Below are 219,393 nucleotides of genomic sequence, written 5' to 3'. Positions count from 1 at the left end.
GGCGATTGGTTAAAGCCGTATTCTCCTTGTAAGCCACGGTGAAAAGCAGAGACACTGCTCTCAGTGCTACAGAATGGCACCATCCAGGGATGTGTTTGCTTCCCCAGCCCTGGCAGCACAGACACACCGCTCAGGCACAGATACAAAGCAGCAGTGGGAAGCAGAGCAGTGCCACGTAGGGGGAAACCTTGTGCCACACCATGCTGCTGGGCGGTGGGGCCAGGTGTGCAGCCCCACATCACGGCACAGAGGTGCTGCTGTGCCCGTGGGACGGTGACATTTTCACGGTGATTTTATCACACGGCTGAGCCCATCCCATCCTCTCCCTGCAGAACGTCCCCGCTCCCGGACGTGGTGGGTGAGCTGCTATTATTAGCCTCAGCTCTTGGCACACACAGGAGCTGTGTCAAAGCCCACCCGTCTATTTATAGAGTGCTGTTAGCTGGGTGAATTAAATGAATCACTTCTGAAACGGAATAAAAGCTCGTGTTTGGGTCTGAAGTGGCATCCCCAAGCCTGACAGCAGCATCTCAGGTGCTGGCAGGGCATGGGGTGCACAGGGCAGCGGTGAGTCCTGGGCAGCAGGTCTTGCCTTGCTGAAATGGATCCATGGAAATCAGTGGCTGCAAATGCACTGGAGAGGATGGGCAGGGAAATAAAAAAGAATCAGATGTGCACTATGTAGTTAACCGAGTGATTCATCCTCTGGTATACAGAAAAGGCAGTGAAATGGCGTTGTCTGCCCAAACCGTGCAGTCTCTGACTCCTCCAGTTGACTTTGGGATGCTTTGCTTTGGAACACAGTCATTCCTGGCCAAGTTTCTCCCTTCTCAGTCTGGGTTCTGCTCTCTGAATCCCCATAAGACAGCCACACCAGCTGAGCTGTGTGCTGTGAAAACTCTTTGCTGCTGCACGGCAGATGGGTTATTGAGGCAGGATGAGCGCTGTCGAAGAAATGGGAAAAAGAAGCACCTGGGTACTGAGATAAGCGCAGGGAAAGCAGGAGTTGGGGGATGCAGCAGGGTGGGCACAGCCCTGCCAGCAATGATGTGCAACCTGCAAAGGAAGATGCCATGCCTGCCTGGCACAGGGTCCCCATGCAGCCCCTCTCCTGTGCGGTGCTTGTGGGGAAACTGAGGCAAGGAGTGAGGTGGGCAGGTGCTGTCTCTGCACGGAGCACAGTCCCAGTACTGCCATGGTCCTGGGCTCGTGCCACAACAAGGGACACGTGGCAGCTGTCCCCACACAGGGCGCTGGCAATGTCCCCACACTCGTGGCTCCCGTCAGCTTCTGTTTGAAGTCGGTGAATGGAGCTTCCGTAAATGTCACTGCTTGCCACTGTCACCTCATGTCTCCAATGAGCTGTGAATGTGGCAAAGCCAAGGTTGTCCTGAGCGGGAGGAGATCCTGGTGGAGGAGAGCAGCCAACAAGAGCAGGATGGCTGCAGTGCTGTGCCTGAGCTGTCCTCAGCCCAGAGAGGCAGGAGGACATTTTGTAGTTTGTGGGCACGCAGAGGAGTACAATGAGGTGATGAGGCAACTGAGAGCAGGACTTGAAGAGGGGCTGAGGGAAATGGGAAGAAGAGAAGGCTGAGGGCAGAACCCATCACCCTACAGCCGCCTACAGGAGGCTGCAGAGAGGAAGGGTCGTGCCTTTTCTCAGGTGACAAAGGGATGGGACATGAGGAGATGGCCTCCAGATGTGCCAAGGCGGTTCCAGTGGGGTTTCGTGGAGAGATGGTGGGACATGGGAACGGGCTGCCAGGGAGTGGTGAGTCCCCAGGCTGCCGGTATTTGTGACATGAGGATACGGAGACGTGGCTGAGCAGTGCACTGTAGAGCTAGGCAATGGCTGCACGTGATGTTCATAAAGTTCCAATCAGGATTCTGCAAGAAGGCCCCGATATCCCAGGAAAAGGAGCCCCGAGGGATGCTCCCACCCTTGGCTGGCCCAGAGCTGTGCCCTGCGTGTCCATGTCCACGTGTTCCCGTGTCCCCATGTCCCTGTGTCCCGGTGTCCCCGCTCCCCCGCCCCGCAGCCCCTTCCTACCACTCGTGAGCCGCGGCCCCACGCCGCAGCCGCTGCGTTGCCGTGTGCCGGCAGCAGATGCCAGCAGAGAGCCGCCGGCAGCGCCCGGGAGCGGCCGGGTGGGGAACCCCGGGAGGTGGGGGGGGGACGGGTGGGACCCCCCGGGGACGGGTGGGTGAGACCTTCCAGGTGGGACCCCCCTCAGCTCCTCAATTACTCTGAGCCATAACCCGCGGTGTGCGTGGGCACCGAGGTGCGTTCGTGCTCTGAGGTTTTCTCGCAGCCCCCGTCTGACCCCCCGCCTGCTGCTGGCTGGGACCGCAGTGCTCCCTCGCCCGCAGCCGCAGCACCGCCAGCCCCAGGCCGTGCTGACACCAGGCGGCGGCCTTTCGTTCCCCTTGCATGACCCCTGGCATCCGCGTGCGTTGGGAATACAGCCCTTGGGTGACAGCAGCGCCGAGGGGACAGTCAGCGCGGTGCCCCGGGGTCCTGGATGAGAGCTTCACAGAGCAGGATCAGCCCCAGCCCCATCCTTTTGTCCTCTGCACATCTCAGCATCGCTCTCCAAAGCAAACATCACAGCAGTGGCCCCACAGTACGGGAGGGGGCAGCAGCACGGGTGTTCCCCACCTGGATCTTCCCCACCTAGATGTTCCCCACCTGGATCTTCCCCCTGGCCTGGTCTGTCTCCCATGGCTCCCCGCTCGCCTCCAGTGCAGCCTTTTGTTCCCTTCCAAACAGAGGTTTTAATTTACCCTCTTGGCTGGCAAATTCCTCTCCAAAGCAATTCCCCAGCCGTTCCTCCAAATCACAGTAATTACCTCATTACTTTGATATTAATAGAATTCACATGGCCTGGAGAAGATAATTGAAATTAGCCCTGCACCGCTGGTGAGGGGGAGGCTGGGCCGGATGTGGGGCTGCTGGCATCACCCCAGGGCTGAGCTGCTGCCGGGGGTCTGTCTGGGTTACAGCAGCAGGGTGGGTCCATTCTATTCAATCTCATCCCCATTTCCATTCCATCCCATCCCATCTCATCCCCATCCCTATTTGGTTGCTGTGAAGAGCAAGAGCATGTACTAAGCTGGGGCTGTTTGGGTTTTTTGTTGTTGTTGTTTTTGTTTTTTTTTCTGGGAAAAACAAAGAGGGGGGGTGGGAGATAAGATGAATGAATGAATGATTCATTATCTGCACAAGCAACAGCACAGCACTCAATGGGTCTCGCAGCCATTGCTGTGTCTCCCAGACGCCTGCTGCCCTCCGGCCCCATGGCCCCATCCCAGCTGCTCCCCACCAGCCACAGTGACCCCGACAAAGGACTCTGCCACCCTCGGGCTGTGCCCTGCCACGTGGCTCTGTCACCTCTACTGGGGCCAGCTGCCACTGGGACCCTCCTTTGTGGCCTGGTGCAGGCAGTGCAGCAGACGGGCCCCCAGCTGGCCACAAGCCCTTCTGTTGGAGGGCCCTGCCTTGGCTTACAATGGCATTAACCCCCAGAGCTGCTCCTGGCCCTGCTTCCACCCCTGTGTCAACTGTCACCAAGCCCCTGGACCCTGGGGACATTGGGCTGCTGGTGGGATGGATTCATTGCACAGCTCAGCCAAGCATTGCTGCTGCTCATGTACAGAGCTGGGCCAGGCTGGGCGCATCCCCTTTCCTCTCCTCCTGACACCATGGCAGGCAAACTGCGTGGAAATGCTGCATGTTAGAAATACTGCACGGTATGACTGTTGCATGGAATGAATGCTGCATGGTGTAATACTGTCTGATATGAACGCTGCACGTAACATGCTGCTTACTGGCTCTGCAGACAGAAGTGCAGTGTCTCTGAGCCATAAGAGATGGGGGCTGGGGAGCGTTGGGCTTGCAGCCACATTGCACCCCATTTCAGTGGGTCTCAGGAGTGATGCCTTCTGCTCTGCACTGCAGAACAGGCACCAGGAGGGAATTTGACCCCAGGGCTGTGAGAATCCCCTCACTCATGCAGCTGCCTTGGGGCTGGCCTTGGATTCCCCATGCTCATTCTAGGACTCCCAGCAGGCTGGGGAGAGGAGGGGACCCCGCCACACTGCTTCCTCTGCCAGACACCCATCCCCACAGAGGGCCTTATCTGCCACTAATGCTTCACAGCAGTCTCCCAAAAAGCTTGTGGGCTTGGCAAGATGCTCCGAAACTGCATTTGCTCCAAATGGATTGTATCAGAGGGAGAACAAAGCACTGGAGAGTTTTCAAAGAGAAGTCTCAGTGGCAGCCTTACGGAGAGGTCAGCAGTCCCCAGCACAGCACGGTGACTCAGCTGGTGGCCCCTGTCCCTCTGTGGAGGTGGTTGTGGTGGGAGCCCATCAGCAGGAGCTGCCCAGAGAAAAATAACTCCATTTTACCAAAACATAGCATCCTGCTGCAAAACCTGGCCTTGTTCCAGCTGAAAATTAAAAAATAATGGATTTTTTTAAAAAACCTTTCCTCCCCTAAAGTTTCTTGGAAAGTCCACGTGGCACTATTATGGAGCACATGGGAGCTGTGCTTCTTGTGGAGCACCGGAGGAGGAGAAACTGCACATGGGAAAGGGAGGAATGGGAGCAGAAAGTGATGGTGTCTCAGCTCTCCCTAGGGTACCCTGAGGAGATGGTGTCAGCAGTGAGTCAGCTCCAGGAGAGATGTCAAATCAGAGTGGAAGAATGCTGAGAAAGCATCAAAATCCCACAAAAAAAAAAAAAAAAAAAAAAGGAAAAAAAGTCCTCAAGCAAGAGCTGCAGATCCAGTGCAGATCCCAGAGCTGAGGGCTGTGTGAGCAATGGGACATCCTTTGGCTCATGAAAGGAAAGCTGCAGGATGGCACCAGGCTGGCAAGGAAAGCAGGGGCCCAGGGTGCTGCTTGTCACAGGACGAGGTACCCACAATACACCCCCAGGAGGTGTCCCAGCCCTGCTCAGCACACCACAGATGTCACATCTGCAGGCGTACCTTTGACCAAGTGCCATCATGAAGCTGGGGAACAACAGAAGCGCATGGTGCCAGTCCAAGGGAAAGGGCACGAAGCCAGAAATTCAAAGAGAAAGGCATAAACGGAGGTGTGAAGGGACAAAGCCTGAGCAGAATGATGGCACTGGAACATCCAGTAGTGGTGGGATGGGGAGGTGAGGGGCCCAGAACCACAGTGCCACCAGCTGCGTCCCCGCATCTGACTGAGCTCTGCACTGGACAGGGAAGATTAACAAAGGGGTTTTACATAATCTGATGCAATATGCATAATGCGCTCTGCTCCAAGTGCAGGCACATGGTTTTTCTCCCTTTTACACCCTGTTGTGCCTCATCCATCACTGGATATGGGGTTTCATCTGGAGCAGGAGCCAAGGCTCAGGGTGCAGTGCACATGGCCTCGCTCATTCCTCCTTCTGGCTGCTTCTGGGGATGCTGCCAGAGGCACCCATAGCCCAACAGGCATTTTTTACTCTGAAATAACTCTGTGCAAGCCCAGCTCCAGCCTTCTCCATCCATGTGCTAAGTGCAGACGCACTGTCTTCTCTGATACCTTTTTAATATTTCTATGTAACAGCACAGGGTTATTCCTGATGAAGCTGCTTTCAGTGGGTACGCTGAGGGTGCCATCCTCAACCAGCACACGGAGGCACATCACTCCTAAACCAAAACCCACCAGTCCCAAACCAAACCCCACCCCTCCCTACAGCTGGCTGCTGTGAATGCAGAAGACACAATGTCTGGCTGCCATGAGCTGATGCATTTGTGCTTCTTAACCCAAATCACTCCAAAGGGAGGAGCTGCCATACTGCAGCAGTGCAGCCCAACAGCACCTCCAGCTGTCCCCAGTGATACCACTCAAAGCTCCAAAATGTTTGGGAGAAATTCAGCAGAGCTCAAAGGAAGCGAAAAGATCAAAGGGAACAGGAACAGGTTGCCCAAGGAGGCTATGGATGCCCCATCCCTGGAGGCTTTCAAGGCCAGGCTGGATGTGGCTCTGGGCAGCCTGGTCTGCTGGTTGGTGACCCTGCACACAGCAGGGGGTTGGAACCGGATGAGCATTGTGGTCCTTTTCAACCCAGGCCATTCTGTGATTCTGATTCTAAGTGACTATTAGCCTCTGCAGTATGGTCACTGGCCATGCCCAGCGCTCCAGATCTAATGGGTTTTTAATATTCTCGTGGCATGCATGGTGGTGTGTATGGTGAGAGGTGTGTGCAGCTCCTGCACAAGCACCAGCACTCGGGGGGCTGCTCACTGAGCCCAGGCTCTTCCTGTCCCCACCAGCTGCCGGGTAGATTTCAAGGTTTCAATTATTCCATCAAGCTGCATGTACCAAATTAAGGTCAGAGAAGTGTCTCTGTCTTGTATAAAAATATATATGTACATATATCCCTAAAAGGAAAAGAAACAAATTCAGAAATTAATAAGGCTGATTGACAATGCTGCTTTGGAAACCCCGGTACCATATGGCATCCTTGAATGGCTGCAGTGCTGTTCGGCTGGGGCTGACCAGCTGGAGAGTTACTGTGCTTGTTTGTAATTGTAATAATGGATATCAGATGGCTGGTGTGGAGCAGTTTATAAATGAGAACAGACAATGAGCCGCACTGTTTGTCAGGAAATCATCTCTGATACGGTCTGTGTGCTACCACTGCTCCCTGCTGGAGCTGGCTGCCCCACAGGATGTGGCCCCGGAGTGCGGCGCTGCTGGGGCAGAGCTGCCCATGGGCACCGGGGATGCTGGCAGAGTGACGGCCTTGTGCAGAGCCCTGAGCACTGGGATGGGGCCTGGAGGAGCCAAAGCAAAGGGATCAGAAGCAGAGGTGCAGCCCAAGGCCCAGCAGGATGGCAACGAGAGGCTCCTGGGCTTGCAGAGGGCATGGGGGCTCAGCTGTGGGCACTTTCAGATGGGTTTTTGCACTGAACAGATGGAAAAATCGTGACATTTCAAAATTTGCCATTTAACGGATTTTTTTTTTAAGTCAGTAACAGTGAAATTCATTATTCCAACTCCTGATCTCCAGCTCTACGGCTTATCATATAGAACAAAGATGAATTTGGAATGAAAACGCCACATGCTTGCTCTCTTTTCTAAAACGAGATTTTATCCAAATTAACAGACAGCAATGCCCAGCCAAAACCTCCCCTAGCAGAAGGCAGTTGGTGCCATGCATCCCTGCAGCACCAAGGGCAGCCACAGCCAGCCTGGCTGGGGGACACAGCACACACCCAGAGGGGTTTTTCTTCCAAAACTCATCCAAAAAAGCCACTCACACACACATATGTCTGCAAACCCATAGCTGGGTGGGCTGGCGGGTCCTATTTTCAGCTTGGCAGCCCCAGCACAAGATGGAAGGAGTCCCAGAGATGGGTTTTCTCCCAGTTTAGCAGGTCCCAAGACACCGTGCTCCCAGCTCTCCAGCTGTGGGAATGGAGAAATTCTCCCCAGTACCCCCAGTGCAGCCAGAACCATGCACTGGGTGCCTGGGAGCACTGAGGAGGAGCCAGCAGCATGTGGGCATTGCCAGGAGCAAGTATCTAAGCCCTTGTCCTGTATCTGTGTTGGCTCAGGAGGAAGAACTGAGCTCTCATTCTCCATCTCCAACCTGGATTTGCCATGCAAGAAGAACCTTTTCTCAAATGGTTTCCTTATCTGATTTTTTTCAGGGCTTCAATACAGTGTACTCAGGTGTTCCAGAGCCACATCCAGCCTGGCCTTGAATGCCTCCAGGGATGGGGCATCCACAACCTCCTTGGGCAACCTGTTCCAGTGCCTCACCACCCTCTGGGTGAAAAACTTCCTCCTAATATCCAACCTAAACTTCCCCTGTTTCAGTTTTAAACCATTCCCCCTTGTCCTATCACTATTCACCCGCATAAACAGCTGTTCCCCCTCCTGTTTATATGCTCCCTTCAAGTACTGGAAGGCTGCAATGAATACAGTGTTTTAAATCCATCATAATCACGGTAACATTGGGCCTCAACATAGTCTGTCAGCACTTTAAAAGCAAAGAGGTTTACTTTTAAGAAGAAAGAGGCATTCAGCCCAACAACTCAAATGAACTTGTTTTATTCCCAGCACAGCACTCTGGAAATGCTCAGCACCCCAGGCTGGTGCAGTGCTTCCCCAGGCACCCAGCATCCTGTACATCCTGCAGTTGGTACCAATGGAAATGACTCCCTGTGGTGGTGATGCATCTCTTTTTGCTGGGGTGGGTGCTTGGTGCCGAAGGGCAGGACAAAAGGAAGAAGCAAAGCTGCCCCAGGCATTGCTGTGCATGCTCACAGTGCTTCAGCAACATTTTTGGTATGCTGCTGGACAATTTTCCTGCCCCCCCCCCCCACAGCAATATCCTCATTTCTCAGCAATGAGATCCAAAATTCCCCTCTCCGCGCAACTGTGCCTGCATCTCTTTCCAAGCTGTTCTAGGAACACTGTTATTGGTTTGTTTTACTTTTTACAGGGGCAATTGAGCCTTCCCATATCCTCCCAACCCAATCCTGCCCCAGATCCCACCCATGCACCTCCTGTGTTAATGGGTTTACTTTGTGGGTACCGGCCTCCAAAAGCAGCACTCAGTTTATCCTCCCAAGCTGGCAGCTGCGCAGCGGGATAGGAGCAGGTGACAGTCCCTCAGTGTGATGCTCACAGGACTGGTACATACTGGAGTGCTGGATCTGGGACATGCTGGACCAGCCCCATCCCACTCACCAAGCTCCCCAACTCTGAACCCTGCGCATCTCTATTCCCACTGAGATGGGGACACTGTGAGTGTGACTCCATGCAGATAAACCAGCCCAATTCCCTTGGGCAGCTGTTGGGTGGCACGGATGTCCCCATGTGTCGCGTGGTGGAAGAGGATGAAAGTATAGCACTGGGGATTAAGGCAAGAATAGGAGCAGAGGAGTGAAATAAAGGTAATCCCTTGGTAAGGGCAGCAGCGATGAGATGAAGGATGCTCCTAAAACCTCCCAGTCCCAGATACTGGACAGCCATCCCATGGGCTGGGAAATGCCACAAACACCTCGGTGAAATCCCCAACAGGTCAGGTCTGCAGGTGTACATGGGGACAGCGCTTCCCACAGGAGCAAAATCAGGCTGGGGGGCTCTAAGGGCTGTGTTGTTAGTTGAAATGGGCTGAAGCTGCGATTTACAAAATGATCATCCTTTAAAAAATGAAAAACTGTGAGATTTGCCCCATGGAGGCAGGTTCTGCTGGTAATGGAGCACAGGACAGCCTCCCCCGGAACCCTTCCAGACAAGAGTTTGCTTTGGGCATCCCCAAAGTCTTCATCCATCTGCTGCGTGAATTCCCGCTCCCCGGGTCCTGCACCTCATTAAGGGTTGAGCCCCTCAGCAAAGATTAATCTGGTGTTTGTGAGAATTTATCTGCTTGAAAAGAGAGGGACCGGCTCTGACCTCACAGTCTGGAGGCTGCCAGGGAGTTTACCATCCCCTGAGCTGTCAAGCCAATTCCCTGCAGCACCAAGCTGTTGTTCTTAGCATCTGCTAGGCAGAAAGACGACGAAATACCCCAAATATCTGTTTGCTTTAAAAGGTAAATATTAATTTCAGGATGCTGTTTACATAAGCAGACTCTTCAAGCTTGAAGTCACTGCCTTTTGCTAGTTGTCACATGGCATTAATGTGTATTTAACATTTATTTAACTCTACTCAGTCCCACTCATGCCAGATGGCAGGCAGCCTGCACGGCGAGGCACAGGCTCACCGTGAGAGCAGGGGGTGCTTGGGGACCGCTGCTAGAAGTTTGAGTGGTGCTGCTGTGAGGCTGTGCCATGCCTCCCCAGGTGGCATGGATGCTGTGAGCAGGCATGATGCATGCTGCAGTGCTAAGCCTGAGCACCCAACCATGGTCATCCCCTTGCAAACCTTGACGTGAGGAAGGAGCTGTGGTCCCCAGTGGTCTCAGAGGTGATGTCCCCCCTTCTGCAGCCTCTCCTGGCAGCTCCACTTGCTGGCAGGGTCTTGGCTTCATGGCACTTGTCTATGGAGGAGGGAGAGATTAGAGCTTGCAGCTGATGGAAGCCAAACCATGGGGCTCAGCATCGTGACCAAAGAGATGCAATGACCAGAGAAATGTGATCCTATAAGAAATCCAAGCCATATATGGGCTGGGCTGTCCTGAGATCTTGCTGCTTATCGCTGGTTTTGCATCAGCTGCCATTGCTTTGCATCTGCTTGGCTAGATCCTGCCTGGTGCTGAGCATGCTCATGCCACATCACCAAGCAGAGCAGTGGAGCTGGGCAGAAAGCTGTCCCTATGGGTGGGGAGACCAGGAGTGAAATCCCAAGATACAGAAATGAGTGACTGGCCAATGGGTACCCAAGGAGCAGGTGACATGGAGCAGGACCTGCTTGTTGTCTCCTGGAATCCTCAAAGGCTGCAGTGAGCTTCTTCATCTCAGAGAAGAGATGGAAGGTCTCATAAGGAGATGTACATCCAGCACTCAGCCTTGACAACTGCAATGCCCACACATCACTTTTCCACCCCTCCAATTGTTCATCCTACCACCCAGGGCACTTTGGGGTAATGCAGCACAGCCAAAGTCACTGCTTTCTCAAACTGTAAAAAAAATTGAACCAGATAGCTTTTGGAAAACAAATGTGATATTAAAGATGGTTTCCCTATCCTAATTTCCGCATCAGGCATCCACCAGCTTGAATATACAAATGAGGAAGATCTGAGATGGCTTCAGGGACAAGATTGTTGTTTCTAAGCCAGGCTGAGCACTCTCAGGTTCACATGCTCACATTTGATCTGTGCCATAACTGATGGCCTGAGATTTCCCTTACTGAAAGTATTTTAGCACAGAATTATCGTCTTTTCAGGCTCAATAGCTGCAGTCTACTCTCACTCCTGCCTGATCGCATCCCTTCTCCTATCTCCTTCAGCAGTTCTCTCTCTGCAAGAGCCCATCTTCCTGCAGTCAGGCACATTGACCACTCTGGGCAATGCTGCATTTCCTTAGCAAGGAATTTGGGAATTTCCTCAGTGAGAAACTAGGAGATGAGCAAGAATGGGCATATCTTTGCCCCAAAGAGCTTGTTTCAGAGCAAGGCCAACCCTTAGTGAGAAGCATTGAAAACAAGACACCAGGACTGGCCTTGGGAAACTCCACCTGGTCAAGCTCTTATGACAAGGAACCCCAGCATGACCACAGAAAATTCAAGCTTTGGACTCTGACACAGTTAAAAAAATGCACATCAGAGGTCTAGCGTAGACCACTGATGTAGGTTCAGGGTTGTTGGTTTTTTTCCATATAAGGAAAAAAATTCCATCTAAATGATTTCCTTCTGTGGCCAGCCTGCCTGGCGCTGGGTGTGAGGGAGGGGCTGGGCTGCAAGGAGCTCACTGCTGGTGAGGAAATGGTAGAGAGCCTCTGAGTAAGGACGAAGAGACAAGCAATGAAAGCAGATGTCATCTGTTCCTTCCAGAAGGGACTCACCTATGACAACACTGGCGCAGGGGCTCTCTGGCAGATGGTGACATTTCAAGGCCAGGATGGAAATCGAGAGCCCCTGGTGCGCTGCCGATGGATGTAGCAGCGTGTCCAGGCAGACATGATGTTGGGGTGCCTGCCCTGCCTCGATGGAGGTGGATCCACCTCCATGGATTCCTCCTCTAGCGGGATGTCCACCTCCGTGGGCTCGACGCTGCTTTCAGGTGGATTGATATCCATCAGCTCAGGTTTGCTGCTGCTCCCCTGAAGCTGTGGCTGCTTTGGTGGAGGATCCATCCTCCTCCACAAAGGACAACACAAGGTGGGAAGAGACTCTGTAAAACTCTCCTTGTGCCAGCTAGCTGCCAACAAGGTGCAGGTCAGTTAATGACTGGTGTTCTATTGTCAGGGTCATCAGGGAGGTAGCTCATGACATGAGAGGCAGTGTGACCCTTACAATGTCCCATGATGACCAAGCATGACTGCGTTCTGGGTCATATGGCTTGAGATTTGCCCTAATTTTGAAGGGGGAGGAGGAGTGTCTATGATTCGAAGGACAAGAAGGGATAAAATCAGGTCACCAGTGACATCATGACAGAACATGCCAAACTTCGAGGGTCTCTGTGCTATTCATGTTCTTCAGTCTGCTCCACTGTATATCTTGTATATATAATGTCCATAGTTGAAGGGTACAATGAAGCACATTTGAAATGACTTTTAAACTCAGGAGATGCCTGCTCCTGGCCATCAAACTCAAACAAAGCTGCACTCAGTTACTGCAGAGCAGCTCACCTGCAGCTGTGCTTCAGACAGGTACATGACCAGCAGTAACCCATGCAGAACTGGAGGGATTCACTGCCAGTTTGCTGGGAACGTGACCCTGCGGGACAACAGCAGTGTTGCTGCCCTTCCTTCCCCAGTGCTGTGCAGGGCTCACAGCTCTTGTTGCCTTGCTTATAATGACAGAGAGTTGATGGTGCATAGGGCAGCCAGTTTGAGTGTTCTGCTCCGTCCTAAGAGGTGTGATGAACCCTGCAAACACTGAGCCACTGGGCTACAGGAAGCAAAGAGCCACAGGAACACTGGTACCAGTGTGATCTGACAACTGGTGGCAAGGATTTCTGCACATGATAGATGTGGTCCAGCTCTTAGTATTTTACTGCTGAGAACAGAAACCCCAGCTATAACTCCGTTTGCAGATACACAGCTACTTTTCTTTAAGGCTATTGGGAAGATCCTGGCCCAGCCAGCCCACCCGCAGTGTCCCTAGGGAGCACCTATACAGCAAATTCCTTAGCACAGATCACCTCTTGCTCTGTTTTCAGCTGCTGCCTGGCTGTCATTGGCATTGGGCTGGCATTGGGCTGTTGCTACATGTGCAGCTGCAACAAAGCCCAGGCAGAACTTCTAGACACTTGGTGAAGCTCTTGGGATCAGCAATCCAAGCACTTTTGGGCTCAGTGGTATCCACCCAAGCTTTGGACTCTGCCACAATTAAAACAGCCACACTGGAGGTCTGTTGAGGACCGTTGACTTAGCATCAGGTTTTTCCACATAAGGTAAAAATGACATCTAAATGAACAGGCTTTGCAGCTAGGCTCTGAGGGGCATTTTTGCAGAGGCGAAGTGCTGGGGGGCCAGGCCTAAGGAAGAGCTGCTGGCACACAGAACTGCCTCACAGAGCAACAGCAAACCGCATAGGCTTGTGATGGAGCTTCTCAGCCGCATTGAAGGGCTGGGCAGTCAGCTGCAGCCATCCTCATTGAGGAGTCCCATTCTTCATAGGGGTCTTGATGGATGAAAAGCTTAACACGAGCCAGCAGTGTGCTCTTGCAGCTCAGAAAGCAAATAGTATCCTGCTCCATCAGAAGAGGGGTGGCCAGCAGGGACAGGGAGGTGATCGTCCCCCTCTGCTCTGCTCTTGTGAAGCCCCATCTGCAGTGCTGTGTCCAGGTCTGGGGCCCCCAGTACGAGAAAGACAGAGAGCTGTTGGAGAGGGTCCAGAGGAGCCACAGAGATGATCAGGGGACTGGAGCAGCTCCCCTGCGAAGACAGGCTGAGGGAGCTGGGCTTGTTCAGCCTGGAGAAAAGAAGGCTGCGGGATGAGCTCATTGCAGCCTTCAGTACCTAAAGGGAGCCCACAAACAGGAGGGGAATCAACTCTTTGAAAGGCTTGATAACAGCAGAACAAGGGGAAATGGTTTGAAGTTGAGGGAGGGAAGATTGAGGTTGGATGTCACGGGGAAGCTCTTCACAGAGAGAGTGGTGAGGTGCTGGAACAGCTGCCCAGAGAGGCTGTGGATGCCCCGTCCATCCTTGGAGGTGTTCAAGGCCAGGTTGGATGGGGCCCTGGGCAGCCTGGGCTGGTATGAAATGTGGAGGTTGGTGGCCCTGTGTGCGGTGGGGGGGTTGGAGCTTCATGATCCTTGAGGTCCCTTCCTACCCTGGCCATTCTGTGATTCATCCTAGCTGTCCTGCAGGCACCACGGAGCCCCTGAAACACTTCCTGCAGGATGTGAGCGGCGGTGCACAGCTAGGACAGCATTCATCTTTAGAGCCAGGGCTGCCGGCACTGAGTTGTGCCTCTGTCTTCTCCTCCCCAGAGAGGTGAGAGGGGCTCGGCGTTGCCAGGGGAGCAGAGCAGCTCTGGGCTCATTTTGGACTACAACAGAACAAAACCGATGGCTATATCCTCGTAAAGGCTTCATCTGCATCAATATCGCCCCGTTTCTAATCCTCATTTGAGCGGGTTATCCAGAAGCCGACCAACCCCCACCCTGGGGCTGCTGGCCGCGCCCCCCGCGTCACGCCGAGAGGCGGGCAGGGCCGGGCCGGGCCGCCTGGGCCGCGCCGGGAGTGGGGAGCCGTGCGATGGTGGGGATCTCGGGAGGCTGCCAGTGTAAGAACCGCAGAGCGGGGCCGGGCGGCCTGGCGGGGCGGGGGGCTCCGGGCTGGGCGGCGGGAGCTGGGCCGGGCGGTGCTGGCGCTGCTGGCCCCGCGCGTACGGCCGGGCAGCGACCCGTCTGGCGGTGCCTGCGCCCTCCTGTCGGGCCGGGTCGGGTTCGCAGCCCCGGGTCGTGGCTCAGCCCGGCCCCCCGCTGCGTGCCAACTTTGTGCCCGTGCCCCGGGACGGTGGGCTGAAGCGCTGAGGCTTTTCGGGCTGTGTGTGTGTGATGTCCCCGTGGGGCAGGGAGCTCCCGGCGTGCCCCGATGCTGGGGGGAGTGAAGGAGAATAACTGCAGCTCTGCTTTCGTTAATTTCTCGGCACAGGAGGTTTATTGCTGGGTGTGTTGCGCGCTGAAAGCTGTGAGCCTGGCAGGAGTGCAGGGAAGCGCAGCGCTGCTGCCGAGGAGCAGCATAGGTGTGCAGCACGTGTCTGCCGCAGGTCGGCATCCTGCTTCCCATCCCTGCTTCCATGTATAGCACCGCGTGTGCGGGCAGTGAGCTCAGGGCTGCCCCAGGCAGGGAGCGTGGTGCGCGGTGCTGTCTGCTCTGCTCTGCTCTTGTGAGGCCCCATCTGCAGTGCTGTGTCCGGGTCTGGAGCCCCCAGTGCAAAAAAGGCAGAGAGCTGTTGGAGAGGGTGCAGTGGAGCCACGGAGATGATCAGGGGGCTGGAGCAGCTCCCCTACGAAGACAGGCTGAGGGAGCTGGGCTTGTTCAGAAAAGAAGGCTGCGGGATGAGCTCATTGCAGCCTTCAGTACTTAAAGGGAGCCCACAAACAGGAGGGGAATCAACTCTTTGAGAGGGTAGATAACAGCAGGACAAGGGGAAATGGTTTGAAGTTGAGGAAGGGAAGATTGAGGTTGGATGTCAGGGGGAAGTTCTTTACAGAGAGAGCAGTGAGGTGCTGGAACAGCTGCCCAGAGAGGCTGTGGATGCCCCGTCCATCCCTGGAGGTGTTCAAGGCCGGGTTGGATGGGGCCCTGGGCAGCCTGGGCTGGTATTAAATGGGGAGGTTGGTGGCCCTGCGTGTGGCTGGTGGTTGGAGCTTCATGATCCTTGGGGTCCCTTCCTACCCTGGCCATTCTGTGATCCTGTCTGCTGGCTCGTGGGCTGTACTGTGCCCTTAGAATTGCTTGTACGTTGTAGTTCATAGAAAAGCACGAAGAGCACGTCCAAGTGCTCAAAGAAATGAGAGATTTCTCTAATGAAGTGTAGTTGCTTGCAAGGAAGCAGCACGCCGTGTAAAGAAGCATGGTTACTGATCATTCAGAAATGGAGCAGCACTGCAGTTCATTCTGGACAGCTGAATGAAGGAGTTCAAAATCACCTGTGGAAGTGACAGTTTCCTGCTCTGAGCAAGGTGCTAATGAATTCCCTAGTGCTAATGAGTTCTCTAGCTGTCCTTACCCTGCTTTAAGCTTTACTCTGTTGTCCGTGTGGCATGCAACCACCTAGTTGCACAGTCAGCCTTCTTGGGTTGTATTAAGTGTGTGCAAGCCATGATGCTGAACAGCTGAATACATGGGTTCCTAGTGATCTGCTCTAAAGAAGTCCTTATATCAGGGTTTTTTTTGCACTTCTTTTTCTTTTATGCATCCGGAAGCACCTTTGATTGTGTTGAGGTGGAAGCCTTTCTTAAATGATCTCCTTCATTCGGCCATTTAGTCTCCTGTATTCAGACTTTTTGTGTTTTTCCAGGTCTGTGTGCAATACACACCTCCATTTTTTCTTTTGGCATAGCACTACATACACTGCAACTGATCTGATGTTTGGGCACTTGTTAAACTACTCTTGTGTAGAAGAAATATTTAGAGTGTTCAAGAAACGTTTAGGTGTTGTATTAAGGGATGTGGTTTAGTGGGGAAATATCACTGGTAGGTGGATGGCTGGACAGAATGATGTTGGAGGCTTTTCCAACCTTGGAGATTCTGTGTCTCTATGATTCTGTACTCTTCTGGGTTTGGTGGTTTGGGAATTACAAGCCACAGCTGCAATTCTAAGGTAAAGAAGCTTGCAAGTTTTGCTTGAATGAATGATGGAGCCCATCAGCGCTGTGAGAGGCTGAGTTCAGAGCTAAGGACATTCACACTGCAGCAGCCCCAGAATCCCTTTATCTTCAAAGCAGGAATTCACAGAAGTCTGTTGAAGTCAGGTGTGCTGAATGGAGGCCCTTCAGCCAACTTCTGTTATGTATTGAGGGAAATGAGGGTTTTAAAGTTCACATAGTATTTGCCTCTGAATGATGGAGCTGAACTGCTTTGCTTTCAAAGTCAGCAGAGGAGAAGCTGGGTGTTGGTTATGTTTACCTTTGCCCTATCCAAATGGAAAGATTAAGGAGCATTTTTCAGCATTAGGGAAAGAATGCTCACTCTGCAGTCAGCTCCCACTCAGCTTCGAGATTATTTGTGGTAGGAAAAGATCCAAAGTTGTAATTTTGCATTGAGATTTTGCAGTCCTGCCTCTTCACCTCTGCTCAGCTGATGAATTTTTCTGAGCAGATGATTTCCCAGCACCCATTGTAGCTGTCAGGTGAGGAAAAGCAGTTCTCAAATAATCACCAACAAACCCCAAAACCTGTTGTGACGCTTTTCAGCTTTGATCTGATGTGTTAATCTTCTGCCATGATAAATACCACCACTTGTTGCCCTCTTTTACTGGTGCTGGGACACTTTGCTCACTTCACATCCTCCCCATTACCTCTGCCCTGCTGTGACTTGGAGAGACGGCTTCAGATGTAGGGGCAGGAACCTGCTGAGCAGCAGTTAAGTAGTGGGATTGCAGCAAGCCCTGCCTCTAGTGTAATCATTAGCCTGTGGATTTGAGGGGAAAAGAAACCACAACATAATACGAAGTTTCTTGGCTTTTTACAGATTAGACTTTTTTTTTTTTTTTTTTTAAAGTGAGATTTCCCTCCCAGGCATCTCTTGCTTCTCTGTCTTTCTCAGCAGCAAGCTTTCCATCAGCGCACATTTGTATGTGAGGAGGATGCAAATAGCTGCAGGACTTAGGCTCTCTCTCTTTGGATCCTATAAATCAGTCTTTGCGTGTGCTTTACTGTCCTATTTATGAGCCTGCAGCTAATACTGAATTACATGGCAGACTACAACTTACAAACTGCTTGTTCCCTCAGCAGGATACAGACACAAATTAAAATGGAGAAGGGTTGGATTGCTTCTTTCTTTAACTTTCTCTTTTCCTTTGTTCATATTGTGACAAGTGCTGCTTTTGTTTCTGCTGCATTTAAGTTTTTGACTGACCCCAGTGAGCAGTGCTGACAATATCTTATTCCCTCATGGTATTATTCAGTCTTTTCTCTAAATGTGAGCAGTATTTCTCAGTATTTGCCATAGTTTTGAGGCTGAATATAAGCACTTAAATGTTTGGTCTTGCAAAGACTGGGGCTTATAGCCTGAGAGTTGCCTTGGTTTTGAAGAGGGAAGAGGGGTAAAACCAGTTCATCAGTGATATTGTTGCAGAACACACCAAACATCAGTGCTGGTCACTTTTAAGTACCATCTCTTTGTGCCCAGGAGCAAGCAGTGCCATAATGTTGGAAGCCATGCAGGTGGGTAGGGCAGAAGGTCAGGTTGGCTGAGCAGAGGTCTTCTTGTGCAGCTTAGGTGGAAGAAGAAAGTGTATTGCCAGTGGAAGTGAGTTTGGGTGACATGGGAGGACTACAGAGATGTTGTTTGCCATTGTAGGGAGAGCATATGTGTGTGATAAGAGCTCATTTAGAGTTGAAGCTGACCAGAACTTTGGGGAAAAGCAAAAAAAAAAAGCCTTTTTAAAATCCGATAGCAGCAAGTGGAGGAGCAGAGATGACATTGTACTGTTACTTGGTGAGAATGGTCACATCACAAATAGGGATGCCAACAATGCAGAAATGTTTAATGCCTTCTTTGCTTCTGTCTTCAGCACCAATGATGGGCTCTGGGACCACCAGAGGCTTGCATTTGAAGACTGTGACTGCGCTAATAATAAACTCCTGGCCAACTCTGAACTTGTGTGCAATTTGCTGCTCCAGCAGGATGCATATAAGCCTATGGGGACGAATGGGATTCATCCCAGGGTGCTCAAAGACCCGACCGATGTCATTGTGAGACCCCTCTCAATTATTTTTCAGTGATTCTGGAAATCTGGAGAGGTCTCGGTAACTGGAAGCTGGCAGATGTGGTCCTAAGAGAGCAGACAAAATTATGGAGGTGGTTATTCTGGAAAATACTGAAAAACACCTGAAAGACAGTGCAGTCATTGGTTGTAGCCAGCATGGATCCACAGTGGGAAAGTTCTTTTTAATGAACTTTTTATAAGGTTTAAAACCTCTTTATTACAAGGTTACTTGAGGGAAGTTTGCGAGGGAAGACAAGGCATAATCTTACGGGATTTCAGCAAAGCTTTCAATGCTGTTTCTCCCAATATTCTTCTGGACAAACTGCCCAGCATACAGCAGGACAAAATCAGAACGCATTGGCTGAAGGATTGGCTGACAGGTCAGGGTCAAGGATTCTAATTAATGGTATTGCATCAGACTGGCGACCAGTCACTAGTGAGGTTCTGCAGGGCTCCATTTTCAAAGCAGTTCTTTTCAATATTTTCTTCAATTATGTTCATAAAGTTCTTGAGGGTACATTAAGTTTGTGGGTGATGCTAAACTGGGAAGAGCTTTGATTCTCTTGGAGATAGAAAGGCCTTGCACAGATATCTTGACAAATCAGAGGGCAGTCCCCAACTGAGGTTTAAGAAGAGCAAGCGCTGGATTCTGCCCCAGGGATGGGGTAACTATCTGTATGTACAGAGTGGGGCACGAGGGCTGGAGAGCAGCCCCATGGAAAGAGACCTGGGTTCTGGTTGATGGCCAGTTGTCCATGAGTCACAATGTGCCCTTGGTAGTCAGAAGGGCCAACCTGGAACCATGGAACAAGCTGCTCAGGGCAGTGGGCACAGCCCAGGACCGCTGCAGCTCACTCAGTATTGGATTTTGGGTGGTCCTGTGTGGATCCAGGTATTGGACTTCATGATCTTTGTGGGGTCCCTGCCAACTGTTCTGTTGTTCTGTTGTTCTGCAAAGATAGATGCTGGCTTTAATGTGGAAAACACCCTGAGCTACGTTCTCTCTAGGAAGAAGGAATTACCCAGTAATGAAAACAGTAGGAGGTGGGTGAATGCTTTATCACACTGCTCGGTGCAGTGTGTGGGGGTGTTCTGAGTGAGATTGTTATGCCCCTAAGGCAGCTAGAAGCAGTGGTCTGTCAAAGCAAGCAGGCTGGAAGCAGCCAGCAGTGAAGATGGCTGCTGCAGGAGGAAGGAGCTGCAGTGAGCAAGCTGCGTCGGCATCAGCACAGGTTTGCAGAAACCTCATACCTGATTCATCCACTCGCTGTGAGGGAGGGGTTTTCTCTTTGTCTTGGAAAAAAGACGCCACAGAACTTGAGCAAGATCATTCTTCTTTAGCTTCAAAACCCACAAATCACTCTTGTATAGCTGGTTTCCTTTTCTCGGAGTTCCCTTTGCAGGAGAAGCAGGCACTTGTGAGCGTGATTGATTTCTCCTTCCTTGGACACCACCTCTCTTTGGATGTGATGAATTGTTTGTTCAGATGCCTGAGCTTTTTCGCAGACTGCAAGGGGAGTCCAGGCTAACTGGTTCCAACTGTGGTAACTCAGAGTTAGATGCAACAAATCTTGTTCATGGTGCAGCTAGACATTGTACATCCCTATTTCTGTTAGACTGATCACAGGGAGTAAAGTCAGACCATTAGAATCCAACTTAAACAAAAACCCAAAAGACTGAAGAAAGACAGTGATCTTGTGCTTGATGTGTGAAACCAGATCCTGCCTCAGCTATGGTGCTTTCTGAAGCATTGGACAAGTGGTGTGAATGCTTTTCTGGATTGTCGCTGAAGTGTGTATAAGTGCATCTTTTCAGTTTTGCATTATAAGCCATGTCTGCTAGAAACTCTTTAAACCTGGATCCTTTTGCCATATCCAGGTCAGGAAGCGATTGCACAGGACCAAACACCAGCAGGTATGACAAGGCTGTAACCTCTGACAAGAGAAAAGGACCAACACCTGGCATGCCACGGAGAGGGGATGCTTCAGATGACTCAGCTGCAGCCAAAAGCATTGTGTGCCTGTGGCTCAGCTTCGATTGGTGAAGTGCTAAGGATAACACCAATGAGCCATACTGCTGTTTTATTATGATCAACACAAAAACGTGTTGTGTCATTAGCAGCTTTATAGATAGGGAACGGGTAACGATGTCCACTTGGTGCCAGGAATTGAGCAGGCTGATTGCTAGCACAAGGCATCGCTGGTTCTTGTCACTGGGCTTAGCATCTGCCTGAGAAATGCTGCTGGATTTTATCACCGGTCTCTAGGAAGTGAATAATTAAGATAGAGTTGTAATTTGTTTAAGCACAAATTATGTTCATTGCCTTTGTTATCAGCCCAGTGATTTCTACTGTATTATGAGTACAGTTGCTGGGTCTGTTGGGAAGATTCTTAATGTCTTTGAGTATCTATTACAGAGAAATACTTTGTACTTGTTCTGAAACTAAATGAACCAGAAAGAAAGGAGAAATGTGGGTCTGCTCTGAAACTTTGGGATGTTCCATATTAGTTTAAGGCACATGCTGACTTTCTGATATGCAGAAATTAAAAATAGTCTGAGAGAAGCTTGGTCTCAGTTTCTATCTGCTGTAAACTAACTGGCTTAAGGTGTTAGTCCTTCCTTGCAGTAGTGTTGGGGAGAGTGAAAGGAACTCTCTTTCTAAAGCAGTCAAAGCAAAGAGTTTTTTCCTGACTTAAAAGTGAGGTTAAAAAAAGAGCACGTACTTCAGGGAGAGCTCGTGTTTTTGACTCTGACAAAGGCAGGACTGCAGCGGGGTATGCGAGCTGAGTAGAGTTTCCATCAGCCTGAGCTGCCAAGGCTTCACAGCTGCCTCGAGATGTTACCAACAGATATCCTCTGATACAAGAAGTCCCAGAGGCAGTGCTTTCACCCAGATGCATGATTTGCCCAGAACCCTTCCAGTCTGAAAGCCATCTTCCTGAGGGCACTTGTCCAGCCAGTGCCAAGCAGAAAACTTCTGTCCCCGTTGCCCTCCCACCCTGCTGTGGTACCCAGTGTATGGGTCTGATTCAGCTGCGATGGTGTCACTGGATGTGATTTTTGCTGTGTCTGTGGACACCATATTAACCAAGCCTGGCCTTCGGGCTCAGCTAACACTGTTTTTGCTCCATTTCATTCTCTTCTAGCAAGTGAAGCACTGACTTCTACTATCTGGTGACTGGACTCAATCCTGCACATACGTTCTCTTCAAAGCAAGTCTTTGCAGTCTTGTTAGAACGTAAAGGATTGCCCTGTTCAAGCGGGGATTTTCTCCAGTGTAGATTTATGGTGGAATTTAAGAGAGTATTTGGTGATGGCTCTCAACCTTGAGTTTCAAGGATATTTTCAGAAGATAAATGGCATGTTGCTGTCTCACCTTTGGGTCCATAGATGACACGTGAAAGCTTTACAAAATATTGCAGAATTCTCTCATTACCAGGTATGGTTTTGAATGGAAAAGGTAGCAGTAGCTTTTTTTTTTTTCCTGTGGATGTCATAAAATAATAACTTGACTACTTAGCATTGTTTCTGCAAGCATTCACTGACTTTCTCAAAGCAGATGTAACAGATATGCTGGTTTGCTAGCATCAATAGCAGCTTCTCCCTGAGCTAAACATCCGCTTTTCTGTATCCGTGTGGTCTCTTGGGAGTTGGGCAGCCACTTCCTAACAGTGCACTTAGTCACTGTAGCAGCAAGTTCCTCTAACTGTTACCACCGGGAGCAATCCCACCTGGCTTCTCTGTGGGTTTTGTCCATTTCTGGCATACAGGAGGTGTAGATCTTAAATTTCCCCCAGAAGTAGCAGAGTGTAAGGGCTTCCTCCTGCTCAGCAGATCCGTGACCCCACAGCCTCGTGCCTTCTGCATCTCTGCCCTGCTCCTCAGGAAGCATGGCAGGGAGAGTCTGGTCATCTTGCAGTCAGCATTCCTGCTGCTGCATGATGTGCGCTGACAGTAGTGATGGGAGTTGTTTTTTTCACACCTTGAGATGTGCGTGGTACTTATCAGGGTGCTTGGGAGTAACTGTCTCCATCCACAGCCTCTGCTGTAAGCATCCCACCCCAGAGTTTGGCTGCCTCTGTGCTGAGGATCTGTGGCCTGGCTCTGAGATGGCGCAGCTGTGTAACCCTGACTCAGACCGCTGAGAGAGAGCCACGAGAAAATCTGCAGAGATAAGAAAGGTTGAAACTACATCCTGAGGTCCCTTCATTGCTCAAGACTCAAGAAGGAAAAGAAGTAAAATGGGGAGGTAACAAATCCCAAAGAGAAATGAAGAGGGAGGCTGTGTGTGCTGCTGTATGCAGGGCAGTGCTCTGCCAGGGGCTGTGGGGTTGGTTGGAACAGCGGTGGGCACTGGAGGGACTGGGCTGGTGGCAGACAGCAGCTGGGCCTGGGACCTTCCCTGTCGCCTGCCTGCCAGCAGTAACTCTTTGGATGCTTTATCAGGAGTGGTGAGCACACAAATGCTTCTCCTAACATCTCATTACATCCCAGCTATCTTCTGTGTGCGTTAGCCAACAAATATTTGCTTTATACTTCTAAGTTCTTATGTATCCCGCCTGCGGAGTCTCTTTGCATCTGGCTGGAGCTGCACGAACGAGCTGGGCTGGAAGTAGGTGCATCTGCAGGGCCAGCTCCTGCAGCATCTTACAGGCAGCAGCATGGGGGAAATGCTCAACCTTCCTCTGCCTTCACACGAAGCAAGGAGGACAGCAGCTGCTCCTTTGCACCCACCGTCAGGGCCAGCTTGGATCTCTGCAGCCTGTCCCCTCCTCGAGGCTTTTGCTTTGCGATCGTGTGAGTATTGCAGGTGACAACGTTTTGTGGCTGTGTTGCGGGAAGCAAATCTTTCAATGGCTTTTGCTTCAGCAGAAAATGATTCCAGCACTTTTTTCAAGGATGTGAACACGCACTGCGTGGCACCTCCAGGTGCACATGAGGGTGGTTTGCCTGGTTTAGGTGATGGCAGGCAATTGCATGCACGGGGGAGGGAGGGGGCACTGAAATCAGGATGTTAAAACACAAAGTCATCAAATGGCTCCCATCTTCCTCCCCCTGCGGGCAAGCTCCTTTGCGTCAAAACAGCCCTCCTAACAGATCTGCAGTCAGAGCCCTCCCTCCTCCCTCAGTGGGTTTGGTGGGGGCCAAGAAGCCTCTGATTAATTGTGACTGTAGAGCACTGAACTTGGAGGGGAGATGAAAAACTCTTTAAAATGTTTGCCTCCCTGGCAGCGTACATGTGGGTTGGTAATTGGGTTTATCTTGTGACATCATTAGGATCTCTGACATTTCCAGCTTAGAAACAATAACTCTCCTTATCCGTCGTCATGTTTTTCTAATTAAAGACAAAGCTTAGTAAATATTTTTTAAATGATTGAATTTCCCGAGTATGGAAAACACATGTTGGGAGTCGGGCACGCAGAGTGCAATGTGCCTTTTCCCATAGCGTCCCTTTGAGCGTACGAGTGCAGATACAGATTTAGAGCTGTGGGTGACAGGTTTATCTGGGATGATTGGCAAGGATTTATAAACCAAGGGGGGATTTACTTAGCTCTCATTCCCTCCTCTCCCCCCTTGCCTTCCCTCAATCCCGACCCCAGTCTCAGAAATAGGAAATTGGGATCACATTAAACCCTAATTGGTTTGGCTCCAGTAATAGTTCGGGGGCTGCCAAATAGTTAATTTATTGTGTGAGAGTTTGGCCATGTGTTGAGAGGCAAATTTGCTTTAAGCAAGGGATCTTTGTAAACTGTGCCTCCATTCATGTGCCAGGTCCTGTTTACGAGGCGGGGAGGCAGGGAGCGGTGCAGACGGCAGGAGGCTGCTTTCCATGACAATCAGGGCATGGCAAGGGGGGGGGGAACCAGCAACTGTGCTCTGACATCTCCAGCAGCCCCCCAGCTTCTTGTTCTTCCTTTCTCCCCTCCGACACGCTCTCAGAAATAGCTGCATAAAAGAGCTTAAAGTGGTTTTAGCTGGCCTGAACGATAGGCGTTTGGAAACGGCCGCCTAGATAAGATGCGGGAGGCTCTCCGGAGAATAAATGCATCTGTGTTGGAGATAACAGCAGGCCTGGGCTGTCACCTCTGAGCGGGGCCAGGTGGGAAGTCCCCGGGGTGGTAAGATTGCTTTTCCTCTACCACACAACGACAAGGAGGGGCCAGGGGAAGCCCGGCGTAGCTGGCTGCTTTCCTTCGGCCCCCAGAAGCCCTCTTTGTTCCAGCCCTGCTGGGCTGGTGGCTGCGTCGCCGCCCGGCTCTGCTGCTGCAAGACGCACTGTTGGCCATGCAGCATCTCCTGTCCCTGGCTCCTAGCTGGCCTTCTGGAAGCCGGGCGCCAGCAGGAGAGCTTGAAGTACTGGCAGTCCTTCTTTAGGCTGACCCCTCTCACTTGAATGGGAGTAAATCAGATCAAAGAGGATGCTGCAGCCTGAGCTGTGGACTTTTGCTCCTAGCGTGGCTCTGGTTTTGTAGCAGAATTGTAAGGAATAAATTCATGGCTGTAACGTTTCCTTTTGTTTCTTGCTGAGTTAAATAAGAAACTTCATGGCAGAGAGCTTCCAGCTCTGAGGCAACAAACTTGTTACTGCGGTGCTCAGCAGTGCCCTTTCTGCTCAAGCTGCTGTTTCCATTGTGCGCTTGATACCTGAGGCTCAATATTGTGACCCTTTAATTTTCAGCTGCTAAAATGTGCCGTGCAAGTTGGCTAAAAGGGAGGAGCTCAAAGGGGAATTTGAAATAGTTATGCTGTGGAAGCAGTGTGTTTCTTTGGATATTTCTTAAGTGCTGAGTGTTTAGGAGAAATTGATAGGTAGCAGCAGTGCACTCTTAGCAATACTTCTCTGTCTGTAACTCCTGCTTCCTGGGATGTAATAAAATCCATTAAGTTCTATTTATGTTCCAAGGCCCAATATAGTAATAGTTTTATTTAGATAATTGTGGCTGTTCTGCTGATAATCAGGAGACTGAAAACTTCCAGCCTTGCTACAAAAGCCAGGCTGCCTATTTCAGGGGTGCAGTGCTGGCACAGCCAAATGTCTGCCAGTTTCTCCAAGGGAGATACCAGCTCACCAAAAGGAAATGGGATCAAACAGAGCCTCTTCGGGATCCCCCGCTGCCCACACTACCACCTGCTCCTCGGACACCAGCTGTCGTGTCGGGGCTGTGCTGCCCAGGTCTGGCACCGAGGTGCTAGCAGGGTAAGGCCTCTCTAAGTGCTTTATGGAGACAAATTGGACAGGTATTAAGCAAACAGCAGTTATTTGTTCTGGAGAATGTCTTTTCATCCCGAGGTCTGAAAGCAGGTTAAACATTTATCAGGGAGCCACTCCCCACTTTCGCATCTTCTGCTTAGTTTGAAATGCAGCCATTTCTCGGCCGAACTGCTGTAATTACTTTGAAGTACCATAGTACTTCCTCCACTTTTGGCAGGAAGTAAAGAGGAATACTGTACTCCACTGCAAGACAAAATAGAGATCAACAACAGGGATTTTTCTCAAAGAGCAGATCTGTCTTCCCTGCCATTAAACCCAAGCTGGATGGGAGCCTGATGCCCATTTCACTTCTGTGATGCGAGCGTGGCGGTTCCAGCACACAGCCTATGTTTATGTGATGACTTAAAGCAGCAAATTCTAGCCAGAAATTCTTTCTAGTTCTTTGCTTTCCTTCTGCTGCTTGCTTCCCTGTTCACACTAAAGATGCCAGTGGATCACCTGCCTATGGTAAGTAGCGATACGAGCCATGCTTGGCACTGGGCTGAGAAACTGGCATCTGCAGGAAGATTTTTCCAGAGATGTGATCCAGCTCCCAGGTGAGGAAGTGCTGAAAAACCCTGATTTGAGATTAAATTAAAATTAAAACCTGCCTGAGTTGAGATTACTTGTGTCATCTTAAATACGCACTTCTTCTATGAGCATGGACACCTGCTGGAGGATATTTTGTTGCTTCTGCCATGGCTGGATGTTCATACAGACTGATTGTTAGAGACGAAGAGGAAAGGCAGCAATTCTGACAGTGGTTTCCAGAAAAAAAAAGAACGTGGCAGAATGGTGGCAACCATGAAGGAGACTTGTTTAACAGATCTAGGAGGGCATTCCCAGGGCCACTGTGAGGAGGAACCAGCTCCGTGCTGTGGGGTGGAGGAGAGATCTCTCACTTCATGCCAAGTGTGGTGGCTGTTTAAAGGCCCTATCACCTCCAGCTGTGTTCAGAGAAGGGAGATACACATGTCCACACTTGCCTTCCTTTCCTCTGTTCTTCCCTTCTTCAGCCAGGCTAGTCCTCACCTCTAAACGTGTACTGAGAAAGGAGGAATTAGAGGGTAGAGACACTGGCAGTGGCTTGTCCTTACAGGTTGTAGGCCTGACTGCTGGGTAACGGGACCACAAATCAGCAATGTGCAGAAAGGAATTCTTGGTGAACCACCTGCATCCATTTACCACTGTTCATTTATTTCTCTGCTGCAAAAGTCTGACCCTAGATTACAACTCTTCAGCCACGCGAGTCACCAGCTTTTAGAATACACTGATGGGTGCCTTATCCCCAAGGGGTGTTTTATTTCTGTGAAAGTGTGGCCAGCCCCCTGAATCTAAGTGTGCCTGACACCTAGAAGTTAATTTGATGGAGTCTCCTGAGGAAGACTCTTTGGCTGCAGGCCCCTCTTCTGGAAAACTCGCATTGCTGTAGCATAGATTGCAGGGTAATGATGCTACTCCTCGCTCTGAACACATACTGATTTTCCATGCAGCAGAACATGGTTTGTGGTTCTCATCGCTTGCCAGGACAAATTTTTCAAGTTTTCTTCTGTGCCTTTCTGATCTTACTTATTTGAGGATGAATGCAAGCCTGCAAAAATCTTCCCAACTTCGTGCTTGGAATGCTGTTTGCGTTTTGGTGCTATCTGGGAGCTCTCGGTACATGTGTGTTTCCAGCAGCTTAGTCTGGCTGAAAGTGAGACAGGGTCCAATGGTGGACACAAATCCTGTCAGTTTAATCTCTTGGCTTTCCATGCCAGCCCTCTTGCTAACCCAGGGCTCATTCAAACGTTTTAAATATTTATTTTACAGGGGTTTGTACAGTGCTGTGATCACAGCATTGAGCTCTGCTCTTTGGTTTGCGTTTGTGGATTCTGCATTGCCAAAATGAGAAGTGGAGGCACTAAGGGAGCAGATAACAGTTGTGATACAGCTCAGTGCTGGAACTGAAAAGATAAGCAGAGAATGCTTATAGGCGCAGTGCCCTCTCCTTCACAGCTTCTCCTGGTATTGAAGGACCAGCGTGGATGCTGTACCAGGAGGGCAGCTCATGTGACAGAGACAAAACCTAGATGCAGGACAAAGCTGGGAGTCTTCTGTGAGCAGGAAAGGAGCGGAATGGGGAGGACTCACTATCTCAGCTCAGCTCCTGCTCATAGAGGCAGCAGCCACAACACCCTGCGCTGCCTTCCCTGCCCCTGCACAGAGCAGCACCTGCATTGCCTTGTGCTGGTTGTGTGCTGGGGTGCTCTTTGAATCAAAGATGTTCACAGGCATGTCTCCTTCCTTTTTCATCTTGCATGCGCTTATCTTATTGAACAAACTTTTCTTTTGTAGTACTGCTTTTTCAAAGGTATTTTGAAAGAGGAAAAAGAAAACTACCTTATTCTAAAACATCTTTTTGTGTGTGAGTGGGTACGTGAGTATCATAACACGGGTAGTTTGTACAAGTTTCTTGATTTGCCTGATCTCAGTTTTATTTAAATGTTAAGTCTTCAGCCACTGCAGCTGCCATTTCATCAGATTTTACTTTCCATTCAGTAATTACAGCAGTTTCCCCTGAGCCCCATACCTCTAATTAAAAGAGTTAAGTTAGCTATAAAGTTATGGGAGTAAAATTACTTCTGTTTTTATGGTAAAACATGCTTGCAAAAACAAGGCCTGTGGGCTTCGTTGCTACTCCTGCATGCTGTGTGTGTCACATCCCTGCCTCTCCTCTACCCTTGCCAATGCTGTTGACATTGCCTGGGCACCAGCTGCACCGGGCTGCCAGCTGAGGCCGCAGAGCTGGGTGCAGGCAGCCTGGGCAGGGGGGTTTGCAGCACGCTGCAAGGAGCTGAAGGCCAGGACAGGGCAGGTTCTGCAGAGAGCCCCAAAGATGTGTGGTGGCCAACTCTGTGCTGACTGTTCCTCCAGTGTGGGATGGAGCTGGAGATCAGAGCCAGGGCAGCGCAAAGCACAGCCCTGCTATGGGTGGCGTGCTCCACGTGGAGCGGCTGCTCCGTGAATGGAGATGCACCTATCTGCACCTGTTTTATAACACTGAGGCAAAATATTCCAGGCATCCAAATAGTTTATATCCCGGCAAACATATTCTGGCAGCGGGAGCGTGAGTTTCCATCTCGTTGAGCTGCTGGCAAAGCCCTGGTAATTCCAGTCACTGATACGGCGTGGGGATGATCCCCAGCACGGTGGTTGTGTCAGGTCACAGCACTGCTGCTTTTCCTCAGCGCTGTGTGTGTGTTTACACTGAAGGGTGAAACTAAGTGCTGAAATGCCCCTTCTGTGCTGCTGGACTGAGGTACCGCGAAGTCAGAGAACAAGGAAGTGTCGGAGGGTTTTTGTACGGTGAGCATGAAGTGGCTTTCTGCACCTAGGTTGTAATGAATTGTTTTCAGATATTGTTGTGTTTTTTTTTTTAATGCAAATCCTGGCACTGGTTCTCAGTTTCACAGAGGCTGACTAAGAGCAGAAGCGAGGATCGCGCTGTGCTGCAGCCCAGTCCCTGCAGCCTCAGCATGAAAGCAGCTGCAGGTTTCACTCTGTCCCCAGCCCCATTTGTGGCATATAGAGGGGCCTTGCCCTGCGGGATGGGGCTGGGTGGGATGGCCGTGTGCTCGAGCTCCTTCGAGCTGCACATTGTGGCAGAGGCAGCACACAGATATCTGTAGGCATGGGAAACTTGCCTTCAGCATTGTTACGGATTTTATGGTGTCTTGCAATACAAGAAAGAGAAGCCTGCTCTGCCTGCCTTGTATTACGTTACACGGCTTAAGGCAGGCACATGCAACATTCATTTTAGAGGTCCATCGTCCATTTCCAGAGACAAAGGAATGTTTTAGTGGGGCTTTTATAAAATTTGTATGCTTCATCAAAGGTCCCATTGTTCCCTCCTTAAAGCAGGATTATCCCTCTGGGGTTACCCATTCTGCATGGGTCACGCAAGCGGCAGTACTCCGTTTTCACAGCCAGCTTCTGGCCATGGGGCTGTGCTGGGACACAGGCAAGGAGGAACAGCAACACGGCCTGGCACCTGCAAAGGGTTTGCACTGATGTTGGCCCTGGCCCAGGAAGACATGGAAGAGCCTCGGGGCTGTGAGTGGCAGCCCCAGCACTCCATGCTGCTCCCAGGTCCTGTCCCTGTGCTGCTGAGTTGGGAGGTCTGGAGTTTTGTCCTTTTTCTGACGTGAGCAGTCAGGAAAACAGTTTAATTTGCTGAAGGATCTTTCTTATCTAAGTTGACCCCTGGGCTTTCTTGAACTAATCCCTGAGTCTGTCAGCTTTGTCTGTGCAAAATCTAATTTTTGCTCAAGTTATCTCCATTCTCCCAAAATAGATTAAGCTGGTGGTCCTTCTTCCTTGATGGACTAAATCTGGTGGATTGTGTTTTGGATTAAGTCAGGTGGACTGTGATTCTGGATTAGGTTCAATTCCTCAAAAAGTCAGGGCTAAGGACCAGGTAACCTCTTTTACCGTGCTGTCACACCCAGACACTTGGAGCCTGCTGGGCAATGGGTTTGCTTGGTTTTGTAAGCACGCCACTCTACTCTCTGTGGTTGCATCTTGGAATCATAGACGCATTAAGTTGGGAAATACCTCTCAGATCATCTAGTCCAACCCTAATCCTTCCACCATGCCCACTGACCACAGTCCTCGGTGCCACATCTCCACATTTTGTAACACCTCCAGGGACAGTGACTGCACCACCTCCCAGGGCAGCTGTGCCACTGCATCACTGCTCTTTCTGAGAAGAAATTTTTCCTAATATCCATCCTGCACCTCCCCTGGCAGAACTTGAGGCCATTCCCTCTCATCCTGTCACTGTTACCTGGGAGCAGAAGCCGACCCCCAGCTCCCGGTCTTAACCCAGATGTGTTTACCATGGGACTGGGACTGGCAGAAGGGTGGGAGCTGGCTGCAGGCTGGGCAATGCAGCCATGAGGCACGGTCCCAGCCAAGACCCGTGGCAGCAAGCTGCAGCAGGGCCATTCTGCTGCTCAGCTCTGTGTCCCACTGGCTGTGATAGGCAAGCAGCCTGCAGAAGCTAATATGGGTTATGCTAATAACCTTGCTCGGTGCAAAAATCAGCACACAGGGTTTCAGGTGGCCTTGGTTCTGTAGGGGCAGCACATTGTGCCGAGCACTGACACAAGCCGGGTGGGAGCTGCTGCAACCCTGAACCCCTGCTGCAGCAGGACCAGGTGTTTGCCTTTAGCTGCAGCTGCTCCATCTGCAGGAACAGGTGGAGTCGCTGGGGATAGTCAGCAAAACACAGCTGGGAAAAGTTAAGAAAAGAGGAATGATGTGCTGCTTCACCTGGGCAGAACAGCCTGGAGGCAAAGTGCCTGCGATACACACTGCGTGGTGACAGCGTGGGCTCCGGGTGGATTAATGAAACGAAGAGGAAGTATGTGTATGCCTGAACTGTTGGTTTTTTCTGGGTAGCACTGCAGCCAAATCAAATCAACTATTTCAAGAATGCATGCCTTTGCATCTAACCTTGCTTCATAGAAGCTTTGCTGGTGAGCGTCTCTTTTTCATCTCTCACTCCAAAGTTTTATTGCTGTTGTTTAAATTAGGAGGTGTCTTTTCCCTACGGCGTGTATCTTTTTTTTTTTTAACTTGTGGTGTACAAAACGAAGATTTTGACAGCTGTTCAAATTTCACATTGAGTGTGTCCCAGTTCTGGACTGAAGATAACTCTCAGTCTCTTCCCCATGTGAGTTAACAGACTGCAGCCCTGTGCTGTGCATCTCTGCACATCCTTTCATGTGGTTCTCAAAGTAATACTCAACTGCTCCTGTGAGGCTGTTGAAAACCCTTCTCTTTGAATTGTCTGAAGTGTTTCTGTGCATATTGCTGGCTTGGTGGGGCAGGCTTTGTGCGGCCAGCAGAGCTCTGGGGATGGAGGAACAGGCATTGCTAACTCTGTGTGCAGATCTCCTCTCCATCCCTCTCATCTAGCTGGGAACCTTGTTCCTGCTGCACAGTGGGAGCGTGGCTGTCTGGATGAGGTGGGATGGACGCTACATTTTTGATGGGCAGCCCCACGTAGGGCTTTGGGTGCACATGCTATGCTTAGTGCTGCTCTTTGGCAAGCACACATTGAATCCTGCTTGTTTCCAAGGTGGATGAGCTGTGTGCTCTGCTAGCCTGTTCTTCTGCTGCTTCTTTGGGAGAAGCTGGCTGTGTGCATGGTAACTGTTGAGTTATGGCCTGAAGCACTGATTGAGCACCTGGGGAAAGGACCCACCAGCCCTGGGAGCACAGGTGAAGGCAATTCAGCTGTGGGACCAGAAGGGGCGAAGCCTGGCTGCACCTCTCTTAGACCTCATTTGAGGGCTGACTGCCACCAGGGAAGGATTTCTGGTTGGAGATTCTCCCTTGTGCAGTTTTCCCTGCGATGAGATGTTCAGAGACAGGTGGGCACCTTTGCTTCCTCTTTGTAATGCCTTTCTATCACACTAGCCCCTTGGTCTTTATGCCTTCTGTATGTTCTACCTCGTTGATCTTTCTGAGTGTTGCGCCACGTTTTGCTGTAATGATCTGCGCTCATTTTGTTGAACGAGTTTGTTTTATAAATCTGGTGAAGAATCTTCTGATTGAATCATTTTTCTGCTGGAAAGCAGCCATTTGTCAAGATTGAAACTTTCCCTGGGACCAATATGTGTGCAGGAAATCAGAATTTCCCCTAGGCGCTCTGTAGTATTTACTAAACTGTACAACATGGCCTAAATAAACATGCAGCGATGTGAATGTGGCTCTTTGGCATCCTGGTGGAATGCAGGCTGCCTGGGGTCTCCCTGCTTTGTGCCTTACTTCTGCGAGAGGATTGTAGTCTTTTAGTATCCGTAAGGGAGGACGTAACAGGGGGCAGGAGGAGAAAGCTTTGTGCTAATACCTGAATATAGATTTTTCACCCTCTTAAGATTCTTCAAAGTGTGAACCCATGACGCCAAAAAAGCTTTTTCCCAGGCATGGTTACAGTGTGTATTTTCCACTGAGCTGCTGAATTACTGTTTTCCTTCTGCCCTTGGCTGTATCTCTGGGGCTGGGTATTTTGGACAGGCAGAGCTCTATGCAGCACTGGGATGGGGGCTCCCACGTGAGCTGAGCTCTCACACTGGATTACAGAGGACAGGAATGCTGGCTTTTTTTTTTTTTTTTTTTTTTTTCTTGTAAACACGAACTTCCTGCTGCTGTGAACTGAGAGTCTGCAAGTCAGCTTTGCTTGTAACAAAAATGAAGGGAATAAAACTTCAGGTCCTCATTCACCCTTCCTGGACCTCCTAGGGCTGTGCACCAACCTCCCGCAGGCAGCAGAGGCAAATCAAGGATCCCGTGGGTGGCTCTGTGCCTCTGCAAATCGGTCTTGTTTTATTTTTCCTTCCTGCAGGCGCCCAAATATGGATGCAATCCTAATAGAAGCCAGTTGGAGAGTCTCAAAATCTTAATGATTCTAGAATGGTGTTTCCTCACTTGTTTTCTTGTTTCATTTCTCCTACCACAGAGCTGATCTTTGGCAGGGAGTTAACCCTCCCACATCCAAAGGGGTGTTTTTGGTTGATGCACAAGCCAAACTGGCAGCTGTTCGGCTTTGCATGTTACCACCGGTGTCACTTAGCCCTGCTTTTGTTCCCGCCTGCAAGGAGAGATCTGCAGGGTGCCAGAAAGCACTTCAGCTGGTGGTTTTCACCTTCTGCACTTAACATCTTGCTCTTCTGCATTTTGTGCACCTCTCAGTGCCAAGGCAAACAGCAGTGCAGGCAGACATTGTCCCAGCTCCGCGTGCCTCTTGGTTTTCGGTTGGTGCATTGCTGGGCTGCTGCAGCTGGCAGCAGTAGTCGGGCACAGGAGTTGTGTGGCACTGCTGGGGCTGTCCGTGGGGCATGTAGGTGCCAGGGAGATGGGGAAGGCAGGGTGTGGAGCAGAAATAAGGCCAAAAAGGAGATTGAAAGTATGGAAGGGGAAAAAGATCTGGAAAGGAAGGAGGAATGGCTACAGGGCACCAAAACGTGAATAAGAAGGAATGGGAGCAAGGAGCATCCGGTGAGATGAAAGGTAAGGAGGAGGATCTGGATGCAGGCTGAGCTCTCTTAACGAGCCTCCTGATAATTAACGTTTCTTCACACTGCGGCACCGGGCCACAGCCATCATCCAACCACTCTCCTCCTGCCTCCCCTGGCTGCAGCTCCCTGCTGAGGCCCTGCACAGCCCTCCCATGGTCAGCACTCAGCAGCAGGCAGGAGGGGAGCACAGCGCTGTCCTGCACGGATCGCTCCCAGCAGTGCCCACATCAGCCTACGTGGAGCCAGCAGAGGAAGCTGAGGATGCCGGCCAGGCACGGAGTGCTGAGCTGGGGCTGGCTTTAGCGTTTCCCCTTCAATCCACCCTCGTGGGCTGGCTGACAGCTGAAGAGGAGCTGACAAGTACAGGCGTTGGGAAGGAAAATGTTGAAAAAAAAAAAAAAAAAAAAAAATCGACAAAACCAGAAGGGAAGTCGCCGTTTAAACCATGTGGTTTGGGTTGTTTGATGGGGGGGAAGGGAGGGAGCTCTGCTCAGCACTAACACTGCAAACCAGCAGAGCTCTGGCACCAGCTGGACGGTCCGGCCTGAAGCCCTCAACCAGGGGCTTTGCTGGAAAAAAGGAGCAAAACAGAACTTTTTCGTAAGCCTCGTGGGCAGCAGCATGGCATGGAGGTGCTGTCTTATGGGATGTGTGGTAGCACAAGGAGTGCGTGTGCCATGTGCAGCTGCTGTGCAAAGTACCTGCAGCTGTGCTGACTGCGGGGCACGGGGGGAAGGAAATACATGGTGAAGGGGGAAAGGTTCTGTGAAAGTGGTGTGAGATGAAAGAAAAGGAGTTCCCAGGGTGAGAACGTTGTCCTGGAAGGGGAAAACTGATGGTAGGAGAGCAGGAAGCCAGCCGCTGCTTAACGGCCCAACCGTGGGGAAGGGCTCAGGGTCTGCCACGATGTGTTTGGTTTTGATTGTAAGTGCTGCCCTTCCCAGCAGTGGCCCAGTAGCCACTGTCACCAAAACTGCCCTTGGAGGGGTGGGTGTGTGCCTTGTGACAAACCTCAGCCATCCAACAGGGCTGCTGTTGATTTCGTATCCTTTGACCGTGCTCTTTGGAAAATATTGTCAAGCTGCAGAGCTGTTGAACTGGACTTAATCCTCTGCAGGCTGGGTTTTACTCTATTCAAATGGGCTTACTCATTTTTTCCATATTTCCACGTTCGGTTTTAATACCCATGACAACTACGGGCTGGGATTTCTAATCGTAGCACAGGTTTTTGGTTTAGGAACCAGTCTCCCCCATTATTTTGGATGGGACATCACCCCCTGAGCGTTTCCTTCATGTATGTGGTCATTGGAGCAAGGCTGCCTTTGCCAGAGTCCTTTTCCCTTCCTCCCCCTGCCATCGGTCAGCAGCCATAAGTGAGGCTGCAGGAACTTGGTGAGGTTGTGCCTAGTTGGTGAACCTTTGCTTCCATTGGCTTTTCCTCAGTGTTTCATCATAGTTGCTCTGGGTTTAAATTCAGCTCATTCAGTGAAGGCCAGCCTTCAATGCACGCTTGGCCCCTCTCTGGGTAATACTGAAATGGTATAAATGCTGAATCCTACACGTGTATGAGGCAATATGATTAGCTTTATTTGACTAATTAAGCTTGTTAACATAATCTGCTGTGTGCTAACTTGATGGGGGTATTAAAAAGAAGATATTTGTTAAATGTGATAAATCTGGGAGGGGTGCAGCCTCTGAGGGAGGCACAGAGGAGGCGATGAGACATCAGACTCACTGCCAAATCCAGATCTGGGGGAGGAGGAGGTTCCCAATTGGTTTCCATCGGATTCCAGTTAGCATGAATTTACAGTTTCCATTTAACTTGATAGATGGCTTTGGCCACCTTGGTGTGCTTGGATTTATTTTCTGTGCAATGGAAAGTGATCAGCCCAGAACTGCAGAGGTTTCCCGGGCTGCCATGAGTGCATGCTGAGCTTCTTTCCAAGGTGAGAGCACGGTGGGCAGAAAGTAAAGCATCGGTGGTTCTGAAATACAGGGGCACTGAAGGGAAATCAAGAAGTTCAGGTCCTCTGTGCTCTGTGGGAATGGGCTGCGATAGGCATGCAAATTCCACTGCAAACTGGAAAAATTCTTCAGATTTCCCCACTTTCCTCAGAAACCACACTGAGCAGCAGGTATCAATAGCTCCCACTGTTCAAACTTTGTTTGCATCGTTCTTTCCATGGAACATTGCCGTGAGAAGAAAGCAGCAGCAGATAGACGTGTGAGTCGGGGAAAGCAATTTCCATCCTGCTGCTGGCTGGCCTCGCTCTTTCCATTGTGCTGTCCATGGGCACGGGGATCTGGGCTTTGGAAAGTTGGTGTGATATGCATTCAGAGGGCAGGCTGCCTGTGGGTTACACAGCTATGCTGCTCGAGGGCAGTAGGTGCCGTGGCTCGGGGCCTCTCAGCAGTGCTCATCTTCCCTTGCTCGCTTTGGGAGGAGTGCTGGCAGGAGGCTCAGCACAGTGTGGGCTCGCTGTGGCACCCAGGTTCCCCCATCTCTAGTTAATGTGACTTGAGGGCTGGTGCAGGTGTGGTAGCAAGCAGCAATTCCTACCCAGACGTTGTCATGCTCTTGTTAAGTCCAGTGTCTACCTGAGGTCCTTGCATTAAAATAAGATTAAAGAAGGGGGTTGGGGGTGTCAGTTCACCTGCCTCAATTAGCCCCTTTGGGCCCCAGAACACTGCCTGCTTTCTGAGAGGGCTTTCTCTGATGGTGTTGGCCCAGAGACCCAGCACTCCCCCACCTGCATCACTGCAGTTTGGTAGCAGCATCCTCCTCCTCCTCCCCTGTGCTCCTGCAGCAGTGTTGGAGTTCCTGGGTAGGATCTGTGCAGCAGGAGCAGTGATGCCTGATGCTCAGTGCCATCAACATGGGGTTGCTTCCCTCTGCCTGGAGCCAGTCCTGCTGGGCAAAGCTGCTGTGTGACCTTGTACCTTGTGGAGCTGCGGAGCGATGCTGCAAGGCACCAAACTGTCGGGTGTGGGACCGTGGAGATCAGTTTTACGAATCCTGGTGCTCATGGAGCTGCTTGCTTTTTGTAATGCTTCGTTGTCTGTCTAACTCAGAGGTGTTTTTTCCATCTTGGCATATGAAATACTGAGAGCTTTGGTATTTTTGCACAACCTTCATTTCAAGTGTCAAAGCCCCGACAAGCCAGAATGCTGAGCTGGAGTGCTTTGGTGATGTCCTGGGTTGTAGCCCTGCAGGGCCACCGAGCTGCAGGGGTCCGGGAGGATGGCAGCAGTATGGGGGTGCAAGTGGCAGGATATGGAAAGACCCTAACAGGAGGTGTTCTTGTGCTTGTGAGCACGTAAATATCCACCACCCGTGCACCAACAGAGTGCAGGGTTCAACTTGTGTCATTTCTGGTTTTGGGAAATGAGAATCCCTTGGATTGGGCAGCGGCAGCTCTTGTGCTGTCCTGGCAAGGTACGTAGGAGTCTGGCTGGTGGAGGGAGAGCTAAAACTGCCTGCAAGCACTCCATAAGGATTACATCACAACCTGAACCTGCAAAACACAGCCTGCTGTGGTGAGCTCCTCCTGAGCACTTCACATCCACCTGTGTGCTCCAGTGGCCAGGCTGCAGAGCGGGATATTTCTGCAAGCAAAATTCCAACATCGCTTCTGCTCCTCGGGTGGGATGTGGGCAGCTGTGCTGCTGTCAGTGTGCTGCTGCTGCTGCTGCTGCTGCTGCTGCTGCTCGTGGGGAAGGGGCTGTGTGTGGGTGGCAGAGCCACCGGCGCTGCATTAGGGCACAGCATGGTCCTGCAGAGGGATGTCCAGCAGCTTTCCCTCACTCGCCTGCAGCCCTCGTGGGCTTCACTCCACCTATAAAACATTTCGGATTTACATTTTGCTTTAACACTTCCTCTTCGATCCCAGCTAACATGTTACGCATTTAATTGCTCTTCCTTTGAATTTTCCAGCCCTCGTTTGGTACCCTCGCAACATCGGTCTCTCGTTATCTCACTGCTGCCCCTAATTGCTCCCACATGCCGCCTCGCAGACTCCATGGCGGGGTCTCGCAGGGGAGCGCACACGAGAGCTTGCTGCGCGCGGGGGGACGAACCGTCAGGAAACCGATTGGCGACTTTACGCACCGGCTCACCCCGATCTGAAAAAGGCGAAGGCTCCTCCCGGCCATGATTTACAAGCGACTTGCTTCCCAGCTCGCGGGGCCCTGCCCGATGCCGGGGGCTCGGCATTGCAGACGGAGGAGCGGGTGTCCCTGCGCGGTGCCACAGAGCCGCGCCACGTCCCGTGCGGGGCGGTGCTGGCAGCTGGCGAGGCGCCCGGCAGCGCGGTGCGGGCAGGAGCGGGCGCTGCGAGGTGGGAGCCGGGCGGCTCGGCGGGACCTCCCCATCTGGGAGCCATCTGTGTTTCCCTGGAACCGGACAGGCGGCTCCAGGCAGTGAGAAATCGCAGATGTGAGGGACCTGACACATGTCCAGCTAATGAAAGGAGAAGGAAGGCTGGGCTCAGCCTGCGCTCCCAGATTAAGAGCAGTGGAGGAAGAGCCTTTTTATTTATATTGCAGCGAAACGAGGTGTATTCGACAGCAGCTGGATTGCGCTAACCTCGCCGAGTAGGGTAAGCCGGCTGCTTCGGAAGGAGCCGGGGGGGCTCGTGGTGCCATGCTGGGGGGCTTGGGGTGCTGGGGAGGCTGTGGGGCACCCTGAGCCCGTGCGCTGGCGGCGGGAGGGGGAGAAACTTGCATGGGCGCAGGGATCCTGCAGCTGAAATAACATGGAGCCAGGGGAGAGCTGCGGGGGGGTTTGCTGTGTGTTGCTGTGGAATGGTTTCAGTTTGATTTCTTTTTTTTTTTTCCCCTTTTATTTTTCCTGAGCAGAGGGTTGGGATTGGTGCTTTCTTGGGAAATGCAGAGCCAGGGAGGTTTTTGTGTGCTTTAGCAAAATGCGTTTTTCTGCTGTGCCTCGTCTCGCTCTCATTTGTGCATGCAAATATTGAAGCTGGGGGAAATCTGCAGAGGCAGATTTGTTCCGTCAGCCCCCAGCCCTCCTCACTTCCCTGCGTTTTCGCCTTTCTCTGCATTGTGTCAGAATGCTCCTTTTTGTCTCCGCGCTCCTCGCGCAGCAGCCGATGCTCCCAGCATGTAAATCTGTGGATCGATGTGGCACAGGAGTGCACCTCCCTGCCCTGACGCTTCCACTGCCGGGCTGCAGCTGCTGTATCTCAGCTCCTGCTTTACTCCATTGCAATTTGACATACCTCCTCCTCCAAATCTGCTGTTTCCCCTTGGTTTTGGGGAAGCTCAGCAGTTGCAGACGCTCCTGTGCAGCCAGCTGGGAGCACCCCTCCAGGGCACGCTGCATTCCCACCCCGAGGTTTGCTTTCTCTTGGAGTTTGCAAAGGGCTGGGATGTAGTTTTGTTGTTGGTTTTTTAAATACGTTTCTGAGTCTGCTCGGTGTCCCCAGGAGAGCCAGCAGACAGCAGCTATGCGAGCTGGGTGCCTCACAGCACAGCAGCACAAAGGAGAAAATAAGAGCAGAAAAGCTCTGGCAAGGCTATGCGGTGCTCAGGGGCAGCACCCTGTGCTCTGGGCCGGCAACCCCGTCAGCCTGGGGGTTTGCCCAGCATGTGAGCACACTGCTGGCTGCAGGAGCAGCTGCTCCAGGGACTTGGGAGCAAGCGGAAGTTTTGCTAGCATCAGGGCGGTGCAATTGGCCATTGAGCAACCTAAAGCCCCAGGTTCTTGCTCAAGTCCCAGGGAAAACTTTTCCTTTGTGGGCTCTGTAGAACGAAAAATGAAGGGAAGGATTTGGGGTGTGTGAGAAGCCGAGCGTGGTGGCTGGGATGGGGATGGCTTGGTGGCTGGTTATGGTACCTGTGTGGCATCTCTGAGTGCAGATGTTTTCAGAGCTGTGCTCTAGACTGTGGTTTTCAGTTTTATATGGAAATGATGTTCTGACTTGGGGACTACTGAGGCTTCATCAAAACAGTTGTAGGTCCTCTGCCAGGTGCCCAGAGCTGCCTCAACTCTAGCAGCCAGCAAACCCTGCAGCCCAGGGACCCTGGGTGGGAAGCTGGTTGAAGAGGACAAAGCAGAGTCAGGTTGGGCAAAGAATAACCACAGGAGAGTGCAGTGAGCAGGGGATCTGAAGGGTTGTAGGGGCAGGAGGGTTGCTAAAAGCAAGGAGAATAGATTTTTAATCTGAGGAGTGTGTTACACAGATACTGCCCCAAGGAAAAGAGCAGAAACTCCATCCAGTATTGAAAAGGCCACAGTGGTGCTGTTGTGTGGGGTCCTGCACCCTGTGATCTCTGCAGGCTGCCCTGTCTGGGTGGGCAGGAGTTTGTGAAGCTAACAGAGCCAAAGCTCCCTTGGGATGGGGCAGCTAGGGGCCTCTGCTTGTTCGGCTCTAATTTTTCAGGGTTTGGAGGAAAAAGAACCAAGATCTGTGTGTGTACAATATTAGTAGGATATCTGGGTAGCTGGATGGAGTCACTTGAGGACTTGTGTGTAAGAGGTTTAAGGCAGCATTGGCTGGTGTCTTACATCTGAACTTGAGCTGGTCATAATCTGTTGCTGCTTGGGTTTGTTCCCCATAACAAAAGAGCTGACTTACCAGTATGGTGATGTTGCAAGCTTCCCTTTATGGCACTGAGTTCTTCTGTGCAGGGCTGCTGTTAGCAGCTCACTGTGGGATGGGCTCAGATGCAGCATGGTCCCTGGGGTAGCAGCACTGCAGCTTTCCAGGAGCCCTGAAACTTTTCTGCAGTGGAGCCTTAATTCAGGTGGCATCCTGGAAACAGCTGTAGATGGGAGCAGCACAGACCTTGGTTTGGGAGCAGGAGGTGCTGCTCTCATTGCTGCGGTGCAGGATGCAGGCTTGAGCTCAGCCCCTGAGCCTGATGTGACTTTCTGTCACCAGACTTTGGCCTTCCCAGTACTTTGTGTGTCGGACACAGACATGCACGAGGACAGTGGCAATTTCAGAGGTCTCGAAGCATTCTAAAGTATAATATCGTGGCTTTGATTGGCTTTGTTCAGTGGCATTTTATAACGGAGCTGGAGGTTTGTGGATGAGCTCCCTGGGCTCGCCGCTGGCGAGGAGCGAGCCTCCCTTGCAGCACCCGCAGCCCCCACTTCCAAAGGACCTGGAAAACCAAACCAACACCGCCGTATCGGTCCAGCCCCGCGCTGAGCTCTCCCCAGAGGGGCAGGACGAGGTGTGCAGTGCTGGCTGCAGGCTGGCAGCCCGACCTGTTGCTGCACGCTGTGTGTGCGGGGCGGAACAGATGTGCGTTGCCGCGTGCCGGCCGTGCTGCAGCACCAGGTGCAGCCATTGTTCCCATCGGGGCCATTCACTGCTCTCGGCGGCTGCGCCCCGCGCGCTCCCGCATTGTTTCCCATGGAAATTAGCATTAAAAACCCATCCGAAACCCCCATGTCCCTCAACTGCAGGTGACTGTTATTGGCCCCAGCTGCCACCCTCGTGCTTGATTACTTCCATATGGGGTTGTGGCAAGAAGTAGGATTCACTCATTGATTTTTTTTTTTCCTTTTTTTTTTTTTTATTCCCCCCACCCCGCACGCACACTTCAGCCCTCCCTAAAGAACAATGCCCTGAAATCTATTAAGCCCCCGATGGGCTCTGCGTCCCAGCCACCATCACCGCCGCGATGACCATTTTACAAGCAGAGCTAATTACGCCCTCTCCTGCCTCCTTCCTTTCCTCACCCCCACCCCATAAATGTAAAATAGCCAGAGGGCAGTTGGCAGTAAATTAAATCTTTGTGGTGTCCTGAGAGGAGGTTCCTTGCTCGCAGGAAGGAGTCTGCTGCTCTTTGGATGTTTGTTGGGGTTTTTATTGTTAGCTCAAAAATTGGGAAAGTCGTCTTCCTGGCACACTGTTGTGCCACCGCTGTTAAGCAAGCAAGCAGACCAGGATGGGTTGGGGGGGAAGAAAAACACAGAAAAGGAACAGGTTGGTGGTTAATTCATTTCTGGAGAGGAGCCTGAGGAAAACTGTGCAAATAGAGGTTGCAGAGTGCTGGGAGCTGGGTGGCCTTCTCCCAGCATGGTTCATAAGAGGGCAGCAGGCTGCAGCCAAACCCCAACTCTCTCCTGGGTTTGTCAGCAGCAGAGCAGCACAGAGCACTGTGGGGCTGTGTCTCTCACTGCCATCTTGCAATTCAGGGACAGATCTGCTCCTGTGGAGCAACTGCTGCGAGGGGCAGGGTGGGAGCTCATCCCAAGAAGCAGCCCACAAGCCCTGAGCTGCCATGGGACAGGCAAGGGATGGGTGAGCACAGCTGGATCTGTGGTGTTGGAGCCATCAGGTACAGCATCCCTCATGCCCTCCTGCCCTAATGACACAGGTGGCTCAGTCCGGTGACTCAGGAGTGAGGCTGGGCTGTGCACTTCTGTGGAGTGCTAATGGGTTTCCCATAGGATGCACTTCTGGCCTCCCAGAAGGAATTTGCAGAGCTGCAATGGATGGGGTTTGAAGTGATGATGTACTCCCATAGATTTGTGCCCAGCAGGAGTGTGTCCCAGCCTTGGTTCTGAAAAGACCCTGGATGCTGAGAGCTGTGAATTGTCCAAATTGGAGCAAAAAGGAGGTCCTATTTTACTTCTCCACTTTTTTTTTTTTTTCCCTCCAGATTGCACCAGTCCTTAGAATGCCACCCCAGCAGTGGCAGAACGCTGTTGGGATGCTTGGGATGCTCACGTCTCCAGACTTGCTTTTTGTCCCACGTCAGAAGGGAAAGCTCATTTCCCTCATCTGCTCGCTGGAAGATGTGCTAAGAACAGAGAAATCCTTTTAGTTCTGCTAACCCAGCAATGTGGGGCAGGGCTGTAGGTTGGACACTTCTATAGCTCCTGCCTGCAGGTGAGTGCCAGGCGAGGCCTTGGCAGGACAGCTGGAGCAGGACAGCAGCCTCATGTGGTATGCTGAGCAATTCTCCTCAGACTTGTTTTAAACCCTTCAAAGTCAAATCTCAAACTTCGGGGGTTTCTTCTCCCTAATTAAATTAGCAGGCCATATGGTGTTTACTGTGAGCGCCTGCAATATGGAAGGAGCTGCCTCCTGGATCACTTTCTTTTTCAGAAGCTGCCGCTTTACCTGATGTCGCTGCTCTGAAATGTTCTTTTCAGCAGCAGGCAGGAGGGGTCACTTCAGCCCTTTGCACTGTCAGCGTCACCTTTGGAGCAGGGGTTGAGCTGAGCCAGAACCTTCCTTGCTTCCTTTGTGTTCTCCCCATGTCCGTGCTGCTCATAGCAGTGTGCAGGACATAGCTGGGTTTTGTGCATTTTCCCATGCAGGTGACAATTGCTTTAATGATCTTGGAGCTGAGGAGACTGGAAAGCAACTCAAGGTTAGGGGGGGCTGATATTGCTCTAGCAATATCAAAAAGATTACAAAGATTACAGCTACTGACTGAAGCTACCACTGCTGTCTCAGAAATACATAAAACTTTTGGAGTTCTGCTCTTTGTTAATGGAGTATTTAAGAGTGGTTACTTTGCTTGTGCTTTTATTCATGCATGAAAGCTGGAGGAGGAAATAAAGACTGGGAGGAAGTCAGTCTGTTGTTGTTAGTCTGTTATTGGACCTGTGTGTTGAGGTGAGGAGCAAAGCGGGTAGGAGTCTCCAAACCTCCAGGGGGAAAGAAGGAATGAAATCTCAGAGCTTGCTGCCTGTGTTCAGCTGCTCCAGCTCCATTAGCAGGGTTTTGTAAGCATCGTTCCTGCATGCAAGTGAACTTTGCCATGAGCACATCCTGCAGTGCTGGATGTTAACCTTTCTCTGCAGTCTTACTGATGGATCGCTCCTGCAGGGCTTGTTGTTAGCTGGGGCTGAGTTACCCTTCAGCTTCAGCCACGCTCTGTTCATTCCGGGGTACCTGAGCCCCCCAACAGACCCGTGTGTGCCTGCTGAGAGCTGCCACGTTAGCACATCCCTGCAACGTGTGCTCCAAGGGTGCTTCTTTGCAGAAGAGCCTCTCTAAAGATAGCATCTCCAAGTTCTGTGTTGTCAACCAGGGACACTTGATCTAAAAAACAACATTTGATACACAGACAAGGTTTGCAAGTGCCATCTGGATGCTGGGAGCTGAGCTAGGTTGTCTGTGTTCTGCATAAACTCACAGGAGGGAAAGAAAAAAAAAAAGTCCATGCAGGCAGATGGATTCCTCAAATCACCTGGCAGGGCAGTTTGTTCCCTGTGCCCTCAGTGACACCACACACTGCTGTGAGCCCACCCTGCTGCTGTGTGTCCCTGGGTGCCGGCATGGTCCTGGAGCTCAGCAGTGTTCCCCCAGTTGCAGGGAGAAAGCCAGCAGCAGTCTAAATTGTTTTGGGCAGTGATATTGTGGTCTGTTTTGGATAGATGGAAATAATCTGTTCTCCCGCTGCAAGGCAGAACCTGGCAGTGATGAGGGCCCTGCAGAAGCGGCCGTATTTTTCAGGAGTGAGCGTGCAGGGCACACGGATATCCTTGGCTTGAGCTCTGCATGCTCGGAACTCCACCAGCACTGAGCGCTGCAGCAGGAACCCAGAGAACACCAAGCACAGCCCAATATGCCCTGCGTTCCGAGGCCCAGCTCAACTCACACGGGTTATAAAGCATGTCTTACTTCAGGGCCTGTTTCTTGACTTTCCAGATATCCTCTCAGATGCGAATCTCATTTGCCTAATGGGCTGGTGAGTGTAATTGGAAGGCAGGTGCACTTACACGTGGTGAGAAGTCTCACCTGTGCCCAGGCACAGATGGGCTCTGCCTGCTGTATCGTTAGAGGACATTTATAGGCACTGTGTCACAGCCTTCCCTGTGACTGTAGAAGGGAGGAAAACAGCAGTTTAAAATAAACGTGGGGATTTGCTTGAGGGATTTTGCTTGTTGGTTTGTGAGGTGGAGCAGCTCAGTCCCAGCGTGCGGTGCTGGTGGCCGTGCTTCTCATTTAGCCAGCAGTGCTGCAATGCAAGGAGCCCAGGTCTGCTCCGTGCTGGCTGTTGTCTGGATTGGTTTGTAATGATGGGAACCAGGTCACTGAGCAGCAGGGCTAGGGAAAGGGAGAAAGGGAAGAGGGATGCGATCCTAAACCGTGGTTTTGAAGCTCCTAACTTAAGCCATCCTCCTGTACACCTTTAGTAATAAGGCTTAAAATCCTTAAATCTTTGCTTACTGGATGACTTTAAGTTTATGGTGGGTTTGAATCTATTTTCTTATTTGAAATGAGTGTTTTTTTTCCTCCTCTAACCCCTTTCAGGCTGCTCCCCTTTACCTTCTGTTGGATTCACTTCCCAGGTGCTCCGAGCTGACCCTGCCATATGTGGGTGTACATTTCTGTAGGTGTCTGTACGTGCCTCTTTGTTCAGGCAGAGGAGAACAGGGCTGAGAACTCCCCTGCTTACGGAAGAGGCGCATATGGAAAGCATGGTGATGGAAAACTGTGCTGTTGTGAAGGTGCCATCTGATCTCAGGGATGCTCGGGTAAAACGTGAGGCTGGGGAGGGGTGTTCCTCCTGATCAGAACTCGTGTTTGCCTCTTGCCCTTCCCTCACCGTTTCTGGGCTCTCAGGAACGCAGACCCCGCAGCCCTGCCCTTTGCAGCCCCTGCAGTGTGGGGCTGTAGGGGGTCTTGGATACCCCTCCTAGTTCAGTCTGCACTTGGAAGGGCAGCTGTGAACCTCCAGCTTTGATCTCTGAAGCCCTGCTGGCCGTGAGCGAGGTCTCTGTGGCACGCTGGAAGTCAGAGGGGCTTTCCCTAGCAGTTTACGACCAGGAGCAGCAGGCTGGGCACGGGGATTTCCTACACAGGCACGGCACCCCAAGCAGCTTGTGTTGTGCTGACACATGGGCCAGCTGCTGTTTTGCTCCATCCCTTGCAACGGGGACACGTGTCGTGGTGCTTTGACCCTGATCTGGTTCACACGAAGCAGCACGTCTGCAGGTGTTGGGGGTTAAAACACACCGAGAAGAGCAGCGGGCTCTGCTTGAGGCACTCCTCCAAGGGATCTCCTCATGTGGCTGCTCCTCAGCTGGTGAGGACAGGGCTGGTGAGGAGCCCGTAAGGCAGCGGGCTGCACTGACCTAGAAACAGCAGCTTTGTCAACATCTGCTGCATTCTGTGCAGAACTGGATGGTGGAAAATCACCTCCTCTTCCACAACTTGATTTTTCCTCTCAAACTAAGAGCTGGGGAACTGAACGCCAGGTAGGAGAGAGGAGGGGTTGGCAACCTGGGAGCTCAGGACAGACCAGTTGGGGTTTATTTCTGCTACCAGCAACAAACAGACTGCTGTGCAGAGGCTGCAGGGCCAGGCAGAAAGCTGCCTGTGGGACACATGGGCTGTGGGTGTTCAGCAGCAGCAATCCATCATTCTCTGCTCCGAAGCCCCTTTAAATCAGTGGGTGCACTTCTACTGACCATTAGGAGCTGAGCTGCGGAGAGCCCCTCACAGCTAATTAGCAATAAGAGGATGCCAATTAAACGCAGCTCCTTGGGCTGTGCTGACATTTTCCCATGGCAGAGGATGGCACCGAGATGGGGCTGGGCTGATGTGTTCCATCTGGAGGGCAGGAGCTGTGGAGCAGGCCAAGCTGTGTGTAAAGAGGAGTCTTAAAGCCTCTCTGAAAGTAGAAAACGCTTCCAGAAGTTAGAAGTTGCTGCAGCTAGTTTTTTGCCTTTTGGGTCAGCATTTCCAGGTATGGAAGTCACACCTTTATCTGCTTTGCAGCAGGAAGAAAAAAAAAATTCCCACTCCCAAAATTGCAGTGCTGAGTTGTTCATGTAACATATAGGATTTTTCATAACAGGGCTTTTCTGCTTTAAACCTTAGCAGATCGTAGCAGAACTTTGTTTTTAAACCCTGCTTTGAAGGCAGTCTGGTCCATTCGGAGAGCTGTTTCCCAGCTGGCTCCTAGCAGCACTGTGCAGGGTATGTGCACGCAGTGCTGTTGTCACTCTGTCCCACGGGCTGGTGATTTTCCGGAGGGGACTCCTGCTGAAAGCAGCAACTATAGAATAGGTTCTGAAAGCAGACCTCTGCACAGAGGCATTTTGGGTTGTTTCAGTGGGTCGGGGTGGGGACAAGAGGAGGGGAACCACTGCAGAGCCCAGAATGGGTTGCGGGGTGGGAGCACTGACAGGGTGTTATGGAGAGCACCGAAGGGCAAAGCAGATAGCGATCTGCAGTCTGCCGTCAGGAATCAATTATTAATCTTATTTCCCTTATTAACTGCTTTCTGGACTGGTTGCAAATGATAACATACTTTGCTCTTTCAAGTTCCTCTATCTGAGCGCTGCGCCGAATTGCGATTTAAAGCGAAGCAGCTGTGTGTGGGAGAGGAGGAGATGGCAGAGGAGATGCACGCGTTTATTTTTGATGTACGAAGCTCCGGTCCCAGGCTCAGCAGCTCGCAGTGCCGCGGGGCTCTGCACGAGGTGCCATCCTCCACTCCCACCGCAGCCTGCAGGTCGCAGCTTGGCTGTGCCGTACACCCAGCAACGCGGGGTGAAAGCTGACTTCAGAGCTTTCTGTCCCCCCCTAAGGAGGACTCAGTACCCCAGCCCCATCCCAGAGCCTTCCTGCCTTCCTCCTCCATCGCTTCCTGATGCGACGGTGCTGCACTGAGGTACGCTGTTGGGTCCTTCCTCGGTTTAGTTCTGAGGGTTGGGAGCTGCCTGGAAGCGGTGCTGGAGCAGCAGTGAGCTGCTGGAAGCCGCATGCAGGCAGCCCCGTGCAGCCCTTGGAGCTGCAGAGGTGCTCTGCAGACGGCTCAGAGCTGGTGAGGGGAGGGAATGGCGACCTCGGAGCGGAGGAAAGATGTTAATAAAATTTAAATGTAATTCTTCCCATTTCTCGGTGCCTAAATGTGAAAAATATTAGCTTGGTGGAGACTGGAAACAGATGGTGAGCAGTTGGAGCAGATAAGCATGTTATTCAAAATAAACATTCAGCAAAGCTGGGAGGTGGTGAGCCATATTTCACTTCACCCTATTTACTCGAGCAGGTCAGGTTACGCGGGTGCCGCTTCTCTTTGCATGCAGATTGCCTGTCAGGAGCTGCAGAGCCAGCTGCAGCACGGTGTGAGCGTGGTGCCTGGGGCAGGGCAGAGCTCTGAGGCCTTTTCTGTATGGGGTTGTGTTGAAGCAGCTCTCCTAGGCCGCAGACAGGGTCCTGCTGGCCCGTGGCACCGGAGTCCTTTGCTTTGCTCTTTCAGATGGTCTCTTTTGGCACCCGGACAGGCTTTGCTTTATCCTAAAGCTGTGATTTGGTTCCCATTTCAGTGGGGTCGCTGAGCCTCTGCTGCTGGGGAGGCTTTGTCTGGCTGAGCTGCTGGTGCTCTGTGATTGTGTTATGTATGAGGTTCAGGTCAGAGGAAGCAGCGGTGCTCCCAGAGCGTGGTTTGTGTCCTGGCACTGCTGGGCACCCTGGGGTGGGCCGTGTCATGTCTGTGATCTGTGCCCATCTGGTGTGAGAGCTTGGGGCTCTGAGCCTCGAGGAGTGGCTGCTTCAGTTGAGGCACATCTTGTCTGTTCTGCGATATATTTGTCTACACTTTCATGTGTACTACATGGAAGTTGAAGGTGCTTACTCCAATTAAACCTCTTCTCTCTGTCTGAAACTGTCACCTACTTTTCTGACTCTGAACTGTTGTTCAAAAGACACCGACTGACTAAACTCGCAGGCCTCACCTCTAACCTTGAGTGGCCAAAGCCCTGATACAGTCTTCTTGTGACACTGCTCTCTCCCCCCTGCCTCCTGCAAAAGCAAAAAGCAGATCCTGATGTGTGCATTACAGCTGTGCAGCGCTGTGCCATGCTCAGCATGCTTTTCCCTCACTCCTTCCAACGTGTTCCCTGCTTTGACTTCTCAGAGAGCTACAGCCTGCTGAGCTGGAGTGCCTGAGCCCAGTGAACGGGGCTGTGAGGAAGCGGTAGGGCTCTGTGCAGCTGTTGTCAGCCCGGGTGCAGCAGGTTCCTCCTCCATCCTGAACCCGAGCCAAGGGCATCCCACACCTGCATCAACAGCACCTGGGTCTGCCCCCATCCACGCTGTGTGTCCTCAGCCACAGGCTCTGATCTGCTTCCCGTCAAGGAGCAGGAAAGGCTTTGCCGTCTGCAGCTGACAGCAGGGCTTAACAGCCTACAGATACTGCCTGTGCTTGTGCGTAGGGCTTGTGGTATGGTGTTAAGTTGTGCACATATAAATATTATCACAGAAATGTGTATGAAGCATCCGCGTGCTGTGTGCTGTATCAGTGCTGATGCTCTCTCCCTGTGCTCTTTGCTCCCTGCAGCCTTGTGGCTCAGCATCGCAGCCAGCTCAGGGCTTTGGCTTTGTGTGGATCTGCGCAGCAAAACTGCAGTGGGGAGAGGTGTGGGGCAGTGCCTGCCCCCCAGCTGCCCCACAACCCGTGCCTGGCTGTGCAGGGAGGCAATGTCCTGTTCTCACCTTGCAGTACTTTTCTTTCCTTTTGTTACTTTGTTCTCTGATTACCAAAGGCTTTTTTGTATTATTAATGTCAGTTCCTGAGGGGTTGAGGTGCTCCCTGACTTGTGGCTCTTTTCACCCGTGCCTTTTCTTGAACTCACAAGCAGGGAGAGATTACTAAAGCAGCTTCTATATACAGTTTACAGCGCAAGCAAATGTTAGCCATTCTTCTGAGGTTACCTATCGTAGCAACACTCTCTTTGCACTAAACACAGTATTCAGAAGGCTTCTGTAAGGGGAATCACTGAGCGTGGTGTGTTGGGGCAGGTGCCCGCCCCACATGGGCACACTGCACAGACTCTGTGCCATAGCTGTCCCACTCCGGGCAGGAGCTCTGCAGTTCTGAAAGCCGTGACTCCAAGCGCTGCAGAATTTGCCCCATCAGCTTCCTGAGGATGTGGCATTCCTGCACCGAGCTGGGATTAGAACAGTGTCTCCATGCTCAGGTTTCTCTCTGCTCCTGGTGAATCATCCTCCTGTGTGATGTCCCAGTGCTCCCATGTTAGAAGGAGCCCTCCCACGGGATCGCAGTGCTGCAGCCCCCTCTGTGGTTCAAATTGCTGTTCCTGGGTGCAAAGTCACTGCGTCATCACCAGGTTGGGTCAGTTGGCAGCAATGGTGAAAGCATTGTGCCATAAATGTGCTCAGTCCGTGTGCTGCAGGCACTGCTGGAAAAACAGACACGACATTTGTAAGTGTTTCGAGAAGAGCTGCATGGGAGCACTCAGCACCTGGGCTGGAACAAGCCTTGCTGATGGAAAATCCATCAGTGTCCCAGGGCAGGCAGGTGTCCTGCTTGATGCTTGGGGCATTCGGCCATCAGCAAGGATGGCCCTTGGTGCAACGTGACCCAGGGAGCTGCGCTGGTGTTCAGCTCTCAGCCACGATTCCAGCTGTGCTGGGACCTGCAGCATCTTCTGTGCCTCTGGAGGCAGCAGCACGGCTGTGTTGCCATTGGTGAGCCGGTAAATATTTCTAAATAGTGAAATGTGCAAGGAGGAGGTGGGGAAGGCAGTGTCTCCGTGGGACAAAGGCTGTCTGGTTTTTAGTCCCGGACAGCCAGGGGCTGGCTCGCGTCCTCGCTCACAGCCTGTTTTGCAGGCACGGTTCTCATGAAATGGATGTGGTTAGGCTAAAACTGAGTTTTAGAAGGATGGGTTTTATCTGGGTTTTAGAGGCCCCAGGCTTTAGCAGGAAGCTTTACGCTTATCAGCCCTGCCTGGTTCTCGCTGTCTGTTGGAGCGCATCTGAAGGTGAGGTGCTGGCTCCTCCAGAGTTGGCTTTCATAGAATAGTAGAATGGTTTGAGGTGGAAGGGATCTTTAAACTTAGTCCCATACCCCTGCAGTGAACAGAGACACCCACAGCTCCATCAGGTGCTCAGAGTCCGGTCCAGCCTGACCTTGGTGTCTCCAGGGACAGGGCACCCACCGCCTCCCAGGGCACCCTGTCCCAGTGCCTCACCACTCTCATTGTGGGTAACTTCTTTCTCATTTGGTAGCACAGTGCTAGCTGGTTGTATTCTAGGGAATCAAATCTGTGGCTCTTTTTCCCCCTCTGCAGTTTAACCAGGTTAGTCCTGCTTTCTTTGCTGGTGCTTCCATGGTGTGTGTCGTGCCCTAGGAATGCTTTAGGAGAACAGATAAAAAAAAAACCTTTAAGATTTGTTTCAGGCTCAGTTTCTTTCCATGGCAAAATCCAGTTGTGTATGTACACAGTAGAAGAGGGGAAGAAGAGGAAACAGGGTGGACTTGTGGCCATGTTCTGGTGTCCAAAGCTTGTGGCTGGGGGCCGAGGACAAGGGGCAAGGGGGTACCAAGGCTTTGCACCAAGCCAGGGCAGCTCTTGTGCACATAGCAGTGCTCCTCCAGCTGTTACTGCTGGGAGTGCTGTGCTCGTGCAGCAGTGTGCCAGTGAGAGGCACGTGGTGTGAAAGCATGGCCAGGTGTGTGCGAGTAGTGTTTGGCAGTGTTATGTTAGTACTGTTATTTTATTATAGTTAAAATAAGAGCAGCTTGTTGTGGTTTCGGTATCCCTCTGCAGTTCTAATGGAGGGAAAGCCTTTGCAGTTCTGTGCTTCTTGTGCTTGGCAGGGAAATCCCTGTGAGGACTGTTGGTAACGTGTCCATGTTCTCTTTGTACAGTTGCTGGTGAGAAGAGGGTGCCAGTGATGCCCGGCTCGCCCGTGGAAGTGAAGATACAGACCAGGTCCTCTCCTCCCAATATGCCACCGCTGCCCCCCGTCAACCCTGGCGGCCCTCGGCCCGTCTCCTTCACCCCAGCTGCACGTAAGCCCCCAGTAAATCACTTTGCCAAGGGATTGGCCCAGCGAGGAGGAGCTCTGCTTGTGCCAGCATCTGGCAGGGCTCCCTGTTTGCCAGGCTGCTGGCCAGCACAGAGCCGCACAGCTGGGAGCGAGGGCTGGGGCTTTCCTTCTGCTTATGTAGGACATACCATGGGGTCTGTAGTACAACCCTGCCCGCTCCTGCTTGTCCCAATGTTGTCACAGTCTCTCCAAGTCTCTCTCCGTGCAGGTGCAGATGTGATTTCTGCAATAACCTCCTTAAGAAATGGAAGGTTTTTATCAGGTTGGCTTCAAAGAAGCCAGGAGCTGAGCTTTGTGCTGTATCTGGCAGAGTTAATTCCCATTCTGCTGTATCTCGCTTTGCAGACAGCATTTCTGCAGCTGAGATTAGAAAGTTTTCCTCTTTTAATTTCACAGCCTCGGAAATTTCTCACTGTCTGTCCAAGTTCTCTGTTCTCCATCTTTGCTCCATAACCTCTCCGTTAAGCTGCAGGGCGCTGCTCAGAGGCAGCTCACCAGGTGGGATGGGTGTTCAGCCCCACCTCACAGGAAGAACACAGGCTCGTGCTTTTTCCTTTTAGAAAACACTTAAGCCATCATCTTAAAATCTTATCATCTAAAAGCATTATTCTAGAGCACAGCTGTTTTACTTCACACTCAAGCATGGAATTACCTTACCCCACTCGTGGCACGCAGACATTTCATTCTCTCCTCACCCTTATTCCATACTGAGGTCCCCTGGCTGTGTGTGTATTGCTCTGCTACCCACGGCAGTGTCTGGGGCATCTCCATTTCATCTTGGCAGGGGATTTCACAGCGTTACCATTCAGTCTCTTTCAGGACACCAGCTAATGCACTGAGAGATGCTGGCAGCAGTGCTAATCATTGGGTTATCCCGCCAGACACGTTGTCCCTGGCTTTATACACGGAGGGTTTTTTAATGGCTCTCCTTTTGCTAAGGCAGAAAAAGACCATTAGCAAAGTGATAGAAATTAATTTTTCCAATAAGGCTGCTTGGCACACTGTCAGGGGCCAAGTCACCTGAATCTGCTGGGGCCTGATGACTTCACTGCCTCTTCTCAGAGGAGCGAGCACTACGAGCTGTGATGAAGTTTACTCATGCTTTTCACTTCTTGGCTGTGCACAGGGGCAGTGCTCAGAGCCACCCTTTGCATGCCCTGCTCTGTGAAGGGACGTAAAGACAAGGAGAGACAGTTTGGTACCTATTGCAGAATTTAGTGGTGTAGCCCTCGAGGATGACTTTCATATTCCTGTGCTCCCCTGCAGCCCCTGCTCCTTCCTGCCCACACACAGCAACCTGTACTCTCCTTCTTCCCTTGCTAAGAGCAAAAGAAACAGGGAACAGGGCAGAGCTCCTTGGCTGCAGCCTCTGGAGAGCACAAGGCTGTGCATTACTGCTCTGCTTGGGAGGCTTTACCCCTTTTTATTACATGTTTACTGCAGAACCGATGCTCGTTGTGAGTACTTGGCGTTGCCTTTTAAGTGAGCTCAGTATTTGCTGCTATGGCAGGTACTGCTGATCTCTGCAGGTCATCTCTGTTCCTTTCCTGGCCTGGGGAAGTGTGGCCAGGAGTTTCTCTGGTTGCACTGACCTAGAACGGAAGGCACCAGCCTGTTTTGCCTTCACAGCTCTGTCCTCAGGCTTTACTTTCATTTCATCATCGCTCTCTGCACAAAGGAGTGTGTCTTTGTTATGCCCCAGAAAAGCCTTTTGCCCTGGTTGGTCTCTTCACCTTTATCTTTCCTTTGGATCTCAACTGACTGTGCTTCCTCTTTCCGTGCTCACCCTACAGCTCCAGGTGTGTGGAGCCTTGCTGTGCCCCGGGGTGGTTTAACTGCTCCAATGCCTCTGTACTTTTCTCTGAAAAACCCTCCCAGGTGTGATTCTTTGGAAGACCCAAGGAGCAATCCTGGGGAAGCTGCGGTGGGAATGTTGGCATCTTTGCAGGCTGCGTTCCTTTGAGGCAAGCACATGCCTTCCCAAGCCTGTGGCAGCTCTGCTGGGAGGGGCTTTGCGAGCTTCTCCCTCCCACCGTGGGCTGGCTGCCCTCAGCTTAGGCTGCCCAGGACCTGTCCATGGCATCTGGCACCTGCAGGAATGGGCACCCACAGCTCTGGGTAGCATTGCCAGCACCACACCCCTCTGAGTAATGAGTTTTTTCCTAACATCTGACCTAAATCTCCCTGCTTTTAGTTTAAAGCCATTCCCCCTTGTCCTGTCACCATTTGCCTATGTAGAAAGTTGCTCCCTTCCTTTTGATGAACTCCCTTCAGGTACAGGAAGGCCACAGTGAGGTCTCTCTGAAGCCGTGCCTTTTCCAGGCCAGAAGCCCCGGCTCCCTCAACCTGTCTCCATAGGAGAGGTGCACAGTTCAGCTCTGGACTTTTAAGGCCAGCCCTGTGCATCAGCCACAGCTGTATTTACCATGGTGTATTTTTCACCCCTAACATTCTGGGTTTGTCTGAAGTTTGGGCCCCCCATGCACAGCTGCTCTCACCATTTCCCAGACACAACTTCAGATTGCACAACAGCACTGAGGGGATGTCAACAATTTATTCTAATCCCATGCGGACTTCCCAAGCTGCAGTCAGTTTCATCACGCCTTCTGCTTAAAGGAGACACGATCACAGATGGGACCGGTTTGGACAAACAGCCGTATCTGCCAAACTCCCTTCAGCTCTGTGGGGAGTACGGTCGCACGCTGCAGGCAGGACGCAGCCCTCGGGGCCGTGCCCATCTCATGCCGTTTTGTCCCCATTCTGCAGTGCCCAACGGGATGAACCATTCCCCCCCGACGCTCAATGGGGCACCGTCCCCACCCCAGCGCTTTGGCAACGGCCCGGCCTCCTCCTCCTCTTCCTCACTGACCAACCAGCAGCTCCCGGCCACGTGTGGAGCGCGGCAGCTCAGCAAGCTGAAGCGCTTCCTCACCACCCTGCAGCAGTTTGGCAATGACATCTCTCCAGAGATCGGGGAGAAGGTGCGGACCCTGGTCCTGGCCCTGGTGGTAAGCTGCTCCCCGGGAAGCCCAGGGGACGTTTCTTTTTGCAAAAGCGTTGCAGTGATGGGATCCCAGCAGCCAGCACGTGCCCCCGTTGCACAACATCGTGGGCCTTTGCAAGCAGAGCTGTTGGCTAAGCACAGCTTGTATTGTTTGTGCTTTCTGGTAAACTTGCTGGCTTTTTTTTGTTTGTTTGTTTTCTTCAGTGGATTTCAAAAGCAATCTGTCCCATTGCACTGACGTGAGCCCAGGTGCAGCTGAGCCTATGGAAACCCGGAGGGCTTGAGACTTACTTTGTTGTAGAAGCTGCATGCCTGGTGCTCTTTGCCTTCCTCACTAGAAGCCGTGAGCAGTGCTGTGCTTCCTGGTCTGCTCCTGTAAACGCAGCTCCCAGGAGCTCTGCTTTTCTGCCGGGGAAGCGTTCTCTTTGCACCCCTAAGCCCAGAGCAGAAGGGATGTGTGATTTCTGGTGAGGTGACGGTGCTTCCATGCCCGAGCACCTCTGCAAATACAGACGAGTGGCTTTGGGTGCTGTTTTGGAAAGAGCATCTTGCGAGGAGCTGGTGGGCCTTGCATGCTGGGCCACCATCCAGTTTGCTGCAGCTCTGCAGGTGCTGCATGCACAACTTGCTGGGGGGAGAGAGGGTGATGCTGAGCTGTGGGGATGCTCTCTGTGCCTGCTGCTTTTTGAAAGAAATCCATTTCTAAGCCCAGGATGTAGAGGATGTCTCAATGCTTCAAGCACCTCATTTTTGATATGCAGTGCTGATCACTGGGGCATTTAGTGGGCTTTTTTCCTCCTGCATACTGCAGTGCAGCCCCACTAGCATTGCTGAGGCCTGGGGAAGATAGAAAGCCTGGCACTGCAGCAGGAGGCTTCAGTGCTTTGCCTGCACCTATAAGAAGTGCATGGCTGGGCAAGCTGTCACTAAGCTGCATTCATTTTTATGACAGTCTGACAGTGCAGTAGCAGGAAGGGGATTGGTGAATACACTTTTTGCATCTTCTGTGCTTGGGCTTGCAAGAGCTAGGGTTGCTGCTGGTGGTGCACCCAGTGCGCACACGGCCTCCTGCCCCTCTGCATCTAAGGAGAGCTGAAAACATCCTTCAGAAAGAAACGAACAGGCCTTGCAGGATTGGAGCCAGTACTTGCAGTGGTACAAGTTGACTGGTAGGAATGCTGCACAGCCCCGTGCACGCTCAGCCAAGGTCCTGTAGCACAGCCTTGTGCCAGCTGCCACCTGGTGCATGGCCCAGCACAGCTCTGAGCTGATCTCTGCTTTTGGCAGCCTTGCTCAGAGGCTGAGCATGCAGCAAACGCAGCTGGGCCACGGGCAGCCTGAAGTACTGCTGCTCCCCAGGTTGGCACAGGCAGAACATACACAAGTCTGTTTGCAGCCTCGGGGTTCTTCACAGGCACCAAATGCTGCTGAAGCAGGCGGGCACTTGTCTGTATTTCCATGGGTGTGAGGCAGCATGTTAGTTTACCCACCAGCAAAGGAAATTACAAAGTGTTCAAGTTCCTCTGCTCATCGCCGTCCCCCCTGACGGCAGTTATTGTTGCAGGGATGAACTTTGTGTGTGCAGCTTGTTCCAGGTAGGACCCAAGCTGGGAACATCAGTATAGGAGCAGCAGGCTGCTGGTGACCTCGTGGATGGTGGATAGGTTGGGTAAGCTGAGCTGGAAGGGAGAGAAGAAGCAGCTGGAGCTGCTGCCCATCCCCAGCCTGCCCTGGGCCACCTGACTGGGCTGCAGGAGGTGCCAGCTGGGCTTGCTGCCCCCCGCTCTGGTGCTGGCAGTGCCCACTGCCCCCCATGCCTGGTGCAGTCGTTCTGCTCCGTTGGCCGGAGTCTGTTTGGCTGTGTGAGGCAGGATCTGATGTGAGCATCGTCAGTGCTGTTGTGGCAGATGCAGTCTCCTTTCTAGTTCTGTTCATTTTGAGCTGTTTTCCAAGCATCTACAAATAAGAACAAACGGTCACTTCGTTTCTTAATTCTTTTCTCAGAACTCAACAGTGACGATTGAGGAATTTCACTGCAAGCTGCAAGAGGCGACGAACTTCCCCCTGCGGCCGTTTGTGATCCCCTTCCTGAAGGTGACAGGAGCTGGTGGGGCTGGCTGACAGTGCTGTGCAGGGCTGTGCTGCTTGGCAGCGTGTCCCTGCTGGGGAAGCTCTCATAACAAGCATCACAACTATTCTTATCCAAGACAGACTGCACAGACCATGGCTGTTGCCGCGTGCTACTGGCTCGCAGAAAGCTGACTTTGTAATGAGAGCCACGTATGTCTGCTTGTGTGTTAGGGGTAAATGAGACAAACCAATCTCCGTTCTGCCGTTTGAAAATGTCGGGATCTAGAGTGTTTGAAGTGTTGGCTTATTGTGTGTGGGGCAGCGAGATGCTAGAAGCACAGAGTGCTTCCCACAGTGCTTCTGTGTGTGCCGGCCCCAGGCCGTCCCCAGCCCCTGAGAAAACACAGGTAGGTCTGCCCAGCGCAGACGTGACAAGCTGGGAAATGCTGAGCGGGGCCCCAGGCTCGAGCTGTTCGTGCTCTCTGAGCAAACCTGCTCGTGTCCATGCAGGCTGCGTGAAGCAGAGCCGTGCATGTTTTCCAGGCCAACCTCCCTCTGCTCCAGAGAGAGCTGCTGCACTGCGCCCGGGCTGCCAAGCAGACGCCATCCCAGTACCTGGCGCAGCATGAGCACATCCTTCTCAACACCACCTCCTCCCCAGCCGACTCTTCGGAGCTGCTCATCGAGGTCAACGGGAACAGCAAGAGGCACAGCCCTGACAGGTAAAGGAGCCTTTGCCACTCCGTTCCCAAAGTCATGTTTTTGGACAGCAGTGAAGGTGAATTAAAACTTTAAATTGTGTTCTGGGCCAAACGTAGCACTCCTTACAGCTGTTGGTGAGACACTGCTGTCTATGGCTGTAGCTCCTGCTCTTAGCACTGATAATTTGGCTGCAGACCCTCTCCAAGGGCTCTCGGGCAGACCCTGCCCACGGGGATTTGTTTGGGAGCAGGTCACCCAAGTGCCTGAGCCAGGAAGGCAGCAGGTGGAGGCACTTTCAGCACAGGGAAGGACACGGTTTTGTTTTCGCTGCCTTTATTCCAAGTAAAAGTCGTTATGTAATTATGTGGAGCACACTTCAAATTTATAGAAGCTGTGAAATCTTAATTTGGTTGCGCTCAGAAAGATGAATCACAACACTTGGGCATTTTGAACTCCTTTTAGCAAGGTCACTCCGTGGATTTGTTCACAAGTCGATCGTGTTTGTTTCAGCTCCCTCCTTCTACCCCTCCGGTAAAATCATCACTGCCCAAATTCTGCTGTTTCTTCATCTTTCCCTTCCCGTGCCTGTTTATGCAGCACTAACAAAAGCCCTGTGTCTCTTGGTGTGGTTACAGAAGGGATGACAGCAGCTTTGAGAGAGAGCCGCTGCCGACGGAGCCGCCTGCCAAGCGTGTGTGCACCATCAGCCCCGCGCCCCGGCACAGCCCAGCACTCAGCATCCCAATGCTGAACCCTGGTGGGCAGTTCCACCCCACCCCACCACCCCTCCAGCACTACACCTTGGAAGACATCGCCACCTCCCATCTGTACAGAGACCCTGGCAAGATGCTGGAGCACAGGGAGATCCGGGACAGGCACGGTGGGCTCGGTGAGCAGGGCTTTGGGTTGTAATTCTAGGCGTGTCCCGTAAGAAAGTTGAGGGGTTTTGCAGACAGAACATCAAATAGTGAAAAGTTAAAAGCAGGAAGACAGAGGGAGAGGCAGAGCTGCAGTTTCCCTCTGTGTGTATAAGGCTGCAGCCACCAGGGGTGAGGAGTGAGCAGGACCCGGTGTTGGTGCTGACCGTGGCCAAGCCTGCATGCAGAGATGAAGGCTGTGGAAATAAATAGAAATTAACTTTTCAGAGACTGATGTAGGACATCTGCGGTGCGTGGGGAGAGCAGAGTGTGACCTCCCCTCTCTCCTGGTGCTGGTAGGAGTGTGTGGAAGCAACTGGGCAACCTGAGTCACAACTCGGAGCCCCTGTGGCTTTACAGACAGCCTTTTCAGCAAGCCAGGTCCAGGCCTGTGAGGGGATTGTAGCATTTCTGAGGCAATGACACAAGCAAGGATCAGGGCAGCCGTATGCAATTAGCCCCATAAACCGTGTCTTGGAGATGTGTTTTAAAATTACAGCTCTACCTAGTTAGAAATCCTGCTCTGTTGTTGCTGTGGGGCCGAGTTCCCTCTGCAGCACTGAAAGCATTTGCTCCATCTGATCACTCCTCCTGCTGTGGTTTGCTGCAGGTTTGAATGGAGGTTACCAGGACGAGTTGGTGGACCACCGCCTGACAGAGAGGGAGTGGGCTGACGAGTGGAAGCACCTCGATCATGTAAGGAGGTGGGAGGTGTGGGAAGCCCTGTGGGACACAGTGACCCGCTGCTCTCCTGCTCCAATTAGTGATTTCCTTCTTGTTGATACGATACCTTATCCAGGCTTTAAAAGCAGTTGGACAGGCTGCCACAAGTAGGTCAACAGGGGCAGATAGGAGCAGGAGCAGTTTCCTGGTATTCTTCCTCTGCTCGCACCCAGTGGAAGCCAAAACCAGTTTGACCCAAGTGTCTGGTGCTGGAGAGCTGCTCCTGCTGGCCGTCAGAACAACCTGCACAGGTCAGAGTAACCTGCACAGGTCTTCCAGCAGCTGCCCAGGCCAGCATTGTGCCAACAAGCGTGCAGATGTGTTGTGTGCAGCACGTGTGTGGAGCTTACAGATTAAAAAAAAAAAACAAAAACAACAAAACACAACAGTGCTGGCATTGGTTGAAGGCTTTTTCTCCTGGGTTGCCAGCTCATACGGACCATGGTTGGGTATGGACAGACTTGGTACCTCTGGCAGACTTTTTGCAGAGCCTGCTTTTCTGTGCTGCTGACCCAAGCATTTCTCTGGAATGCTTCCCCTAAAGAGATGGAATTGAAATTCAGCTTTGATCAGAAATGTAGAGGACCCCCCATAAGCTTACTTATGCCCTAAGGCTGATGCTTCATGTGGGTGGATATGGAGCAGAAGGCCCCATAGGTGAATATTTTAAGTTGGGATGTACCTATGGAGTGCTGGTACCAAGACCAATTCCTCTAGGTTGGAGAGAGAGATATCATAAATCATAAAGACACATCCCCATGCCGCGGGGGCACAGACAACAGCATGGGCACTCTGCTTCTATGGTAGAGCAGTTTATTCTCGCTCCACCTTTAGCAGCGTGGCCACATCTGTTGGTGACCAAACCAGATGCTGAGCTCAGACACAGCCCGAGCTCCCAGGAGGTGGTAACACCCACAGCATCACTGCATGGATGGCCACGGGACCCAGTGGTACCTGTTTGAATACTGTTGAGATACCACGCTCGCATCCTTTTGCCGTGAAATAACTTTGGGTTTACTTTACTGGGGCATCTCCAGTGGGAAACTCAAGAGCCAGCCTGGCTGAGCAGTGGCAGAAGAGCTGACAGCTTCCCTCCCTCCAGGCGCTGAACTGCATCATGGAGATGGTGGAGAAGACCCGGCGCTCCATGGCCGTGCTGCGGCGCTGCCAGGAGGCCGACCGTGAGGAGCTCAACTACTGGAAGAGGCGGTGCAGCGAGGCTGAGCCCCGCAAGGCTGGGGGAGAGCTGGGCACAGCCAGGCACAGCCCTGGCAGCTCCGATTCCATCGGCAGCGGTGAGCGGTGCTGGGTCGGAAGCTGCACGAGAAAAAGGGTTTTATCTGAAAATGGGTCTTGAGATAATAGGTTTATAGCAAAGCATAAGAGTACAAGAGAAATGGATCACGGTGTGGTTTGGCTTGGAAGGGACCTTGAAGGACATTTATGTACCTCCCCGCCGTGGGCTGGGTTGCCCCCCAGAGCAGGCTGCCCTGAGTCCCCTCCATCCCAGCACTGGGCACCCCCAGGGATGGGGCACCCACAGCTCTCCAGGCAGCAGTGCCAGTGCCTCACCGCCCTCATTGTGAGCAGTGTCTTCCTTGTGTCCAATTTAAATCTGCTCTCGTGTGGTTTCAAACCATTGCCCCTTAGTCTTGATACCCCAGGCCCTGATTAAGAGTCTTTCCCCATCTCTCTTCGAAGTCCCTTTATATGAGGAAAGTCAAGCTTCCTTGGTTCTAGATGAGCTCCACCTCTGCGCCCTGTTCTGGCGTTTCTTTCATACCTGTGGTGGGCGATGATTTCTTCCAGCACAGCGGCTGACTGCTGGCTCTGAAACTCTTCAGACTGATAATGAGTCATTAAATAGAACATACTGGAAAGATGAGCTTGACTTCACTTAATGAAATCATGGGGAGAAAGCTGCTAGTTGCTTTGGATGACAATTCATTTGTCATCGTGGCAGTTCTAAGCATTAACTTAGGCTGTCCTCACCCCCCCAGTTTGAGAGCACGTAGTTCTCACTGAAACCCAAATCATTTCTGACCTTGAGGACTTCAACGCATACAATTCTTAAAGCTCGGAATCCCAGTTTGACCAACCTGATGTCAGCATCCCTGCTCACTGCAGGGGGTGGACCAGATGGCCTTTAAAAGTCCCCCCCAGCTCTAACAATTCAATGATAAATATTCAACTTGTTTGGATTAATACATAAAGCGAATCTCCTGGATGTCCAAAAGGTACCCAGATTAGGGTCTGGGTCAGGTTTAGCTGTGTTTGGATGAGTTTGGGGAGTTCTCAGCAAAAATGAGCATTTCTTGTGAAACAATAGCACGTACCCGTGCAACAGGAACTAAAATAGAATTTGTTATTGAGCATTTGCAGTTTGCAGCCTTAAAACCTAATTTATCCTGAGGACTTTAGCTCAGTTTGATTTCTGCACAGAAGCAATAGTTGGGATGGTGCGTGTTGAACCCGGGGTGGGAGAGAGTGTGGAAGTGAAGGGAGAACAGATTGAAGTCAGAAGTCCTGCTGTAGCTCAGCCCTTGCCCTGCAGTGGGAACCCCGTGCAGATCTGAATTGCAGAGCTGAAGGGATCAATGGCTTTTAAAGTTTCACTGAAGGGAGGCAGATGAGATTTCGAAGCACTAAAACAGGACGGAACACATCACGAGAGTTCCGTGGTGTGGGCATAGATCCCCATGTGGGCATCCCCAGGGATGCTGTGCTGGCTGTGAGCTGCTGGGGTCGGTGTTGGGGTCAGCACACAGCACTTGGTGATGTGCCTGCATCTCCAGTTGTTGCAGAGTACCGGGAGATGGGAATGGGTTATACTGCATCATAAATTATGCAGGGCACTAATTAAGGGCTGTGATTTATCATCTGAGCGTCTGATGAACGGCCCCAACTGGAGGAACCCTCTGAGTCGTGCCCTGTTAACCCATAACCCTCCCTGCCTCGCTCTTCTTCCAACAGATTCGCTGCGGGAGTTCAGCAGCAGGTCGGGGCCGGGCTACGTCACCGAGGAGATATGGAAGAAAGCAGGTGAGCCCTGGTTGTGGGATTGCCCAGGGTGAGCTCTGGTGCTGCAGTGCACCGACTGGAGCAGCCTGCCTACAGCTCAGCCCCAGGCTGCACGCTGCTGCCAGCACCCTGCGTGGCCAGGGCACGGGCTCTGCTCCCCTGCACGGTGCCGGCGGTGCGCCCAGGGCAGCCCATCCCCGTGTTGAATGGGGACACGCAGCCGCGGAGTCCGGGCAGGCTGGTGAGGCTGAGCTTCCCTTCCCTTCCAGAAGAAGCCGTGAACGAGGTGAAGCGCCAGGCCATGTCGGAGGTGCAGAAGGCTGTGGCAGAGGCAGAGCAGAAGGCGTTTGAGATGATCGCCTCCGAGAGGGCGCGCATGGAGCAAACCATCGCCGACGCCAAGCGCCAGGCCACCGAGGATGCTTTCCTGGTGATCAATGAGCAGGAGGAGTCCACGGAGGTATGGGGCTGGGCAGGCCCACGAGTCCCAAGCCCTGGGTCCTGCCCCGCAGTGCCTAGGTGTCCCCTGCCTTGCTTTCATCCTTTTTAGAAGCCCTGGGAGCACGGAGGTGGTGTGAGGGCACCGTCAGCAGTGTGGGGCCAGCTGCAGGGATTTCTGCAGGGAGAAAAGGGTGTTGGCGGGACAGCTTTCCATCCTGCTCAGAAATGTGCTGCTGTGGAGTACCGATGTGTGCAGATAAGGAAGCGCTGTCTATGGGCTTTAGGACTGTGCAGGGCAGCAGCCAGATTCTGTGAGAGGTTGGAGTTGCCATTGCTCGGTGTCTGCGTTGTGCCTGTGGTGCTGCTGAGCAGCACTGGGTGTGTGTTGTTGGGACTTTGCAGGCTCATGCTGCACAGGTGTGCGCCTGGCTGCCCTTTGGGATCTGGCTCTCCCATAGGGTTCAAGGGAAGTGTGCATAGTCTGGCTGTCCCCATACTGCAGAGTCTGAGGACACTCAGTGATGTATGGCAGCTCAGAAAAGAGTGGGTACCTCCAGGTTTGTCACAGCAGAATGTGGGGAGTGAGTGTCAGAGCTATTCTGATCCCTCAGCCATCGGGTACCTTCGCTGCTCTTTGGCTGGGAATGCATTCCATTTGGTTTTGGAGGTCTCAGAGGGGCTGAGCAGGAGCTGCTCGGGTAATTCCTGCTCTGCGACGTCACAGCCACATGTGGCTGGCTCACTGTTGTCACTTCTCTGCTCAAATGCTTCAGGCTTTGCCTGATTGTGCTCAGCAAAACTGAGAAGGGAGTGGGGAATTGTGTCACCCCAGGCCATGTGGGCAGCCACTATAGTTCTGTCCTCCCTTGGAATCCTCTTGGAAGCTCTGATCCCCACACATGGCAGCAGCTGTGTGGACATGGGGTGTTGTTATAGATGTGTGTGTGCTCTGGTACTTTTCCATGAAATCATTGAAGGATGAACCAATGCAGCAACCAGTAACCAGACAATGGGAGCGGGTGGAATTGCTTGAGGAGGAATGAGATGAGCAGTGCTTTTCTGTAGGGGAATTTTTGGGGTGTATCCCCTCCTCTGCTGCACAGAGCAGTGGGAGCAGAGCAGGGCCTTGGGAGCTGATAGCATCCCTGATTGATCCTCCAGCACAGGGGACTCTTCTCTGGGGGCTTTACAAGCTGGCATGCATCCTGGCACACTGTGTGACCTCAGGAGCATGATTTAGCAGCAGTGGTTGAAATGTAAGCAGCTTAAAGCAGTGACACAGCTTTCCTGGAGCTGCTGTGGGCTCGGTGCTGGCAGCCTGCAAGTTGTCCCAGTGCAGCCCCATGTGCTGCCTGCCCACACTGCAGCCTCCTACTCCTGCCCACAGCACTGAGTGCTGGTGGCAGCTGCACTCACCCTCTGGGTGGGCGTTCACCATCACACGAGCCCAGCTGCAGCTCAGCTGCTCCCCCACTCCCTCGAAGCAGCTGTGGCTGCAGCTCCAGCATTGGCCCCGTGCTCTCACTGAGCTGGTTGTGGGCTGCAGGCCAGGGGCCGTGCTGAGCTCCTTGTCCCACTCGCAGCCGTGCTCCCACCCAGGGGCAGAGCAGTTGGTGGTGGTGCAGCACGCTGGGATCCCCGCGGTGAGCACTCGGCTGGGATTGAGACCAGACCAGAATTGCTTACAGCAGGAAATAGAAAAACCAGGCAGCAGTGTGTGTGTCAGTCCTCGCCTGCTGCTTCCTGTGTCGTTTGGGTGGATCTGGGCAGAGATGGGAGCGTGGCAGTGCCGCTGCTGTGGGCTTGGCAGAGGTCTGTGAGAGAACAGGACCCGTTTCAGTGTGAGCAAACGGGGGCCAGCGGGGGTGAGCGGTTCCCTCCAGCACTGTTGGGGCAGCAGCTGTGTTACGTTCCTACAGCTTCGTTTGCGAGACCCGTTTCAAAGCACGACGTCTGTTTCCTTTCAGAGCTGCTGGAACTGCGGACGCAAGGCCAGCGAGACGTGCAGCGGCTGCAACATCGCGCGCTACTGCGGCTCCTTCTGCCAGCACAAGGACTGGGAGCGGCACCACCGCATCTGCGGGCAGAGCCTGCATGGCCACGGCAAGGGGCTGGCGCTGCCTGCAGGGCGCTCGGCCAAGGCCATGGACGGCGTGCCCAGCCCCAGCATGGAGAAGAGCTCGGCGGCCACCTCCCGCTCCTCCACGCCCGCATCTGTGACGGCGATAGACACGAACGGACTCTAAAGGGGAACTTTGGGTTCAGCCCGTTTCATTCGTTGTCCTGGTGGTGTTTTGGTTTTTGAAGTTGGAAAATAAAAGCCACAGGAACTCGGATCAGTTGACGCGATGGACAAACCCAGGCCACCTCTGTTGGAAGCTTTGCCGCCCCTCCTGCCTCGCTCGGTGCACAGAGCTGCAGCCCACGCACCCACAGCGTCTCCGCACCCATCGCTGCGAAGGAGACGGGGCTGCAGGCAGGAGTGCTGAGCACACAGAGCCCTGGTCCTTGGCTCAGACACGTGAGCTCCTCCCTTGGGGTGTCCAAAGCCCTCTGTATTCAGCCCCAGGTGCATCTGTCTGTTGTTACCCTGCTCCCAGTGCTGCATGATGCTCTGCCCCACCGGGGCTGCTGTCCCAGCAGGAGCATCCCGTCCTGCTGTGCAGTGATAAGGACAGGATCACCCTGGGGGTGGGGGCAGCAGTGGGGGCACAGCTCCACTCCAGGGGCTGCGCTGAGTCCCTCTATGCCACGCCAGGCAGCAGTGTTGGGTCTGATGTTGGACCTTTGAATGCTTGCAGACCAAATCTGAATCCGTCACAGGTGATTACTGCCCTTTCCATCTGGGTGCAGATATTTGCTGTGCAGGAAGCATTGGTTTGTTGCGTGGAAGTTGTTGGTTTGGGAGTTACTACTGCTTTCAACCAGCGAGGTTGCAGTATGAGTGCTGGGTGCAGTCACAGCCTGCCGTTCCCCCACAGTTCCTGCCCCTGAGCCCGACCTTGAAGCCATGGGGCTCAGCTCCCGAACTGCCCCCCTCAGCTCCCGGCAGCCAGCACTGCCTGGGGAGAAGCTGCTCAGGGCTGGGGGGCACAGGGCTGTGCTCCAGCACGGTGCTGTCAGCAGTGCAGGAATGGGAGGATCGGGAGTGCATCCGCACTGAGCTCATGCTGTGCTGTGCACAAGTGGGATTGAGGAAAGCATCTGTTCAACAAAGCTGCGTTTCCATGACTGGTTTGGTGTGCTCGCTGGGTTGGAGCCCAATGAGGCAAGTAATTCCCAAATTATTTTTCATCACTTTTTCCATTGGAGGCGAATAATGGAGATGTAAGGAGCGATCCCACAGCTAGCAGCGGTGCAGCCGTGCTGGGGATGAGCGGCAACCACAGCCTGTAGGGAACGCTGCTGTGGGAGCTGCTCTGCAGCTCAGCCCTGCCTCTGCAGGGTTTTATCTTGCAAAATAAAGCCCCAAAGTGTCCCGGTTCTCATGGAGCAGCCAGGTCAGCCCCTGGCCTGCAGTGTGAGGGCCGAGTGCTGCCTGCGCGTGTACATAGATCGTCTTCCATCGTCCTCATGCAACTTTGGTGGCCGTGTACTAAAATTAACCCCAGTGTAAATGAGTACAATACTAACAGTCATGATTAGAATTATTATTTTTTTTAAACACGTAACGATACATGTGAACTTTGGACATGGGCAGACTTGTGGGACTGAGTTTTCTATTTTTCCTTTTTTTTTTTTTTTTTGACATTTAATTCTGTAATAGGGATTTGTTACTTCATTCCTGTGCATAACTTATTTAATGTACTGTATAAAGGAACCCAAACTGTTACAGATGTATTTAGTTTGTTCTACTCGAAAGTAGTCAATAAAAAGACTCTACTCCTCACACAGCGCCTTCCCCTATCTGCCGCTGGGGGCAGAAACATGGGGACAAAATGTAGGGTTGAGGGGCTGTGGCCATGCAGGGCTGGAGGTCAGGCACTGATGAGGGCTGGGGAAACGTCTGTGGCTGCCCAGGGAGCTGCTGGCTGCAGGTCAGCCCCAACTGCCCCCCAGCACTGCTCAGCAGCTGTGGCCAAGCTGCATTTTGCCCTCTCACGAGTGCCATCCCCCACCTCCATGGCTGGGATGAGCAGAGCCCTGCATCCCAACCCCTGCCCTGCCTCCTCTGTGCCTCCCAGCCCTGCACAGGCTTTTAATGACTACAAAGGGGGAATGGAGTTGAACCATTCAAATTAGCATCTCTGGTGTAAGCCAGCAGGGAAAAGAGGTGAGGAGCAGAGGAGGTGTGGTGCTGGTGCAGGACAGGAGCTGTGACATTCTCCCTTCCCCTGCAGGGCCGTGCCATGCTGGCTCTCACTTCACACTGCTCCCAGCAGCTCAGTTTCTGCTGGCTCTGCAGCATGAGGACACAGCCATCGTTGTGCTGTTACAGCCACTGTAGTGTCCTGGCTCCTCACCATGCCATTCCCGACCCACAGCATGCAGTGACAGCCACACGCTCTCCATGCCAGCACTCTGCTGGTGCCAGTTCTGTTTATGTTCACTCAGCAGCAGCATAGAGCCAGGAGCTGCACCGTGGGGACCCGGTGCCACGCTCACCAGCTCCGATAGGAGTAAATAAATTAATAAATGAATCACACAAAAAGAGCAAAATGGTGAAACAACACTGGGGCCACCAGGCAGGCAGCCCCGAGGCTGCAGGAGGGAGAGCAGAGGTGACAAACATGAGCACAGGCGGTGGCAGGGCAGGGGCTTCGCGTCCTTCTGCGTGCCAGCAGCATCCAGAGCGGCTGCTCGGGTCAGTTGTTGTTCATTATCCACCACGAGGCTGGGAAGAGAAAAAGGAGGGCTCAGGGGAAGCAGGCAGGGAGGGCAGGACTTGGTGCTGAGGGGAGGGGTGGGTTGGAGGGGATGGAGCAGGGATGCAGCTGAGGCTCCCCTGCAGATGCACCAGCACCACCTGCATGGTAAATAGTGAAATGGAGAGCAATTTGGTCTCAGAGCTGCCTCCAAACTCCCCCCTCTGCAGGTCTCTCACTGCACCCTTAAAATCAAAGCTCAGACACAGCCCCTGGGACTGAACCAGGAGGGCACATCTCTACAGCCAGCTTTCTGGGATGGGGGGAAGCACAGTGGGCAGTCAGTGTGACCTCCAGCTAGGGGCCAGGCTGGCAATAGCAGGTCTGTGTGCCACCAGGAACTGCTCTCATCTGCTCAGCAATCCAGGCTGCACAGCACATTTGGAAGCAATATGTAGGAGGCTGCTATCCACAGCCCAGCCTCATCGAGCCCCCACTCACCTGGGAAGAGCATCGTGGTCAGCAGCTCCGGGGACTCCAGCAAGCTGATGGTGGCCCGCTGGAACGTCTTGCTGTGGCTGGACTGCAGGTGGCTGTTGGACAGTGTGCAGGGTCAGGGCCAGGAGTCCATCCTGCTCGTGCCCCACGCTGCTCTGTGCCAGGCAGGGGACAGGGCTGCACTGACACTGCCCGGAGCACTGCTGCTCCCACCCCCACTCCCACACCTCGAGCTGAGCGCTCAGCCCCCCTTTGCTGCCATCAGTCCTGGGAACACAAGGAGCCAAGGGAGCAGGACAGGTTGGTGAGGGCCCCCAGAATCCCAAGAGAATCCCTTTCCAGCATATGCAGGAGTTCCTGGCCCCACCCCAACACATGGAAAGTCCCTGACCTTCTCCACGAAGCTGCATCTTGCCAGAACTCGTAGAGGATGAAGCAGGCCTCGTCCGTCAGCTTGCAGGCAGATACGCTGCGGGGACAGGAGCAACCTGAGCTGGGGCCACTGGGGAACAAGGGCACAGCTCTGCCCACATGCACCCACCCAGCTGTCAGAGCAGCAGCAATGCTAGAGCACAGCCACGACCTGGGACTGCCAAGGGGAACCCCCACCACATCAGTTCAACAGCCAGGAGCTGAAATGCCTTTGGGGTGACCCTCGCAGCAGCCCAGGAGCAGCACGGAGGTGTTTCATTATTTCTCAGGGAGTGGAATGCAGAGTCACGGGACAATCTGCATTGGACTGTGGAAGCTGCAGGAAGGAAGGCGGGGCAGCAAAGCCTAAGGACACCCAAGGATGCCCAGGCAGCAGCTCAGAGCTGTGCCATGCGCAAGGGCTGCGCCGCACTCTGACGTTCCCTGTGCTGGAGCACTGAGCAGGGTCTTCTCAGCCTCCACATCTGCTTCCCACTCACACAGAGAGCCCATAGTGCTGCTCCCGTGTCACACTAACAGTTACAGAATCACAGAAGCACCAAGGTTGGAAAAGACCTTCAAGATCATCCAGTCCAACCATCCACCTATCACCAATATCTTACGAGTTCTTACAAGGAAAAAGCCTATCAAGTCTAAAAAAAAAAAAAAAAAAACAAACAACCACATCATTCTCTCTGCCACAAGTCAAAACAAGTTTCTTCCTTTTGCTTGCACTGAAACGCAGTTTTGTACTGTTCAAACTGAAGAGCTGAAAAATGGCACTTAAGTGGGTACAGCACAAACGTTTTCCTCTGGAAGCAGCCTGAAGCCTCCCCTGGGAAAAGGGAGACTCTCCAGCAGCAGCCACAATCTGCAGGGACACAGTGACTGAGCTGTGCCTCCATCTGGCCCAGGGCTCCATCCTTAGCTCTGGTGCAGTGCTGGGGCACAGCCTTGATCTTACATCATGGGCCAGCTTTAGAAGGTCAGGATGCTTCCCACCAGCAGCACACACGCTTTACGTGAAGTAATGCTGTGACATGAGCTCTACCCTGACTCTTCTCCTTTCCTCTTAAGTCTCTCAATGCTGCACTCTCTTACAGGTGTATGGCACCATCATTCAGGTTGGCATAACCCCCTCTCACCTCCCAGCACAGCCCTGTGCTGTGTTGACACAGGGCTGAGGTCTGCCCTGCTCCTTCCCCCACCACACTTACTGCAGGCAGCTGCTCTGCGCCGTGGTGACCTCCATGTAGGACCTGAGTGCCTGGCGAAACTCCTCGATGCCACCCTTGGCCACTGATATCTGTCTCTTGGCCACCAGGATGCTCTGCAGGGGGGACAGGCAGTCAGCAGCATCGCAAACAGAGCCGTCCCCATGCTTGCCCTCCTCCCTCCATGCAGCAGGATGGTGCACCGACAGCAAGCACAGGGCAGCAGAGGAGCCAGGCTGGCACCACGACTGCTGCGTTTCCCTCTGTGCTTGCTCCAGCTGAAAGGGACACCCCAACCACAGGGCCTGGAACAAAGCTGAGAGGTTTGGGTGCTCACACGCAGAGCGCTGCCCTCCTCGGGCTGATCACAGGCACACACACCCACACACACCCAGAAGCTGCACATGCCTTGGGTGCATGTGCCCTGGGCAACAAGCACAGCTCTGGACCAAAGCCAGCGACTGTCTCAGTGCACAGAGGTGCAAAAGAGAAAAATCTGCACACACATCAGCATTACTGCAAGAGACAAGCAATAGGACAGGCACTTACTTCATCTCTTCCTTTGCACGTTGCTTCCTCCTTCAGAGGCTCCAGGCGTGGGCTCTGCATTTCACAGAATCATTGTTAGCTGAGAATTTTGTAATAAAGCAAAATGAGCAGCCACCCACAGCCCAGCCCAGCTTGGTGTGAGATAAGCACCACCTCAGAGGCGTTCAGATACCTGGGGACGAGGGGATGTGACACACACACACACATCTGTGGGGCACTGTGGGTCCAGACTGACTCACAAGTCAAAGTCTGGTGAATTGGTGCAGCTCTGCAACAAAGCCAGGGCTGAATGCCACAGCTATTGGCACGAGGAGAGGTCCCAGTGCTGCTCTGGCACTGAGGTGTGGGGCAGCCCCCAGCCCCCCGCACCTTGCACTCCAATTTCTCAATGAGCTGCTGGAGTCTGGAGATCTCTGCCATCCACTGGCTGTCAGCTTCCACACAAACGCCTGCAGAGGTGAAGGCAGAGAGATGTCACCACAAAAGCTTGCTGAAGACTCAGAAAACCGCAGAAATTTCTAAACCTCTGATATAGACCAAGAAACTGATTTTTGTACTGAAACCCTTCCTGCTGCTCAAGAGATACAAAAATCTCACAATGGTCTGGGTTGTAATTTCTGGGTGCAGCAGTCCAGACCCTGCTGCAGACTGCTCTCACACCCAGTCCAGGCAGTAGCAGGATGGGGGCAGACACCTTTATCCACTGACATGGCCCCGGATGGCTGTACCTGTGGTCAGCATCCCAGAGTAGGGGTCTGTTGGAGACAGACAGATGTTCTTCTGTCCTCTGCGCCCACATCGCCGCCCTGACCTCAAGCCAACCAAAGTCTCTGATATCTTTATGTCCTTTCTGAAAGAATAAAATGCAAAGGAGAAGTTGGGGTCAGTCTTTCCCAGGGCCAACTGCACACTGGGGTCACAAAGGGCAGCTCCAACAGGTCCCTCCCAGAAGCACCCCAAGTCCCAGCACTCCGTGACCCCATGGTGATGCCAGGGCACAGCGCATCCCAGCAAGCACCCAGTACCTCTCCCGTCCTGCCTGCTCCTCCATGGTGTCCACAGCACACTCGAGTGAGCCCTGCAGGGACTGCAGCTGGTGCATGGTCTCCCGCAGCAGGAAGCGGGTCAGGAATTGCTCCATCTTGGAGGAGGTCTCGTAGCTCTGTGGGAAAGGGGAGAGAAACAGTCAGATGTCACAGCTCTGCATGAGGAACCACAGACATATCTGGAAGGGGACGGCCCTTAAATAAGCTCAGGCTGCTCTACCAAAGCTCCCCTGGGCTCCACCTGTTGGCCTTGCAGAGTCTCTAGAAGGTACCTGAGTACACCAAGAGAGTCACAGTGGGTAACACCATGCAGACAGAGGACTCCTCCATGTTTCCTGGCTTTCCCAAGAAGACGTGCTCAGTGCTGCAAACCTCGCTCCAACACAAGCTGCCTGTTGAGCTCCTGGCTGCTCCAAACAGAAGCATGGCAGCAAGGGTTGAAGGCTCGATGGCAGCATCACTCATGTCCTTCCAGCACACGTGGACGGGAAAGGAGAAGTACCAGCAACAAGGCCCCAGTATGCACACAGAATACTCCAGCAGGCAGATGGAGTGTCCCAGTGCTGCACAGAAGCCAACACTCCTGTAGGAAGATGATCAAGGCCCAGCTCCTGCCCTGTTGCAGGAGTCCAAAGTAAATCTGAATGCTCCAAAAGAACTGAACTGCTTTCCCTTGGTGCTCCAAGCTGTTCCTGGGCCCATCCAACATCACTGCAATACGCCCACTCTGTGAATTCAGGGGAGCTTGGATCGCCTGGTCCAGCTGCTCCATGGCCAAGCCCAAAGGCTTCAGGCAGGAGGTTGTGCACACCCAGAGCACCACAGCAAAGCCAGCCTTCCTGGATTCCCTGCCAGCACAGCAGGGCCCCACAGGTCTGCATGAGAAGTCACACCCAGGATGTCACGTCCAGGAATGAGCTGAGAAGGGCTACACAGTGCTTGTACTGCAAGAGGTGATCTCTGACCACAACAACAGAGCAGCCCAGCACTGAGTATGAAGTACAGGTGGGGAAAACCAGAAAACTGAACTCACTCTGATTTTGGTATAAAGGTAGTTTGGTGCTTCAGGGAGCTGAGTGAGTCCCATTCTGGGCAGTGAGCTCAAACCCTCCTCTCCAAAACAGATTCCAGTGATGCGGTTGCATTATTGAGGTCAAATATTTCCAATTCCTATTCTGTTTCTCTCCAACACACAGAAGAACCGAGGATCCCAAATTCCAAAAGCTCTGCATAAAAGCACTCGGATGTAACCCTTCCAATGCTGCTGTCAGAAGTGGTGCAAAGCACAGACCTCGTCCCACAGCCACACCAGGCCTCTCGCCAGGAGCAGGGGGAGGCACAGAGCCAGCAGTCCCACGCAGCAGAAACAAAGTCATTAATGTAATTACCCAAGCAGACACACTCACCCTGACGCTGGAAACAGCTCTGCCTGCAGCTGTCACCTCACAGGGCTGCAGCTCTGTGCAATGCCAGCTCCTGGCCTTGAAAGTGGAGAGGATGTTCATCTGCAGAGCAGGCACTGACAGCCGCAGCTGCTCTCCGTCCAAGCAGACAACTCTCACCACAGCAGCTCCACTGTGCATGGATTTTTATCCATCTCTCAAAATGAATCTCTTTCCTGTCAGAGTGAGAGGGTGGCAGAGAAGCAGCTGATGGTGGTGTGGCCTTAGGAAGCAGAGCCCCAGCTCTGTCCCCGTGTGCTGCCTGCAGACAGCAGCTCACATACCCTCAGCCACGCTCACTCAGAAGGGGCTGCACAGCTGCACAAAACAGAGCCCCCAGCCTCACTGCAAGGTCTGTGACAGAGGAAGTGATTCCCCCTGCCCAGAGCAGCAATGGGAGCTGGGGCACCTCTGGGACACACCTGGGATGTCCATGCTAGGTGCACAGTGCTGAGACAGACTCAGGTTTCCCTTCCCAGCTCACCACCCAGCTACACTCTCAGAGGAGAGCTCAGGCTCCTGCCAGACATTTCTGGAGGCTCCAGTCTGCTCCACAGCTCTCAGCTACACAGCAGCTGAGATGAGCCCACCTGGCTCCAACATACACTTCCACTGTGCTCCAGTGTCCATCTCTTACTATGTACCTCCAACCACTCCAAATGGACAAAACAGGATCCCAGTACAACTGCAAGCATTTCAGATGTGCCCTGTGCACAACAAGCCAGCTCCCTCCTGTCTTGCTCAAACACAGCATGCCCCTGGGAGAACACAGAGGGAAGGGTGGAAATAACCATCCTTCAGGAGCCCTACGGAGCTCTCAGGAATCCAGCAGAAAGCAGAGGAGTCTCCAAGCCTCAGGGCACATTGAAGGCACAGTGAGGAACTGCCAGGCATCACTAAAGCCTCTTGGGGTTCTATAATGAAAAATGTTCCCTCTGCCCCACGTCAAGTGATGGGCATCTCATGTCTGGGCTCAGAGGAGGCATTTCAGCAGACATCAAATGCTAACTCACCCCTCTGCATCACCTTGGAAGATCTCATACCAGGGAGGCAATTGATTGAAAATACACTTTCACTTTGATTCAGCTGCACAGCTCGCATTAGGGAACAAAAAGTAAAAATAAAAACCCTCTTGTTGGGTATTGCAATAAGCACTTCAAACCCCACTGTCAATGGAACCTCAATAAAATGCATCTCAGTGAGCACACAGCAGCTTTTGCTCACAGCAAAGGCTCCTGGAAAGCAGGAAATAACTCAGTGAGCACAAGACAAGAACTGTGGTTTCAGAGTGGTACTCAGCTCTACTGACCCAAACAAAAATCCCAAAGCTGCCAAGAACTGCTGCAATTGTGCTTTGAGAGGTTTTATTTGTTTCTTATGATGGTGGTTAAACTTGGGACACAGAGTGGAATAGGTGAACGCACAATTCCTGCCAATGGAGACATCAAAGCATCTGATTTGGAGGGGCATTTGTAGCTTGCTTCGCAGCGTTTGCAGGCTAGAGAATGAGAAGATTCTAGCAGAACAGGATCCCTGTTAGAGATATCAGACTGTTTGCATCCTACTCTGACACTATTATACTGCAAATGCAAAGTTCAGCCATAGAATAAGGCACATTTAATATATTATAGTACAGCTACCAGTAGTTATACTTTAAAAAATACATAACTATTATATTAGGAAACAACCAAACAAAAAAAAACCAACTTTCTTCTTGAACAGGTGTCATTCTTTACCATATTTCTACTAAAGAGGAGGGATGGGAATGCATGAACCCAGCATTTCTTTTCCTGCCAACTGAGGACGAAGCAGAAGGAGCTGGTGCAGGTTTGCTGCCCACACAAACGCTATTTCCTACAGTCACTGCTGTCACAGCAACAGCGAGGACCAACCTGGCTTCCATTTCCCACGCTCCTGCAGCATTTTGCAGCAGCCTACAAGGTGACTGCTGGCACTGAGTGCCTGAGGGCACAGCCAGGAGACACTGCGTCTGTGCCAGGCGTCCTGCGTGCAGAGGTGGGAGCCAATGCACCAAGGCAGCTTTCAGTGGCACCACCACACCACAGCTTCCAGCACGGCTGCACCACATTCCCTCTGAGCTTTGATTTCTGTATTTCCCTCCCTGCAGCTCGCTGCCCAACACTGCCTGAGCAGCCCAGCCTGTCTCCCACTTTTTGTTGTGTTAACGAAGCATCCCATGCTCTGTTTTCCATCTTGAAAAGTGGGCTCATATTTATTTACCTGAGGCTTCCTGCAGCTGTGGAACAAGTGCCTGGAGGATACAGGAGTAGCAATCTTCAGGCAGAAGAAAGGAGCTACTGGAGTCAGATCACACTCACAACCAAGGGATGCTGTGATTCCACTGGTGAGACCCAGACCAAATTAGAGATGCCCTTCTTCCTTTAGCTGGTCCAGGTATAACAGTCAGAAAGGTCAACACGATGGAATGGTGATACAAGGGGTGCAGTGACAGAGGGACTAATGCAATAGAAAGGTGTTATAAGGGAAGGAAAAAGGACTGCTCACCTCTCTCAGAGGATCTCAGCTCACAGGGAAAACTCCAGAAAGAGATCCTTCCCCACTGGCAGTCAGCCCTCAAATGAGGTCTAAGAGAGGTGCAGCCAGGCTTCGCCCCTTCTGGTCCCACAGCTGAATTGCCTTCACCTGTGCTCCCAGGGCTGACCAGGTCCTTTCCCCAAGTGCTCAATCAGTGCTTCAGGCTGGGACTCAACAGTTCCCATACATCTGGGTAACACTGCCTCCACGAGCATCACATGAAGCTCTCTTACATAAAGCCTGGGGAAAACCAGGCAGCTATTGAAAATCCTCCACCAAGGCGACCTCACAGCCCTGCTCTGGAGGCAGAGTTTCACAGTGAGGGCCACTTCAGCAGGCCAGGACCTTTCAGCCTGCTCAGCACCCAGCACTGCTGCACCTCCTGCAAAACCCACAGGAAGAAGTTTCACTAAGCTCAGGGACATTCCTCTGACAAAGTGGAACTCTCAGTCCTCAGCCACAGGGGCACAGGGGATGATTGAGTCAACAGAAACCAGGCAGACATCACATGGGAAACCTGCATTCTCTGCCCATTGCCCTGGCTCAGCTGTGAGTTCTGGCTAAAATCTTCCCACCCAACCCTAATAGACCCATTACCCCCAGAATAGTCCATCTGGAAATACAAACATGGGAAGGCATTCAGGTCGTAGCAGGTTAAGAAAGCAGCGTTTATCATCTCTGCCAGCCTCTAGCAGTGATACACTTCCCACAGCTCCAACATGAGCCCTGGTTTCTTCCTGTGTCACCCAGGGCAGGACGTGAGCAGCACCCAGCAGCACCAGCACTTCCACCTTGACCAGGTGCTGTACAACCAACATGCTCTGCCCTCCTTCCAGCTCTGCTCAGAGCCATTACAGGTGCAAAAACAAACAAACACACAAACCTGTTTCAACACCTGCCTCCCTTTTCCAGGGAAAACCTGTGACACCAGAAACCCCCGCCAAGCTCCATTTCCTAGAGGCTGCATCCAAGGCCTTAGAATTTCAACAACAAAGCCAGCACAGGTTGCTTTTTATTTCTTCAAACCCAGTGAAAAAGGGCAAGAGATAAGGAAAATGAGAAGTTAATTTAAGAAAATGAGTGGTTCAAGGTGTGTGCTGAACAGGGCTGCAGAGCGACATGTAATTATAATGGAACTCTCTGGGATGTTTACACCAGAAACTATTAAATGAATGAATACATCATGCCAATGCTGTGAAGCAGACAGTAATTGTGCTGTACTTGGGAGAAATACATGAATATACAATGAATTCATTATTAAAATAAATAAGAAAAGAAGTCAAATAAAGCACAGCTCTCTCCAGATGAATCATTCTCTCCTTCTGGATTTGCATTTAGTAAGATTGCATGGGGAGACACCACTGAGGGTGGATGTGGCCAGAAGAAAGCACAGAGGGCAAGATCATGCGTGTGTTTACAGAGACACAAACACTCCAGAGAGCTGCTCAGGGAAGCTGGCAGCAGGACCCTTTGCTTCTCTGACCAGAAGGGAACTGCCTCTTTTTCCCTTCTCACCTTCCTGGTGATGGCCCCAGGTACAAAGCTAAACCACCTCTTACTCCTCAGATGCAGACAAGATGCTGATACCCAGAAGGGTCCCTTCCAGCATTTGCTACTGCTCTCTTGCAGCTGCAGTTCAGCTGCAGCACTGCATGCTGCAGACCCCTGTTCTCCAACATGCAGGCAGCAAGGCAGACGAAGCAGGATGCTGTTTAGCCTCATTAACAGCCTCAGATCTGCTTCCCCTCAGTATAAGCTGCAGGAAGAGGAAAGACATTCACAGCAGGGATGAACTCAGCTAGAATTCAATGGATTTCACCATTCTTTCCCTTCTGAACATTTGGCAACTTCCTGAAGTGGCCCTTTCCCTACCTTGAGCTGCCTGGCACAGGATCCACCCTCAAGTAACCCATCCACACTGAACCTCTTTGCAGCAGGTAACCTGTAACACCTGGGTAGTACCACATCTGCAGCCCCTGAAACCCACATTTAATGCTGAACAAGATGATGAGAACACCACTTCTGTTACCCACCCTCCTGCCTCATCCTTACCAGCTTGGTTTTGTCCATGGCTGCCAGGACAGCAGAGTTGAGCGTTTCCAGTGCAGAAAGCACATTCCTGTACTCTCCAAGATACGCTGAGAAATAATCTGAAGCGGGAGAGAAGACACAGTGAGCTCCCAAAACATCTCCTTCCTCGCCTCCCCTTGTGCCAGCTGCTTCCAGCACTGCATGGGGCATTCCCATTCCCACCCAGCAATCACACCTCCTGCCTGGCACCAGATGAACAGCCCATTTCTGCCCCAGGGACAACTGCCTCATCCCTGGAGGAAAGCACAGATACCCTCTGTCACCCTCCCTCGGCCAGCTGGGACCCACACACAGGGACCCATCAGTGCCACGCAGCCTGCCCAGCCCAGATGCACAAACCCCCTGCAGATCTCAAGAGACAAAGCCCCTCCAGAACAGAAGATCAGCCTACTTACCACACAGCTTCTCTGTGTCCACATTGCTGCAAGAAAAACAGTTTTGTTAGATGGTGAGGCTGGTTTGGGAGAAACAGTTGTGGTGAATGAGGTCTTGAAGTCTTGTCTGGAGCCCCCAATGAATTTACTCTCCTCCAGTGCATTTTAAAGGCTGTATTAGAAAGATAAAACGCCACACAAGCTCAGAAGCTGTGCTCAGCACCTGCAGCAGCAGGAAGGTGTGAAGAGCATTGCCTCTGCTCAGGTCCTTCCCACGTGACACCAGTCCCCTTCCTGTCCTCTCTGTCCCACATATGCCCCTGGAGCAGCTCCTGTAAGGCTGACAGACACAAGGTACCTGCAGACAGCAAATAGATGATAAAGGAGAAAAAAACAAAACAAACAAACAAACCAAAAAAAAAAAAAAAAAAAAAACCAGACTGAAAAGCTTGTTAGTTCCCTGAGCCTTCTTGCCACCAGATGCCAGACAAGGCAGGAGTCCTGTGGGAAAACCATCACATGCCCAGGTAGGCAGGGACAGAGTCCCACTACTGCAAATAGGATTGTGGCAAAACAGCCCCAAACCTTAAATCCAGAGCTGTCACCCTACAAACGCAGCTCTGCACACCCAGCCCCTGCCCCCTGGTCACAGCACTCTCAAGCACTGCAAACGAAGGGCCAACCTCCCTCTTCCTGCTAATAAAGGCACTGCTGGGGTGGAAAGGAAGGAGGACACAGCCAGAAATACCTAACAGTTTTGGGGCAGAATGCTGGACAGTGCCCAGAACTGGGAGATAACTCAAGCAGCAAAGCTGCAAAGCAGCTCTGCTTGTGATGCCTCACATCACCTGCATGGCTCCCAGGGAAAATGCCCCAGGATGTCATTTATTCAAATCAGCCTCCTCAAGAAATTCTGCTGTCTCAAAATCCCCCAAGTGTCTGCAGCCTTTTTTTTTAAAAAAAAAAAACACAAAAAAAAAACCACCATCTGATTGGAAAAGTGGAAGACAGTATTAAAAATGATTTTAAATGCTTAAGTGCTGTCACGTGTAACTGGTGATACCTGGAGCTTGCTGGGCTCCCAGCACAAAAGTGGCTGCAGCACTGCTGCTGGTTTCTGCATCTCTCTTTCTGTCAAGATTCCATGAACTTTAACAACACATAGTGCTTCCAATTACAAAAACATGCAAACCCCAGTGGGAATAGCAATGTCCAAGCCTCTCATTTTTGAGCTGACAGATGTCAATTTTACATTTCCCCATTCTACGTGGGAAACATAGCACCTTGTCAGTGCTCCTGCTGTAAGCAGATCAACCCACCTGGACCAGCAACACCTGCAAAGCTCAGCAGACTGCAGCACGTTGCTGCTTCACAGCCAAGAACACAAGGGCAGCCCCCTGCAGAGAGCAGGGGCTGTTGGTTGGCAAAGTCCCATGACCCTGGCTGCCCTGGGCTGTCACCTGGCCCCCGTGACCCAAGAACCTGCACAGCCTCAGCAGACAGAGATGGGCAGGGGAACATTGGGAGTGTGGCAGGTGAGCGTGCCAGGGAGGACGGACTCAGCAGGATGCTCCTGCACTTGGGGTTTGCTGGAGAACCCAATTTCAGGGTGCAGGAACACTGGGAGAGCAAGTACTGAGGTCATGAAATGGAAATTGCATAACCAACCCTAAACCTCTTTGGGAGTAAGAAGCCCCTGGCAGCGGGACTGCAGCCCCTGCATTTAGTTACTTGCATCAGGTATTACTTAAGCAGTGGAGGCAGTGCTGGGATGTGATTTGGTTCATCCACATTACACCACTGCAGGAGTTGATTAAGACAGAGCTTTGGACCACAGTCCAGGCACTGCAGATAGTTTTCAGAGTTGATAAAAATAGCATTTCCCCTGAGATACAGATAATCAACAGAACCAATGCCCCTTCACCTGCCAACTCCTCTCTGTCAAGCTTTACTGATCCCACCTCTAAGAAGCTCCATGCATCCCCCCACAGCTCTGCCAAGTTGACTGGGGTTTGAAGCACAAATTTAAATTGTAAAAAAATATCTTGCTCCTTCCTATTTTTCTCTACAAGTTTCTGAAAGCTGTCTGGAACCTGCAGAGCTGCAGGAAGTCCCTTGTGCTGCACTGACACAGAGATTGGGCACTGCAGCATCCATGGCACAGCTTGTGTAACCTGTGCTCCAGAGGAATAACTGCAGCCACTGGTTCCCATCCAAGAGATGAGTAACACAAAAGAGGAAACGTGGACCCAAGTTAGCAAACCAAGTGGGCAAACTCTGTATGGCCTCTGCTTCCCAGGTCCTGCACCTGCACTGCCCCTGCCTTGCAAAAGTGCAAAATCACACTTGGTTCTTCCCATGTCAGCACTGAAACACCAGCTGCTAGAGCACAGCACTGCATGGTGAGAAGAGACAGAGCGCAATAAGAAAAGGGTAAAAAAAGACAGTGCAGTACCAATAGCTCCTCCCTCTGACACCTCCTCTTATCACTGCAGGACAGGCATCCTCTGTCTCCGAGGCACTTATTCTGAGGCTCTCCACATTTCCACATAGCTGTATTTTGACTACATTCAAACCTCTGATTAATGGTAATTAAGCTTGAACTGATGATGGAGGATCTTGTCATCATTATGTTTTCAGGATTTTGTCAGAACGCGCCTGGAACTGATGCAAGAAAACATCAATCAGCTTCAGCAAAGCAGATGGGAATTTTTTTTTTTTTTTTAATCATTTAACGTTCACATTGGAAACCTCTGCTGTGATCACAGATCTGGTTCCAAACCTTTAGCTGCGCTCTTTAGAGTCGCAGTCACTCTCCAGAGTTGAATGCTGTGAGCATCAGAGCAAAGACAGGAGGCAATGTGACACAACCAGTTCTTCCACAGCACCAGAGGCCTGAGGGAATTTCCTGAGAGATGTTAAAAAATAAAAGGTCAGCAGACCTTCAGAGATCCCAAATCCTTCACTCGTGGCTCAAGATCAGAACTCTCAACAGACTGCATCCAAGCTCCTGTCAGTCTGATTTGACAGCTACCTCCCACACAAAGGAGGATGTGCTGGATCTCTTTTCTTCCCCTCTAGATTTTCCCAAGTGATGCAGAACAGAAAGGTATGAGAGATCTTTCTGATACTTCGGGGCACACTGCATCAATCCACGCACAGAGCAGTGAGCTCACAGCACACACACCTCAGTGCTCTGTCCAAACACCTCCCATGCTGGGTCTCAGCCCACTTGGGCAGGACAATCCCATACAGACGTGCTCAGGAGGGGACAATTCCAGGGTTGGGGACCTCTGTAGGTCTCTAAGGACCCCTTGCCACCCACCTGTCTGAGCTGAGCACAGGCACAGGGCTGCTCTGGCAGCAACCTGCATGCTGTTCCTCCCAAGACGCTTCTGTAGCAATGGAGCTTTTCCACTGCTCCCAGAAACATTTGGTTTTCTCTATCAGAAGTTTTGGTGGATGAAAATGTACAAAGGGAGACACGATCTCTTCTGCTCCAGTGCCATCTCTGGTGCTGCACTCTGACAAGTGAAACGCAGCAGTGAACCTCGCTGTTGGACTGAGGTATTGCCAAAAGCTGCATGCAGTTTCACTACAAAACATTTTCTAAATGCCAAAAAATTCGAGTGAGGAGATATTTTAAAACCAAAATGGAGTACCTATGAGAAACACAGACTAAAAATGTCTCGTAGGGAAACAGAAAACCTTCAAACAATCGCTCAAACAAACATGTTGAATGAGAAGTTTTTCACAAACGTATTCTGATCGGATCCCTCCCTCCAATTCTGCAAACACACGTTGGGTTACCCCTCAGCCTTTATTCCACCTGCTCAGAACTGAGCTGAGCCTTACAGAGGCAGCTCTAACAAACACCACCAGCGTCCTGCCTGAGCACAGGGTGACACCAGAGGTGGAGCAGAAGCAGACAGGAAGGACAGAGAGGAAGGGAGGAAAGGAGGGTGTGATGCTGTGGGCTCTCTGGAAGGAGAACAAATAATGCATGAGACCTCTAAAATATTAATCTTCCCAGATGTCAGCTTTGTGAGCCAGGGGAGCAGATGCAGGCTGGCAGTGATGAAAGAGAGTCAGTATGTGTCTGGGCAGCACTCCATTACCCAGACACAGATAATGTCTGGGTATAAAAAAATCTCTGTTGCTGTGTTTTCTTGGGTCAGGCTGTCACTGACAATGAAACAATCTTTTCAACACAGACCTGATGAACACAGCATCCTCGTGACCAAATTCACCAACTGGACTAAGAGTGAAACTTTCCCACTGCCAGAAAAGCTATAGAACATGAGAGGAGAAGGCCAGGTGTGCTTGCAGAGCTGACCATGCTTATGCTGAATTCATATGCAAGAAGCACACCAGCAGCAGGTTGACCTCTGAAGGCCTCTGCCCACCTTTGATTTCAGACACAAGCAGATGGTGCTGAACATCTACCTCTGAACAAGCTCTGCTCAGTATAAAAGCTTATGTTTCCCCTGTGAAGCTCAAAGCAATCACAGCATCTGCAGGGAGAAGGCTTCACTGACAGCCTCGGAATACCTCTCATGATAACCTATGGAATATCACACAAAATTGGCAGATATCAGGAATCAAAAAAGCTGGAGAAAGAAGCATTATGCTACACAGCTCAACTGTGGAGCTAACTTTCAGCCTGCATGGCTGAAGCTGAAAGTCTAAATGGTTTCAAAACCAAGTTAGATTTGTGGAGGACAACAGGAGCTGGTGATGTTGTCAAGAAGGTCCTGAACTAGCGACTGCTGGAAGGGTAAAGGTGCTTCCCATACAGTCTTGTTAAGCCCCTTCTGTCAACACCAGTGGCAGAAAGATACTGGGAGAGACAGAGCCCTGGTCTGGTCCAGTCTGGCTCTTCTCCAGGAGACAGCAGGGCTACAAGCACAGCCCTGAAGAGGCGCCAGAAGTTCCACAAAGTGGGAGCCTTCCCTGAATGCTCCAAGAACAAATGCAGAAAGCCTGACTCCAGATGCAGAGCCATGGGAAGCTTTCCGTGGTCCAGTACACCAAATATTGACTGATTTCTCCATCACCTGTACTGTGCAGCAGGTAAGCAGGTCTGTGCAGAGGCCAGTGCATATTTATCAGTTTCACTTTATGCAAACAGAGAGCAAACCCTGTTACATCTCTGAACTGAAGTCTCTGGCAAGGTCAATGAAGCGATAAACTATCTAATGCATCCTGAAGCTGCCCAGAGCCAAGCCTGCTTGCCTGCCCTGGACAAGGTTTCTGTGTCACTTGTGTGACAGCAAACACCACGGTTCACTGCCAGGCCAAATCCAGCCTAGAGTGACACCAACTGAAAGCTGACACTGCCTCGTGGAAGGCTGTGCACAAAGCCAGCAACAGTGGAGCTGGCCCCAGGGAGAGGCCTCAGGGAGGTGGCAGTCCCCAGGGAGGAATTACCAGGGACAAGGCTACCTGGAAAGCCCTCAGCCCAGCAGGCACAGAGCTACAGGCCAGGATCAGGGCACTCTGACAAACACACTGCTTGTAAAGGACTGGTTGCCTCCAATCAGGCAATTAGCTGAGCACCGGGCTCCTGCTCCTGGAGATGCCACTTGCTCCTTCACCAGCTAACGATCAGGTTGGAGAGATTAAGTACAGCTTTCTTGCTGCCACAATCCCAAATCCATCCCTCTCCCACGTGCTCACTGTCCCAGAACTAACCCTGTGCACATGGCTCACATCCCAGCCAGGGACAGAAACAGGGAATGTTCCCGAAACACCCTCAGGGCTGGGCTTTCCCATCTGTCCCATTTTCCCATGGAGAACCGAGGGCATCCTTGTAGGACAAGGGGTCTCCTGTGCTTCCTTGAAGTTAGTGAATGCAAAAATTTGGAAACTAACTTTGTCTGCAAGGTCCCTTTTGGTCTTCATGGCAGAAAGAGATCAAACACACAATGGTCACGCCCTGCTAATAGATGTCACCAGCTCAGTGCTGCAAACACCATGTTGTCATAGCTACCACGCTGTCATTACAGGTGACAATTTCCAGAGAGCACTGCAGCAGCCAAGGCCACACACGACTCTCAGAGCAGGCATGCTGCCCTGGGAAATGGGGCCTGCAGAGCCAGGGGGGCATCGGGCAGTTTGGAGGGGCCCAGCACAGCATCCTGCCTCTTCCATAGGCAGAAGGGCTGAGGTTTGGTGGAGCTGCTGCCCGGGACAACAGGAAACCCATCTTGAAAGCAATGGTAAACCAAGAGATCGCTGCCAGTCAGATAAAGCCCTTTGTTCTGCTGTAATCTGTTTTCCAGTGGTACTGCATTGGTGATGACTCCAACATCACCCCAAATGAAGGATCAGTGGAAGGAGCACAGAAAGGCAACAGCTCCCTGCTACATCCCTGCGTTCCCAAAGAGACTAAGGAGGCACCTGCAGGTCACCTCCTGCTGCCCTCATCCAGCCAGCCCATCTGACTTTGCACACAGCAGCAAGCAGTCACTGGAAGAAGATGCCCTCCAGCCCTCACACAAATGGTACCACACCTCCTCAGCAGCTGTCCAGATTGATACATACCACAGAAAGAGGCACGAGGGGCTGCAGAGGCATCAGCCCACTTCTTTGCCCTATCACTACATCAAGAGCATCACCTAACCCACCAACCTTGGTCAGAATCAATCACTCCACTCACCCAACTCAGGGTGGATAGCTCAGGGACTCGCAGGCAGGGACTGCTCAGAATTTGCTGTCAGTGGCACGACAAACCCAGCAAAGCCCAGCTGATCTCCCTAGGTAGCTCCAACCTACAGGAGCCCAGAGTTAAGTGCTGACCTAAATTCACAGTTATACTGACACTCATGAGGCCCATTTCTGGTGGAAAGTTCTTACATAAGTGAAAAATCAGCTCCCTGTGTCAGCAGTCACCCTGTGTTCATCGTCCTCACATCACCACATGCTCCTCCTGCAGATACACAACCTGCTCTGTCGAGCTGCGTATTTCTGGAAGACATTTTTCAAACCAACATAATGTAATTTTAAATGGATGCTTGCTCTTATGGTGCTAAAGTAAATCTGATAGTGCCCGATCTCAGAAAATCTGGCTTCTCTCATCACCAGTGCTGCTCATAGTCGGTGTTTAATGGATTTTAACATCTGCGTGTCACAAGAGTTAGGTTTATCTCGCCCTGACTATTTATTGCACCCGCCTCCAAATGTCCTCCATCTACAGCCAAGCAGTTTCATATCCTCCTTCATCTCCTCTCCTCTGCACCACCATGGTACTTACTCTGAATGACGCCTGTCAATGCCACTGAACAACTCCCACAGCTCCTCCGAGCTGAGGATTCCATCGGCAAAATAGTTCTTGAACTCCTCAAATGACAGTTTCCCATCATCTGCATTTAAACAAAAGGGAAGAATAATTATATATCTGCAGAAAGAAGCATACAAGCCCCAGCAATCCTCTCAGCAGCCTCTTTACAGAAGCGTGGGATAGCTGGGCGTGTTGTGCATGATAATTAGAGTGAAGATCTCATTGAAAGCACATCCCATCAGTCAGAGCAACCCCATCAGATACCTAGCAGGGTTGGCAAGCAGGGCAAGTGCTGCTAGGTGGGAATTTCAGCTACCCTGATCCTTCCAAAAGACCTTTTGTAACATTTTCAGAAATTTATTGAAACTACACTTAAATAAGTTTCTAGGCTGGCTTTCCATTCAGTTCTCCTCAGTACAGAGCCTATTATAAGTGTCACAATGAGGATGGTATCAGATTTCTATGAAAGAAAATCTTTTCTTTGACTCATGAGCTCTCTCTTTCCAATCTATAGGGAACTGATGCTCCTGGGCTGCATTTTGATCTGTGACAAAGGTGGCTTCTGGAACCTGCAATCTACCAAGAAAGAGAAGAGCCAAGGTGGGAGGAAGGCTTGTAAAAGCCACTCGTGGCATTGAACTTCTTGGTTTAAGGGTGCCAAATATAACTCCAGCCTAACACTGAGACATGAGGGGCTCTGGTGGGGTTGAAGAGCAGAGTCACCCAAACAGAGGGCAGAGTCAGTGCCGCAAGGGATAGAGAAAAAGCCTGACGGATCCTGGCCAGCCCTGCTCTGCCTCCCATCGCACTGCCGTCGTGCAGCAGTGGTGCAGGTGGTGACATCTCAGCACCCACAGCCCCGTGCTGGGTGACCCACAGGCCACGCTGAGTTTGGGAAAACTGCTTTCCCAGTCCCTGGCCGGTGCCTTCACCTCCAGGCAAAGCAGAAAAGCAATTTCCTTCCAGGCAGAGAGCTGCCTGTCCTTGTCCTTCGCTCTTCCAGCGAACCTCTCAGTGAGGAAGGGCTACAGCTTTACCCAGGGCTGAGAGGGGGAGGAGGCAGCAGAACAAAGCACTCACCGTTCTTGTCCGCTCGCCGGAAAATCTGAAAGGGAAAACAAGGCAAGGTTGAGAGCAGTGGCAGGGAAAGCAGCGAGCAAAGCAGCTGCCAGCCCTCCCCAGCCACCATAGGGGACCTCCGGCCCTGCAGGAGCTGTGGGGCAGCCCACACCGCCGGGGCTCAGGAGGACAGCGTGCACAGACTGCCTGGTGGGAGATTTCCCTTTGCAAACGCTTAAAACCATTTCTCTCCACTGCACAAAGCTCTCAGCACAACCACTGATGCCCAAGCAAGTCCAGCACTAGCACAGAGCATCTTTTAGAGAACGCAGAGGGAGACAAGGTAGAAAAGGCATTACTGCAGCTTTGCTACAGCCTTGTGATGGAAAGTGTTTAATTTTTCAAGTCTCTTAAATGAAAGAACATTAAGAAAAAACACTCCATAATGTCAGCGCTTTGCACGTCATCACCAACATTTCAACCATCTGCAGCTCTCACCCTGCCTGTTGTAACAGCCCTTCACAATTCTTCTGTATAGGACACCCGGACACGTGAAGCCCTGCAATGTAACTAATAATTAATTCATTCATCTGTAACTAATTCTGTCCCAGAGCACAGTTTGAGCACTGCTCTGGTTAAGCATCTTGTCTCAAACCACAGGGCCCAGGAGAAAGCCAGGTTTTCTTATTGCTTCCCCCTCTCCCTTTTCACCAACAACTGTCTGAAGGTCTTGGGCTGATTCTGGAGAGGAACAGCACAATTTCACAATTGCTGAAGGCTGAGAACATCTTGCCAGACAGAACAGTACAGGCTTTTGGCCAGCACATCCTAGCAGAGCTGACAACAGCAAGCCGTGTGTGTCACAATTTTCCTCTTTTTAAACCATCTCTTTTAGGTCTGAAGAAAGATCAGGAATGAAAGAGGGCAGGGCAAAGGGAAAGCAGGCTTTGTTATGCTCTTTTCCGAGCACCTGCAGAATAGAAACCACTGATAAAGCAGCCCTAGAGCAGCTCTGCTCCTCACTGCTGGCAGATACATCCATGAAGCTGCCCTTGCAACCCCAGCTCTGTCCCACACTGCTTGCTGGAGGTTCTGCTATACAGCCCATAGCCAGCCCTGCATGCACAGCCACAAAGATGTTCCTGACATTTGCTCAGACAAAAAGACAGCTGAAATAGTTTCCTGGAGAAATCTCATTCTTGAAGCCAGTCCCTACAGGGAGCTCCCTGCTCCATCCCCACGGCCCATACCAGAAGTATGGAAATCTCACAGGAGGATGCTCTTCTGAGCAAAACCCTTTGCAGCACTGCCCTGAGCTGCCCAGCATTAGGTAACTGCCTGCAAGACGCCGTTCCTGGTCACGCCAGGCTGCTTTCCTCAAATGAATATAGGGCAGGGCACTCTGAGTGCCCATTAGGACTCTCAGGATAGACTTCAAAGCTTTCTTGCTACCAACTAAGTACAGAAACTTGCAGTCTGCACACACTGGGGATTTCTCTGGGTTTTAAAGCAAAACTTTCTCCAGGCGAAAGGGTCTGCTTCTGTATCTGCTTCCACTCAGGCTTTCAGGGCTATACTTCCTTCCAACACCGAGGCCAGCTAGCTCATCCCACCCGCACCCCAAAACACGGCCAGTGTCACCCAGGTATTACTTAACTCAGAATCAAGGGAGGCCACACTTTTCCTTCTCCTAGGCTGTCCTGGCTCACTGTAGTCTGCCTGCAGGCTAGGAGGGAGGGCAGAGCTTTGGGGAGGATGCCACGGGGCTGGGAAGGCAACAGGTCCTTAACCTGGGGGCATTTATCCTGGATTCATAGCAAGGAGATGCTTTTCACTCACATACAGAAGCCTCCGCTCCAGCAACAAGTCAGAAAAGCTCTGCCTGTGTATGCAGCAGAACTGTCTGAAGATCATCTTAGTGAGGAAATGGAGCTGCAAGAGCCCTGTGAAGGAAAGGCAACATCCCCTGAGGTTGTGCGATGCTGGGGACAGCGAGGTTCCTCATCCCACCTGCCCTCAGCCTGAGAACAGAAACAGGTCAGGGTTGGCAACTGGAGAGCCCTACCTCCATCCTCACATGCATTCACGTTGCTGGGCAATTCCAGAAACACAGGGACACTGCCTCAAGCATGAGAGAGACATGTCCCTTCTCCTGGCTCTCAGGCTTAAGCCATAAGGGGCCACGGTCCTGCTCAGTGCCTGCAGTGATAGAAAGAACAATGCAGGAAGACCTGAGCCTACTTTTATTTTGGGATTAAGCCCCTTGAGCCCTGGAAAAGAAGGACATTACAGGGCCCATCCTGCTTGCAGGGCTAGAGGCAACCTCTGCTCCCAGGCACTCAGTAGGGGACACCCTGGTTGCGAGGTGGGGGCAATCACCCAGGGAACTAACAGGCAGGTCATCGCAGCGTATGACCATGCACAAGGCTGGCTGTGCAAACAGCTTTTCTGAAACCTCTGGTATACAGAATGGAAAGCAAGCGAGCCCTAGGCTCCAGTCTGGGGGACAAGTACCCCTGGGGCTTGAGATGTATATGGAGAGTAATAACTGCAACAGCAGTGCTGCAGTTCACACAGAATGCACGCTGAAGCACTGCAGGCAGAGCCCTCATTCTTACCTCCCCAAAACACTGGTGACTTCTAACAGGGGTGAATCAGGGCAGGAGAGGTGACCTGGCTCTTCAGAGTCAGCCTGGCACAACTTGCCACAAGCAGGCAGATCCCACTGTTCTCCCTCTCATCTCCCTTATCCCTCTCTGCTTTCCTTATCTTCTTTTCCTCTCCATCTCTCATTAATAAAAGCACCTGGGCTGCTCAGGAGCCCTCTCCATCACACACATTAGAGAGGAATCCAACAGTGCTGCTCCCAGCCTCCCAACCTACTGCCAGCCCACAGCTCAGCTTCCTGGCAGTGCCACCATGTCCAGATGTGCCCAGAGAGCCACAGTCCTCCAGCAACGTCTCTGCAGCCTTAGGGGAAAAAGCAGGCTCACATCCTCCTAGCACCTGGAGGTGCCCATGGCAGAGATGTCAACACAAGGGGCGATCGATGCCCAGGGTTCATGCTGTGCTCACACGCTCCCATTGCTGCAGGTCTCACTGCGGTGTGTGGGACTGAGTGGAGCCTGCCCGGCTGCGGGAGGAGGGAAGCACACAGCTGGGCTCCATGAACCCAGCCGGCCTCGGAAGCATTCAAGCCGTTCCGGAGAGATCCAGAGTTGAGGCAGGAGCACGGCAACCCGGAGGGAGAGGGAGGGAAGCCGAGAGAACCCGGGAAGCGGCTGGTAGCTCCGTTAACACTCCACATTTTAATTGTCTTTACGACACTCCGAGGGATAGATCTGGGACAAAGCGACCGCCCAGAGGAGCCGAGCTGTCACCACCACAGCCCGCGTTCCCTCAGCCAAGCCATCAGTGCGGTTAACGATGCCGGCTGGAGAGCCGCGCAGCCCGAGCCCTGCGGCAGGACGGGGACCCGCAGCCCCGCCAGCTGCTCGCACGAGGGCCGTCGGCCAGGCGGCAGCCGGGATCCGCGATCCGCGCCCACAGGGAGCAGCGGGGCCACGTCCAGACCGGGGGCCGCCCCCGGAGCCCGGCGCGCAGCGCTCGCTCAGCACCGCTCGTCCCAAGGCCGCGGCTCACCCCGCCCGGCTCCCGTCCCGCCGGCGCCCACCCGACGCTGCCCCCGCGTCCAGCTCCGGGCCCCGCGCGGCACTCACGTCGTGGAAGATGGGCAGCGGCTCGCGGCGGGGCTCGGGGCCGAGCTTGGCCGGCAGCAGGCACACGGCCAGCAGCTCGGCGCATGCCATCATGGCCGGCCCGCTGCCCGCCCGCCCGCGAGGCGCGGTGCGGTGCGGTGCGGTGCCCTCCCGGCGCGGTGCCCGCACCACAGTACCACAGGAGTGGCGCACTCCCGCCTGCCCTCACCGAGCGGTCCCGCAGCCGCCCGGCAACTTTGCCTCGGCGCAAAGCCCGCCCCCGCGGCGCTTCGATTGGTCGCGCTCGTTGATTGGCATCTCAGAATCGCGCCTGTGATTGGCGGAGAGGAAAGAGGCGGGGCGGGGCGGTACTGTGGGGAACGCGGCGGTCGCCTCGGCGTCGGCCGTGGGTGGCCGCGGTGTTGCCGCGAGGCCGCACTTAGCCCAACGCGGGTCCGGCCGGTTCGGTGCGGCCGCGGTGCAGTTCCAGTTGGCCCAGTCAGGCCTCGGTTGGCTCCGCGTGTCCCTGATGCAGCCTCAGTTGGCTCAGTATGGCCCCAGTGTCGCAGTGAGGGCTCAGGGCAGCTCCAGTCACCCTAGTGCGGCCACAGTTGGCTCAGTATAACCTCAGAGCGGTCCCAGGGAGCCCATAATGCAGCCCCAGTGTGGTCCCAGTGTGTCCATAATGCAGCCCCAGTTGGCTAAGTACCACCCCGCTTTGGTCCCAGTGAAGTCCCAGTGCAGCCCCAGTTGCCCCACAGCAGCTCTGGGTGCCACAGCCACGGACTGGCACAGCCAGCGTATGTCCAGAGGAGGCGGGAGCTCTGAGAAAGGCTGCAGGGATTCAGCAGAGGACCCCATAATACCTCCCCTGGGTGTGGGGTCCCTTGTGGACCCTCCCCTGGGTGTGGGGTCCCCTCAGCTGTGCTGCCTGGGCAGAGCAGAGCACAACAACACGGCTGGGCGCGAGTCAATGGAGCGCCTCGTGGTGCCTCATGCATAAATGATGCTGTTTCACCTCCCCACAGTGTTTGCTTTCTGCAGAAATGCAAATGGGCTTCAGGAGGTGAAGTACTGGATCCTGGCACGACGCAGAGTGCACAGCTCCTCGGCTGTCCCATATTGGGGCAGAGCCGGGCTGCCTCCCACCTTACTCCCTCCCACCCTGCAGGGCTGAGGAGCCACGCTCACTGCATCCCTTGTGCTTGTCAGAAATGAGAACTCCTACACGAGCTCTCAGCTCCTTCCCCAGCAATCCAAAATAGAAGCGGGGAAGCCCTTCAGCTGCACTGTGACTCATCCCCGGGACACAGCAGTTATTTTTGCAGCACGGAGCAGCCGATGCAGTGCTCTGGAAATGGGCTGCGTGGCACACAGGGACATGATCTGTCCCTGCTCTGCAAGGAGCAGGTACCCCAGGGCTCAGCTCCATGCTGGTGGTGGTTTGCCCTTGCTCTGGGTAATGGAGGAGCTGTGCTGTCGCTGTGGGTCAGCTGTTGCAGGGAAAAGCAGTGCTGCCCCCACACACTGCAGCCAGCAGGAAGGCAGACGGGATCCCTGCCTTAAATAAAGCAGGGAGCCAACACCAGGAGGGGATATATATTCACTCTACACTTGCATGTCCGCCCAGGCTGGTCTTGGCAGCCAGGTGCTCCCAGCTGGGGTTGGTTTGTCAGCAAACATCCCTGAACCTTCACAACTGATTCCTACCTGTGCAACCTGCCACATTCCAGGGCTCAGCCAGCCCCCACCGGCTGCCCCTTCTGCAAGTGGGAGAGGAGGTGGCTGAGGATGCTCCATGGCCACCAGCTTCTTCAGAACCACCTCCACAGGGCAGGGGAGGGACCAGCACACCCCCAGAGGTAAAGCACCCCTTCAGCCCACACCCAGCTCACAGCTCAGCCCCAGGAGCCACGAGGACACTGTGCCTCAGTGGGGCCACATGTGGCACAGCCCCAAACTGCGCTCCAAACTGCTCTAAAGCCTGAGTAGGAACAGAGGGGTTATGCAACGCAGGCTGGAGTGAAATATTTATCAGAGTTTAAATAAGTAACACGCAGGAAGCCAGGCAGAAAGAAAGAGGAGTGACGGACAAAGAGGGGAAGGAAGTGGCTCATCCCTTCCCACCAACAGGATGGGGCACAGCTGCCCTCGGCCCCACTCCAGGGCTGTCCCCACTGTTCCTACTGTGTGCCACTGTCCCCAGCCCCACAGGGACACCCCGTTGTCTCTCAGCACCCATGCTGGGTGGAATACCTGCCTGGGGCTGAGGCTGTGTCACTACCCTGGGAGATGAGCACCGAAGTGCTTCCCGCAGGCTCTGAAAGCACCACCGCTGCATTTCAAGTTAAAAAAGTTAACCTCAAAGGCCTTATTTGTTTGGGTGCAGGCAGTATCTCAGCTCCCCACTGCTCGCAGCCCAGTCCCAAAGTGAAGGCCACAGTCAGTAGAAACCTTTATTAAACACGAAGCTCAGCGGAACACAAGCTTGTTAAAGGCATTAAGTGAAAGTGCGGCTCCAGCCTGGCCCCTGGGTCCTTCCATCCTCCCCACAGGCTCTTGGAGCCAGGGAGGAGGAAACAAACCCAAAATGCACTCAGCCTGAAGGGCTGCACAGGAAATTAAGATAGAAAGCCTGGAGACAACATTTGGTCCTCATTGGGGCTTGGGGGTGCACATATTCCCCATCCTCACACATCCTGGGACACCCCCAGCCCGCCCCATCGCTCTTCCCGCAGCCATCTGATGCATGTAGCTCTGGGGCCAGCACACCCTGCCGGGACCCTCCTCCTCCTGCACCATCTCCCCCTGCACCCACTCCCGCCATCCCGGGAGAGCCCCCCATGGCATAAATAATAAATAAATACCCCGCACTCTGCCGGCACGGTGCCACCCTGCAGAGCTCGCCCTTCCCAGCACAAGGAAACCTCCCGGCACCCCCACACCACCACATACCCCCCCAACCCCTCCCGGGAAACTAAACGCTGTCCCCAGGGAACAATAATAAATTAATCCGATCTATACACAGGACTGCTTAAAGCTCTGCCATGGGCACCCTGCGGCTGGCCCGCAGTGAGGGGCACCCAATGGGGACCCCTTGCTCCCCAGCATCCTCCTCCTGGGACAGGAGCAGCCCCCAGTGAGGGCTCAAGCACCAAGCTGGGCTCTGTCCCATCGCGGCGCGGAGATGCCGGAAGGGAAGGAAGAAAATATTGCAGAGGGGACGGATGGAGGGGGTCCCAGGACTGCTGCAGCACAGGGACCCCAGGAAGGCACCAGAGCCACGCCAAGGCACAGGGCACCATGTGGCTGTCCTCAGCCTTGCCCACATCCCCTTGGCAGTGAGGCAGCTTCAGAAATCAGGACAGAGCCTCAGAAGTCCAAGTGCGTGAAGTCCCCAAAGTCACAGTCAAAGAGCTCACTGATGCCCTCACCCTCCTCCAGGCCGAAGTGGTAATCCTGTGGCTGTGGTGGCGACAGTGCAATGAACTCATCCGCCAGGAAGCCCGAGAAATCGTCCTTGCCCTGCTCCAAGAGTGTGTCCATGGAGGCCAGCGGTGACAAGCTCACGTCCTCTGTGGGGCACTTGGAGGGCAGTGCTGTGCCTGGCAGCAATGCCTCTGTAGGGACAGAGCGCAGCTGTCAGCCCTACAGAACACACCAGAACAGCAGAATTGCTGTGCTCTGAGCCACCGAGGCCATGCAGATTGCACAAAAAGCATCGGGAGAGCTCAGAAACATTCAGGCCAACCGGGCAGCATGACCTAGACCACTTGTTGAGTGGTGGGACGAAGAGGGACAGTGTCCTTTCCTAAGCAGAAAGCTCCAGGGCTGCCTCTGTGCCAAGCTTGGGTAGGAGCAAAGCCACAGCTGGATGGATCACAGGATATCCCAATTTGGAAGGGACTCACTCATAAAGATCATTGAATCCAACTACTTGGCACTGCATGTGAGCATGGAGGCCGGGCTGCCCCTAACACACAGCCAAGAGCTCAGCCCTGTGCTGCATGCAGCCCTTTGCCCTCATGCTTCTGGGACTGGAACAACAGTCATGACAGTATCCCCACGCCACAGCCCAGGCATCGCCCCCATCCCATTCCCATCCCCATCTTGCTCACCAGGCAGCAACATGTTCACATCCTGGGCAGGATGCAGGAGCGGGGAGGCTCTCTGCTGCGATGAGCCAGGGGACAACTCTTCAGCAGGTGCCTTGAAGGGGCTCTTGACAGGGCTGCAGACCCCTGAGCTGTCCTCGGGGCGGAGGAACACGTCGATGGGGCCCTGAGTGCTTTTCACAGAGACCTGGAAAGCCTGGGGACAAGGGGGACAGGTGGGACACGGAGTGCCAAGGCGGAGTTGTACCGAGGGCTGCGCAGACCCACGGGGGGGCCTGGGACACTCACCTCTGCCGGGTCCGAGACTTGCAGCTGGGTCTCTGGGGGTGCCTTGATAACCATCACCATTTGCTCAGAGGGATCCACGATGCTCCGGAGGTCCTGGCAGGTGACGTAGGCTGCGGTGTGGTGGGTCAAGGAGCAGACACGGGGACACATTCACACACAAAACCCCAAACAGTGACCGTACATGCCGGGCGGGGACTCCATTCCCCGCACCTCTCCAGCCCAGCCAGCCCCATCCCGGCCCCGCACCGAAGGATATTGCTGGTTGGAGGGATCCTCAGTGAGCAGCCGCAGCTGCACCGTGCACGTCTGGATGAGATCGTCCAGCTGCCGCTCGGCCGCCTGCAGATCCCGCAGCTCCTTCTCCAGCAGCCGCTGTCGGCTGGAGGCCCCCACGGCCACCTGGCTGCCCCTGGGATACACAAGGCTGTCACCCCCAGCACAAACATCCCGCTGCTGCCATCACCGCCTGACCTCGGGGCGGGACCCGGCCACCAGCACCGCTCTGAGCTTTGCCCTCCCTCCTCCACCCTACACCCAACCCCGGTGGCTCCTGTTTCCCCCCACCCTGGGGACATACAGCCACTGAATGTTGTTCTTGGACTTCTTGGTGATGAGCTGGATGCCCTCCAGGACATTGGTGATGTCGTAGATGCGCCTCTTCTGGACCTTCAGCACCTCGGCCGCCCAGTTGAGGTCCACCACACCGTCGGGGGATTGGCTGAGCAGCTCCAGGAAGCGCTTGGTGGTGAGGTTCAGAGAGGTTTCATAGCGGGATTTCTCCCCAGGAGACTTTGTCCCTGTCGGGGACAGGTGCAGGATTCAGCCGCAGGGCCCAGGACAGCCCCAGCACCAACACCGCCACACCTTGCAGGTGAGCAGCACCCCGACACCTGCTGTTTGGGGGGGAAGCTCGGGGGATGGGCGCTGCAGGTCCCGCAACTGAGATCTGACAGCGAGCAGCCAGGCAGGGCCCGCCGCTCCCACGGGGACGGCAGATGGCAGAGGTGAAGCGGGAGGTGACGCGGCCCATCCAGAACGAAGGGACCGAGCCCGCACCGCGCCCGCAGCTCCGGGCTGGCAGCACAGCGGGGAGGGCCGCGCCGTACCTCTGCCGGGGATCCGGGCCCTGCCGCGGGCCGCGGGCAGGCTCTCGGCTATGTACTGGTGATCCGTCTCCAAGTTCAGCTTCCGCTTCACCTGCGGGACAGGGCCTCCTCAGCGCGGGGAAGCGGAACGCACCGCGGCGGCAGGCCCGGCCCCGGCCTGCGGGGGCAGCCCCGCGCAGCGGCGCGAGCGGGCGGAAGGCGGCCCCGGCGGCGGCTTCCGGAGCGGCGATGCCCCGCGGGGCCGGGCGCTAACGCGGGGCCGGGCCTTGACGGGGGGGGGCCGCTCCCGCCGGCCGTCTCGCGTGGGCACCGCGCGGTCCGGCCCCGCCCGGCGGCTCGCGCCACCCCGGGAGGCACCGCCGCCGCCCCCCGCTGCCGCCCCCCGCTCCCTCCCCCGTCCCGCGGGTTACCGGCGGGCGGCCCAGCGCGGGGCGGCGCGGCGCGGGGCCGGGGCGGGAGGGCTGCGGCGTGGCGAAGAGCAGGAGGTCGGCGTCGGGGCGGCAGCCGCCCGCGGGCTCCTCGGAGGCCGAGACGATGAGGAGGTGCGGGGAGGCGCCGCCCAGCAGCGCCGCCAGCCCCGCCGCGCCGCCCGCCGTAGCCATAGCTCAGGTGACGGGCGGCGCGGGGCGCGGGGCCGCGGCCGGGGCGGGGGCGCGGCCCATGCCGGGCGCAGGGCCGCTCCGCGCCGCGCCGCCGCCGGGCTGTCCCGCGCTCCGGCCCCGCGCGCCTTTGCGCGCCAAATCCTTTTTGCCGCGAAAGCGGCGCCAACGTCCCCGCGCCCTCCCATTGGCTGCGCCCTCCGCCGAGCGCCGAGGCGGGGGTGCGGGGACGCCGTCCAATTGGTCGAGGTCGCCGGAGGGAGGAGCGGTGCCGGTCGCCCATTGGTCAAGGGCGGCGGCGGCGGACGCGCTGACAGGCGGCCAATCGGAACCGCCGCGCCGAGGCAGGGGCCAATCAGGAAGCGGCTCGGGGACGCGGCCGTGGCGCCGCGTGGGTGAGGAGCGCGGCGGGGCCTTAAAGGGGCCGAGGGCAGCGCGGAGCTGCCCCGCGCGCGTGGGGCCGCTCCGAGACGGGGTCTGCAGCGCTGGGCGCTTCCTGCGCTCCTGCCTAGAGTCGGCCGCGAAGCTGGGTGGGCGGCGTGGCTTTGCTATGTGTCCGTGGCGGTGCCGTCGGGGCAGGGCGCGGCAGGGTAGCCGATACCCCCCCCGCGGGACGTGGCGTGGGCGGCTCCCGCCGTCGGTATCCCCGCGTGCGGGGCGCTGATAACCTCCGTGCGTGAGGAGACGGAACCATAAGGGAAAACGTAGCCAAGCCCAAATGGACGTAAATACAGCCCCCCCTCCCCAACCCCCCCTTCAGACAGCGGGTCTGGAGGAAGCGCTGAGGCCGCGCCGGGGCGGTTGGGCTCAGCGGGAGGTGCCTCTGCTTTAAGCGATATTGCGAACTCTGAGGGATGTTTTGCTGCTCGTTCCGCCTGTGGCTGCCGTGGGGCAGCGCTGAGACCACGGGCGAACCCTGCTGCCCCAGCGCCTCATTCCTCCGCAAGCGAAGAGCAAACGGCAGCACCGTTCAGCTTGGCGGAGATGAGCGCAGTTAATTACCGCTTGGCCCTTGTGATAACCCACACACCGGTCGCGGGAATATCCCCGTTACCGAGCAGCACAAGCAGCAGTTACACGCCAGATGCGGGCTCGTTGGTGTCTCCCCACCCGGAGCCCACCCGCACCGGCTGCGGGGCCGTTCTGGGGCCGCGGGCTGCGGGCTGCAGCTGCCGCACCAGCTGCTCCCACCGCGCTCACAAAGGCCGGGGCAGCTGGGGGCACGCGGCCTGCAGCCCGGGGTTTGTTTTATTCCCCCCTCCCTCATTCATGCGGTAGTTTATGCAGGGGGAGCGGGCTGCCCCCCCGCACTCCTCCCCCCCCTTCCAGTGCCAATTCTCCGAGGCTTTCAGCTCTCGTGACACTGGAAAAAGGGCAGATGCAAAGACAAATGAAAGGCAAAACTGTCACTGCAACAAATGCTGGGGGAAACGAGGGCTTTTCCTGCGTGCGGATGAATCCCACCTGGCACAGCTGCGGGCTGCCATAAGCTGCCACGTTGTGCTGAGCCCTGATAGCTGCCAACACTGCACCGCAGCTCCTCCTGGGCTGGGGGGTCAGAGGGCTCTGCAAGCTGCAGACTTGACCAAAGTTATCCCACCATGTTTATGGGCTGTCTGTGGGTCTCTGAGGTCACACACAGTCATCTCGTGGTGGTGGGAGCATGCAGGGAAGCTGGGAGGATGCAGATCTGCTCAGAGCACAGGGCTGGACTCCAACCATCACTTCCCTGACCTCAGGAAAGGTTTTATCACAGCAGTGCCCCTGGCTTGCTGCTGGGACACATTCAGCATCCCCAGACTGCTGCTTTGGATTCCCACAGAGGGACCTAACCCCTCATCCCTGTCCTGGCTTCTTTCCTGTTGGAACAATGTTTGAGGTTACGGATCTTCTCATTCACTGCTCCTAAAGGTGAACCATTTTTTGGCTGGGAGAGCCTTGTGTGGGTCAGACCAACATGCTGGGGGAGGCTATTTAGACATGGGAAGTGCTCACAAGGCTTACACATCCTTCATGTGTGCAGCTGAATGAAGATACAGGTTCTGCATGTCCCTGTGCCATTTGCATGTAGCTGTGCCAGAAGCACATTTATTGTCCTTGTCATCTACAGCTCGGTCTGGCTTCCAGCAGTTCACCATACAGACTCTGCTGAGCTGCTGCTCCAGCACAGCCACATCCACAGGGGAGATGGCACAACTGGATCCTGCTTCCCAAGAGTTAGGAACTGTTCCTTTCATTGCATTATTATACAGAGCACTACAGCAGGAGGACAGGAGCTATTGCCTCGGATGCTGAACTGAGCAAGTTTGGCTGCTTTACTTCCTTCTCTCTTCCAGTGGTATCCAATATTGAAACTCAGTATCAACCTGCAGTCCCAGGGTGAGGGCAGCAGGGGTGTGGAAGCTGCTCACCCACCAAACCAAGACAGCCCTGGCCAGCGCCTGTAAGTCAGTTTAAGTCACTGCCTGCCTCCCAGCTGAGCTGCTGAAAGCTGCTCCATCCCACCAGGCTCTCTGGCTGCCTTCAGCCCAGGGCACTGGCTTACAAGGGAAGAATAGGGCAGGATGTCTTCTGCAGAGCCATTTAGGAGCACGTTTGGGGAAAAGCCTCTTCTTCTGTGCTTCACACAGCAGTGTGTTTGGACTCTGACTTCGCCCAGCCTGAGTTCACTTTCCAGCAGGTGCACGGCGCAGCCATTGGCACTGCAAGGCCAGAGGGTGGGCAAGGCACCAGCTCAGAGCTTCACCTGGGAAGGAAACATGGCTCAGTACGAAATGAAGGGAAAAACAAACATCTGAAGATAAGGCTGAAATCAGCTCCCAGGTGTTGGTCTGGCTTCTCCCATGGCTGATGATGGAGCTGCTCAGTGCTCCCCTCCCCGAGGGGCTCCTGGAGCTCCGGTGCCAGTGGAGCTCCTTGCTCAGGGCTGCCTTTATCTCCACTGCCACAGCTCTCACCTCTATCACATATCTCCCCTGTAGCGCTCGGCTGTGAAGCAGCACCCGAATCATTTGCATGTGTACTTCTGTTCCTTACTAATGGGAGAGGCACGCTCAGGCTCATGTCCTTTTGAACAGTTGCACGCTCTCTGAGAGCACCTGCACGTGGCAGTGATGGGCTGCAAGGCACTGGGGAGCAGTTTGCCCTCTAACCACATCAGCGCACACTGACTTCTCAGGCTGCAATGCAAGAGCCAGCTGTGTTCATTCCTGTTCGCCCCGAGTTTGTCCAGTTTGCACACAGTTGCCAGTTGTCCATCCCAGCCCCAGTTTGACCTGCTGAGATGCAGCTCTTGGGTTACACAGCAATTATGGGCCTGAAATAGACGCAGTGAGACCAAAAGCAAAGGCAACAACCCCTGTGTTACGAAGCACTTGTTATTCCCCTCCTCACTGCCAGCCTCACAAGGAAAGGAGAGAGTTGAAAATTCTAAATAAGGAAAAAAAGTGACCTCCTCCAGCAATCTGGTGTGAACATACAGGTTGAAAACTCAAGATCAGCACCCCCAAAATATTAACAGCAGCAGACAGACATTACGCTGCATGGCATTGTGCCTGGTTTTCTCTCCTTATCTGCTGGATTGCAAAACCAGCAACAGAAAATGGAAGCCAGTCTGCTCAGGTTGGCGTGATCCGAACAAACACCGCCTGGCAAATAGGAAACAGCAAACAGCTTGGGATGGGATCCAAAGGTCAGATTTGTGCTGACGCAGTGAAAATGGGCTTCGTCATACCAGCTTCTTCTCAGAGAGGATATCTGTCGTGTTACCAGTACCCTACTGGCACCAAGCAGCTCCCAATGGGATGCAGGGTGCTGCTCTCAGTCTGCTCTGGGAGGCAGAAACCATCCCCTCCCTTCTGCTCCCACCCAGCTCAGTTTAGAGCTTAAACCTCCCTGCCAGGGCAAGGAAGCCTTGCAGCCCTGATATCAAAGGTCTGCAGTTTTCCTTTCAGAATTCCCCTCTCCTTAACTGAAAGGATCAGATGCAGAACCTCAGCCAAACCAAATATTACACAGCCATTGAGCTTTCACCTTTGTTAAATAACAAAGCTGTCCTGGAGATGGTTTGTCAGTAACCCTGAAGAAGAGCAGTAATGTAGGAGCTGTTTTCCAAAGTGAAGTGAAGCACAGCATGTACACCAGGGCAGCACGCAGTGCTGTAAATAACCCCGAGCTTGCTTTGTTTGTTCATAAAATAAATGATTAATAGCTCAGGATAGGCAGTCTGGTATTGGAGGCTGGGTGAAAACTTTTGATCAGTTCCATTCATTAACCTTTAAAATTACCTCTGCAAAAGAGACTTGAAATGTGAAGGAGGAGCACTGCTTCAAAACCAACACTCTACTTTTATCCACAACTCTGTTTTCGACAAGCTGAGCTGAACACCGAGATGCTGTGTCCCTCTTTAGAGCACTCAGCATCTCAGAGCCCAGTGCCTGGGAAGAAATAACAGGGCAAAATAAGGCTGATGTAGACAAAAGCACGTTCATCTTAACATTCAAAACCATTGGGGTTGGGGGAAAAATGTTACTCCCTTTGTGATCTGTGAGCGTGTGGCCGATTTGCAGGTGGCTTCCCAACTGCCTCTTTATTCCTTTTGGTTTTAATGCTAATAAAAAAAAAAAAAAAAGGAACACAAACGGGGGCTCAGCTCCTCACACAATGCGCTGGGGGAGGGCAGGGAGTGTCACTTCTGTATCCAAAAGTCTGACTCAGACAAATTACTTCTAGTTCACTTCTTTACTACACGCCGGCATTGTTCCAACACATCGGCAGCAGAAGGGCTCCATCCCCAGCTATCTGGTCACAGGAACAGCGATGCGGACCGGTGCCGTTAAAGAACCGTTCCAATTACTTCCCTGGGGAAAGAAGTGACTTGCAGCTTAACGTCCTGCCCGCACGCAGCGGGAACACAAACCGTCCCAAAGCACAGCTGATGACTGCTGCTGCACGGCCCTGCTCTGGGATGAGCTGTGGTTTGTTTTCCAGGGACAGCAGCTGGGTCCTGGGTCACAAGTGCAGATGGTTGGAGCCTCAGGAGCAATTTGCTTTGAAAGTGACGTTGGAAGAGATTTGCAGGAGGAAAAGGGCATCAGAAGCAAGGACTGATGGCTGCTGTTATCAGGTTGATCCTAGAGCCCCGCTATTGGCTTCGTTCTGCCATCTAGAGAGCATGGAGGTACTGCGATGGGGTTGGGGTGGCCAGCAGGGACAGGGAGGTGATCGTCCCCATCTGCTCTGACCTCGTGAGACCCATCTGCAGTGCTGAGTCCAGGTCTGGGGCCCCCAGTACGAGAAAGACAGAGAGCTGTTGGAGAGGGTCCAGAGGAGCCACAGAGATGATCAGGGGGCTGGAGCAGCTCCCCTATGAAGACAGGCTGAGGGAGCTGGGCTTGTTCAGCTTGGAAAAAAGAAGGCTGGGGGTGAACTCACTGCAGCCTTCAGTACCTAAAGGGAGCCCACAAACAGGAGGGGAATCAACTCTTTGAGAGGGTAGATAACAGCAGGACAAGGGGAAATGGTTTGAAGTTGAGGAAGGGAAGATTTAGGTTGGATGTCAGGGGGAAGTTCTTTACAGAGAGAGCAGTGAGGTGCTGGAACAGCTGCCCAGAGAGGCTGTGGATGCCCCGTCCATCCCTGGAGGTGTTCAAGGCCGGGTTGGATGGGGCCCTGGGCAGCCTGGGCTGCTATGAAATGTGGAGGTTGGTGGCCCTGTGTGTGGCTGGGGGTTGGAGCTTCATGATCCTTGAGGTCCCTTCCAACCCAGGCCATTCTGTGATTCTGTGATTGAAGGGGCACAGCAGATCCTGACCCTTTGCAGAGCCAGAGAAGTGCTGCACAAGCACTGTGTGACTGCAGCCATAACACAACTACCAGCAGAAGCACAGCAGTCCACATTTAAGAGAATCAGAAGCCTTTCTCCAGAAAGGAGTGGCAGCAGTAAGGTCGAAAGGTTGAAAACCTTTAACAGACAACAGCTCACAGGGCCAGCCTGCAGGGTGCTGTGCTCCAATTGCACAAAGATCTGTCTGATAGTTCCAGAAGAAACTTTCAAGCCACAGCCCTTGGGTTCTAGAATGGTGTTCTCAAATCCCATCAAAGGATCCCATCTTATTCAATCCAACATAAAGATTGGGTGCAGTGCTGCTTCAGACCTCCACCAGTGGAGCCAGGGCATGATATTTATAAAGAAATCAGAACTGAGCTACAGTTCTATCATTTCTGTACTTCAATCTTTAAGTTCATCTACACCAAGAAAGGGAACATTTCACTCTCTCCCTTGTTGACACAACATGAAAATATAAAGGCCAAGGCAGCACTGAGAATTACATAGTAGTAGGAAAAGAGCTTTAGATGTGAAGGAAAAATATCTTCAGATGGAAGGTACCACAACAAATGTACCATTCCAGTCACACTATTGAATACAACAGCTTGTGGAGCTTGGAGGGCAAAGGAGAGACTGCGGGAGACGAAGATGAGCAGCAGTGGGATTGAAAAGTGGATGTGTAAATGGAGAGCTAAAACAGGAGGTAAGAGAGGAGGAAGCAAAGCAGTCCTGTCTGAGACAAAAGGGCAAAATTAGAGTTAGCTGCTTAATGATTTATGATATCGCCACATAAAACCAGCACATCAGGAATTATTTTAATGCACATCATTATGTGAATGGTCATACAGCAGTATCAGTAATTCATAGTGTTAACAGTTTGATGGTATAAACTTTAAAACAGCTGTTGTTTTTGATGAAGTGGAGCACTTCTCAGCTGCCCAGTCAGCCCTCTGCGAAAACCCACTGTGTGCTGCTTCTGGCACTCAGCAGAGCAGTTTTAAAAGGGAGACCCACTGGTACCTCCACGCTCCATGGTGCAACAAGACTGCAGTAACAGCAGGGACATCCAAGTCTGCTCACAGTTAATGCACCCCACAGCTGTGGTGGGGGGATTCTGAACCTACCTAAGAGTAACCCAGGTGATCTTCCACCAAACTGGAAGTGTTTGTTAAGAAGTGTCACTCACTGCTACATACAAAGTACCCAGAGTTCTATCTGAGGGCAGGCAATGTGCCTCAGCCTGTTTGCAAAGGAGCCTTAAGTAGCACAGGGGGTTTTGGTATTTAGTTCAATCGGCTTTTCAAAGCTTGATCAAAAAGCTTTAAATAATTGCAGAGTATTAATTAGCGTGCTCTGTAGAGGGACAGATTTATCCCAAGTGCATGAGAGGAATTGAGCAAAAATATTTACAGGGCTTGTATCAGAGAGACTTCATGGTTTGATTCAGTCTCCCTGAGAGAAAACTGCAGAGGAACTCTCCTAGGGAGAACACAGCTATCCCTGTAAAGGTTTGTATTGGATTTCCTGTCTTCCATAGAAATCAAGGAAAAACATCCCTGCTTTCAGAATCAAGCAGGTCCCCAACTCCCATCTCACCACTGCAGTGAGTGCAGCAGCACAGAAACACCCTTCCACCTTGCAAGCATTCAGATAATGCCCAGAACATTGCTTCCATGATTAGATCTATTCCCCACTTACTGTCAAGTTGTCATATTAAAAGTGTTTTTTTTTTTCCTTTTAAAGAAATGCAATAAGCAAACAAAATAAAAAAAAATAAGGTCTCTTTAAAAGAAGACTGATTTTACTGAAGGTTCCCAAGGCATTTTACTCTCCCTGAGGCACTGCAATGAGTTTCCGTGGGGTATTTACTAGCTCTAAACAGAGCTAACAGAAGACTAATGAGAATATTTTGATGAGGACACAAGAGGCAACTCTCTTTGATAGGTATTAATTTAAACACATTCATCAGTCAAGAGCAAGAGGACCACCTTTTCCCTTAGCTGCTGGAAAGCACCATCCGCTCCACAGGTGTTGTACAACGAGCCAACTATTTGCTCTCAGGCTTTTTGTTATAAATGAGGAAGTCAGAAACGTCGTGCCACACGTTGCTGTCATCATACAGGTAGGTCATGGAGGCCTGCAGGGAAGGCTGCAGGGTCTGCCGGTGGTACTCAAAGAGCCAGAGAACTGTTCCCCACACCAGAGCAGCAACAAGTGGGAAGGGATCCTGCTTGGGCTGTGGGATGCAGCCCTTCTCCACGGCCAGCCGAGACAAGCCGAACAGGATGCGAGACAGCAGGTACATAATGATCTGCATGGAGAGAAAACCCAGAGAATGTCAGGAAAAGAGCCTGGCTGGTAAATCTGATCAGAGTGAGCAATTCAGCTGTGATAAGCTGTGCAAGAGAGGCAGAAACAGTTCATCCCGTGTAACAGCAAACAGTCTGTAGGTTCACACTTCAAGCCATCTCGAACTGGAGATGTTTGTGCCTTCCCTATCTTCTCCAAGTCCTACTGCCACATAAGTGCTCTAGTTTAGTAAGCAAGAAATTACACCTGGTGCAAGAAATCTTTGCAGTTGCAGATCAGTTGCACAACTTTCATCAAAGCTACCTCAGATGCTGCTGCTGATATCCACAGAGCAGCCTCGTTAACCTGCCAAGATACAAACCCAGAACTCTGGGCACCACCTAAAACCCAACTGAAGGTATGGTCTTAGAGCAGGGGGTTGTGCAAGTGGAACACTTGTGATTCACCTGTGCCTACATGTTTTATTGACCCAAATTAAAGCTGCTAACAAGCAGCTTCAAACCAAGCTTTTCCTGAGCAGCTTTTGTCAGTTTACCCAATTTAGTCAAGTGTAGCTCTGCAACCAACCGTTCTCCACGCACAACAAAGCTCAAGCTTGTGGGTTTAGCTCAGCAAGCAGGCAGATTGAGCACAGTTACCACAGGGCAGAGGATGGGTGGGGTAACCCCACAGCTTTGGGTTGCCAACCTGTCTTCCTACATACAAGTGCAGCTCTGGAGGTTCATCAGGATGTTTAGCTCTCAAACTACAAACATCACCATGGGGGCACACAACCACTTCCAGTGTCTGAGCACAGAAGAGTCAAAAAGAGAACTCTGTACAATGAGCTGTACTATAAAAGCAATGCTGCACAGGGAGAAATGGGCCAGGCTATACCAACCACTTCCTGGCACACAACCCACCCATCTGTTAGTCTTTCTGTCAACCAAACGCTCAGCAAAGACATTTACCTGGCTGTTGATGGGATTGTTCTCACCGAACACTAACCAACCCCCAATGCAGGCTGCAAAGAAAGAATGAAATGGAATTTTTTTCCCCTGTAGTCGGGACTGCAACGCCATCAGCCCCTTGTAGGTGAACACAAAATACGCCAAGTTCCGGGAATGAGTGTAGGTGGCCTGAGCAATCGATTTCAATTTCTCTCTTAAACTGAACAAAAGAAACAGAAAATTAGGAGAGCAAAAAGGCAGCATTGCCAGTGACCAGCCCGGATCTTACACGCCTCCAGCCTGCCCACCCACATCAATAGCTCTGATACCCCCCAAAAACATCTCCTGCTTTGTGAGGGAGGAGGGATCACTGACTCTGGGTCACTCACCAGCTCTCCTCACACTCTGCATTTGTCCAATTCTACAGACAGCCAACCAGCTTTTTATTTTTTTTCTCTTATCTAGATAAGAGTTCAAATTTCTGGCTAACTGGGAAGACCCACAAAGTGGTGCAGCTCAGTGAATGAAAGCACAGAGGGGAGCAGAACGCTGCTGTTTGCATCTGCTGATTTCTCACCTATCCATTGCCCCTCAACAACCACTGCATGAGTGATTAAGTTATTTATAGAGAGAGTGGTGAGGTGCTGGAACAGCTGCCCAGAGAGGCTGTGGATGCCCCGTCCATCCCTGGAGGTGTTCAAGGCCAGGTTGGATGGGGCCCTGGGCAGCCTGGGATGGTATTAAATGTGGAGGTTGGTGACCCTGCGTGTGGCAGAGGTTTGGAGCTTCGTGATCCTTGAGGTCCGTTCCAGCCCTGGCCATTCTGTGATTCTGTGACTGACCCCAGCAGTACGTCCATCTGTGTGCACACCCAGGTTACCCTGCTTAACACAACAGTCTGCACCGAATGCGTCCGACTTATTTTCTGCTTTTTAAACGTGGGCTCTATGGGAGCAAGGAGTAACTAACGCTTGGATGGAAGCACCCCAGGGAGCAGTGCAGAAGTGAAGAAGCAGGGCGGTACCTTCCACTCCTGAACAGGAAAGTCATCACCAGGGCATGGGGAGCACGAATTTTTGCTCCATACCTGCAAAAGCCAGAAGCGGGAAGATGTTTTGTGCACCCACGCTATCAAACGACCACAGCTCCATCCTACCGACAGCCCGCAGGTGCTACAGGAGCGTCCCGGCCGTTCTTTTCGGGAGGCCCGGCAGCAGCACAGCGCCGCGCGATGCCGGCACACGGCAGCGGGCACGAAGAAGCCGCTCAGCCCCGGCGGCACAGCCTGCCCCGACCCCGGAGCCTTTCCTCCCCAGCCCCCACGCGCGGGCCCGGACCTCGCAGCGCTCCCCGCCGCCCAGCACTCACACGGCCCCGTTGCGGAAGCCCTTGAGGACGGCGAGCGCGGCGCGGTAGCGGCGCTGCAGGAGGAGCGCGTTGATGGCGCGGAGCAGCGCGGCCGGCGGACCGGCGCCGCCCGCCATGGCGCGGCCCGGCACTCCGCAGCGCTCGGCGCGCCCGCTTCCGGGGGGCGGGGCCGCGCCCGCCGCGCGCACGGGCCACCTGGGCTGTCCGTCAACGCTCTCGGCCAATAGGCGGCGACATTCCGCTCGCCCGTTCGTGCCGGCAGCCAACCGGAGGCGCCGCTGACCCCGGGGCGAGGTCGGGACCGCGCTCGGCACGGCCGGCCCCGAGGGGTGTCCCGAGGCGCTCCCGACCCTCGGCGCAGTGCCGGCCGCCGGGATGCCGTCGGCGCCCTCCCCGGTGCCATGCTAAAGCACCGCCGGGCGCTCCGTGAGCGGCGCCGTTCCCCTCCGGCCGCCCCCGGCCGCGCCCTGCCCGGGGAGAGCGGCTCGCTGCCCGGCCCTGTCCCGCCGCGCGCCCCGCTCCCGGCCCGGGTTCACGCGGCGTGCGGAGGCCGCCCCCTGGCGGCGGGTGCTGCCGCCCCTCCCTCCGCCTCCCCTCCCTCCTCCCTCCATGCCCGCTCCGGCTGTCGGGTCGCGGCCGCCCCGGCTCCAAGATGGCGCAGGCGATCTTCGAAGCGCTGGAAGGTAACGGCGGCGCCGCTCCCGTCCGGCCCGGCCCCCGGGGTCCCGCGGTTCGAGGCCGCCTCCCTCCTCCCCCATCCCCGCGGACGGGCGGTGCGAGCGGCCCCGTGCGGCGGCTGCAGGGGTGGGAGCGCGGCCGGGCCCCTCCGTCACCTCCGCGCCTCCGGGCTGCCGCGGCATCGCGGTGCCCGTCCGTCCTCGGGGCGGCCCGTCGCTCCCCTCCCCGCGCCCTTCCCTTTCGGGCCCTCCCTTTGCCCCCCGCCTTCTGGCCACCCCTGCCCGCTCGCCGCTTCGGGCGGGCGCTCTCGTCCGTCCCTGCACACCGCGTCCCCTCCCGTCCCGTGTCCCCGCGTTTTGGGGCCTCCCCATCACCTCGCTGTCCTTTGCCCGTTGGGACACCGATGCACGATAGACACGCCGAGCCGCGGGGCACCCAATCACCCAGCTGGGACACCGTCAGCACCCTGCTGCCAGCACTCTGGCTGCTCCCCCCTCCCCAAGGCTGCAGGATCCGGCCCCGCTGCTGTTCACGCTCCCCTCCTGCCCCCAGCCTGCTGCCTGCCCTACGTGTGTGCGTATGTTGGTGCACGGCTCCGTGCCGTGTGTGCAGGGCTCTGTGGCACGGCCTGCACCTGGCTACACAGGGCTCTGTGCTTGGGGTCAGCCTGCTGCAGAAAAGCTGTTTGACCAGGCATCTTTTTTCCCAAATAGGATTACATCTTTTCCTTTGACACGTTGTCAGGCCTTGTGTCAGCATCATAACACTGCTGTGCAAACGGCACCTGCGGCCACAGCGGCAGAAGGATGAGCAAGAACAAATATTTCCCTCAGTTTGGTCAGCTCGTGGTGCGTTTGACAGCACCTTGTGTGTGCCCAGGGGCTCCGTTTCCTCTCTGCAATCAGCTCCATGCTGTGTTGGTTTCATTGCAGAGTTCAGGAGGCCAAAGCATCTTTGCAAATTGTGTTTGTTTTTCTTTCTTTTTCCCAATAAATGATGGCTCTTGGTAGCTGGACCTATTTGCTTTGTTTTGCTGACTGGATTGATTACAGGCTGAGGGTGACTCAGTGTCTGCGTGGTGCAGTCGTGTCCCCAGTGAATGCCATGGGGCAGAGATACCTCTGCACTGCCACTGCAGCCCTTGGAGCTGTGTTGACAGGAGCAAACCAAAGGGTTTACTGTGTGAAATTTGGGGCTTGAGATGATAGGAAAACCTGGGTGAAGTTGGCAGTTTTGTTCTGCTCTCTAAACTGAGAGAGATTTAAAAGGAGAGGGAAATAACAGCCCAAATCAGCAGTCTTGGATTTTTATCCTGGCTTCCCCAAATCTGTGTGTTTCTCTCAGGTCTCGGGAAGGCATGCTGCTGCTGGGAAGGCACAGATGGCTTTTTTCATGGCTGAAGAGCATCCTGCAGGCTGTTATCAGTGCAGAACTGCTCCATAGCTGTCTCATGGAGCTGCAGCAGCATAACCAAGCAGCTGTGCCTGCCTGGCTTTGTTGGTTACTATATCTTAGATGTTTCCCTCTGTATTAAATCTGTCACTGTGTGTTTGACTTGTGAAATGCAGGGACACCCTGTGCATCAGTGCAAGTTGACAAAAGAATGAAGAGCAGTTATTTCTGTTGTCTTGGGCTGCTTGGCTCTGGCTGTGTGTGCTGCTGATCCTGCAAGCAGGATTGAGGCCACCGTGCAGCTTTTTCATTCTGAAGATCTGTCAGTGAGCCAGAAAGAAAGCCCAGAGCTGGGCACGCCAAGTGCACCATTCTTGGTGCAATGGGAATAATTCCTCATTTCCACTCTTTTTGCTTATTCCCCAAATATACTAAAACTGAGCATTTGATCCCCAGTTTTCTTTTGTATCCTCCTAGCTTACTCCCTCTGCAAAAAGGCTGCTCCGTTCCTCTCACTGCTTTGGATGTGTCAAGCAGCGCCTGCAGTGTGCTTTGCAGTTGCCCAGGAGATGCTGTGCAGAGCAGGAGGTGTGTTTTAAAGCCAGTGTGAGAGGATCCAGCGGCGTGGTGCCTGCGGGATGGGATGGATGCAGCACTCTGCAGAGGGAAGGCTTGCAAAACTGGCCCTGCAGCTCTGCTGTGCCTGGCTGTGATTGATGTGACAGGGCTCCCATCGGCGCGGCAGGGCGTGAGGCAGCGTGATCTGCTGCTTTCCAGTAGCTGCTACTGCCCTCCGCCCCCTGGCAGCTGCAGAACAGTGCTCTGCTGTCTGCCAAGGGCACGTGCGGCGGTGTGACCTCTCCTTGGTGAGGGATGATTGATGGAAATGGTGCTCGTGGAGTCTCCCTGTTGTTGGCTTCGCCCTGGAGTTGCGGGAGAAATGGGTGTTTAGAATGTCTTTAAAACGTGTGACCTCTCAGTGGGGACTCTGCTCACCTGCACCGTCGGAAAATGATTGGACTGACGGATTTTCTCTTTAGTGCAGCACATAATTCCAAGGTCCAACTAGATAAGAGCTTAATTTGGCAAAGATCTTGGAGAAAATGTGTGTGCTGGGCTCAATGCAGCTGTGTGTCTCTGGCCACGTTCCCTCCGTAGGCGAGCAGTCCCCAGCTCCTGTAGTTAGTGGGAACATTTTAGAGCCTTTTAGTTGTAATGAAAAATATTTGTGCCAGGCCAAGTGAGCTGGTTCTTGCAGCAGTCTGGGTGTGCATGCACTCATGGAGCCTCACAGGAGATGGAAATAAGAGCGTGTGACTGGCAGCTCGTGAAGGAGAGGCACTCATGGAGAGGTGCAGAGAGCGAAGGGAGCTGTGGTCCTGCTTGCTGTGTGTCCCAGCACTGAGTGGCAGCCAGTGCTCCCCAGAGCTCCTGCTTAATACTTCCTGCTGTATAAATCTTCCTGTAGTTTGTAGGCCTGTGTCAGATCAGACACGGGAAGGCTGATCTTGAAAACAGGGAGGTGTTTTAAGAAAACATCTTAAAGAAGCTCAGGTGTGGGCTGAGTCCAGGATGCTGCACACCAGGCATTTTGTCTTCAGCAAGCTTGGTGGCTTGTCTTTGCAGTATCCTGCTGTCTTCAGAGAGAGCCACCAGGCTGCTGTACTGGGCAGCCCATGACTTCCAAGTGTCTGCCTTGTAGCTATCTAAGCATCCTTCCTTGCTGCAGTGGGCATCTGGAACCAAGCCCCCTTTCAGCTTTCCTTGTACTTCTTCCTTTTCTATTCTGCTTGTACCAAAGCTTATACAGAGACACATAGGAGTGTTGCTTTAGTGTGAATCTTAATGCTGTGGAGCACGGTGAGAAGGTGAGGGTGGCTGTGCAGCAGAGAACTTCCCTCCACGACTTGCTTTGAGTGAGCTCCTGCTCCCCGGGTGCTCCATCCATGTTCATGCCATGCTTGATTTACCACCTGTGCTTGTGTCTTCTTCCAGGAATGGATAATCAGACGGTCCTGGCTGTGCAGTCCTTGCTGGATGGTCAAGGAGGTGTAACAGATCCATCTGCTCAAAATGTCAATGCAGCTGCCCCCATCCAGCCCATGGGTGAGTTCTGGGGAGCAGAAGTGAGGCGAGGGGGCCGTGGGCTGCAGGTCTGCCCCAGTGTGCTCTCATGGCTGTCAGAACAGCCAGCTTGTCCATGTTGGGTGCTGCTGTGAGTGTTGGAATCCCTCAGCAGGATGGGCAGAGCAGGAGGAAGGGTGAGTGCCGAAGTGAGCAGAGATGCTTTTGGGTGGTTTGTGGCAAGAGTGGCCTATGTGTTCTGGATAAAGGTGGGGAGGGAGGCAACAGCTGCTCCTTGCTACTACCTGTATTCATATATCTTAATTTAATGAGCCGTTTCTTATCCTCTGGGGATGTATTCAGCCATTGGGTGCCTCATCTGTGTGAATGGATATGGGAACAGGTAGTTCCTGTGCGTGCAGAAACCCACAGTGTTCAACCAAGGGCGCTCTGAGTTAGATGCTGAGTTAGGTGCTGGGTTGCACACATGCTGTATGCTGACAGTTTGGTTGCAGCAGACCCAGCAGCCAGTGCAGTGGAATGATGCTGTGAGTCTTTCCCTGGGAGAGTGTTTATTCCTTCAGCTCTTTTTCCCCTTGTGTGAGCCAGCCAATAAGATCAAATTAGACAGTGAATTACTGTGTTGCCCTGGGGGAGAGAGAGAAAGTCTTCTGTGGTGGCCAGGATCTGAGCTGTGCCCCTGGAGAGGTTACGGTCTGCATCCCCAAAACAGATGGGAGATACAACTCTGTGAGCTTCAGGATATTTTTTTTCCAGAGGTTTGAGTGCAACTGGCTCAAGTAAAAACTGCCATGTGCTTTTGTGATCTACTGGTGCTGCAAATTTCATATAGACCAGTGATGACTGGGTTCTTGTCTTCTGCCTCTAACATCAAGCAGAGGCACCAAAGACCAGCAGTGCTCCTGGGGGTGGGATTCAGGCAGAAGTTGCAGTTGACTGTGTGATCTGATGCACTTACTTCTCATCCTTTGTGCAACCTGAGTAATAAAGTCTGTCTCATCCGGGATAAAGCTTTGGAAGAAGCTATGTAGATTAAAGGAAGGTGCTACAGGAGTGAGGCTGGATTGATTGATCGTGCCATTGGGATGAGAAGATGATGGGATTCAGCTCATCTCAAGGAGACAGCATGTTTTGTGTTTGGAAGCACAACTGAGACAGGTCTCGTTCACATTAGTTGCATTTAGGGAGAATTTAGGATTAGGGAAGGACAGTTGCACCTGATACCTCCTGATGATATTCTTGAGATGCCAGGATACATTAAGTGTCTGTTTTCTTGCCTTTACTGGCTGTAGCTCGAGTGTAGCACTGGGGAGGACCTGCAGCAGTGACCTGTTTCTCTAATTGCAGATGATGAAGATGTGTTCCTGTGTGGGAAGTGCAAGAAGCAGTTCAACTCCTTGCCTGCCTTCATGACCCACAAGAGAGAGCAGTGCCAAGGAAACACCCCCTCCCTCTCCACGGTCTCACTGGCCACCAACAGTGTGTACACCCCTTCCATCACATCAGTGCAGCAGGCTCCGAGCACGAGCCGACAGGTACCATGCTGTGAACCAGCAGGCTCTGCCACCGTGGCTGTGGGAGTGGATCACCCCTAGGTGATGCTTTTAGGTCCAACGATGCCTCATAATTCACCACTCTCAGCTGTGGTCCTCTTAGCTTTTGACCTCCCATTAAATTTGCCTCGTTCTCGCAGCAAGGTGTCCTTCAGAATGAGTGTCTGATACACCTTTCTGAGGCTGGAAGAGGTTCTGCTCAGGACCACCAGGTCTGCAGTGTGTTTGAGTAATGACCATGCAAAGCTCAGTGGGAGAGGCTCTCGCTGGCTCATGGCCAGAAGAGGAAGGCAGGTGTCTGTGGCAGCCTCACCCCTGTGTCCCTTCTTTCATCTCCTGCAGTTAACCCCATATCACGTGCTGTGTTGTGCAGTAGGAGAATATCCTTGCCTCAGTAGCCCTCCTTCCCAACAGACTTAACAGGAGCGAGTCCCTTGTGCACGACACATGCTGTGCTTGCAGCCATGGTGGTTTCAGAAGTTCTTCAAACCAACTGTTATTTTTTCAAGTTTACTCAGTGCCAGCGGATGGTGCTTCCCAGAAGCAAAATGGGAGCAAATGCTCTTTGTTTTCATCCATAAAATAAGGACATCCACCCTCCCCTGCTTTTCACCATCTGCAGCCAGAGCAGCCTCTGTCTTCCTCCACCTTTTCTGGCTGGCAGGAAATATTCAGTAAAGACATGATCTTGACTGTCACTAGTTTGTCCTGTAGAACTGGTTAATAACCACTGTTTTGAACTGCAGCCAGTGACCTCGTCCTTGAGCTGCTGTCATCTTTTATACCATTTTCTGAAGAACATTTCTGGCACCGCTTTATTGTTACAGCTAGAAACTGCCATGGACTCAACAGGAAGCTGTAGGTAATTACTTTGGCTTCTCACATCCTCTGGTCGGCAGATAGAAGAGGCTCAGAGGCTCAGCAGTAAGCTGTGTCATCGTATTTCTGAGTTTATTGCATTGTCTTGTTGCTGGTCGACAGTGCCTTGTTTGTTTATTTTTCCTTTAGCAAATTTCTACGTACATCACTGTTCCTCCGTCGCCTTTGATTCAGACCCTGGTGCAGGGGAACATCTTGGTTAGTGATGAGGTGCTGATGTCAGCCATGTCTGCTTTTACATCCTTGGACCAACCCATGCCAGCGGTGCAGCCCCCAGTCCAGGTAAGGGACATGTGGGCTGAAGGGCCTTCACTTCTTGGGACTGTGGTTGTGTGGCAGGAGAATGCAGGTGGTTGATCAGAGCCTAGAGGTCTGCTCTGATGCAGAGTGCTGGGCACCTTCCCCAGGGGACAGCCAGGCTTGGGAAGGGGCATTGGATAAATGACAGGGTAACTCAGGCTTTCTGCTGGTGTCCTTGTTGCTGGATGCTCAGATCTTTGCAATGAGATATCCCCAGCTTTCTGCTGCACTCCTGTGTAGTGGTTAGTTTCCAGAGCCCTTATCAGTTTGCCTTATGCATCCCTCTTTTCCTGGCATGGTAGTTCTGGGTTTTCCCTAAGGCTGTCCATGCTGGATACACTCCCTTTGCCCTGAAAATATCCTCTGTAACCATAGGGTTTAAAAACAAAGCAAAAAAGCAGTGGGGTTTGAATGCTTGGGTTCTGGAGGAGATGGTGTCTATTGCCAGACCAAATCAACCTTCTGTAAGTCAGCAAAGTCTGATCCAACCTGATGTTTGGACAGCGCTGCTTTGCATCAAGACACCATCACTATTGTAGGTGCCCTTTTGGTTTGGGACATGGGAGCATGTGTCAAGAAGCAACCCCTCCAGCTTTTTGCTGCTAGAGCAGTGCTGTGTTCTCAACATCTTGTCTGTCTTTCCCTCTTCTGGTTTTAGAGCAGCTTGAGTATGCATGCCGGGGCTGGTTACCTCTCACAGCCCCCTCCGCCTCCACCTCCCCCCCCACCACCTCCTCCACAGCCCCCACCACCCCCCCCACCAAGCCTGGGGGCTCCGGGGCAGCCCAACACCGGCAGCAGCGTGATTGAAGTGTACAGTGCTCCTGCAGCCATGGCAGCAAACAGCTCAGTGGAGATCCAGGCGCTGGGGATGCAGCCATACCCAGCCATGGAGGTAAGGCTGTCCCCAGGCTCTCTGTACTCCCGGGCCTCTTCTAGCAAGCCAGACAGCAGTGCTGCTTGGGCTAGAAATGCTGAATTAGAGACTGGGAGGTTATGTTAGTTTGCCTGAGGGATTATTTCCTCTGGGGAAAAAGTACTGATCAGCAAGATGAAGGGGATTCTGAGAACTCAAGAGGGTGGTGAGGCTCTGGCACAGACTGCCCAAACAGTTTGTGGATGTGCCATCCCTGGAGGGGCTCAATGCCAGGCTTGGCGTGGCCCTGGGCAGCCTGATCTAGTGCCTGATTTAGTGGCTGGCAAACCTATTCACAACAGAGTGGGTTGGAAATAAATGGTCTTTAAGGTCCCTTCCAACCCAAGCCGTTCTGTGATTTTATGAACAAGCAATAAAGAAAGCTGGAGGGCAGATGCAGGCTTCCTGCAGGTGTTGCAAGAAGGTGAAGAAGGTGCTGAGGTGAAGGAATTGTCTCAGGGGTGCAGAGCACTGCACTGTGCATTGCAGGCTTAAGTGGAGGGAAGAAGTCAATCTGAATGTCAGTGAGCTTGACAAAGGCAGCTTCTCCTAAAGAGAGGCACAGGCAGGAGTGGGTTTAATGGTGGATCAACTTGCACAGCTTCCATGTTTGCACTGACATTCACAGTTCAAACTACTGGGTGTGACAGAGGTTTGCCAGCCTTACCTTTGTAACTGGCTGCTGACAAGTGAGAGTGCTCAGAAATGGATGGGCATGTTGGGTACTCGGTACTCTATGCTAATTTATCAGGGTGGGAAATAGGAATGCTCTTAAGCCATATCACTCTTTGTTGGTCTCTGTCCTTTTCTCTAAACATCCATTTTTGATGTGCTGATGTAAACAGCTCTGTTTTGCCACCTGAAGTTTTCTTGTGTTTTCCTTCCCATCTGCAGTCCTGCTGGGGCAGGGCTGGAGGTCCCAGCCTTCAGGGTGCTGTGTGCCTGCAGGCTCAGTGGTGACGGTGCCGGTCACCTGCCCTGGAGGAATGAGGAACTATTCCATGTACTAGGCATAGGCAGGGTATTAGAGGTCTCTTTCAGTGTTTCTTTGATATTCTTTTCCTGCTGTAATAAATCTTGGATGCTTTGTGATGTTCAGCCAGAATTCCATAGTGTGCATAGTGTTAGTTTTAGAGAAACGTTGTTGAATTGGTGAACCAGAAATTTATGGCAGGAAGAAAACTCAGCCAGCCTAATAACCTGATGTGCTAAGTGTTGCTGGAGATGGAGGATAGTAGGAACTGTGCTTAGCACAGTATTGTGCTGTGTAGCAAACCTCTTTCCACTGGTAATGGAACTCTTGCAGGTACCAAGCCAGTGTGTGGAAAGTCCTGTGTACCCCTCTCCCCCTGTGTACAGCCCTGGGAAGCAGGGGTTCAAGCCCAAGAGTACCAGCGTTCCCACACCTTTGACCAGTGCAGGAGGAGGCAACGTGGTTGGTTTTGATTCCACCTCAGCTGTCAAAAGTAGACGTTCCAAAAGTGAGAGTGGGCTGCAGGAAGGTAAGTGTCCTTATGGCAGGTACCCTGTGCTAACCTGCAGGCCACCGTGCTTACTCTGTGCCACTGGCTCTCAGGCTCCTGTGGGGTGGCACTGACTGTGCTGCAGCTCCCTGGGAGGAGCACCACCCCCTGCAAAAGGCTGTCAAGAGCAGGTGAAAGTCTGGGCATCCTTCTTGTCTGTCCCCTCTGTGTACACATGGAAGGACAGTCGCTGTGCTGCTGGATGGGCAAACTTGTGCTAAATCTCTGCAGCTTCATGCTGATTGGATCGCACTTAAAAATGAGGGGATCCTGCAAAATAAGGTGTTAGAGCTTGGTCCGTGTTACCTGAAGCAATAACACTCAGCTGCAGTTCCTGTGGGCCAGCTAAGAAAGCCTTGATTTCAAAGGCTGTATTATCAAGGGCAGCAGAGCCAACCCTGTGTGTGTTTTAGTGCCTGTGAATGACACAGGAGAGGCAGGACAGTGCACACCCAGCCACGGGACAGAGGAGTGCTGGATCCTCTGCTGGCTGAGCCTGCTTGCTAATGGTGTGGTGGATGTGTGCTCAACAAGCGACAAGGAGGCATGAGATGGAGGAAAGCCAACGTGGCCAAGATTGGACCCACAGAGTTAAAATGTTATTTGCAGAGGCGTGAATGATCAAGCAGCTCTCAGTCCAGTTTCCTAGAGCAGCCCATGGTTCTGCTGTTTTCCATTGGCTGGAAGGTTCCTTGGAGTGGTTAATGCCCAAAGGGAATTCCCTGCCTCCCAACTTCTGCTCTCCTCAGCACTTACTGAGCTAGCTCAGGCTACATTTGATAGGTGCTTGTTCCTTCACCTCTCCCCCATCTGTTCAGGCAGTCCTTTGTTCTGGTTCTGAAATGTCTTTGGTTGAAGGCCCTGCAATGGAGGGGGACAATGAGGTTGTGTCAGATCATGTCATTCCTGTGCACACTCTTACTCTTTCAGGGAAACCCAAGTCCCCAAAGCTGAAATGCACTTACTGTGACAAGGCCTTTACCAAAAACTTCGACCTGCAACAGCACATCAGAAGGTAAGGGTGATGCTAGCCTGAGCACAGTGGGGTGGCTGGAGTGGGTCTGGGCACAACCCTGCTGAGGGAGTCTGCACAGCCCAGTAAACCTCATGTTTGTATGTCTCCCAGAATCCATGCTCTAATGACCTTGTGCTTCACCCCTCACCCTCTAGGGCTTCTCTATAGGAGCGTAATTTAGTGGCTGAGGCGAAGGCTGCACCAAAGTTACAGTCTTCTTTCTGCTAATGGGCTGAGATTGGAGACCGTTCCTAACTGATGAGACCCTGAAAGCCACCTGTCTTCTGGAGCAGTGTTGTCTCCACTGCTTCCCTCAACCCTTTTTCTGCCTCCTTAGTAAGCTGCAGCTTGCATGTTTGCAGGAAGGCTGGAATCTGCAAACCATAAGCTAAGCTCAGTGTCTGCGTAGGGAGCTTTTATGAAAGCCAGAGTTTTGGCAGGAGGCAGTTGAGATCTTCAGCATTTTCTCCAGTGGGATATGCTGAGCTCAGGACAGATAAGGAGCAAATGGTGGTTTGCTCGCCTTCCCATCCTGGGCTCTATATCTTACATACTCCATGTATCAAAGCCAGCTTTTTCCTCTGGCAGCAGAGGAGCAAAGTAGAAGGGGATTTCTGCTGTGGGCAGGGGAGAGCAAGTTTGGGGACATCAGGGTACTGCAAGGTAGAAGCCACACGTATGCAGGGAGGATAAGTGACAGAGAATCTTTATTTATCTTTACTTGTGAGAAGAACGTTGGGGTCTCAGAATTCCATGCAGAAACTCTAACAGTGAATGACCTGATGTTGCTGCAGAGCTCTTTACCTCGCTCACTTCATCTGATCCCTCGTCATTTCCAGACTACCAGAGTTTGTGTTCTGGGCTTGTTTCCTCAGGCCTTTTACTATTCCTATACTGTTAGGGTCTGAAAACACTTGTTTGGCTGGTCTGGAGGCTGATCTGCCAAGCAGAGATGGTGTAGTGCAGCCCAGGCCTGGGGACTGCCTCCTCTTTCCACTGGCTACAGCTACAGTGCCTTCTGCATTCAGTCACACAGGTGAGAAGCCCTTCCAGTGCATCGTGTGTGGCCGAGCCTTCGCCCAGAAGTCCAATGTGAAGAAACACATGCAAACCCATAAAGTGTGGCCTCCAGGACTGGGATGCACCATCTCCCGCAACTCCATCACAGTGCAGGTCATGGCCTTGAACCCCAACCAGGCAGAGGATGAGGAGAACACAGGTTTGCTGCCTGGGGATGGTGTGTGCTAGGGGCAGAGCAGTGATGGGAGGGCTCTGCACATTTCTGCATCTCCTGATCCTCCACAGAGAAATGGGGAAGATGGGGGCTATGTGTGCCACTTGCAGTCCTGCTGTGGGATTTAATGGCATGCACTGGGGAAATGCAGTGGATGCTTGAGTTGTGTTTGCTCCACTCTTGCTGACAGCTTCATCCATTGGTACTCCAGCCTCTGATTCAGGTGCTGGTGAAGATAGTGGCTCTGTGTCAGGACGTGTATAGGAACGGGGAGAGATATCTTTCCCTTTCTCACTCCCAGACAAGTGCACCTTGGACAGGACCTGAACCACGCTTGGTAGCTCTGGTCTAGGCTGGAGATTTAGCACAGCCTGGTGCTCTGACCTGCTGGCAATATGCAAATTGCCTGGACTGGTCTGTTCTCTGTGGCCAACTGAAAATACTTGATGCAAAGGAGAGCTCCTTGCTGGTAGGCGTCTGTCCTTTCTCCTGATGACCTTGGTCACGAGTAGAAGTGAAGAAATAGCACTGTGGCAGTGTCATACCTAGGACAAGGTTCAGCTGCAGCTGGTCTCTGCAGACAGCAGGGCTGCTACTGGCTGGATCTGACCACCTGTCTCCTGCTGGACATTTGAATAAATTTGGCACTAGTTCCCCCTTGGCAGCCTGCCATACTCAGAGCACAGTTATGTTCCTGGAAGCACAATGGTAAAGGGAGTGGGTCAAGGAGGGGAAGATGGAGTAGTCAGGGCTTTAGGTCATCCGTAGACAAACTGTGCCATTAGAGAGTGAGGTTCTGATCTAAAGATCTGCCTTTGAAAGGAAGAGCCTGGATTCAGACCAAGCCTGGGTATCTCTCAGCAGCACAAAGTTTGCAGAGCATCTTTCAGAGCTATCTTGTGGCAACCTGTGACTTTTTCTCTCCCTTTTCTCCAGGTTTGACTCAACCCTCTAGGAACCCTGCACAACCTCCCCAAGACATGAGCCCCATGGAGGAGAGTGATGCTGGCAAACTGGAAGCCAAACAGGTTGTCTTGATCGACAGCTCTTACCAGTGCCAGTTCTGTCCCAGCAAATTCAACACCTATTTCCAGCTCAAATCACACATGACACAGCACAAGAATGAACAGGTAGGGACAGAGGGTGCTCTGTGTTTGTGGTGAGATTGAGACAGCATCTCAATCTAAAGCATACTGCCTACTTGGTAAATTCTTGCCATTCAGCTTAGCTCTCTGCATGTCGGGTTGCAGCTGTGTGGTCTGGGTGGCTTTGAAAAGCTCTGCTGCCTCTGTCCTGCTGAGCCACTGGTGAAAAATCAGTCAAGCAGGTTTGAGTGACTAGAGAAAAAGAAAAAAGGTAAAATCCAAAGTTTTCAGAGTAGGTGGCAGATCTTGCATTGTAGGACGGTCACTGCTGGGGCACTGTGGTCTCGCTCCCTCAGGTGGTTTCATGTGCTCACAGAAACATCTCCTTCTCCCATCTTGCTTTCTTGCTTGTTTTCTTAGGGGAGTGCCTTGGCAATTTGTGTGGGCAGAGCAACTATCATGTGGAAGTTGAATAGGTTTAGCCCAGCCCTCAAGAAGTGAGAGAGCTGAGGGCTAGAAGGGTTCACCTTTTGTAGCTGATCTTACCCCAGGGATAGAGATGGAAAGAGGGCAAGACCTGCCTGTGGACTGTGCTGAACTTGCATGATCTCTGCAACTGTTGACCAGCAGCTGAAGTGGCTCTGAGGGTCAGGGAAGGGTTATGTGGGGCCAGCTGTGTGTGGTGGGGACCTTCCTTGAGCTGGGTGATCTTTGGATATCAGTTCAATGGCTGTTGTGCTGCAGGAGTGTAGTTTTGGTTCCTGTTTAGTTCAGCAGGTTCTGCCATTGTCTTCACTTACAGTTGTCAGCTACGTTTTGATGCTGAGCTGCCCTGCACTGTTATTCCCAGTAGGGAATGTTTGGTTTATCACCGTGTTGTGCTCCTGCTGCAGGGCAGGGTTTCCTTGCTATGCCTTGACTGAGTGCTCTTGGCCTCATGGGCAGTGCCTGGGCATGGTCTGTGCTCTGGGAACCCTGATGCAACGTAGTGCAGGGAACCTTAGTTCCTCTTAAGGCAGTGGTTGTGTTCTATGAAGTACCCAGCTGCTGTGATTTCCACAAAGGGAGATTTCTCTGCCTGTTACCAGAGGACTTGCCCTGTGTGTTTCCATGGCCTTTCCACTTTCCCTCTCATTTCTTCACCCAGGTATACAAGTGTGTGGTGAAAAGCTGCGCTCAGACCTTCCAGAAGCTGGAGTCTTTCCTCGACCACATCAAGAGCCACCAGGAGGAGTTGAGTTATCGTTGCCACCTCTGCAGCAAGGACTTCCCCTCCCTGTATGAGCTGGGCGTCCACCAGTACTCGCACAGCCTGCTGCCCCAGCACAGCCCCAAGAAGGACGTGGCCGTATACAAGTACGGTGGCAAACAGGGCTCACAAGGCTTGTAGGAGTGGGTGTGTGCAGAGTGTGTCTGTTTGAGAGCAGGGGGAACATAAGAAAGGTGAGGAGGCTGCTTGCTTAGCAGCCATAATTCTCCTGGACACACAAATGGTAGATAGGGGCCTCTCCACCAGGCTGAGCCAAGCATTTTGAATGCAAGGACCCTTTCAGAAGGACTGTCATTAGTTATTTAGGAAGACCTCATCACTGCAAGAGCTCTTATCATCAGTCAGGAGTGAGGTGAGTGTAGCTGAGTCTGCTGCAGGCTGGGCAAGCGACCCTGGGAAGCCCCTTTCAGCTTGATTCTTTAAATACCTGCAGCAAAGGGAGTGTGCTCTGCAGAAGCTGTGCCTGGGTAAAATGAGTTATTACTTCTATTCTTCTGCTGTGAAAGGGCCTACAACCTGGAGAAGCCTTTCTGTAAGAATAGAGGGAAAGGGTGAGGGAGTTCACAGCTCTCTGGGGATGTTGAAATGCCTGTAGGGATATACAGGAAGAGTAGGAAGCCCAGAGGATATTGAAAGTCACGTAGGACCCTAGTGGAATAGATAGCTGCTGCTAATTACACGATAGTTTCTAGCCATCCTTGTGCCTGGGGCTTCATCCTAAAGCTTATTGGCAGAGATCTTTGAGGTCAGAGCTCTGCTTATGTTTGTGGAGGTTTTAGTCTGCTAAAGTAAGCAGAAGTTTCACTGCAGATGCATGGTGTGAGTGTGTTTGTTCCTCATTGATGATGCATGTCCCCATCACGCATTACCAGTCAGCTTTGGCACAGGTCTCAGAAATACTGCCAGGGTTTGTGAGAATTGGTGGGTCAGGTGGAGTGAGCTCAGGGGTTGCAGGAGAGGAGTCGGTGTGAGCTGAAGCTTTGTTAGATGCTGGGGACCCCACAGTGAAGCATGTCACCTTGGGGCTGCTCCAGCCATGGGAAATACGGCTGTGCTGTGACCCCATGCTCAACTCCTTCACTTGCACGAAGATGGGAGGAGATGTTTTATGTTAGGTGAGATCTTAGTTGTCTCCAAGATGATGTGGAATATGTGCTCTGGTCCTTGGGTGCTCCCATGGGAGTTTGAATAGAAGAGCAGTAGTACTTGAAAGGTTTTCCAGCATCTTCTCCTGGTGAAGGATGTTAAGTTTGTGTGTGTGATCTGGCCGTGTGGGTTGCTGAGGTTTCAGAGCACCTAGGTGATGGTGTTAATGTCTGTACCAAACTGACCCTGCCAAAAATCAATGCGGAAGGTGGCTGGTGAAGGGCTGGGCTGCCCTGTAGGTCTGCATGTAGTGAGAGACCTGTTCACAAGTTCTGTCCTTTCTCTCTGCATTCAGGTGTGTGAAGTGTGTAAACAAGTACTCCACTCCTGAAGCCCTGGAGCACCATCTGCAGACAGCAACGCACAACTTCCCCTGCCCTCACTGCCAGAAGGTGAGTGGGTGACTGCTGTATGAGCCAGTCCTGGCTCTGATGGCACAAGACCCCTTGGATCCCTTTTCTCTCCCTTCTACCTCAGTATGGACTGGCAGGCTCACAAGATGCTTTTCAGAGAGGCAGAGGTGGTTACACCCCTGACCTCGTGCAGAGTGCATTCCTCCCCACAGTGCTGGCTTTTCTCCCTGGTCCTCGTTTGCTGACCTGATGAACAGAATTTGTAAGGGGAGTCCCCTTATTCCCATGACAATGCAGAACTGCACGCTTTAGGCTGCAGACTTTGTTTCTTAAAAGTAAGTGTGTCAGTGGTGAGGTTTTGGGAAGCCTCAGAGTAGTGGTGGTGCCTTTGAGCCACCATGCTTGTCTGCCCATGGCTGGAAGAGTTGTGAAGAAACCCGTGGGTCCCGGGGGAGCTCTGACACCTACGTTGCTGTCCTCATCTCTTGTTGCAACAGAACTCTCTGGGTTCCCCCTTGGTCCCACCTTTTGGATGAGTGCTCTGTGTCCTGGCAAAGAGAAACCTTTCAGAATGATGTGACTGGGACCGGCATGATGCACGGGTAGGTTTTGGCTGGAGGTGCTCATTTCAGCATGGCCCTGAACGGGGCTTGATGGGCAAATTTTTTGTGGTGTTTGAATTTTAATAAATTATTTTTTGAAATCCAGACTGAAATGCTCCTCTGTTTAAAGCAGAGGAAATGAAAATCCTGCAGTGGGGGCAGGGACAATCTCAAAGGAGTGACCACTCTGTACTGAGGTAGTTCAGGAAGGGAATACGTGCTCCTGGCATGGTTAGTAACCCATTTTTCTTTACCTGCCTTCTCTCCACCCTTACCCCAAGTGACGGATGCCCTTCTGAGCCTGGATGGGACTTTGCATGCCGCATGCATGTTTGAAAACCCATTATCTGCAGCATGATTTTTAACTTCTATTTGTATTTTTGCTAATATTCTGTTTTCTGGAGCTCTGGGTACTGAGTACTGGGTAAGAAATGTCTAGGCTCTCCTTTACTCCCCCTGGATGTGTTCTTGCAGAATCCTCATTAGAAACTCAGCTTGAATGTTTCCAATATCCTCATCACACGAAGGGAAGCATTCATACTGACTTTATAAAGACCATGAGTGGGAGCTCTTGATAATAGATAACAGGGAGCACAAACTCAAATCAACAATATGGGAAGGTAGGAACAGCTGGGCAGGGGGAAGGTGTCGTGGTCCTGCTGCTGGCTCTAGCAGGAAGCTGAGCATCTGTCTAGGGCGCTGGTCCTCAGCAGCATGGTGTCAGAAAATTTAGCAGTAATGTTTCAGTTCATGTGTTTCTTAAGGGTAAGGGTTTGTTTTGTTGTGTGCTTTATCAGCTCTGTGTGTATTTGCCCTGTACAAAACTAAAGGTCCTCTCAGTGCTTCCTTTCCAAGACAGCAGTCACTGTGAGCTCGTGCTTTTTATACAGGCTACAAGTCCTTTGCCCGTTCAGCTCAGCGATGTCCCCTAGTGCTGCTGACTCAGCCTGGTTTCTGTGTGCTAACAGGTGTTCCCCTGTGAGAGGTACCTGCGCCGCCACATCCCCACCCACGGCGGAGGCAGCAAGTTCAAGTGCCAGATCTGCAAGAAGTTCTTTCGCCGGGAGCACTACCTCAAGCTGCATGCCCACATCCATTCAGGTACGGGGCTCTGCTGGCACTGCAGTGTTCAGTGGCTCTGCATCGTGGTCCTTGCTGAGCCCTGTGATGCTCTGGCTATTTTCCTGACATCCGGAGGAACAGCATGTGAGTTACTTGTGGTAACGTGGCTTTTAGGAAATGTGTGGTTTTCATTCAGTCTTGTGCCCAGTACTGTACCAGTTGGAAGTGGAACACAGAACTAGCTTCCCCAGTGCCCGGGGCTGCAGAAGCTAAGGGAGCTGCCCTGGAGAGCTCACACAGTGGGGATAGTATCCATCTATTTACCCACAGGGCAGGGTAAGGAATCCTGGAGAGTTTATAAAGTAGAGCAGCACTGCTGCCAGTGGGAATCCTGAACATGACTAGAGCAGCCCTGTGTGACTGCGCTTTCCCTGTCTCTTCATTTCTTTTTCTTTTTTTTAATCCAGGTGAAAAGCCCTTTAAATGCTCGGTGTGTGATGCAGCTTTCAATCGGAAAGACAAACTCAAGAGGCACATGCTGATCCACGAACCTTTCAAGAAGTATAAATGTCCTTTTTCGTACGTAGCATCTCCAGCATTGCAGCTTGTCTTGATGGCTCTTGGCGTGGTTTGGAAAGGAAGGAATGTCCCTTGTACATATCCTAGGGAACGTGGCATTTGACAGTTCTCTGCTGCTTGAGGAGGCGAGAATGCTGGGAACCCAGAAGTGTTGGTTGTGTTTGACTTTCTGTGGGGCAACATAATTTTGTCTCAGTTCATCAAATCCTCTAAGATAATGCCTGCCTACATGGGAGGCTTGGGAGATTGCACTCACAGAGCACTGGGGAAGAGAAAGAATATAATTGGAGCACAAAGCACAGATTATGTGAGTGCTGGGGTCTCCTCAGCTGCACTTAGAAGCAGAGGAACTCATGTACAAACCAAAGAAATCTAGATTTAGAAGGCGCATCCCCAAATCTTTGTCATTTCTGAGATAGTCAAGACTGACTTGTCCCTGCTCCAACCACCCTGTGCCTCCTTTCAGAATATTTCTGACTCCCATTGGAACCTTGAACCTGCTGTTGTTAGCAGAATTTATGGTGATGCAAAGGCGGTGTGTGGCCCAGCAAAGGCCACATGTCCTGATAGCAGCCTGTTTATTTCTTGCCCTCCCCCCAGAAAGGCTGAAATAGTGGGGCTCCAACTGTAACCATACTCAGAGACCCATCCAGTTTCTGATAAGGAGAAGGGCTATGGATCTCTCTCCAGTTTATGCATCAATCCTCAGCTGCTTCATGCTATTCATCAGCATTTGTTGTTCTTACAGAAGCCACACAGGCTGCAATAAAGAGTTCAACAGGCCTGACAAGCTGAAAGCTCACATACTGTCCCATTCAGGTAAGTGCAAAAATGATGCTCCAGCTCCTAATAAAGTTGACTCATTTACTACTGTGCCCTAGAAAACCTTTTTTGTTGTTCTTATTTTGGTTTTTTTTTGCTTTGTTTTCTGTCAAGTTAAAACTGAAAGTGTTTTCTTGTGTCTTTCACATCCAAAGCCCTGCAAATTGTGATCAGATGAGACTGTGCTGACAGTGCAGTCCATGACATTTTTAGATTTCATTTAGAAGAAAAAAAATTGGAATTTAAGGCTGTTCTGTGTTTTCATCACGATCACCTGACACATTTTTTTTTTCCTAGTGATATTTTAAACCTCTCACTTGAGGCAAGAACCATTATTGTAAACATTTCAAACAATGATGTTTGAGGTGTAGCAGTACATCCTTCTCTGATAGCAAATTTGCCTGGCACGATGTCTCTTAGACATCTCCTTTGGTTGTTTTAATAAGCAAGCTGAAAAGAATGGGGCTTGTTGAGTGAGAAGGTGGCTATTTCAGACTTCTATCAGAGAACACCTGCGTGGAGGAGGAGGTAAAGCTATCACGCTTTCCCTTTGCAGTTTAGGTTTTCCTGCACTCTCTAACTGAGCTCTCTCCTCCCATGCTATGTGCAGGGATGAAGATCCACAAGTGCCAGTACTGTAACAAGTCCTTCAGCCGACGAGCCCACATGATGGAGCATCAGCGTTCGCACACCGGCAACTACAAATACCGCTGCCCCACCTGCAGCAAAGGCTTCACACGCCACAAGTACATGAAGGACCACAAGTGCCGGCTGGGCTCACCCAAGGACAAAGATCTGCAGCTCAGGAAGCCCCAGAAGAAACGGGTGGTGCGGGGACGCAAAGCGGGCCTTTCCCTTCCCAACCAGCTGGCTCTGGGAGAGCTGAAGGACGGTGCTGCTGGGGAAAGCCCCCAGGAAGATGTCCCTAACAAAGAGCCATTCCAGGAGTCGGATGCTGTCCTGTCCATTGTGGTTGGTGGGTCAGGAGCTGCTGATTCAGACCTCGTCGTTCCTGGGCAGCCCAGCAGTATTGCATCCAATCTGTCCTTGGCAGAACTGCAGGCCGCCTCGGATGGCCCCTGCACCATGCTGGCTGTGCCCGTTTACATCCAGACTGAGTGATCATGCGTAGAGCCACTGTGTGGCTTGGGGCTGCTGCTGGGATTGTCAGACTTGGTGCTGAAATTTATCCTGGTGAAAAAGACCAAAGCTCTTGTGGGGAGTAGATGGATATGGGAGAGAATGGCTTTCATTTCCATTTGATCTTCCCATCCATGGGCGAAGGACTTCTTGGAAGCCACTGATGGCTACAAGGTACTGAAGAGAATGGCTCCGTTTTTTTCTTGTCCCTCTGCATCACTGGTCAGTTAAGGGCAAGAAAGACTTAAGATCCCTGAATCAGGGTGAGAAGGAGGAGCATATAAACTTGCAACAAACAGAGCTGCTGAAATCAGGCAGCTTTGCAAATCACAGCCTGTCCCATCTGTGGTTTTTCTGGCCTAAAAGCTGTATTATTGCCCAGTATTTGGGTGCCCTTTTCGAGAGCAAACAAATGATCCTTCCTAGTGGAAGCAAGTTCATTGTGAGATCCTTTGGGAACACTGTTCAGAAATACTCTGATAGACTTTTCTGGTATCTTTCTCTGCTCTTGTCAGTAAAAAGAACACCTTGTCTATACTTCATGAGTTGTAAACTGTGTGGAGTCAGTGGGTGGGAGCAGCTGTGTGGTGCTGTATGCACACATGTGTTAACTCCTTTCTGTTTGATGTTCCTTTCATGGTGTTCTTACATTTTTCTCCATATCTAAGAATCTCCAAGTGCCTTAGGTATTAATGATAATAGGTATAATGTATAATCACAGTTAAATGTGACACCTCCTACATACAATGAGAGAAACTTAGGCCTGGGTGAGGTCTCCTGCCCAGGGTCACACAGGAAACCTATAATACATCTATGGCCCAGTTTTCTAGCATCTGCTCTGGACTAAGTGCTGCAGGATACCTCTGTGCACTTCTCCTGTTGCTTCCCAGTCTGTATGTGCCCTTAGCTCAGTTTTATGGGTCAGTTAATAATTTCAGTTGATCATTGACAGGTGGGAAGTCAGTGTGATCCAGGAGCAAGGAAATCCTGCTACTAGAGTGTTTTCTGTCATCCAGTTTGATTCTCCTGTCTGATTTCCCAAGAGATTCAAAGCTGATGTGGCAGCACCCAACCAGGGCACCTAATGAGAGGGAACTGAAAATTACCATTGTGTAATGTTGAGAGAGGAGCTGTATGGGCAGATGTGGAGCCCAAAGTAGGTAGGAGAAAAGTCAAGTGTGCTGCTGCCTTCTGCTCTGGCCTGCTGGGCTCCCTCTTCCTTCACAAACCACATTGCCTTCAGTTTTATTCTGCCATCCAATGGTTCTGCTTGGTGGAGAAGAGAGGTGGACTCTGGAGAATATCCCTGCTGCCTCCAGGTCCACCTGGGACACACTTGTCTCCATACTCTGCTCTTCACTGTTGTTTTTTCATTTGTTTGTTTTTTCTTTCTCTGTGTATGGGTAAGCTGAGCTTCCCTTGGTAAATTTTCTGAGATTAACTGCTACTTTGTAGGTGCGAAAACACTGCATTTCCAGCCTGGGGGTGATGTGGGGCAGAGCATTAATTCACTGGGAGCTGACAGCCTGGCTGTGAAGTCCCTGCCTCACCTCCTGCTTCCAAATGGATTTTTGGCCACCAGAGCAGTCAACCCAGTGCCGCTGGTCTGACTGGTCTCACCACGGTGCCTGGCTGCTGCCTGCCTGAGCTCCAGGCACTCCTCCTGTCTCCTTGGAGAGACTCTGAAAATAGGAGTTTGCAGGAGAGTGTAGAAGAGATGGAGCTGCACTGTTCAGGGGTGCACAGCAGCAGTGCAGGAAGCTACAGAGATGTGCTGGAAATTCTGACTCAGTGTAGAGGGATTTCATCCAAGAGGGTGGTCAGACACTGGAACAAGGTTGTGGAGAGACAGTGGGGTGTCAGTACCGGGTTGTACTCAAAGCTCAGCAAGGCCCTGAGCATCCGGCTCTGAGTGGGCACACTTGGGAGTTAGGGCAAGTGCTTCTGTGCACCTGGGACATCTCTCTTCTGTTGAAAAGGGCAGAGGTTATTTGCCAATAATGATTTAAATACAGTTCTTGCAGGAGAGGAAACAGATTGCTAAATATGCTGTTCCTATTTTGCTGCTCTCTTTACCCACAGTGTATGGTGTCATTATGTGGTTCCGGGTGCTGGCTGCAGTGCTGCACTCAGGTCTATTTTGAGACGACAACATGTGGTGCAGCTCTCCTCCAGCTTGGAGGGCAGTCTGGAGGAATGGCCATTCCTTTCCGGGCCCTGCTTTCCTCCAGCTCTGCTCACAGATCAGTCTGTTGAAATGAGGTGCTTGAGCTGGTTTCCACTCGCTACAATGAATGTAATTCAAAGGTCAGCAGCAGAACCACAATACAGCGCCACGTGTGACTGTGGGACACAAGGGCTGAAATACACTGTCCTGTTTGCATGTGTGGTGGTGGTACACAGAGTTAGCGTTTCACATTAGCATAAACTTTTATCTTTACCATAACAATTATCCTCTGAGTAAATCTCAGAGTGATTATGTATAGATAATGTAACAGAGGACCCTGATCAGAAGAGAAGCTGGGCTGGGTGATTGTATAGATCTTGCCTTCAGAAGCTCTGTGGCTGCAAGCCTTATACATGCCTGATGAATGCTCCAGCACTCGGGGGTTTGCAGAGGGAAGGCTTCAGGTGTGGCACAGGGGCACTGGCAGTCCCAGCTGCTGGCTCTGCCCTTTGTTTGAAAAGCAGAAAAAAATAAAGAAGCAGTTATTTAAAAGAACATCAAGAAGAAAAAAAGATTAAATTTTGACGTAGAAAAATCTTGTGGGAAAGAGAACTGAATCAGGAAAAAGAGTAGATGCTGTTGTTGAGACATTGAGAGTGATGTGCAGTGCTGTTCTGTGTGTGCAGAACAGTTGTGCCAGGAAGGAGGCTCCTCACCGTATGCCAGGAACTCTGGAAACTCTGTTTCTTGTTGTTCTGTCCATCTTTATGAACTTCCCTGAAACCCTGGTCAGTTAGGATGTGCACAAGCTGTTCTATTTTCTGTGGGCCAAACTGGGAGAATTTCACCCAGGAACTGCATCTCTGCTTCTGCAGCATGTGCTGAGGAGGAGCAGAGCTGCTGGGCTGTAAGTCTGTGTGCTCTGAGCACTGACAGCTGGATACCTCTCCACAGGGTTGGCTCTGTTGGGGGCACAAATCTGCTGCCAGAAGCCTCTTGGCATTTTCTGGAGATTTCCAGGCAGGCCGACTGCCTGCTCTGGAAGATCTGGAGCTGATGCTGGATCAGAACAAGTGTCTCTGGTGCTCAGCATCCACCTCTGGCAGCAGATCATAGAGTCATAAAGGCAGGAAGAAAGCTGTGTCTGCACTCTGACATTCTGATATCTCCCTCTGAGAGGCTTCCTACCCTGGGAATGATTTCTGTAAACCTTGGATTTTTCTTCTCTGTATTTCTTTGTCTTTCTCCCGTGTTTGCCGTGACAAAGCTAACAAGCTAGAGTGAAGCAGGATCTGCCAGAAGGCATTGTTGGTGAACTCCTGCAAATGGACTTTTCTCATTGTCCTGCAGACTGTGCAGGAGGCAGTGCTGTGCTCACTGCATGGCAGTAAGCTGTGTCATCCAGCCCCTAAACCTGCTGGGGTGCAAACCGGGGAGGGGGGCAAAAAATGATCTGAGGAATGGAACACCAACCATATGAGGACAGGCTGAGAGAGCTGGGGCTGTGCAACTTAGAGAAGGCTCCAGGGAGAGCTGCGAGTGGCCTGTCAGTGTCTAAAGGGGCTGTAAGAAAGAAGGGAACAGGCTCTTGAGCAGGGTCTGTCATGCTGGGAGAAGAGAAAATGGCTTCAAACTAAAAGAGGAGATACTGGATGTAGGGAAGTTTCTAGGAGTGCAGTGAGGCACCGGCACAGGCTGCCCAGAGAACTGGTGGTGCCCCAGCCCTGCAGACACCCAAGTTCAGAATGGGGGGTTCTGAGCACTGATGGAGCTGTGGGCGGCCCTGTTCAGTGCAGGGGGGTTGCACCAGGGGGTCTTCAAGTGCCCGACTCAAATGATTCTATGGTTCTGTGTTTCCAAGGCTGCCGAGTCCTGCCTTGGCCCTCAGCCGCGGTTACGCCCAGCTCCATCTCTCCCAGAACGGGGCAGCCGCCCGCGGCCTGCGCCTGTTCCTCCTCCTGCTCCTTCCCCGTCGCCATGGCGACCGCCCATCCGCTGACGTCACCGCGCGCCAACGTCATTCGCCACATGACGCCACTTCCGGGTTCCGCCCGGCCGATCCGCCGCTCCCCGCCTTTCCCGCCGTGCTCTGCGCCCCGCACTACATTTCCCAGCACGCCTCTCGCGCGGCCGCCGCTTGGCGGTGCGGCTCTTAGCCGCGGGGTACGCCGGGAGCTGTATGCGTCACGGGGTCGGCCGCGGTGGGGCGGAGAGCCGGGGCGGGGTGCGGGCCCGAGCGAGCGGCCGGTGGCGGCGGAGCGGTCCGGGCGTCGCGGGGTTCTTCGGACCGGCGGGCGGACAGAAGACCGGGCCGCCCGAGGGGCACGCAGCGACGGGAACGAAGCGAAGGGAGCGCCGCAAGCGCTCCGTAGCCGCCATCGCCTCGTAGTGCGGCCCGGCACGGTGCAGCCATGTCGGGGATCCTGGGGAAGCTGTTCGGGGCCGGCGCCGGCGGGAAGGGCGCAGGAAAGGGGCCGTCTCCTCAGGAGGCCATCCAGCGGCTGCGGGATACGGAGGAGATGCTGAGCAAGAAGCAGGAGTTCCTGGAAAAGAAGATCGAGCAGGAGCTGGCGGCGGCTCGCAAGCACGGCACCAAGAACAAGCGCGGTGAGGGCGGGCGGTGCGGGGCTCCGGGCGGAGCCTCAGCTCTCGTCCTGCATTGAGCCGCGGGGCGGCCGTGCTGGTGGGAGGGAGAACTTATCGGAAAGAGCAGCGATGCGGTGGCACGGCTGCCCGGGGTGGGGCAGCCACCGTCCCTACAGGTGTTGAGAACCGTGGGGATTTGGCAGTGAGGGTCGGTGGCTTGGGAGGGGTTGGGCTCGGTGATCCTTTTCCAGCCTTAATGGTTCCGTTCTGTGAGTCCGTGTGTTTGCCCGCACCGCTGCTCGCCTGTTGCACGGCCGTGGTGAACGCACCGCGTTCCGGGAGGCTGGTTGGGGTTGCGGTGTTGGCGTTGCCCTTCTGGGCGGTGTCAGAGCTGGAGCACGGAAGGCAGCAGCGATGTGATGCAGCAGGGCTGGCTCAGTGCGGGGCCGAACCTCCAGCCGGGCCACCCAACAGGTTTTTCCTGGAGCTCCTTCCTGTTGTTCGGCTGGTGGCTGGGCCTCCTTTGCAGCTCCAGGGCTTCTCGGTGGTGGCACGGTGGAGCAGGGCTGGCTCCGGCCCCTCTGCTCCCAGGGTTGGTCCTTCTGAGGAGTTCTGTGAACTTCACTGCCAGTTTCTCCATCTCCATCAATTTATTGCAACAGATGTAATAAGACAGAGTTTCTTGTGGTGTTAGTTTGGCAGTGAGCCGGAAAGAAGAACTAAAACATGCATCCTTTGCAGTCATCTGCAGTTTCTGTATCCTCTTTCAGTGATCCCATCTAATTCGTGTTTTCTCTATTTCCCATTGCTTGCTGACGTCCTCATCCTGTAGCACTGTAGGTTATCTGTGCCCACAGCTCTGCTTTGCCCTGTTCTGTGCTGGATGCACGGGAAGGACAAGCTGCCCATTGACTGCAGGATTGTGGGTCAGATGAATCGAGGTCTCGAGTGGAACAGGATCCTGATGAGTAATTAAGGAGCTGTGAAATTGAGAAGAGCTGGGGGTGGTGGTCTGGTGGAAAGTAAAATCCTTTTTTTTTTTCTTTCCCCCCCCCCCCCCCCCTCTTTTTATTTTCCCAGAGGCTTTCTGGACAACTTCCTGCTTGGGCTGCTGGGAAGGGCAGCTGGTATCTGCTGGGGCAGCATGTTCTGCTCAGCGTGTTGTTCATCAACAGAATAGCACATGTTATGGTGCTGTGTTGTTTTTTTTATATGGTTATGTAGGTTTGTCCCTCTCTGACAGAAATAATGTCATTTTGTTGTTAAGCCAGTTATAATTTAGGGGGAAAACTTAAAAAAAAAACTTCTTTTGTGTGTGAAGTCTGTCTTTTTAGTGGAGATATTTTGATATAGTTGAAATATACTAAGCAAAACCAATTGAAAGCTAACTTATTAATGAATTAATTGGGTCAACTTTTAGAAAATGCAGTTCTGAAACTTCTTAAGGTCTCTTACTTCTGGTTCTAGGGCATGCACCAAGCACATTGTGGGTTTTAACAACTTATGAACTTCTGCATGTACTTCTTGTCATCTGCATTTATGATATGCAAGCTGTGTGGCCAGACAGCTGCTTAGGAAATTCTGAAGTTGAAATGAGTAACTGACTGGTGTGAGTACCCTCAGTCTGCCCTGACCCTTGGCACGGTGGGCTTTCACTTTGTATTGGAATGTTTTTATCTGACTGCATAGTTGTGGCAATTCAGCACTTGCTGAGCAGTCCTTAAGGGCTTCAGGATTGGTGTTTTAACAAGCAGCAGTTTTTGCCTTCACTCTGCTAATTGTCATTAGTCCACAGTACAGCAGCTGGGAGATGGAGGAGGCAGCGCTGGGCAGCTCAGCCCTTCAGCAGCAAGCTGTGGAGAGCAGAACTTACAGCTCCAGTGTGCTCATCTCATCTCTGTGGGGATGGTACTATATGAACACTGTGCTGTCTGGGAGGGAGTTGGGCTGTGCTTGTGCTTTATCTCCTGTAAACAGTCAATCTGTTCTTTTGGAAATTGTGCGAGTTTGGGTGTTTACCTTATTTTCTTCAGACACTTTTCAGCACTTTTGCTGTTGCTTATGAGTGAAGGACCTAATTCATGCAGTAAATTGAATCACCAGTAGTATGGCTTGGTTTGGGTATCTTACAAGATGTAAATTTGCTGGAAGTAAATCCTGCATGAACACAAGAAGTGCAGCTGTGAGCACAGTGGTCGGGTCAGGCATTCTGACTTCCCCGAACAAAGAAAACTGACTCTGTCCGAGGGATGTGAAGTTCTGGCACTCCGTGTTCAGTTTCAGGATAGCTCAGGGTTATTTTAATCACTGCTTTTCCAGTTTTACTCCTTTCCTTGTGGCTGGCACCTACAGGGCAGCTCACAAAGCCAGGCTGCCAGGGAAATGGCACCTGTAAGTGCAAGCAATGGGTTAGGTCTGGATCTCTGATCTCTTTGGTGTAACACTTCAGAATCTGTTCATTGTCTCTTCTAGTTACATTTCAGTGTGAACATTCCAGCAGGATGGGAAATCTGTGCTCAACCCACTTGAGTGCAGAGTAACTCAGTGCTGTTATGTTCCTGCCTATCAGAAACAGTGGAATGAGCAGAAAGCAAATACCAGGTTAACATGCAGGAGATGGATGTCTTATGGATTTCCTATCTGCTCTGATTTCTGTTGTTTTCTTTTACTCTAAGATGAAAGTTTTTTTCCATCACGCTAAAAGAACAAATTACTGTTTTGTTGAGTTTTTTTTTTTGGCACTGGTGACTGAGTGCAAAATGGATTCAAGAGCACAGTTAAATTCCTGCTGTGTAATTCAGGCTTTTCCTGGAAAGAGGACACTTCTGTTTTCCATCCCACACCAGAAATAGGAAAGCAAATAAACAAGCTGGGTATAAGCTGAAGCCAGAAGTCCAGGTTTTCTTCCCACCTCTGTCTTTTGGCAGGTCTTGGTGCTGCCAGGTTAGTGGTGAGCAGGAACACAAACTCTTTGCCACCCTCCTCCATGTGCTGTCCCCAAAGGCTGCCCCAAGGGGCCGGGGCTCCTATGTGCTGATGTTGGCATTAGTTGGGCACTGCGTGGGTTGGTTTGGGTGCTGCTTCAGGCAAAAGCTTACCCTTAAAAGAGAAATAAAACCAGTTTTCTGCTCTTGCCCACAGCACTGCTGGAGCTGAGGCTGGCAGGAGGAGGGTGGTGCTGCCTGCTGGTGGCCGGCAGGCGCTGTGCTGCAGTCTGTGGGGTCTCCCAGCAAGGGGCCAGCAGGTTGTGAATTAAAAAATGAAAGCGTGGTTGCATGATGGCATGGATGCCTTTATGTAGATGTTTAAGTGGTTTGAAATACTGTGGTTGTCTGGAATTCAAGGAAAAGAAAGCTGTGCCCTCAGATCTGGGTATGGGCAGAGGCTGGAGAGCCTCATGACCCCTGTCTGTAAGGTCCTGGCTTAAACATTGTTTGCAAATAGATTTTTTTTTTTAAGATTCGTCGAGATTAGTGACATCTGCATCCAGAACCAGTTAATACAAACTTGGTTTTGTTTTCAGAAATCGTAAGATGCTGACATAAAGGTAACAGCAGCCCTGTAGCAAACCCTGTCCAGCCCTTGTCACACTGCAGCCTGCTGTGCCCCTGCACTCAGTCACAGGCTGCATTAAAATGCATCCTCCCTTTCCAGGTGCTTACCTGCAGCCCCAGTGCCAGGGTGAGCACTGATGGAAGCCAAGTGCAGGCAGAGTCCTTTGTCTTGCTCTGAGATTAATGAGTTGTGTGCTAAAACACCTGGCTCTGGAAAATGATGCTAATTACTCTTTTTAAATAGGTGTTTAGAAGCAAGAGGAAGCTTTTAGATCACAATTCTACCTACCCTCATTGAACAGAGGCTTTTTGAGTCAGGTTGCTGTGGTATAAGCAAAAAGCCTGCCAGGTGTGTTTTGGTAACTGTGTTTGGCTGCAATACATCCATCCTGTGTTCCTTTTCTGCTTCATGCTCTGTCAGAGAGAGCACCTGGTATGTCTGCAGCCACCCAGCTTGTTTTAATTGCTTTTTCTATCCCATTGCATTAGATGTTGGACTCCAGTACCTGATAAAGCCTCAGCCCTAGTTGCTAAAGCCTGTGTAAGAGCTCCCAGTGCAATTCACAACTGCAATTTGCATCTCGTGCAAAGTGTTGATTTGGTTTAAACCTCCTTTAGATCCTCAGACTGTTCAGCAGACTGCCTGCTTGTTTCTGGCTGGCAGAATGCATACAGAGCTGTGTTCCTGAGCTTCATGCTTGTTTCCTTCTGGTCTCCTTGCCAAGCCTTCCCAGCCCTTCAGCCACCTGTGTGCCCCTCTCCACCTGCTTCCCCTCCAGCAGCGCTTGCTGGTCAGGGGAATCTCCCTGCTGCTGGAATGCCAGCTGGGTTTTGCATCTGGCTGTGGATGCCCCGTCCATCCCTGGAGGTGTTCAAGGCCGGGTTGGACGGGGCCCTGGGCAGGTATTAAATGTGGAGGTTGGTGGCCCTGTGTGTGGCAGGGGATTGGAGCTTCATGATCCTTGAGGTCCCTTCCAACCCTGGCCATTCTGTGATTGCAGGATGTGGAACTTGCTCTGACATGACTGCAGCAGCCCCCTAGAGGAAGACACGCGGTGTGTCTGTGATGCTTCCCAGCATACAGGGCACTGTGATGTTCTTGACTTTAGCAGGACCTTGTAAGCAAAAGGAATCACTGCTTCTTCTAGAGAAATTACAGTCCTTTCAGTCATAAAGTAATAGTGAAGGACACGGCTGTGCTTCATTGGTGAGCAGGACATTAACTTAAAATACAGAAGGGAGGGGCAGCCTCACGTTTAGAAGTCTGTAGCCCCAGTGCTGGTTGGGACAAGGGTTTTTGCTTGCCTAGGTTGTTCTGTAGTTCTCTTTGCCATTCATGCTAGATCTGAATGAAGAGTTCCAGCCCCTCTGAGCTTTTACAGGGACACAGCAAGTGAGGAGGTAATGCTGTTGTAGACTGTCCTGGCAGAGCATGGCTTTACAGATAGGTAAAGCCTTGACTCAGGAGGGCTGAGCAGCGATGTGGCTGCATCCCACATGAGGAACCTGGGGAATAGGACCTTCCTATTGGGAAGTGAAGCACCCACATTAACCTCCCGCTGGGAAATGCAGCAGGCAGGTGGAGGTGACCATTAGTGAAGCTCTGTGCCTGGCTGGGACAGAAGCAATGGCAGTTCTGCCCATAACACCCTTGTACTTGGAAATCTAGTTGGGAGGAGTCTGCTGTGGCTTCCTGCATGTTCATCATTTAAATGAAGCCTTTCCAGTACTTGTTTTATAGGGGCTTATATAACTATGGCCTAATTATACTGACAGTTGTTGCCTTGCCTTTTAACTCAGCTGGTTGGCAGTCAGCTGTGGCATATTGGATTGGTGTTGTCCAAATAAGCAGACTTGCTCACGCTGGAACTTATGTATTTATCCTTGTGAGCAGCAAACAAGGGCTGAACTCAGAACCCAATTTCACAGCTGCTGCTGCTGCCTTCATGCTGAGTTTTTGCACCGGTCTGTGCTCCTGCAGTGACCCATTGTCACAGTTTGGAAGAGGAGCTCTGGGGAGGCCCTGAAGTGGCCTTCCAGTACTTAAAGGGGCCATATAGGAAAGGTGGAGAGGGTCTTTTATCAGGGGATGTAGGGATTGGACAAGGAGTAATGGCTTTGAACTAAGGGAGGGGAGATTTAGATTAGCTGTAAGAAGGAAATTCTTCATTATGCATGTGGAAAAACTGCTGGCATATACTTTAGGAAAACCAACTTCCAACTCTTGAGGGATTTAGTCATCAAAATCCCCTGGGAATCCACCCTCAAGGATGCGAGCGCAGAGTGGAGCTGGCAGATTTTTAGGGAAGCACAAGAGCTCTCCATCCTCAGGTGTAGGAATTCAGGAAGGGAAGGCAAGAGACTGGCATGGCTGAACTGGGACCTGCTGGTTGAACTGGAGAGCAAGAGAAAAATCAACAGGCAGTGGAAGTATGAACAGATAACCTGGAGAGGTACAGGGATGCTGCTGGGTTGTGTAGGATGGGGTCAAGAAGGCCAAGGTCCAGCTGGAACTGGACTTAGCAAGGGGTGCAAAGAAGTGTGAGAAAGGCTTCTGTAGGTACACAATCAGAACAGGAAAGTCCAGGAGGATGTGCCTTCCTACCTCCAGTGAGCAATACAGGCGGGCTACTAGCAATGGACAAGGAGAAGGCTGAGGTACTTCACCGCTTTTTTTGCCTCGGTCTTCACTAGAGACTGCTCTACCCACAGCCCTCAGGTGGGTGGCTTGGAAGGTAGGGACTGAGGGAGCAGTGCCTCTCCCACTGAAAGTGAAGATCGGGTTTGTGACTGCCTGAGGAACCTGAACATCTGTAAGTCTCTGGGTTCCGATGAGATGCATTCCAGAGTCATGAGGGAATTGGCTGATGTAGCCAGAGCCACTCTGGCTACTGATGATATTTGAAAAGTCCTGGCAGTCAGGTGAAGTCCCCAGTGATTGGAAAAAAAAAAAAAAAGGTGATGTTGCATCCATTTTTAAGAAGGGTTTAGAATGGTTGACCCAGGGAACTTAGTGACCTCTCAGCCTCAGCTCTGTGCTGGGGAGGATCATGGAAGCTGTGTGTACATGGGAGTGAAGGAGCATGGCTGCTGCAAGAGCGGGTTCTGCCCGACCAATCTTATTGCTTTTTATGATGGCATAACTGTGTCGGTGGATGAGGGAAGAGCCTCTGATGTCATCTGTTTGGATTTCAGTAAGGCCTTTGACACACACAACATCCTTCTCTCCAAGTTGGAAATACCTGGATTTGATGGGTGCACTGTTAGATGGATAAGGAACTGGTTGTAACCAGAGTGGTGGTCAATGGCTTCATGGCTGCATGGAGATCAGTGACAAGTGGTGTCCCTCAAGGGTCGGTCCTGGGCCTGGGTCCTGGGCTCTAATTGACAGTGGGATCGAGTGCACCCTTCCCACACAGACAGTTCTGTGATGCTGGAGGTGCCCAGGATCAGGTTGGATGGTGGACTGGGCGTGCTTAAAGGTCCCTGCAACTCAGTCTGTTCTGTGACTCCATGACCTGGGAGGGCTGCAGTAATGATCCGTGTTGCTAACCCTGGCTTCTGGAGCTGATCACTGCTTTGTCTTCAGAATGTAATTCAGTTGTGGCCTCCAGAGGTGTACTGCAGCACTGCCAGTTAAGTGTTTACAGGCTGAATCAAGAAGTACAAGGTATTGTAGAAAGTATGGTTCAGCTTATTTACTTTATAGTTTTGGGGTTTCCAAAGGCTTGTGGTTTTTACCTTTTTCCTCTTTCAGCCATGTTAGTGTTGGAATCTGATTTCTCATTGGGGGAAAAAAGAAAGTTTTCACATTTCAAAACAGCGTAACTTCACCAGATGAGATGCTAACAGGAATGCCAGATATTATGACAGGCTCAGTAAAATCTGGCAGTACTGTAATAATAGCTGTACAAAGCTGGGAAATGAATGAGATTGCCCTGTTGGTAACGTGCTTCATTCCTCAGGAAGAGCGGACCTCTAAGCGGGCTGCTTAGGGACAGCATCTCCTGAGTTTTGTGTCTCGTTTGCAGAAATATTGTTTAAACATAGAGATCATTTTTTCCTGTCAGAAGAGGTCATTCCTAGATGTTAAGAAGGTTCTGAGATGCTTAAGAAGAGCTTCTGTTCATGGAGTCACAGAACCACATGGGTTGGAAGGGACCTCAAGAGAGCATCGAGTCCAGCCCCTGCTAAAGCAGTTCCCTGCAATAGGTCTCACAGGTCGGTGTCCAGTTGGGTCTTGAATATCTCCATAGACAGAGACTCCCCAGCCTCTCTGGACAGCCTGCTGCAGTGCTTCATCACATTGCAGAGCTGGAAAAGGTAAAGCTGCACCTCTCCCTGATGCATTTTTTGGCAGAGGGATTCAGAAGAAGAGAATGGGTTTCTCCCTGGAATTCCCTCTAACAAAGCATCCTTCAGTAGGTGCAGAATGAAGAAGAAAAGCCATGAAAATGTTGTTAGGCTGTGAGAATCCCAGAGGGCCTTTAAGGAAGCGTGCTTTGTTTCATCCAAAAACCTTCAATGTTTGTTGAACTTTGAATAATCTCTTCTTTGAGTGTGTATAAATATCAAATTGGGATGTGAAAAAGATGCAGGTTAGTTACAGCAGCATTTTTGGGGCAGGTTGAAAGAGTGGGGGAGAATAACTTACTCTGGAGGCATTAGGGGGAAGGAAGACATAACTGTCCTGGAGCTTATCTTAGTGTGAATTGTTGATCAGAGGAGTGTTGTTTTAGCATTCAAGAGGCAAGGGAATCATGTTCTGTTTGCTGCAGAGAGGAGGAGGTGACTCGCTGCCAGGTCTGGGCTCCAGAGTGTGGTGTATTTCAGTCTGTAATGCCAAACCTGAGCGTGTTAGGCACTGTCTCAGGAACATATGACACTGCAGTCATGGGTTCTGACCTTGGGAAATGCACTTTCAACACTGGTGACTCACAGGCAATAAGGAAGTGTGGGGAGGTGCAGCACGGTGTGGGGCTGCTGGGGCACGGGAACGGCAGTGCCACCATGCAGCCAGGTGTGTGCTGATGGCAGAGGGCTGTGAGCACTGCTGGTGGCACAGGGCACTGCTGGTGGCACAGGGCACTGCTGGTGGCTGCATTGTGGGAGTCGTGCAGCTCAGAGCATGCATTACTATCACACATACCTGCTTTTTCCTTTCTGTTTTTTTCCCCCCCTTGCTTAGTTGTAGTTTGTAAACCAAGAGTCCTTATCGTTTGGTTTAATCTCTAGCAGAAGGGATTAAACGTTCTTGCAGTACTTTCTTCAGAAGGAGGTTGTAATCTTGTTGTTTTAAATACAGAGGGGACGGAAACCTTTCATTCTCCTCCTGGATTTAGATACTTTATTCAAGTAGTTTTAAGCAGGCACTTAATCTCTGAGCTGGAAAAAGCTGAAAAAAGCTGCCTGCCTTTTGAGGAGTGGGTTTGGGAGCTCTGTTAATGCTTAGCAGACAGGCACAGAAGGATGAGTGGGGAGAAAGGGATGAGCTCCAGGTGCAGCTTGGGTAAAATGCTCCTGCAAAGAGAGGGATGGAGGCTGCTGGCAGCTCTGTGAACTCTGTGGGAGATGTTTACCCCATTACCAGGGACTAGCATGTGATAATGGCTGCAGACTTCCAGCATAAAGTAACTTTTAGGCCTGGGTGTATCTGCCAGACATCACAGGTCTCAGGGGTGGCCTTCAGAAAAAAAGCAATCGTGCTGCTTTGCCCTCTGTTAGCCATGGAGGCGGTATGAGTTTATATTTATCCACGCTTCACTGCCTCCTCCTCCCAAGCACTGTCACACCATGAAGCTTAAAATCTTGGCTGTCTTCTTGGACCTCTGACACGTGGTGCTGCGCAGTCACTTTGGCTAAGGAGGCAGCTCAGGAACGAATGGGCAGCCATAGCAATAGCCTTGTGTACTGGCTCACTGGGCATGCTTGTTTCTTCCTGTGCAATCCCTTGTGCAAGGTCTGCTTGGCAGCACTGCCCAAAGCCTTCACTTTTCTCTTCTTGTAGAGAAATCTTACTGGCGTTCTGGGCAAGCCCTGTGAAGGTCAGGAAAGTACCAAGACAGAATCCACAAGCAGAAGTGTGCAAGGTGAGGATGCATTTCAACTGTAACATCTGGAGCAGCGGTTCTGGAAATACTCCAAAAGGTTTTGGAAACGTCCGGGAAAGATCTGACCTCTGGTCCCTGCACAGAGGATTCTGAGCTGGAGGCTTCTGACTCTGTCAGCCCAGGCTGGTCTGAGCCCTCCCTGGGTACATGCAGCAGTTTGCAGAGTCAGGGTGCACCTGGTGCCTTGCTGCAGGGTTAGGTTTGAACCAACGAGAGCATTCAGCTAGGCAGTAGCTTTCTGGGCTAGCAAACTTCAGCACAGGTGTATTTATTCAAGGTTAAACTTGGAGGTAGGGAAGATCTGTGTAAGACTGGCAGGATCTGTCTCTGTTGGATTTACACCTGCCTTTCTGTCTGTAGCACTGGGGGTTTTGCTCGAAGTTAGCTTCTTGGAGTTCTCTGGGGACACTGCAGGCAATCTGCTTGTTCTCAACAGCTACAGAGCTATGGCAAGCAAGGAGCAAATTGCTTCTTATGCTTAGCGTGCCTCTAGTTTATCCAATTTCAAGGACAGCAAGGGTGGTGATTAGGTTTTCTGCTGAGGCAGTGCCAGGAAGATGGAATCGCATTTTCAGAAGCAGCAAATTAATGATGTATCTCTTGTTCCTGGTCAGGTGTGCAGTGCAACGTGTGGGATGGTGACCCAGCGTTGGGCAGTGAGCAGGCATTTCACGTGCACGTGTGAGAGGAGTTCCTGGGCTCACAGCTGCCTCTGTGAAAGCATGGCTTAATTTCAGCACAGCTCCCAGATGCTTTCCCCCTGCTGGAGGAACCGGTCTGCCCGCCTTCCCCAAACACAGATTTGTTTTTGCTAGCACAGCCTGTGCCTGCACGTAGGTGGAAAAGTGTCTTGAGTTCTTTGTTTTTTCTATATATCAATCTATGCTTTTCTACTCTTGCTATTTAAAAGCATTAGTTCAATAGGATTGCTGAGGGCATAAATATCCCTTTAACTGCTTGCCCAATGCATGAACCAGCAGTACTAATTTGCAGCAGGGTTGGTGGTGGTTAATGAAATCATCTGACGTTCAGTCAGATGTTTCTCACTGAATGCAGTACCATGTGGGAATTTTATCTGTATCATTGTATCTTTATTCTCCTGCTACCTTCTGATCACTGTGAACATTTTCTCATACTGAAGTGCTGCATACATATATATTTTGGTGCAGATTTTAGACTTATGACAGCTCTATTAACAGTTGTTTATGTCCAGGTTGAAATATCTTTAATAATTGCATACAATTCTTCCAGACTGACTGCAATTTTAGGGTGAAACTATTTGGCAGACTGTGTGGTGTTTTGTCAGGCAGTAAGTCTGGTGAGGCAGCTGGAACATGGGCATTTCCCCTTCTCACTTGAGAACATTCACTACTCAGGGGGAGAAGTGGCTGAACACTGTGACGCCGGTTCCTGCTCACCACCTGTACACAGACTAATATTCTGGGGCTGTAAAAATGAAGGGAGGAATGTTTTTTAATGCATCAAGAAGTTTGAGTTTCTAAGAAGACTGTAATATTAAACTTACTTTTGGACATGTTTCTAGACTGAAGTAATGGAAGCAGCCAGTCTGGCTGGATAGCAGTTTTGCACCCTGATCACTTTGATCCTCATCAGTCGGGTTGGGTCTGATGTCCCATCCACAGCTAACTTTCATGTGACAATCGAATGTTCTTGCTATGCTGAGGTTTGCTTTGATGCATTAAGTGAAGATTATCTTAAGCATTGATCTTCTGTTTTTTTTTTTTTTTTTTTTTAATAGTGAATTCAAAGTCTACTAACTGGCTTTGCTTCTCTCATCAGCTCAGCTCATCTATTTAGCAGGTGGAGAAGGTGATCTGTCAGTTGTGGGTCAGCAGTTGCTGTCTCTTCCTTGTGTACAACTGCAAGAGGTTTGAGTTAAAGAGAATAAAGACAAGCAAAATCTCTCCCCTTCTAGAGCAGCAGTGATCTGAAGAAGTACTGCTGCTTTTTCTCCACAAAGAGGAATAATTCAAGAACAAGTTAACAGCTTGAAAAGCCTTCCTGTTTTTAGAAGAAATACCCAGTGCTAACCCTTACTCAGTGCAAAGGCATGTATTCTCCTAAGAAATACACAGCACACAAAGTGTGGGAAATGACTCTCAGTCCATATTTCTTTCTGAACATATCGGGCACTTCACAGAAGCTACTGTAAGATGCTACTGCAGTGATCCTGTAACCTTACACAGCTTTTTTGTTTTGTTTTATTCTAAGGTAAGGAAATTGACACGCATGGAAAATGCAAGTAAATGTGCTGCCAAGGTGTCTGGCAGCAGGCTGAGGGTGAGAGTGCAGTGAGCCTGCCTGGGGGCAATGCTCAGAGCAGAATAAATGGTGGTGGGTCCTGCAGGAGCAGTTCCATGGCCATTATGGATGTGAAATTAGAGCACCTGCTGATGTCACTGCTACCTTGGAAGTAGTAAAGGTGTAATTAAAGTCACCAGCCCAGAGCCTTCATGTTCCATGACTGCTAAACACAGTGGCTGTCCTCAGGAAGAACAGAGATAGGCTGTATTGCACTTGGACTTCAGAGGCACACCCGTTCCTTGCCCATGTGTGAAATACTGCAATACTGGAAGATGCATCAGTGGCCAACTGCCTCTCCTTCAGATTTATTTCAAGTTCTGGAAATTGATTTTGTGGATAGGAAAGATTGAATGCAGTTCCTTTCAGAATAAGCTTTCATTGCTCTGACTTCATTGAAAATGTAATAAAAACGTGTAACTTGGGCAGTATGGAGGAATTCAGTGGGTATTTATGCAGATGGTAAAGACTGCTTTGCCAGGTAAAGGCAGCAGAACCACTCATCTGTCTTCAGAAATCAAAGCTTAAATAGGAGAGCAGAGGGGAAGCAGTTTTAGCTCAGAGCTGTGCCCTGAGAGCTGCACTCCCATCAGGTACCACTGCCCTGTGAAGTGTGACACCAATGTGTACGTTTGCAGTCCACTGTTTCTGGTAGAGTTTGGAGGCTCTCCCCCGTGCATGGGCTGTTTTGTAAGGCTGTACAGCTCTCCTACTGGCCCCAGGGGTGCCCTTGCTCTGGAATTTGCTTCAGAACTCTGTGCTGGGGGTGTTGGGAGTGATGTGTTCTTCCTGAAACCTGAGAATGGAGAAATCAGCCCTAGGAGGGAGTTGGGAACCAACTGAACTGTGACAAGCTTGGAAACAAATGTGACCTAACTTTAAAAATAATAATAATAATCAGCTTAATAAGATCTTGCTGCAGATACAAACTTTACATTGAAATAATAAAGCAAAGAGACACAGATGGCAATAGGTTGCAGGAAATTGTGATTGTCTCACTTGAGCCACTGAGTACTTTGTTGTCTGTTCCTTGGTGCTTTTTAGTTGCAGGAAACATCAATCTGTTCTGAAAGGTTTTCTTCATTGCAGAAGCCCATGTATTACTTGGATGCTCATTGCTCTGCACTGGATATCCATCCCAACGTGCACGGGCACAGAAGCATTGTGCATGCCCTGCATCTCTTGCTGATCTGTGCTCCCTTCGGGCAGCTGAAACATGGGCATTTCCACCCCTGCTCCTCAGCTGGTGCAGGTGGGCACTCCGGTCCTGGAAGCTTTGTCCTTGCATTGCCCTGACCATGGAAAGGGAAGCAGAAGTGTCTGCTGACACTTCTTGGCCACTCCTGATCACACGTGCTCTTACACAGTGATGCTTGCAGTGTTACCAGAGCTGCTTGCTCTAAAAGTACGCAAGAAGGAAATGTAGATGTTTCCCTGTTTTTTAGAGAAAGTTACAGTGGGGAGCTGGACATAAATCGTTGTACTTGGGTTTGTTTAATGGCTGTAAGGTCTCTGATTCTGCTGTAATTCTCCATGATGCATGAAATGCTCAATAAGGGATGTTTCATCACAAGTATGGTTAGGTTGTAGTTGGACTTGATGATCTCCAAGGTCTTTTCTGAGCGATTCTGTGAATTCTATTTGATGCTTCCCAGCATCTGCCAGTATGTAAATGATACTAACAGCTTTTTGTTTGTAGGATAACTTTACCTATCCTTAATTAAACAATGAGTGCTGAGCTAACCAGACCAAATGTACCAGAAATTCGTCACTGCTCTTCACTCTATGCTTGGCATCAAGCTGGAATGTTCCACATAATATCTGTGTTAAGTCTCATTCCGGAGAGCAAATGCTGGCCATTCTGTGACATGAAAATTCAGTCCTGTTCCTGCTTGTGCCAAATGAAAGCTGCTGGGGCTGTGAGGTTGGCCCCAGAATAGAGGGGGATTTACCCCATTGGGGTGGGGGGCACTGAAGTGCCTTAGGTTTGGCATTGGGCTTGTGCTGGAGAAGTTGGGGGGGGACCTTTGTTTGTCCTTCTGGTCACTTCTGCTAAATCAGCCCTTGGGCCTTGCAGGGTGCTTGGCAACTTCAGCCGTAGCTGCACAAAGTGGCTCTCTGTTCAGTATTGCTATTCCAGTACATTGGAGGAATTAGAAATTAATCAGAGCATATTCATGGCTGCTTAGAGGACTGAAGGGATGTGTTCCTCTTCACGACGCCGGGGTGTTATCTTGAGGGCTTCTCAAGATGGCATCTGACAATACACGAGGTGTCTGCCAGCTTTGTCTGCAGACTTAATCCTCTTTCAGGAGCTGAGGCGTTTCACTGCTGTTGCAGAGAGATGCTCACCGTGTCACAGCTGTTGTTGCTTTAGAAGAGGATACAGGGGAGCTGTCTGCTGGCAGGATTTCCTCCTCCTTGCTGCCCCAGCCCTCCAAAATCTGCTAGGGAATCACAACAGAGACAGGGAAGGATTTGGAAGGGCGCTGTGAAGATATGAAGCTTGTGTTGTCACCACTCCTCGTGCGTGGGGCTGGTCTGCATGGAGACCCATGGAGCTGGTGCTCAGCAGCACTGAGCTCTGCTCCCTGTGACAGCAACAGGGCCTGAGGGCATGGAGCTGTGTCAGGGAAAGGCCGACCCCAGAGGGCGGTGGGCATGGTACAGGCTGCCAGGCAGCAGGCACAGCCTGAGCTGCTGGAGCTCATGGAGCACTGGGACACCAACCTCAGCCGTAGGGGTTTGGGTTGGGGTGCTGCTGTGTGGATCTGGAAGTTGGACTTAGTGATCCTTGTGGGTCCCATCCAGCTTGGGATACTCGGTGATTCCATGCCTGTAAGTTGAGCATTTAAACAAGATGGAGATAATATGTGGCCAAGCCCATCACTTAGTAGACAAGAGGTCTGTCTGTGTCAGAAGCAGAAGTGCTGGAGGAAGTAGTAGTTGTATGCCTCACTTGATGTTGCACTTGGTTGTTGCTCATCAGACAGTGGTGCTCCATGCTTGGTAACGCTTTGCCCACAGTGCTGCTCCTACTGAACCTTTACCTACTTAGAGGCAGAATTACTGGTAAATCCAGCTCGTGTGCACTGTGTTTCAGAAGGGAGCTTGCACAGGCTGCAGTGTGGGCAGTATCTTGTAGCAAGAGTAACATGAAATGTGCACAGTGTTTGTTTACATATGCATACATCACAGCATCCAGCAGCAGAACAAAGAGCTTTGTCTCACTTCCTGCTTGACTGAGTTTCTACTGCCAGCAGCTGCACAGCAGCACCATAACCTCAACTGATGGTCACTGCACCAGCAGCCATACTGGGATGTACTGGGGGGAACAAAGATTTCTGAGTGCATCAGCTTGTGTATTGAAGTGTGCTGTTTGCAGCTGTGGCTTGTTACAGCTGGCTGAGCTGCCAGTCCTTCAGTCTCATCTTAACCTACATCCTTCTGGCAGCTGCAGATGGTCAGTGCTTGGCCACCTTTAAGCAAGTAGGCAACCATAAGACAAACAATACAGTGTGTTGAATGTTGCTGTGTACTGAGTGGTGTTTGGTACAGAACACTGGCTGGCTGCATCACAGATCTCACAAATCCTACTTTTCTTTCCTTTGCTCAGCTGCTCTTCAGGCCCTAAAGCGTAAGAAGAGGTACGAGAAGCAGCTTGCACAGATAGATGGCACGTTGTCCACAATTGAATTTCAGAGGGAAGCCCTGGAGAATGCCAACACCAACACTGAAGTGCTTAAGAATATGGGCTTTGCTGCTAAAGCTATGAAAGCTGCTCATGACAACATGTAAGTTATTCCTCTCTGTCTCCTTCTGTAGGACCCTCAGTTTGACATTTGTTTGATATGCTAAATACCGTGTATTTTATAACAAGTAACAGAGCCAGTGTAGTAAAATCTTCTTTTTAAAAGTCTGTAACTTAAAGACAAGTAAAACATGAGCTGTATGTGGGTATTTGCCAAGATATGAAGAATGAGTGCTTTCTCAGTTTGGCATTGTTTCACACAGCATGAAGCCACTCGTGACACACGCACAGTCAGTTTGCCACCAGTTGGGTTTAAAGCAGACAAGAGGGCATACCACCTATGGATCTGCCTGCAAACAGCAAATTTGCAGCCTCAAGGGGAGGGTTAAACTTCTTTCTTTGCTGTGGAGTTTGTGTATGTAGCAATAATTAAAGCATTGTGGGAATGTTGTACTTCTTCCAAAAGCAAATATTGTAGGCGTAATGTAATAATGCTGGAACAGGGAGCAGAGCAAATGATTATTAATATCAAAAATACAAACCAGAACCTTTCCAGATGAGCTCTCTGTATGTAACTGCTGTGAGCTAAGCTTTTGGGAAGTGAAACAAGAAATTATGCATAACTTATATTGAGACCAGGGATTGAGGTGTAGAGGGATAAAACTTAGGTGTGCATACAAAGTATTTTTTTTTTAGAAATAACCTTGTAAAATGTCACTGTAGTGTGGCATTATTTCACAAAAAAAAAAAAAAAAAAGAAAATACACTCTTAAGCTCTGCTTGGGAAAGTGTCTGATTGACCTCCTCTTTTCTTTGTTTTATAGGGATATTGATAAAGTAGATGAATTAATGCAGGACATTGCAGAGCAGCAAGAGCTGGCAGATGAGATCTCAACAGCCATCTCGAAGCCAGTAGGATTTGGGGAAGAATTTGATGAGGTATGCTTTGAATTTTTCCTCTGTTTAAATGAAATCTTTCTTTTAAGATCTGTGTGTTACACGTTTCTAGGAATAGCAGTAGGATAGTAAATCTCTCCTGGAATTTGTAACTTCCTATTTCTGCCAGTGCATACAACAGCTGTGAACCTGACTTTATGCTGAGGATGGTCTGGATGACCTGATCTGATAATATTTGGACTTAGATATCTTTGCTGTCTCCTCCAAGAGAGGAATATGGGAATTCACATGAAGATTCAGGTTCTTTATCTCTTCAATTTGCACATTTAGGCTATTCTGCAATAATATGGCTGGCTAAATCTGCTTGATAGTAAATATGATCTAAAAGTTTGTTCTTATTTTTTCTTCTCCCTTTATAAAACTAGGATGAACTCATGGCAGAACTAGAGGAACTAGAACAAGAAGAATTAGACAAAAACTTGCTGGAAATAAGTGGTCCCGAAACAGTACCACTACCAAATGTGCCCTCAATATCAATACCATCAAAGCCAGGTAAGTGTGGATCAGAAACACCTGGGGTTCTTACAGTGCACCCTCAATTAACTTCCAGTTCCCCTGATTAGAGAATTCTAACTGCAGGCAGCACAGACATGTCACATGAAATGGCTTCATGAGTTCTAAGTTACATCTAGTGCCATTTCTCCAAGGAGCTAACCTGCCTTTCATAAGAACTGTGAAAGCTAATAACTATCACAGGAACAATTATTGTCTGCTGTAGCACTTACAGTTTAACTTTGGTAGGAATGATGCTCAAGGTAGAGTGGAGATGTGGAAGAAGGAAGCCAGCAGCAGCCTCCTGCTGGTTGCTGCTGATGCAGCAGGGAAGTCATCCTGACCAGCAGCCTATGGGTATAAAAGAAAGGGAGTTGAGTTGCGAGCTCGTTAGCTGTTGGAATTAGTTCCAGGCTGGTTTAGATACCTACACTGAACCATACTTCCTTGGTACTGCTTTATTTAAATTTGATACCTGTTCTTCTGGCTCTTTTTAACGTGTAGCTGTTTTCATGAAGTTTGTTATCATTAAAACGTACCAACCTGAAACTAAAGATATCTTTTGCGTTGTGTTAGGATTAAAAGTACTTCGGGTCATTACTAACCAGACTTCAGTGGGACTGCTTTACCTGACAGCTCAGGTGCATGCTTTGTGTCTGCTGTGGTAGAGCTGACTCCATTAGCTCCTTTTTATTCTTTGGATGGAAAGTGATCATGAGCTTTCCTGACTTTCCAGTTCTCAGGAACTGCCTGGATTTTGAAGTAATCAGTCTAAATGAGAAGGGTTCTTGTTGCCTGCCAGCTGTACTGATGTCTGGAGGAATTCAGGCAAAAGCTGTTTCTGTTTAGCTGAGACTGGATAAGCTTAATTTAGAAAAAGGAATTCCAAACTTGTACAAGCAGTAAGTTTTGAGTTTGACTTAAAGCTAACTCTGTTCCCTTTTACATGAATGTGTCATTAAAATGACACAAGCTGTTTGGAGCATGAATTATTTGACTCTTTTTTTCCTTTTAGAAACAGGACAATTCTGAAGCTAGAATGCTCTCTGAGGAAGAACTTTTCCCCTTCCCCTTTTTTTTCCAAAGAAGTTGCTGTAGCAATTTCTGGGTTAAAATGTTTTGCTTAGTTAATGTGCTCATTCCAGAAATTGGACTTAACTGTATTAGAACAAACAACGTTGTTTGCTCCCGTGGAGCAAACTGCAGGGCAATACGTGCAGGCTGCTGCTTCACATCTGCACATGTGGTCATGGCAAGAGAGGGGATGCAGCCCTGGCCTTGTAGCTCCTCAGCCCCTGAAAGAGCACAACAGACACAAGAGTTGGAAGTCTCCCAGTTCTGTACTTAGCTATACCAAAACCTGGTAATTCTGTGTATTGTTGCAGTTTGAGGATGCAGTAAGGAATTTATTTGTGAGACTGTGATACTGGAGACAAGCTGCTGTAGGAAACTGTATCCTGCTGGGAGGGACTAAATCTGAAGGCTGAGGGTGTCCTGCTGTATGGCGTGGTGCTTATGGCAAACAGCAGGTACCACTGGTGTGCACATACTTTCATTTGTGTTTGCATTTTTTCTACTAATTTTCCTCATTTTAAGTGGTGACTTCAGAAAGTTTAGTCCATGGTGGATTTTCAAAAGGTACCTTTGGTTCAGTTGAAGAAGGCCTGATGTAACATTTCACACGTCCTCAAGTAGCATTTGGTGTCTCCCTTGCTGGTTAGGTTGATGGCATGGAGACTGCTCTTCTTGAGCGGTTGCAGGGTTCTGCCAAGATTCCCATTTGTAACTCATTGATCTTCTTTTAATATTTTGCAGCCAAGAAGAAAGAGGAAGAAGAGGATGATGACATGAAAGAGCTGGAAGCTTGGGCAGGAAACATGTAACCATGTAATTGGCTGGAAAAAGACTTTGATTACCTGTTCTGGGTGCAAATATATTGTGTTGAGGAGAAAGCATAAGTAAAATGTCTTTATCTTTAATTTTAACCTGAAGCAGTGGGAACTGCGTTGCTGTTTTCTGCATAGTGTGGTCTGCACAAAGGAAAGAGAGGGGAGCAGAGGGAGTTGCCTGCAGTTTGTACGGTTGAATTTCTGTAAAAAGGTATTTGCAAAATTAAACATTCAGCTTTTGGACTGTGCTAATGCCACTGCTGGATCTTCATCTTCAAACGTTTGGGCGTATTGAATTGAAATGAGCTGAAAAGCACTCTGTAATTTTAAGTCAGTTTAAGTGTGTTTAGAAGTCTTGTAAGGCATTTAAAAAAAAAAAAAGGAAAAGTGGTAAAGCCACCATCGGCTTCTTATTGTGTTTAGGTGCAGGAATACTTTAGGTTTTTAGTTCTTTGCAAGTTATATTTATATCCCTTGACTGATGTGTGGCCAGCCTTGTGTCTGTCACCGCAACAACGTAGTCTCTGTTCCCATTTTAATTGGTGATAATGATCTGCAATTGACAAATGCTATCTTGGAAGTAGGGAAGATTGAAATTTCAGTTGTACATTTTTCTACATAGCACTACAATGTTTATTGCTTTTTGTGATAATTGATAACCCATTCAGATACATGCACACAATTATTTTAATTAAGAAACTACTATGGATTGCACTGTATTAAATATCTTGATTAATTTTCATCTGTGACTACTGTCATCAATTCCTTATGATGCTTAAGCAATCTTCAAAGCTAGTTGAATTTTGGTGATCTGGCTTTAATTTGCTTGCATAAAACTTAAGTCTTAGCTGAGCAAAGTAGCCAAAGGACTCCTGTAGCTGTTCATTCATTCCAGTAATCTTCTGGGGCACAGCATCAAAATCCACGCTAAGGAGAAGCGAAAGCTGGGTTCTTAACAGAAGCAACAGGTTTAAGGACAGACAAGCTCAGAGCCTTGGCTTTATCATTTTTTCTCGTAGAAATGACATCCATTGTGCTGTGTGCTAACAAAATGTGTTGTAAAGCCCTAGTATTTTGTAGCAGTTACAGCTGACCATCTCGAATGCAGCAAGGTATCTGAGCAGGAACGTTGATGTTAGCTGGAAGACAAGAAATCTCTGCTCATGCTGTTAAAGGTGCTGAAGTAGAAGCTTAGAAATGATGATAGAAGCACCACCTGGTACCCCAGCCTGCCCACAGTGCCTGGGGTTTCTCCCTTCTTGCAGAAGCAGTCCCTGATAGCAATCCACTGGCAGGTAACTTACCCTCCTTGGGCTCCTCTGTGGCTGTATCAGTGTTCTTCTGTAGATCTGTTGTTAATTTGCTGTTAAGGGAGGCAAGCAAAGAAAACTGGGATCCAGATTCAGGTTTTCAATTCATCTTTTTTGTCTTTCCTGAGCGAAGTTGGAAAAGCTTTATTGCTGTTGGATTTTGTATGATTCTGGAACTTAAGGTGGAAATGTACTCCACTGATGGGCCTCATCACGACTTTGTCCTTACAATGTTTTCAACCTTTTGCAGAGGAGGCAATTGTTACCTTTGTTATTCAGAAGAGAAGGCAGGACATTGCATTTGTACTTTGGCCCTGTGGACATAGGTGCTTCCATCAGCAGTGGCAGGGAATGCTGTGTATTTGGGTTGGGGGAGTCAGGAAAGAAATTGCTGTGTGATGGCTCCTTAAAGGCTCAGGAGTTCATCACACCAAGTACCATCTTTCTACTTTGAGAGCGGGGTGAGCAATGCGGAGAGCAGTTGCAGAAGCTGCAAGGGAGTAGCAGAGAAGGCCTTGCTCTCAGTATTTCTGACCATAAAGCTCAGCACGTGTCCTCCCCCAGGGCTGGAGACCACTTGGGTTGGTACAGTGGGGGGGTCTCTCCTCCCAAGAGCAATAAAATCCATCGCTCTGCCCAGTGCTGCTTTATATGAATGGAACCAGTACTTGGTAGCATTAGATCTTTTATTTACCGGTTAAAATTCACCACACTGCCAAAAGCCCCTGAATGCAGAGCATGTATGAAATTAGCCTGCCTGTGAGAATGAGTTTCTTCTCAGTCTAGAGATGTAATACCACTAATTGATATAATAGGTTAAACCCTTTTATTACGGTTCTGCTGAGAGGATCTGAAGTTTGACATTTGTATGCTGCACTCACAGCTCCCTTTCTCCTATGCTAGTTATTTTTATCATTATTTTGTTCTTAGGACAAAATTGCACTCTGCTCATCTGGAAAGCTCTTCCGCCTCTAAATCCTGCGTGTTCGGCTTATGCTCAGCCCTGTGGCAAATACAAGAGTTCTCTTGATTTAATTTTCAAACACAAAGGTCCATTAAATCAAAGTAATGCTTTCCAGATCCCGTGGCTCTCAGCAGCCCATCCAAGCCTCCATCTCTCTCTCTGGGTGACATCTCCTGAGCCCAGGGCTGGCTAGCCACAGCAGGACTTTCAGCCCACATTTTGGAGTGTTTTTGGAGGTTTCTCCTTCTCTTTTATGTGGGAACCCCACAATGTCCTTCCACATCTCATCTCAGAGCTGCAGCCAAAAGCATCCCTTGTCGGCCACCCCGTGGGTGAGGAGGATGGGGGGATGGCTGCTTCCAGCTGGTCTGGGACATACTACTCTGCTGTTCTTAGGCTTCTCCTGTACTTTGCTATGTGCTTGCACTTGTGCTTCTGTTCTTGCTACCTGCTGTGATGTCCATCATCCTTCTTCACGATCACCTCCGTGTACGAGTGAGCTTTGCTTGGTCAGCAGCAGGAGGGACCCAGAAGGACAGCGTGGAGCTCTGCTCTCTGGAGGCAGCAGCAGGGACAGGAATAGCCGACTCCTGGAGCTCAGGTATGGGCATGAGAGAACAGGGTTTGAGGGTTAGAACTGAGCCTTCTCTGGGATTCTGGCAGCATCCCAGCCTGAGAGTGTCACAGGCAACAGCAGGGCTGGGCTGGGCGTCGCCCAGAGGTACAGCTGACAGTGCAGTCCGAGGTTAGCTCGGCAGATCCCATCAGAGTGCAATATCGGCTGTGAACACTGGGAGGCAAAGCTGCATCTCTGGACAGGCGCGGCAGCACCGAACAGCTCGGGCTGCTCCCTGTGCTTGGGGCTGTGAGCCGGGCGTTGCGGCTCTCACCCTGTGGCACTGGTGCCCTGCAGAGCCATGCAACCGAGCCATCTCAGCAAGGAGGGGGTTGGCTACCAACCGTTAATGAAAATCACTTTTTCCTTGCATTTTTTTTGTTTGTTTGTTTTCATCTCCCGCTTTCTTACCCTGAAGCAGCACCAGGGGAACTCTGGCCTCAGGGAGCAGCCAGGTGGGTGGAGGCCCCCCAAGGGAACGTTTCCCTGGGGCAGGGCAGAGTGGGACCCACGCTCCATGGGGCATTGTGCAGTGAGGCTGCAGCCCTCTCAGGTGCTCTCGGCGTTCCTTCACCTTCCCAGACCTGGTGGTGGGAGCAGCATGGGGAAGGAGCGGGGATGCTCAGGCATGGAGCTCCCTGCGTGCCCTCAGCTCTGGTTCTGCATCTTGCTGAGATTTTTGAGCTGGAGATCTGCGATGACCGGTTGAAAAATCACTGCTGTCTCCATGCTCTGCTTGGGCTGTGCGGGAGGGGGGGACAGAACCTGTGTGCTCCTGTGCAGGAGGGAAGGGATGGGGACCCGCGTGCTTGAAACACAATCTGTCCTGGGGGACAGACCGAAGCAGAGCACTGCTTGCTGTGCAGGCAATGCCCAGGTCCTGCACTGAGCTCCTGGTGCTCAGGCATGCAGCAGTGCTGTGCGGTGGCTCTGCTGACGGTGGTGCTGCTCCATGCTGGGACGTGTGTCCTCCAGCCCCTGGTGGTGGCTGAGGGATACGGGATGCAGAGCCATCTGTCACTGCCTTCTGACTAACACTGGGTTTGACCTGATAATGAAATCTGACTTTGTTGGCTTTTTTTTTTAATTCTTTAGAAAAACGTTTGGGCTTGTTGTCATTTCACACAGCTGCTGGGTGGGAAGTCTGTGTGCAGTGGTGGCCTGGTGGTGAAGCAGCCTTGTGTCTTACTGTCTGCCCCAGAAACTGCCTGGGGACCCAGAGCACCTGGGGAGGGATGGGGCTGGGCTTTGAGAGTAAAGGGATCCCATGTCCCCACGGACAACATGCTTGGGTGCAGGGTTGCTCCTGCCCTTCTCATGGCAAGGTGAGGTTGGGGGTGGATGGATGGATTGATGGGCGGGTGGATGGCAGGATGCAGATGCCAGGATTTGTTCAGGGTGCAGCCTGGTTTGGGGAAGGGTTGAAAGATTCAGCATGGGGACAAATCCTGTGTTTCCAGCTCTGAGAATTCCCATGCCAGCTCCACCCAGGTGTGGTGTGTGAGGAGAACCCGTGGGACCTGTGAGTACCCCTTCCTCATGGGTGTGCAGTGTGCGTGGCATGGGAGGAAGGGGCTGGGGTCATCCAGGGCTGCCACCACTGCAGCCTAATGCCTGGCCTGAATTTGAGCACAAGGGGCTGCTCTGATTGAAATGCCACAGCTCTGACCGTGTCCATGTTTCTGAGATGAAACATCTGCTGTTTCAAAGCAGTGGTGATTGAAAAGGCTGCGAACAACTGTTGGCATTGGAGCCATGGAGACGGAAGGAACTGAGCATCCTCGCTTTCCTCAGCAGAGGGGAGCAGGAAGGTGCTGCTCCTAATGGTTCTCATGGTGGGGACATCTGCTATGGAAAGTCATCTCCTTGAGACCCCTGCAGCCATGCTCCACTGCTGCTGTCTCCCACCCTGTCCCCTTGGGTGTGGGCACCACAATTTCAGCAAAGCCTGGTTCCTCCATGGGAGCATCTCTCCCTGGGAAAGACTGGGACTTCAGTCCACTGTGGGAGAACACTCCATGGAAGGACTCTGCTCTTCCCTTATTAGCACGGAACAAGCTGTGGATTAGCTCTCCCTGCGGAGCGTTCCAGGTTGCTTGTTTTCTGTACCAGCCGGCTCTGTGGCTGCACAATATGTAATTTGTGATCAATTTACTTGAAGTTAAAATACAAAGGAAGGGAGGAAAAGGGAAAAAAAGGGCTTTTCAGCTTAGCAGCTGGTACTGCCTCAATAGCTGCCACTGTGGGCGATCAACTACACTTCACAGTCCAATACGTGACATTATTTCTTAGCCTCACTCGGTTCAGTTTCACCTCCATTCTGGCCAAATATTGACAAAGCTCTCATAATCCCGCTGCTGCCGTTGCAGAGAACTCTATTTTGCTTGCAGCACACTTGGTGCCACCTCAATATCCCCACTGGGAGCCGAGAGAGGAGTATGAATTTAAATTCAAAGGGGATGAGTGGCAGCTTATGGACCTCCTGCAGCCCAGGTGCCCCTCACAAGCAAAGCTGGCTCCAGCCTAAAAACCTGAGCTTGAGCCAGTGGCTTAGGTTGAGACAAGGTCTCCACTTGTTGCTGCTTATCCACAAGATGGCTCTGGGTGCATGCATGGTGCTTGTGCTGAGCTGGTGTCTTGTTTGACAGTGGTCATCACCAGTGTTCAGACTGTGTCAGTTGTCCCTTGGGTACCAGGGGTGCCACAATCAGCTGTGTCCTCCTGGGGTGTTGTTCTGTGCCCCAATGAGTAGAGCTGGGCCAGAACTTGGGTCCTGGAGGTAAAATCCCAGCACTTGGATGGGAAAGCCCAGCTCTGCTGCAAGGAACACTGGGCCCCTGAGTGCCTCAGCAAAGCTCTGAGCAATCACAAAAACACAGAATGGTTTGGTTAGGAGGGACTTTAAAGATCATCCAGTTCCAACCCCTTGCCTTGGGCAGGGATGCAGAGGGGCCTTCTCACTCAGGGTGGTCACCACGATGTCACCCACTGCCACCTCACATCCCACCACAGGCCTGCAGCAGGATGGTGGCATTGTCCCCAGTGCTTCTGCCATCAGCCTCTTGCACCTTGCCCTCGCCCATCTCCATTCAAAATGAGTTCTCATGCAATGAGGCAGCTGGGTTTCACATTGGCCACATCGGTGGCACTGTCACCATCCAGGGATCAGCACTGGGGCACAGAGATGGATGTGCTGAGCTGGGGGTGATGGATGGGAGCTTGGATGGCAGCGGGGCGACAGTGGAAAACTGATCAGATCGGCTTCTTAATGGCTTTGTAACGTCGGGGGCTTGTTGGCAGCGCTTGGCAGCTCATTTTTAATGGCAGCACTCCTGAGCTCAGCCCCAAAGTGCAGCTGCCTGGGAAGTCTGAAACTCAGAGAGCAGCTCTGAAGCTGGAGGCAAGCTGGTGTGAGTCAAACCGTGCTCCTTTTTGTGGCATGACATGGATTTGGTCCGGTGGAGAGAGCCTCTTGATTCACCTCTGTCCTGCCCCAGTGGGGCACAGTGTTATTTAGCACAGAATGGTTGGGATGGGAGGGACCTTAATGATCGTCCAACCCTACCCATGGGCAGGGGCACTTCCCCCAGCTCAGGCTGCCCAGGGCCCCTCCGTGGCCTCAGGCACCTCCAGGGATGGGGCACCCACAGCTCTGGGCAGCAGTGCCAGTGCCACGCTGCCCTCTGAGTGAAAAGCATCTTCCATATATCCAAACCTTCCCTTCTCCAGGCTGAACACCCCCTGCTCCCTCAGCCTGTCCCCATAGGAGAGGTGTTCAGCCCTGGGAGCATCCCTTCATCCCTCTCCAGCCCTGCTCCAATAGCCCCACACCTTTCAGTAGTTAGATGGGCTCTCACTTGTTCTTTCTAAGGCCAGCAGCTGGTGGGACCGCACAGCATTGGCTGCAGGGAAGTCTGCAGCATGGCGGTGTGTGGCAATCCATACTAATTAAGACAAATCTAATTACCCAGGCTGCAACTCATGCTCAACGAATTAGAACCAGAACATGTCAAACACAGAGAGGGAGGCATGCTGCCAATGCGGAGCGGTGCGCCCAGAAGCCTGCTTGGAGGAGAAGGGCTCAGGGGCAAATGGGGCTCAATGGCACTGTTCTGTTGGGTGTCAGCATCAGAGGAACCTCTGATTGTGTGACAGAGTTGTAACAGTAAAAATCTGCACAGTAAGGAGAGCTGGTGCCAAACCGTGCTCCTGGGGGAGGGAATGTCCCTTCCCCCTTACATTCTTAATAAATCCATTACAATTAATACTGTGACCGAGGAAATACTCTTATTACAGATGGTGATGGCAGAGCTGCAGAATTAAGTGGTGCTGGGCACCACTTAACTGATTAGCAGGTGTTTTCAGCAGGGCCATTATCCGGATGCATTACGCCTCCCATCACACCAACCTCAGGCTGGCTGTGTGTTGGGGGGATGAGTGAGAAGCACTGGGCACAACCCTTGTCCCACTGAGAAGTCCATCTCCCATTGCCTGGCAGACCAGGGGGCTCAATTAGAGCCTCCCAGCAATAACTGGGTGGGGTGAGGAGCCCACGTGCAGCGGCTATGAGGCCTCACTGTGTCCATGCCACTGCTGCATTGATGGGCACGTCCTGCTCAAGCATCAGCAGGTAACACTTCGGCCATGGCCACGCTGGGCTGTCTCGTATAACAGAGGCACTGCTGTCCCTCCTTCACCCCTCACTGCTGCCCCTCCTCTCCCACCCCCTCCGCTGCTCCTCGTGGTGCTGCCGCTGCCGGAGGGCTCCTTGCAGCAGCTCCCAATTAAGACCTACTTAAAATTCAAATGCAAATAAATTTTTAATTACCTTAATTAAAATTATTCTCTTGTTAGAGCTGAAAGATGGGATCCGAAGAACAGAAATGACGGGATGTGCCTGGCCACGTCGGAGGGGACCAAAGCACCGGGGCAGTGCTGCAGGTTCAGGAGCTGCAGCCCAGCATCCCTTGCACCTCGGTGGGCAAAATCCACCTATGTGGCAGAGGCAGATATTGCAGCTCCGGGTATGGCCAAGGCTGGAGGCAATGAATTGCTTCCAGCAGCCCCTGGAACATCACTGCTGCTCCCTCCGTGTCTCTCCTCTCTTCCCCCGGTTGCTGTCTTTGGAAGCTTTCAATAGATTTCTCTAAATGAAAAATAATTTCCCCTTTAAAACCAACGGGTGGGGGAAGAACCCACAGTGTGCAGCCCTGCAGAATTTATTGCCCCGTGTGTTTGTGCTGCTGGCAGCACGCTTGTCAGCTGTGCACACGAAATGACTTATGCAATCACTGCCACTTGTAGCAATCCAGCCTAGAATAATGAAACAGCAACGGCGCCCTGATTCATTAATTAGTGCCAAAGGATTTATGCAGGTAAGGGCCGCCTTTATGTGACTGGTTGGCATGTTTTTAGCCACATTTCCTGCACTGACAAAAAAGAGTGGGCCGATGTGCCTGGCCCATGGGGTGCATTCCTATGGCTGTGGCCAGCACAGACCCTGCAGCCCTTCCAGAGGTCCCCAATTAGAGACACCCTGGGATCCCCATCCGTCATGCTGAGCTCTGGGAACACTGCCCCACACCTCTGTGCTGTAATGGGTGGAATCCCAGTGTCTCCTCGTTTGCAGGCAGCTGTGATGAGCCCCAGATGAGGGCAGTGCCATTTGCTGCAGATGAACTGTGCTTTGGTGGGAATTCAATTACACGATTTCTCCTTGCTGCACATCATGCATTTCGACGACGCGGTGGTTTCGGCACTAATGAGATGCATCTCAACTGCTGTGAAGCTGTATTTCTCCCTGCTCTTAGTACCCAGGATCCACATTAATTACAGTTTCAGTAGAGAAAAAGCCCACGGAGTCACTGCCCACACTTTGCTCCCGGTAACAGCCGCCTCCTCGCACTGCTGGGAGCACTGTGGATTCACTACAGAGCCGTGGTTGGTACCTAACAACCCCATTGAGCTGGGGAGGGAACGGTGGGGAGAGGGGTGCTCCCAGCATAGGGGGATGCAGCCACACGCAGTGGAGGATGCTCAGCATCAAAGAGACATAGAGCTTGTTTTTAGGTTTCTATTAGAAGCAGGGGCTCGGTGCTGGGGAAGCTGATGGGTGTCCCATCCCTGTGACGGGTGCTGGGATGGGCAGTGTCTCAGTTGATGCCCTCCTGCAGAGGCTCCATGCTGGAGACACAGCACTGATGGTGAATGCTTTTATTCTTTTTAGCGAGGCTTGTTGGAGAGTGTGAGGACGTTGGAGCCACGTGGAGCTGTTTGGCCTCTGAGCCCAGCATTATGGGTCCCATCTGATCCATCTGACCTCAATGCCCACTCACTGCTACGTGCTGTTCTCTTGCCCCCCAAGAATAAGTGCTGCCCAAACGCTGCTCCCCCCTTCTCTCTATCACCAGCAGCCTTCTCTGGTCATCCCATGGCAGAGGTAGCACCGTGCCCTCCTCCTCCATCCTGGGGAGAGTGAAGTGCTGGCCCCAGGCTGAAGGTCCCCGAGGTGCAGCACCAGCATCTCATTGGAGCTGGAGCACCATCCCAAGCCCTGATGCCTTTCTGTTGCTGCAGTTCCCTTTGCTGTGCTCAGCAGGGCTCCCCAGCTCCGTGTCCCATCCCATCTCACCACCATGCATGTGCTGTGGGAGCTGCCACAGGGCTCACTCAGCTGGGGACACCCAACTGCATGAGGCACTGCTGCCGATGTTGGTCCTTATGGGGATGTCTGTCCTGTGCAAGCAAAATGGGAGAAGGGGAAAGGGGAAATCACACTGCTGAAGGGGTTTTGCAGCTCACAGATATAAACAGAATGGAGGGGAAACTCACTTCAGACATAAAAATGTGGAAATACCCAGAAGAAGTAAGGGGAAAGCAGCAAAAAATGAAGCTGGGGTAATGTCGGGATAGAGATTTCACTGTTTCTTTTCCAGGCTGGATGTGGCTCTGGGCAGCCTGGTCTGGTGGTTGGCAACCCTGCCTGTGGCAGGGGGTTGAAGCTAGATGGTCTTTGAGGTCCTTTTCAACACAGGCCATTCTAGGATTCTTTTAAAACAAACAAACAGCTCGCTGGCTGGTTCAAGTAGTTCATTTTTTCCTTAAATCTCTGTCTTGGTAGGCTCTGAGGATGGTTTAATGGCAGCCAGTAGCAAGCACTGGGCCAGTAATTAGGGGGAAGGCACTGAAAATACTTGGGGGTAGGTGCAGGGTGGTATCTACCTGAGGACACCTTTGCTTTTGGTGACTGCAGAGAAGTGGATTTGAATATCCCTGAGGTCAACTCCATCCCTGTGTACTAAGCCATCCCACCTTTCCACCCTTTTCTCCCCAAACTGCTTCAGGGTCTTTGTTGAAAAGAAATAGCTGTCATCTGTTCAGCCTTCACGAACTTTTATTTTCATTTCCACATCCTCTGTAATAGCCATCTCTTCTGGGAAGAGAGAGGACCTTGCAAATGCCACATGCCCAGAGTTCTCACTGTAGTTCCCCAAAAGGACTGAAAATCTCCTAAGCAACCTGGCTTACTCTGGGTACCAACCTGGCTTCGTTCACCAATAGAGAACGAATTGTTTGCATCCATTTCCAAGAAGCAGCTTTGCTTTTGGTATGACTGTGAGATGAATGGGACCAAACCATGACAAGTTTTGTGGTTGGCCAGTATGGTCATAGAAATGTCTCCTCTTCTGCTGCTTGAAAGCAGATGGCAATTCATTCAGCAGTCATGTTGGAATAATGCATGTTTCTGTGCCTCTGCATATGGATGGCCAATAGGGAGCAGTCCATCTTCATGTAATTTTAGATATCTTAGAGGATCTGAATGCAAAACCCTAAGCCTGGGGATTTGGTGTAGATTTGTGACCCTCTTTGGAAGAGCTGGGATCATAAAGTAGGGACTGGAATTCAGGGGGACATAAATATCATATTTTCATCTGTGGCAGCTATAACCTTGCTTGAATATTGTTCGTATAATTTAGAGGGAATATGGACCCATTTGGCTTATTTCATCAGTCTGAAAGTTGCCAGAAAGGATGGAGGAAGGAGCTCTGATAATGGAATAAACTGTACAGAAGATGTGAAAAGGCAGCTGCATTCCTGCTCTCCCTCTGGCAGCAAAAACATTTGTTTCAGGCCTTTCTGGCATGTTATGTATGGAGAAAGGGGCACTCCTGCACTCTTGGGAGCACGGCTGGTGGGAAGAGCCACCCTTTTGCTTCCATCAGGTCCATTTGGACCTCTAGCACGGCCGTATGGCACCATGACCGCCCAGTTCTGGGGCTGCCTTGTAAGTGAACATCCCATTTTCCACAGTCCAAAGCTACCACCTTGATGTTAGGCACGAGGAAGGCCTAAGACAGGTGCAGTACTGACACCGTCCTCCTCTCCAAGGTCAGCCATCCATTTGGGGTTTTTAGGGAGTCAAATCGCACTCGTGAATAATTCATTCTACAAACTTTTCAACCTTCACCAAAATGATTTGTGAATAAATGTTTTCATTACTTGGCTGGCTTTGTGGATGGATGAATAATATCCATCAAATAAATTATTCATATTTTTCTCCTTGCCATTGTCAGATAAATTCTTCGTGATTTATATTTGTTCATTTTTCTTCTGACTACAAGAAACAGACATATTAGAGGTGGGTTAAGGGCTAAATCCGTATTGTTGAAACCAACAGCAAAACTCTGGCTGATATTGGAGGCTGTACCAACACAGATCTCATCCCAAATAGTCCAAGTGCCCTCCAAGCAGTGATGCTCAGTGTCCCTCTGTTGGCAAAGCCAAGCTCTGCTGCTTGGTACTCGATACTAGCTCCTTAACTTCCTCTGGTAAGTCTAAGGGGCTCTTGGGCTACTTCTTGCCACAAACTATGGGTTAGGGACGCTACCTTGGTTGCATGGTGAGTTGTGTCCTTTGGCCAGGACACAGCTGCAGCAAATCCTCCCGGAGGGTGGGGTTCCTCAAAGTCAGCTGGTGCTTTGGAGTCCACAGTCAGTGAAGATGATGCTGGTTACTGGCTCTTATCTCAGCTTTTGCCATATTTTACATAACCCAGAGGTCTAAGGCTGGGGTCCTTCCTTCTCCAGCTCCCGCCTTGCTGCCTTTTTGAGCTGCATTTGCCCTGATGATGCCATTCCAGCAGGCTGCTTGGCAAGGGAGGTTTGCAGGTACGGTGTTCCGCAGGTCAGGATGCTGCTGGGTGAGGTGGGTTGTGTAAGGGTGATGAGAATTGAGCTTGGCTCATCTTTTGGCACCTGGAGCTGGTGAGGCTCCACGGGAAATGGGCCACCAGAGCCAGGCCTGTAGGTGTTAGCATGGCAAGCTCCATAGAGGAGCACTCTCAGGCATCTTTGCTCTTGGCTCCAACATCTTTTAAAAGAAGTCAGTGGGTAGTAGAGGGAAAACAGAGGCTTTCTCTTGAACCTTCTGACTGAAGGCGTAATGCTTGACACACCTGAGACCTCACTGCTTCTGAGCAGCACCCTGCTCAAAACGCCCAAGCAACAGAGATGCAGGAAGGCCTCCCATAGAAGCCAGAGGAGGGAAGGGTATTTCACTTGATTCTCTAGAAAAAGAAGTGACTGAAACCATCACAGAAGCTGACTGGATGGATGGACATAGCAGATACCTGCTGCTCCAGCTCAGAAGTGACCATTTGCTTGTTCTACTGATTTACAAACATTCTGTTGTTCCACAGACAAGCCAGTTCTCAGTTTCAAAGTTTTGGTTTTTTTTTTTTATTTTTTTTATTTGCTTCATTTCAGTTCTGAGAATTGTATCTGTGGTTATCTTCTCTTTAAATCTCTGGGAGAAAGTGTCTTTCAATTGCTCCCCCATCACTCAAAGAAATGACAAGACAAAACGTTCTTCAGAACCCTTTTCACTCTCAAAAAATGTTCAGACAGAGGGGAAAAAGTAGAAAGCTTTTCCTTTAAACACTGAATCGCTGGGAGATGATGTGAAAAGCGAAGGCAAAAATGATGCTTGCTTTATAAGCTCAGCTGGCATGCAGCAGCAGGCTGATCTACACGGCGTGTTTGCAGACAGCCCGTGAACACCAGAGGAGCTTTGATTTTCATTCTCTCCTTCCAATGCGACTCTCAGCCGAGCAATCAGATACAGGTGTTGGGAGTCGGGCAGAGATGATAAATGACAGCTGAAGGAAAAGCAATAGCGGAGTGTGTGGTGAGAGGGAGAAGCTTCCATCCCAGCAGGGAAACCCATGGGCTCGGTGGCTGAGGCACAGACAGGGTGCCCAGCAGTGCACACCCAGCTGCTGGAAGCACCGCAGGAAGCAAACACGGCAGTGAGCAGGGCACCTTCACACCTAAAGGATGTCTTTTCGGAGCTTGATTTGTGGAATTGTTGCTTCTTTTTCTTTCTCCACCCTCCTGCCATCTGTCCAGTCCAGGGGACACATCCATCTTCATGAGCCCTTTGGAGCTCAGTAATGTATTTCAGCAGAAATCGTTTGTCTTGTGCCCCTGTGTGGGACGGGAAGGGAACAGAGTGGGGCTCTGCTCTGCAGGGAGTGCTGGCGGGGGATATTCTCCTTCCTGCTTTCTGTTTGCCTTTGGCTTGGCAGCCCTCACCTGAATGTGCAGGGGTCCTCGTGGAGCCCAAGGGTCGATCCTTTACAGGATGGTGCTGTAGAGGCTGTGAGCTTTAGCACAAAAGAAGACTATTTCAGTCTCCTTTTGAGACATCAACGGGTTCTCCCAGCAACCATGGGGAACAAGGGTGTCCCAAGCTCAGGTGGGGAGATCACCTCTTTGTTAGGTCCCCTCAGGTTGGCATTGTGATGTGGTCAGGGAAGCGGCTTTTTTCCTGATTCCCCTCCCTCTAGGAATAAAAAGGGAAGATCCTTGTTGCCAACTTTTTCATCTCTGTGTGCAGCAAGAGCCATCAGCCTGATGTCCAGCACAGCAAGGAGGGAATAGCCCACCAACAGGAGCTAGAGCTGACCTGGGGATGAGGGGCTGGGCCTTATGTCAGTGAGTGCAACTGTTGAGCTGGGGGATGGGGGTCACAACAGCCTGGGAGCTGCAAGCCTGAATCATATTCAGCCAAAAGAACCTAGAGAAGATGCTGTCTCCCATTCCTGTGCAATCAAAAAGCCATTTCGTTTTAGACCAGGCTCCCAGCATTTCAGTAGAAGACAAGTTTGTGCCTTCTGGGACCATGCTGGGACCATGTATACATGGGAATGTGTGAAGAAGCTGATGTTATTCTGCAGAGCTTTTTTTAGGAGAGAGGATACTGGGTTCTCTGAGTTGCTGTCCTTTGCTAACAGCTGAACCACAGGAAACTGCAGCCCCCACTGGGAGAGGGTAGCGCTCTTCTGACTTAAAAAAAAAAAAAAAAAAAAAAAAAAAAAAAGCGTTGGGCAAAATTAATTGCATTTAATATCAAGTTAAGTAATCCAATGAAACAGCATGGATGTTAATCAGGATTTTCATGTTTTATTTAATAACCCCCCCTATGATAATATATCTGAAATTGTGGTAGAATTTCTTTTCAGCAATGCAAACCAGTACAGAACTGAGCAGCCTTGTCCCAGCATTTAGGCCAAGCTGCTGTAGAGTGGAGGGGGATTGTGCTCTGTCTGTTCATGAGTCTTTCCCTCCCCTCCCCTCCCCTCCTCTCCTCTCCTCATTTTTTTGGTGGACCAGGAGATGCAAAATGGGATCACAAGTAGGTATAAATGTTCTTGATGGAAAACAGCCTGATGGAGACCAGATGATAAGAAGCCTTGTAAATAAGGAAGAGAGAAAACTGTTTCCCAGAAACCAAGCAAGGGCTCTTGTAGCTTTTGCAGGTAGACAAGTGTTTGGCTAAGCGGATCATCTTTACTCTTTGGCCATGGTCACTGCCTGCATTGCTTTTCAACTGAAAAAAAAAAAAAGCAGACATATTTTCTGGCTCTCTCCCTTTCTACTCTCTGAAGTCACGTCACTTAAAAATGGTGCCTTGGAGCATGAGGGCTTCTGTGAGCCTCCAAGAGGAGATCCTGGGCTCCAGGATCATGGGCTGAGCCTTAACCCTGGCACAGCTTCTCAGTTGTTCTCCATTTTTTCTAAGCCTCCTTCATCCACCAGTGAGCATCCCTGAAGAGCTATTTATAAGGGGCAATTTTACTTAAGAGCTGAAGCTAAACATCCTGAAAGCAGTGCAGCCAAGTTCACAGCTTGTGCCATTGCCAAAGCCATCTCATTAGCCTAGGGCCGGTATTGAAAAGCCAAAGAGCTTTTAGGCTAGACTTTTGCCTGGATGTTTCCAGCTTTGATCCTGCTTCCTCCTGGCCCTACCAGGCTGCTCCAGTTCTGGGGGCAATGGCAAGTTCTTCTCAAGATCACTTTTGCTTTCAATGATGCTTAGGCTAACTGAGCCAACACCACTTTGATTTCAAGCCCAGGAAGAACCTGAGCTGGCCACCCCATGTCCAGGAGATCTTCCTTCTGACTTCCATCCTCAGTCCATCATTTTCATTTCATGAGCTACCAAACACAGGGCAACCTTGATCTGAATACCTTGGAAGCAGAGAGGTCTTCTTGCCTACATGAAGGGTTTTCAGTGGGGGATTTCCAGTGGAAACTGTGAGTTGTGACTTCCACGTGGCCAAAGTCATGGGTCCATCTTGGTCCAGAATGGGTAAAAATTTGATCTTTCCATGTGAGTGGGTAAAACCACTCCTGTCCACAGTTGCCATGCCTTTGGATACCAGGGCAGGGGTCTCAGCAGCCCGTCTCCCATTGGACAGGACAGTTGGATGGCAAATCTTCAAGCCATGCAGGTCTGGTTCATGTGCAGCCAGGCTTGGTGGCCCAACCAGGGCTTGTGTGCATGGGCACTGAGCCTGCTTCCATGCAAGAGCACAGTGACAGCTTTGCTGTGGGTTTTCTTCTCTTGCAGCTACCTGGGCAACCATACGGAGAAAAACAGATGGCCAAGTGTAAGGTGCAAATTCATACATCTTGGGAGAGTTAGGGCAACTTAAACAGCTTGCCTGTATTCAGCTGCACCAACAGCCTTCCCACACAGTTCAACATGCTTCAATGCTGGAGCTGTGATCTGCTGATGGGTGGTAATTAGCAGCTCCTGGGAAGAGTGGAGGGCACTCCTTCCTGAACCTGCTCAGATGCGATCCATAGATGCCCATCTGTTCAAACCCTTAATTAACGTGCTGTGCCTGAGTACTTGACAAACATTAGAAGTTAACCAAAAGTGGCTCATGGTCCTGTTTGCATGGGACTGCAGAGCCCAAGCATTGCCACATATGTTTGAAGGGATTCAGTAAGCAAATTATTTCCAGGGTTATCTGGACAGTACTGAATGTGACAGGCTAATACTTGGCTTCCACTGCTTGATCACTGCACTTGTGCCCCTTCTCTTGTCGTTCCCCGTTGCTTTTTCTTCCCCTGTGATTTACCTTTGTACGTTTTCTTCTAGAGACATAGGGGAAAAACGCTCTTTTAGGAGCTTTAATAGAAACAATCAGATCTGACTGAGCACGTGGCTCCATGGTCATTTGAAGCAAGCCAACAGAAGGCTCAGTTAATGGGGGTGGGGAAGAGTAAATGAGAGCATGGGCTGTGTCAGCCTGCAAAGAGCCCATTTGTGCTGACCTTGCTTTGCACCCCCCTGTTCCATGCGTGAGTTGAGCTGCAGCACGGTCAGCATGCAAGCCAACGTGCTCTGCCTTGACCTGCATGCTTCAGATATATTGTCAGGTGTGGGGGGCACCAGCCCCCAGTCATGCCTGCTCCTGCTGGGTGCCACATGTCAGGACTTCAAGATGGCAGATGGCCATTCAGGCTCACAGAAGAGATTGCTTCAAAGAAGAATAGAAAATCAGCAGTAAAAAACCATCCTTCTGAAGGTGCAGAACGAAGTGCTTAAAAGTTAGAAATGCTGATGCTGTGTGTGTTTGTTAAAGCATTTTCTCTAATCACTCCCTTCTTTTGCTGCTGCTGCAGTGTCCTCTGCCCCCCTCTAATCACTAGAAACAGCTCCCAACAGCCCTGAAGAGCAAACAGGAATTAATCAGGCTGCTCTGACTTTCTTTATTTGCAGATGGAACCTGGTGCTCCCTCGTCCCAGTGAACCCTGGGGGTGCCAGGGGAGGTGTGGAGCACCGTGGGCTGCCTGAAGTTGTGGCATCCCTTCAGAGCTGATTGCTGTGGCTGTTTGACCAAGGCAATGGAGAGAGGTGCTCACCCACAGAAGTGGCTCTATGGCAATGTTTCCACTGCCTCTAGGAGCCCAAGGGGACTGGGAGAGGTTGGGAATTTGCTACAGGTGCAGCTACACCACATATGGTGGTGCAGGTCCAAGCTCTCTGCTCTTCCCTCCCCTCCAACTGTGATACGAAATGCTATTTGATAACGTTTCACTCTGTGAAACAACATATTGCACCTTCCCCATTCACTTTCAATTTTGTGTAACTTTCTTCACTCAAATGGGCTCAGTGATCTCAGGGAATAATTGGTGAGCTTGTTAGACTAATGGGATTTTTATTTCCAAGGCTATAGATCAAACAAGTATGCCTGAAAATTCATTATACATGCGGTGTGCACTAAATAATTATTCCTGCCCATGAAAGTGCTGGAGGAGAGACTATGACAAGGTATAGCTTTAAAAAAGCTGCTTGATTTATCATTTATAAAGCAAAGTTCGTATTAGATGTGCTAGTTAAATATTCAGCAAATAATCAGTCACTTGATTAGCCAAGATGCAGGAGGAAAGCCCAGCGAGGACGGTGCTTTTCCTTATTCAACTTCGTCTGGTCTGGGTCCAAATGATCTCCCTGGGTTCATCCCCACCATGCTGGCAGGGACAGCCTTCAATGGGGCTGCAAACAGCAGCTTGGGGTGGCAAAGGGCAGTGCTCAGCTATGTCCCTCTGCTCCAGGGCTTGGAGCTCCATCCCAAGACCCCTCTGCTCTTTATCCCTGGACAAAGCAAGAGCAAAGCACAGCATGCAGCCAGGAGGGAAGTGCTGTGTAGGCATGTGGTAAATGGGGGACCAGGAACAGGGGAGCTGGTTTGTCACAAATGGATGGCTGTTAGTGACTGTGAGAGCTTTGCAAGGACTGCACTCGACCTCACCACACTCACTGTTTTGTATCTGAAAGCAATGATTGTCTTAAGGATATTTTCTATGCTTGTATCAGATGGAGTTCTGCGTTCTGGTGCACTTCTATTACCTTCAGTGTTTTCCATTTCATAGAATCATCGTTAAGGTTGGAAAGACCACTGTGATCCTCGAGTCCAACCAGCAGCCCGTGCCTCTGAGCCCAGCACCTCCACAGGCATTCCCAAAGAGAGGTGAGATTCACTGAGATTTTCCATAGGAACATCTTTTCTACAAACAAACAAACAAATGGCCTTGTAGAAAACTTGACAGATGTCGAGAATCTGACAGGAGAGAGAGAGGAAAACGAAGAAAGATGAAGGAAAATCAAAAAGGATCAGAAGGATGACTTGTGAAATCCTTCAAATGGAAATGCTTGAAAAATACTGGAAAAAACATGAATACAAATCCCCAACAAAACTTGAAAATAGGAAAGGAGAAAAGAGTAATTCTCATTTCGCAGGCACAAAATATCATTTAACCAAAGTGGTATCACTTAAGTGTTTGGTTTTATCTCCCCCCACCCCAAGCCTGTTCCATCCATCTGGCCTGTATTTGGCACAGGCTGCCCAGGGTGGTGGTGGAGTCACTGTCTCTGGTGGTGTTCAAGAAAAGGACAGATGTTGCACATAATGAAAGTCTAGAGCAGTCACAGGCACGGGCTGAGAGCTGGACCAGATGATCTTAGTGGTCTTTCCAGCCTTGGTGTGCCCCAAGTGCAGCTGGTGTGGTCACTGAGCAGGAGGAGAGGAGGAGGACCTCATGGGGTGCTGCTCCAGATACCTTGGCTCTGCTGGATGTGCCCCCACGTGTGATGAGTGAGGACTTGGATTCAAGTTTTCCAATCCCAGAGTCTAAACCAATAAACCACTTTGCACGTGTGCTATTAAATTAATAAATGACTTAATCACTAGTCAGATATAAGAAACCATGCTCTGAGAGCTGTGCTTATGCTGGTGGCCACCTGGACACAGCCTATGCCCAGCTTGGATGCTCTGCTGGGATGTGGAAGGGCTGTAGCTGGTGCTGCCCATGGTGAATGAGCCATTGTGAATCACTGCACTGTCTGATGGGATGCCTGCTGACTGAACTGCGATGAAAGCAATGTCACCACGAACAGCACGACCCAGGAGGAATCTTCATGCTGATTAATCCAGCATTCAGGGTACCACACTTCATCAATCACATTAACCATGGGTGTACTGAGAGAGGAAAGGGAGTGGGTTTGATGGATCGCTCATCACGTTACACTGAGTGAGTGGATAAGTAAGGTGAGAGGCACAGTTTTGGCTGGAGGATAACTGCTGGGCTGCACCCATCATAGCTTGGTGCCTCATGGTGTCAGCATTCATGCACACATTTCTGCTGAATGGTTGCATCTGTGCTTGTAGCTTTCTGGGCAGATCACCTGGGGTACTTCTTCAAAAGGCCAAATCCTTTTGGATTTCCTCTTAGAAATCCACCCTCCATAGCACGTTATTTAACAAGATGCACACAATTACTCTGCATGCATGCAAGATGCAAGCAATCAAGCATGCTAACAACCAGCATCGTTAATTACTGTCCATTACCTTCGCTTGCTTCTTATCTTTGGTCACAACTGCAAAAACAGTTCACGTTGTGCAACAACCCTCTGAAAGTCCAAGAAGAAAAGCATCCAGTTGTTGAGCTCTGGCCACAAGCAAAACCCAGAAGAACCAGAGTTTCAGATGAAGTTGGCCAGGAGGGAACGTTCCACCTCCTGCATCCATCTATTGGGCGAGTATCGCAGTGCAGTGCACTCGTACAACTAAACATCTATTTGAACTTGGCTTTTCAGGTACTTACGGGTGACAAATTAATTTTAATATTATTTATTCTGTGATTTTCAATAATTCATCGGGGTGTGTTCATACCAGTAATTAGAACAAGTAAGAAACAGCTCACATAAATTATTCCACGGCGTTAATTATTTATTTGCCCATTTATAGCTGTGCAGAATTTACTGAGAAAATATGTACATTAATTAATACATACATTACAGTTTCATTAATCCTCCTGCATTCTTTTTCAACAACTAAAGATACAGAGGTTTGGTATACGAACAGCTAGGAAGGTCCTGCTCGTGTCTCTTAAATAATTTAATGAAGAGTTCTCTGGGATCCAAGAAGAGCTGCTGGTGGGCACCCTTCTCATCGCCTACACAAGCAATGGCAAAGATGTTTTGTCAAAAGCTGATCGGTTTTCTAAGCCGATCTCAGGGGCTAACACTTGGCTGTGCTGTGTAATTACTGATGTCTGAACATCTTGGATGCTTTGCTTTAACCTCCTACAATAAAATGGTCTACAGAGGACACAGTGGCTCATTGCACTTGCTTGGCCAGTGCACAGCTGATGGTTGAGGCCCAGGCCATGGCCTGGGAAAACGCTGCCTAGGACAACACTGGCTCTGCTTCCAGCTCTGCAGACCTCGCTTAGGGCTGTGAAATTCACTTGGCTTTCAATTGTGTCTGGACAAAGTCATGTACATCAACTGCGACGCATAACTCAGATGATGGGGAATTTGTTCATGGCAAGTGGATCAAAAAATAATGAAATAGCATAGAAATTATTTTGTACTTTGGAAGAGACGTGTTTTTAATCAGTGCCAGAAAACTGATGCCTGCCCACCTGTTTTACACTACTAATGCATCCACTGGAGGATGCACCAGGAAATTTCCAATGAGCAAACTCTACACAGCATAAGAAGGCTTAGATTCACCTCTGTAATTTAATGGTTCAGTTTGCACATGAAGGCTGTTATTTAGGGTTTTAACTGTTAAACAAAAATAGAATTTCAGCTTTTGCAGAGAGGAGCTCCCTCCCTTGCAGATTGCAATGGAACACTTCTCTGCTAGGCAACACTGAAGAGGATTTTGGTACGTCCCCTTGAGACAACAGCAACCAAAGCTTGTACCCCATGGGAGCTTCACAGATAGTCATCCGAAGACACTGCTATCTTGCAGAGAGACAATGCACAATTCATGAAGAGTAATTCATTTCATGAATCCTGAGTGTGTGCTTTTTGTTACGAATTACCAACAAGACTTGTGACAAAGGTGGCTGCTAGCTTCCTCATAGTTCCTGCTAACCAAGCAGCCTGGGAAGCTCCTGGTCAGTGAGGAACCTTGTGGGAACACTGCCAACCTGCTCTGTGCTGCTGGCTCATTGTTTGTGATTCTGCATCCCCATGCGTGCCCCCATTACCACCAATGCTAGACATCCTGTCTCTCTAATTACATTAATCAGGTTTGACTGTGTGCTCTTCCCATTCCTGCTAATGAACTTCGACAAGTGGGTGATGCTTATGAGCTAGAAGCGAGGAAAAGCTGTAGACCTCCATGTCTCCCTGGTTCCACCCTACAGAGAGGCAGCAACCAGAACCCACACAACCTTCCCAAATGCCTGCAGTCAGGGGATTTAGGAGCTTATCTCCCAGCAACACCAAAGGAGGGCTGAAGTTGAGGAATTTATGTGGTTGTTTTTTCATTTGTTTGTTTGTTTGTTTACAGCTGCCACGATGCAAAAATAAATTGGATTAGCAAAAATTCCATCTCTTCTCGCTACAGCGACACTCTGAACCATCTCCCATTTGACTCAGCCATCTGTTCTTTTGCTGGCATCTGATACTGAGCTGAGCCAGAGGTGGGAATCACAAGACTGCAGGGAGGAGCTCCCCTCTTTCTCTCCCTCCTCGTGGCTCTCAGCCCAGGTAACTTAGGGGTCAGGGTGCTTTGCTGGGGGAGGGAAACCCAGCCTGCTTCTGCCTGCTCCCCAGGTGCTGGCAGTGGGCATTACTTCTCCTCTGTCAGGCTGCCATCTATAAATGCTTCATGGGTGCAGGTAGTACAATGCCTGCCTCAATTTGGAGTCCGTGTCTCAGCTGCTGAGCTAGAAAACAGGCTCCTTACTTACATGTTAATGATGTTAATGTCGCAGACATGCATTCCAGAGGCTTCTCATGGCAGATGGTGGAGGGGACAGAAGTCCTCTCAAGCAAAAACTGACTGCTTTGCCAGCATCCTTAGTGCAAAACTTCAGCCAACACCATTCTCTGTATTCTGAAATTCACGTCCAGCGTTGAGGCTGGTTTTGAAAAATGTGGATTTAGTTCTTTATAGAGGAGCATTTATTTTTCACAGAAGAGGGACTCTCACAAGTGTCATGCTTGAGACAGAGCCTGAAAAATACAGTGCCTTGTCTCTCAAAAATGTTCTGAGGAGCTGCGTGTGGTTTCAGATGGGGACCACAATGATGCTCTGGAGGTTGTTATAGGGAAGGATGCTGCTCAGTGTTTCTTTTCTTTTTGCTGGTGTTGGCATGAAAATGGATTAACCATCTCCCTGTCTTGCTGTCCTGTTCAACAGGTTCCTGCAGTCGCATTCCCTGCCTGATGTTTTCATAAACCTTGCTCCTTTTCCTTGGGTTGTGGTAATTAATTGCCACGACAAGTAGGAATATTCCAAAATAAATCTATCCTCGTGGCCCTCTGCAGTGTCCGCTGATGAAGCACTGCAGATTTGCCAGCTCAGAGAGAGGTGGGGAAACACAAGATTTATGTTGGAGCAGCTGTCAGGTGGTGCCCCTTAATACTGCAGTGGTTTTGGTAGGGACCATATTTTCCCCTAAGGGACAAATAATTTTCATTCAGTCAAGAAAAGTAAAAGAAAACAAGCCATAGTCCTGCTTGTCAGGAGCTCCATGGACGGGGAAAGGCCAGCAGCATCTCCAAAGCTGGGCATTGGTTGAGCAGAGGTTTAGGTCAGAGCCAGAGCTGCATTCTTCACAGTCACTTCCCCACTTTGATGTTCTCCTTTCCAAAAGAACCCCAAAGCAAAGACTTGATTTGCCTAGAAATGTGCCTTTCCAGCCCTGAAGCTGCCTCATGCTTGGAACATGGATCCTTTGTCTGGACAAGGATGATCTGCAGACACTCCAGATCCATCCGCTTGGGGCAGGTGGGAGGCTCAGTGGGGTGGGTCGTGGCAGTAGTGCAGCACACATAATGCCTGGAAGCTTTCAAGCTGTTTTGGTTGCACCCCAGCAATGCGAAAGATGAAAGCAAACTCCCAGGACTTCTCCCTGTTGGGAGATGCAGGCAGGCAGGTCCTTCTGCTGTGATGCCCTCCAGCCCAGCCCCTGAGATGCTGCACTGATTTTTCTCTCTCCAAGAAAAAGAAGGGAGATAAACTAAGATAGAACTACAAAGAGCGATGGAAAGAGACTAAATCTGAACTGCTATGAAACCCGGGAGCTGGCGTGCAGCCCAGTAAATATTGGAATGACATTACCTGGGCTTAAAAAAAAAAAACCTGACAAATTGTTAGGCTTAATTTATATCTGTAGAGGAACTGGGGAGCAGACACCATGGAAATATCGTTATTTCTTTTAATCATTTTCTTTGGTAACAGAATCAGAAGGAAACAGCTCTGGAGGGACTCTTATTATATTTTCCCTCCCTCTATCTTTTCTTTCTGATCCCCTTCACTGTTCCCAGCTCTGTCAAGACTGTGACAAACTTAATTACCAGCAAACAGTAGGAAATCCAGATGACATATCAGTCTTTTTTTTTTTTAATTTTGACTTCATAAAAGCTTTCTAGTCTTTAATCTAAAGTGAATAAGGACAGGGGCCAGATGGTGCTGGTCTCCAATAACGGCACCATCTGAGTCCTTGAAATCTTCCATGTCAAAAAGCCAAAGATGTGGATAACTAAAACTTCCAGGGCTGTGCATCTCAGGGCTGGAGTTTCAGAAAACACAGATGTGGTTACGGTCAGGCTGCTCTAGGTGGCTCTGCTTGAGCAGCAGTTGGGGCCGCGTGTTCTCGAGAAGTGCCTCCCATCCTCAACCATCCCGTGACTGAGGACCAGATTTGCAGAACACCTCCACTCGTCTTTTGGAGTTCATCACCTGAGTGATAAACAGAGCAGCCAGCGCTGCACTGAAAGCAGCCTCCTGTGTGGTCAGCTGTGCCAGAGGCAGCGTTCTCTGAAGACCTGTAGGTGCTGCACACATCTGTGGACCATTGGAAGCCATGAATGAAAGCGTGTGATGGAGACCTTGACAAAAGGAGACGTTCAGAGGAGCTGACTGCTCCTGATGGTAAGCACTGACAGCTCTGGTTTTCCTGCATGTCCATGCATTAAAGCAGCCACGTGGATGGGCAATATAAAGCAGCCCTGAAGGCCGGCAGTATCTTTGCCATGACTTCTTCCCCTTGTGCCTTTGTTCCCAGGTGCCTTCCAGGCAGCTGTCCATGTCTTGTGCCCCTGGCATCACCAGCACCTGCCCGGCTCCATTGGCCTCCAGAATGGCAGCAGACAGAAAGTCAGGCCAGCTCTCCCTTCTGGTTCCACGTTGTGTCAATGCCTTTGAGCTGTGCAATAGAAGAGGAGCAGCTGAACTCTGACTTTCAGTATTTCAGCCTGGGGACAGCTGTTCATCACACTGCCCAACACAGCCATTTCCCTGCTTCCACCAGGACCAGACTTGGCTTCTCATCCCCCCCTGTACTTGCAGATCTCTCACCTTTCAAACACACAGCCAGATGTTCTGTCAATCTAAACACAGGTTTAAACACAGCAAAGGAGCAAATTCACGTTGTTGCTATTTCAATTAATGGAACTAATCCACATGATCCTCAACTTATTTTGCTCTGGGAGAAGAATTCTGAGAAGAATTAGGATGGCTGACACATTAGTTCCATGCTTTTCTAAAAGGGGTAACCATTTATGTTTATCAGTGCTTACTTACATTCTCCTAAGGTTCATGTAGGTACAGATCAGCTCTTCTGCAATTCTCATCTCCTGCTGAGAACTATCATATAGTTTTATGAGTTTCAGAAGTGATGACATGGCTAAGTTGGGAGTCTGATAATCCCCTGCCCTTAATATATCTGTGCATCTCACAGTGGGCACTCCAATGCAAACAAAACATGAACTTATTTCTTCTTGCAAAGCCCAAACTGCATAACTTCACATCAATGGCACCTTGGGAGTGAATGGACCCTGGCAGGTGGAAGCCATCAGCTGGGTGTCAGGGAAAGGCTGTGACCCAGAGGGTGATGAGCATGGCACGGGCTGCCAGGGCAGCGACCCAGCCTGAGTGCTGGAGCTCAAGGAGCGCTAGGACACCAACTTCAGCCGTAGGGTTTCGGTTTGGGGTTTGATGGGGTTGGGCTCTGTGATCCTTGTGATCCTCGACATTTTTCTGCAGTCTCGAGGAAGAGAATCTTTATTTCCTCTTAGCAGACCCCAGGGGAGCTGAGATGCAGTGCTGTGCTGAGCAGTGAGCTCTGTGATGCTCTGGTGAACTCCAGGTGCCATAGAACCGTGCAGATCTGTGCCCTGCTGAATTGTGTTTCAGTGCGATGCATCCAACCCTGTTTGCTGCATGACGTGTGGGTTTCCCTGCTCTCCCTTCCCGTATTAAAGAAGAAAGCAATCCATGCACAGCAGGCTGTCACTCGGTGACTCTGGCAGAGGCTCTGGCAGATCAGGGTGTTCTCAGGGTCCCATCCTGCTGTGTGCAACCCACGTGAGCTGTGTGCCAAAACGCTGCTGCTCTGCTTTTCAAGAGGGATTAAGCAAAACAGAATCTAATTCCCAACCTCGAGGCAACTTTCTCTTTTTCTCCCCTCTTCTCTAAATCACTAATGAAGCGGAGCAGCTCAGAGAGAACCATTTCTCTCTGCTGTAAACCAGACCGCAGAGAAATCACTCAACAGCTCATTTCCCTGTCAGTGTGGAACACAAATCTGAGCGTGGTGCTGATGGCTGTCACAATGCCAATGGCTTTCCCAGGGGCACATAAGCTCCTGAGCAGCTCTGCAGATGTGGGGGATGTCCAAGCTGTAGGGACCTTTGAGGAAACCCCTGGGGAGGCCACAGAGGGGTAATAAGCCAAGTGGCTGCTGAGGGATGTCTGGGAAAGGAAAATAAGGGGACAGAGCATCTTGGAAGCTTGCTGCAGCTTTGGAAAACTCATGGGGAGGAGCATTACCATCAAAGAACGGGTCTGAGTTGACTGGAGTCCTTACTTGGAGGAGATTGTAAAAGGGAGACTGCAGGTCTCACTGCTTTGAGCTGCAGGGGGGGAGGTAGGGTGTGGTAGAAAACAGAGAATCCTAGAATCACATAGGTTGGAAAAGACCACTAAAATCACCAAGTCCAACAGTCAGCCCATCACCACCATGCCCACTAAACCATGTCCCTCAAAACCATGTCCCCACTAACCACGTCCCTGCTAGCAGCTGAACTTCAACCTGTGTATTGCCATGATGGGCAGCCACACCAAACCCTTCTCCAGGAACACCTTCCCCTTGAGATGTGAAGTTTACAGCTCTGTAGGAGTCATCTTCATCCACTCACATCTCACTAAATGATAGCGCAGAGTCTGAAAGGATAAATGGCTTAACACTATTGCCAAGTTTATTTCTTGAAGGTGAAATAAGTTGGTGGTACCTGGCTGCATGCTGGTAGTGTTTGCAGGTAGACAGGTGGTCATCCTCATGCGAGGTGTCAGAAGGAGGTTCAAAGCTGGCAGGATTGCCAAAATACAAGCACGCTTTAAACCAAGCAGAGTGTGAAACTTCATCACTGGCCATGCATATACCTCTGGTCTGAGTGGTGATGATGATGATGATGATGATGAGAAGCTGCCCTGCAATGAATGGCAGCGTGTGAAATGCATGGATGTGACTGCAGGAGTGGGCAGGAGGCACCAGAGCTATGGGGGAGGCTGGACTAGGTGACCTCCCTTCCAACCTGAACTTTACAAATAATGCTTGTTATTGCTTTTTTTTAGCACCCACTTCTCTGCAGCCACCAATGCCATGCTCAGCACGGACTGTGGGTGCCTTCAGACACTGGGGCAGGTGCAGGGGAAGCTCAGCCGTGCTGAGAGAGGTAGAAGGGAGAAAGACTGCTTGTGTGAATATCTCAATTGCTTTTCTTTCAAAGAGAATTTCTGCTAACAGCTTTGGGGAAGAGGTGTGCACTTTCGTGTGTCTTAAATTTTGCTCCTTTGAATGGAATTATTTACTCCAGCTAAACGGAAAATCTGAGTCCAAAAGCTGCAGGTGTATGAAAGGTCTACAAGAGCCATAATAGAGGTGCTGGAATCACTGTAGTTTTGGTTTTCAGAGTTCATACTAATTCTCCAAGTTTGGGTAACCCACCTGCAGCCCTGTTTTGGGGAAACTGTTCTGACTTGGATGCCCACCTGTGTGACCTGTTGGAGGGAACTGCTTTAGCAGGGGTTGGACTTGATGATCTCTTGAGGTCCCTTCCAGCCCCTGCAGTTCTGTGATTCTGTGATTCCTGCCCTCCTGCCGTCCCACTGACTTACAGCAGTCACTGACTTCCCTGCCCTGGGCACACTGTGCATCACTATTGTTTTGCACATCTTTTTCAAGTAGAGCCTGATTTTTTCCTCCTTCTGCCAATGAATACAAAGCTAAAGATAAAGCACGTCACTATCAAATTACTACCAATAAATTGAATGCTATGTATCTGTGCTTCCAGTTTATTTGCAAACAGCCTCACGAACCCAATAGCAACAATCAGCCTGCTGCTGGGAGCCAAGGGTTGTGTTGTCCATGAGGATCTTCTATTTAGTGGTGATGGATTGGGTCCATTGACGTGTGTGTGTCCCAGTAACCCAGCAGTTTTCCACTCTTTGTTGCGATGCAGCTCGAAATGTAACACAGTTTTCCTGCATTGCATGGTCACTTCTGCAAGCTGCTGCTGCCACACACACACAGAGCCATGGAGACCTCTGGAGATGGAAGAGGTATCCTTGCTTGTTGCTGGTGATGGCTGGGGAACGTTCCTGTGGCATCAGATGCACATTGTGAGGGGTAGACTTGGAAATCATAAACAGATCTCCAAAAGTGCTTAATTGCAACGGTGCCAAGAAGCTGAGGAGCTCCTGCAGGATGTCTACAGGTCTCTGAGCTGCTCTCACAACCTGTGTTGCCTCATCTGAAATATGCAGAGAGGAGCAACTGGCAGCCACAGCACTGGTGAGAGTTGTGGCTAAGTGGCTTGCAAAATAGTTGCGAATTAAGGAGGCTGAGAAACTGACAGTGTTTCCCCCTATTTTGAAACTGCTTCTTGCTGGGAGAGCACTCCTGTAAGCAAAGTGATACGTGTCCACACACAGCCTGCTGAGTGGCTGTGATAGCTGGCAGCCAGCAGCATGGCTTTGTTACTGTGATTATTTTCATAATACAGCCAGGCAACCCAATCCTGCGCAAGAAATGCCAAGATTTGCCATATGAACATCTCCTCCCCTGGTCGTTCCCTCTCATGACAGATGGACAGCTGTCACTGGGGAGAGCTGTGCAGCTCTCTGCAGGTTGCTACCAACACTTGGACTGTGCCGACAGCCACCCTCTGCAAACATGCACCAAGCACTGCAGGGTGTATAAAACACAAAACTGAGCAACCACACTCCCTCTTGCAATATTTCCCCAGCTCCCCTGGAGCTGCAGAGCTCCAGCCTTGCAGAGCAGCCAGTCTTCGTGACTTACGGACCAGCTTCCTTCTCCTCCAGCAAATCCATTTTCTGCTTATATTTGTTTTTCGGTACCGCCGTAGCTCAGAGCATGGCTAGGGCCACGTGCCAGCTGTCTCTCACTAAATCATGCCACTAAGCAGGGTGAGGCACAGAGCTGGGACAAGAAAACCATGGGCGTTTTGAGGCTGTTGACCTGAGAACTCTCTTAGACGAACACAAATCATTAAAATCAGTTTGGATGAAATCTTGGACTCCTGTAAGATAAAGGGGCATCCTGAGGGTGAGCACGTAGCAGGACTGTGTGTGTTGCAGTGCCAACTGCAGCACCTGGAGAAATGTATTTCAGGGATGTTTGTCAAGATTGGGATACATGCCATACCTCCAGACTTCATTAAAAACATCTTATTACTTATAATTAATGAAATGAGGCAGCAGATTTGCAAAAGAAAAAAAAATAACTTAAAATTCTCTTCGAAGCAAATGAGTTACACCTTTTTCTTTGATCTCAGCAGACACCACTCTGGCTAGCTGCCTATTTATTCCACTTCCTCCCTCTCTGTTCCATCCATTTCAGTTATGTTTTCTGTGGAGTTATGCACAATTTTGTTCTCAAAGAGGCAAAATTTCTTTGTATTTGGAGAATGAGTTTGCAAGGAGCCCAGCTCCTAGTACTGGTGCATGGTTGCCTGTATGATGCTGTAGCTGACTGACAACTTCCATCCCATGCTTCAAGCTCTTTCTGATAGAGACTCATCCCTTCTCTACACTTCACTGTCCCACTGCCAGTGATTCCATCTACCACCTGCCTCATTCCTCACTCACCTCAAGATGAGCCCATTGCCTTCCTCTTCAGCCCTTATTCCTTTGCAAGCTGAAGCTCTGCCTGTTTTTGATCTCTCCTTTACACTGAGCAGCATTCAAGACTCTCTTGGTAGGTGATGCTTTCTTGTGCTGGATTTCTAAATAACCTGAAACATTCTTTAGCAGGCACTGGGGTTCGTTTTGAGAAGACATCCCACTTCTCCCCATGTAGAAACGTGGAAGAACTGCAGTCTGTCCATGCTCAGGGCTGCTCAGAGGTGTCCTGGGAGGGAAAGAGATGCTCCCAGCGCTGCCAACAGTGCCAACAGCAACTGTGTGAGATGGAGCAGCACCTGGCCCTGAACTGGGGCACCAGCAGCACAGGGGGGTGTTTGCACCAGGGCAGAACCCCAACCTCAGGAAGGACCAGGCTGGACTCAATGTGTAACTGCAGGTGACATCTTTTGGTAGATCCCTCTGTCTTACACGTTCCGGCAATTTCCTCCTTTGTGACAACCCCAGCAGATGAGTTATAAAGCTCTTAAACCATGCCCATAGATGAAAAAGTAAGAAATGGACCTAAACTGTTCCTGATCAATAGCAAGCATTACCTGGTAGCAGTGGTTCTTGGAAACAGAGAAAGATCTCATGATGCTCCTGCTCTTTGGGGAACAATTTCTTCATGGCTAGTTTGGTTTTCTTGCACAGAAAACATATTGCTTGTAAAAGGTCATATTGCTACTCCGTTTTACAGTTGGGCCCATGGGGTTTTCCCCCTCCCTACAACCAGAGCTTCGAATCATTTAAAATGAGCAGCTCTTCAGCCAGGGAAGGCTCTGGGAAGATGGTGGTGAGCTCTGGTTTTTCTAATCCCTCCAAAGGGAAAGCTCAGTATTTTTTGGGGGGTGGGGGAGGGAAGAAAAAAAATCGCACTGCTTTTCTGTCTGTCATTAGTGTTTTTTTTTCCTTTATTACTCTATAGGCAGCGCATGCAGACAGTCCAGAATGCATCTCCTGGGCTGTCCCTTCACTGTCACCTCACCCTGCACCTCTGGAGCTGTTGGATGGGACATGATGCTGTCCCCAGCCTGAGCCCTCCACTTGGCTGCATGGTGCCAAAGTCCCCACCATTCAGCAACAGTCAGGCTTCTGCTAGTTCTATTTACAATACCCCATGGCTTTCTGTTTGCTGCCCACCCTGCCCTGGCTGCATGTATTTGCAGCAGTATCTCCCTTCTCGCTTTGAGTTGGGTGTATGATGACCAGCTAAGCTAGATCTCAACATCATTGACAAGAATCTCATGTGTTAAATAGTAGAGCAGAAAAGGCTTGTGGGAACGTGCATCCTTGGCTGCTCTCTGAAGTCTAACTGGGCTGTGCAGTGGCATGGAGAAGAAGTACATAGAAAAAAAGAGAACATAAGACATTGAATAAACAAGCAGAGCATGAGAAACGTAAGCAGCAACAGCTGAGCACAACTAATTCCAGCCTTCCTCAGAAGCTGGGTATGTTTTTCCAAGCTGCTAGTTAATTTTTCAAATCACCATTCAGTTACTGTGTTCCTGTGCTTGGATTTCCACCCTGGTGCATGGCAAGCTGGTGGAAGTCAGTTTGCTGCTTCTCCTGGATGAGATCTGCCTTCTGTAGCAAGTGCTAGTTTACTTCCCCATGCTGGCTTGGCTGGATCCACAGCTTAGTGCCGTTCTCTGGAAGTCAGTTGTGTTTGTCAGATATATTATTTTTCCATTACAAAAAGCCACCAGCCTGCTCCATTGGCAGCAGAAGAGGTAATTTTCCCCTCTTTGGGGTCCCTGCTCTCACTGCAGGGAGGAGCAGCCTCTATTTCCGAGCTTGATCCTGGAGGATGACTAGAAATGTGCCATTGCCCCTCTGTAGGCTACACACAGCCCACATTTTAGTTCAAATGTAAGAGTCGCTGAAGAAAATGAGTTTTGCATTTTCTTGGACTTCTGGGGCCATCTTGCCCCAAATCCTCTGCTGCACCATGTCCAGCAACAGCTATTCCAGAAGACAGCATGAAAAACCCACGCCTGTGGGCCTTCAGAGTGATCCTTTCTGCTCTCAGCCCCGACCTTAAGGTTAAGATCCCTTCTCTCGTTCCATTTTGTGAATTACACCCAGTATCCCTGATAGTCATACAGCATACCAAGGCCATTTTTCATCCTGATACTCCAGGCCCCTGGCCTCCCCATGGCATCAGTTTACACACTGTAAGGAAAGCAACGTTTCTTTTTTGCTTCATTGGACTCCATCACTCTTCAGTAGCACTGAAACCCCCTCACTCCCATGTTGGGAAATGAAGGAGAGCAGTTCCCAAGGTCCCTCCTTTGTGTTCATTGCTTGTGCTTTTCACAATCCTTGTTCCCCCACTTGTTTTTTGCCAACACTGAACAACATGCCTTCCAATGCCTTTACTTCAAACTATTCTGAGGATGTTTGATGTTCTTGTCTTCCTTTTGTCCTCTCGTCCAGGGGGTTGAGAGCACACTTTCCTCTTTAGTGGCACTAATGGAAGGGCTGGGAGAATCGAGGACCGCTTTGGCAGCCTCAGTCATGCCTGAATTAATCACCCTGAGCTCCTGTGCTGTCAGCTGGGGTTGCTGCTGGAGCTGGTGCTGCCTGCCCTGCTATTCCCTCACCCCATCCTCACTGTTGATTCCCTGCTGCCCACAATAACACACTACTTGCTGAAAAACACACCAACTGAGAGAAAATTAATGGAGGCATCTGAAATATCACTGAGCTTGCCCATGTACCTGGATGGGAAGATGGGCCAGGGTTTCCATGGGCACTGGGTGCACACTGGAGGGAGCTGCTGGGCCCTGCATGGTGCTCCCAGGAATCCAGCCAGCAACTTCTCCTAGTGCTCAGTGGCCACGATGTGCAGAGCCACCTGCATTGGCATTCATCTCCCCTTTCAGGGGGTCACAGCAGCCAAGGCAGGAACCCATTCCATTTACCAGGAGCTGTGTGGCCTCTCTCAGTGCGTACCATTTGTTTCTGTCTCATTAGGCTGGCAAAGTAGCATGCAGTCTATAATATTTCTTACTCTTTCCTTCCGTGACAACAGTGCTTAGAGAAAAGCACATCATCCGGGAATTAAAGAAATTTAGTTAGAAAGCTTGTAGGAAGGAACAGATCACATAAAGCAGAGAATAAAGGTGACAGAAATCAAATTGTCTGACAAACATTGGAATTCATATTACAAGTAGAGAAAAGTACAAAAGCCTAAAAAAAAACCCAAACAACAACCAGTATAAAAAGCAATGCCTGACTTCTGAAATGAAAAATATAAGGAACATAACAGGTGATTTCAGATTTGATCCTATCAGAAAGAAATCTGATTTCAAAAGGAAGAAAGAAGCAATTATGAAGAGACTTTCACAAAAGGCTGCACAATAAAAGATTTGAAATGTGTATCCTCCAAACTACTTTAAAGAGCGGCAAAAGAATGGGATACATATTAAAATACACTAACATGTAACACAAAATGTTCTGTCAGTGGAAAAAAGTATTTTGACAGGTATATCAAGCTTTGCCACCAATTTCAGTGACCCCATAAAAAAAAAAAAAAAAAAAAAAGCTGAAAAAGAATCATTTTAAAATAGCTGTAAGAATCAGCTAGGAAGGTCCTGGATGCAAACAGCTCACAATTATCTCTGTGGTTGGAAAGAGATCAAACCTTAAATCTGTGCTATTTTTATGAGAAGCAAAGTAGGACAGTCATAGCATGCTGCTCCAGATAATAATGCAAACAAAGGCTGCTTGAGAGCACACGGCCGGATACAACACTGGCAAACTGTGAGCTGTGAGCGGAGCTGCAGAGATTTCTGGAAAATTTCCCCAAGAAATAGCAATCCTATGGATGCAGGGAGAGGAGCTCTCAGCCCTGGCCCACCAGGACCACTGTTGGAGCTCTGAGCACCAAGGCTTGCACAGGATGGAGGGCTCGGACTGCACAGATGGCTCCAAAGGGAGCAGCAGGAGGAAAGGCACTGTCTGCTCCCATAGGCAAAGCTGAGCCACGTGTCCCTCAGGTGTGTGGTGCAGGGATGGCCGTGAGGGCACAGGATGTTGGTTCTGAGGGCTGCTGGAAAATGCACAGCTGTTAATCATAGAATTGTGGAATGGAATCACAGAATGGCTTGGGTTGGAAGAGACCTCAAGGATCATCAAGTTCCAACCCCCAGGTTGCCACAGGCAGGGCTGCCAGCTGCTAAATCAAGTACTAGGTCAGATTGCCCAGGGCTCCATCCAACCTGACCTTGTACACATCCATGCACAGCCTCTCTGGACAACCTGCTCCAGCCCCTCACCACCCTCTCACTGAAAAACTTCCCCCCAACATCTAATCTAAACCTCCCTTCCTTTAGTTTAAAACCATTCCTCTTTGTGCCATCACTATCTGCTCATGTAAAAAGTTGATTTTCCTCATGTTTCTAAACTTTAAATACTGGAAGGCTGCAATGAGGTCTCCCCACAGCCCTGTCTTTTCTAGATTGATCCACCTCCGTTCCCTCAGCCCTGTGAAGGCCCTCCTCTGGACCCCTTTCAAAAGCTCCATATCCTTCCTTTTGTTGAGGACCCAGACTTGGATGCAATGCTCCAGCTGGGGCTTCACAAGGGCAGAACAGAGGGCCACAATCACCTCCCTTGCTCTGCTGCCCACCCCTCTTTTGATGGAGGCCAGGATAGCATTGGCCATCCAGGCTGCAAGTGCACACTGCTGGCTCACGTTAAGTTTTTCACCAACAAGAACCGTGGCCTTAAGATACAAGTTTTCCCCTAACATCTTTACTATTAACATTCCAAAATATAATAAAAATTAAAAAAGTGAGTAGCAGATGAGGAAAACAATATGTAGATGCTGCAGTCAAGTTGCTTTTGATTGCATCGGTGTCATCCCACAATATCTGTACCTTTATGAGCAATCCTGATTGCCTGGCATCACATAGCCACATGAGGCTGGATGTTTATTTGCAAAAACTATTTGCCCCTGAGGCCCCTAGTTCTGAAATTCAAAGGCAGGATAATTGGGACGGTCCATAGGCTGCTGTTTGCATACCAGTGATATGCTTAACATGTTTGTGAAACGCAGTGAACAACACCCTGTGCCGCAGTTAAAGCTGGAGGCCAAATGAGATGGCTGTAATCCATTCTAACCTTGATGTCATTGAACTGCAAATCAAAGCACAGTGAAATTAATCTACCAACTGCACCCAACTGGTGGCAAGTACTCTGTGATAGTCCAAAGCCTCAGCATTTGTGTTTGGCAGCTACAATTCAACTGATGCGGACAACCTCCGTTCAGAAAGCATCTATGGTTTATAACACCTGCCCTGCAGCCTTCCTGCCAGGAAGTATGACACAGATACTCCTCTCTGAAATGAAGTTTCCAGACCTTGAGGACTGCATATTGCATCATCATTCTCTCTTGAAAGCCTGAAGCCATGCTATGCGGAAAAAAACGACATCTGTTTGGGATCAGTCAATGGGACAGTTGAAAAAAGACACTAAAGGTCTGGTGCTTTCTGAAAAGGAGAATATACAGGGTGGCTGATAACATCAAATGACCTCAACTTGGCATCTGTATTAATTTCAGCTTGAAGTTACTGGAGGTTTTCCATCAGAAAGAAAAGCTCCCATTCTGTGTCCTGTGATGGATGGATGGGAAGGATGGGCTTCTCCCCAGCACCCCGTGGGCCTGTGACTGAAGTGACCAGGGGCCCTGTGAGGGATTATCACAACTCACATGACTCAAATCAGCAAGATGAGACCCAAACCTTAAACAAAACAGGGAAAACAGCTTGCATGGAAGATGAAGAAGTCCTGAAAAAGATCGTCACATTTGTGTTGCTTGTTTACCTCTATGTCTATGCATTGGAGTGCAGATATAGCATTAACTATTAAGAGAATAAATATCCACACACACACAAATTAGTCAACCACGTGTTTTCTGTTTTCTGACCTTTTTTTCCTCATTTTAATTGCATTTTCTGCCTCTGCAGATGCGCTGAAGAGATCGTGGGTGGAGGCTGTGCTCTGCTTGCTGTGGGGTCCCTGGCACGAATCAGGGGAGCAGCTCCAGGTGCTGCCAGACACGTCAGGCAGCAAAAAGGAAAAAGGGGGAACATGCAGACCTGGAATTAATTTCTCAAAATTACATCACTTAACATATAGGAAAAAAAAAAATTAAGTGCTATGGATAAATTAAACTCAAATGGATTGTGGATTAGTTCACATCGCAGTGTAACTATCTCCTTGGGTTTCTAAATTATCCCTACACAATAGTTTCTGAATCCATTGGCTAAATTTCAATCAGATCTTACATTGCAGAGAAGAGATTTCAAAGGTAATTACATTCCCACAAAGTGTGAAAAAATAGGCAACTGAAGAAGAAAAATGTAGCGTAAGTATCCCCACAGAGAGAGAGATCACTGCGTGAGCTCAAAGTCTAGCAGGCACCAGAGGACCAGATGGAGACAGAGCGCCTTTATGGGTGTATAAATTTAAGACAAAGCTCAGCCAGGATCTGCCGTCAGTCGTGAGACATAAACCTTCTCCATCAGCTCCGCTGCTCAGGTACCACATGTGGTCAAGGTAGACACGCAGTTGTCTTCCTCCTTATGTCACGCTGCAGGAGTCCTTTCTGGGCCCCAAACACAGACGGAGGAGCTCCAACCACCCCAGCCCAAACCAACACCTGCACTGTGCTGAGGGAGAACCTGCAAGGAGCAGGAGAGGCTGTCACCCCTCTCAAGTGCCCTGCAGGAAGAAGCCCATGCCACGATGATGTATGATGGGGAGCTGTTGGCTTCAGCTGCTTATTGCAAGAGGCTGGAGTGGTGTTTTCTGTTATTCAGAACAAAGAAAGTAGATGTATGCAGTCAACGTAGGAAGATTGATCTAGCAGTGTAAGTTATTTATTTTTCAGCACTGGAGGTTCATTCTCCTCTGCTCATTTCAATGCTTTTATTATTATTATTATTATTTTTAAATAGAGATTTCTGGGACCTTTTCCCCATCATCCACTGCGAAAATTCGACAGGGAGTTCAAAACACATCTGGAAAAGTGAGTGCATGCAGGCCTTTTGTGAGTATTCTGATTGTCTTAACCTGGGTTGTGATGATTTTGTTAGAAATAAACCATGATTTCAAGTCAGAGGAGTAAATTATGGTTGTCAATTCCCCTTTAAAATCAAAAGAGGAAACCTCTCACCGGTGTGTTGTCGGGTGGAAGACAGAGGCCCTTGTGTCCTTCCTGCTCTGCTTCATCTATGTCATCTCCACAGCAGCCACCAGCAAGAAAGCTTTTCCTGGTGGATCTTTCAGCTATGGCTCTGCCCATAAGGACAATCATCTGAGCACAGGGCCACCTGAAGGAGCTTGTTAGCTCCTGCTAAACCATACGTACAAATCACCTCTCTGCTTCAAGGAATATCTTGCCATCGCTTCCGCTGCCATCACGACGGCCTCACAGCCCACCCTGCCAGAGTTGAGCTGCTCCCCAGCTCTCCTGGGGCCTCCAGACCACTTTGCAGAGCAGTGAATCATACAGGCATGTGCTGATTCCCTTATTATGCCTTCCCATGCTTATGTCTAACACCTCCTCCAGGGATGGCAGGGAGCGCTCAGCTGTGCTAATGAGAAGGTATCACAGCTCAGCAAGTGCCTGACTTGCTAAGGCAAACAAGATATTGGCTGGAACTAATGCAGAAAAAAGATGTCCCTGGTGTTGTGCTTTCCCTCTTTCTGCTTTTTTTTTCACCAGCCAAACTAACCGTACTCTGGGTTTTGGATTCCTTCAGCCGCATAGAAGGACACATGATTTACTGAAAGCGAGAAGCTCACAGAGGAAAAAAAAGGCCGTGAGATTATTTTGTATCTGACACAATCATTAGTAGTATTATTTCTTCTGGAGCTGAGAAGGACACTTATAAAACATCTAACGGGCTGCTAAAGAGGTTGCCTAAAGCACTGATTTTTAAAATCTGCTCCTTGTGCCTGTGCTTTTGTGCTCTGTACGTATTTCAAGCTTCAGTTTCTTTACATGAGAGGGACTTCAAATGAAATTTCTGAAAGGTGTTTCTGACAGTTCAGTGGGTGTTCTCTTCAAATACTGGGCCCAAGTTACCTGCTGGAGGTGTGAGACAAGCCAGCACAATACATGTGCTTCATACGTCCAGACCTCCTGCTTTACATCAGAGAAGAGCAATAACCCCTTCTGTGCACACATATCAGGCAAATCCTCCAGATCTGTCTCCAATATTGAAACCAAGCACGGTTAGATGAGTGATAGTCTCCAAGCTGAGGATGCTGCTAGAGGGTTGGTGTAACCCCATTGCCTGCCTCAGCCTGGAACTGCACCGAGTCCCAGCCTGCCTGGCAATCCCAGGCCAGTTACAAGGGATGGTGGTGGAAGGCAGCTGGTGGCACTTCCTCAGGGCCAGGCTGTCATTTCCTGCAGCTCACACAGGTTCCAGCAGAAGGAATGAGATTTGATGGGCAGAAGAGTTCAGCCTGTCCTCCTGACAGCTTTGCTCAAGCGCTTGAATTGAGCATCAGCAGAAGCACATCCCTGCATCACAGACATAGCATGCCTCTTCCTCCTGGAGGAAAGCAAAGCCAGGGGGTTGGAAACTCGTGCTGGCTGGCTGGATTCATTTGTAACCCGTGCAAATACTATTGGTCACTTCAAAAGTAATGCCTCCTATTTATTTCTATGGATATTATAACAGATACAAAGACAAGACTATTTGATAGAGCAAATTCTCAAGCCTGCACGCTGTGCTCATAAAAATCTGCACCAGTGGAGATGACTCACTGTCCCTATCACCACTGCTGAAACACATACAGACAAACCTATTCCATTTCTTTGCCCAGTGTGGTTTAGATGAGTACAACCAGGAAAAGGAAAAAACAAAAACAACAACAGATTTCTGCCTTGACCATCAGGGCCAAGCAGCAAAAAGTTCTCCAGTTCGCCACCACCAGCTTTCCAAGTCGCTCAGCATTCATTCTGCTGTCTGTGAGCAAAAGGTATAGCCAATGCCCATACTGCCAGCTTCCTCTTGTCCCCCTCTGATTTCTGATTTTGACTGCTCATCTTTTGTACAGACACAGGTGCACTGCAGCTTTGGCCAAGGCAGCGGGGGGCAGTTATCACTATAACTACCCAGCTGCTGGAACCAGGCTGCACAGCAATTATGCTAAACTCTGCAGCACACAAGCAGCCATCACCCTCACTACATCTTTCTGAAAAAAAAAGCCTCAGCCAATACTGCATAGGATCTGAGCAGCAGTTTCCAGGCAGAGAGACTCTGCTCACCCTGTGACACAGAGGATGAGGACATGCCTTCTAGTCTTACCAGCAGCAGACATGTAACTTGAAATTGCTTGCTGCTTTCTGCCTCTGTAGGAGAGTTTTTTTAAGGGGCTTAGCAAAACAGCTAGTTTTCTGGTTGAGCTAAATAGTAAAGAGAGGGTGTAAGAGGGGACAGGAGCAGTTTCTCGGAAGTCAGTGTGGTTTTGAAGGTTTTTCTGCAGGAGTTCTGGGACTGAGTTGAGTTGATGCAGCTGCCCCTCTGTAATCAGTGCTTCTCTCCTCCAACAGAAGCCAAATGGAGCTCAAATGTTTGACTTTCTATTGCCTGGCAGCTCAAGCTCAGCATAGGTACAGAAACATTAATGTTTTCTTCTTTTTCTGTAGGGCTACAGGATCCATCCTTCACTGTCTCAGCGCACTGGTGGGCATGGGACAGCAGGAGCTTCCCTCCTCCACAGGCAGCCTGGGGCCCTCTGAAGGCTCTTGGTGTGCTCATCTTTTGGGGAACAGTTGGAAGCAGAGGCAGCATCCATTTTTTGCCCAATCTTTGGATGCCCCATCCCTGAAGGTGTTCAAGGCCAGGCTGGATGGAGCACTGGGCAACCTGATCTGGTGCCTGATTTAGTGGCTGGTAACCCTATCCACAGCATAGAGTCATAGAATCATAGAATGGCCTGGGTTGAAAAGGACCACAATGATCATCTAGTTTCAACCCCCCTGCTAAGTGCAGGGTCGCCAACCACCAGACCAGGCTGCCCAGAAAGCAGTGGGGCTGGAGCTAGATGATCTCTGAGGCCCTTCCAACCCAAGCCATTCTACGATTCCACTACTGTATGATTTCGAAGGGTTCAAAATGCAGTTTCTCCTATAAACACCCTCAGAAATCCCACTCCAGGCAGAGAAGGCTGCATGAACAGCTCAAGACATCAAAGGCCTTTCTGTTCTTACCCGAGGGAATAAGCTTCATTATGAGTGATCATCCTAAGCCTTAAAGTCAATTCTGTCAAGTGCAGGACCTACTCAATTGACTTGTCAGCTCAGCACCATAAAACCCAGCCTGGGCTCTCCTGTTGGTATAAAGCCACTGCTGCACACACGGTATCTGTGGCTGAGGACATGGGATACCTGCAAGTCCTTGGACAGGCAGATGATACATTTATGATGCTGCAGTCTCAGCCCAAAATAGAAAGTGAAAAATAGGCTGCAAGGCAAATGGCACAAACACTGCTCCTCCTTCAAGGATGCTTTTCCTTTTTCTAACACTGAGTTTGCCATTAACTTGAGAAACTACAGTTACAGTGCCTTGTACTTAGTGTAAAATTAGGATCTACGGTACTTAGGGTCCATCATCACAGCTGTTAATTTCTAATAATCTTCACCACCCAGAGATGTAAGGAGATCTGTAGATAAGTGGTATAGAGACACATGCAGCCAGAGTTACAGGGGGCAGTGGCACCTCTGGCAGGGTTAGATGAAAGTGATGAAATCCTTAAAAGACCTCAGGTCTTGCAGCTCACCAATGGTATTATCTGTGAGTCCTGCTTTGCTCCTGTTGCAAGTAGCCATGGCTTGTAACCAGCAGCACACAGCAACCATGTGCAGCCACACTGTGCTGGGCTGCTTTGCTCCAGTTTCCATCAGAGTGGTGTACAAGGGTAGAAACTTCAAAACAGTGAATATGACTGCAGGGACATTTCTCACAGCATCCAGATCACTGAGGTTGGCTCCCAGCACCAGGACCGGCTCCTGCAGGGAGTACAGAGCAAACATGAGGTTGTAAAGCCCTGGCTGTGGCTCTAGAGGAACTCTTGAGAATCTATGCTTTGTCCTCGGTTGTGCACATGGGAACAGGGATTTTGAGGGCTGCTGAGGGGCCCAGGCTGCCTTGAGACATCTGCTCTGCTGTGGCCTTGGGGAATAGGGAGCTCCCTGCGTGAGGGAATGGGTTCTGTAGCTTCTGTGCCATGCTGATGGATGCTGAATGGGAGTAAGCTCATGACTACTGGGAAGGAGGAAGGTAATTTTCTTCAAATTGTGTGTGTGGGGGGGTGCCAGCCCTGCCTGCTCTGTCACCAGATCTATGCTCCTCTGGTAGCTGGCAAGACAGCAGCTCCACATTAATGCTACACTGATGCCACGTACTCAGAGCTGTTTTGGTGGTGACAGGGACAATCTGAGGAGCTGAGGTACAGGATGCAGGCTGTAACACAAATGCTTTACATGTTCTCCTCAAGCAACACAAAATCACATCAGCTCTGATCCTATGGATGATGTTAAGCTGGGAGGAGCTGTTGACTCCTTTGGAGGTAGAGAGGCCTTGCACAGAGATCTTGACAAATTAGAAGGCAATCAGCAACTGCATGAAATTTCAGAAGCACAGACTGGGGCACGAGGGGCTGGAGAGCAGCCCCATGGAAGGGGACCTGGGGATTTTGGTTGAGGACAAGTTGAAGCTGAGCCAGGAGTGTGCCCTGGCAACCAGCAAGGCCATCTGCACCCTGGGACCACGGAACAGGCTGCCAGGGCAGCGGGCACAGCTCTGAGCTGCTGAAGCTCAAGGACTGTTGGAAGAGTGCTCTCAGATGTAGGGTTTGGGTGATGCTGTGTGGAATTGGCCTAAATGATTTCTGTGAGTTCCTGCAAACACAGGATATTCGATTTTCTATCATTGTATAAAGACAAATTGACATTTCCAGTCTGTGCCTGTGAACTCAGGCAAGATCTCAAAGTTTGCATAGGCTCTGCCAGTGTTGCTTCACTTCCTTTGCAAGAGCTTCTGAAAGGAGTTTGCAGAGTGCAAGGTGTACCTGCCTGATTACAGAGTAATTAACGAGCCACAGCAGGATCCACCACTGGCCCTCTCCACCTCTCATAGGCAAGGGGCTGGGTCCTTTCTGCTGCTTGCCAGAGCTGTCAGTCACTCAGGGTCCCTCCCCAGACCACTTCTCCATCTGGTATAAAAAGGCAGGAAGCTGCGATAGCTGTGTGTTTCCTTTTTGCTGGATATCTGCTTGTTTTCAACAAGGGAAAAAAGGTACTGTTTTCTCTAGGAGGGGAAGTAAGGCAATGACTGTTTTGTGAGGACCTGGTTTGTAATAGAAATCTGTTGTACCTCATTTAATCACAGAGTGAAAATAGTGGGTTTTTGTATGTGTGTGATTCTGGTGAAAGGTTAGTTAGTGTTTTTTTTTTTTAACATGAAATGCTAGGTAGGACTGGGTACTCATGGCAATAACACAGAGCTTTGAGTGCTTGCCCTCTAATTCTGCTGTTACTATCTCCTCTTGTACCAGAGCATTTCTAAGCCTTGGTGAGGAGGAAGGAGGCACCAGCTATCTCTCCTGAATGTAGTGCTTGCTATCAATATCACTTGTCTGACAAGAGGTCTCTAGAGTGAGAAAAGACTGTCCTTATTTCCTTGATGTAAACAAGGTGAAACCTGAATACTGGGTGGCTTGTGAGTTCCTCAGATCCCTCTCCCTTGTAAGTGGAGGGGACCCATTTAAGGGTCTGACCTTATTTTCTTAATGGGGGTTAAAGAATATCTCCTAGTCACATCAGAAGGATGTATCCTTCAAGAAAGGGATGCTCTCTAGCTGCTTGGTCTAGTTTCTAAACCATTGCACTGCTTGCATTGCAGCTACAATGGCATCTGCTATGCCTGACAAAGAAGAAACTGCCAAGAGCTCCCCAGAGGTGAAGGAGGAGGAGCAGCAGGTGGGTGCTTTGTGTAAGATGTAGTGGATTGCATCTCTGCAGTGCATGTCTTTTCTCAGGCCCTGCCCTGCAGCTTCTCTGGAAGTAGAGGTGATGTCACAGCCACAGGTAGGCCTAGGGGGCCAGTGAGGAACCTTTTAGTTAGCAGAGTAGAGTAACCTTGTTCTTGGCTAGGAGGGAGATAGCTCCAAACCTGTAGCTGTAGGCCTGGCCTGCTGTGGGCAGAGCTCTGAGGAAAGGCTCCCGTGTTTCTGTAGCTCTGAAGCCTGTTGTATTTGCTGTGCTTCTTCTAGATCAGTGTACAGTCTGTCTGCTTACAGCCAGCCTGATCTGCCCAAGTGAGCCTCTTGCAGGGGAACTGTCTTGTTAAATAGCTGTACAAAGTGAGCAGGAGGTGGATATGTATCTAAAAGTGTTGAGGTTTTCTACAAAAACAGCTTTCTTGAGTAGCATTGCACTGGAGGAAGACATCTCTAGGATGAAGCCACTGTAAGTGTCAGTTCTCCACAGCTGTTTTTAACTTGCCTGCAGTCTTCAAAGCAAGTCCAAGCGAAGCAAGCCTTGGTTTCACAGCTAGGTGTTTCAAACGGGCATCTGGAAAAAAGCTTCGTCACTACACTGAAAGCTCAGTGTTGTGTTTTCATGCTTAATGGCCTTTTTTTTTTTCCCCCCACTTAGGATATAGTAAATCAGTTGGCTAACCTAGCACTGATCAGCTCTGCCTGTGACATGGCTTCTACAGTTTATGCCTCCACGAAGGAGAGCCACCCCTACATCAAAACAGTGTGTGATGCAGCAGAGAAAGGAGTGAAGAGCATGACTGAAGCCACAGCCAGCTGTGTGCAGCCAGTACTGGTTAGCCTGGAGCCTCAAGGTAATTCCCTGTGGAAGGGGTGGTCTGCATGTCCCTCTGAAAGGCTTCCTGGGGCCTCCTTCCTGAGCTGAAGGGAACTAGAGTGCGGGAATGCACAGTTACTGTACTAAAATAACCACTCCTTGTGCATGAGCCAAAAAAACTGAGTCCTAATCCAAGTAATGTGACAAAGGGATGCTCTGTGAAGGACCGGGATTGACTTTGTTGATGTTGGTTACTTGAAGACTGATCTTGCCAAGTCCAGCATCTTTAGTTATAATTGCTCATAGTTTAATTCTTGCTAGTTAATAATTGCTGAAGGAAAAAACCTCCTCTTGGGCTGCCACTGGCCTTGTTTGCTATGATCCTTTATTACGTGGATGGTTGTCTTCCCTGAAGAAGCTCTAAACCCCTGCAAGGAAGAGGGGTTAATTACTGATGAGAAGTGTCTGGTAGAAGCCTGTGTGACTGGCCTAGGTTCAGTCAAAGTTCAGAGTAGGCATCTCTCTTTTTTGGTAATTACTTGATCCTGGATCCTCGTTATATGGATTACATAATGGTTATGTTATATCTATTACATGGTTATATGGATATTAGGGCAGAAAGGATGGCTATCCAACTGTTTCATCAAGAACTCAAACTTGGGAAGGGGCACCATGTAGATGGCTATATCTATGTTAATGCTTGCTGCAATCAAAGTGAACAGGTCCATATGCTGATGAAGGCAAACTGCTCTATGAATTCAGCTTGCAGCAGAGCACACCTGGCCAGGATGGAGACCTTCAGCTGGGCTCCCTGCAGAACAACATACTTGATCTCATAAATCTTATATTCCTGAGTGTTAGGAAAAACAAGCTTGAATTTCTTTTTCTTAACAGTGGCTGCAGCAAATGAGTGTGCCTCTAGGAGTTTGGATAAACTAGGAGAGAAGCTTCCACTTCTTCAAAAGCCAGTGGATCAGGTGAGAAATAAAGGCTGCCCTGTTCCTTGCAGAGTTTCCAACTTTGGGACTAAGGTAGGCTCTCAAGAGGAATGAAATGCCCCCAGAGGAACAGTGCAAGCTCTCACAGGAGCAGGTAATGCACAGATGCTGTGCAGAGTACTTTCAGTGCATTATATGATCCACTCTCCTACCTGACGCTTCTCTTCTACAGGTTATCTCTGAAACAAAAGAGCTGATGTCATCCACAGTGGCTGATGCAAAGGATATTGTGAGCAGCAGAGTGGCAGAGGTGGTAGATGCAACAAAGGAGGCCCTTCACAGTGGCATGGAGGCTGCCAGATCTGCAGTGACCAGCAGCGTGGGGATGGTTAAGGACTTTAGAGTGGGCCAGATGGCTGTAAGCAGAGCAGAAGCTGTGCTGGGGAGAACAAGAGAAGATGACTCTCTCCCCATGGGAAATGAAGAACTAGGTCAGGGTCTGTGTTTGTAATGGAATCATAAAATGGGGGACAGTTGGCCCCGTTCCTTGTTCTGCTGGTATGGATTGGGGCTAGTGGGAAGTGCCACGTGGGAGGCCACCTGGCTCCTGACAAATCTTGGCTCTGCTTGGTAAGAACAACTAGTTTACTGTCTCTTTCCTCAGCTAAACTTGCAGCATCTGGGGAGGGTGCAGACATTATGTCTGTGGAGCTGCAGCAGCAGAAGAGGAGGTATTTTGTGCGGTTGGGGTCTCTCTCTGATGAACTTCTTCAGTTTGCCTACCTGCACTCAAAGGATAAAATTAAGCAGATCTGGCAGGGCTTTCGGGAGACCCTTGGACAGCTTCACAGCATCATTGAGCTGGTAGGTGAAGCTTGGTGTTCCTGCTGGAGGGCAGGAGTTAGTTTGGCTTGGCCTCATCTTTGTTGCTTTGATAAGCACCTGTGTTGATTACCAGCTGACCTGCCTTGGCACCTTTCCTTACCTCTTCCAGATTGAGGTGTTCAAGCAAGGATTTAATCGGAAGCTTCAGGAGGAGTTGCAAGAGCAATTAGGCCTAATGTGGGTGGACTGGACTAGGAAGCTTCCTGATGAGAGTGGAGATAACAGCTCTGCAAAGCCAGAGGTATCTACCTGGAAAGGAAAGCAGAAGGGTTCTGGGCATCTTTTTTTTTTTTTTTTGAAGTAACACTTCTCATTTTCCTGTGTCTTCTTAGGATATGGAGTCTCTGGCCCTGCTCCTGGCACATAGCATCACACAGCAGCTGCGAATCACCTGCTCTAAAGTTGTGTCTGCAATCCAAGGCCTCCCATCAAGCCTTCAGGATAGGTTGAAACACTCTTTTAATGCCATAGAGGAGCTTCATGCTGCTTTCTTAGCAGCAAATTCTCTTCAGGACTTGTCCAGCACTGTCCTGGGCCAGAGTCAAGAGAGACTGGCTGTGATCTATGAATACATGGAGGAGCTGCTGGACTACCTGTCGGACAACAAGCCTCTGTCCTGGCTGGTGGGACCATTCACCCCTAGGGAGGAGGAGAAAGCCTTGCAGGAGAAAAAAGCAAACACAAGTTGCTGAGGATTTTGAAGCTCCACAGGTCTGGCTGGCACGACTTGCCTAGCACTTGGTCTTGGCCTTTCATGCTCAACTTTCTAGCTGAAAGTGGGGTGGACACTTTTTTTGTAGGCTAATGAATAGTCTTCAGCAGCTTCAAAAGGAGGTGGTGGAATTAGCAGTGTCACTATGTGGTGCCCAAGGCTGGAAGTACAGACCTAAAGGTCTTCAGTGCTCCCACCTCCCTTGGGAGCTGATCATGGTATGCCTCCATCAGTGTCCAGATGGTGCCTATATCCATAGCAATAATTGCATCTTTCAGATGGTATGCAATTTAAAGAATTCCTCCTAGAAGCTGCTTGTACGAGGTATCCTACTTAAAATAAAACTATAGCAAGCAGAAACTCATACTGTATCTCTTTATCTTATGATGGGACCCTGCAAGAGTGAGTATTGCTCATCAAATGTGATTACTTTTCCCTCCTTCAGGAGTTCTTGTGTGCAACTAAAACAGAACTGCTTTTCTTCTTTAACTTAATTGGAGGGGACAGGTCTCGGTTCAGCAAATTTGCTTCAAAACCTCTAAGCAGTGGTGTTCAGCCTTCTAGGCTGTCCTTCCTGGTGGATGGCACGGATTATTTATTTAAAGAACCAAGAGATGCCTCTAGATTAGGTGGCTTGTCCTTATGGTGGCTTCAGCTTGCTAGACATTAACTGGGAACACCACACAGCTGATAGAGGCAGGTGCAGGAGATTTCTAAAACACCTTGATGACAGTAAGTTGTTGGTACATATACTATGGGTAATGACTAGAAATGGTGCTTGTAGATATTTTGCTTTTAAAAAGAGTCCTCTTTTTAAAATCACCTGTGGTGATTGGATGCTGTCTTGGCCATAGTGGATATGAAGTAGTTGAGTTTAAACCTTTGATCTGCTGCTGTGTGGTGAGCATATCCCAGCCTGTAGCAGGGTAGTGGGTTGCAGTGACTTCTCAGATGGGCACCAATAGACAGGCATTCCATGGCTTCTCAGACATGGATATCCAGGTGGCCAGTCCATAGGGACAGAACCATAAGGTCAGAACCTTACTGGTGCTGGTCCTGTCAGTTCTGACTTGTCCTGGCCAAGAGATGCCTCAATTGAGCTAGGAGCTCTTTGCACACCATACATGACTCTTTCAAAGAGGTAAACAACACACTGCTTTCAGACTTGCTGGGCAGTAATGTCATTGAAGTTGATCTTTCAAAAGCCTCTTGAACAGGAAGCCCCACTTCTTACTTGTACTCAATTCTGGGCTCCTTAACTAGCAACTGGCTCATGTTGAAAGCAGAAGGGTAAGCCCATCTAAACTGAACAGGCCAAGCTATTGCTGTGATCAGAGACGAACTGCAGGTATCATCTCTCTAATGCATCTTCCTTGATTACTGCTGTCTGATTTTTATCTCTGGTGAAGAGCTCTAAGAAAAGCATGCTCAGTCTGTGTAATGTAACTACAGCTACACCTGTAGGGAGGGGAGGATGTATGTTGTCTCCTTCAGTATCAAAGCTGTGTCCAACTACCTAGGTGCTAAACTTACCTGGAGGAAAGTAATGACTTTTGTGCTCCATGTTAATTTATCAGTGCAGCAGATCAAATTATATTAATTTAGTGCTTGCCCTAGCAAATCATGCGTGTTCTGCTTATGGATTGCTGGGGCATAGCCTTGCTTATTGCTTAAATCCACTTCCTGCAGTCACTATTGACAGCTCTTGCCTCGGGAACCTGGTGTGCAGTGGGAGGAGGAGGGAAATCACTCAGGTTCTCCTGAAAAGTTGCTTCCAAGTGTTTTGGTTCATAAGGGGAAGTTACAGCCCTGAGCAGCCTAGTGAATGTCAGGATTTGTCCGCTCTGTGCTGAGTAGAGCAACTCCTTCCTTCCAGCAGGTTCCAGAAAATATCTATCAGGCATGTCTTAAATATACTAACTGTTCAAAATTCAAGGGCTAAAAAGAAAACCAACTCGTGACTTATTTTGAAGCTCTGTAATTCTACTTTCTACTAGCTGGGGGTTTATCTGAATGGTGAGAATTCCTCTGACTGTGTTTTGAGGGCCTGTGACTGCTGGGTAGCACAGAAATGAATGGATTTCCTGCAAATGGTTTAAGTGTAAATTCTACTGAGCTCTGAGAGAGTAACCAGAGCATTCTCAATTTTGTCCAGACCAGTTTGTCTCTGACTTTTTTTTCCACTTTGGGTACAAGTAAGAAATGTTAGTAATCTGACAAGCCTAGACAAACACCTTGGCAGGGAATACATGCCTTGATGTCTTTTCTGGCTCTCAGTAGCCCTTGGGAACTATGTGGTATTCCTTGATTCAGATAATTATAGCCTAAGTGATTGTCTTACCCTCCCCTTCTGCTATTCATGCCTGCTTAGGCTGTGGTCACATGTGACAGCTCAGTTGCAGGCTGATTTGAATTTTAAATACAATCACAGGGGCACCTGCTCCTTGTTCCCCTCTTGCTAGGTGGAAGCATTTCCCTCTGAGTTTGCTTAGCATATTAATTAATTCTCCACTCACATTCATGCACTTGTGCCACTTTTTATTCAGTCCCTGCTGTTCATTGTTCGATGCCTGACTTCCAGGTCAACGAATGTGCTGGTGCTTGGTGAAAGCTACCTTGGGCATCCCTCCAAAAAACTGTCATCTTCCCCAGGTAGAGTTAGGAGGCATTAGCCAACATGCTGCTGTGACCTCTGCCTGGCAAGGGAAACTGCTGATGGAGGGTTTCCCAAGCAGCTTTGTTGGGAAGGCAATAGATTGGGAAACCAGAAATCTTAGCGAGTGCTGAAAGACAAAAACTCTCTAGTTGCTTGCAAGAAGCCTAATTCCACTTTACATTTCCATATTTCTGTAAATATTAGTACACTGACAGCCTTTACGCAATATCTCCACTTACTGCCTGCTGTAAAATAATATATTTTTTTTAAAGTTTGTGACTGCCCTGAAAGGCTGCTTGTGTAGCTGGAATCCTCAGAGGTGAGCGTTCTGAATTTCCATTTTTATGTGACCTTAAGCCTCTATGTGAGAAATATAAGATCCCCAAAGCTTACTGGAATTAATCTACAGTGGAAGCTGGATGAAGGTTTTGCTGTCAGTGCTAGAAAATGATGGTGCTGTGCCTGGCCACTGTTGGAGCAGAATTGGGTGGTGGGAACTGCTCTGCTGCTGCATGGTGTAGGCAGGGACTGTGTTCTGTAGCTTGGTTCCTTGCTTTCTAGCCATACCCCACTTGTCCCCTCTCTCTCCTATTACATCTCCTTCGCTTGCATTGGAGGAGCTGGGGAGAGAGAAATGTGGAGAGAGTGCCCTGTGCTCTGAGTTAAGTGCTGCCCTGCTCAAGGTGGGTACAGGAGCAGCAGAAGGACAGAGCTGCTCTTAGCAGCACTTTGCAGAGCTCCCATGTGCAGCACGTGGGTGCTTTTCTGCCTGAAATCTTTGCAGAAGTCAGCACTCAGCTCTTCCTCCATCCCTCCCCAGGCTTCTGCCTGGGGCCTCTTCTGGCAGCTCCCTGGTGAGCCTTAGAGCTGGACAATTCTGCTGCCCTCCGCCCCCTGTGGATGGCAGGGAAGGGAGTCAATAAATCTGCTTCAAATTGCCTTACAAACCAAGCATGAACTTGTGACAATTCCAATGCTGCCTTCGTGTGCCTTGTTAAAGCCCCTGGTGCCTCCAAGAGTGACAGGAGCTGACCTGATCGATAGCTCTGCTGCCCTTCACTGCTGCAAAGCAGCTTCTGTGAATACAGAGCACCACCAGCACATAATTGCCTGCACTGTGGTGCTTTATGGACACCAGTACCTGCCCCTATGGTAATGAAAATCCATTTGCAGAAAGAGTTGGTTTGCAGTATTGACTTCCCCGTCTCCCTCTGATTCTCATATTTATTTAGATTCAATGTGAGATGCTCCAGCAGTGGATCTGGGAGGTGATCTGGAGGATAAATAATGAGGTGAGTGCTGACACAGTTGGATTTCAAGCTATTCTGATGACTGATCCTCACTTTTTGTCCATTTGCATTAAGCTCACTTTGTGAACTCTGATGGAGCTTGCTGTGGGTGGTTGTGCTCCTGCTCAGCTCTTCCCATGGGCATCTCCGCAAGCCCTCTCCATATCTCTTCATTGTGAATTGCTTCAAATATTTGTTTGTACCCAATTCTTTGGCACCCAGGAGCAGACTCCACCTTTGATTCTCCAAAGCAGCATCTCCTTGATGAACTGAGTTGAAGCAGAAATACTTCTGGAGACATTGCTTGGCAGCTTGAGATGACCCACCAGGCTGCCTGTGTTCCCTGCGGTGCTGGTGGGTAGGAGATGGGGTGGTGCTGCTCAGCTCTCCCAGCCCCGTGCCCCTTCCTACTGCCTGGGGGGAGGGGGGAAGTTGGCATGGGGAAATCAAGAGGGGATTAACTGGGAAAGTTAAATGGGGGCAAGAACTGTGGAAAGGGGATTGAGGTTCCAGCAGAGGAGAGCTGGGATGGGAAAACATGAGGGATGCAAGGAGCAGGGGAGAGGCTGGATTAAGAAGAGTGGGTTGGGATTAATAATGAGAATTCAGTGCATGTTGGGAAGGAGGGAGAGATGGAGCATCCTTAAACTTCAGAGCAGAAAAGCAGGAGTGCTTCACAGGGAGAGGGGTTCAGCTCAGGCAGTGGTCAGGCAAGGCAGAGGGTGCTGAGAACTGGGGAGGAATTGGGCAGCAGGAGGGGTGGCTGGGGATGGATGTAGGTGCAGGGTGGGCTGTGCAAGCCTGGGAACTGAGCATGGGGAAGGGGTGGTGGTGTGCTCGGGAGGGACAGCCCTGAGGCAGGGAAATCCAGAAGTTCACCCTTGTGTGCTGTGCTTGCTTGCTGAAGTACTGCTCTGGCCCCAGAGCACATCTGTTGGTGCCTTTGCTGCACCCTTCCCATGGGATGGTTACTGCAGCTGCAAGCTGAAGGTCACCATAAATGTCATGTCTATCCAGCTGCCTTCTCAGGTAATTACAGCTGCAGATACAAGGTTTACCAACCAAATTACAAACCCAAGTGGGTGTTTACCCTATAAGAAGCTGATTAGAAACACCTGCCCTTCTGTAGAACAGAGAAAAGAGATTTTGTGAGGTGCTTTTGGTCCCATCACCCAAGAATCACAGTTGTCTAGGCAGCTCAGGTGCATCTCTACATCCAAAGCTTGAAAGCTGTGAATGGAACAACACAGAAGGTGAGGAGAGCCCCTGCAAACAGCACACAGCACTTATAGGCCTGCTGGTTCTGCACAGCATTGCTTGGCTCAAATGAGAGACTGCACCGAACGAAGGAGTAAAGAATAAAGGCCTTGCAAAGGTGCTTTAATTTCCTCAGGTTTGAACTGGCTGTTTTTTTTTTTTTTTTTCCCCTAAGAATCCCCATTCACTGATGCATCTGCATGAAAAATTCAGAGCAGAGAAAGCAAATTCCAAGATCTGGTTTTGTGTGGGCTTCTATTACATGAGTGACTGATTGCAAAACCATCTGCCTTGTGACTGCCCATGGAGTGTAGCTGCTGGGACAAACCCTCAGTGCTGATTTGTTTACCCTGCTGTGAGCTGGGCTGGGGAACCCAGCACAGAGCCAGGTATAATCAGCACAGCCCTCACCTGCAGAGCCTGTGGTGTTGCTTCCAGCTGAGCTTTTTGATGCTTATTGCTGCTGATGGACTGGGGGCACAGTGCAAAACCACCATGCTGGGCTTTTGTGCCCACCATTGGCTTTGCTTTTGCACACTGCTTGCTATTATCACTGTGGCTGGGATGCTGTGCTTGGCCAGCCTGTGCTCCAGGAGGAGGCCTGTGGTATTGAGCACTGAGCATGTGTGGATGGCCTGTAGTGCAAAAGCATCACACTCGAGATAATTGTTATCTTTTCTGTGTGAAATTGGTGCCTTTACGCTCATTTTAATTATTTTCTGGATTTAATTCTTAGAAGGAACATGAGGGCTGATACCAGTTAAATTATTCCCCTCCCACCCAAATGTGCTGTTATCCTGTGCTGGGCAGAGGGGGATGGGCTCATCAGGAGGGCAGGGATCTGTGAATCACCCACCTGGGTACCTTCCTTCCCTTTGATATCCAAGGGCTGCAAGGCCATGGGGGGAAAAAAACAACCCTGATATATTGTATGATGTTCTGTGTGTTTAACGTTGGGAAATGTATGGCAGATCCAGAAAGAAGCTCCCTGGGCATGCTTGGTATGTGGCACACAAAGTGCTGATGGCACCTCACTGCTTGGCTTGAAGAGAAACTGCGACATGCTTTTTTTTTCTTTTGTTTTGTTTTCTTTTTGTCCTTCTGTTTGGATGTTTGGGGAAGGGAGAGAGATACTGGAGTGAGAAAATGAAGCCATTTATGTTGGATAATGGCTTCTGGCTTTACAGGGACACTGATTACTGCAATCTTGGTGACTTCAGGAGGTGCTCGGCAGCTGTTATGGGAAATCTTGGAGTTTTTTTGTCCTCATTAGGGATTTATCTCCAGCACCTGCTGGCAGGCAGTGGCTACAATGAGCTGGCTTGTGTGACGAGCTCAGAAAAGAGCTCCTCACTGATGGAGCAAAATGCAAACAGCAGCATCAATTGGCCTGGGGCTGGCACATCAGGGAAGGGGTCCTGTCCCAGCTGGGGTCCATGTGTCCACATACAGGAATGCATAGCACAGGTGTTCTGTCTGTCTTTTTCCTTGCTGCTCTTGCTTTGGGTTCCACAAAATATTGGCATTATGTGCCCTAGCAGGTGTCATTTGTCCCCATGGCTCTGTGGACAGGTGGAGGAGCTCAGCCTTTGCCCTGCATTCTCCTAACACAGCCAAGTCTCTCAGCTCCCTTTCTTGGGAAACTCTTACAATGACATCCAGAGGTCAGTATTAGTACAAGAAAAGAATTCTCTGAACGTTTCATTTTTTCATCTAGCCTTCTCTGAGATGTGTTATGAGTGCTGCAGGAAATGCACCTCAGTAGGCTTGCAGACAAGCCTTGCTTTTTCTCACTTGATTGCAAGCTGTTTGATTCTGGATGTTGCATTGTTGGAAGGCAGAAGGATACACCCAGGCTCAGTCACTGCTCAGCATAGATCCTGAACTCCTTTCCTACTCAGGTGCTCACTGCAGTCCCATTGGTAAAACAAGGGGAGCCCCAGGGCTGTGAGCCTCTTCTTGAGAGGTGCTACCAAACATTCAGCTACTGCCTCCATCCATCTGGCCACAGCAGTGATAAGGATAAGCAATGTCTCAGCATCTCGCTTTTAATTAGGAGAGAGCTGGCACGTGGGCAGCGTGGATAGTGGTCATCTTTTGTCCATGTCCCAGGGAGGAGGTTCCAGCATTTCAAAGCACTTGGCAGAAAACAGTTCTGGAAAAGATCTACCTATGGGCAGAGGCTTGAGGTTGGTCTCTGCCTTGCTGCATACCTGATGCACAATGCATGCATAGTAAGTGCTGGAGATGTTCTCTCACCTGTCAGGACAGCCTTTGTGTGCTGGGGATCCTCATGTACGCAGTGCTGTTCCACAGCTCCCAAGTGCGTGGGGATGTAAGAAATGATCCAGACATGTCCAACCCGCTAGTTTTCCTTTTTTGTTGCCTTTTTTTTGTTGTACATTTTATTTGTACACTGTAAACTTTTATTATTTACATACATTAAGTATACTGTATATTTTATATGTGGTCCATGACAATTCCTCTTCAGTCAGCGTGGCCTAGGCAAGCCAACAGTTTGGACACCCATGGCACCGTGAATGATTAAGACCTGTGGTGCTGATAACCATGACCATATTTCCTTAGTGTAGCCTGTCTCTCAATGCAGCTCTGCTCTGCCCTGGGGAAACCATCTGGAGCACTGGGCACAGTTCTGATCTCCCCAGTTCCAGGCAGAGGGAAGTACTGGAGAGAGTCCAGCGGACGGCTGCAAAGATGACTGGGGCACGGAGCATCTCCCTAATGGAGAAAGGCTGAGAGCCCTTCCAACCCCTATTGTTCTGTGATTCTGTTACTTGCTCTGTTCTAACAGGCTGTAATTTCCATCCTTTCCCAGGTTCCACAGATCTTTCTTCCCTGTTGAGCAGGTGTGTGCTGGTAGTGCTCCAGCTCTGCTTTGCAGCGCATGATAAATGGATGAACTCGGAGGAAGATGATTTCTGAAATGAGAATGGATTTTTCAAATTGAAAAATCTGCCATGAGTCCATCAGTCGCTGTTAGGGCTGCGGTAGGGAAACAGCAGCTTAAGCATCAGCGAGATGATGCCATGTGGGTTTTCGTTTGTGCTTCCAGTGGCAGCATTGGGTTCAGGAGGATGAGTCAACCCCCAGCATTGCTCTTGAAGGGACTAGTCCTGCCAACAGCATGGCCCCAGCAGATGAGACACCTTGAGAGAGTCTGATAGGTCCAAGGTGGAGGAAAGGGCTCGGGGACATTGGTGAAGCCCTTTGGTGATGTGCTGTGTGCTGCTGGTTTCAGTATAACTCCAAGTTTTCATCTCCCTTCCCACAAGCCAGCAGGGTTGAGCTGAGCTAGAGGTGGTACAGAAGAGCACAGACACTCTGAGCACAAAGTGAATATCCTCACTGCTTTTGCTCTTCTGAAGCTCCTTTTAGTGTTCTGAATAGCTTTCATTATCCTGTAACATATTGGTGAGACATTTTTGTGCTTATACAAGGAGATATTAGTGTTTCTCTGAAAATCCAAGGTAGCAATTTGGTGCATAGAAAATAACCAGAACCTGCAGTATTCTGGACCCAGGTGGCTGTAATTTGGTATGGGTAATCACTATTCTGCTGCTCCTCTGCTAACTCCGAAAGTGCTGTGAATTTAGAGTAGGAATCAATTAAACAGCAAATAGGTTTTTTTTCTTGGTCAAAATCAATTAAGTCCTTCTCCCAGCCAGTGCAGTGGTCTCCCTGGAATTTCATATTCTGCTTGGCTACCATTTCCTTGCAGCTTTTGCTGGATAATGTTGATGTTTTATGGCTTGATTTAAATCATGTGGATCAATGCACAAGCATACCTTATTTGGATTTTCAATTACAACCATATATTTAGCCTAAATGAATTATCCAGGTTATAGTTTCAGCTACACAGAGAATTTCTCATAATGCCCAATTCAATTTTTACTTTCTCAGTAAGCATAACTGATTTCTTTGGAGACCGAGGTCATTACACTTGTTTTGCCCTTCTTGCTGCAATATTTATCTGAATAGTCCAGACCAGAAGTTTTTAAATGCCTTCAACGTGTGGATTCTGCCTTTGCTCTGGATGGAGAGGCAGCCACATTGGATGTATCGGTGGTGAGAACTGCATTGTGGTGTGAATGAAGATCTTTACCATATCACTTCTTAAGGTCTGTTTGATGCTCACAGCCTACTTTCTCACCCCCTGCTCTCAGGCATTTCTAGCACTTGTGCTCCTGCAGCCCTTGCATCTGCACTAAAGATCATTTCTCCTTCATGTAGCCATTATGCATCTGGCTGCCTGCGTCTGTGTGCACCTCTAAACCCACAAACACCTTTGACCACCTGACCCTTGGTTCCTAAGTCACTGCTGAAAGTGACCCATTAAATCACCACAGTGTTTTCTGGTTCTTTTCCACCAATAGTGTTCTCAATCAGTGCCTCTGAGAGTGAAACAACCCTGAATTTTAAGCCAAGCTGTGGTTTGCCTTCAAATCAGAAGAAATAAGCATAAACGGTATGTATTTATTTATTTGGGGATGTGCTCTTTTCTCAACAACAGTTCTAATGCTTTCTCCCACAGCCTGCACTGTGCTGCGGCTCAGCCGTACTGCCCATTGAGCAGATTGCTGTGCCTACCAGGATGTTTTTCCTTGCACTTTTCAGACAGAACTGGATTCATACCAATATCTGTATGAAACACCCTTGAAAGTTATGATGCCTTTCCAGGGCGCTTCTGAGCTGTCTGATGAACATCAGCCAGATCCTGATGTATCTGCAGTCTGTGGGTGAGACAAAGCCCAGCCCATCAGACGCTGTTGCCTGTGTAAGTCTCAGCAGTAAATGGTTGCTGGAGGTGACTGACATGTTCCCCGTTGTCATCTGTGTGCAGACCTGACCTTGCCTGCAGTGAAAACCCACTGCAAGGGCAGGAAATTCCACTTGTATTTGATTGTGTTGAAAATTACAAGGTGCCAAGAGGCCCAGAATAATAAAACAGCTCTCAGATTTGTTTTTACACCAGGGTTCCAATTTAGATAAATTAAATCTGAAAAGGGGGTAATTGCTAAAATGCTGTGAATGATTGATTGATTTTTTTTTTTTCCACATGACAGCCAGACCAGAAAAAAAAAAACTGTTGAGCTTCAGAGAACTGAAGCAAATCTACACCCTCATCTCCCACACAATGCGCATCTCAGGCACTGCATGTGGATTGATGCACAGTTTTGCTTTTAATGCAGAACTTTTCATGCCGATAATGAGGGCCTGAGGTTAGTGCTGCTCAGGAAGTTGGTGCTGTCTGAATTTTCTCTTTGCTTGAGGGGTTTGAGGGATCAGTCATCTGCCCAGGGAAGTGCTCTGACCATTGCCAGCCCAAGGAGAAAAACTGCCTGCTGTGTGGTACATCTCACTTTTCAGCTCTGCGAAGCTTTGTATAAACAATTAAATGCTCCCTGAAGCAAACCTACTTCCCAGGCGACTGCTCCTGCCTCCAGGCTAATGAGCTTTCGCTCTTGGATTTAATCTAAAAAATCCTCACAGCCAGTACAAGTGTCAGCAGCGAGGAGTGAGGGATGTAGCCCTAAAAAGCCCTTCTCCAGCAGGGACTGCCAGGAGTCAGAAACAAACTCATTCTCATCCGTGCCCAGAGCAAGGACTGCGTCCAGGCCTGGGGCTCCCAGCACAGGAAGGATGTGGAGCTCTTGGAATGGGTTCGGAGGAGGGCCACTGAGATGGTCAGAGGGCTGGAGCACCTCTCCTGTGAGGAAAGGTTGAGGGAACTGGGCTTGTTTAGCTTGGAGAAGAGAAGGCTCTAGGGAGACCTCGTTATGGCCTTTCAGTGCTTGAAGGGAGCGAATAAACAGGAGGGGGAATGGCTGTTTGTGAGGGTGGATGGTGATAGGACAAGGGGAATGGTTTTAAAGTGAGACGGGAGGTTTAAGTTGGATAGGAGGAAGTTTTTCACCCAGAGGGTGGTGATGCACTGGAACAGGTTGCCCAAGAAGGCTGTGGATGCCCCATCCCTGCAGGCATCCAAGGCCAGGCTGGATGTGGCTCTGGGCAGCCTGGGCTGCTGGTTGGTGACCTGCACATAGCAGGGGGTTGGAACTGGATGAGCATTGTGAGCCTTTTCAACCCAGGCCATTCTATAATTCTGTGTGTCACAGGGCCCTTCAACCACCCCATCCCAGACAGGTTCAACCCACCTGCTCTGCTCAGAGGTACTGCGTGCCTCAGCCCATTTTGTGAGTTTGCCTTCCTCTCATTCTCTGTCTTTCCACGCTTTTTTTTCTCAAGCAGATTTGCTCCAAGTTGGGAGCAATACAATACAAACCACCTTTTGGGGACTGATTAGATACTAATTGCGGGCTGAAGGAAACACAGATTTTCCATCACCCCGAGTTCCCCTGTTCTTGCCACCTCTTTCACCTCCTGAATGCCCACATGCTGATAAATGAGTGTGGTATTCAGGCTTGTGCCTGCAGTCGTATGACTTTCCCTTTGTCACTTGGATGCTGCTAGGATCCGTTTTTACAGAGCTCTGTAAAGTCTCTGCCATCTGTTAATTTAATAATTGCCTAATGTTGTAATACACACATGCTTTAATTGAGCAATTTCCTGGTTCCCATCATACAATCTATTTAATCTGTCAATATTCCTCTAAAATGCCTACTTTTTTTTTTTTAGTGACTTTTTTTTTTAGTGACAATACTACAATAACTTCACTTCAGCCTGGCACCTTGTCAGACTGGCTTCTGCTGCACAGTGAATGCTGTGAAGACCCTGAATGTCTTTGAAACATTTTTGAAAACTTTTTAAGTATTAAAGGAGCATATCCTCATTCTTATGAGGCATCAGCTTTGATTAGTGCAGTTATCTAGTGCATTAGTTACTATCTGACCTATTTAAACTGTGAGGTTCATTCTTCCAGTGGTGTGAAATGATGTCAATATAAGTTAAGAAGGGTCGGGTTTATTTTATGTCCATTGCAACGCTGGGAAGGAAAAAAAAAAAAGGTTACTCCAGAGTGCCACATGCTGGGGACACTAAAAGAGAGATGGATTTATCTCAGCACAGGGCTGTTTGTGCTCACGTCCTTCTTCCTGGCTTATGTGAAGCTCATCTTAGAGTCAGATGAGAAAATAAATAAAAACATGACTCCTTGCTCCTTCCAGACATACTGAATGTATTTATTGTACAGGGAATACATGCCCCAATTTAACTTTAGTGCCTCAGCTGTAGTGTGATTTTTAATGCAATCTCTGCCCACCATAGGGCCAGGAAAAGGCCAGCAATTACACAATTACACACGCAGCCTCATTAAGGCCTCTCGCAGTTGGTCATTCCCATGTCCTTCTGAAGGTTTTGCCTGTGGATAACTTCGGAGCTTTGCAAAGTAATGACATAAGGTTTGTCCACTAACAACCATTACTGAACTGCCAAGGAGCCACGTTCCAGCCTCTGAGCCAGAACTGGCCCTTGGTTGGCATACTTTTGCTTCCCTGCCCGGTGCTCTGAGAGCCTACATCCTCCTGAAAGCATTCACAGCTCACCCTCATCACTGTTGTTAGTATTACAATCGCCATTTTTGCTCCTAAACCAGAGCACAGAGCTCTGAACTAACCACTGGACATGGCATAGTGGGGAGGATTCCTTTAATAGTGAAAAGCTGCAAGTCTAAATCCACTCTCTTGACCACAGATCTCTTTTGATGCCCGTGAGGAGAAGTGGCACCATGTGGCAGGGAATGCCTTCACCATTCCAGGTATGCAAACAGGAGCATTGCATCCTCCAGGACTCTCATCCTAAGAGCTTATCTTGATCCAAATGAACTTCTTCCAACTTGCTTTGTACTTCCTTAGCTTTACCAGTCATTACACTGTGTCTACTCTGGTTTCCCTGCAGGGAGAACATGCATTTTGCTCATTCTCTAGCTGGGGTTTGAAGACTTGTGCTGGAAGGCTGTGGTGAGATTTCCCAAGCAAATGCAGATTTCCCAAGCAAAAGACAAATGGGCACTGGGCCATGCTTACTCTTTAGAGATGCACGTTCAGGATTTGCAAAGTGGTTTGGAGTCCCCTGAGATGAAAGCTAATGTAAAACGTGACAGTTATTACTATAAACTCACTCAGCAAACTTGAACTCGCCCAAATGTCTATTCATAAGCTTATAAGAAATCAATTCCAAATAATTGCATTATGCCCTTTGTATTAGTGGATTTTCTGCCAGTAATTGAATTTATAGAAAAAGACATCTATCAGCTTAACAAGGAGTTACACCCAGCCCACTGCTAGGGAAATTACAAGAGTCTGTGTGTGAAAGTATCTTTAACAGAATGGTTTTAAATGGAAAGCAGCCCTAACAATGCTGTAATTATAAGCATCCCCTCTGGCTAATCCAGCTAACAAAGTATTTAATGCTGAATGAGTTTTCATCTAGGATTCAGAAGTGTCCTAGAGGAAGCTGAAGTGAGAATGTGCAGGTTTGCTTAGGATTAGATCTGTAAAGGTTTGTAGGTGTTCGCTGTTCTGGAGCTGGAATGCCAGACTGTCACCTCCCTGATGGATGCTGGGACGCACAGGGAACATCACCATTCATCTCACCGGAATCCCCAAAGTGCTGAACCTTCTGCCTGCAGACGTGCACATACCAGCTGAAGTCTGAATGGCTGTGAGCAGCTCAGAGCCCATCAGATCTGCAGCTGGAGGACTTTAGGAGACTTGTGCAAGCCTCAGCTTGGGGCTGCTCCTGCTTTATGCCCAGGCGTTGCAGGCCATATGGGAAGGTTCAAGGTTCCATCACTTGCTTGCGTTTCTTACACCTGCACAATGGTGCTATGAAGATATGTCGGCTGAGGAATCACGCTCAGTATCTCCATTAACAGAGAGAAAGTAGCAAGGAAGTGGCTTCCAGTCCAGTCCATGGCAATGACACATGGCCATGCGTAACCAGAGGAGAGCTCAGAGGGACCCCTGCCCTTCAGACCCGTGTCTGTGCACATCTACTGCTTGTCCAGGGAAGCTCATGAAGGATCTTTCCAGAAACACTTGAATTTAATCTATGTTCCTTAAACCCTTTGGATCAAACCTTACTGAAATGTGCAGTTCCAGGCACTTGTGGGAAGATGATGTTTAAGCCACTAAGCGATCACCCCCAGGGGAAGCCTGCTCCAATTTCATCTGTATCCCTTCTGTCAGCAAACAAGGAAATGGTGAAGTTGTGCTGAACAGAAACACACTGAAACCTGAAAAATCAATTTCTTTGGTAGTTAAGAAGAATCTTTCCTGCATTCACAACAAAGCCAAGACTAATTGGAGAATACTGTTCGTTAAGAAAAAAGGAACGAAACTACAAGTCTTTTCATGGATTCCATAATAATTAACATTCTGTCTCAGTAAATCAATTACTTGGAGCAGCTTAAAAAAGAGGTGTTTGCTGTAGGACCAGCTTAGCACCTGGGAAAGAGCAACTGTGCAAGGGATAGTTAGAATCATAGAATGGCTTGGGTTGGAAGAGATGCTGAGGATCATCAAGTTCCCAACTGCTGCCACAGGCAGGGCCACCAACCTCTAGGATCATCCCAGTGGTCTCTGGGTGACTTCTGCATCTTGTTTTGGAGTACCACGATTCTGGAGTACCACCATTCAGGTTTCTGGTACCTTTCCATCTTGAGGATTTGTAGTACAATAGTACAGCTTCAGTTTCTGCTTTTTTTTTTTTTATTCTTTTCCCATTCTACAGACCAGAGCAGGGCATGTAAAAGGCTCAGTTAGGCAGAGGTGTGAAACCAAACACTTCAGTTCTCACAAAGGTTTCCAATAGATTTTTCTTCAGGTTCATGACCAGCACAAATTGAACACAAAGAGACATGTGCTGTCTACATGCTGAAGCTGGCCTTGTTTTTGAGCATATTTAAAGCATTTGTACACTTAACCACACCTGATCATCCATTCATCTGTACAAATATATGAAAGATATCACATACTGAAACAGGAATACAAATAGTGTCAGAATACCAGCAAACCTCCCAATCCCTGGGGATATAAAATGAGATGAAAATCTAGAGGAAGTTGTAATAAATGTGAAAGAACTTTGCTCGCAGTGTTATATTTATAATTTCATCTGTAAGTTGTTTTTGCAAATATGTAATTTGTGAAGTACAGTCTTTGTAAAATCAGAGCATCTCAACATTTTAATGTGCCGAAATGGCCCCTCTGGGACCTCACCTGCATCCTTTCCCAATTCTTCCCCGTGCTCCTCTCAGCAGAAAACACAATTAGGAAAACGCTGTGAGTTTGAAAAGGTGTTGCAATAAAATAAATAAAAAAAAAGACCTCAGGAAGGCTTTTGGAGCTTGATAGTAATCAAATCTACTGCAGAAAAGAAAATCAATGTTGCTATCTTTATATATCAACATAAACATTTATATTTCATTACACCAACAAGAAGGACACACTGTAATGAATCAAGAGGGATTTCAGGAGTGGAATGAAGACGAAGAGGCGCAGCTTGTCAATGTTCCTGTCTCGTGAAGGATAACCCTGTCTCTCCAAAACGCTGTAAATCCTTCACCCTAAGAGCCTTTGCAGCCAGAAGCAGGATGAAGAACAGACCTCCAGCAACTATACCTGGCCAAATTGCTTCCACTCCAGTAACTCTCTAATGGAGAATATCGATTGGGATTTCTTTAGCGGGGTGGGCAGGGCTGCGGGTGAAATTCCAGGACCTCGTTGCCACCTCCGGGTGTTCCCTGGGAGAACAGGTCAGGACGGGGCTGCTCTGCTACCCAAAGGATGCCAGGAGGGCATCCAGCACCCAGAGACCCTGCAGGCCTCCAGTGCAGCCCTGCCAGCGCTCCTTGCACGTGGGCAGCAAAGACTCAGGCCGTGCTCAGAAGCTCCTGAGGGCTCAGCTCCACCGTGGGAGCACACCAGGGCATGGTTTTGCTCAGAGCGTGTTTCAATGCTGTCGTGAGCAAAGTGGCTGCACTTCTACACACTTGCTCTCTCGGGTGTGCCTTGGGCACCCCTCAAATGTGAGATACCTCATAATGTGAGGGATTTTCTGCAACGCAAACACCACCTGAATAACAAGCATCTTCATAAGGGTTCTTCATGAAAAGAAAGCATCTTCATGAAAAGTTCCCACTTGATAATGGGGTTTTGTGCAATCCCACCATTTGCCATGGACATCAGGGGGGAATTCAAGATGCTCACCTCCACAGCCTTTCCTTTGGGAAACAATCTCAACTTCACCCCAGAAAAGAAAACCAAACTGACATTTCTGTGGCAATGACAATTTCTTGAACTGGAAATAGGACTTACTACTTACTATGCAATATTCTGTAGCTAGTACTTGGTGTTAAGTATCTGCATTTGCAATTCACTAATCCTTCATTTAAAAAGATTTGGGTGGTGGGAACAATACTTTGAGACTCCAATGACCTCCCCACCACGGATAACATTTTGCAAACAAAGCAAAATGTTCCCTAATGCTCTATATAGGCTGAATGTCCTTCACATAACAAGTCAACAAACACGAGGAAGTAATGAATACATTTGCAGAAAATGGGTTTGGATCATGGATGGAAGGACTAAATCACTGAATAATGTATTAATTCTACCAGCTCTATTATGAATGAGGAAAGAGATATTTAGATATATGAGCAGGTCAGGCACAGAAATTTCAGTTTGTGCGAAGTCTGAAGCACAGGATATAGATTCCACTACATTTCAATTAGAAGTAATCTTATTAATTTATGTTTTAAATTGCACAGGAGCACACTGAGGTTCTTGCAGGGATTGCAGAATAAGATCACTCTCCTTGAGAGCACAGATTTCGGAGTGCCTTCCCCATAATTCTGGGGGGACAATTGCTGTTCTGGAGAACAGGGCTGTAGAACTGCACCGAGTTCAACAAAAGCAAAAAGCAATGGGCACTGCACACGATGGGGCTGCTCTTAGCCAGCCATCGGTGTATCGGGAAGAGCAGTTCGGAGTGAAAGCACAGTGACTAATGCTGTTGAATAATCTTGTTGAGGCTTTGGCTATTCTAGGAGAACTGCAGCAGTTTGCTGTATAAAATTGTGCATGTCTGGGGGGCAGACTGTGAATCCCTTCCTTTGCGCTGACGGAATATTCATGACAGTTCCCAGGAGCATAAGTGTTTATGAAAACTTGCCAATTGCAGCTGACTAGCCAGTCCTCTTTCTCTGTCGTAGATGGACAGTCTGTTTTCTCAAGGTATTAGGGAAATCATGTTCATATTCTAAAGCACTTTAATCTCAGTTCCCTTCCACAAGCTGGCCCGTGGACAACTGCCCCTTGTGGGCACCTGGTGACCAAGAGACATTCCTCCTCCTCCTTCAGGCTGCTCCTCCTGCCCACCTCACCCCCTGAGCAATGCATTTTCTCCCCTTTTACCCCCTCTGTTTCTATGAGCAGCACAGTGCTTGCACTCCGTGCTGGTGGGCTGCAAGTTTCTCCTCTGCAGCTGCTGGGAGCAAAGCAGGAAGGTCCCTGATTTCTGATGGCTGTGAACAATAGGCTGGGAGCTGCGTTCCAGCTCTTGCTCTACATTTGGATCAACAATAGCTCCAAGGCTTTCCTCCCACTGCCATCATGCGCAGCTCTCAGCCAGTGTTAGAACTGTTTCAGAGAACCTGAAGCTCTGACAACACAGGCTTATCTGTCAGGATCTGTGTGGCAGTGCTTGCAGGCACCCAAGATTGCCTTCTCTTTCACTGTTCCCTGTCTCTTTTTAAATAAATGTGACATACCCTTTGCTCCTCTGGGCTGGAAACTTTTTTTTTTTTTTCCTCTCTGGGCAGCTGCTTTCTTTTACTCCAAGGTCTCAGGAGGTTTTGGGAATAAAGAGACCAACAAATTAGATTGGTTTCACCTAGTGGATGAGCCTGCAGCTGGGATATTGGATTTTCGTATGCTGCGGTTTAATTTCTTTCTCATCCTGTAAGCTGTACAATCTTTTCCCAGTTCTTATCCCTGAAAGCAATGTCAGGATGGCTTCCTCTTCTCAGATACTGTTAACCTCTCTAAGCCTGAATGGGAAAGAAAATAAACAGGAGACTGCCTACTAAAATTCTCTGGAGTCCAACAGCTGGCTCAATCTTCTCTCTGGGGGATGTACGTGCATTCCTGCTATCGTGCTGGGCAGTCAATTCTCAGGGTCCGCAAAACTTCAGTTTCTTTTTTGCAGCAAATTAAGAGGTGGCAATTTCCTACCCCTAGAACCAGCATCCTTTGCCCCCATTTATCTTGACGGAAGGTGATCCAGCACAGCAATGACTTTTCCTCTCCTCCAAACCTACGTGAAGTCTCAGTGCAGTGATGGAGGCTGAATGCCCAGCAGCAGCTCCACCTTCACAGTGCAGTAGTGCACTTTTGAGCCATAAATGCAGAAGCTTGGGTAATGGCAGAGTCTGGAGCTGAGCCATTCTGTCCCCAGCCCTGCAGAATCAAACCCATCCCATTCCACAACTGCTGGTCCCGGTGCGTCTTGCAGCCCCCCAAGATGGAGACATTGCTATTGCATTAGAAACCTACTCCAGTGCTCCACAACCCCCCCTTTTTTTTTTAAAGCTCCTAAATGAGTAAAGTGAATATTTTATACTTCATTTTATATGCATGAATTCCTATCTTCTACATACATGGAAGACAATCAGTCTCTCTCTTTGCAGCAGTTATTTCTTTAAAGAATGCTACCACATCATTCCCCTTCTCCCACCCATTCCATTTTGTACTGAAACTCCCCAGTTTGTTCATCTGTCTTCATAGATCCAATTATCTGTTTCCAAACGACATGCAAGCATTAGGAATGCACTTAGCAACTTCGGTTCTGCAGAAAATGAAGCTCATGTGTAAGGGCATAATACATATTTGCCTTCATGGTATCACTAAAAGATGAACAGTGAAAGTTTCTGCAAACAGATGCAGCAACTATTAGCAGCATTGCCTAAAACTAGCCACATCTCTTCAGCTATAGCATATTAAGTTCACTCCATCAAGCTCTAACTAGAGAGGAAGGTTTCAAAGCTTGAGTTATTCTGCTTCCGAATTTTATGAGCACAACAGAGGTACACAGGACCACTGCAAAATATGCTAAAAGATCTACCTGTAACTCGTTTTGCACTGCAAAACTATGCACAGATATACTGAACGATGGAGATGATATTCTTCACAGGATTAGAACAGTCACCCTCCCAGGAAAAGCTCAGAATGGAGCCTCAGCCATGATTGCTGCTGCAGGGTCTCACAGAGGGTCTGCTGCTGGGGGCCTCGTCTCACTTCTGCTGATGTTCTCTCCAGATGAGCTAATTAACAGGAAGGCTGGAATGGATCCTGGGTACAAAAGCAAATCTTGAGACATCCTAGAAATAATCAGCTTGAAGATTCTTTTGGATCCGTAACCCTAGAGACAAATAGATGCAGCTCAGACCAATTGCCTTGCTAAGGAGCAAATTGTAAACAATATACTTTTAGAGTTAAAAATTATTCTAATTTAATGATAGCTGTTCAGTCACTGTTTGGAAGTAAATCAGTGTGTGAGTAGTAAAACAATAATGTACTTTAAACTAAATTATTAGTAAACAAATCAGTCTGGTAGGCAATGAATGTCTGATACATTATTCATTTCTATTATCCAAAACACTTCACTAGCTCTCAGAGTCTGGCGATAAAGTATTCAGAATACAGTATCCACCATCCCAGGGAACAGTCTCTAATGTGATATTAAAGTTAAAAGAGAAGTGAAGTATATTCCCCCAAAGCAAGGTATTTGAATAATCCTGGAATGAATCCATCTCATGCTTTTTAAAGCAGGCTTTATTTTTTTTTTTAACTAAAGTGCTTTCATTACAGCCCGAATGACAAATGTTCTCTGCGTGGGTCTCCTACCAACCCGTGAATTTGTCCCAGGGGCTCTCAGCAATGTGCAAGGTGTTTGTGGTGCCAGCCTGGCCCCACTGCTTCCTGCCATCCCAGGTGGAGCCCAGTTCCCTCCCCACCCATCTGCTGGGGCTGTGGTCAGCCATCTCCAGAGAAAAAAGCCACGTGAGGCCAAGGGAGGAAGCAAGAACATTTTCCCTGACCAATCTTTGATCTCATTCCTGTTGCATCCTAGTAGGCAACGCAGGAACTGAACTGACCAGGTCACGACTCCCTTCAGACACCATGTACCATGAGTGATCCTGGGTTGAATCCTTCCCTTTAAGCCCTACAGGTTCTGTCGGAAGGAGGTGATCACCACCAGGATTTAGTGTTTCTCTCCTTCAGCCTGTTTTATTGCAGGATGTTAAAAGGTATCAAATCCTAATGATGATTTCATCTGCCCTTTGCCATAAACGGCATCGTTTCCCAGCGATAAAGCCAGGACAATCGGAAATGGTGATGCCAGACAGAAGCCTGTAAGGCAAATGCAATTGGCCACTCTGGGGTCAGGAGAACCTCTGCAGGTCTTTGTGATAAGCAAAACAGAAGGCTACTGGGGCAGGCCACTAGATAAGGACAACAGGGGCTAGTACAGGAAGATTGTCACAGTCCTTTGGAGTGGGCACACCGACTGCATCGCTACGACCCCACTTGTCACAGTGGAGAGACTCCAATTAACTGTCATTCTTTCAGGTTAAATAACCCAGTCCAGTAGCTTTGTTTGGAAGCACATCATGTGTGATATTTTTGAGCACTGGTTTTAGAAAATACCTGTTGCCTTTTAAAAAATTCTTTGGCTTCATACTGAAAAAACTGAGTGACTAATGCAGCTGCCCTTAATGCTGGGCAGAGAGATTAACCCTTTCATTCTCTGCAGGAGGAGGCTGGTGGGACTGCTGGTGTGTCTCAGGCTCTTAATCCATCGTAAAAGTTTGTCTGCCATTTTAGATTTGCCAGAAACTAACTTAATGGGAGAAAAAACCAGGTAATGAAAGCATGGGAGGACACAGTAAAACACAAGAAGCATCCCCCCTCTCCTGACTTGTCTCACTTGCCCCCCAGGCACCCAGCGATGAGGCTGCTGGTTAGGGTTCCCTTGGTTTTGTGGTGAGAAGGAAACTCATGAACACCAAACGGGAGAGCAGGTCGGACAGGTGAGTGCTGGGCAGCAGAGCTGTGCTGCAGACAGCACAGGGACAGGCCAGGGCATCGCTGATGAGTGAGCAACCACAGCACCCAGAAGGGCTGAAGATGAAGCCAATCTGGATGAAAACCTTCCTTTGAAATAAATGGAAGAAAAAATGTTTTCCATCTCCTGCTTTTCACTCCTGTAGAACGAGGGCAAGGAGTCTGCTGGCTGTGGCTGCTACCTGCAGTGTGAGCAGACTGAAAGCTGCCCTACAAGACAGGCATCCACCCTGGGCATCTGGTACAGGTGCAAGACCTACATCCCACAGCTGTGGCTTGCAGGTTCTAAGTCAAGAAGAACTGGACAAAAGATGAAAAGGAATTCCCAAGACTACCAGCTTAATGAGCATTAATTATCCTGGAAATTAAGAACACTTCCCCTCTTTGGATGAGCAGTGGGATGTTATAGGAATTTTTTTTTTTTTTAATCTTTCCAGTAATTTAAATGTACTCCTTGTGATTATTGTGGCATCTTAGGAAAGAAAGGGGCTGTTTTTCAGGAGATGGATGAGTCGCTCAATTGCCACTTTGGATTCTTTGCAAATGCATCCTGCTGCACATCAGTGCTGGGCTGCAGGACCTGGTGAGTGTATACTTGCCAAGAAACAGCACAGCATCCAACCTAGCTATGAAGGGATCATGTGGAATAGCACTTGACATAAAGCACCCTCAGAAATGAGACGTTCTTGCCATCTACACTCTTCAGTGGAGACATTAGCCTCCAAGTACATTAAGATATATGACAGCTGATCTCTGTGATGACATTTACCTTTGAGAGTTTAGGAGCAGAGGCAAAAGTCGTAACTGGATACACATGCCATAAAAAATTAATCATCAGATATTTTATCTGTGAAATGAACAGAGTACTTTTTTTCCTTCTATTGCTAATCTTTGGAGAGTAAAGTCGCTTCCCATGGTGGCTATGAGATGTTCAGGCTCTGAAAAGACAAGGCCAGCTACCCTCTCTAGGTAGTCTGATGGATGCTTGCTTCCTGCTTGTGCAGGGATCTGATTGTAGAGGAGCACTGGCAGCTTGGTCAATGATCTGGGCACCCAAGTACTGCAGGTACCTGCACAGGCTGTCCAAAGCATTGCCAGATCACACCGAGAGGAACTGGATGATGTTCTCCACTACTGGAGCAAGGGTGAGGGCTTCAGGTCCTGCCCTTTCTTGGACAAATTCCTCTAGAAGAAAAGTTTGCTTCTGGAGCCACATCCCTATAAATCCCACTGGATTCTTCAGCCTTCACCTCCATAAGGGTTTTCAGAAAGACCAGCAAAGGAAAAAGTATGAATAAACATTGTCAGAAAAACTGAAGTAATATTCAACTGAAAAACTGACAGGATCATGTGAACACTGACTGGTTATGTGGAGAAATACAAAAGACAGCCAAAATGAAAAGGTGCAAAAGTACTCAAAGAAGGGAAGGCCATAGCAAGGATTGTTTTGCATCTGCATTCTCCGAGGCTCAGGATGTCTCCATCTCTGGAGTGCCTTTTTGCAGGACACTTCTGTTGAACTGAAGCACTGCTAGGGGAGGTTACAGGAAAAAATAACAAGATGGACAGCAAAGGACTGCCAGAGCCAGGAGGTGTCAGCTCCATGCTCTTAAGATGAAGAATGAAGTAACAGACCTGCTCACTGTGCAGTGCAATCTTGTTCTCTACTGTCCCAGTACCAGAGGTTGGAAAAGTGACCGATATTATTCTGCTTTCAAAAGAGGACTGGAAATGTCCCTGGAGTTACTTGTGGCAGTCTGCCATCTCTAGCAGGCAACCTGGTGGAAGCCTAGACTAATGAGCAGTGAGTGGATATGTGGTTAGCAATGGCTTTTTTCCAAAAAAAGAAATCTACGAATGGCTGTAAAATCCTAGCTGATATATAGAGGCTGAATAGGAAATAAATTTAAATGTTTTTCAATGCAAGGTCTCTTGCTACAACATGAAACCTGAAGGGAATGGGCTCAAGACCAAGTGAGGGCAGCTCTTCCTCTTGCCTCGATGTGCAGTCAACCTATGGAAACCCTGGCTACAGAAGCAGCAGATGCAGAAAGTTTACCTGGGCTGCAAAATTAAACAAATTCATGGACACATGTTTGGAGAATCCACGGAGAGCTGTTAAGCATAGAAGTATAAAAATACACTGCTAAGTGAAACCTGCAGATCTCGAGAGCACAAACTATGGCATGTTTCAAACATATTCACTGAAGAAACAGATGAACAAGGCACTTAGTATAGTTTGTGAAATAAATACAAAGCAAGTGCAGCAATAATAATTGAAATATTTTGTCAGTTGAGCTCAATGAATTGTTATTGATTCTTGGCTTATTTTATGTAGCTAATTGTGAGTGTTAACAATTAGACTGTTATATTAAGTTTTTCATTGTAATTGTACAATAAAATTATATATTTACAGAAGACTTCTACTGGTTGACTGCTCATGGGATGTTTACATACTTTTGCTTATTTTTGACAGATATTTATAATTCAACCTTATCCTCTGACTAAAGCTGCATAATCTTTAATAGAGCTGAGGGTGGAATAAAATGTAATGTATAATTTATTTAATGAATTTGGCGACTTCTCCTGCTCATAAATTGTTTGTCAGCAGTTTATGAGTGTCTCGTGTTCATTTGTTATTCAAATAGAACTTCTGGAATAACTGTTAATGTTCCCTCCTGCTCCGTTGATTGCTTGTGAGCAGTTTGTTCAGAATGCTGGGAAGTCTCAGCT

The 219,393-nt window shown here is 50.3% G+C and overlaps 7 protein-coding genes and 3 long non-coding RNA genes across 16 annotated transcripts; 7 read left to right on the top strand and 3 right to left on the bottom strand.

The window, feature by feature from the left end:
- The first annotated feature begins 14,234 nt into the window (after positions 1 to 14,234).
- CBFA2T2 (CBFA2/RUNX1 partner transcriptional co-repressor 2) lies at positions 14,235 to 66,416 on the top strand. Of its 5 annotated transcripts, none has more exons than XM_085241476.1 (11): positions 14,235 to 14,372; positions 51,468 to 51,611; positions 54,416 to 54,657; positions 56,658 to 56,747; positions 57,267 to 57,445; positions 58,061 to 58,314; positions 58,953 to 59,038; positions 60,168 to 60,360; positions 62,039 to 62,107; positions 62,356 to 62,546; positions 64,495 to 66,416. In XM_085241476.1, the coding sequence occupies exons 1-11, from the start codon at positions 14,345 to 14,347 to the stop codon at positions 64,771 to 64,773; spliced, it is 1,755 nt and encodes a 584-aa protein (XP_085097602.1). In that variant the 5' UTR covers positions 14,235 to 14,344; the 3' UTR covers positions 64,774 to 66,416. The 5 variants fall into 5 exon arrangements, with proteins under 5 accessions (XP_085097602.1, XP_085097604.1, XP_085097603.1 ...); XM_085241478.1 differs by lacking the exon at positions 14,235 to 14,372 and adding an exon at positions 23,183 to 23,324; XM_085241477.1 differs by lacking the exon at positions 14,235 to 14,372 and adding an exon at positions 38,304 to 38,446.
- Positions 66,169 to 89,842, bottom strand: NECAB3 (N-terminal EF-hand calcium binding protein 3). Its single transcript, XM_085241479.1, has 13 exons — positions 89,574 to 89,842; positions 85,876 to 85,900; positions 84,769 to 84,877; positions 77,535 to 77,560; positions 77,101 to 77,198; positions 71,030 to 71,166; positions 70,733 to 70,854; positions 70,374 to 70,453; positions 70,005 to 70,058; positions 69,459 to 69,571; positions 68,222 to 68,299; positions 67,834 to 67,925; positions 66,169 to 67,361 (listed from the first exon to the last, which is right to left on the bottom strand). The coding sequence occupies exons 1-13, from the start codon at positions 89,664 to 89,666 to the stop codon at positions 67,333 to 67,335; spliced, it is 1,056 nt and encodes a 351-aa protein (XP_085097605.1). The 5' UTR covers positions 89,667 to 89,842; the 3' UTR covers positions 66,169 to 67,332.
- Positions 89,843 to 91,994: 2,152 nt separating this feature from the next.
- On the bottom strand, positions 91,995 to 95,856 carry E2F1 (E2F transcription factor 1). Its single transcript, XM_085241402.1, has 7 exons — positions 95,472 to 95,856; positions 95,062 to 95,152; positions 94,533 to 94,752; positions 94,212 to 94,364; positions 93,956 to 94,070; positions 93,671 to 93,863; positions 91,995 to 93,172 (listed from the first exon to the last, which is right to left on the bottom strand). The coding sequence occupies exons 1-7, from the start codon at positions 95,661 to 95,663 to the stop codon at positions 92,925 to 92,927; spliced, it is 1,212 nt and encodes a 403-aa protein (XP_085097528.1). The 5' UTR covers positions 95,664 to 95,856; the 3' UTR covers positions 91,995 to 92,924.
- A 6,421-nt stretch (positions 95,857 to 102,277) lies between these two features.
- Positions 102,278 to 106,354, bottom strand: PXMP4 (peroxisomal membrane protein 4). Its single transcript, XM_010722296.3, has 4 exons — positions 106,095 to 106,354; positions 105,751 to 105,813; positions 104,748 to 104,946; positions 102,278 to 103,798 (listed from the first exon to the last, which is right to left on the bottom strand). Exons 1-4 carry the CDS (start codon positions 106,208 to 106,210, stop codon positions 103,535 to 103,537), a joined length of 642 nt encoding a protein of 213 aa, XP_010720598.2. The 5' UTR covers positions 106,211 to 106,354; the 3' UTR covers positions 102,278 to 103,534.
- Positions 106,355 to 106,388: 34 nt separating this feature from the next.
- On the top strand, positions 106,389 to 126,270 carry ZNF341 (zinc finger protein 341). Of its 3 annotated transcripts, XM_085241400.1 has the most exons (15): positions 106,389 to 106,777; positions 110,160 to 110,270; positions 111,597 to 111,784; positions 112,811 to 112,963; positions 113,640 to 113,876; positions 115,204 to 115,399; positions 116,351 to 116,435; positions 117,464 to 117,654; positions 118,606 to 118,799; positions 119,902 to 120,110; positions 121,466 to 121,562; positions 123,094 to 123,226; positions 123,655 to 123,766; positions 124,515 to 124,585; positions 125,199 to 126,270. In XM_085241400.1, the coding sequence occupies exons 1-15, from the start codon at positions 106,747 to 106,749 to the stop codon at positions 125,708 to 125,710; spliced, it is 2,520 nt and encodes an 839-aa protein (XP_085097526.1). In that variant the 5' UTR covers positions 106,389 to 106,746; the 3' UTR covers positions 125,711 to 126,270. The 3 variants fall into 3 exon arrangements, 1 of the variants encoding a protein (XP_085097526.1); XR_014887719.1 differs by lacking the exons at positions 123,655 to 123,766; positions 124,515 to 124,585; positions 125,199 to 126,270 and adding an exon at positions 122,021 to 122,125 and having other exon boundaries at positions 123,094 to 123,228; XR_014887720.1 differs by lacking the exons at positions 123,094 to 123,226; positions 123,655 to 123,766; positions 124,515 to 124,585; positions 125,199 to 126,270 and adding exons at positions 122,021 to 122,125; positions 122,232 to 122,358.
- On the top strand, positions 106,785 to 107,791 carry LOC146542921 (uncharacterized). The gene is made up of 2 exons (XR_014887721.1): positions 106,785 to 107,345; positions 107,486 to 107,791. It is a non-coding gene; the product is annotated as an uncharacterized LOC146542921 (long non-coding RNA).
- Positions 126,271 to 130,072: 3,802 nt separating the features above from the next.
- On the top strand, positions 130,073 to 150,298 carry CHMP4B (charged multivesicular body protein 4B). Its single transcript, XM_085241542.1, has 5 exons — positions 130,073 to 130,502; positions 146,084 to 146,261; positions 147,043 to 147,157; positions 147,541 to 147,667; positions 149,483 to 150,298. Exons 1-5 carry the CDS (start codon positions 130,307 to 130,309, stop codon positions 149,548 to 149,550), a joined length of 684 nt encoding a protein of 227 aa, XP_085097668.1. The 5' UTR covers positions 130,073 to 130,306; the 3' UTR covers positions 149,551 to 150,298.
- LOC146542920 (uncharacterized) lies at positions 130,509 to 143,439 on the top strand. The gene is made up of 2 exons (XR_014887739.1): positions 130,509 to 140,124; positions 140,760 to 143,439. It is a non-coding gene; the product is annotated as an uncharacterized LOC146542920 (long non-coding RNA).
- A 41,607-nt stretch (positions 150,299 to 191,905) lies between the features above and the next one.
- On the top strand, positions 191,906 to 195,335 carry LOC100544984 (perilipin-3-like). Its single transcript, XM_003211940.4, has 7 exons — positions 191,906 to 191,983; positions 192,662 to 192,857; positions 193,715 to 193,797; positions 193,991 to 194,249; positions 194,423 to 194,622; positions 194,753 to 194,884; positions 194,976 to 195,335. Exons 1-7 carry the CDS (start codon positions 191,912 to 191,914, stop codon positions 195,333 to 195,335), a joined length of 1,302 nt encoding a protein of 433 aa, XP_003211988.1. The 5' UTR covers positions 191,906 to 191,911.
- Positions 195,336 to 206,689: 11,354 nt separating this feature from the next.
- On the top strand, positions 206,690 to 215,467 carry LOC109370728 (uncharacterized). The gene is made up of 3 exons (XR_014887788.1): positions 206,690 to 206,772; positions 208,229 to 208,292; positions 215,404 to 215,467. It is a non-coding gene; the product is annotated as an uncharacterized LOC109370728 (long non-coding RNA).
- Positions 215,468 to 219,393: the final 3,926 nt, after the last annotated feature.

Source organism: Meleagris gallopavo, chromosome 22, assembly GCF_905368555.1.
Source record: "Meleagris gallopavo chromosome 22, MGAL_WU_HG_1.1, whole genome shotgun sequence".
NCBI lineage: Eukaryota > Metazoa > Chordata > Aves > Galliformes > Phasianidae > Meleagris > Meleagris gallopavo.
This window is presented reverse-complemented; position numbering and strand designations above follow the sequence as displayed.

What these genes read in the sequence shown, in the direction of transcription:
- CBFA2T2 (XM_019622147.3), top strand. Translation starts at nt 54,076, where the DNA reads ATGGTGTATTTTTCACCCCTAACATTCTGGGTTTGTCTGAAGTTTGGG. An exon ending in TTGTGATCCCCTTCCTGAAG is followed by an intron (nt 56,748 to 57,266) that starts GTGACAGGAGCT and finishes CATGTTTTCCAG; the next exon opens with GCCAACCTCCCTCTGCTCCA. An exon ending in AAGAGGCACAGCCCTGACAG is followed by an intron (nt 57,446 to 58,060) that starts GTAAAGGAGCCT and finishes GTGTGGTTACAG; the next exon opens with AAGGGATGACAGCAGCTTTG.
- NECAB3 (XM_085241479.1), bottom strand. Translation starts at nt 89,666, where the DNA reads ATGATGGCATGCGCCGAGCTGCTGGCCGTGTGCCTGCTGCCGGCCAAG. An exon ending in ATTGACAGGCGTCATTCAGA is followed by an intron (nt 77,561 to 84,768) that starts GTAAGTACCATG and finishes TTTTTCTTGCAG; the next exon opens with CAATGTGGACACAGAGAAGC. An exon ending in CCATGGACAAAACCAAGCTG is followed by an intron (nt 71,167 to 77,100) that starts GTAAGGATGAGG and finishes CCTTTCCCACAG; the next exon opens with AGCTACGAGACCTCCTCCAA.
- E2F1 (XM_085241402.1), bottom strand. Translation starts at nt 95,663, where the DNA reads ATGGCTACGGCGGGCGGCGCGGCGGGGCTGGCGGCGCTGCTGGGCGGC. An exon ending in CCGCGCTGGGCCGCCCGCCG is followed by an intron (nt 95,153 to 95,471) that starts GTAACCCGCGGG and finishes CCTGTCCCGCAG; the next exon opens with GTGAAGCGGAAGCTGAACTT. An exon ending in AAGAACAACATTCAGTGGCT is followed by an intron (nt 94,365 to 94,532) that starts GTATGTCCCCAG and finishes TGTGTATCCCAG; the next exon opens with GGGCAGCCAGGTGGCCGTGG.
- PXMP4 (XM_010722296.3), bottom strand. Translation starts at nt 106,210, where the DNA reads ATGGCGGGCGGCGCCGGTCCGCCGGCCGCGCTGCTCCGCGCCATCAAC. An exon ending in GGCTTCCGCAACGGGGCCGT is followed by an intron (nt 105,814 to 106,094) that starts GTGAGTGCTGGG and finishes TGGCTTTTGCAG; the next exon opens with GTATGGAGCAAAAATTCGTG. An exon ending in ACAATCCCATCAACAGCCAG is followed by an intron (nt 103,799 to 104,747) that starts GTAAATGTCTTT and finishes CTCTCCATGCAG; the next exon opens with ATCATTATGTACCTGCTGTC.
- ZNF341 (XM_085241400.1), top strand. Translation starts at nt 106,747, where the DNA reads ATGGCGCAGGCGATCTTCGAAGCGCTGGAAG. An exon ending in AGCCATACCCAGCCATGGAG is followed by an intron (nt 113,877 to 115,203) that starts GTAAGGCTGTCC and finishes GAACTCTTGCAG; the next exon opens with GTACCAAGCCAGTGTGTGGA. An exon ending in CCTGCCCTCACTGCCAGAAG is followed by an intron (nt 121,563 to 123,093) that starts GTGAGTGGGTGA and finishes GTGTGCTAACAG; the next exon opens with GTGTTCCCCTGTGAGAGGTA.
- CHMP4B (XM_085241542.1), top strand. Translation starts at nt 130,307, where the DNA reads ATGTCGGGGATCCTGGGGAAGCTGTTCGGGGCCGGCGCCGGCGGGAAG. An exon ending in AAAGCTGCTCATGACAACAT is followed by an intron (nt 146,262 to 147,042) that starts GTAAGTTATTCC and finishes TTTGTTTTATAG; the next exon opens with GGATATTGATAAAGTAGATG. An exon ending in TTGGGGAAGAATTTGATGAG is followed by an intron (nt 147,158 to 147,540) that starts GTATGCTTTGAA and finishes TTATAAAACTAG; the next exon opens with GATGAACTCATGGCAGAACT.
- LOC100544984 (XM_003211940.4), top strand. Translation starts at nt 191,912, where the DNA reads ATGGCATCTGCTATGCCTGACAAAGAAGAAACTGCCAAGAGCTCCCCA. An exon ending in TGAAGGAGGAGGAGCAGCAG is followed by an intron (nt 191,984 to 192,661) that starts GTGGGTGCTTTG and finishes CCCCCCACTTAG; the next exon opens with GATATAGTAAATCAGTTGGC. An exon ending in TTCAAAAGCCAGTGGATCAG is followed by an intron (nt 193,798 to 193,990) that starts GTGAGAAATAAA and finishes TCTCTTCTACAG; the next exon opens with GTTATCTCTGAAACAAAAGA.